Source organism: Manduca sexta, chromosome 12 (assembly GCF_014839805.1).
Source record: "Manduca sexta isolate Smith_Timp_Sample1 chromosome 12, JHU_Msex_v1.0, whole genome shotgun sequence".
NCBI classification, from domain to species: Eukaryota; Metazoa; Arthropoda; class Insecta; order Lepidoptera; family Sphingidae; genus Manduca; species Manduca sexta.
The window spans coordinates 3835673-4124030 of NC_051126.1; the positions used below are offsets into that span (position 1 = coordinate 3835673).

Genomic DNA, 288358 nt, shown 5'->3' on the forward strand with positions numbered 1-288358 from the left:
TTCGAACACCTTCGTAATCCATATATATTTAATTATCATCATCATCCAAAGGACATTCACTACTGACCATAGGGCTCCTTAAAGATTCCCATAACGATAACAAAGCCTCTTCCATCCAAATACTTCATAAATTACCTTACCAATTTAGACCTTTCTTATAAATGTAGAATAATTTGTAATAAATGTCTACAGAAGGCGAGACAGCGGAACACAACGTATACCAAATGCAGCGGAGCACGTGTCGTTTCCAATTGCACACACTGTCACTTCTGCAGTGCTTGGTGCAAGACAGAAGCTGAATAGCAGAGCGGGAGGAGATCTGAATCTAGAATGTATATAATCAAGCTATAAATGAGAATAAAGACTCAGATTATTTATTATGTTTACGCGAATATTAGACATTAAAATAAAACTATTATATAAAAAACAGTCATAAAATCCGTAATACAGCTTTATTCTAATGGGGACTCACACTCATTCTTTTCTTTATTCGATTACTCTTTATAATCACTTTTGAATCGTCATCAATCTATCACCGCTTTGGAACGTGATATCAATGTAAAAAAGAAGCGGCGCAAGAAACTCCCTAAGAAGTGTTATTTGTCAAAAAGTAATGTTATTTTCTCAAAATGATATGCACATGAATGTAGAATGAGGAACATCTTTTTTTTTAGTTAAAATTGATAGTAAGTAGTTTTCCGTGTTAAAATCATTTCGATAGATTCTTTATCAAATTCGGTTATAGAAAATTGAGATTGTGAATGCTCTCATGCAAATTATTTTTAAAGTATCTAGGCGTAGTATATTAACATGTAACTGTCGAACGATGTAAAAACAGTTAAAGCATTATCATTATAAACCTATTCCTACATACTTCATGTCATATTTTATTCTGATTCCATTTATATCAGATAAGTCACCATTATCATTCCAATGAATATTTTTTTAAAAATCTCTACCGAAAATACCCAAGTTCTTAAAAATGTTGATTGAAATAGCTCTCCAAAAGAAATGCTAAAATTTATGAATTGCGCTCATTTTATTCATAGTTGGACACCAGCCAAGTTTGAATTTCATCCTCTATATTACATTATTGTGATGACATTACACCGGAGTGATGGACGCGATATTTTTGCTCAAATATAAATATTCTATATTTGCTAACTATGATTAGAAGTCCGCGTTAGTGTTACCGAATTAAAATCCTTTGGAATCGTAAATAATAATAATAATAAAATCAGCCCTGTATTACATACTTGCCCACTGCTGAGCACGGGCCTCCTCTAATACTGAGAGAGATTAGGCCTTAGTCCACCACGCTGGCCTAGTGCGGATTGGTAGACTTCACACACCTTAGAAATTCCTATAGAGAACTTCTCAGATGTGCAGGTTTCCTCAAGATGTTTTCCTTCACCGTTAAAGTGAACGATAAATTCACAAAGAATATACACATGATTTTAGAAAAGTCAGAGGTGTGTGCCCTTGGGATTTGAACCTGCGGACATCTCTTGGGTCTTGTCTTGGCAGTCCCTTCCACACCCAACTAAGCTATCTCCGCTATTGGAATCGTAAACTTAGGATAAATATTCTATATTTCTTACTATGAAACTACTTCCACGTTAGTGTTACAGAATTAAAATCCTTTGGAAACGTAAATTTAGGTGGTACTCGGCTTACCCTTCTGGGGCTTTATTCTCTATGATAGAGTATGGATGAATAAATTCTTCCTAGCCGAATTTCGGCCACGGCGGCCAATCTCAACGGAGATCGGCCAGGTACGCAAGAGATATTACAGTGCACAAGTGTGTGTGCTATACACAGGTGCACTTTCTGTTCCTTCACTCTCATACTCCGGTGAGATGGCAATCCGACATGACCGGATATCAGGAGCAAGACCAACGGCTGTACGTGCTTTCTGAGGAACGGAGGTGTCAAACCACCAAACTCCTGACTCTGAGCTTCAACTGAGTAATTTTTAAGATGGAAAAACCCAGTCACAATTATTTTGTCCTGACCCGGGATTTGAACCCAGGACCTTAAACGTACTCGTAACTTGTACAATTATAAGTACGCAACCGAGACAGTCGTGTTAATGTGTGTAGTCATGTTGTATGCAACAACATAACATCTGATGTTATGAAATATAAAATATCGAGTGGCACAAGAGATTAATGCTCTGTTCGTTAAAAAACTGCACTAAAAACTTGAAAGATTAAGGATCAAAATAGCTTGTCAGTCACAACTCGCAACTGCAATCCTATAAAATAACTGAATTAAGTCTGATTTAGGTGTCGGTGGATTAACTTGTGAATTATTTAATATTGAGCTACAAGGCACAAATAATACGTGCGCTAAATTTACTTAAAGATAAACCTTACATAAATATAGCATAATAAAATTGGATTTCCATGTCGTAATATCGTATGGAAACCGTGTTTCTTTGTTTATCGTTTTGAAAACAAAGATCAGTTAAGCATTTGCGATGATAACGTTTTATAGCATGAGGCCAAAACTAATATGCCGTAAGATGGTAAAAATCAGAGGAAAGGTTACACATATTTTAAGATGTGTTAAGCGTTTTTAGTCATAATTCTTTATAGCAAAAGGCCAAAACTAATACGCTGTAGGACGGTAAAAAAAAAAAACAGAAAAAACAATACACATCTAAATAGGTGATGTTTTCTCTAGAATACAGTGTAACAGACTTCACGAAATACAATTTTTTTCTGTAATTTTATTATTTATTTTTATTGCAAGCCTTAAAAAAAGGTGATTTACCTGATGGTATATCCACCATCCACAAAATCATAGAAGACTCGTAGATGCTCTCCCGGCTTTAAAAGAAATCATTAAAAAAGTAGATGCAGTAGTAGCCTAAAGGAACGGGGGAATCACGCGGAGGATATTATTTGAGGACCTTTTTTAAGTCCCGCCAGGTGTGTCGCACCGCATTGGACAGAATATTATATAATTAGGGGCTTCCGACTATCTTATATGCTATTTTAATTATAATAATATGTTATTCAGTTTAAGTTTGATTTGTCCTTATCCTACAAATATTATAAATGCGAAAGTTTGTGAGGATGGATGTATGTATGTTTGTTCTTCTTTCACGAAAAAACTACTAAACGGATTTGGATGAAACTTTACAGTAATATTGGTTATACATCAGAATAAGACATAGGCTATAATTTATGAAGATTTTGTGTAATTTAGTCATAATATAACACATATCAAGTAAGTCGGTTATCCCGGAAGACTCCTTCACACGGGCGAAACCGGGAGCAAAAGCTAGTTCATAATAAAATCACAGCATAGTTTTTAAGACATTATTTTCTACTGCTCCATTTTCCACAAAATCATTGACAAAACATAATTCGTGAAACAGTACATTGTTTGTTAAATAAATATACATTTCGGATCAAAACTGTTTGTACAAATATTTTAATAGCCAATGTAAATCATATCGCTCCAACGGTTTGACATGAAGCTAATGAATTTATTTAAAACCAACGTTGAAAGGTATTATGGAAATTGCAAACCTATTTTAGCCTTGCGTGAAATAAGTCTGCATCTAAGATAATCAGTAAGTTATATTGTACAGTTAGACACAAAAGTAGAACAAACTCAAAATTTCAAATTTTTGTCTTTTCGGCTTGTCAAAAACTTTTGTCTCCTTATCAACAATCGTTATTTTTTCACAAAATAAACTCAGAAGATTCATTTATTGTATATAAATGATAAGATAAATGGCAATTTTAATTTTTTTTTTTGCAGCTTTTTTTATGGTTGGCTGTACTTCACCACAGAAGCAATAGAATGTGAATCAAAATGTAAATATACGCTGTACACCATAGATTTAAAGAAATTATTTTCATTTTTATTTGTGTTTCTGTTTAAAAGGTGTATGTACCATAAAGATCTTTGTATTGTATTACTTTAAAATTACGCTAGATTTTTTATAAATGCAGTCAACAATTATGATATTTAAACATAAAGGTTCCCTACTCATTTAAACGTACTTTATTGCAGGACATGACTCTTATTCTATTTACTAGCGAGAAAAGTATTACGCACAATCAACTTTTTATTTCAAAGACCGCAGCCCTAAAGAAATTGTCAAGACTTAAATTTGAAAGAATTCCTTAACCGTCTTAATCTTATACTTGAGCCGTTTCTAGGAAAAGGTAATATTATCCAATATTTCTTGAAAGGATTTAAATCTTATTACATTTCACTGACTATTTTATATTGAATATTGTGATATTAATTTGAATTAATATTAAGGATTGTAAAACGTTGTTTATATTTTGTTAATTTTTCTTTTACAAACTGGCGTAGAGTTGAAATTTCAGGTAAATATTATCAATTAATGTAATTTAGTTTAAATCTTTTTCCTAAGGATTATGTTCAATTATATCCATTGCGATGATATCTAAGTTATAACTGAAGTTTTCTTATAAATTACTAGCGACCCGCCCCGGCTTCGCAATATTTCTCCACTATTTAATGGATGTTATTATACATATAAACCTTCCTCTTGAATCACTCTATCTATTAAAAAAAAACCGCATCAAAATCCGTTGCGTAGTTTTAAAGATTTAAGCATACAAATGTAGGTACAGAGAAAGTGACTTTGTTTTATACTATGTAGTGGTACAATATAATGAAAGAGTTTTTTTTTTCACTTAAAGAATCATGAATCATAAAATCATACTAATTATACTCATTTAATGCACACACACCTTTTATCCCGCAAGGGGTATGCAACTTTGCATCAGGTGCACCCACTTTTCACCGTGTGTATTCCGTCACATGATGAGCCTCTCATCATATCAGGCACAAATTCCAAACTTCGGGTTGATAATGAGTATAAAAACCCATTATGACGTTATCTTACCCGGGGATTGAATTCGAGACCTCAGCACTGCAGTCTTACCTTTATACAACCACGCCAGCGAGGCAATAGCATAGAAAAGCATAAAATACGATGCCCCAAAAACGAATGTTGTGTTTCCACGCACTTTTAAAAGTAGATAAGTGTACGTCGTAAATAATAGCGATACGTTTTCTTTAAATTTCCTTCGCGTGTAAGGAAATGCACCATGCCCGTTTGAATAACATGGAGGTACGGCTACCAACACGCGACCTTTAATGGCAATTTAAAACTTACATTAACTGCACACGGAACAGCACTTTATTTTTAGCCGGTGCGATAACCACGAGTTTTCGATTTAAGTTTTATCAGGGTTAAAATAACGCTATGAAATATGAAATAAAAACACATGTACCTATACAGAATGTAATATGGAAAAAATAAAATAGTTTTCAGCACAACATGGATCTCGATTGCCAATTCGACTTTAAGCATTTTGCAGATTTAGAACTGCATATTATCATGTTATAATATTCTCTTTATTATTAAAGTTACGTTTTAAATATTCATAATATATATGCCATTAATTATTATTATTAATGAAAATCGGTCGAAAGTTAACATACTGACAAAAGGGATAAAAATATTGTAAAAATCCTCATCAACAAACATAATTAGATCTTCTAGGCTGTGTAGAGATGACAGTTGGATTTGTCAAATAAAAATATAAATATGAGATGTATGATTTATTGCAGGGTATCATTTTTATGATGAGTCATATCATAATGTTAGCACTTACTTTGCATCCGGTAACCCACTTCCTCAATATAGGGTAACATCTGTCATCGGTTTGATGATTATTGGGCTATATCTGACGATCCACGGTCTGACGATTATTCTGCTCTTTCAATACTTATAATATTACAATTCATCATTTTAATAACATGATAATATAGTAGATTGGTAATCAAAGTGTTTTTGAAATATCTTTTTTTCATATATCTTTATTTTCAATAAAGTATCCCAATCCCTTTTTCAATCTATATCAAAAAAGAGCCAATCAGGATAATACTTTTTATTACATGATTACAAATAACTTTTGATTGGTTCATCATTCTCGAAATCGGATTGACATTAGTATCATTTATTGAAAACGCTGTTAATGGCGACTTATTTTAACAACAATTACCACAACCTACACCGATAATTTTATACAAGAAGTTAGTTATAAGGGAATTTTCACTGTTGCCTTCATCCAAACAGATGATATTCACAAAATGAGAAATTGAAACCAGAAACTTTCTATTCGGCAATCGCGTGACTTACAATAGTAAAGGACCGTTAACTACAATTGCTTTCTAAAATTTTTCAGCTAAGAAACCAATTTAGATGCATACCATCATTAGTCATTCTTTACTCCTCACTTTATCTCTATTTATAGTTCCTCGTTCCTTTATAAATACTTTTTAAGGTTAGTGAAAGCCTTTTTAGCTACGTTCATTTTTCAATCTTCTCGTGATAAGGTATCATCAAAACGCGGAAAAATGCCGGAGTCGGAATGTTTTCGTTTCGAGCAATAAATTACAACTTTATTCACGCTAGATTTTAAGCCGGGAATGTTAAAAGTTGCACATTTAACATTCCCGAAATTCGGAATTCAATGTCGCATGAATTTTAGTGCAATGTGCTGACACACTGATTTCAATTTTTACTCTCAGGCACCGTATGTAAAATTACTAATTACTGTTTCGTACTCTATGGTTATTAAGTAAAAGTATACACAAGATTACAATGCGATCAATATCAAGTAAAAATAGTTATAGTAATAACTCTTCTTCTTCTTCAGCCTTCATCTACCCAATGCTGAGTAAAGGCCTCTTCCATATTTCGCCAACTAGCGCGGTCTTGGGCTTTCCGCATCCAGTCTTTCCCGGCCGTCCGAATGATGTCGTCGGTCCATCTTCGCGGCTGCCTCCCCACGTTCCTGTGCCCAGTTCTTGGCCTCCATTCTAGTACCTTCCTCCCCCATCGGCCATCTGATGTGCGGCTTATGTGGCCTTTTTTTTTTTTTTTTTTTTTTTTTTTTTTTTTTTTTTTTTGGTTTCGCGGAGAAAGTCCCTTATTACTACCGCCCAGCCTTCGTAGGGGGTGACTGAGCGGTTATGCTGGGGTAACCGTGCCTTACGGCCTGGCGTTGAGCCGCCCGGATTTGATGACGACCTTCGGGCGACCGCCGGGCCGAGTCCCTAACCCTATATACAACTTAACCTATGCACGGCCTACCAGCTAAAACTCCGCGGTGGCCCTCTTCGGCGCATTAGGGACGGCTGCGGGCTTCCTCTGACGTTGAAGTGTCTAGTCTGCGATCGCAGCCGCCCCTGCGCGGTGCCGCCTTGCGGCCCGTCTCCTATGGGTGGGAGGCTCAGAAGCCCCCGCGCACCGAAGGACGCCCTCGGCGTCTACGGCAGCATGAGGCCAACTACACACTGCCGTCCATCCCGGGGGTCACCACAATGTGCTAAGCATGCACAACCTACACCAGCGGCCGACAGCCCCCTGCTGCCCGCCGGCGACCCCCCACGGCTTATGTGGCCTGCCCATTTCCACTTCCTTCGAGCTATGACTTCGGCTGCGTCTCGTAGACTGGTTCTCAGTAATAACAGTTGAAAGCAAGTAATAATAAGCTGCTTTGTTCGGTAATTTTGAAAGAGGCTAATATTTCGTACTCTATGGTTATTGAATGAAAGTTGACACGAGGTTACGACGCGAAAAATATCAAGTATTTTTTTTTTAAGTCGTAATCCTACAGTTGAAAATAAGTAATAAGCTGTTTTATTCAGTAATAATAAAGGAGGGTCACTTTTATATGTGTTAATATGTTTTACTTCAGATAAACTTACCATTAGCCCTCTGCGGATCAATCTGCGCGTGCAGTATGGAGAAGCCGGGCGCTATGATGGCAGGTAAGGTGCGCGAGCGCAGCAGCGGCGGGGGCATGCGCCGCCCTCCGCCGCCGAGCGCCTCCGCCGCCGCCGCCGCGGCCGCTGCCGCACTGGAACAAACATTTTTTTTAGCAATACAAACCAGTGCCGGATTTATTTCACTCCCGCGTCTGCAAGCCTATTTTTGCGTCAGCAAAAAAGTCCTCAATAGAAACAAATTTATACGTAATAGGCTTTTTTATCTACAGGGTGGTTACTCATAAAAAAGCCGCATGATGTATTCAAAATGTCCCACATGAAATTTCCAGAAAGTTAACCTTAATTATTTCACCCCTATTTTATAATGCACCGCCTCTCAGTTCGTTGCCGCACCTAAGCCAGTCACCCTATAAGACCTATTGACCAATCCAACATTAATACTAACCCAGGGTTTAGGTAGAGGTGGAATATTCGTATCCAACCGGATAGCGACCACTGTACACAAGGTGAAAGACCCGCCATAGTGTCCCACGTAAGTGTGTCCTGTTCTGAAATCACTCTATGTACATCCAATTTCAATCAGGCCAACATAATTATGTAGATTGGCGAGAGATAATTATTTCTAGTCAATAGATACTGTACTTGGACACTACTCCACTTATCATGTACGGTGGACTTTGCCGTGTCCACATAAATAGGTACACTTCTGATAGTTTGCTCGGGCGCGTATTCTCTCCTTCCTATAATCCTGGATACCTCCAATATAACGTGAAGAAGAATCATAGTAGGCCGACATGACTGTGTTGAATGGCACGAGATACCCATCTGTTGCCACTCAATATTTTATCTAAAGGACATCGCGCTTACTATCAGTGGGCAGTGCAGTAACTTTGCAATGAAAGGATAAAAAGACCCGCCTGGTATAATGAATATACAGGGTCATTTTGACATTGCGTTACTAAATGAAATCACATACTCGTCTTCACCTTTGCTGATATTGTGCCAAAAATCATCCATTAATAACTACTATTTTCACGAAAAATCCTAGTTTTAGTTTTCAGATGTTTTTATCATTTTGTAGTTTAATGCGACTATGGCGTGTGCGTGTGTGTATTTCTAACTGAAAGTATGATGTTGGCGCTGCAACGAATTCTCTTAGAGTAGTAGTAGTGGCTTTAGGGCGCGTAACATTAAAATTACTTTTTATTAATATTTATTTTGTTCGAAACTTACACTTTTTAATTTTAAATCTTTGGCTCAAGTAACTTATTGTAAAGTGTTATTTCCAAGTGTTCCACGCGATGTCAAAATGACCCTGTATGAATTACTTACATATAGACAAATCTGATTGCAAGATTCTTTAAAGACAAAGATCATTTTGCTATATAATCCAAACATTTCCTCCCCGTGGTGAGAGCACGTTCCAATTTTCCGTTACGCAACACGCTGACACCCTGACATTTACCTCACACAAAGCCCACAGCACCGTAAAATGATACGCCGTGATTATAGAAAACAGCCTTTATCTAGGGTTTTTGTTTTAATGGACTGTATTATCTTGAACGCTTTCATGGCAACAGTTCACGGTCGCTGTTTCTACAAATTGCTTTGAAGATGTCGGAACGTGGTGTTTGTATGTTCATCTAAGGCGAAATTTAAAAATAAGGAAATTGTTAACAAATTTAATTCTTCAAATCGCCTATGATTTTTTAACTTTTGTGGAGTTGTCATTTTTTTCTTCACTGAAATAAATTTTAAATTTACCTAATTCAAAAAATCAATGGAACTTAAAGTGTATTTAAAAATATGGAAATGTTTAACCAATTGTATTCTTCAAATCGCCTATGGTTTATTTTTACTATTGTGGAGTTGCAATATTATTCTTCTCTAAAATCAATTTAATATTTACCTAATTGAAAAAACATCAACGGAACTTAAAGTGTATAGTATGGTTTAGAATTTGAATTAATTGTGATATTTTTATCGCTCACTTTGTCTATTTTTCAGGTTTGAAATGGTAAGCTATCATTCCTAATAATCATAGTAGGGCTCTAAAAATTTTTTTTATCCATGCAGTCGTAGTAAGATTTGTCTCCTCGTGCCTCTTTATCGTCAATTTCTGACACACCCTGTATGAATCCTTTGGCTTCGATGTTTATTTATTCTGGGTCTACCGGGTGCCCCGTCACAGTGAAATTTTATTTCTCATCCGTTTCTTGCACTACATTTTTAAATTTTTCTAGCTCTTATGTACTGAAGTTTCTATTAACACGACGACTACAGCGAAATTCGTTTAGTCATTTTTAGGCGATGTTTATATGCGAACAAATATGAAGACTTTCAAAACGAAGACTTTCGAATGGGATATTATAGAATGGAATAATATAGCTATCTGAAATTAAACAATAATGTTTGACATAAAATAATTGCAGATTTGATAACAGTCGTAGTATGAGAGCAGAACTTAATTATTGTACCGGCAACAGAACATCCAGTTTTAATTCGCAGATCAAGCATCGTATTTGTGAATAAAGGAGACATCAATCAGAATAAATCAGTGATTAAAATAATCGTTGTAGGAAGATACTATTATATCCTGCTTGACATATTAATTAGCAAAGAGTAGATATTCACTCATTCGATAGCGTCATTTGTAATATTTCTTAACCTTCCATAAACAAGACCAAATTCTGATCGAATAAGATTATTAAAACATCAGATAATAAAGTTTAAATTTATGTTTTACTCTCATCGATACAAGGAAAATCATTTGTCGGAGTCCCGGAGCAATGTCTATTGTCACTCATTTGAAACAAATTTGCAAACAACTTTCCGGAATACTCAAAGATTCCGAATAACTTTTTCATTCGATCAAAAGGCAAATATTTCGAACAAAATTTCGTACTATTACGTTTCGTTCCGTGTTCGTAAAGTTAACTCGGCCCTTGAGTAACTTTTCATTTCATGTAATAAAATCTCTTCTACTCTTTTTGATAGGTTTGATTAGTTATAGTTTTCATAAAATACCTGCGAATCTACTATTTGATATAAAGATAATTTCTAATAATTGAACTGATCCAGCTATAATATAAAAGGTAAATTAGTAAATTTCTCAAGTATTTGAACTTATCATTGTGTCACTTTTTATATTACTTTATTTTATGAAAGTCAAAGAATCACATCTTAATTATAGTTTACCTTAGCTATACAATAACGGAGGCAACATTGACTTATAAAATACCAATCATTTATTTCGGTATAACATTAATGGTTGCATTATCTGCAGCCGTTGAATTAGATACTACACTATCGTTCGCAGTTGCTTCAGTTGTTACATTATCCATGGCTACAGTTGTGTTAGTAACAGTGCTTGTAACATTTACTTTGACTTCAACGCCACTTCTACGAGTATCTTGTGTCTCGGTATTTGTAAGGTTACTTTCTTTTTCTTCGTTCAAGCTATCGGTTTGTTTCCGACACATGTTAAGTATCGAGCGACCTTTAACAAATAAAGAAGTATTCAGTTACGTTTTACATGGTTTTTGGTTGTTTCGATCAAGTGTTTCCATTTCTTATACTGTAAAACAATTGGAATCTAACAAAGATTTTAGATATGATGATGATGTTAGTTATATAGATGTTATTCAATAATATTTATAATATTTATGTACACAGGATTAACTTGTTTCCGTTTATACTGTCTGTAAATAAGAATTGGGATAAAATATTTATTACTTATGAAGAAAATTTTTTATGATTTTTTTATTCAGATAAAAAATGACGAGCAAATCGCTCGCCTGACGACACACACCGCAATTATTTAACAATACTTTACAGCCCTTAGAATTTGACGAAACAAAAACGACACGAACATCCAAATCATCCGATTGTGATTGGTCAAAATTCCTGCGCGTGAGTCACGGGTCGGTATTTCGAGGAATCACAGTCCCACGATATGGACGTTCGTGTCCATTATTGCTTCACATTCTGAAGGACAAGGGCATTGAAATACGCACTGCCAGACGCATTTATTACCGTTATCACAATATCCTTTAACTAGCTTTTGCTCGTTGCTTCGCCCGCGTGAAAAAGTTCTCTGGGACAAAAGTCACGCTGTATATTTTCCCGAGACAGAAAGCAGCCTCTAACCTTTTCAGGGTCTTAAACTATCTCCATACCAAATTTCATAAAAATCCATTTAGTGGATTTTGAGAAAATGGATAACATACAGACAGACAGAAAGGGGACTTTGTTTTATCATATATGTAGATGTTAACTATTTAATGTTATACATGAAAGTCCTTTATCTATACTATTATATAAAGCTGAAGAGTTTGTTTGTTTGTTTGTTTGTTTGTTTGTTTGTTTGTTTGTTTGTTTGTTTGTTTGTTTGAACGCGCTAATCTCAGGAACTACCGGTCCAAACTAAAAAATTCTTTTTGCGTTGGATAGCCCTTTGTTCGTGGAGTGCTATAGGCTATATATCATCACGCTATACCCAATAGGAGCGGAGCAGTAATGGCTAATCTCAGGAATTACCGGTCCAAACTGAAAAATTCTTTTTGCGTTGGATAGCCCTTTGTTCGTGGAGTACTATAGGCTATATATCATCACGCTATACCCAATAGGAGCGGAGCAGCAATGGCTAATCTCAGGAACTACCGGTCCAAACTGAAAAAAAATTTTTGTGTTGAATAGTCCTTTGTTTGTGGAGTGCTCAAAGTTATATATCATCACGCTATGACCAATAGGAGCGGAGCAGTAATGAAACATGTTGCAAAAACGGGGAAAAATTATTAGTTTTGAGAGCTTCCGTTGCGTGCGCTGCGTAAACGGTTAAAGTTATGCAACAATGATGTATGACGGGATTGTTCCTCTTAAATAGTTCTAAAAAATATATTATAAAACAAAGTCTCCCGCTGCATCTGTCTGCCTAAACGTGTTAAACTCAAAAACTACCCAACGTATTAAGATGAAATTTGGTATGGAGACAGTTTGAGACCCTGGGAAGAACATAGGCTCCCGGGAAACTACTACTTTTATAACGGAAAACTTTAGCCTGAAAAACTTTATAACGCGGGCGGAGCCGCGGGCAAAAGCTATTAAATATACGTATTTATCATTTAGTTCTTACCAACAAATAAATTCTCTAGTCCAGGTATGTGCACGGCTCCTTCATCAAGTCCCAACTTTAATCTCGCTTGACCCACGTTTGAAATTCCATTAGCATCCAAATTCAAAGTGCCTTTTCCTATAAAAACAATCCCGAATAATTCACCAAATATTTTATGAATTCAAAAGATTTATTACATTGGTTAAGTTTATTTAATTTAAATTGATCAATGTCCTAATTATTTTCAATAATTTAGTTCAGATGGCGCACTGAACGAATTTTCTGATGCTGTTTTATCACAGTACGGAATGAGATACCGTAAATTATTGAATGGCTGTCAATCATCCCAAAATCTATGCTTAGCTTAAAACGACTCTCCAATTCGATCTATCAACGTCAGAATTTCAAATTGGTTTGTCCAAATATGATTGTTGTTCATTAGTTAAATAGAGCTCCTTTTACAATACGATTTAAGGTTATACATTGAACATTGTTTTACGCTCATATTAAATACCTTTTACCACGAAAAACATACCTATTTTAAACATTTTATTAAACCCAAGTATCGAAACTATTTATCCACGTGAACTATTTGCAAGAGTAACTTAAAACTAGCTGAATATTTAATCAAATTCGATGAAGCTGACCGCTTGAATTTGATGAATTTATTTCGTTTGCATTTTGCACAAATGCCATGACGTAATTTTATCGTACGCGGACTTGTATTTTTGATCTACTGTTGGAATGACAAGTACAGTCAGACACAAAAGTAGCTGAAAAAAAAAATCAAATCGTCTATATGTTAAGTTTAGTTGTAACATTTTTTTCTCTTTTTGGGAATAAAAAGAAATGTTGGCAAAAACACAAAAGTGTATACATGATTTAAAGTTTTAAATTTCTTCAGTTACTTTTGTAGGAGACTGTACAAGAGGCGACGATTCTGAAACGACGCCGTGTGCGAATATGTTCAGACAAATAATGCTTTTTACACTCGTACAGCGCTCGGAATGCACGACTTTTTTTATTACTTTGAATGACGAGACGAGCTTGCTGTTCGACTGATGGTAAGCGATATGACCGGCCATACACAGCAGAAACATTCAACACCTTGAATTACAAAGTATAGTTTGGTATTCCACTGCGCTCGCCACTCTGAGACATGAGATGTTAAGTCTTATTATGCTCAGTAGTTACACTGGCTGCAATGTCCTTCAAACCGGAACATAACAGTGAATAAACACTGCTGCTTGGCGGCAGAAATAGTCATTGCGGTGGTACCGTCTTAGACGGACTCTCACATATGAGAGACCCACCACATTAACAAGTTTCTATCACTCATGTGTGAAATTATAATTCGGTGTTTATTAATCAAAAGCCTGATGTCAAGTAATGACAATGTCAAATCGTATTAGCCATTGAGTTGACTTAAATTAACTCAATTACTTCCCCTACATGCGTGATGCGAAGGCAAATTGAAATATGCCATCTTAAGTTAATGAGAGATGTTTAATACATCAAAAGTGTCGGAGCATCGTGATATAATTTTGCTATATTCGGTATGAATTATTTAATAATGGTTCCTCTTATTATTAACCGACTTAAAAAGGAGGTGTATATAAGAGTTCAACCCTCATGTTTGTTTCTGTGTATGTAACTTTTAATGACACTGATTTTGACAATAACTGCTGATCCGATTTGGATGAGACTTTCTTTATTTAAATGTATATTTTTCAGAGAAGTTTTAAGACGTAACAAATTATAAACTTTAATAACTAACAGCAAATTATCCGTGAATATGTATATACCATAACTAAGTAACTTAAAAGAAATAAATGAAAAAAGTCGTATCTCTTACCATCAGGCGAACGGCAAGCTCGTTTCGACATTCAAAGCAATAAAAAAAAATTCGTGAGTGAGACCATTAAATTTATTTAATAGAATGTATAATGTAAGAAAAATCTGCTTCTATTTCACAAATGCCTGGTTTATCTTTTAAACTTCTACATTCGGCATCTACCTCTTGAATCGTCAGCTGTACGTCTAACAAGAAAATATTTTCCGATAATCCCTAGCATTACTCCTTAAGGATATTACACAAATCAGTTGAGCATTGGACCTCGTTAGAGTGGCTTTAGGAATACGAACAATCGTCCTTGAATCACTATTGACTCGAAAAAATAAGAATAGTTCGCATAAATACGACTTTGCAACGAGAATAGATCTGAGTTTCGATATTTCACTAATAAAAACCTCGATTTGCTTTTACTACATTAAACGACACGAGAGGTTTTAAGCTGTATAATTAATTATCGGCGTGGAGGTTGGCTTCCCCAGCTATAAGAGCATAGCCAGAAATGCGTTGGGTGAAGCTTTGATATGTTTCTTGCTTCTCTGTCTACTTCTACGAGGCTATGTCTGAATACTGATTCCTTTTTATTTCAATTCTAATTTTGTATGTCCTATTTTAATGGGTACGGTAAAGACTCAGGTGCAGTGGCGCGTGATGGTAAATGGAGTGGGGTCCAATAGAATCTCAACGGACGAGAGATGGTTACCCCTCAGCAGTCGAGATAATTATGCCGGTCTATAAAAATGCCGATCCCGGAACGCGACACACTTACATGGACCATTATGGCGGGTTTTAATACCTTGTGTACGGTAGTCGTTATTCGGGATACAATATATATCCTACCACCAGCAAAAAATCCTTAGAACTTGTGGATCATTTTATCATACCAGTCTTTCCAAATTTCAACTTCACCTCGGCGTCTCCAACAGCGCTGATGCCACTAGTTTTTAAAATCAGATCTACATTTTTCGGCAGTACGTCGCATTTACTATCTACATGGTTATTTGAATTTTTATCAGATTTTTTCTTCTTTTTATCTCGAACTTCTTTAAGCTTCGTTTCTAGCTAAAATAGTAAGTATATGTTCGAAAACTATTTATTCATATTAAAACAGAATTATAACAAAGATATTCCTAATATTTACTTCATTATATCCTTCTAGACTAAATGGCGAATTTCCAAACGAAAAATATTAAAAGCATAACGTACCATGTCTAAAAGAACATCTTTTTGTTCCAAAAATGCCTCGTCAACTAAATCCTGTTTACGTTTCTGGTCTACAATGGAACTTAAGTTCATTGCCGGAGTGGTCACATTTGCTTGGATGTGTTTCATCGTAAACCAAACCTAAAAAAATTATTATATATTTTTGAGAAATTCTACTAAAATAAATTTGTATGTTTGTGATCATCTTTAAGGTCTGAAAGGAATTGTGTGAAATTTGGCACGCGGATAGACTAAGTCGAGAGTAAGACTAAGACTAAGTTAAGGCATTTTACGTCACGTAAATATAGCAGGACTTGTAATCTGGGAAATATCTTTCATGGGGATGAAGTTGGGAGTAAAACCTGGTTTACTTAAAAGAATACCAATAATAGTGTAAATAGCCATCAACTACTTGTACGTATATAGGCAAAAATGATCCAACCCACAGTATAAACGAAAATGAGCCGAGTATGCCAAAGTAGTTCTAGTCTTTAAGGTCCATATTTCCATTAGTAAAAACATCTCAGTCAAAATATATTAATATGAACTTTTTATTAACAAAATATAAAATAAAATATTAATGAGCAAAAATGCGATTTAAATTTCAATTTTCACTATTTTGAAAATGTTATTTTGTGGGCTGGATCAGTCTTGCGCATATTACAATTAATATACCTTGACTAGTAACAATAAGCTCGACTCTTAACCTAAATTAAATCAAGCCTTTTCAAGAACATCCATCCAACAATATTATAAAAGAATGGACAATTGATGACAAAAAATAAAGCCCGGAGTTTCTTTCTGCCTTTCTTCTTCGGGTAGTCATCGCTTAGGTAGTTAGTGAAAGGCTGGTAGGTTAGCTAGGTTAGGGCTTTTATTGTCCTCACCGGTGAGGATCGCGACGCGTTTCTCCCTTATTGCTTATTCAAAAATACATATATACATCATTTTATTTCTTCTTCCCTGCCAGCCCGAGCTAGATATATTTTTCATTTATTTTATTTTCAATATAAATTGTCTTTATTTATATAAGCTAATCTAATTAAGTAATAATTAAATGTTCTCATGTACCTTGACTTATCATAAGTGTAACCATGTTCGCCTACGTGATGAATAAAGCATTTTTTTTTTTTATTTATATTTTATCCTAATCGACATATCTACTTATGATATATTTCTAGTATTTAAATACGATGATGGATTTAAATATTATCATTTATATTTTAGTTTGAATAAGCCAGAAAAAAAAAGTATCTTGTAAAAATTGCGAAATGTTTATGACGCGATGGCCTTCCCGGAAAGGCTCGACATATAGGAAATACGTAAATCCAATAATAAGGCAAGAGATCCCAATAGGTTCACGTCAACAGAGGACAATATTTTATATCAAGATTTATAAAGGTAAAACACCCAAATTATACAACCCTTTTACTTAGGTTTAAAACAAAAACAAAGTGTGTGAAGTTTACTTAGCATGGGTAATCTGAAAAATATTTTGTTTATGACTAACTAAAATCAGTCTTATCAGCAAGATCTATTTTCCAAATAGAGCATAAAATAGCAAGAATTAAAACTTATGCACCCAAAGAACTCTAATCTCATGCGATTCAGGTGATTTTTTTCTAATACCTATTATAAATGCGAATGTTTGAAATGCTTCCATATGTTTTATATGTAAACGTAGACTCCGCTGAACGGCTAGATATGGAATTTAGCACAGAGATGTGCCTGTCATTGTCACACATGTCCTGGATTATTGGCTAGTTATGCCAGGAAGGGTCCATCATGCAAGTGAAGACTGAAGCAACACCTATTAACGACAATCCTCATATCATTCTTTATGAGCCTTTGGCTGGCTAACAGACTTAAGCGACATAGAATTTTATAATTATTCCGAATCAGCACATTTTCTCCGCATTTTGAACTTAGTTTCAATTTTTCGAAAAAAATATCGCTTAGAAAATACCTTGCCAGCGGTTGATATAGAAACAAACATACATACATACCAATAAACCAAAAGCAAAATGCGTGCCCGCCATTTGTACGTTTTAGTGTTGGCGTGAACCGAACCAATAAGGCCGGCAACGTATCGGCAATATTACGAGCCGTTTCGGAAATCGACGTTTAAGATTTAACTAACGCCACGCCGCGCCACGTTTGACGCGTTTTATTTTAGGGAATTTATGTTTTTAGGCGCCGTACAAATTTGTTTTTATGCTGTAGGCAGACAGTCGCTTCGTCATATTGAGACATCTATTTTCTTACTTATAATTACGAAAGTAACTGTTACGCTTTCTTATAAAACAATTAACCCATTTTGATAAAATTTAGAATGGAGATATTTCGTGAACCTGGGAAAGACTTATGCTACTTTTAATCCCGGAAAAATCTAGAGGACTGTTATCCTGAAGTAGTATCTTTACACAGGCGAAACCGCGAGTAAAATCTAATAACGTATAGTCGTATTTAAAACTCTACTTGTACATAAAACCGCTCTGTTTTGAAAAGTTAAAATACACAAATAAGATAGAAAACGTTGTTTTAAGTGAATATAAAGTCGGAACATGGAGACGCATAAATAAATACGTAAACACGACGGATGTGCTTCATGTTTAGACCTAACAACACGCAACACAGAATAGTAACTAAATGCACACAACGAATGGACATTGCGACATTTGGGCTTCCCATTGAAAACCAGGGTTGCAGCTGTATTGCAGCAGCATTAAGCTAAATGAGTAGCCCATTGTTGGGACATTGATTTAATTGTCTATAAAAATACTTTATTTTTTTATAACTGCAATTTGTGCCAATAATAGAACTCTTCTCTCTTCTTTCACTAACACTGTCAGTCAGGTCTTGTGTTCGGGTTCGTGACGTTGCGAAAGTAAATATATCGCATAACACGTACGCTAGCAACAAATATTTTGGGTAATACAAAACATTTATCATAGCCCTGCGAGGGTGGAACTTGAGACCTTTCGTTTTATAAGTCTCAATGGACTCTGCCCGCTGGGGCACAAACGCTCTCGAATATTAGACATGTGCCAATGGAATTTTGATTTTTTAAATATTGATATAAAACAATTTTATGAATTTTATGGCGGTTTTATATATTATTATTTACTCCTGTTTCGAAGACTGCAGCCTTCGTGGTCGCATCAAGGACTTTAGTTCTAATATTCTTGTTTAAATAATTAAAGAAAATGTGCCATAGTATAGTGTACATGAAGTGTGCCAACACCATCATAAATAAATATAAATTTAAGTGCATTTTATTACGTACATGCACGCCAAAGATGCTGAAATGCACTTGTACAGAAATAGTAATATTATAAAACTACAATTCCGCATGGCTGTAAAACAGAGTTCCTTCACCTAACCGTAAATAAACAGTGTTGTTGGAGCGTCTGGAATTTCCAGTATACATAATAGATGATGCGAATTTTTAGTAACTCAAGACGTAGTTTTGTTATATTAATATGCGAGAGAATATTAATATAACATGATTGATAACTAGAAATAAATTGAAATATCAAACTTCATTTCATAAATAATGTATTATGAATGATAACTAAAGATTGTAAAAAATATTAAAAAGCATGACGGTTCAAAACAATTTATAGATACTTTAGAATCCATTATTACAGATAAATCATTTGGGAATACAAATCCCTATTTATTTCAATAAGTTAAGCATAAAGTATGGCGTGAAAATGAATGGTTTATTTTTGTTACATTATTACATTTTCCCTTACAAGGAAAACCTCACGCTGCCTTGAAACCAGGAAAATATTAACATCTGTCTTGTCATCTTAAGGCTATGAACGGAATGGAGTGAAAATATGTTCCAGTCAAAATTCTCATATCATTACTTAACAGCGGCCTGTAGAGGCAGTCTACTAGAACTACAGAAAAATATAACATGGTAATGACAGAGATTTAAGACGAAGATCGCAGGTTCAATCTACTATCCAAGCCATGCACCTCTGACTTTTTAATTTCGTTTGCATTCTTTTCAAATAACCGAGCGCTTCGGTGTAGGAAGACAAGAAGAAACCTACATATCTAACAAATCCCATGATTTTTTTTTATTGTAGGTTGCCAACTCTCGTCAGGCCATCGTGGTGGCTTAAGGCCTGACCCACACAGCAAAAGGAGGCCAAAAGGGATGGTTGCGGCAATATTTAATTGCCAAAATTCGTGACCTGGAATACCGTATTGGCTACCTCGATAATTTCCTCTAGAAAGAAAAATTTTAATTTCGGAATCTATCTTTAGTTTATATAGATGACGGTGACGTACATTGCGCTACTTTTAGCTGTAATGTCAAAGACTTCAGTAGCGGGAAAGCCTTTTTACACAACCGAAGCCACGAGCAACACCTAGTTCAGAAGTAAAACTATCAACCCATTTTTACCGTTCATAAATCACAAGCCTTTCAGTGTCATAAAGGCGACTGGACGGCATAATTATCGCGCTCAGAAAAAACTTGTAATTATACTGGACATTTTGAAAAGAAATTATAAGTCCTTTGAATGTACCAAGGAACTTTTAATTACTTAGGGTTTGCTAAGAATTCTTTAGACCTAGATTATGATGTAAGGGAATCTAGATTTAGGGCCAACTGAAAGAGCGCTAGCCGCAATGCTGATTAATAAGTAAAACCATCAAACTGGATTTGGTTTACCGATTCAATCCAATTTGCGGTTTCGGTTTATGTAATGTAACTATGAACTGTATGTACATACTCTGTAGGTAGGTTTTATATTGATGCGGATCTTTACCACTCATAATGTTTGATGGTTTTTTTTTTAAATAGACATTCGTATACTTATCCCAATGTCTGGGATTTGCATATCTTTATTTATGTCAGCTAGTGTCAACTTAGGCGTCGCGCAGACTTGTTACCGCGGAACTTTACCATAAAAGTAATAGATGCTGAAGTTAATTTAGCAACTGTTTCCCGGTAGCAAACGGACATCGTCTGCGCGGGGCTTTAAGTTATACTACTCATAAAATCTAAACAATGTAAGGATTGGTAAACAAATTTAATCATTTAAATACATTATTGCATATTTCTGTTGTCATAAATACACCTTATGTCATAAATGTAAAATGCGAAAGATGTTTTGGACACTTCAAGTAAAGGCAACAATAGCGAATGGATTTGGATATAATTTGGCAAGCTATGTCCCGTTTTACATATCTAATTTTATCCCGAAGAGGGACAAACACAGTGAAACGTCCTGAAAGTCCTGAAAATCTGTCACCCGAGCCGATTTCCAAGAAACATCTCATTTAGAATAGCGCAGAGTATTAACGAAAGATGATTTTCTATTTAAAATAACTTGCTATAAAACGAAACTTTACTTTTACATTTATTTGCTGAGAAGTGTTTATAAGCCATATAGTTTTTTTTTTGTTTTAAAGAAAGTTTGTGCTCTGAAGGTGTCTAAAACTGTTGTCATAAGTAATTTTTTCAGATTCTTGCAATTAAATACTGGCCTCTCCCATAAAGAGTATTTAGGCCTTAGTGCACTACGTTTGCTCAATGCAGTTTCGCAACATAAGTCATACAAATGATATATCAAAAAAAATATTATGTACATTTTATTTAGAAGCGATAAAATAAAATATAAAAGCAATAAAACTGAAATTGTAGTTGCGAAACACGCCCAATTTGATTTGTACGTTATCAATAAAAACTTTATATTCTTCAGTTAACTGAAAGGTAAGCTATACATCTCATTGCTCTTTTAAAAGTTTTTCAACTTCGAATCCATTAATGTTTGAGACTTTTTTCTAACAAAGACAGTTGAAAGAATAAAAAATACTTTCCCTGTACTTAGAAATGTTTAAGATCATTGTGATGTTTTACGTTTAAGGGTAATTTAATCATTGAAGTTTTCGCAAAAAGTAAACATTACTTTTTAATTTCGTTAATGGCATGATAGGGAATATTAACACAATGCTGCTTTATTAATTAATATTGGACTTAATTTCATTTGCTTCCAAATAATGTATTATACGTTTTACAAATTGGACATCTAATATTTAATGAATTTTATATTCTAGCATCATGCTATTACAAGTATTGATTCCACTTCTCATATGCCTAACTTCGGCCACAACTAGGGAAACTGCTAAAACCTTCCGGGCCATGCCTACTATCAGCAATTCGTTGGTAAATCTAGGAAAGATGGAAATCTCGTTCTATTTCAATAGCAAACCAGGTAAACATGACATAATTTTGTTGTGAAATAACTGAGTATTTATTCTAGAAATTTCCGTAATGGATTCAGTTTCTTGCGTTTTCAATCTACATAAATTTTATTCCACTATAAATCTATTTTCCATTGATATTTATATTTATGATACACGTGGAGTTCTAACATGGACATTTTCTTATTTCAATTCCTGTTTTCAGCAGTTGAGTTACAGAAATAAAAATAAGTCGCTCTATTTGCTTTATATATTTATCGCTACCGTATGTATTACATCAAATACCGCTACCTTTTCAGGTTCTGTTTCTCTGGAATCCGTATTGGAAACTAAGGGATTGCTCAAGTATCAAGTATTAGTGCAAACTGTAATACATAATGTAACATAATAAATTATATATTCACATTTCAGATACCATGACCAGATCGGACCATATAATTCAACCGATATCACCATTCACCGTACCCAAGCCAGAACCTATAGACGAGCCCTGCGTCTGCTCAAACCTTCGTAATATTAAAGACACTTTTTTCACCAACCCAGCTGAAATCATCAATAGAATATTGAAAAGCAATGATCTGTTCTCCAATAAAGAGCCAATAACTTCCTCACTATGCTGTGACACGCATGAGCACGAAGAAACCGTATTCTTCGAAATTGCTCCCAATCAGAAGAGACCGAGTAATTTAAGGGCAAATGCATTCCCGCCTTTCCTATTTGACAGTATAATGCCTAAGCCAAAATCGCCTCCTCTAAAATCCAAAGCAGTTGAGATATTTTTATTCCCAAAGAGGAAAGATTTGGCAACTTTCAATTTGCCCAAAATACTACCGAAGAAGAACGCTTTGATTAAAAATAGAATTCAAATAGTTGGTGATAAGAAACCAGATATTATGATTCCTGTAACTTCGTCTTCAGTTAAGAAAGATCTGTTGGAGAAGATTGAAACGAAAGAGGAGAAACAACAAACTCAAAAAAATAAAGATGAAGTCTCTGTTAAACCTAATGCATTGTAATTTGAGATTCAGAGTGCATTAAAAACGGATGTTTTAATTACTTTGTATTATTTTAGTTTCTGTCAAAAATCACTAACAGAGACACTCATCATATTATTTTATACAATAGTAGTTAGATTTATCTATTTCGTCGCTTCTCTTATGAAACAACAAAATTTTAAGCGGCATTTAATCTTTATCTCGTCGTCTAGAAACTTACCTATATCTTACAATGTCTCGAGTAATTTAATGCAAACGACATAATAACTTAAGCGCTTTAACAATACCTAATAAGTTTAACAATACCTAATTAGACATCTATTCTTAAACTTTACTGATAATATACAAAGCTTAAAAAAAAGGATTAATTGCAATGAAAAATAAATTACTCAACAGCACTATTGAGTAAGGATTGCAACTTCATCATCAACATCATCTATGTTTAGTAAATTGCTGGTGGTAGGATATATTTTATATCCGCCCTGATAGCGACCACTGTACATAAAGTGTTAAAACCCGCCGTAGTGGCCCACGTAAGTGTGTCGCGTTTCAGGATCAGCCTTTGTATATTCGGTTTCAACAAGCCACAACTGTGTCGACTGCCGATGGGTGATCTCTCGTCAGTCGACATTCTATTGGACCCCACTCCACTTACCATCAGATCCAGGGTATCAGTTGGCTGTGCAGTTAAAAAAAATATTAATGATATATAGAAAAACAATTAAATTCGACAAATATATTCTCATAGCGGAATACAAAATGTTACATTACAGAAAAACCGTCACGCAGAAAAACGATTTAATTTAGTAAAAAAAGGGCGAAATCACAAATCAAATTGTGAACGCACGTCCTTTCAGCTCGAAGGATCAGATCATAATGAAGCTGTTACGTATTGCGACTACTTCGTATCAGCGCTCTAACCCATTCCCTCAGTATACACTGCTCGTTTTACTCTGCAATGCAGACTGAGCCCGCATTAAAAACGGCTATGATTACCGACGCTACCGATACGATCGGTGGCAAGCAATATTGTCGGGGTTGTGAGCCACGTAAACGGAGTACGTGAGCGGAATGTAGAATATATCTACCCTCATTTGCATCTGAATAAGCAAAGGAAATTATATAATGATGGATGCCTGATGTCTGATTGACGAGAGGAATGCTAATTGTCTTTTCCGTTGGATCAATTTGTATGACAAATTATTTAGAAATTTATGTTATATTACAAGGTTCTCTTTCGCAAAAATCGTATGACGTAATACGTATAGCTTAAGTTATTTTGACCGCCTAATCTTAGAGTCCGAGCCTTTTTGTGTTTTAGTTCGGGTACCATTGTAGCCAGGTTTATTATTTAGCACGAGACTCACAGCCGATTACATAAGTTTCAAGTTTTATGCGACAATTATCGTATTAAATATAACAAATTTTATTACTATTAATTCGGAAGTATAGATTGGATATTGAACTTTTGTATTTGGTCGTTATATATTTATGTGACGAATAGTATTTACTCAGAAATTGTGAAATGTGTCCCTTATCTCGAGTCTCAGGAGTCAGGGTATTTAAAACTTCTCAGGGCGAATACAGTGTAGTGCTATACAATTTAATATTGTAAATTTTGAGTCATGGTTGCTGTTTATGGCCAATCGTTGTTATGAATGAAAAGCACTAGACCTAGAACCTATGAATGTCTATGACCGTGATATTATAGAAAGAATACTATTTAAAAATACCTAATAATTAACTTAGGACTGACTTTTCATCATCAAATAAAAGTATCCGTCAAATAAATTATATCCAGAGTAATTATTAAATTGAGATAATTCTATACTTTATTCATACAAATAATTGTTTTATTTACTCGAGTTATATTTTATTCTACAAATAACTTTAATTTCCATTAGAAAAATCGCTCTTAATAAAATGTACTCGAATTTCGTTATTTACCGAGTTTCCTTGATCGTCAAATCTACATTACAGAAACTGCTCGCCCACGCGTAGCTTTTATTAAGTGACAAGAGAATTCAAGAGATTAATATGAATAGCATCATTTGTAAAGCATAACAGCTACACTTATATTTTCCGCTTAATTTGAAGCATGACAAATAGGAATAAAGGTTAACCAAGTTATTCCAACGCTTTGGGTTTCTAGTAAATGACCTAGCAACCATCGTTTGGCTATAGAATATATCTATCTATTTACAGTTAATGTAATACGTAGAAGCGGAGCTAAGACTTCGAGTAGACGCTGCCATCTTGTCAAGAAACATAACACCTACATGAAACTGACGGCTGTTGTAAACACACATCGGTTGATGTCCCTTGTGGCTAATTCTAATTACTACCCATTCTCAATTCACGGCAATATGTATATTGTAGCTTTTAAAACTAACAAAAATACTTACTGTTTATCCTTCCTCTGTTGCCGCTTCTTCTTAAAGGCCCTCTTGACCCTCAGAAGAAGAAAGGCGGCCCTGTCTATGGTGAGGACAGAAGGCCGCTTCGCAGCGCTCGGCTCATCCATGCCCTCTTCCTCCGTGGCCTCATCGCACAACCTCAGGCCGAGCCATCGCTGTTTTGTCGCAGTCCTCGTTGTGCCGATTTTAAATTCACAAGAACAATATTTTTTTTATTAAAACACTGGCAACATTACACTACAAATTTGAAAAACGAACACTGATTTATGAATCTTTTGACACTAATGAATAGATTTTTTATCTTTAATAATTTAAACACAAATTATTTTCTATTCTATATTGTAATTTCACTGCACACTTCGTTGATTGATCACCTGAAACAAAAAAGTAATTAATTAGATTTTGCCGGGAATCGTAATAGTTTATTTTTAAAATGCACGTTATTTCGTTTCTTAAAAAGTTTAATTTCCTTTGTGCTTTATGCATTGGCAGAAACAATCTCAGTAGACCAAGTTCAAACATTATTTCCGTTCATGTTCCCCAAACCGGAAACGGTTGGATAAGTTATGGTTCGTAAATATCCTCAATATGAATTTATTGCTTCATAAACTCCTTTAATATTTGTTTACGAAACTTGCTGGAGCTAATTAACAGTTTTTTTTTTTATAAAAAGCAGAAGAATAAAACTTTTTATTAACAAATATTGTTGAACTTATTAATTTGATTGTTATGGAAATATTTTGAAACCACTGAACCGATTCTACAATTGATAAATTTTTAGTAAGAAGAAGTCACGCTGTTCCTTATTGACATGGGTTATATATTATTTTGGGTAAATTGCTGGTATAATTTTATCAAGTTGGTAAGACAGTCGCGCTGTGAATGACCTGTTCAAAACTAATCCAGAGGTAACAAGCTGGCACTTCTCATTGGTCTGTTTTTACCTACATCATTTTTTTTTTTATTAAATCTGACCACTCTCAAAGTATCTTTACTTATCACTATTTTAAGAAATCGAAGACATACGCAAAGTCCAGTTCAAATCATAAACTTACTCCTACGGTCTAATTAAGAATTATTAAGTTACTATGAACAAAACAAGCACTTAGAAACTTCCTAATTACTTTCTACAAGACATTCTACTCAAGTTTAGGATACAATGTGATACTGAATGTGGCATCGTATAACTAATGAAGTAATGAAGATGGATACCGATTATATTACGGCTGTATGATCTGTGTTCCCTTGCCAAGTCGTCATGAACAATGTAAATATATTTTGGCGGTAATAACTGCGGTCGGTCGTCTACCAGAAATCTCAATTGTTTCAGAAACAATTTTTGAGTTGTACTAAAATTTACTTACTGCAAACGACATTTTGTGCGAGAAGACTTGATGTAAGTTTAAACTCAGTATGTACTATGTAATAATTACTTGCAGACTGCAGATTATCTTTAAGAGTACTCGAATGCTATTCTATCATAGCATTTCACCTATTCACACTATTTAAAAAACACATTAGCAATGCTGACATAAAATTCAGATTAGTTATTTCAGATTAATACAACAGTGTCATAATGGATGTATTTGTTGTAGTTATTAAACCACAACACAGCGAATGAAACGGGATTAACAAGACAAATACAAACATAATATTATGATGTACATTACTGGAAACTGTTTGCGTTTCAATTTGACGAAAACATAATATTATGTCAATAGTTACATGTTCATTTATCTTCAATGCATCATCAATCATTATTCATACTATTTTTTGATGAAATTATGACTGATGCATACCATACTATGTTTTGTTCTGACTTGAAAGACATTGTAGCCAGACGGACTGCATGGAGATTTAACATCTGGTGGTAGGATATTTTTTTTTGTTGGCGCCTCTGCAGTCAACATCAGGGAAAACCTGCCAATGGGATACTAGAATCCCCCGGATTAGCAAGTAAAGTAGCCTGGTGGGAAGTGGGGAAAGAAATGGGACAAGGATTAAAACCTTCAAGATGGGCGGAGAAGAAACGGAGAGAATTGTTCGCGCGCTCTTTTATACCTCAATGGGAAATAACACCCACGAAGTACGCTAACTTAACTGTGTGCCTACAGCCGCGACAAATGTCCCTTCATAAGCGTGCATTCGATGTGAAGAGCGAGCGCACAAAAATTACCTTAGGGGTGGTAAGATATTTGTATCCACCCGAATAGCGACCACTGTATACAAAGAGTAAAACTTGTGATAGTGGCACATTGTGTATTGCGTTCTGGGATCAGCATGTAAGTATTATACGTTTCGAAACAGAGAGGAATGATGTGACTGGCGAGGAAAAATCTTCTCTCATCAATCGATACTGTCTTCAGACGCCACAACATAAGTATTAAGACGAAGACCGGCACTTACCATCAGGTGCAGTAAAGACACTTTGCCAAGACCTTAATTTAAAAAAGAAACACTTTTTATGCACTAACGAGCTTAGTCCATTGCCACGTAGTACTTCTATTTCTTAACGGAGTCGCAGACGTTCAAGAATAATTCGTTTTTTTAAATAAATATATGTACACCTAAAATATACTTCACACAGCAATATAACGTGCGTATACGATCTGTTATTATTTAATGTTTAAGGTAAAGTACTTCTACGCCCACAGTTCAGCGAGCACGTGAAATGTCGCAGTTTATTAAAGGGGAGCAGTCGATACTCGTATCTATAGAAGCCCTATTGCCTATTGTTTGGAAGAGATATTACCGTGGGTGCAAGGTTATTAGCTCACACGTCTTATGGTTCATAGCCTATATACATTGCTACTTGGAGACAAACAAGATAATAATAAATAATAATAGTATCAGCCTTGTATTATATGCTTTGTCCACTGCTGAGCACGGGCCTCCTCTACTACTGAGAGGGATTAGGCCTTAGACTTAGGCCTAGTGCGGATTGGTAGACTTCACACACCTTCGAAATTCCTATAGAGAACTTCTCAGATGTGCAGGTTTCCTCACGATGTTTTCCTTCACCATTAAATTGAACGATAAATTCACAAAGAATACACACATTATTTTAGAAAAGTCAGAGGTGTGTGCCCTTGGTTTTTTGAACCTGCGGACATTCGTCTTCGCAGTCCGTTCCACACCCAATTAGGCTATCGCCGTTATCATACAACAAACAAGATAATACTTAAATTGAATTATGTAAATTATTTTGGAAAAACCTTTAAATTTTTTTTGGGTGTTCCTACTGTTAACGGAATTTTGTTTGTGATTACTTTGATGTATTTGGTTAAATAATTAATATTGTATTATTATCGTAAAAGATTTTATAACATAAGTAATTTTTATCAAACAGAAATAATTTATTTTAAAATAATTATAAAAGTATATTACAAAAAATTGAAAATATTTACAAGATATTAAAAATATGAAAATTCACTAGAAGCTTCATTAATATACTTAATTGGCAGTCATGGAAAATTGTTGTATGATATAAACGATTTAATGAAATTGTTCGTTAATTGAGAGACATTCGAACATGCACAAGGTCTTTAATTACATACTTATAAGTAGTTATTTTCGTTAAGTATACGACCAAGCCAAAAACATAAAAATATCTAACTAAAACCTAATATGTTTCAACAGAAATATACGAAAAATATCTATACGTCATGCTTTGACGTGGAACAAAAATGCCAAATAGGCTAAACATAAGCCCATCCATAAATCTTTATACCTTAACGCAAATATTCTCGATGGAAGTGTCAAAGAGTGAGAAGTAATGTTCAATAAACCATTTACGAAGATAAGGTTCAGAAAACGCGGTGTGGTGTGTAATAAACTGAGCCGGGCCTGTACTCGGTACGGTAACCATAGGGAGGTTGTGTTGTCGATATTTTGAATATATCGATATCTCAATTATATATCCACGGAAAGTTGTAAGATTTTTTTTTTTTATTTTATACAGTATTTGGATCTCTTTAAACACGCGGCAGTAATAAGTTTGATTGTTTCATCACATCTATAAATATTGGTTCATTTACTACATTACAAAATGGTCAGCATATATTAATATCAGCCCTGTATAATATACTGTCCCACTGCTGGATACGGCCCCCCTCTACTTCTGAGAGGAATTAGGCTGCCGTAGTACGGATTAGTAGACTTCACACACCCTCGAAATTCCTATAGAAAACTTTTCAGGTATGCAGGTTTCCCCACGATGTCTTCCTTCATCGTTAAAGCAAACGATAAATCACAAAAAAGGGTCAGTGATCGTACTATATTTTTATTTCTCAATTATCCTTTCGATATAATCTTATTTTATGAGAGTATTGCTTTATTGACTAATAAACCTTATTATCATTACCGATCATACTCATTGCTCTCCTCGAAATCTAGTTTCTGTAATAGACTTATTTCCTAATCTTTACGATTCTATAGAGAATGATTTCTTTAGACCAATCTCTTTTATTTGGGTCGCCATTTTATTAGGCTAAGGCTTGTTTGAACTTTGACATTTAGTTTTTATTTCTTCTACAGCAAATATCTATGAGGTTATTTACTATAAAGCGACTTCAAATTATAAATATTGATAATATACACTTATATTTATGTAACACTTTTACTATTTAGAGGTGTAATCACGAGAAAATCGTACTAAAAATCCATACAAAGTAATGCTCAATTCGGGAATTAAAGTCATAACCTGCCACAGTTTAAAGAAGGAAGAGCCAAAACAGTATACCGCAAATATAAACACATAAAATTAAAAAACGACATTATATGGAAGCACATTATCCAATAACCGGAATTTAATATCGATAAAAGCCAACAACACTACACCCACATGGGTAATTCTTTCTCTTTTCAGAAGAATGACATTGGTTCTCAAAGTTTTATACAGAACTAACACACGCTTGTCTCGACCAATGAAAGTTCACGTGTAATATCCGACATGCGCTCAAATTTCACGAACTTACCGAGCTTTCGAGATATTTTTGAGCTTTTATTTCTGAGCTGAATAGAGCTTTTATTTCTTTTTGATATTGGGTATGAAATATTGTGATTTCATATTACAGTCTAGCAAATATATACATAGCTTAATCAATAAGTTTTTAATCACGTCTCGAAGTTGTATGTGGAAAATTCCTTTGTTTATTTTAACACGGCAATGTAATTAGTTTGCATTGATCATTAAATAAGTATAATCTAAATAAACAAATACTGCCTCGGAGGCGTAGTTGTACTGCATGCGCAGTACGGCAGCGCTCTGAAGTCCTGGGCTCGATCCCGGGTCGGGCAAAGTGATATTTGGGTTTTTCTGACTACAAGTAATTTTATACATGGAAAATTTTACGACCGCCACATGAGCGTATTTGCAAATATCCATAGACATAATACGAAAAAAAGGTTATATTTCTCCATACGTTACACAATAATCCTCTTAAGATAAAAACAAATATTAATCCATATTACAAAAGAAAACAAAACCCTTTTAGTTGCACCATCAAAATGCCTCATACAGTATCAAAACATCCCGTAAAACGTGTCTTTTCAGCGGCTCTTAACCTGGGAGGACGTAATAAAACACGCAACAAAGGAAACCAAGGGGCGCCATAATTGACAGCCATATAATCCCGACGCTTAGGGAATAAATGACATAATCCACAAATCGATGACTCCTAAGTAAACTATCGTATCTAAAAAAAAATATTCCGTTTCACATTTTAGCGTTTCGTTTTCTAAACACTATTTACTACCAAACCCATTAAAAAAGTCTTCATATAATAGTTTTTTAATGGGTTTGGAACTGAACAGTACGTAGTTAACGAAACACAAAAAAAGTGCGAATATCAATTTTTTTCAGATATGTTAGCTTACTTAGGTGCCATCGAAATATGTGAAAATCGAGATGTTTTACCAATACCTTTTTGAAGCTCTTTTGCGTTTCAATCGCACAGTTAACTTGAATCTAAATATATACATATATCTATATGAATACTCTACGCGAAGGACGTTGCATATTAAATATTTCTTGTATATTACGGTTAGGAACATTGATGTAAAGGGCATAATAAAAACCGCCTTAAATCGCCTTTAGTTGACTTTTTGGTAAACAGTTTTTCTAGACTGGACTGCACCATTTCTAATGATTATAAATCTTTAACCCTAATTTAACGGTATTTAAAACATAATTCAATTTATTTCCTATTGGTTAGTTTGGCATGTTATTGTTAGTAACCAATGTTTAATACATAACAAAGTAACAACGAGACGTAATAACGCGCGTCCCTCTATATTCAAACTCAATGATCATATTTGTAGTTAGGTCACTTTTCCACGAGTGATTCAAACTGAGTAGGTACTTTAATCTTTTACTTTTTATTCTTAAATATTATAAATTAATATTGATTCTCAGGATAAATTACATTTATATTATCAAGTTAAAGGGATAAAACTTAACACAATTAATTTGCTTGTATTTCACTTAGAGATCCATAATTCCTTCCACTTGAAAGTCCTCACAGTAAGTCAAAAGATAATTACACAACTTATAATATATCTCGACTGCAGTGCTGAAGTCTCGAGTCCGAACCCCAGGTATGGCAAAATGTTTTTCTATCAAGTATCAGCCCGGAGTCTAGAATTTGAGCCTAGTGATAAGCTCGCCCCCTATCACATAAGACGGAATAGGTTAGGAAAAAATTGGGTGTACCAGTTGCGGTTCTACTTACCCCTTTGGGAATAAAAGTCGTGAATGTGTGTATAAAACATAAGAAACAAGCCGCAATAAATAGTTAAAGTTCTTAGAACCGACTGCTTTTACTAAAAGCCTCTACATATCCCTTCTGGGAAAACATTATTGTGGACGGGTAAGATCGATTTCCACAAAAATACAGGATGGGTTTTTGTTATGGGGCAACTTCCTTAGGCGCTGTAGTTACAAAAAAAAACTTTCTCAAGATAATAATATCAGCCCTGTATTATATACTTGCCCACTGCTGAGCACGGGCCTCCTCTACTACTGAGAGGGATAAGGCCTTAGTCCACCACGCTGGCCTAGTGCGGGTTGGTAGACTTCACACACCCTCGAAATTGCTATAGAGAACTTTTTAGGTATGCAGGTTTCCTCACGATGTTTTCCTTCACCGTTAAAGTAAGCGATAATTCACAAAGAATACACACATAATTTATTAGAAAAATCAGAGGTGTGTGCCCTTGGGATTTGAACCTGCGGACATTCGTCTTGCAGTCCGTTCCACAACCAACTAGGCTATCGCCGCTTTTTTTTTTCTCAAGATACTGTCCATAAATTTTGAACACATTAGAATCTGCATTTACATTTTTTTGTAAATATGTATAATCGGCTTGAAAAAGGGCAGTTTATGTAATTTTTTTTTTAATGCCAAACGTTGTTTGCTTATAAGAATCCAAAGATTTACGCGGACCATTAGAAGTTTGAGAACTTATAAAGTAAGAAATTGCAAAAACATATAAATCATTATATTTCGTAAGAGAAGCAAATCCCAATTGCTAAATATACAAAAAGAAATCAAGTATTGTGAAACTGAAACAAGCACGAAAAGAATTAATGCATACGTAAAAAATTTCTTTACTCGCCAACTATAAAAATATTTTTCAAAATCTGGAAATGCAGATCTTGAAATCTTCAAAAATAATGAATAGTTTAAGAAAGTTTTCCTGTACCTAAAGCGGTTAAGATAATTGCTCTTGCTACCCTATCTCAAAAATCCATCCTGTACATGTACACGCATTACGCAAGCATTTAACAAATTTTCTTCATGAAAATGAATATATTGCACTTGAGTCTGAACAATATTTATCTGGTTCCCATCTACCTAGATTAATGTGAATTCATATATTAAAAAAAATATCAAAGTTGCAAATTTTCTTTCGAATGTTGAAAAATACTCTAGATAATATTTTGGTTATGAAATTAACTCAATTATTTTTATAAATAAGGGATCATTGCCTATTAAAGTTAACGGTGGTAGGAAATAAACGAATGGCTAAACTAGTGTATTTACGTCAATATTGAACTGTTGCCAATGCAATATCTGGAAAATAAAAAGGCAACTACGAAAATTATTTTCAGTCTTTACTCAATGAAAACTCTTTATGACTCATTCGTTTTTTCAATTCTTACGTTCATATTTTTATTGACGGAAACATTCAGTCATAACTTCATAGCGTCCTCGGCCACTACATCAATAAACTGATCCACAATGCCGGTAATTAAATATTTTAATCAACGTATATAACGTCACAAAAGATCATAAAGATGGCCGCGTCCTGCGGAAGCCAATATCCAGTAAATAGCACGCAGGGTTGCCAATTCAAGAATTTCCAGAACGTTCGCGAAATGATGTAGAAATGTGTATTTCCAAGTAGTTCAATGTCAGATTTTTGGCAGTTGGAATCAATAAAATAGTTTTTTGTATATCAGTTGACGCCAAGACATATCCATTTGGTTTCACAGAATGATTATTATTAGCGAATTTATAACAGACATTGCACAAAATGTAAATTATGCAAACATGATATCTATAACCATCCGAAAAAACTGTGTATTTTTCGAATTTCAATCAAAGTATAATAACGTAACGAGAAGATCGAATTGTTGATAATCATGTAAAAAATAACTATTAAATAAACAAGCAATTGATAATTTCGAGATACATCCTCGGTAAGCGTGCTACTCAGAGTCTAACCACATTTTGAACAAACAAAGACATCACGCCTTTATTCCCGCACAAGGTAGACAGAGATGCAACTAGGGTACCCACATTTCGCCGTAAGTGAATCTATCGCCGTATCGGGCAAAAATTTCAGACTCTCAACTGAAAAAAAATCAATATCTTTGCAAGATTCGAACTCGAGATAGTACGGAATTCGTTTTTATAAAAATATTATTTCATTTCATTTTTATAAAAATACCAATATTTGTTTTTTTTTTATAAAGATTATCTCTTGAGGCAAAACAATTTAGTAGCCGGTAACCCTAACTATCGACTCCCTAAATATGATGTCGTTAAAGACACCTATACGCATCTTTTACGACGGTTTTACGAGGGAATGCACTCACATTTAGCGTATTTTAGATCATGCAAACTGATCATTCTGGGAATACCAGGTTACAGTCATTCAGATTGTTATAAGATTGTATTAATGGCCCTTTCAAACCTTAATGCTACGTAAAGACCGCGTGCGTATTTCAGTTGGAGTTATGTTATTTGTTGAGTTGGCAACCCTATTGTATCGAACAGTAAGAATCATATAGAAAAATAGCCATAATACGTCATACATCTAGATAATTGTTCAAGGGTAACGAGTGCCTAAAGCGCTCATCCAAAGTCCGGTGTGTTTGTATCAGCCAGCCCTGCCAGGCTAGTAAACTTATAGTAACGTTAAAAAAAATATGATGGTCGCTAAATTATAGAGTTGTAGTTTTAACACAGAATGCTAAGGTTCTGTTATCTATATATATAAAAATGAATTGCTGTTCGTTAGTCTCGCTAAAACTCGAGAACGGCTGAACGGATTTATCTTATCTTGGTCTTGAATTATTCGTGGAGGTCTAGGGAAGGTTTAAAAGGTGAGAAAAATTCGAATAATTGCCGGGAAAATCCTCAAACCAGCATTTTTCTATTTCCCATACAAACGTTTTCTAACTAATACGTAGAGTCAATTTGAGCTTTATTGCTATTGTATAAAGTTCACTGTTGTCTAAGCAATGTAGGTGTGTTCCTAACTTCAAAGCAGTGTGCGTTGGAGCACAGAATATAATAATGTAATGTCGCGTTCTGAAACTCAACAAAAGTGATATCGCGGACCCGACTAAATTGAACAGTCACAAAATTTAATATATCATTAGTTATTTGGTTGGCTTTACGATATTATTTCTTTTCTTTTAAAATGCATGTTTTCGTTATGGACAATTTTTGAGCTACTTTTGCATATCTATACTTATAATAAATCTGTAGAGAGGTCAATTCTGTACATGAAATATATTACCAAAATAAGTGGGGGTGATTAGGGATCGATACTGATGCCAAAAATGCAATTAGTAAAATTTTTGTCTGTCTGTCTGTCTGTATAACCGTTATAGAAACAAAAACTACTCGACGGATTTTAACGAAACTTGGTACAATTGTTTGTCATACTCCTGTGCTGGTTATAGTATACTTTTCATCACGCTACAATTAATAGGAGCATAGCAGTGACGGAAAATGTTGGGAAAACGGGAGAAGTTATCACATTCTTATAAAAATATCAATTTTAATCACAAATCGCTGAACAATTGGTCCTATATTAATTTTTACTTATGTTGTAAAAATAGTGATTTAATATATTCATGTTGGTAACAGTTATAAAATATAATAGTTAAATTAATTATAAATACATATTTGTCTCGTAAAATTTTCTATGCAAAAGAAGCACTCTATGATAATACTCATATTTTAATCCCGAAAGTGTATAACGATATTAAGTATGTATATAAAATATTATAAAGAAAACAGTAATGAACTCAAACTGTCGAAGGACTCGACACAAAACAATAAAACATTAGTGTTAATTTCTGTACATAATTAGAGACAACAAATTAAATGAACACAAGCAGAATGAAAGCACAACTACGAAATTCAGTTGCGAATTTAAATTAACCAAACCGCACACATTTGAGCACTTTATAATCTCATTTCCACGCGACCAGTATAACATGACCTCTGTGAACAACACTTTGACCTAGAACGTCGAAGTCACAAAGGGTTCACGGGTTTTTATGCTTCTGTGGGCAATTTAGTAAATCACATGCTTTGATGGCTTGATGAATTCTCGAAGGGCATATACATCGATTAGTATCTATTATAAATATTTTTACTTCGATTTATTCTTAATTTATTTACTATGTTAGATGTCGGATCATTGGATAATATCTTAGTGAACCGAAGAATCTCGAGGTCTTTTCTGATATTGGATTTATTCTTTGTGTTTTCTTGTCACATGACAGAACACAACATATGGATTTGCACACATTATAGTACACAACATATAGAAGTGTTAGAAGTTGTATTGTACCAAATACATTAAACTATATACTTACTGCGTAGACCACCAACAGCAAAAATTTTAAAAAGTTGTGTAATTGTAAAATGTAGGTAGATATTGTAACTTTGACTTTACGGATGAACAACACCTCAGTCCCCCCCGTGACCATGAAGGCTGCAAAGTCTTCGAAACGTCAGGAGAAAACTAAAATGTAAAAAAACCGCGATGAAATCCGAAAAGTAATTTAATTTTAATGTCTAACATTCGCATTCAACATAAGAAATCATTATTAAACTATATAGTTAGTTATAGACATCAGGGCAAAATTTTTGTTCCAAAAGTTATTACCAATTGGTAATAAGTCGGTGTCATATTAAAAATAACAAGATGTCACAGCGTCCTTAGATATTCATAAAAAATAATATGTTTCATAAAACATGCAAATCATGATATGGGAAAATATGAAGTATTTCATATTGATGTCTTGCTATTCAACGGTAGATTGAGTAACAATCACGTTAGCGCAAAATTTTTATATAACAATCTTCCCAATGTCCGCTCTAATAATCTTAGAACTCTTTGTATTGTACGTAAATTGGAGTCTTGTTAGGACACTAATTAATAAGTAATTACGTAGCTCTCTTACAATAACGTTTACGATAACAAATGCTATACATATGTATAACAAAAACTATTCCATCCGCGAATGTCAAAGAATAAATCTGATTTTTTAAAATTAAGTCTACATTTTTTTTTATATTACAAAATATTTCATGAACTACCAATTTATCAACATCAAGTGTCTGTACAAAATATCATTGATATTTATTTTTAATATTTATAAAGTAAACTGATAGCAAATAATTAGAAAAATGGAAAGAATTTTTAATGACTGAAAACATGATCAAAAGGATGGCATAACTTCAAAAAATCTTTAATTAACGCGAAATAAATTGAGTTTTAAATAAGGTTGTATCGGATTGGTTCGTTACGATAAATATTTTGGATATTTTAAAGGACATACAAAGATTAAAGAAAACGTAGGCGAGTCGAATGATCATTGATCACTAATGCATAGTAATTTACAATATCAGATAAATCGTCATTCAATACAATAAAACAATACTTGTTTACGTCAGCACTAAGAAACTTCAGTTAATCATAATAAATAAAAATAAAACTATAAAAAAAAACCTTTATTTAAAGTGCTAATAAACCAAATAATATAATGTGTGATGCCAACGACAAGCACTGAATAGTTCTGTAAAATGGCACCGATCCAAGTATAATGTTCAAGCACTATATTCACACTCTAAACAAAAAATAAACAGATTTATATAACATAAACTAAAGTCATAACATGTTTGAAGGAATATGGCACAGGAATTATGCAAGACGAACATCATGAGAACAAAATCGCATGCAAATGTAGTATCAAAATAAGTATTCGTTTTAAATTAATTTTAGAAATGACTTATAAAGGTGCAGCATTAAATACAAAATCCAATAAAAAATTGCAAACAAAGGTTTTACAAGAAACTTGCACGGCGTTCGTAAACCAGAAGACAATGATGGTGCGTGACCCACACAAAAGATCCTTTAAACCAGCGACGTGAATAAAGAGTGCTTCAAATGTCTTGGTGTCCATTAACGAAGTCACGCGGACCCATGGAAACGTACTCGTATTTTCCGAGCGAATACACCGAAATATTGGATTTAAATTGACAATTTATATAAAAGATGAAGAAGTAGACGCTTGTTTACATAAATACTAAACAGTTGTTATAGTAGGTACCTATTTGACAAATTTGCAAAAGTAAGCCGGTATAAATGGTATTACATGAACCCTACGCCATTAGGGATTTATAAAACTATCAAAGCCTGCCAGTTCTAAAAGATGTTAATAATTAACTCATTCACCAACATATGCCAGTTGATTTGCAATTTACTCAGTGATACTTAGGAAACAGTGTGAAGCTGTTAATTTGCATACCAGTAGCTTGTTTTAACAATGATGTGCATGCAGTAAACCAACTGCTACGGACAAGAGGCGTGCCACTGGCAGAGCTGTCAAGTGCAACGGGATGGAAACTAGTAGCTAATAAAAACAAAAAAAAAGGTATTTGATGGACTCGCACAAATTGGTCAAAAGATGTTACTATATAACTGAACCAGAACAATTCGTGCGTTACTTGGTCATCGAGGCAACAAATATTTTATGAATTCGGACGCACACACATATAATCCCATCTTCACATCCTTTTACAATGGGCGTTCATACATATATATAATAATATATAATATATAATAACAGAATGTGTTTTAAAGTATCCATTTTAGTTTTTTTTTATTTATTGAACCCTAATACATCCAATAGCTTAATGTTAACGCGACCTGACATTAAAAATATCTATCAACTTGTCGGCTAGAGAATCTACCTATACTCTAAACCTTAATACCAAGTTCTATCCAATTTATGCATTCTAAAGTCAGTGAACTTCAAAGTACAATACATCTTGAAAGGAGATGAATCCTTTGAAATTAACGTGTGTAAATTGATGTAAGTGTAGAAACATTGGTATGTTTCGTACAAGTTTGAACTAAGTTCATAGCGCTTTATTACAAAGAGAATACATGCAACTTTGTTATTCTCTAAGTATATAGTAATTAGTGTTATGCGTTTGAAATAATCTTGTAATGGAAATTTCTCGGTTGTGCACATCGGCTTTAAGTCAGTCAGTCCTTGATAAAACGTTGTTTAGATTTTAAGTTTTATTATATTTTTATAGGGTTTAATTTTGGACGGTAGGTGAGAGTTGGCTAAAACAAAGCAGTGCCGAAAACAACTATTCATGCAAATGTTACGTAAGGCAATACGTCTGTTAATAACTGAACAAATTATTAAATCGATTTTCCGTTCATAAATATTACGATTCTGCGAAACGCAACGTGTATATCCGCTTTAATTTACTAAATCGTTTTACAAATACTGCTGAGTACTATATATTTTGTAGCTCGATGTGTAATATTTTCCGTCGCGTACTCCATATACTTTAATTTATTTGTGTGGATATTATATAAAAATCAGATTTATTTAGCATTTCGCAATGTTCCTCCTGCGTATTCCTTAAAAGTGCCTAAAGCCCTCCTAAATCTTCTCACATTTACATATTCACGAGTTAACATTTACAATGATTTGCTTGTTTGCCGGCTATCATCTTTTAATATACAAAACGATTCATTACAAGTCTAGACAAGACAATTCGCTTAATGTGGAAACTATAATGGCGTACATTAGAACTTGATGGAATTTAAAATTTCTTGAAGACAATTTTCTGCTGACATGACATCTTATTATGGGTAATTTGTTTGAAAGATTGCAAACTATTTGAAGACAATGCATTGACTGTAGATAAAGTTTTACGAATATACTTTAACTTTAATAGACGATCGTTAGTTTATATATAAGTAGCTTTTTTATAGATACTATACCTATTATTTCGTCTAATCGTCGGAAGGGAAACAAACATATTGCATTGTCGTCCTTAAAGAAAAGTAGGATTTATTATGGGTGGGTACCTATTTGGACTTTCAAATATCTCTAACCATACTAAACCCAAAAATACACAGTTGCTTCAAGTGGGTTTTCTGAAGAAGTACCAGTACAAAAAAGGAGTCCGCCCGTACATTCTGTAGTCAATGTTTACAGCGTAAAAACTCTACCATGCCTTTGAATTATTGCAGAATATATTCCTTCTTTACCCCACTTTGTCGCATCTAGGAAAGGTTATGATATATTAATACGTATGTAGTTATCACTATGTAATGATTAACTTAATTATGATACTTGACTGCCTTGGTCATGTCGGATTGTCGTCTCAGATTGAAGGAAGAGAGAGTGCACCTGTGTATTGTGCACATACTTTTGCACTATAATATCTCCTGCGTACCTGGCCAATCAGACTGAAATTTGCCGGCCTACTGGTACCGGATAAAACTCTTATTACTTTCACTGTCTTGTGTTGAATTACATCACTTTCTGGGAAGAGAAATGAAGATACTACGTTCGAAATGAGGTGATTACAACCATCAATCCCCAGTGTATTGAGGTGATGCGATAGGGCACTTAAACCGACCCTGTACAGATAATCCAACAACTCTACTCGCGATTTATTGTACTCTATAAATCCGGATTCATTGTTTCAACCTACCAAGTTAACAATGTATTTTATTTATAACTTTCTGTGGCAAATGATATTAGTGTTTATTTTTAGTATCATACCCACAACATTATGTTAACGAGAATTTTACTATCATAGCCATAATGATTTCTAATGTTTACGCGAATGTTAGACATTGAAATAAAACTATTTTACGGATTTTGTCGCAGTTTTTTGTATTATAAGTTTCTCCCGACGTTTTAAAGTCTTGTAGTGCAGTATTTGCGGTCAAGGAACAGACTGAGGTGTTGGTCATCCGAAGGCTGCAATGTTTTAGAAACGTAGGAAGAAAATTATAATTAAAAAAATCGCGATAAAATCCGTAATATCGTTTTAATTCAATGTCACAGCTATGTCTTTAAATTGAAGTGCCGATTCAGTTGCTGATTTTGTATTCTTTCTTCTGTCTGAGTTTCGGAATGCGTATTTCTTAGATCGTATATTCTATTTGCATCCATTATACTCAATAATTTTACTGGTTTTAACGTTATCTCAAGGAGAATACAATAGTCCTTGTGCGTTCATGCGTGATAGAAGAAATGGACAGTGTCCTAACCCGAATCCTAGTTCTCATTAAATATACAATAGGGACCTTTCCTAGAACTGAATTCGCTTCTATAAGCCGCTTAAGTTAAGTCACACTTCCATTTACATATTTCAATCCCAAAACTTTAGACTGAAGCCTCCTTGATCCCTAGAAGCTACAACTTCTACGTATAATTAAATAATATTTAACTGTTAACCAATTAAACACTTATAATACGCCGTATCTAAACATATAAAACAAAGTCCCCTTACTTGTCTGTATGTATGTAATCGATTTTCTCAAAATCTACTGAGCGGATTTTTATGAAATTTAATATGGAGATAGTTTAAGACCCTGGAAAAGTTATAGGCTACTTTCTAACCCGGAACAATATATAGCGGGAATTTTATGCCGGGTAACTGCATTACGCGGGTGAAGCCGCGAGCAAAAGCTAGTTTGTATTAAATTAAAAGTCAAGACCAAAAATTTTTTATACGTTATATGCTATTACAATATTAGGTCCAATCGGGATGTTTGCATGTAAGTACGTTTTAATAACAAATACATACTGTCCTTTAAGCTGCAATAGTCCAGTTGGGTGTGGAACGGATTGCCGAGATGAACGTCTGCAGGATCAAATCTCAAGGGCACACACCACTGATTTTTCTAAAATTATGTGTATTGTATAATTTATTATGTTAACGCGATTGTTAGACATTAAAATAACACTAGTTTACGGATTTTATCACAGTTTTTATATTATAACTTTCTCCCGATGTTTCGAAGACTTTACAGCCTTCGTGGTTACAGGGCAGACTGAGGTTTTGGTGGTCCGATCTTTGCAGAATGAGCTCACAATGTCTTGAAATCTGCCAGCCGGTCTATTGGGTTCCGATTTAATTAAATGTAGAATTGTGAAAAAAATTATCCCCTACCTACTCCTGAAAAGGAATGTACGTATTTTATTACACATAATTAATTGCTTAATGACAAACATGGGAGTTCAAAAGCTGACTGTGTGTAATAACTTCGGAAAACTGAACGCAGTCTATTGTTCCTGGCAGTGTAAAGGCCTTTGGAAGCGAAATCGATTTTAAATCGAAAGTAAACAAAAAAGTCGCGTTCAAAAACAACCCGCAGTTTTATTAGTCGTTTGTAGTCAAATGGATAGCATTCGAAACTGGTGGTAGGATATATTTTATATCCGCTCGGATAGCAACTACCAACTACTCTACACAAGGTGTTAAAACTCGCCATATTGGTCCACGTGAGTGTGCCGCGTTCCGGGATCAGCCTGTGTGTCCGGTTCTAACAGGCCGGCATAATTGTGTCGACTGCCGAGGGGTAATCATCTCTCATCAGTTGACATTCTATTGATCACTCCATTTACCATCAGGTACAGTAGAGTCACTTTCCCGTACACGTATTTTATTCTTTTTATTTTTATTCTTTTTCATCATCCAATTTAATATATTTAGAAATTGTAAATTGCAACACGTAAAATATACTATGTCTAGACTTTAGAGTCACAATGTAACAGAACGTTTTTAACTGTTTTTACTATATATAGAAATATCGTATTAATGAGTAGATTCCTATATGCTTAGAAAGTGGCAAAAAGTCATGACTGCATGTCGTTTTATTTGTACTGGTTGAGAGACTTACACGTGATTAAATCATTGGTCTCACGATCAATCACAAACCTCTTAATTTAACTACGTCGACTTACGATTCGCGTTTTGAGCACTTTCTAAGGGAGCTGACCAGGATCCTTATTCTCAATGGCAGTGTCATTTCGTAACGCAGCCGTGGTAAATTATCTTAGTTAAATTACCGTGGAATGGTATTCTTTATACCAATTTCTATAGTCTCAAACGCAACGTGGTGCGTTATGTGGTTATTACGCACTGTTAAAATAACGTGTGGCGTATAGAATAAGGCTCCTGCGACACTAAGTCGAACGAGTTATAGCATGTATTGTAACTAACCTACTCTTTAAATATCATTGTGTTAAGCTAAGGCTGCAAAAATGAAAATAAACCAACAGAAATTGAAATTTATTGCAAATGAATGGCTGAAGTAAGAGTTTACATCTTATTGTTAGCATGAACATCACAGATGTAACGAAAGGAGTGGCACACTTAAAATGAAAGTGGGCTGGACAGACCGCTCGGAATGATAGACCGTGGTGTAAACATCTTGAATGGAAGTCATGAGGAAAAAATCGCCCCCGAGAAAGACCACAAATGCGCTAGAAAGAGGACGTGAAGAAAATCACTGGATCGAACTGGATAAAGAGAGCTCAATGCCGCAGTGAATGGAAAATGAGAAAGGATTCCTACACCAAGAAGGTTGAAAAAAGGCTAACGAAGAAGAAGTTAGCATGAACATCGACACCAATTGTGGATACCAAATACCAACTCTAATGAAGTAATCATTATTAATATCGTTACCTCTTGCTTCGTAATTTGTACGGAAATATTCAAGCATAATGAATCTTGGGTTGGCCACAGCCACTCGGCCTGAATACGAAATATTTTTACGTAATAATGCTGGCATCAGGAACACTCGTTTGTGTGAGCACGTTCTGGGCCACGAATACTCTTTATTTGTGCTATTTACACGTTATGTTGTAATGATTTAGTAATGAATGAGATACGGAGGCCCTAATTATAGAAGAAGGTTGTATACATAGGTATTTTTGCGGGAATTTATGGCATAACTTCGAAGGAGAATTCGAGTTAATTTAAAGATATAAAAGATTTAAAAAAATATAACAATATTTTTGACCAAATATTTCAATAAGAAACTCCTTTATCGTATTTAATAGCCAAAATATTGTGTTAAAATTGGTAATTTTAAATTTATTGGATGTCAGGAAACCTCAATAAATATAACCAGATAGGGGCCATACATAAATTACGTCACATGAATTTCATCATTTTTGAATCCTGTCCATATCACATATGGTCATATTTTGCGGAAACCCTTCTTGGTGTGACGTCACATATTTTGTACTTTTACACATGCCTTATTTGTATAACAAATGATAGCATATATATTTTTAAGTTTTTGTTTGCAATTAATGTACTGAGTTTTAATACTGAAGATTTTGAAATGTGACGTCAAGAAACTCATGTCGTCCAGCTCCTCTACCACATAATATCCCACTTCATTGACCCGCTCCCTCCATCTTAATGTGTGACGTAATTTATTGATAGGTCCTTAAGTACATCAAATATCATAGTTTTAACATTACATCGTATTTTCAAGATCAGCAATAACAATGCAATTATCATTTGAAAATCTAGTCGCGCGTTATTTAGAAGATATTTGACAATAATATCTAGCTTAGGATTGCGAACATTCTAGATAAAAGGCAATTTCATGTGACGACATCAATACTTCGCAATTTGCTTCATACCGATTGCTTATATGCGCTTCGGTGAATCATGGATTTTGGAATTGCTTTTTGCAATTCAAATCATTTTGCTAAAATATAAGTGTGAAATTAAAATATTTAAGTTATGAATTATTTTGTCCGGAAAATAAACATTTTAGACTGAGAAATTGCCATTCTTTTGACTTCAAAAGATAGACAAAATATGATGATACATTATAAAAAAAAATGGAAATTAGTCAAAATAATTCAACATTAATTGTTAATCATTTAAGCAGCTTAGTTGAAACCACTGTAAGTTTCCGCAGAAATTGGAAACAAAATATTGACAGCTCGTTGCAGCACACGTCTGCGCGGAGCTTTAATAAACCTTTAATAACTTCACTAAATCTAAATTTAATTTATCAATTCAGAACTCACTACTAAGTTAAAAATATAACCGAAGCATCTCACATTACGGCAGATACTTCTCGACGGCATAAATCTCAATTTTCCATTCTATTCTAACCACAACAGCCGCCACGTTCAGTTTACCTCACAATAGTTCCGATAGATAAATAATTCAGATACTTTTCTATTTATATGAAGTGATTTATTGGTAGAAGAATACAATAAAGAGCTATGTAGTCATCCATGGTATTATTTATTCTATTCTAATGGATATGCGTATTTAGGGAATTCACACAAACAATATTTTCATTTGTTTGAGAGCAAGCTCGTGTTACCCCTAAAGGATACTCAGAGGCGATTGCACCAAGTAGTACTAAGTCCTAACTTCGTTTAGAATAAATAAAATAAAATAAAATACTTTATTTATCACGTAGGCGAACAAAATTGCACTTATGATACGTCAAAACAAAGCATTAGAATAATTATTATTATTTCTAAACAACTATTAAAATTACGTATATAACTATGGCCATTTTAAAGTCTTTAGTCTTTGTAATTGATGAATCTATGAAATATTTTGAAGATGATCATATTTCGATCCACTCTAATATATTTCGAATCATATAACAAGGGCATGTACTCATACATCATATACGCTGTCACTATGTCAATTAAGGGTATTAAAGTAAAAACAACTTACATTGTTTTATTTATTAGTAATCATTTTTTTTACATAGTTAACATATTGGTCTGGATTTTTTTTTATACGTGCAGAGCAAAGTGACCCCTCTTCACCTGATGGTAAGTGGGGTTCAATAGAATGTCGACTGACGAGAGATGATTACCCCTCGACAGTTGATACAATTATGCCGGCCTGTTGGAACCGGATATACACAGGCTGATCCCGGAACACGACACTCTTACGTGGGCCTCTATGCCAGCCACTATACTGGACGAGTTTTAACATCTTGTGTATGATAATATACTAAGGGTACGTGTATGTTTAGCAGTGGACTTCCTGGAGCCAATAATGATGACAGATCACCTGACATTGCTAGATCCTTACAGCTTAATTCATTGAAGAATTACACCTGTTAAGAATGACCATCCATAGATGAGACGCCAATCCAACAAAAACATACGTACTACATATACATAGCTACTACATACTACTAATACCTAATATAATAGCATATAATTCAGGGAAATGGTGATTAAGTGTATATTACACGTAAAAAAAATCCAAGGGTGATTTAACCCCGAATTGGCGTGTCAAGAGATCATTTGCCAAAACATGTGGAGAGGTAGCGAAGATCGGATGCGCCAAAAAGTAATTTATTTCGCGAATCTTCTTTGAACACTGAGATTTTCCTATTTTAATTTATTTAATGGTTTTAGGTATTATTGGGGTAATGGCTGGGTATTTTACTATGTAACTGTATTCTAGCTATGATTTCGAGGTCAGTGTATAGAATCCAACACTGCATTCTTCCAATTCGTAAAATCTTAGCAATGCACACGCTTCTTCTAACGATTATAGGCAGAGATAATCACACTCGCTCAATAGTTATACAATAATGATTTCTTCTGTTTACCCGAATGTTAGAAATTAAAATAAAACTATTTCCCAAAATTTGATCGCGGTTTTTTATAATATAATTGTCTCCCGACGTTGCAAGACTTTGCAGCCTTCGTTAATTTCAATCCGGAAAATAGTTTTATTTAATAGTTATACAAAATTTAATTTAATGTATCATGCAAACCCTACATAGTACTAATGTCTATTTTCCTTTCAGATAATTTTAACAATACCCAGATATTACATTTTGCGACTCATTTAATGAGAAAGATAAAAGTTCAAAGTGATAATTAAGAAAAATATACACAATTTCACTACAACTTCGAAACGCAGAGTCATGGAGTTAATCAAGAACAACTCGAGTTCTCGTACAATATTCTATTAACTCAGGCTGAAACGTAAACATATTTTCTAGACAGATCCACGACAGCCGCGTTGTTTTTACGCTCTGTTTGCAGTGTCGAATGCACTTTTAATGTTATCGACAGAAAAACGACAAGAAGTTTGCTAGTAACAGGAATATTTAAAATAAAATGCTTTATTAATCACGTAGATGAACATAGTTGCACTTATAAGTCAAGGTACATGAGAATATTTTATTATTATTTAAATAAAGTCGCTTATAAACTAAAGACAATTTAGATCCATATATAAATACTAGTGAGGTAAGAGGAATATACATTCCCATATATCTTGGTAGTATTTTTTTTATCTAAGCAATAGATGTGCTTCGCACATTCAAACAACTATGAACTTCAACTTTCTAAAATTATATTTATTCAGACCAAGTTCATAATCGTGTAATCTTTGAAACTACAAGTCGTCACACGAACAGAACCGAATGTAAAAACTAGCATTATGATTTACACGATCCATATATCACACATATATAGATAATCTGGTTATAGAACGGGGGTTCACGGTTTGCAAGATAAATTTGTTACCCTGTCTGATCCCCTGGCCAGGCGATAGGTCACGTTCAGAGTTGAACACAAGGATTGTTCTCCGCTTTGATCTTTGACATACGATGGTTTAGCGTAAATAATAATTAATTTCTTGGTACAAAAATACAATTAATTTATACAAAACATAGGCTCCAAATATTCCGACATAAAACAAAGATATAAGGATATTATGTTCTAATGACTGATTAGATCATTATTCCGAATTTCCATGTTTATTAAATGAGTAACGTAATCTAGAATTTAGAACTTTATAATATTGTGAAGTGGAATTCCCAAGGAAAGCGTAAGGAAAGCGTGTTGGGAAGACTTGGTGCGAAATCAAGCAGGCAGCTCAAGACCGGGCGAGATGAAGAGTCATTCTAGATGCCCTCTGCCCCTAGGACTTAGGACCTGAATGAATAAATGATGAATATGACATGACGCTACATTGGTCGGAGGTATTCTATATTATTTTTAATAACGCTTGTTAAGTACTTTTTTTTATTCCTATAATTATCCAGAACACCAAATTCCATTTGTTAATGAAATTCTTAAAGATTATTTTATTATTAACCCTGTTTTATAATAGTCTAATATATATAAATTACTTACAGACCAAAGTCAGCTTGAATACAACCTCTAGTTCGTTTTGTAGTAAGAACTTGATAAATATATTGAAAAAGCTTGCCTTACACGATTTTCTTTACTAGCAATTACAGAAAAAAATACGCTCATCGTAACCTCGGAGCTAACCCCAAATAGGTCAAATATATCGTGCAAAAAACACGACAGCGCAATTAGTTGCCGTCCACGAATGTCGACCGCATGATTTACTATGCTTCGGTACATTTCGTACAGGGCTTAAGAGAAAATAAACATGAGAAATCATAAGTAAATAGAAGCTCATTACTGGCAGCGGTTTTTTGGCAAACTGTTTATTAATTTTGGAAACAAATTAAGTATCTTTATTGACTATCACTTATTGAAAATGTTTCATTTTTTGCACTTTGGCCATTCAATTAGAATCTTAAGAAAGGAAAAATAAAACTTATTTTACAATTGACTAAATAACAATCACATGAAAATAATCCATTATCTCGCATGGGAGATAAATTACTAGGATAAAAATGACCTATGTGTCAATCCAAGCTAGATCTACCTGTGCGCCAAATTTCTTCCAAATCCGTTCAACATTTTCTGCGCTTACTAGTAACAAACATACAAACTTCCGGACAAACTTTAACATTTATAATATTAGTAAGAAGTAAGAAGGAATTAAGATTATAATATGCTGGCATGAAGTAAGATTGGTAAGCGACGCAATGTAAAAAATGGCCAGACAAACTCATTATTAGACACCGATCGAAAATAGTAATTCCGAGATCTCAGCGTCGTAAATACATCCCGATAAAACGAAGACATTGGTCCTGATAAAACGAAATTGTCGATAGACGGCGTTTGCGGCGACGAGCCTCGGCCCGATATTACTTCCGGACCGCAAGGGATTGTGATGACCGACGCAATCCTATCCTTCTTTTAGTTAATGTGGGTTTGGGATCTGAAGATTAAATCGATAGGGTCCTAGTAATCGCATATAAGGCACCGCACAGACTTTGATAAATACACCAGAATCTTAAGAAACCTAACCTAAAAAACGATATTTCGTGTCCACACTATTATTAAGGAATTGACATGTTGGTTAAATAAAACTGAATTAACCAAATTTGGGGCAGGGCACATAGCTCGCAGAACTGATGGCCGATGAGGCACGCAGGTTCTGGAGTGGAGACCAAGAACCAAGAGCTGGCAAGCGCAGAGTTGGACGTCAACGCACGAGGTGGACTGATGACCTAATAAAAATCGCAGGAAGTCGCTGGATGTGGGTCGTTTCCAATAGGGAAATCTTTGGGGGAGGCCCATGTTCAGCATGTGACATCCTGCGGCTGATGATGATGAATCAAATTTACTGCAAAAAACCCATGTAATTGCCATGAAATCTGTCAACCGTAAATATTACCCTACCATTAAAATTGATACTTCGAAATTTGAATAGCCAACAAAATAATATTAAGTATTCAGATTATAACCGCAAATAAGGCTCACAAACAATAAAAGACGTACAATCACAAGAAATTTAAAGTAAGTGAAAAACTCCAATAAAAAAGAAACCGATGCGACTGCAATGCTTTTTGTGAAAATTCCTACGTCCGCAAAGTAATAAAAATAAAGCTGTTGAGGAAGAGTGCAGTATTCCATTAAAACATTTAAGAGGTAAATACTTCTCGAACATTCTATTTTATTAAACTAACTATTGTTTTTGTTTATTTTATAGGGTTGCCAGTGGCATTATTTAATTTATTTGTTTTTATAAACAAGACAATGAACCACGAGACTCGTATAACTAAAATGCCAAAGGAATTCTAAATGCAATCCCTATCAGGAACAGGGATTAGATTGAGGATGACGTGACTTGTCCGGCAAACATTGGACGCAACAAAGCTTCAACTTGTCGCTTATCTTCGAGTCAGAAGTGGCATGTTGATGAAGCGAGATCCTTTACTTATATTATTGCAACTTACGGCAACATCAAATTACAGTGAGAAATTTACTTAAGCTTACGACATATTTGCACTAAACTGAAACTGGATATTTGGCCAAAATATTTGGTTTTCATAGATCATTTTTGGCGTAGTGTTAACAGAGGACAAGACAATGTGATTTCATTAAATAAACAAATGTATAATGACTCGGTATAAACAAGTTTCTTAAAATAAGTTACTTTTGATAGGTCTGTTTACTGGTGGTAGGTCTTTTATATGTGTGAGTGCGCCTGGGTAGGTACCACCGCAATGTCTATTTCTGCCGTCAAGCAGCAGTGTGTAGTCACTGTTGTGTACCGGTTTGAAGAACATTGTAGCCAATGTAACTACTGGACTCATGTCTCAGGGTGGCGAGCGCAGTAGAATACCAAAAAAATAATCAATTTCAGGTGTTGGATGGTGTTTCTATTATTTATGGGTGGTCGGATCGTTTACCTTCAGAAGAACGGTAAACTCATCTCGTCATTCAAAGAAATAAAAAAAAATCATATTCGTAAAATCTATTCCCGGAACATTCGTTGAACTTCAACATATTATTGCCCTTATTCATCGTACAATTTTACCGTCAGTATGTCGGTAAATCCGTTACTTTGCGTGCGTTAAGAGATCTAAAGTGCCACATTAAACTAATTCAATATTTGAGTTATTGCGAAATACGACCAACGGTTATTTTAGAGTGATGTTGTTTTAAGCATCGAATGCCGACGCGATTGCTAATGTTAAGCAAAGATATTCCAGAACACGAAAATAAACCATCAAAATTAATAGGAATCTTGAAACGGTATTTTAGGGAAGTAACAAAGATTTGATTTTGAAATTGGAATGCTATATTTTTTTACTCTATTGATAATTTTATATTAGGATTATTATATAAGATAGTTAGACTAGACCATTGCTTCTCCAAGTGGACTTATCCCCTTAGGGAGAGGTGATAACATGTAAAGGAGTACACAGGCCCGTGGGACAAGTGCCATTTTAACCATTTCTATCCCTCAGAAACAGTATTGGTATGCTATTTTTTTTATATTAGGATTATGATATAAGATAGACCACACCATTGCTTTTCCAAGTGGCGGGCGCGCCTCCTTAATGAGGCGTGATAACATGTAAAGGGGTGCGCGGGACTGCGGGACGAGCGCGATTTTGAGCATTTCTAACCCTCGGAAACAATACATACTATTGTCTGAATGAAATGTACGCTGTCCTTTTCTGTACCCCTAATAACGTTGGTATATACAAATGACGTCATGATCGGTTGAGTAATTAGGCGTGAAAGCGTAACAAAAAAACTCTGTGTTAAAATATTAGTTAGAATACTTGAGCCCTCGCTCTCCTTCCTTTCGTCGAAGCGAAAGCAGTACAGTGGCGCGGCAAATAATACTTTGGTAACCCCTGGACTAGACGACTTACCAGATTTATGCAGTCTTTTATGGGTTCAGTTTTACTATTTACTTGAACACTTGCCATCAAATGCGTTTACTACCTATATCATATTCAGAGAAGGCAAAAAATGGGTTACAAAGAAAAACAACCCTTGATAATACTTACATTTTGTGTGGGCTTACCTTTCGGTAAATTTCACCCATTACTACTATGTGGTGTCTAAGAGTATATAAGTAGATTTAAGTTGAATGTATCATCATCATCATTATCAGCCCGTTACAGTCCACTGCTGGACATAGGACTCTACCAAGGTACGCCACAGAGCCCGATCTGCTGCTTTATGCATCCAGTAGCTGTCAGCCCTCTTGTGTAAGTTAAATATATAGAGCAGTATAATAAAGAGTCTAACATCAACACGTGTTACACCCAAATCCTCCTTTACAATACACGTTGTAATTGTCTAAAAATCTGAATAATACGGTAGCAATTTATTCAGCTAAACAATCCGCGTCTAAATCGCATTTGGCGCCGGCACGTTTGAATCGTTAACGATCGTTGTCAAACTAACGACATTTCATTGACTTTTACAGCCTTCGTAACCATTTCATATTCAAAAGATTTTTCATATGCGTTTTTAAATTCCAAAAATATTTGAAGAGTGATAAAGTTGTGTTGACAAGCATTGTATTGTGTACAACTTTAAACCAATTTTAAATTTAAATTGCTAAATTAAATTGGGAATGGTACTATATGGTTGCAAATATTATGTCGTACAATGATATAGGGGTCATTAATGGTTATTGGGATTTTGCCGACCAGTCTTAGTAGATGTGTAAGAAGGCCGTGTTTAGGTTGGTATGCCGGTGTGAGGTATACAGGGGTTAGGGACTCCAAGTGGTGTGGTAGCGATAATTTATCCCCCAAATATCTTAGTAGATGTTGACTCTCAAACGCGATTCACCGAAGGCCACCATAGCGGTCTTTTCACTATTTGTACGTACTACGAACTGTGATCCCTATCGTGTTGATAACAAAGTCCGGTTCCGTACTGCCCTAACACAAATAAATCGCTAGCTCACTCAAATAAGGTCCAATGTTAATTATATTGCAAAAAATAGATAAAAACTCGTGTTGGAAAACATTAAACAAGACAATCCGTAGTACCTTCTTTATTTAACTTTCGAGATTATTGGAGATTTTCTCTGAAAAGGACTCAATCATGTGATAATTCAATTAGCACATCAAATATTACATAGAATTGTAATACCGAGATAGCAATATGTCAATTTTGGATACATTTATTTCATCTCTATTATTTTCCAATTTCTAAAATACGACAGGCATGAAAACTTCACGCCCATCGGTTCACGCCATAACAGTTTTGCGTTTCGTTGACTGATCGTAGCGTATTAGTTTTCATCCGGATAGACGTAACAAAATCCATAAAATATTTGTAGAAACAATGCATGTTAGTTGGAATACAAATTGAATTTTATACTAACGAGGCCTAAATTGTATATTATAACTTATAAGTAAATATTTTTATGTAGTAATTCATAAAGCGAAGAAAATCTCAGTAGTAGAGGAGGTCCGTACCCACCAATGGAACAGTAATACAGGGCTGTTATTATTATATTATAATGCCTAAATGAAATATAAGGCTAGCATATCAAAGGGTCTAAATCTAAATAAAAGGGTAGGGTTGATAAAACATCATTATTTGTGGGTACAATGTATCAATTGTAATAAAAAAAAATTAAATAAGAAAGAAGTTGTTTGAACCCTAAACAAACCTACCAAGCAACTATTTAAGAATATCATTTTAGTATACGTTGAGAATATTCACAAAAATCCTCACAAGGAAAAGGAAAACAAAGACGTAAGTTATTTCTGTATCAAATAACAAAATATTTTTTCAGCGAAGGCTTAATATAAAATGTCACTGTTGACGGGGGTCTAATGATAAAACCACGCGAGATGTTTCTGTTTCAAGGTCGAGCGATGTTTTCGAACGCTTTGTTCGACGCAATTGGGCGGGACTTTTTTTAACCTCGCTATGTGTAATGATAAATTAGTACACAAAATGTACGGGGTCAATGACAGAGCCTTTTTTGGCATAATATGACCCCGTAATGAGATAAATAATGTGAATAAATTCGTAAATTGTAGTCAGTACGAAATAGAAAATTTGCTATAAGCATTCAATAAATAGCTTCTTTCGACATAGATACATAAGATGTACATGTTATTTGTTTCACGACACAATATGCAAAATGGCGGGAACGATCTGTTAATATTTCGTTTACAATTACTATGAAACTAACAGTTACTCTAACAACATTTTTTAACTATTCAATGTTTGGTTGGTTGACGATTCTTTCAACTAAATTGCTACACCAATCAACACTCAGTTGCCTGTTCCTTCAAACATTTGAATTGAAAAAAACAAACAACAAACGAATGGAGAATTGAAAAATCTCATTTCACACTCAAACCAAGGCAAGCATTAATAAAATTGTTGTTCAACTGAACTAAAATTTTAATTAAAGTTTATTCTAATAACTACGGTTGGGTTTGAATATTTGCTCCAGTAAGTTGGATCGTATTTGTGCACAGAAGGTAAATCATAAACTAAACTAAATACTGTTGGTGCCGTCGTATTGATCACGTATAAAATGTAATGTATTGTGAAGATTTAGGGTTCAAATTATTGAGTTCTTGTCTTTGTGATGCTCTACTTGATTCAAAAATTTTCAATTAAAGTTCAGAAGTGGTTTATTCATAAGTTTTTTTTATACGGGTAAGTCGAGTGGGGTCCAATAGATTGTCGACTGACGAGAAATGATTACCCCTCGGCAGTCGACACAATTATGCCGGCTTGTTGGAACGTTATACACACAGGCTGATCCCGGAACGCGACACACTAACGTGGGCCACTATGGCGGGTATTAACATCATGTGTATGGTGGTCGCTATCCGGGCGGATATAAAATATATCCTACCACCAGCAAATGCGCCAAAGCACATTAGAGTTGCTTCGGGCCGCGCCGCAAATAATTGAATCAGTTACGTTCTGGATTTTTTTATGTATAAGAAAATTGTGTGGATTGATTCACACATATTTTTTTATGACAGATATAAATAGATCTTGGCGTGTTTTGCCGAACATTGAAACATCATTTGGCTTAATTGCGTGTTAAACATAACTTATTTTTGTATAATTTATATTTTGGCATAACTGGCTCCAAATATAAAGATTCATAATGCCCACTAATTTCACTAACTGTAACCGTTTACGCAGCGTACGCAATGGAAGCTCTCAAAAGTAATACATTTTCCTCGTTTTCGCAACATTTTTCATTACTGCTCCGCTTCTATTGATCATACCGTGATGATATATAGCCTTCCGCGAACAAAGGGCTATCCAACACTAAAAGAATTTTTCAGTTCGAACCAGTAGTTCCTGAGATTAGCGCATTCAAACAAACAAACTCTTCAGCTTTATATAATAGTATAGATAGATTTCCGTTGTCAGTAAAGCGTACGTTAAATTGTGTTATAAATCTTCATTTAAATTTTCAACAAACAAAATGCTATATTTAAACAAAAATGTGGCCTTTAGAATTTTCTGCACGATTGTCCTTACTTTAATTAAATAATTTGAAGTTGAGCCTTTGTCTCTCCCGCATGTACCGAACATCGCCGGTAAATTGCGTTTATTATTAATAATTTTATGGAAAGTAATTACCAGCGCAAATTTACGGGTAGACCTTATTTGCGGAAGGCCAGGGTTAGTTAAGAATGAAAAAGTGCAGGGGAACGACTAGATAGAAGAATACACCAGTATCAAAAGGCCAAAAAATTTTAGATAAACAGACAAAAATGTTTTTTTTTTCGAAACACCATTATTAATACGCTATATAAGTATCTTTAATAAAATATTAGGGTATAAATGACAGTGTGTTTACCTTATAACAGTTTTGCAATCACAATGACTTGGTCTATGAGGTAATAACAGATTTATACTCGAATTAATTTTAGTACAAAAAACTATTTTTTATAAGGGGACGGCAGTAACAACACTGCTCCTGATAGTAAGTGGAGTAAGGTCCAATAGAATGTCGACTGATGAGAAGATTACCCTAGGCATTCGACGCAATTATGCCGGCCTGTACCGGATACACAGGCTAAGCCGGAAGACGACACACTTACGTGGACCATAGCGGGTGTTAACCTAATGTCCATGTCTCAGGATGGCGAGCGCAGTGGAAACCAAACAAAACTTGGTAATTCAAGGTGTTGGATGGTGTTTCTACTGTTTATGGGCGGTCGTATCGCTTACCATCAGACGAACGGCAAGCTCGTCTCGTCATTCAAGGCAATAAAAATACTCGGCTCATTTTCGACCATATTGTGGGTTAGGTTTGTTGTGTTAAAACCTTGTGTTTTCGCTAGGTCCTTATGTAATGTATATGTATATGTATATATATAACCTTGGTCGCTATACGAGCGGTTCATTTCTTCCCAACTAGGCTACTGTTAACTACAAAAACCAGAAAGTAAAAAGTCACATTCAATTACAAAACTCAACGCCCAATAACAAAATATTCCCTAAACGTATAAAAACTTGCATCATAAAAGAGGAAGCACTTCGCCCGTCCATTCTCTCCACGAAAAACACGTTAGTGTTATTGTGACCTGAAACTAACCTCTCATATAGAGGCGCGTATGTTGGCTCGCGTGTCAAATAAGGTCTCGTAGTGCAGGGACGGATGCAGTCATTGTATTGTGGATGATGACCCACATAATAACTGCAGTGTAACCGTGTCACGTGATCGATAACAGTTAGTCATTATTTGTGCAGCCAGTATTTTGTTTTTTTTTTAATATATTTTTTAAACAGATTTCTCTTCTTTTAATGCAATTCTGATTTTTTTATTAATCAATTATTCTTATACGTAAATTAGTTCAAGTTGACACGACCTGATGTAATTTATTATCCTAAAAAATATATTCTAAATTGGCTGCAGTTTCGAAAGTGAAGACAATGTGTCCAAACACCAAACAATAGCCCCCGTCACCGCAAACCCAATCCGTCCACCACAATACCGACTTGCAGTCGTAAATCGCACCCCGGCTCACCAGACAGCAATAGAGGTCGTTAACCCGAACCGTGGCGCGCAATTTGCCGTGACTTATTGCCTCAGTCGTTAATAGTTGACACGATAGCTTACTGTAATACGGCCCAGGTGGGCCCTGATTAAAGGCTTAAGCTCATGCACTGAAGACTTAACAAATATTAAATATGTTACATCGTGATTGAAATTAAACTAATTTCCAGATTCTATCGCGGTTTTTTGTTTTTTATTTTTCTCCCGACGTTTCGAACACTTTGCAGCCTTCATGGTTCATGTTACATCGTGCTTTATATTTCAATTTTAAAAACCGGGAAAGAGACAGTGTGTTATTTTCTCGTCCTATTTCGGTCTGATTTTTATTTAATAAATGCGGCATAATTTTACTCTAATTAATTATATACAATTTGTAAAGGTATTTGTAGAAAAACGCAGAAACTGCTAAAGTAATTTGGATAATTTACTGGTGGTAGGTCTCTCATATGTGAAAATCCACTTGGGTAGGTACCACCGCAATGTCTATTTCTGCCGCCAAGCAACAGTATGTGGTCACTTTTATGTTCCGGTTTGAAGCTCGTAAAGCCAAACTCTTTTCGTCATTTAATTAATAAAAAATGTAGGAATGTGTCAGACTCGAGTGAAGCGGGTAAAAGTAATAGAAGAAGTAAAGTCCACACGTAAAGAGAGTTTATTTGCACAGAGTAAGAGTACAATTCACACAAGAGTAGAATAAACACGCACTACAAGAAAGAAGGAGAAAATAAAGAGAAAGTCTACAGCGAAACAAAACGAACAAAAATATTATGAATGGTACGGTTACAAGCGTAAGCGACAGCGAGAGCGATCCGCGCCGCATGTGTCGGCTGACTGACTGTGGTCGGCCAGGGGCTACGTGACAGGCGGAGCGTACGCGGCCCGCTTCGACCGGTTTATGTGACGTGGGGCATTGTTAGTTGATCGCTATATATACCGAATATTGTACCATTTGTACATTGAAATTTTATTTTACAATTTTTATGTTAATGATAATAGTATTTAAGTTTTAGCAGATTAATTATTAGTTTTAAGTTTATTTTATTGATTTGAAGTTGTGTTTATACAACTGATGTTTTGTGCGGATAATGCCGCCACAAAAAAAATTAAATTTGTTAGAAAAGCCATGACCTGGTTTAAAATAATCTACTTTTCTTTTCTTTACACAATGAGTCTTTTATTCCTGAAACGGCCACTTACGCGAGATTTGAAAACAAAACCTATTTGCAATTTTAAATGTTCAGTGACAATTCAACTGGCTACCTACCAGTTCTATAAAGAGCCCTTTAAAGTTTGCATACATAGCGTAGAGTAATAGATATCCGCTGTCACACTTTCGGAACCCTAATTATTACGACTGCCAAAGTTACTATTAATTGCTCCAATCATGCTGGCCTACAAAGTATCTACTTTGAATTAGGTTATACATAATACTATTTGAATAAATTAGTCCTACATGAAAGGAAGTCATCACTATTTTGTCTATTTCTTACGCTAAACATCAACCTATTATGTTGTTTTAGTTTAAAAGAAGTTAGACATTACATATTATTTGTAACTTGTAAGTAACTGAATTAAATAAACAATATATTATTAATATTATAAAACAAACGCCCAGTTTCTGAAAGGCTGCTCAAAGTTTTGTTCAACTAACACCTCTGTTAATTTGACAACGCTGTCAAATCACTCTAGGTTTCTGAAACGTTGTTCAGTGAAAAATTTACTAATCTATGATCAATTTGATTTAACATCAACTTTCGATTGTCTTTTTGAGTTTATTATTATTATTTATTTTTGCTCGCGGCTTCGCCCGCGTGAAGAAAGTTTCGTGCCCGTGGGAACGGGATAAAAAGTATCATATGTCCGTCTCCTGGTTCTAAGCTACCTGTCCACCAATTTTCCGCCAAATCATTTCATCCGTTCTTGAATTATAAATAGTGTAACTAACACCACTTTCTTTATCAGTTAATTTACCTTTTTTAACAGTTAATTTGCCGACGATCACTAATTAGTTTACGAAGCCTTTGACATCAGTTTAATCAAAGATCACGGCTTAATTCGCGTTCTAGAAACTGAAAATGGCGCTTGACATGCAATTCTTTAATAGGTCTGTCAACTGACATGCTGATCAAATCAAACTAGTTAAGTTTGCTTCTAGCAACTCAAACGGCACTTAACAAGAGATTTGACAACGTATTAGTTAATTTTTTCGTTGATCAGCCTTTCAGACACTAGGCGAAAGTCTTCCGCCGCGCCCATCTGGACGGGATAAACTCAAAAACTACCGATTTTCATTAAATTTGTTTTGAAGATCATTAGAAAACCTGGGATGGACTTCATTTAATACCGGGAAAATATATAGCGGGACTTTTATACCGGAAAAACTCTTTACGCAGGCACAACCTCGAGCAATAGCTGTTTACAACTATACAAATTAATATTCCCTTACACGCTTCATCTTCTATTTATAAGTAAACGAAGCTAGTAGCATTTCATATATAAAAATATACATCGCTACAAAAAAAAAAGCTGATTATAATTTGACCTTTAACGTATTTATATTTCTTTGATGTAAAACCTATTTCTCATTCAGACATTAGATACGCTATAGGTCACATATTCCAAAAATACGTTACAATCCAAAGGTGTTTGAAATAAGCATCACGTGCGCACGCGAACACGACTGAATCAAATAATACCTACTCGTATATTACGTTTCATATGAAAGTAAACATTTCAAATTCAGTCGTGTTACATGTTCGGAATAACAAATATGAGCAGTTGTCAATTTTGGCACCGCTCCCAGGGAAAAGATCTGAGATCGCTGATATTTCTTCCATATTTTTAATGCTATAAAAAATGAAATTAAGTTGCCGAATTAGAATGTCTAAAACAATGTGATTTAAGTCGATATCGTTTAATTTTGATGTTTGTGATTGATCGTGATAACCAATCTCAATGATACCCCCCCCCCCTTCCCGTCCTTCTCGGTCTGCATACAAAATACACATAGGAAAAATCCTTTTAACAAAAGTCTCGAACAAAAAAACAATAATAGTCTGAATACCATAATTTTTAATATATCTAAAAATGCAGGTTTATTTTAGGCTGTATCTAAAAATAAACCTTCAGCGCGAAACTTTAAACTTAAAAAGTGTGCATTAATAATTAATTTTGTGAATTATCGCTTGCTTTAACTGTGAAGGAAAACATGGTGAGGAAATCTGCATACCTGAGAAATTCTCTATAGGAATTTGAGGGCGTGTGAAGTCTACCAATCCGAACTAGGCCAGCATGGTGGACTAAGGTCTGATTCCTCTCAGTAGTAGAAGAGGCCCGTGCCCAACAGTGAGACAATGTATAATACAGGGCTGATATTAAATAAACTATATATTACTCTTGCTCGTGCGAAAGATTCTGTTATAAAAACCATAGACTTATGGTAGTTAAGATTTATTTTCGGGTCACAGGCAGTCCACCTTTATAGTTAAATGCATGAATAAAGCGCATTCTAGTATCGGATAAGAGACCTCTTGAGTGCCATAATTACACTTGTCTGAATAAATGAAGAGCTTCACGTTAACTACTGGCTATTATGTTTCCTCCTTTCATTTACATTGCAATTTAGCATGTAATTTGTTCGCCATAAAGACTAGTATGGTAAGCATTGCCGTATCAGCAATAAATTTACTTTACATAAAACACAAGATGTGGGTTTGTAGAAATTAAAACGATAATATTTAAAATTAAATTTTTCTATAATTATAAAATGTAGATATTGTAACTTATTTTTCGGACGACCAACACCTCAGCCCATATGACCATGAAGGCTGCAGTCATCGAAAAGTTGAGAGAAAAATTTTATATAACAAATCACGATAAAATCCGAAAAAAAGTTTTACTTCCATATTTAATTAAATTGGTAAGTAATGGTTTCTATTTATCAATATAAATAGCAACCATTCTATCGTGCTCTTATAAAAAAAAAACGCAACAACCCTTTATCCCCGAAGGAGTAACAAAAGTGCAACCAGAGCTCCAACTCGTCGTTATATGCGTTCAGGCTTCTGATGTAAAGTCCAAACTACGGTTCATACTCAACAGAAAACCCTAATATCACTGCCCAAACTGGGATTCGAATCTTAGACCTCAACGGTTTCGTACCGCGCACGCAATTCTACGCTATCCTGGCAATCAAAATAATATTATTCGTGTTTAAATCGCCTTTTAGGATAATGCTCTTAGCATCTAGATTTCCTTAATACCTATGTAATTGCCTGTCCTGCCTTTTACTTTGCTACTAATTAAAACGTATCTAGCACCCCGGTAAAGTCTAATTACGTTTTGTCGGTAGGTATGTTAATGTATTCTAAAGACCCAATGTAATACAATTAAAGCTAGCTAAGCATTAAAATTCCTGAGTAAGAGAGAAGACCGGTAAAGATGATAATCACCAAAAGGAATTATATTACAGCAATTGTAGAATGAAAATTTTGGAAAGAGGAAAAGCAGTGGCATACTTATATTCATTTTCCTTTTTGTTTTGTTAGAAGGTAAATTCAGTATATTGACTATCTGTATGCTTAATTTCATCAAAATCAATATAACAGTTTTGACAATCACTACTAAAAATACAAGCAAAAAGCTTCACAAATGAAAAAGATGTATCCGAATTTTTTTCAAACTGTAGTTAAATAATTAGTTACAAAAAAAAGAGATATATTTAAATATATATATGGCCGTTTCTCTTATGACAACAGGAAAATTAAAAATTCTTCATTGAAACACATACTGTCCTTTTTTTTGGTTTCGCGGAGAGACTACCTTATTTCTACCGCCGGCCATCGTGAGGGCAACTAAGCCGTTATGTTGAGGTAACCGTGCCTTACCACCCAACTAATACCATCCTAACAAATCGGAACTACAAGTCATTATGAAGTAGATAAGTTAATGGCAATTTGCAACTAGTCATCAAAATTATTCATATTAGCCAAATTAGTACATCATATTGTAACTTGATTTAAATGAAAGAGTAATCTGGGTTCATAACTTCACATCGTCACAATTATTTTAGTTGCATAAATTTGCATGAATTTAGTTTGAATTTGCAAGTAATTTAGTATGTATGGCGTTTATTGTTACGGTATTCGATGTAAGTTAGAAAATGTCGGTCTAATGACAGCAAACAAGGCATCTCGTCTTTGATTTTTCCTCAGAACAATGACAGTTCTGAGGATTTTTCGGTTCCTGATTTAAATAAAACAAACTGACAAACACCGCAAGGCTTTCACACACATATTCTATATCGACGGTTGAAGGGTAATTAACTTAAGACTTAAGCGACATTTTTTTTTCGAAAAATCTTAATTACTTTAAAAAAAATCGTAGAAAAAAGTGCTAATTTAAACATGTTTGAAACTTAGTGTCAAAAAAATAAGTCGCTTAAGTAAATTAGTCTTTCATCCGTTGGGATGTAACGAAGGGAAGCACTAAGAAAATTCCTTAATTTTTTCTCATGCAAACAATGGTCAACGACATTTACGCTGTATTTCTGACTAAAATTGTAATATCGCTTAAAATTAGTGTAGTATTAATGGCATTAAATTGTTAAATAAATAAAATATTTTTATCGATATTTATTTATTTAAAAACTTACATTTTCATTTTTTCCGCGATGTTAACGGACCCCCCGTTACCCCCAAAAAACCCAATGTATTTTTTACATAATTATCAATCCAACTCCTTACCTAACAATGACTCCAGGTCAAATAGCGTACCCCCCAATGACAAACTAGAATATACTCACTAAATAGCGGCACTGTCTCTCCCAAAACTCGATAATACAAAGTCCCTTCGTCGAATCATTTGACTCGACAAAATAAAAAAAAACAATGACTCCAAGTAATAAACTTAGCTTCCCAACAATGTTATTGGTAAACATTTTAACTCAAGGCGTCGCTCGGTTAATCCGAGACACATAAATTACCATATCGCTTGCTTTAGAAGACTTAAGCCCCGTCTTATTAAGCGATACATTTACAATTACCACACGTGCGATATTACAAAACTTTCACAATATTGTGTTCGTTTATATGATATTGGTGTTACTAGAACTCTTGTTATGTCTAATTGAAGTAATTAATCTTACTATACAGGGTCATTTTGAGATTCCGTTACTAAATGTAACCATACTCATCTTCACCTTTGCTGACATAGTGCCAAAAATCATCATATGAGTAACGAATATTGTCACTAAAAGTCCTGGTTTTAGTTTTCTGATTTTTTTATCATTTTGTTGATTTATGCGAAAATGGCGTGCCTGAGTGTATTTCTGACTGAAAGTATGATGTTGCTGCGGCGACGTATTCTCTTAGAGTAGTAGTAGTGGCATTAGGGCGCGTAAAATTAAAATTACTTTTTATTAATATTTATTTTGTTCGAAACTTACACTTTTTTATTTTATATCTACGGCTCAAGTACGTTATTGTAGAGTGTTATTTTCAAATAGATAAGTATGTGGTTTCATTAAGTAACGCAATGTGAACATGACCCTGTATAAACTAACTTATGCTTTCGACTCCGCGCGCATGTTAAAAATTTTCTGTGATAAAAGTCTCGCTTTATATTTTTCCGGGATAATATGGAGCGTATATTTAAAGTTAGAGCTATAGCAATAAATCGATGAAAACTGCATTCAAATCCATGCAGTAGTTTTTGTGTGATGCGTGTGCAAACATATAAACAAAAATCTGTTGTTTTTGCTTCAATAAAGATATGGAAGATGTAATTTTTTCTTCAATATTTATAATGATCAGATAACAACCTATTATATGTAAATATCGAACCCAGGACCGCAGCGCAATAGTTATACTCGTACTATTTACAACTACAATTACACCACCTAGGCAATCGTAAACAATTGCAATGTAAAGTAAGAATATTCTTAATATACATTTTTATTTCCCTATACCCACTTCACAGTACAAAATAGTACTCTCACTATTAACGAGGAATGACATTAGTGTTCCGATCGTTCCGCGTTATCTGATAACATTAATCCGGCTGCTCTAATCATGAGATCTGCCTGCGTGTACCGTCTCTCATTAATTGCGATTCATAAATCGATTGTACGGACGTACTATATACAAGCACGTTCATAGATTTTTTTTTGGTGTCTGACCCCGCTTTCCACACCGGGGGTAACCCGCGAATGCGGTACTGGAATCCACCGCCTTAGCGACTGCAGGGTCCTGGAAGAAAGTTGGGAGGGGACAGCTGGGAAGGAAGTATGAGGGAAGGACAAGGAAACCTCTTAGGATGGGAGGAGGGGCGAAGTCTAGGAACTGTTCACAAGCCCTTATAGGCCTCAATGTGAATTGGCAACCATGAGGTATACATTTATGTGTGTGTGTGTGTATGCCTAGGGCCGCGACAAATGCCCGTGCATGGGCGTGCATTCGGTCTGAAGACCGAGTGCATAAGAACATGTTCATAGAAAGGAAGGGAAAGATTTCCAGTCAGGCAGATGTTGCGCCTGACCGACCGCGGCCCGACGGTTCCTTTTCGGAGGTGGTATATATGCAACGCGTCGCTCAAATTGTGCAAGTGTAATCCAGGATCGTCTGTCACCATCTTGCGTGATTGCTATGCGATAAACCACTATAGCGGTAGCAAGCGGCGATAGCCTAGTTGATTGTGGAACGGATTGCCGAAACGAATGTCCGCAGGTTCAAATCCCAAGGGCACACACCTCTGACTTTTCTAAAAATCATGTGTGTATTCTTTGTGAATTTATCGTTCGCTTTAACGGTGAGGGAAAACATCGTGAGGAAACCTGCACATCTGAGAAGTTCCCTATAGGAATTTCGAAGGTGTGTGAAGTCTACCAATCCGCACTAGGCCAGCGTGGTGGACTAAGGCCTAATCCCTCTCAATAGTAGAGGAGGCCCGTGCTCAGCAGTGGGCAAGTATATAATACAGGGCTGATATTATTATTATTATTATTATAAACCACTATAGTTGTGTCAATACCACATAGGTCTTCTTGAAGTTCCGCTGATGTTGACGAGATGGCGGTATGTATACTAATTGTACCGCCACAGGTTACTAGCTCTAGCTATTGTATTGTCTCGGTAGCGTAATTGTGTATCTGTATGGCTGCAGTGCTGTCTCGCGTTCGATCTCCGGGTAAAGTGATGTTGGATTTTTTCTACTCAGTATCAGCTCGGAGGTTAAAATTTGTGTCCGGTATGGTGATAGGCTCTCTATCACATCACGGGACGGAATACGGACGGCGAAATGTGGGTGCACCAATCGCGTCTTTGCCTTCGGCGACAAAAAGTGTGAGTGTATGGGGAATTTACCCTATAGCGCAAAATAAATGTGGAGTCTAGATTCTAAGAATTAAAAATACAAAATCACATGGTTTATCCTACTAATATTATAAATGCGAAAGTTTATGAGGATGGATGTATGGTTGTATGTTTGTTCCTCTTTCACGAAAAAACTACAGAACGGATTTGGATGACACTTTACAGTAATATAGGTTATACATCAGAATAACACATAGGCTACAATTTATAATGATTTTGTGTAATTTAATCATAATATAACGACACATATCAAGTAAGTCGGAAAAAAAATATCGCGGAATACTCCTTCACGCGGGCGAAGCCGCGACCAAAAGCTAGTCGACTATAAATCCATCTAAACACTAATAAAATTTTAACGCGAACTACGTCCTTAATCTCCAAGAAATATGAACCACGATAAATCAAGTTATTGAACTGGAATCGTTCCCGTATTCGGCAATCAACGTCCGGACATAACAATAACACCGTCTAGGACCATTCCAGACACGAAAGGTCAACACGTATATTCTTCCTACAGAACTTTCTCGAAACTTGAACTTCGAATGTTAGACCAATTTAGTTTTGAAAGTGAAATAACAAATGACGTTGGTTCATTCGTTTTGAAAACTTGGGTTTACACTTGGCTTGACTTTTTGATTTGGTTTAAATGTAGTTTAAGGCTCAATACACTATTTTGTGATCAGTTTTCAATCAAAAAGTCACCTTCGCCAAGAATTTTTATTGTATTATCTTATTATTTTATGATACGATTCATTGTCTGTTTCATTCACTGTCAATCAATGTGATCTCAATTTTACCAAGATCACTAAGACAACTTGATGCCACATTAACTATTCATTATACTCGTGTTTTGTACTCTTAGATTAGCAATTATGAGAACACTTGTAGTACACACATCGGTGTCGCCATCTGCACTTACTTGAGGGAAACCTCTTTTTTTTTTTTTTTTTCTTTTGACATCTCCAACCGTCAGCTATCATTCACATTTCAGTGCTCCGCCAATTCGCACGTGTTTTTGTTCGTTTCTTGGCACGCAATAAACGTCCCCCAAGTTAAGTGTACTTAAATTTAAAAAATGGGGAAACGCAACCATCCGAGTAGTAATAATATGGATGATTATTATGAGTGTATAGAAAAGAAAGTTAAGAAATTAAATGATATGCTTATGCGCGCTCGATATAAACGAACATTATCATTATCGTCGGATTCGTCATCATCGGACTCGGAGAGCGCCGGATCGTCGTCTCAACTGCGTTCACGCGCACACGAACTCTCATCGCCTGCGCCGTTATGTATTCAAGGTTAGAAAATTCTACCCACAAGTTTGTTTAAAATAATACTGCGGATATCCAACAAAGGGCTATCACTTTATTATTATACAAACAAATAACTATCGTATTTGTGTTGCGGGCAATTACTAGGATTGTCACTTCACACAATAAACTTTGCTATGAATTCATAGCAGTTTACGCACATAGTTTGGTGTTACGGACAATCACTGGGATTGTCATTTCACACATTGCAATTTATCAAATTGTTTTGCAATGCGGATATCTTCAGGGGATATCACTTTGCATTACTATGATAATTAATGTTGGTTAGCATAACCAAACAACTATTAACTGCGTGACCGTACAAAGTTGCGTAGGTAAACGATGGAATTATACTATTCCAGACGTGCCAATTCAAGCAAGTGAGTCCGCTGTGCCCTACGCGGTCACCGAGCCCTTGCCGTCGACCAGTGCTACAGTTGAGCCCCACCCCTCCACGAGCTGCGTCGAAGACCCACAGCCGTCTACCAGTGCCACCGTCACATCGCCATTACATCACGCTTCAGCTGAATTGAGTGACGAACTCCTAAAGATTCTAGGAGATGATCCGTCCGAAATTAAAGCCTACGGCAAAGAAATTCAAGCAGACCTTGCCATTCGCATTCAACATTTGGCTACCTCCGGATTGACAAAGGAAATCCGTAAGGAGTTAATGGAAAAATACCTACCTCCATCTAATTGTCATCTAATTGATGCACCCACGCTTAACCCTGAGGTGAAAGCTGCTATTTCTGAGGGTACTTTTAAACGAGATAAGGCAATAGAACAAAAGCAAAAGCAGTTGTCTTCTGCTACATCGTGTATTGCGCAGGCCTTGACCTCCTTAATGACAGAAACAACTAAAAATACAACACTTATACAGTCGCTGATGGATGCCAGTAAAATACTCTGTGATATTCAATATGTAGACTCTGTAACACGTAGAAATTTTGTTCTATCGAATTTGAAGAAGGAATTAAAAGAGCAGCTTCAGGCTACAAAAATTGATAAAATGCTCTTTAGTGAAGGATTGCCTGACGCTCTAAAAGCTGCAAAAGCAATATCTAAAACTGGAGCTGATTTGAAGGTAACACCTGCTAAAAAACCTTTAAGAAAATTTCCAAAGAATACACAAAATAATTTAAACTGGCGAGCTCCTCCCCCAAATTCATCCAGGCACAAGGGGAATCAGAGGACCAAGGAGCCTGCGCATCGGACTCGTCGCGAGACCTCCTCGAAACAATCATCGCGTCCAGTACAGTCGACGCGCAGCCGTCACTAGATACGGTAAAGTACGCCGGCAGGCTATTTTACTTTACTAAACAATGGGCTCTCATAACCCATGATAAAAATATATTATCTTGGATCGAAGGTTACAAAATTCCGTTTTCACGGCATGTTATACAATCAAGTACCCCAAAGGAGAAAATCTATTCCCCTTCCGAAAGGGTCCAGATCGAAACATCTATTCTGGAGCTTTTAACGATAGGGGCCATAACAGAATGTTTGCCTTGTGATGAACAATTTCTCTCCCCCATCTTCTTGGTACCTAAACCGAATGGTAAATCAAGACTCATATTAAACTTAAAAACATTGAATAAATTTATAGACACAAATCATTTTAAACTCGAAGATTTTCGTACAGCTTTAAAACTTATTTCAAAGGAGTGCTTTATGAGTACAATTGATTTAAAGGATGCGTATTTTTTAATACGTGTACATGATGAATCAAAAAAGTTTCTTCGCTTTCAATTTGCAAATAAATTATATGAATTTAACGTTTTACCATTCGGGTTAAATACGGCTCCTTATGTTTTTACAAAGATTATGAAGCCAGTCTTCAGTCTGTTAAGATCTTGTGGATATCTTTCAACTGTGTACCTTGATGATGCTTTATTGGTTTCCAATTCATATAAATCATGTTTGGAAAACATATTTGATACCACTCGTCTATTAACGGCTTTAGGCTTTATTATAAACACCCAAAAAAGTAATTTGTCTCCAAATACATCTTGTAAATTTTTAGGTTTTATTATCAATTCAAAAAGTTTTCACATTACTTTGCCTAAAGAAAAGACTGTCAAAATTCGAACTGAAGTCAATAAATTCCGCAATTTAAATCGTTGCAAAGTTAGAGAATTCGCTCGCTTAGCAGGTTTACTTACCTCGGTTTGCCCAGCCGTAGAATATGGGTGGCTTTACACAAAAGAGCTAGAAAGATCAAAATATTTGAATTTATTAAATGATGATAATTATGACAAGTATATGACCATACCACCATCGCTTACTCCCGATCTCGAATGGTGGACCCACGCAATGCGTAACCCAACTAGTACAATTAAACTTAACAAGTTTGAATTAGAAATATACAGTGATGCCTCAACTACGGGATGGGGTGCTGCATGTGGTGAGGAACGGGCTAGCGGCATGTGGACGCATATTGAACGGTCGTGTCACATAAATTATTTAGAAATTCTTGCTGCCTTTTTTGCACTTAAGACGTTTGCTAAAGCTTATCATAACTGCCAAATCCTTTTGCGGATAGATAACACCACTGCTATTTCGTATATAAACCGCATGGGAGGTGTCCAATTTCCACATCTCACTAATGTCACGCGAAAATTATGGCAGTGGTGTGAAAAACAAAACATAATTGTTTTTGCTTCATATATAAGATCTTTTGATAATAATATCGCTGATGCGGAATCAAGACGAGTCCACCCAGACATTGAGTGGGAACTGTCAGATTATGCTTTTCAAAAGATAATAAAAAAATTCGGGATTCCTGATATAGACATATTTGCTAGTAGAATTAACAAGAAATGTAGCAAGTACATTTCATGGCACAGGGATCCAGATGCATACGTCATTGATGCCTTCACTATTTCGTGGTCTGCCTTCTACTTTTATAGTTTTCCACCCATAGCTGTCATTTTAAAAGCTTTAAGAAAGATTATTAACGACAACGCTAAGGGCATTATGGTGGTACCATTATGGCCCACACAACCATGGTATCCGTTATTCACAAGCCTTTTAATATCTGATCCTATTATCTTTCAACCTTGTAAGAATCTGATTATTTCTCATTCCAGCAATCGAGACATACATCAGAAAATTACCCTGGTTGCCGGGATATTATCAGGTCATCGTTCCTAAGAAGAAAAATTCCTTCAGCCTCAATAGCGATCATATTAGCTTCACTTTCCGACAGCTCACTCAAGCAATACGATACTTGCCTTAAAAAATGGTTTTCATTCTGCAAGAGCAATAATTTAAATTTATATAAAACATCTGTCCCGGCAGTTATAGCTTTCTTAACTCAACTGTATGAGTCTGGCGCTCAATATGGTACTCTAAATAGCTGTAGATCGGCATTATCATTAATTCTAGACGAAAGCATATGTAATGACGATAGTGTTAAACGCTTTTTTAAGGGCATCTACAAACTTCGCCCTCCATTACCTAAGTATAGTTCAACTTGGGATACATCTAAAGTGTTGAACTGCCTGTCTTCTTGGTATCCTAATGAATCCCTAAATTTAGAAAAAATTGCAAAAAAATTGGTTACCTTGCTTGCCTTATCAACAGCTCATAGGGTTCAAACCCTTTCGAAAATAAACATTAATAACATAGTGATTATGTCTAACGAAATTCGCATCAAAATCCCAGACCTTATAAAAACGTCTCGTCTAGGAGCAACACAACCTGAGTTGCTTTTACCATTTTTTCACGAGAGACCTGAAGTATGCCCTGCTAGAGTTCTAAATTGCTATCTAGAATTAACTAAGATATTACGTAGTAATGATTATCTTTTTATAAGCTTTAGAAAACCTTACAAATCAGTTACTTCGCAAACTTTGAGCCGCTGGATAAAATCTACTTTATGTGATTGTGGTATCGATGTGTCTACGTTCACTGCCCATAGTACTAGACACGCATCTACCTCTAAAGCATATAAACTCGGAGTTAATTTGGACCTAATAAGAAAAACAGCTGGTTGGTCCAACTTTCAAACGTTTGCTAAATTCTATAATAGACCTATACATATTCCTGATAATGAGGAAGATTCTTTTGCTAGACACATTTTGCAAAATGATTAATAAATGATTATTACCTAAATGAATAGTGAATAATTGTTTTAATTCATAATCAATTTTGAGAGTTGATATTTTTCTATATGACTCTCAACATCTACAAGTGTTCTCATAATTGCTAATCTAAGAGTACAAAACACGAGTATAATTAATGATTAAACGAACTTACCTAAGTGAAGTTCTATCATAATTATACGAGGGTTTTGTACGAATTAGATTAGCAACCCACCCTCCCTATGTCCCTTACACCCTTAAAAAAATATCAACATGTCAGTACTTGCTCTAAACTAAATGATAGCTGACGGTTGGAGATGTCAAAAGAAAAAAAAAAAGAGGTTTCCCTCAAGTAAGTGCAGATGGCGACACCGATGTGTGTACTACAAGTGTTCTCATAATTGCTAATCTAATTCGTACAAAACCCTCGTATAATTATGATAGAACTTCACTTAGGTAAGTTCGTTTAATCATTAATTTCACTTAACAGAATTTAAACAATATAATTTAACATTAAAATAATTGTTACATTACGCACTAATTCTAATTAAATCATCGCTTTCTACGTATATAATAATTCCAAGATTACCACACACATGTCAATCACCAAGTAGTAATATTTATAACATCTTTTAATCTTTAATCTTCCATCTTAAATATTTAACAATAGGCCATTAATAACGTTACTTATAATCAAATAATACATTATTATTTTAATCTGGTATGTTTCTGAAGTAATTTTGAACAAAAATAAATACAGGAAACTAAAATAATCAGGAAGAATTTAAACTGAATATTATTATAGTTTAAGTACAGTCACTGAGAGAATAGCTAGTTATATTTCATATAACATCTTTCTTTTCTTAGTAACAATTTATGTAGGTTGTGGATTGGAAGTGCCAAGGTTATATATTTTTTAATGGCTCAACAACCGAATACTTCTTGACAAGCTTATACAAATTTAAACTCTAATTATAAGTTGAAAGAATATTCTAAACAAGTCTCAATAAGATTATCGAACCAATCTACATTGCGTGAGCTATCATGGTATCCCCAAATTGTATTCTTTAGAACAGTAACATCAAGCAGGCGACGGATCGTAAAAATTATCTAAACTGTTTCCGCATGGTAACTACGTAAAAGAAATTGTTTTTCCAACACCATATTTGACTTGAATAACTAGGCGAGCAGATATTTTTTTACCAAAGGCGATCAAAAATCTTTAATTATAGTTTATTCAATAGGGTTGTTCGGCTACTAATTACCAATATATCCTTTCTTATACTTATTATAATATGAAGTGCGTATAATTTTTTACATCAAATATAGACAGCGTTCAGCGTTGGACGTATAATATTTGGCTAATGCAGTAACTTGTGATCAGTCTAGTTGCAACAAACGACGTACTTGGCAAGTCGCGCTTTAGGTTTAGTAGTTAACATTACTATAGCCTTCTATTAGAATGGGCATATAGTTGCCAAAATTCGAGAGCATTTCTTGCATCTCTATATGAAATTTTATCTGTCATATATTTATACATTTTTATATGAATCCAACAAAATGCCACAGCTCAAATTATATTTCATACTTTTGCCCGCGGCTCTGCCCGCGCTCTGTTAAAAAGGTTTTCCGTGGTAAAAAATAGCGTATATCACATTGAGGCGTAATGTAGCTTTCTATGATAAAAAAAAATCGGTTAGAAGTTCCTGACATCAGCGTTTTCAAACAAATTTCACCTTTATATATTTGTCATAGATTCGTCAATTTTAAATTGTACACCTACCTCAATAAACAATGCATACAATATTAATGTTTTAGATATTAGACTTACCACCTAATACAATTGTCCATTTACTCCTACAAAAAGAACAAATGATCTGAATAAACTTCATTACATTATAAACAAACAATTCTGAGAAATAAACTCAAAAGTCAAATCGATCTTAAATTCCGAGCAAGAATTAACGAGTGACGACGAAACAGCGAATACGGAAATTAAACAAGAGCCCCATTTAGCCAAGAAAAAACGCTTCACCCATAAATCCTCTGCATTCATACCCCTATTTTGAGAACAATAAGGTTCCATTTTCTATAAACGAACAGCAAAAATACCTTGTCCAAGTGAAGGCTATAAAAATTGAATCAATTTACGTTAAGAGCGAACTGTAGAAGACGCGATTGGCAGTTTTTCTTTCTCTTTAATGAAGGTAAATCAATGCCCGTTGTTGCCAGTCTTCATTTTGACCCCAGTTCTGTAGCGTATAAATCAAATATTTTTAACAAAAAAGGTTTACAGTTCTTTTTATAATAGTCGGAAAACTTTACTGCATTATAATAAAAATACACAAATAAATAATAATACAAATAAAGTTTTTTGTTTCAATTATATTTTTTTTGCACAAAAGCAAAAGAAGCACATGATACCATTGTAATCAATCACCCTGCACATTAAAATTTACTAAAAACTTTTCGCCGCGATTGTACATTATAGGAAAACTACTAGAAATTATATAGACAGCAGACAACAGCTGGACGCGGTACGTCCGCGAATATCTATTCTAGACATCCTGTCGGCACAAATTATTTTAATTTGCTACATGCATGTGCATTTGACGCAAACTATGACGTCATCATGCGATATATTTAATAGACTATTCAGAAATAATTTAACACTTGATAATTCTGAGTCTCCGATTGTGTAGCGGAAATTATTTTGATGTAAGTTTAGATATTGACATAAAGGTAATGGTATCCTACCTCTTATTTATATTATAAATTAGCTTATGCCTGCAGCTCCACCTGCGTAAAAAAGAATTTCGGGATAAATATTTTCCCGGGATAAAAAGGAGTCTATAGCACTCAGTACCTTTGTATTACAGATAAAATTTTATTTCCTTAGATTAGCACGTTCAAACAAACAAACTCTTCAGCTTTATATATTAGTATAGATGGGAAAATTTGTGATGGGATATTTAGGAGACAACTGCAAAGATTTGAATTCTTAGCGCAAACATTGGCCATTTCCTTCTTATCTACTTCCTCTTATAAATAGAAAAGTTGGTGTAAATGGTTTCAATGTTTGCATGTTTGGATGTTTGTTAAACGTCATCTCTAAAACAACTGAACAGATTTGAATGTTTGGCACACATTGACCTTGTCCTTGAACGCATGGACTACTTATTATTACGGCAACTTGCACCGTAGGAAATATATAATATTAATATATATTTTATTTGGCTTGGTTTGGCGTAGTGCTTTAGGAACTTTTGTATCAGCAAAGGCTTTTAAAGCGGGCGAAGCCGCGAGTAACCCCTAGTCAGTAATAAACTTACTGATAAACTCATATTTAAATGTTTTTTCATGAAATTAACAAAAAATATTTACTCTTAACAACCATTTATTTGAACTCCAGCGAATATAAAATCTTAATCAAATATAACGTATATTTATTTTCATATTCATTAACGTAATGGTTGTTATTAATTTACATAAGTGTAATAAAAGTTGAAAACTCGATTTATATACCATAGACATTTACAAATTAATATTATTATCATAGAACTCTTAATGTTAAATAAAATTATACACACACACAACACATACACACGCATGCAAACGCACACGCCTTTGATCCTCGAAAGGGTAGGCAAAGCCGCAACCGGTGCATCAAATTCTTGCTATATGTATTCCGTCCCATGATGTGATATGACCAGCCCATCGCTTTATCGGGCACAATTTCAAGTCTCGGGGCTGATGCTGAGTAGAAAAACCCAGTATCGCTTTGCCATACCCAGGGATCGAACCCAAGACTTCGGCATTAAAGTCATACCATAATACAACTACGCCACTGAGACAGTCCAAATTAAATAATATTTTTGTAATATTTTAATTAACGTGATGTTTTTAATGTTATACGTACTTTACTATATTAATTAGTATAATGGATATCAAAATAACTTTTACGACTATATATTTTTCTCTTATACTCCATATTTTTTGTTCTTATACTGGCACTGGAAAGTGAGTGTAGTACACCTGATGGTAAGTGGAGTCCAAATAGAATGTCGACTGACGAGAGGTCGACACAATTTTACCAGCCTTTTGGAACCGGATATACACAGCCTGATCCCGAAACGCGACACACTTATGTGGGTCACTATGGCGGATTTTAACACCGATGATCACCATGTATTGTTCAATAATGTCTTAATATTTTAAAAATAAGATCTACACACGTTTGTAACATAAAGTGATAGTGTGTATTATGAATTCTGCCATAGTATACAATAGTTAGATTTGTTGACAACTCAACAAATGCGCGAAGTATGTCAACAAGCATCGATCTTCGCTGACGGCGCCACTTGTAGACACTTTACAATTTATTTATATCCGTCAAAAAACCTTTTTTTATAAATAGCCATTCTTCCTTAACACCCAGTTACTATTACTTTCAGAATTGAATTTATGTTGTGGCAACTTTTGACTTTTACTATAACTATTCAGTTACTATTACTTTCAGAATTGAAGTTGTGTTGTGGCAACTTAGCTTTTACTTTAGTGATGTAGTGTTGGGTAATTATGACTTACTTTAGTCGTTATTTTTACTTTTCCTAATTGCTCATTCTTACTGGTGGTTATCTCAGTTGTACCGCACGTTGGGTATCCGAATACGGAGAAACGATCAATGAAAATATTACTGTCTGCAGGCCCTTTGGCATGCTTAAACAAAAATCTTCCTCGCATTCGGGTCCTATTGACTAATAAAATTGCTTTCCGCATGCAGTCCTAGCATGCAAACAAAACTCATTTTTATTCATTCATGTTAGTGCTACCGGCACTTTTTAATCATTTTCATAACTACAATATGATAATTTATTTATTTCTGGCAGTTGTATATTCTTAAAGCAATAAAGATTTATTATTATTTTACAGACCTCTCGAATCCAGATATATTTTCCTAAAAAATCTGCTAAAAACTCATTTTCAACACACGTGATGTAATGCTCGTGATGACGCAAAAATTTCGCACCCTTGGGATGTACACGATTAATGTTCCATAATATAGAATTTATGTTATCATATTATACATGAATATTTATCACTTTTTTTACAATGTTCACCTCAAATCTAAATGTAGATACGGCACATTTTCCTGTAAACAATTCACAAAAATTGTTTGAAATGTCAAGACACGATGGTGATCGTTTCCATTGTAGTTAAATAAGTAGGTAACAGTCAACTTATACTATAGGTCATAATTCAGGCAAGGTTTTGTAAAAACTAATTTGGCATATAGTGGTGAAATTAGCCACGATAGTTCTTAATTCACACAAGGTTTTGTTTATAACATAGACTGGCATACAGTGGGGAAAAGTGAAGTTTTCCGAAAGGAAATTCGACACAACATAGAGGTACTAAAGCGGTGCATAAATAGTTATAATGATAAATAAATTTTACATAAACTAAAACAGGGAAGCCATCAGGAATCGAGTTATATGGATCTTTCGCCACTGGTATATTAGCCAATGAGTTACCTAATAATTGATCATCGCCTATATACAATAACAGAACTATAAATGCGAGCCGGCGAACCTATAGAGGAATAGGAATTAAAGTAAATAAAGAGTAGCGATAAAGTGTATAGGTTCTAAAATTGAGTTCTTATAGAGAAAATGTTATACAGGGTCATTTTGACATCGCGTTACTAAATGAAACCACATACTTTTTTTTTTTTTAATCTTTATTTAAGGAGCTTGGTCGAACCACATACTTATCTACTTGGAAATACCACTTTACAACAAGTTACTCGAGCCATAGATGCAAAATAAAAAAGTGTAAGTTTCGAACAAAATAAATATTAATATAAAGTGATTTTAATTTAAAGCGCCCTAAAGCCACTACTATTACTCTAAGAGAATTCGTTGCAGCGGTAACATCATACTTTCAGTCAGAAATACACCCCCATACACGACATATTCGCATTAAACTACAAAATGATAAAAAAATCAGAAAACTAAAACCAGGATTTTTCGTGAAAATATTCGTTATTAAAAGATGATGTTTGGCCCAATGTCTGCAAAGATAAAGACGAGTATGTGATTCCATTTAGTAACGCAATGTCAAAATGACCCTGCATATTCAATTATAAATTGTAAGTTTAAAAAACGAAGCAGGTACTTATGCAATGATAGACGCATAAAGAACCTGTAAATTACTACAGATACTTGAACAATTCGAGTGTTTGAAACAAGAAACTGCATTGCACCATACGCGGTAACTTACCGAAGCCCCGGGTTTGTGCTCAAGTAGATGATTGTCATAACAGTGTACTTAGAGGAAACGGGGTTCGTGAATATTCTCTTTACGTTAATTGGAAATTTAGGTTAGGTGTATGCTGTTTGGACTTTGTTCTTTTACGAGAATGGAGATTATTTAGTATACAACATTGTTTTTAACTTACAATATCTTTTTTATCCTAATGATGGAGTAATGATTGGCGACGAAATAGACATTTCGATTAGTACTGAGCCAATACATGACAATAGATTTGGTGTTGGAGTACAAAATCCAATAAAAGCATACTAAATACCAGTAACATTGTTTCCTATTCAAAAACGCAGTTGCATTGTCCATATGTCGATGTGAATGCAGTCAACGTTTGATTGTATCATGAAATTCAATTTCAACGAGGGTAAAATCCGTATTTTCCGTCACACGCTTTATTGAACGAACGATACAATAAATAAAAATTGAAAGTTCAATACAGAGTATAAGCAATTTAATCGTAAAATCAGCTTGATATCGAACCGCGACGCGTCGGCACTCGCCAAGATTTACGACGTAAACATGGCGGCAAAAAATGCAATGGCGGATTTACGCGCCAATATTTGTTTATGGAATTCGTTGTCTTTATTATTTATGCTCTTATAATTTATCGTTTTATTTTTCTCTATAGATATGTCAATAAGGCGAAATAAATCATTACTACTGAGAATTGCATGTCATTTTAACCTTTCGTGTTTGTGGTCGTCAAAATGACCTCATTTACGTTCCTCACCTTGACCTTGCCATCAAATTTCAACGTGTACGTCATCAAAAAATAACATTCTAAATTTAAAAGTTATTTCAAACATTCTGTCTAGGGCGGCGTATCACAGTGTGGGAATAATTAATAACATTGGTAATTCAGTGGAAACTACTATTAGTCAGCCATCTATCATGTTTAAGACCGTGACTAAATACATCTCTATAGTTATATTATAAATTAAAGTCAAAGCACTTGAATAAAGACTTCCATGAAGATTTTTAATAAATAATCTGTTATAATTCTTTTTTCTTTCACTCACGAACGTTTTACGTCTAAACATATTATTGTCGAAGCTGGGAATTGCGGTGCGCCTACCCCCCTGAGGTCTCAGGTTTGAATCCCGGGTCGAGCAAAGTGATATTGAGCTTTCTATTCAGTGTCAGCCTGGGATGTGGAATTTGTGCTCGATATAGCGACAGGGTTACACGAATTGCGTCTCTATGTCGGGAACAGAAAAGCGTGAGTTAGTGTGTGCATTTAGATATTATGTACTATATTTTATTATCTCCATGATCATACATTTTGTAATCCATTTTGGGCCGCGCCAAGTTTCACTTCTAGTCATTAATTACTGTAAGTGTTTGGACTCCAATAATACTTGAAACAAGAGCGTCTTATAACATTGTAGTAAAATGTTAATACCTTCAAACTACAATTCTCCTTCAAGCCGTACTCAAAAATAATGAGCACTTACAAAGGCTCCGATAAGAGTACTATCGTTTGTTACTAGCCACTTGAGATCCAGTAATTTGTCCAAAATAAAACTAGAATACCTCGGTGGCATAGTTAGGAGGTACGGCAGCGCTTTGAGGTCCTAGGTTCGAATCCCGGGTCGGGAAAAGTAATATATGGGTTTTTCTGCTCAGTATCAGCCCGGAGTCTTGAATTTCTCCCCGATATGCCGATAGGCTCCCCCTATCACATCACGGGACGAAACATACTTGACCAAAGGTGCGCCATAGTTGCTACCCTAGCCTACTCCTTAGAGGATCTTCTTCTTCTTGTAGTGCCTCTCCAACTAGTGAAGATTGGCGGTCAGCTCAGCATACTTTCTCTTGTCCTTTGCAAGGCGAAATATTTCTTCAGCGCTTGCAATCCCCGTCCACTCGCGGATGTTCCGTAACCACGATTTTTTCCTTCGGCCGATTTTTCTCTTACCTGCCACTTTTCCCATCATTATGAGCTGAAGGAACGCGTATCTGTCATGTCTTAGTACGTGTCCCAAATATGCAATTGTCCTTTTTTTGATAGTATTCAAAAGTTTGCGGTTTTGACCAATCTGCCGTAGGACTTCCTCATTGGTAACCTTCTGAGTGCAAGATATCGACATCAGACGTCTATAAGTCCACATCTCGAATGCTTCCAAACGTTTCCTGAGGTTTTCCTTGATGGTCCAGGCCTCACATCCGTATAGAAGCATTGGCCAGATGTAACACTGGAGCATGCGTATACGTAGTGCAGTTTTAAGACTACGGTTGCAAAGGACCTTTCTCATCTTACCGAAGGTACTGCGAGCGACTTCAATGCGAGTTTTTATTTCAATATCGCTATTCCATTCTTCAGTAAGCCAGGTACCAAGGTATTTGTATTTTTTAACTCGTTCTAGTCTTTTACCAGATATCGTTACATCTGGCTTTAGGTCACAATTACTCGAAACTATCATTATCTTTGTTTTGTGTATGTTCATCCTGAGGCCAGCCCTTTCACTACACTCACTTACTCGATCGACAATGTTCTGGAGCTCTTTTTCTGTGGACGCTATGAGTACTGTATCATCGGCATATCTGTTAATGAGACGACCGATCCTTAGAGGATAAAGCCTTGATATATATGTCGGCATATACCCTTCAAATACTTGTCAGATTCCGACAATTAGTCCACTAATATGAATTATATTATTTTCAAATACTATAAGCATTCAACTCAGAAAATTTGATGCCCTGGTTGCGCCTCTGCGTACCCTTTCTGGGATATGCGTGATGTGTATTTTTTTTAAACAATAATAACAGTCGATTTACTAGATTAACGTCTATATATAATAATAAGAAGTCATAGTCCGAACCTTTTTATAGAGTTAGTTATGGATGGTATGAATAGAGTTCCTTTGCAAATTTTGCTCGATGGTAACTCAAATAATACCCAGTAATAGATTTAGCAATAACAGAACACGAAATTTCAAATCCATCGGACCTGTGAAATTAGGATATATGCTAATGGTATTCACACGCCTGAACATATCTTAGAATAGCATCTAAGAACAGCATAATTTTGTCGACTGGCGAAGGATAATCTCTCGTTAATCGACAATATCTGGACACGGTTCAGCTTACTTTTAAATCCAGTGGGGTCACTTTACCAATATAGAATAAAAATTAATTATGCTTAAACCGATAGCCTAGTTGGGTGTGGAACGGACTGCCGAGACGAATGTCCGCAGGTTCAAATCCCAAGGGCACACACCTCTGACTTTTCTAAAAAATCATGTGTATATTCTTTGTGAATTTATCGTTCGCTTTAACGGTGAAGGAAAACATCGTGAGGAAACCTGCACATCTGAGAACTTTTCTATAGGAATTTCGATGGTGTGTGAAGTCTACCAATCCGCACTAGGCCAGCGTGGTGGACTAAGGCCTAATCCCTCTCAGTAGTAGAGGCCCGTGCTCAGCAGGGGGCAAGTATATAATACAGGGCTAATATTATTATTATTATATGCTTAAACACCCTCTACTATGAAAAGTCGTAATTATACCATATCAAAAGCCTATATTACCACAGTCATAAATTTAGAGTCTATTAGGACTACATAAAAATCAATTTACAACCGCTCAGAGCTATGAATCATATCTGTAATACAAAAAGCGCCTTTATGATACGTGCAATTAATTGCAGCAATTTATCTGCACTGAATCACTGCTATAACTTCATGAGTTTTCATTCTTTCACGATGAAATTATTTTTTCAACTTTGATGTAGCGTTTGATGGATGGTTAAATGCGTTTGAGTTTTTCATGCATAGGGTTTTGTTTTGAGTCATTGTGGAAACAAAAGTGCAGAAAATTCATATATATATATTCACGCCTTATGTCCTCAGAGGGGTAGGCAGAGGCGCAACCAGTACACTAATTTTTCCACCATGCGTATGCCGTCCCATGGTGATAGGGCCGAACCTATCGCCATATTGGGCACAAATTCCAGACTCCGAGCTAATAGGTAGTAGAAAAACCCAATATCACTTTTTTCGACCCAGGGATCGAACCCAAGACCTCATCACTACAGTCGCACAGTAATACAACTACGCCATCGAAGCAGTCGGAAAATTTAATTTGTATCTCAACACAATAAAACACAAATAAAAAGATCTATAATATCTTCAGATAAATTCGACCTGACTAATGCAATAATTTCCTTCTGTCATTCGTTATGAGTTTAATTGGGGTCTGATTAGACATCAACTTCAGATGCTACTTAAACCGACCCCTAAGGTTGAACTAATTCAACTCTTCCATTAAGCAAAAGATGAGTTATAATAAATGAATGTATATTATATATTACCATAGAACCCTGATCAACCAATCTTTGTAGCCATCTTTAAATTTTAATGTCCTTGTTTATAGAGTTATTCAATAAACGTTAAAGAACAATAAAAATATAAAGTCGTATATTACTAATTCATTTTTACCGATTTGTAAATCACAGCAAATAAATAACAGCAAATTATACGCCTAAAAATATATTTACCATACTTTTTCAATAGTCTAACTTTTCTAAACTTACATAACTAAGCCCCGCTTTTAAAAAGTTATGGAACTTAGCCTTAAGTCAACTTGGGTATAGAAACTTCTAGAGTTTGAAGTCAGCAACTCTTTCTTTCGATTCCCATTCTTTGGAGACGAGTCTATTCATCGTGGATTAGTAGTGAAGCGTCCATACAACCCGATTCCTACTGGCTTCCCTTTTATGTTCATTTTCGCTTATGTTAGTTTTAGTTTTATTGTTAAATTGGCCGCGATATGTTAAAAGGCAATTTATTTGCCTTGGGTATCTTTTGTAAAATTTCACTCATCGCCACTATTGTGCGTGTGATTCTAAAGTAATTATACTTATGTTCGGAGTCCGTTAAACAAGACTGCAAGTATGATAATAGTAAGTAACATAACCAAAAATTTAAACTACCCGAAAATACTTACACTTAATCAAGGTTTAAGGATATTATAACCAAAGGTATTCTTCTTTTAGATTCTTTCTATTCTTATAGATTTTTTACCTTAACCAAATATAAAATTATATTTAAAAAAATATATAAAAAAACTTTCACCTTTTCGTTCGGTAAATGGAAAAAATAAAACTAAAACATAGCAAGTGTCTAATTAAGACATGTTTCCATTAACTAAAAAAAACATACGAAATTTTCACGTAAATATTCATGGTCAGTGTTACATTTCTACAGTGTCATACAACGCGCTCTCCGTAATTTCCCCTCACTCCAATCCGACAAAATTGCGTTGACATACGATAACACGCTGGCACAATAATTACGAAAGCTTTTTCTGTCGTAATGTAATTATCGATGGGTTTCGGATGGCATTGCTTTACTGTTGCGATGTGCAGGAAGTTACTTACTTGTCTTATTTCTAATACGTCATCATTATCATCATCAGCCGCAGGATGTCCACTGCTGAACATGGGCCTCCCCTAAAGATATCCAGATCGCCCTATTGGGAGCGGCCCGTATCAAGCAACCTACTGCGACTTTTATGAGGTCATCTGTCCACCTCGTGGACGTCCGATGTTGCGCTTGCCAGTTCGTGGCCTCTACTCCAGAACCTCCTTGCCTCATCGGTTATCAGTTCTGCAAGCTGTGTGCATCTATGTATATATCTAATACGTAAGTTTGTTAAAATGTAAAGTCAACTATTGATCGGATTTTAATGTAATTTCGTACACAAATAGACCACGTCCATGAGTAATTTTCATGTAAGTTTAAAGGAAATGCGGCCGCCATTAAGACCAGGGGTGTAGCTGCCGCTGTATCAGCCGTATCAGTGATACGGGACCCCAGACTTTGGGGCCCCTCTTAGCTCATACCTACATTAAACCAAGTAGGCGCCAAAAAGTTCGCACTGCGCTGAGGAGCCCCAAACAAATATAGATATAGGGCCCCTGTTATAGCAAGCTACGCTACTGATAAAGACCCAGTTTGTTTACCAGTGGTAGGATATATTTTATATCCGCCCGGATAGCGATAACCGTACACAACGTGGTAAAACCAGCCATAGTGACCCACGTGTGTCGCGTTCCAGAAGCCTGTATATCCGGTTAATTCTGTAGACTGCCGAGGGGTAACTATCTCTCATCAGTTGACATTCTATTGGACCACTCCACTTACCATCAGATACAGTGAGGTCACTTTGGTGTACACATATAAAAAAAAAACACACTGAAAGATAATTACAAAATTACCACAGGAAAAAAAAATGAAAACTATCTTGGTATACATAAAAATATTACGAATCGGGCTAACAGGCACCCCACCATGACCCAAGAGGCCTTAAACAATTTTACGACATATCACTGCCGTTATTCTTGAAATGAATATTTAGTGCGACTAAATGCAAATATTTTTAGCCGGCACGCTCCCTCAGGACCCCGCTCAGTGTAAATGTACTGGGGAATAAAATCGGCGACATTTTCTTACATTGAGTATTTTTTTTTTTGCTTTGAATGACGAAATGAACTTGCCGTTCGCCTGATAGTAAGCGATACGACCGTCTATAAACAGTAGAAACACCATCCGACACCTTGAATTACAAAGTATTATATATATATTCCACAAAGTCCTTCAAACCGGGATACAACAGTGACTACACACTGCTGCTTGGCGGCAAAAATAGACAATGCGATGGTGCCTACCCAGGTGGACTCTCACATATGGTAGACCTACCACCAGTAATAATTATATTTATAATACAAAAGCCGCAATAAAATCCACAAAATAATTGTCTTTTAATATCTAATACATTAATAAGTATCAATACTGGGCTTTAATATACGACCATGGTACCTATACAGTGAAACAATACTAAGGTCTGTATACTATCGCTTTGTGGTACAAATAGATCTAAAACTGTTAGAGGCACGTCGCATCTCGGCACGTGATTTATTCTTTTTTTATTGTATCGGCAAAGTGAAACCGAATAGTGTGCAAAAAGTTCAATGAAATTGGTATTGCAATTGTAACGGCTTGTTAGTCGGTTTTGGGTACGGTATAGAGTTGATTTGATTGACCCTCGAAATTCCTATAGAGAACTTCTCAGGTATGCAGGTTTCCTCACGATATTTTCCTTCCCCGTTAGAGCAAGCGATAATTCACAAAGAATACACACATATATTTTTTTTTACACAAAATGTGCCTTTGGGATTTAAACCTCCGGTCATTCGTCTCGGCAGTCCGTTTCACACCCAACTATCGCCGCTATATTTTATATTTATTTATTGTTAATTTGGTATAGAGTTGATTTGATTGAGATCGTACGTTTGATGAAGATCTGACGTTAAACTTTGTTATTACATATCATCGTCATTTCAGCCGGGAATCGTCCACTGCTGAACGTAGAATCCCCAGTGACCGCCACAGGGACCGGTTCTGGGCCTCATCCATCAGACTCCAGCGACTCTCACCAGCTCGTCGATCCATCTCGTGGGGGGCCTGCCTACGCTGCGTCTTCCAGTTCGTGGTCGCCACTCCAGAACTTCTCCGACCCAACAGCCATCAGTTCTACGAGCTATGTGTCCTGCCCACTGCCACTTGAGTTTAGCAACTCTAATTATTACATATGTTTGAGCTAAACGTTGACTCTATGCTAAGAGTTCTAAGATTATATAGAGCGGGTATTGGGAAAATTGTCATACAAAAATTTGCGTTTATGTGATGGTTACTCAATCTACCGATAAATAGCAAAATACCAATGTAAAATACTTTATATGTTTTCAATATCATGATTTGCACGTTTTTAATGGGAATATTATATAGAATAGCATATTTTCCGTAAGTATATTGTTTTTATATAAATAAGGATGTCGTAATGTCTTGTCATACGGACATTTCAAACATAACAACTTGTGTACGAGGCTCGTTATCCTGGCCGATATAGCATATATCCTACCACCAGCAGGTTTTGTCTTTATAAAAAAATATGATGAAAAGTCGTATAAAATTTGCTCTTAGTATTGAAATGAAACGTATAAACGAACATTAACAAAATTTATCTTACTTGACGCTCATTATACGTTAATTACAAAACTTTTTGCGGCCACATACGTTTTTGGCCGCAAACGCTTTGTAATCACTGTTAGAATGCTAAGTGCTCACCGAAAATGTTACGTCATCGTTTATTATGCCTCGCTGGACACTTGAACCGCTAGAATGTAAAGGCGCATATAAGTTCACTGGTCAGAAAAATAAATATATCGTGGCTAGAGAATTAAATAGGCGACATTTTCCTATTCTATAACAAGTTTTACGTATATTTATGTTCGACTTGAATAATCGATATTATTTGAATAATAATAATAAGGCCAGGTCGAAAGTACCCGGAACCGGCGGGAATGCATGAAAAGATTAATGAAGGTGGAGGAAGCGCGAGAAGTATGTCAGGATCGTGCAAAGTGGCAATCTATAGTCTCTGCCTACCCCTATGGGATAAAGGTGATACTATGTATGTATGTATGTATGTTGGATGGTGTTTCTACTATTTAGGGCGGTCGTATCGCTTACCATCTGGCGAACGACAAGGTCGTCTCGTCATTTAAAGCAAAAAAAATCTTTATATAAATATCCTGTATCCAGTAAAACAATATGACAAGGCAAATATTAAATCCCTGCTAACCTAATGTCGGCCACGCAGCATATACATACTACGACATGTATACTAGGACGCAGTCAAAGGCGAATATTATGAAATTATCCCCAGATTTAATATATGAATACCTATTAGCTCATTAGGCGTTCCTTTGTTTGCCCAAAAATATTCAATGAAGAACCTTTTTATGGTACGAATGGATCATAAATCAACACGCTAGCCCAATGTCGGCTTATTAAAAACAGCCGGAACTGGCGGCTTAACGCGATGGCTGAACGATATTTTTACGTTGCTACCGGCTTCCCTTTTGGGTTTATTTACATTTGTCTTAGATTTTGTTTTCAGTGAAATTGGCCGCGATATGTTAACTAAGGCATTTTTTTTATCTCGAGTTACCTTCTGAAAAATTTCACCCTTCGCCACTGATAGAGATGGCCCAGCATATGGAACTGAAAATGACCCTTAACAGCATCGGTTGCACTACTGTACCTTCTAAATCTCAGGAATAAAAGGTATGCGTGTATACGAGTTAGTAAATATGATTTGGTTTATTTTAAAACAGTAATGTTCCAAACACATCGTATCAAAGCCTACAACCGATAATAGAATTTTCTGGCATCTCTACAGAATATGTTAAAATATTCCTTAATTTCAAACAAATTACTACGACCTCGAAGTACTTACAAAATATCATTCCAAAAGTTTAATTGTACTAATAATGCCGCAATGTAATTAATATTCTGAATTCGCTACGAAAGGCTACGCAGTCGTAGGAGTTCGTAGCGACTCGTAGCATCGTAGGCAGCGTAGCGACCGCGACATTTTAATGACCAATTATTATGAGTTTTCTGATTATACCCTTGAAAATTTTAACTCATTACGCTTTACATATTAATTATGAGTACGTAGGAACACTATTTAATTGAGACGAATAAAGTGGTACGCGTCCCCTGTGATTTAAATAATTGACCTCATCCGGAATCGGAACCAGTACAAAAACCACAGAAGCGATTGCCAATACGAATATTAATGATACACAATATGTTAAATAATAACTTCAGTGGCGAAGGATCCATATAACACGATTACCGCCGGCTTTCCTTTCGTAACTTATGCAAAATCTAATTATCATTAGAACGATTTGTAGACCACATTTATGCATATTAGTAGTATCTTAATGGCGAAGAGTGAAATTTTCCAAAAGGGTTCCCTTTTGGAGAATTCCACTCTTCGCCCTTCTGCCGTGCAAAGCTCAAAAGGGATATCTCAAAAAGTTATGTCGTCAGATAGCTTAAAGAAATACCCATCCAATGAAATTACCTAAATAACGGTGTCTTGTTTAGAACTTGTTAAAAAACCCTTAAAAGAGATTCTATATCTCAATTTTACATACAAAACTTAACAAAACTTCGATTATCCCGAAGTAAGGTTTCCCTGACATACCGCTCTTGCGTTTAGCATTGTAACTTATAAAAGAATCCTCAACGTATTTTATCTACCGTAACCGGAAAAAAAAACAAAATTAGATTCCGAAACTCCAAAAATACCTTTTTATATCTAAACAATACGAAAATAAAATAATAAACAAGATAAAGGCTCAATGGGCCGTCCCGTAATAACTTCCGGCATGACCCACGCCTCTTCCAAATCTGAATGGAGTGTAATACTCAATGCATATATTTACATATTGTGTTTACGGACTTGGATTTAGATAATAGGCCAGTGATGGGTTTTAATCGTATGTTGGACAGTAAATACGTGGAGTTTTTTTACAATAGTGATTGATTCGTTTCTAATTGAATTTTGACCACAGTGGTGAATCTCAGCGGCGATCAGCCAGGTATGTACGCAGCAGAATATATAGTGCACAAATGTGTGTGCATATTGAAAAAAATATAAAGTATTTTACAAAGATACTGTGCTATTTAACTGTAAATTGAGTAACCATCGCATGAGCGCTGAATTGTTGTATAACAATCTTACCACTACTTATGACCTTGGAATTCTTTGGTAGTGTCGCGTTGTAGTGTTATCGACTCAAACGTTGTTTTAAAGAACAGTGAAGGGTAAAATTTTCTAAAAGTGAACCCGATATAACATATAGCTACTAATAACATACGTAAATGCGGTCTGGAAATCTTTTAATAATCAATTAAATTACAAAAGGGATGCCGGCAGGAATCGGGTTATATGAACCCTTCACCACTGTTAAAGAACATTTATTTATTTTTATATATTCGGACTTATCATTTACTCTGCACTACGAAAAAACATAAACTTAGTCTATGGCTGCGATAAAGAACACGAACATTTGTTATAATAGGGTGTTACCGATACTTTCGGAGGAGTATCGTATCGTTTCCGATAGTTAGTTGTCAATTTTACGACCAGACGTCCACTACTGTTGTATTCGAAAGCCCGTCGAATAGGTACCACAAGTATGTTTATTTAATATATTTGTGGTATCTATCTATCACTATCCCACTTTTGACTGCCTGTTATTTAAACGTGTAAACAAAATATAAATCCGTTATTGGCCTTAAGATAAGTGTATCAGATTATCACTCTAGTATTAAGGACTGTAAATTTTTAATAAATAAAAATAAATTTACGGTTTAAATTATATTGCCTTATTATTCTTGTTTTTTACTTATCAAAAAACCTATATTTTTTCCGAAATATAAATTCTAATGTTAATCCATTATTTGGTCTATTTCTAACCCAAATCTACTCATCCCTTCCTACGTTTACTCCAAACATTTTTACAAACTGACTTTTATGCTATCAACATTATAAGACTTAAAATCGTATGCTTTAATGTAAGTTCTGGCTGACGTCGCTGCTCTTAATGACCAAGCGTGATACTTAGCATCAGACGAACGTCTGTCCCCTTGGTATTTAATGTTAAAAGAATCTCTTGGTTACTTATGCCTGGTAATTCATAATTTTAAACCTAAATTAAAATAAAGAATATAAAAATATATGTTATGTATAAAACTCGCCATAGTGGCCAACATAACTGTTTTGCGTTCTGGAATCAACCTGTTTATATCAGGTTTTAAACAAACTGATATAATTATATTGACATAAGAGGGATAATTACGTCAGGGCCCTTATTCTGTATGATAGTGTAAACGCGTAACGCGGCCGTGTCATGTTATCTTCGAGAAATGTGCGTGGAATGGTATTCTGTAAGCCAAATTTCTATAGTCCTAAACATGATGCGTTGTGTTACGTGCTTGTTACACACTGTCAAAATAATGTGCGGGATAGAGAATAAGGCCCCTGGTCAGTCAATACAAACTGGACTCTAGTCTGTACTATCAGGTGCATTGGAATCAGTTGCGGGGTCCAGAAACAATGCCTTTGGTATTTAAATATGCTTCCATAAATAAATTTAAGTTTATCTCTAGTACTAATTTTGAGTTAATACAAAATTTATTTAAATTATACGGTTAAAAATAATCAACAAATCCAACAAAATTTTGCTCTGAAAAGTGATATTTTTTTAATAATATAATTTATACGCCAATAAAATCGTTTAGTTAAGTTTCGAAACTTATTTATTTAAAATCTTTTTCAAATATTATAAACTTATAGGTTCTAGTAATAATATTAGAACCTATAAGTTGTGTCGGGTACCCTTTCGAAAAATTTCATCCTTTGCCACAACAATACATACACATTCATCATAGAATATACCCAATTCGAACTGGCGGGACTAAAACATTAAAATATATACTATAACTAGTTATAAAATAAATAATGTAGCATACATTAAACTGAGTGTAACAAATAACATATAATTTGAGATTATATGTTGATGTTAGACCTTGAGGTCTTAGCATTCTTAACCTCCTCAAACAGTTTATTAGATAAACTCTACAAAAATGCATTAACTGCGCTATTATTTTCCAGCCTTGCATTAACCTTGTACCCATATCCTCACTACTTATAAAGAAAATATGTACTCGGTTTCACAGCGTCTGTTGTGCCAAGGTCTCAAGCGGTCATAAATAATACGCACTATAAGTGACATTGTGTGAAACGTGATAAAAACTGAATAAGGTTGAGTTCCGTCCATTTTTTATCCCAGTAGATTTATTATTATTTAAGGAGCTTTGTCTATTATGTCTATTTGCCTCATGTGTTAGGTATAGGTATAGGTATATAAATGAACTGCTCTAAACAACAATAAAAAAACATTTTTTTTTTCTCCTCTCCTTATCATGTATTTTAGTCTTTACCTTAAACTGACTTTGAAAAGAGCAATACCAGAGTTTCTTGCCAGTTCTTCTCTGGTGAGAACTGCTTTCCGCACTGGTGGTAGGTTAATATTGACGGAATCTAAATAACGTATAACATTTTACGGATTCAAATAAATCATTTCATTTCATAGATATATATATAGTAATAACTGAAATATAATAAAGACGTGCGTCTCAACACCCGCCAAAATTATGCCAATCTATATTTGTTTTTTCATTTTATAACACTTATTACTTAATATACAAAGAGTATAAAGGCACACTTAATGCCGAAGGTATTGTCTACCAGTCAATCTTTGGGTGGTGCAGAGACTAAAGAAGGTAGGTGTACACAACGAGAGAAGGTATATATAAGTTTATATTACAGAAAGTAAGGCGACCGACCCGAAGACTTTACTTTTTGGAAAGAGCTATGCTTTAATTGATCTCCAAAATACACCCTGTAAGATAACATTTGCTTAAAGAAGTTTACAAATCGTTGCTTTCTCGATTCTGATGCACGACATGTAAAAACGAATACTTGAAGATTTTAAATAAAACTATTTTGTTGATTTTATTTCGGTTTCTATATCATAATTTTCTTCTGACGTTTCGAAAACTTTGCAGCCTTCGTGGTCACGGGGCAGACAGAAGTCGTGCCGAGGGATAATCATCTCTCGTCAGTCGACATTCTATTGGACTCCACTCCACTTACCATCAAGTGCGGGGACCACTTTGCCTTACACGTATAAAAAAATAGATTTAAAATTCTCTTGTTAGTAAAAAAATACAATAATTCATGGATCCCTTTTATATATCTTTCGAGATTATTAGCAATGTTCATTGAAACAGCCAGAATCCTCTGATTTATATAAACATATAACCAAGTAATAGTGCACCAGCGATCTGTCAAATTGTCAAAATACTAGCCGTCTTTTATTCGTACTGGTTTAAATAAATATTCTCAGTAAATAACTCATGTTTCCGACACGTGTCAATGTAGTGTAATGTAAAAGAATGTGTATGTGTTCTACAGAACACTTTTGTCATTTAATTTGTTAAGTTATTGTAGTATCTCAACATAGCCAATCATAACGGCACTATGTCTACGCACTGCGAAGGCTGCCATGCCGTTAGCAATGAGAAACAGACTTGTTATCACAGCTTTACTCCGTCCTTAGATAAAAAATGTTTATGAATAAGGGGGTTAATTTTTATTGACTCTTTAGCAGTCTAATATAATGTACTTTTCCATTAACGGAAGAATTTTTAGAATGGAATCTGCGGTTTCAAAGATTAATCTGTTTATAAACAAATAACAATCCAACTCCATACAACAATATAGAATTGTAGATAAGATTAATTAAAGCTTTTACGTTTTAACAAATGCTTTTACGCCACAATAATTGTATTAAACTAAAACGTTCGCTAATGGAAGTGCTGAATAAAACATAGTATTTAATTTTTTTTTGCGGTATTAATAACTAACATAACATGACAATTGGTGGTGTGTCTCTCATATGTGAGGGTCGGCCTGGATAGTTACCACCGCCATGTCCATTTCTATCGCCAAGCAGCAGTGTGTATTCACTGTTGTGTTCCCGTTTGGAGGATATAGTAACCACTGTACATAATAAGACTTAGCATCTCGTGTCCTAGGATATCGAGCGTAGTAGAATGCCAAAGAATGCTTTGTAATTTAAGGTGGTGGATGGTGTTTTTACTGTTTATGGGTGGTCGTATCGCTTACCATCAGGCGAACGGCAAACACGTCTTGTCGTTCAAAGCAATAAAAAAAATCATGAACAATGTCTGGCATAAAGAATAAAATATCTCTTATAGTCACAGAATATTGTTAGATTGGATTGGACTGGAATACTCACTCAGATGTAAAACTTTCATAACGCTCAATAATTCTACTCTATCTTCAAAGATAATGCATCTAAATTTCTAAATCCGAAATTCAGATTAGCAGTTCTAACGATCTAAGTTTTAAAACGTTAAGAAACTTGAACTTAATTCAATCGTGTTTAAGTTCATTTGACGACCTAACGCGTTCAGTAATCTTTTTAATTTTAAATTAGAATTTTGTAAACATGACTGAAGATCTTTATAAGCAAATTTAATTTTAACTTTAAATATCGAATCTTATTTGCAACTAATCTTGATACTTTTTACTTTATTAATTGTGTTTTATACGGTTACAAGATTATGTTGAACATTTTAATAATAATTAGAAACTACTTTATTGTATTTTTTTTACTTATTTATAAGCAAATGTTCGTGAAAAGATTTGGATATTACGATTTGAATCTAGATGTTTAATGATCTAGAGTCTAGATCATTAAACATCTAGATTCTAGACAAAATTTAGCACACGGATAGATCATGTTCTGCATTGGCATATAGACTTTTTATCCCGTTACTTTACTCCCGCGGGAAATAATGAAGTTTAATAATCTCATTTTGTATAATAGATGGCGCTAGCATCATTACAGGTGTGTTATGATTTGCTAAGGATTGTATAACAGGAAAGGTATCTCACGCTGGCGAAGATACTATCATAATTACTAAAAGTGACATCTACCTTTTTCAAAAGTTACATCCATTACCAAACAGATACAAAAAATGTCCAACTGATTTTGTAATATTAATTCAAACATTATCTCCTGTATCATTATTTACAATAGGTTAGCGGCATAGTAAAAGTTTTATCGGCGCGACCACGGACCAAATACGCAGAATCGCGGTTTAAAAGCGGCACTGAATTTGAACCGGAATAATTATTAATAATGCACTGTACTTTCTGTCATATTCATGTTTTTTACGGATATATAATAATAAAAATAACAGCCCTGTATTATACTTACTCATATTGCCATAATGCTGGGCGCAGGCCTTGTCTACTAGTGAGAGAGATCAAACCTTAGTCCACTACGCTGGCTTAATGCGGATTGACAGAGTTCACATATCATCAAATTTGTTAGAAAAATCTTCTCAGGTATGCAGATTTCCTCGTTATGTTTTCTTTCACTGTTAAAGCAAGCGATAATTCACAAATAACACACACATACGTTTATAAAAGTCAGAGGTGCGTATCCTTGGGTCATGAACGTGCGGACATCCATTGATGTTACCCCACTGCACCTGATGGTAAGTGGAGTGGGGTCTAATAGAATATCGACTGACGAGAGATGATTACCCCTCGACAGTTGGCACAATTATGCCGGCCCGTTGAAAACGGATATACACAGGCTGATCCCAGAACGCGACATACTTACGTGGGCCACTATGGCGGGTTTTAACACCTTAACGTATGTGTGTATAATAATATATTATTATATATTATATGTTTTAACACCTTGTGTATGGTGGTCACTATTCGGGCGGATATAAAATATATCCTACCAACAGCCCCATAATAAATAAACTACAAACCAAAACCTACATAATATGCAAGTATATAAAAACTGCCGACGTATATTAGAAGATATTGACATGATATATAAAAACTATTGGAATTGGAAATTCGATTATGAACTAAAATATATTTGGAATAACCAAGTGGCAACTGCAGCGACTTGAAGAGCATTGAAGTTAAATTGAATTTGCTTAGTACCTAGTCATTTGAAAGATAACAAGAGATATTGACTAGTAAGTTTATGCCAATATTCAAGGCTTTACTGAACCTTAATCTATATAATATACTAGCTTTTGCTCGTAGCTTCGCCCGCGTGAAGGAGTTTCCTGGGATAAAAGTCCCGCTAAAAAAGTATCCGATTTATTTATGGCTCGCTATTTTGGTCATAGTGCCTTCCATATAAAATGTAGATATGTGCTGTCGCGGACTTTTATTTAAAAGTATTTAAGACAAACAGTCCTACGGTACATCATCTTTGTCTAACTCCAACGGTTTAGGCAGCGTACGCCAAGATAGCAATTATTGTAGTCGCATACCTTTCAAATACTCGTCAGATTCCCACAATTTATTCACTTACTATAATTCAAATAATATAAACATTCATCTCGGAAAGAATCTTAATCTTTATTTCTTTTTTCAAGCCAGCTTGAGCTGGCTTCTTTGTTTACTTTATACTCTTTCAGCTTTTTGATGTCCAATATATATGAGACTTAATTTGAGTAATAATTAAATATTCTCATATACCTTGACTTATCATGAGTGCAACTATGTTGGCCTACGTAATGAATAAAGCATATTATTTTTTAAAAAAAATACATGTTAAACCGAGAGTAAAAACTACAACATACAATTTATCAAGGCCCACATTCCAAGCACCATAAAAGACATCATTGAACCAACAACCTTCGGCAAATATAAACAACTTGAAAGAGTAGCAAGCGACCGTCCATGTTAAGACCGGGTACATATTTGTCGGGGAAAATACTGGAACTACGAACACGGGAAAATGAAATTGATACTTTATGTGCAGATATTAGTGATTAAATATTTTGACTGGATGTTTTTAAAGAAATAAGCCTAGTGCACACCTACGGTAAGGAACTCGTATACAAAATATTAGACTTCAAGAACCATCAATTTAACCAGTTGCCTATCAGTGATTAAAAAAATATTGCAAATTTAAAACATAACCTATCTATTAAAACAATTCAATAAAATATAATGTATTGTAGTGGCTTCAAAATTCTTTTACATTAAACACTGTACCAGTATTCGAAATTTAAAAAAATAACAATTTAAAAACCGCTTAAATCAATGTCGAATTAATCAAATTTAACCGGACTCTAGCAATTTGCGAAGCTCCAAGGAAACAGATGTTCGTACTTCGCTAACGACTTCAATTCTTAAATTGATATTACTTATTAGTTAACGAGTCTTTAGAGTGTTTTATCAAGCGGAACGCGTTACGTCAAAGCTCTACCGCCTCATAATGACGTCGCGCTAATTCCTATAGTAACTATCAAAGAGATCCTAATGCAACATCAAAACGCATATTCTAGCGTAAGCGTTCTATTTGAAATTCATCGCAATACAGTTAATACTGTAGATACATTGATACATTAGACAGCATTTTATACATTGCACCTGATGGTAAGTGAAGTGGGGTCCAATAGGACGTCGGCTGACGAGAGATGATTACTCCTCGATAGTCGACACAATTATGCCGGCCTGTTGGAACCTACGAATAGAACACTATTACTATGATAACTTAACAAACGCATACCAAAACAACTGCTAAATATTTTCCGTTTAAACAAAAAGCTATTTAAAGCAATCGGTCTTTTGCAGGAACGGACTTAGTAAGGAAATTGACACCCAAAATTGTGTTCGATATCAATTTAAATATAAATCTTTCTATTCAAAAAAGAAAAATGTGTTGTATCAGTTCGAAATGAATGCCTAAAATATCAGCTATTAGACAGATTGAAGAGTTCTGAAATAGCTTTCTTTTTAACCAAATTTTTATTTTAGTTTAAAAGTATTATATTATCTTTGTCTTTACGTTAAACCTTGGTGGTACACTATTCAGCACATAGAAATAGTACTACATTGTACAAACACAAAAATTCCATCTGTTTTACGACAGAATACCAACCCTAAACACAGTACATAAAAATGGAGTAAAATTATTCGAAAATGTAACCCCTCTATTTTACCAGTGCACATAGTCGTTTTACGATATAATAAACGGCTTGATGTTTATCTTTGTAATGCAAAAACTTTAAATGCCCACTAAAATTTCACTTCACTACTGCAGAGCATACGAGCTACTACGCCCCCGGCTTCGTGTGTCTGATTACATTTACCACGGGCCAACGATATTTACAGCCTAGATGTATACAAAACATGAAGTGCAAAATTTGCAAAATTATATTCCAAATTGCACACAGTCATCAACATTGAACCTTATACACCTTAAAATACCATCTTAAAGCCAGCCTAATCGATTTAGATGTTTCATTTATTTTGATTAATTATTTTTTTCTAATATGAATTTTGTAATCTTTAAGGAAAAATAAATGCCTTTAAACACATTTAAGGTCTGAGACGAACTGCAAGTAACACTACTGGTTCTATGAATATTATTCTGAGCAACGCGACATTGTATTGTGCGGCCAGGGCACGGAGCGTGCAGCCGCAGCGCACGGGTGCTGCCGACCGCACCATCGCAAGGCACGAGCACTACCGATAGAATCAATACTAAAATAAGAATAGTCATTAATCCTATTCATATCGGATAATGCAGAAAATACACGAGAGTGAGTAAAAAAAAACAAAGTCATAGTTTTTATTTATTTTTCTTTATTATTAATCAAAATAATTAGAATGTGCAGGTTATATCCACCAAAAAGCGACGATAGCCTAGTTGGGTGTGGAACGGACTGCCAAGACGAATGTCCGCAGGTTCGAACACCCAAGGGCTCACACCTCTGACTTTTTTAAAAATCATGTGTGTATTCTTTGTGAATTTATCGTTCGCTTTAACGGTAAAGGAAAACATTGTGAGGAAACCTGCACATCTGAGAAGTTCTCTCTAGGAATTTCGAAGGTGTGTGAAGTCTACCAATCCGCACTAGGCCAGCGTGTTGGACTAAGGCCTAATCCCTCTCAGTAGTAGAGGAGGCCCGTGCTCAGCAGTGGGCAAGTATATAATACAGGGCTGATATTATTATTATTATTATATTATTTATATCCCCCAAAACAATTCGCCAAGTCCGCACCTGAGCTAATTTTCCGCAAATTTCACGCTTAAGCTAACACTATCGTTATGACAGCTTGACAAGCTCAAACCACGGCTTCGACTGCAAAATATTTACCGTTTAAACAAAATGCCATTTAGAACTAACGCGTCATTTGCGGGAACTTACTTAATACTTAGTTGGGATATTGGTGACGTGAGTTGTGTTGTGAGTTCAATTTGGAAACTGCCTTTGATTCCCAATGTCGGAATCAAATTCTAGTTTTCTTAATTTGAAAGAAAAACATAACAATCAATGCAAATGGCGCCTAATGAAATTTTCGGCCCTACTAATGCGCTGCTTAAACTTATTCGTGCCCTTTGAGGATACCGTGAGCATATATAATGCTTAACAACCGAGGATCGATCGATCATCCTTGGTCAAGTAAAGATAATTTCATCCACGAAGACGCGCCCCACTACTTTCCCTAATTCTTACAATGTGCGTGAGCAGCGTCATTGCGCACGCATACTACGATGGACAGCATCGAGGCTGAGGCTTGGGTTAGTTCCTTTACCTCGCGACACCCCGCATCATCGTCGCTCTAAAAGTGGAGGGCGCGTCTTCGTGGATGAAATAACCTATAATATGCCTTAACTTTACTTCACCACGGATGAAACAATCGGGCTTAGATTATTAAAATCTATCTCTACTGCAAATTAAAAAGTTAAGGAGGCCGCATATAGTAACGTTGTTATACATATATGAGCATTTATTTTATATCAATATCTAGTCCCTAATAAAAGAAATCGTTGCTTCAAATTCTAGATTTAAGACTGTCACACGGTGGTACATAGTCGAATCACAGCTGTCCACGAACAATTTGTAACTTTTGTGAAACTTATTAGTAAGTAATGTTTCTATTTCCATTATGGTTTTTGTAAACGCGCGGACTTTATTTTGCTACAATATTTTATTATTCGTCTATCCGTATTAAAGCAATTTCTGTCGAATTTTCGTATTAAGTGCGATCCGATAGCCGATAAAGGGCCATTTATTAGCAGTATCTGTCACGAGAAACTAAAGCTGGAGTTTAAAGAGTCCATACGTTATCAAGCAGATTGGGTAATATTTATGCCCGTCTGTTTGGGAGGTTTAAAACCTTTTTATTAAGTTTTGGTTGGCTGAATGTTGTATATCCTTTGCTGTTTTTTTTTGTTTATCGTGTGCCTGATGCTTTTTTTTCTGTCTTTAGAACGATAATATTATCCTGATATTAGAGTAAGTAATTTTGTATAATATAAAGTTTAAAACAAATGCACAAATATAAATATCTTCTAGAAAGATTTTTTTAGAAATACACACATGCCTAAAATGTTTTGGCCGCCTTCACATTGAATTTAAACTAAACGGTTTCAAGGCAAATCATTTATTTCAATATCTGACTAACAACTTACAAGAAACATCACTTAAGTCGTGTCAATTAAATCTATTATCCCTTATCAGCCGTAAGACCAATTAGGCTGTGACGTAGCCAGCTCAAAGTTTTGAATTAATTGTAATTCCAGAACCCTACCTTTATTGAATAATAATGTTAATCAACTTAATATTAAATGCGAAAGATCAATACAATAAGTGCCTTTGTAATACATATACTACCGAATTACCTTTGCATTGAGTATTTTTTCTTAACTTTTATCGTGCAAATTATGATTTACAAGAAACTACGTATCAAATAGCGGAATCGACTCCACCCGCCCCTACTATAACCTTAGTTATAAGTTTGTGTAAAGAAAAACTATTTTGTGAAATCAGTAGAATTTAAAATGAATATCTATATCTATAAATGACGAGCCTTATTTAGTGGCAAATCTACGTAATTCAAAACACTGGTATTACCAATTTTCTAAATATTTATGGCCTGCTCTTACGCAGTAGGCGAGGCTGTATAGTTACCGGTTAAAAAATAAACAACAAAAATCTGACATAAGAGCAGTTCGCGAGGAGACGATATGTTAATTTTGTTGTATCGATGAAGTATGATGGATGAGGCGGTTTAATGCAAGCGACCTCGCGACAAAACAGACTTACAACTCTACGGAAAATGTTAATTCGGGTCGCATATGACACTTTATAAAATGCGAATAAAATATAGGGCCGGTCTGGAAATCTTGCTGAGCAGTGGTCGATGATATAAAAAACATACAATTGAGCAGTATTCAAATTCCGATGCGTAAAGATTATCAAAATCATTTTACATTGTATAAGCATCATTGCCACCTATTGAATTATTGAAATACTTAAAAATTATTCTTATGGTCAGAAGAAAAATATGACTTTATTTTATATGTTATTATTTTGTAATACTTTTAAGGGCTTTATGAATGAGCATTATCTATAGATTTGATATGTTGTGTCATGATGTCACTCGAAATAGCAAAACCCTAGCGCCGTAGTAATAAACCACTGTCAACTTTGTGTACGATTTTGAGTAGACATTTACCGTATTTATATTTAAGCGCAGTTTCCAACTGAGGTAGCGCTGTTTTATAAACAAAATACGCTCTCAATACGAGCCTATATAACGAGAATCAAGACGGATCATATGTTTATACTTAAGATATTATTTAAGATGCTGTTAATATCTGTCTATTAAATAGTGACGCTCTTAAGTTGCTAACTTTAACGTGACAGCGTCTCAGCTGATATCACGCGTGCGAATTTGCGTTTTATCTATGAATACGGCTTCTACGACTATGAGACTTAGGTTTGTTAGTGAGATGTATATATCTTGGAATCATTTTATTTTATTTTAATGTTTTTTTTTTAATTAATTTACGTGTTACAACTGTTACTAAGTGCTTTATTTTCACCCAATTTTATGATTAATATGAACTGCGTCCTGATTTCTTGAATATTTAACCCAATTTTCATTAGGGACTCGCATAATATCGAAATCGGCAGCGAAATCCATCAATAGGGCGTCATGCCGATAGTCAATTTCTACCGTGAAACACTACGCTAATACGAGTCATGACTGTGGCAAAATGTCAATTTGATAGCATAAAACGCACAATTTAATGGCTAGATGTTGTCCCAATTGCTACAAATGCTTACCGTACGCGTAAATAATAAAATACTAGGTTTTTTCGCTTGAAATTCAATATCATGAACGTGTTTGCAGACAATTTTTTCTTTTGATTTATTACGCTATCGAATATTCATAGATCGCACTCTTAATAAAATAATTAACTATTTCAAAATTCTTAATTTGTGGCAGTCGTCGGAAAACTAATTATTGTTTGCTTTTTTTTTAAGTTGTTATAAAATTGAGCATATTAAAGATAGGTAAAAAATGAAACCTATACCATGAAAAAAAAGGAAAAAACTAAACGCTTGCAAACAGAAATTGGTTGTTTGTCGATTCCCACAAATTGGCAATTTTGGAATGGGTCATTATTTTATTAAGAGTGTGACATATTGAAAATCATTGCATGACACGCGACCTAATCAACGTGTTTGTTTAATCTGTCTCTCTCTCTTATTCCATATTAAAAACAATGTAAATTTCACATTACATTGCATATTGTGATACAAGTGGATTAGAATTATCTAAAACCGATTCGACTCCGAGTAAAGTATCACCTTGTGACGTCAAACCGAACTAGAAATAGCTAATAAGGCATCGACCACAAACATGTTTTCATAAAACAAAAATATTATTCGCAAGACCTTGATTTTTATGGTTATACTACGAGCATGGTTTGGTTTACCGCTTGTCCTTGGAAATTGAATGCAATTTTATGATTGGAAAATATTATGACATGAAGGAAATTTTCATTTAGAGAGTTGTTTATTATGTTACGTTTGTCCTAAATAAGACTTTATTGAAGGTGGCAACTACGACAAAGTAATTGTCTAACAAACTATATTTCTTAAATTAAATACTGAACAAAACTTTTTTTTTTAAATTTTATTCCAGTGCTTGTTTACTTCTTTGGCATACCATATGCTACTTAATTCTGGAAACTTTTGCTGGATTGTTTTATATTGAGTATTAATTAATTTAAGGTAAATATTGTTCTGTTTGTTTACCGAATATTAATAGAATAAAAATGCAATTTTTGATGAGCTAATTAGTAATGATAAAACTCGAGTTGTGAATGAAATATTCTGGACTTCTATTCGGATTAAGACCAAAACTACCAAAGACGCTAGGTATAGAATAAATTATTATTATGAGATTACAGCATGAAATTATAATTCCATTAAATATTTAAACATTTTTCAAAAACAAAATGTTTTGTTTGCGTCTTCGCTCGCGTGGTAGTTTTTCCAGTATAAAAGTCCCGCTATATATTTTTCAGCTAAAACAAGTAGCCTATATCCTTCCGACTATTTGAAACTATCTCCATACCAAATTTGATTAAAATCCGTCCGTTAGTTTTTTAATTTATCGCGTTGAAACAAAAAGACGCGGCGGGGGACTTTAGTTAGACTTATAGTCTGTAAGGATTGTTTCTTTCGTTTATAATTTTCGCCTTAGTGATAGAAATTTTGAGACTTACAAATGGCATACTTCAAAATTTTGACAAGGTTTGACGACACATCATTTACTCTTATTTTTCCACCTTTTATAAAACGTAATAATTGGTTCAACCCTACCAAACACAAGAGCGATGCCCCTATAATCGGCCGGAGCGCGGTTAAATGCGGTTTCGGTAGTAAATTGCACGATATAGACTAGATAATGATGTTTTATTTCCCCAATCTGAATGTTTCAAAGTTATAATAAGCGTACATGATATTATTTTAATTGCTTTTTTTTAAGAAGGGCAATGTTTGATCTCTTCTAACATAATGATTTCTTATATTTACGCGAATGTTAAACATTAAAATAAAACTATTTTTCGGATTTTATCGTGGTTTTATTTATTTTAAATTAATTAACATAAATATAAAATCTCTTCTAATATTTCGATTTCGTAAGAACAATGCCCATTACTCAGAAACTTAGGCGCAAAAGCGAACACCAAAAAAAATTCTGTTACTATTTATTAAAATATTAAAAAGAATGCAAAATATAATTAGAAATGTATCATTGTTATACATAAAAATGCCTTCATAACCTCACCAAAAAAACATAAAAAAGTAAAAAATACTTAGTAGACATACAATTTGATTACTAATATAAAACAGTATCGCTATTTTTGTTGAATTTGATGTGATTTTACTATTATTTATTAAAACATCATGAAATATATTTTTCGGTTAACACGCCTGCTTTGAATTTCCGCCATTTTGAAATGTAGAACTTCAAACTAACAAAACAAAACACTGCACTGTCATTCCAGGGCCCTTATTCTGTATGATAGTGTAAACGCGTAACGCGGCCGTGTCGTGTTATCTTCGAGAAATGTGCGTGGAATGGTATTCTGTAAGCCAAATTTCTATAGTCCTAAACATGATGGGTTGTGTTACGTGCCTGTTACGCACTGTCAAAATAACGTGCGGGATAGAGAATAAGGGCCCTGAACGCTAAAGTAATTCATGATTAATAACTTAGTAAATACCCTTGTAATATTCACACAACACATGTCTCGTTTGTTTACAATAATTACCAATACGTCTAATCTTGAATTGCAGGTTGTAGAAAATGTTGTATGTAGCATATGTTATTAATGTGTAAACTTAGATTGAGTACTGTATACATGTATGTTACTGTTTAATAATATCAGCCCTGTATTATATATTTGCCCACTGCTGAGCACGGGCCTCCTCTACTACTGAGAAGGATTAGGCCTTAGTCCACCACGCTGGCCTAGTGCGGATTGGTAGACTTCACACACCTTCGAAATTCCTATAAAGAACTTCTCAGATGTGCAGGTTTCCTCACGATGTTTTTCTTCACCGTTAAAGCGAACGATAAATTCACAAAGAATACACACATGATTTTTTTTTTAGAAAAGTCAGAGGTGTGTGCCCTTGGGATTTGAACTTGCGGACATTCGTGTCGGCAGTCCGTTCCACACCCAACTAGGCTATCGCCGCTTGTTACTGTTTGTTTTCCCTATATTAATAAAAAAAAAAAACATATTGCCCTTACAATTCAATGAAAATAAATAATTTAATATAACAAAACATAACCTCAAATGCAATTATCATAAAGAGCATATTTGCAGTGCGCTATTGATATTACTACGCCCGCAGTCTGCAACACTTTGAATAGTAACCGGGCACTCTGCCAGACGACTATTTACCTAAATGGACAGGATATCGATAAAACACCGCTCCGTTATCGATATCATAATTCCTTTTCGATGTAGTTCCGAAACAATCATCGATCATGTTGTATTTATTATAATCGTTCGTATAAACTTGTTCTTGGGAAATATGATTATTTTGCTTTATAAGAGAGAACTGTTTAGTTAGCGAGATAAATATACACGTGTTGTGGTAAAAGCAGCTGCGAAAATTAAACAAAACACATTCAGACATTATTCCCACTTATCGCCAATTGTGTTCCATCATAATGTGAATGAGAAGGCTAACACCATAGGGCTCAAATTTCAGACTACGGACTGATAGGAAGCAGAAAAACCTAATATAATTATGGGACCTGGGATTCTAACCCGAGACTTCAGAGCGTCACCCCGAAAGCAGAGACTTTCCCGCCCTCACACCCACCACTAGAACTCCTGTCAGCCAGGATCACGCAGTGGCACGCATTTTATGATACCGAGCAGTGAAGCCCGGCGAGTCTAAAAAAACTAATATGTCATTATCCCGCAACGAAATTAATCAAATAGAAAGATAGGGTGTAGTTGGAAATATTAATTGTCCACTTCGCCCCTAAAGCAGTCAAACTAAAGAAAACAAGAAAAATGAATCGAAACCCTTAAATTATTGAGTACCCAACAATAAAGCTCCATTATCAAATAAAAACAATAACAACGCTTCTCAAAGGTATTTCGATAAATGTTTGAAGGGTAGGCGAAAAGGTGGCAACACTCGTTAACTTCTAAGGACCGTTGAGCCGCGCCTTTGATAATCACGCACAAAGCCTTTTGTCCTTAAGGTGACACACCATGAAAACTTATTTATCTGTACGCATAATCTACAGCGGTACGCTTTGACGTATATTCTAGCGGTACGAGCTATCTTTACAGATAATATTGCGAATGATTTCAAATTCAAAATAGTGTTTTACAAATTAGACCTTCATAAAAGCTAAAAATTATACAAAAATTAATAAAATTAGGGGAAATTATTATAAAGATAGTAATTACCAGGGATAAGAAAACTAGGCAAGCCCTGTATCTTGGATAAGCAATTGGGAGTTATATACCATTAGTTAAAAATCTTTATATTCCTAAATAAATGTGGACAATAATACAATGACGGAAAAAAAATGTATAGATAGAAAACACGAAAGTGATGATTTTTGTGATAGGAGCGCTTATTATAGATTAAATAGCATTGTATTCAAATCTGTGCAACCAACTCATAAGTTTGTATATTCGTACATTAGTACATACAGTAAGACGGATAAACGGAGTAAACTTCAATTCTAGGCTGACTAACTAATACCAATATCATTTCGACATTAAAAAAAAAAAATTCAAATTTATACGTGAGAATTCACTTTTTTTTGTACGTGCACGGCATAGATACCCCACTGTACCTGATGGTAAGTGGAGTGGGGTCAAATAGAATGTCGACTGACGTGTGACGATTACCCCTCGGCAGTCGACACATTGCCGGCCCGTTTGAACCGGATTCTGTGGTGTAATCTTTAAAACCGCGTTACACGAGCGTGGTCAAGATCAAATCCTTTAAAAGCCAGATAATTTGGTACTATTGAATACATACATTTTTACATTCCATAAAATACAGTCAAAAAATAATTTTACATTCGCAACTAGTCAACCTTATTTTAGAATTCCGTAGTTTAATAACAATCCTTGAAAACAATTTTTGTCCCATACAAGTCTCATAAATATATAAAGTCGAACAAAAAGTATTATCTTAAGAAGCCATGTCCTCGAACTGACCATGACTTGAATACCACAAGTGACAACCTTGCAATGTCCTTAATCCTTACTATTGTCATAGTGACTTTATCTTGTTTTATACTATACAAGGCCACTTTGACATTACGTTAATAATTGAAACCACATACTCCTTGAATCTGCTAACTTTGTGCCAAAAATCATTCATGGACGAATATTTTCACGAAAAATCCTATTTTTACTTTTCAGATTTTGAATAAAAATGTGATGTTTCCGAGGCGATGAATTCTCTTAACGAAGTTGTAACTGCATTGGGGTGTGAAAAATGAAAGTTACTTTTTAATGATATTTATTTAATAACTGACGCCTTTTTTTACATCCACGGTTCGAGTAACTTATTTCAAGAATAATAATATGTAGTTGGTATGTAGTTTCATTTAGGAATACAATATCAAAATGACCCTGTACAACTTTATGAAGTGATAATATTATATCCATAAATTAAAAAAATAAATAAAATTATTGCTCCTTTGTGTAGTTTGTTGATTTATTTTACTAGACTGATTATTTGGTGGCTAATAGTTTTAAGTATAAAGCCATTATGCTGACCGCCAGACGCACCAAGTCTATGTCAGGGAAGGATATTTTCGTATTCAGAATTTCGAAAAATATTGTTATAAAAGTTAACCTGGAAGCCGTTCCTTTTACTTCTTTAGTAACCTCGAAACTTTCCTGGTTAAGTTAACATTAAAAATGTTACGTTTATTTACGCAAAACTCAACTTTATTCTAACAAGTTTGCGTAATTTTTTCGTGGCTGTTTACGTAAGTTACTTCTTCCTACATTTAACAAAACACGCAAAAGAGTTTACGAAAAGCATTCTTAAAAACTTTGTTATAAGTATGTAAATATCTATTTGCATAGAAATGAGCTGTCAATCCCCAAATGGAAGGACAGACTAACCTACAATTATACTTATAAAAGTGCAGTGTTTACAGAATGGACCGAGCGTTAACATATAGGGCTTTTAAAACTGGTAAGGGTTAATATTGATTTTATTCAATATTTTTAAAATCAATTTTAATTAATATAATTAAATTTATTTGCTGTATATGTAATATAATCGGCAAGATTTTTTTTTTATTTTATTTTATTTATTTATAAATTGTTAATCTAGGAAAAGGAGAAACACTAAACCCCGTTATGTGACTCAATGGAAAAAAACCTAGTGTATACTCTGTAATATTAATATAAGTTTTGACATACATTAACAATCGTTAAGTTCATTGAACATAAACTGAAAATTATAAAAGTTAAGTAATTGCAGAAAAATAGAACCGGTAAGACTTTACGATCGTAAACTCATTTTAAAACGCTCTTTCTTAAACCTTAGAAAAAAAATATTTTGGCCGCACAATCGTTATATTTTTCTATCAAAACAATATTACAGAATATAACCATACTTATCTTGTAAGAAGTCTATCAATTTTTTCTTTTAGTACGTTGTCACCATGAACAAATTATTTCTATGAATAAAATTACTTTTTTTAAATATATCGCATAATCAAAAAAAATCTATTCCTCTACGTAATGTGCTTATGAAACATTTAAAATAAATTGGCCAAACATTTATTTAATTAGTTAGAAGAATAAAATAGACCAATATACCCACATCATTAAGGGACTTTAAATATACAATACAAACCTACGTCACGCAGCTGTTACCAAGTCCTACTTTATCCCAAATATCGTAGACCTAAATTCATATAACAAAAGTGAATCCCTAGGCGCGTCACGTTTGGTTAATAAATATGGTCAATTGGAAATAATCGCTGCCTGCGTTTAATATATACGACAGATTTAACCCTAAATATGTGTTTTGTCCGTTTCAATATAGAATTTAACCCCACATCATGTTTAGGTCCGTTTCACGTCACAAACTTTTAGTTTTTGATTAAATTGTGAAGTAAATTTTATTGACTTGTACTCGCATTATTTTTCGCGATTAAGGTTTTGAATAGTCAGATTATTTTATCAGAATAACATTAGGTGAGACCGTTTCGCTAAAGCAATCTACTAGTACAAAACCAAAATGCATCTAAATTCCTGAAACTGTATAAATTTTTCACGAATTTAAAATATCTCTATAAATATGTACAACGATTTCAAATTTGTATCATGTGTTAACCTGTAAAACAAAGGTGTGGATTGCGAACTCGTTTGGAAATTTAAAATTTATGTATTACCTATTGTGTGAATATAAAAAAACTACTCTAAACTGTACTAAAAAAATAGTTTTTTTCTCTATTTCATGCACTGCAATGTATACCTAAAACGAATTATGAAAATAAATACAGTTTCTTGTCCGCACCTCTCTGGCGGAGAATTGTTTTCCGAACTGGTAGTAGAGTTAGTATTAATAAAATCTAAAATGTGTATCACATTTTACAGGTTCATATAAATCATTTCATTTCATTAACCTGACAGCACTACACATGCAGAAATATAGGTAGTACCAACCACAATACTAATAATACTAAATAAAATTTTCATCCTTTTAAAGAATAAAACGAAATACGAACTGACAATAGCGTTATAATCTTTACCAATGCCTTCACCCTGCTTATCCGAGCAGAAACAATCTTTGTATAGTTTGGAATAGCGATGCGAATGAAAATACAGTGAATGATAATGAATGAATGATTTAGAAAATCTTTTTTAGTATAACGTGCAATATTCTGTTGGAATATGGTAAATAGTAGATAATGTTAAGTAGTTATTCCCTTGGAGAATCAAATAATCATTGTATAAAATTTGATAGCTAGCAAAAGATTATTTAACTGAACTATACTAATATATAAAGCTGAAATTTGTTTGTTTGAACGCGATTATCTTAGGAACTACTAAACGGATTATAAAAAAACGCCACTTATAGAAAAGTACAATACTTCTGAGTACTATAGGGTACTTTTTATCCCAGGAAAATATTTATCGCGGAGTTTTTTTCACGCTGGCGAAACGGCACACAAAAACTAGCGTAAAAAGTGATACAAGTGCCCTCTTTTTTATATATCACTAGCTGACCCGACAGACGTTGTAGAATCTTAAATATGAATTTGCAGCGCGCATTCTGTCAATCGCTGACAGTTATTTCAAACAATTGACAGTTATATAAAATTAACATTTTCGTTAAGTTTTCTTAAATTTTCTAATTTTCCGCCCACTTTTTTGGTTTTTTTCTTTCATAAGAACATTCTCCTGACCATAACAAACACAACAAAAAAAAACAGTGAAATCGGTCCAGCCGTTCACGCGTGATGGCGTGACCATGGGAAATAGGGATTAATTTTTATATACATAGATTTTTAAAACTTTTTCATAATAATCATTTGTTTTCGTTAGCTATCTTCAATCTTAGTGGCAGAAATCAGATTAGAGAGGCACCGCAGTTGTTTGTAAACGAACATATTTCATAAAACACTTACACTTTAAATATAACTTAAGTAAACACAAAAATATTCGTGCCGTATACTTCAACGTAATAAAGTAAATAGAACAGCATTAAATTTATTTTATGAATACTTTACCTGAATACCGAATTCCAAAGCTATGAAACACTACGTAAAAGTAATTGGAAAATATTTTAATGTTCATGGATTCGGGTAGGGTATTTGCGTCCTATAGCGACGATGAATAGCCGTGGGTTAAATACTGTCACACTACTGGATACAGGCCTCTCTACTACTGAGAAGGATTGGGCCTAGGGCGGGTTGGCAGGCTGGCGGGTTTCAAAATTCTTAACAAGAACTTCTGAGGTATGCAGTTTTCCTCACGATATTTTCCTTGACCGTTAAAGGGAGAGCTAGTTCACAAAGAATACACACATAACTAGAAAAGTCAGTGGTGCGTGCACTTGGGGTTTGAACCTGCATAAAATTCATCTCAGCAGTCCGTTCCTTTCCCAACTACGCTATCGCCCGTAGAACCTACGGACTACCGACTCAGGATATGCGATATCCCGCTTTTCGTTAGAGAAAGTTAAATTATAGAAAGAGTGCAAGATCTATTGGTAGATTGATTCAATATAATTGCATTCTGAGTTAAAATTATGTATGATGTATGATGTCTGCACCTGATGATAAGTGGCGTGGGATCCAATAGAATGTCGACTGACGAGAGATCATTACGCTTCGACAGTCGACCCAATTATGCCGGCCTGTTGTAACTGGATATATACAGGCTGATCCCGGAACCCGACTCAGCCACTATGGCGAGTTTTAACGCCTTGTATATACGGTGGTCACTATCCGGGCGGATATTAAATATATCCTACTACCAGCAAAATAACAACAAAATCTCTACTATCTATTCCGACTCAAAAAAAACTCGAAGCAAACGTCAACACGTTTTTAAAGAAATTTTCAAGCACGTACTCACCTAATTAACTTTATCTGAAGCGTACTTTCTTTAAAAAAATATATGCTACCATTTATTCTGTTCACGTATTTCTACGCTAAAAGTATATAAACAGAAAGCTAACACCGTAAGGACACATCTATATGCGAAAGTGGATACCTGTCATGAGCAGAAATTACGTTATGGGGACTACGTAGCGACCGCATTAACGAAGGACGTCCCACACAGGGCCGGACTACGGTTGTTTTGGGAGATAAAAGGTATAGTTTTTATTTTTTAATATAAAAATAAATATTTTGGCAAGACAATAGTGTCATGAATTTAGGAAATCAAAGTCTTGGCTCACGTATGAAAGGTTTGTAAAAAAATACCCAGTATGTTTAAAAAAAATGCGGGAAAATTCAAAATAGAGCCATATAATAGCAATAAGTTTGCTGGATAATTTATCAACTTAATTACGTACCTATTGTACATTTTTTATATTGTGGTGCATTTAGGAAAACGAAGTCTATGAACACGTACTGAAAGCTTTGTAATAAAAAAACAAAGTGTATGTTCAAGAAAATTGCGGGAAAATTCAGAATAGAGCAATATGACAACAAAACAAAAAGTTTGCTAGATAATTTATCAACTTAATTACCAAGTACAAATTGCAATATTGGCTTAAATACATTTTGTAATTAGTATCGCGCCTTTTACCAAACGCTATTATTTTTCCTTTTCCAAGTACATTTTTTATAATTTACAACAGTCTATTAATCTTCGCGACCATTAATCGTCTAATCTATGACGGCAATTGTGCTATTACTAGCTCATAGTCCTACCAATAAAAAAACTATGAATAATTATATAAAATGCGATCCGAATAAATACTCGATAAAAAGTACAAATTCAAATGTTTACAACACATTTATCAACTATAATATTATATTTCAGCAGATATTTATAAAATTATATCTATAATGCATCCATAAATATTATTTGTTTAGCCTCAAATATTCAGAGCAGTGTCATTTTACATCAATTTCTTATCATACAGTACTCACATACTTTGAATTTATAATAAAATACATCTGATTATAATTTTATATTTCGATGTCAAAAATGATACTAAAAATTATATATATTTGAGCCAGAACTCCTCTTAAGAAAATGAAGTCTACATATTTCTTGACACTACATCATTTTACTTTCTTTATTTTTACTAACGCTACTACTATGAATGTATATATATCTCGATACTAAAAGAACATAGCAAAAAAGAAGTTGAATTACAAGGATAAACCTGTAAAAAAAAATTAAAAGCATTTATGTATACATTACGCGGCGATTAAAATAACTCAAAAATAATTAGGCTTCCTACAAAACATCTTAGATCCACCCCTGTTTTAAGTAAATGGCAATTTAAGCCCGCTTGGCCCCTGGACTCAAGTATTTCATGAAAATTATTAATTTAAATTAAGTTAATTTATGTTTTAATAACCGTAAACAATCTAAGGTCAAGTTGATTCGATATTTACTTTTGTATAAGGTATGGAATTACCTGTAACCAGAGATTCGTTAATCGTCGTTTATAATTTATATTGAAAAATATATTTTGTTTATCTAAACCTTCATAGAAATAGATAGTCGAGTTCTTTAAGGAAACGAACGTGCTGTTAAATGGTAGAACTTATTTATACTTTTCTTCTGATCTCTTAGAGACAGCATATTTCATTTTCATTAATATATACGAATTACGATACAAGCCTATCTTAATGTGGGAATCATGGTATATATGATAAAAACTTTGAAAATGTTTAACTAATTAAAATTAGAAGCTGTGTTAAGTGCTATATTAATATAATAAATTCAGTTAAAGCAACTGTCAAAACTTGGTTAACAAATTGAAGTGACTGTGAATCTGACATTCACTGATCGTTCGGAAACGAAATACATTCGGCGAGTATTGCTTTTTAAACAATGGTGGTCAATCAAAATTATAAAGAAACAATTTTGATTTACAGAAAGAGTAACAGCTCCACTAATGTATAAAACATTGTAGACGTCCATTTGAATTACAATAAGACATATCTGAGCGTGTTTATTGTTCCAGGTAGCCACCATTGTTCGAAGACGTAAACATTCTTGCTGAAAATGCAGGTCATCGCATGAGTAATGTAAATACGTCAAATATTATTTATAAGTTGGGCCATCACTGCGCCAAATATTTGATCAATCGATAGCTTTGGACTGCGGTCAAGGGAGGTTGCTTTTTTATAGCAGAAGGAAGATTTCAGAACGCGGAGGAGATGTTACTATTGCGTATCGGACGTGAGATTTTTGTATCCTAAAAATACCCTTTCTTCCATGAATCCCTACTTTTTTTTAAGGGCAGTATGGCATCCATGATAAATGTTATGGTTTATGGACAGGAGACCAATATTTGTCAGCTGATCATTAACAAATTTTCCGGCACGTGTCACAAAAAATATAACAATTGTCCCGGAAATCTTTTGGAGAGGCGAAGGACGGAACATAGGTTTAACAGTGGACTTCCAAAATATAATCAAGATAATGATAATGTTACAAAAAGGTAGATGGAGGAGCAGAAGAAATTTATTGTAAAATATTATGAACATTCAGACTGGTAGGATTGTGGATTGTAATCAATGAGGAATAGAGAATCGTTGATCAATCATATGTCGCCGATTATACTAGCTATCATTGCATGTAGACTTTCTGATAAGAAGACAAAACCTGGTTAGACACTACAGCAGTGAAGTACCACACTAAAAGAGACCATTCATACTCATATATAGTTTAAGGTTGGACAGACGCCTTAATAACAGTCACATGAATACGCTGGATGCACGCCACTTTAAACAGGTCTATCTAGAAATATTTAAGAGAAGCCTATGTTCAGCAGTAGCTTCATATGGTTACTGATATTACATTATAGGACCTATCTATATTATCTCCTAATCTGCGAAATTAACTCAGGATCCCCAAGTCTAGAAGCCAAGGCTGCATGTGAAGAATGAAAACGATTATATTAAATGCTCTCACAAAAACTATTGTCTTCCTAATATTGTAATAATAAACAATGATGGTAAAGATCATGAACACCATTTTCCACAAACTGAATCTATACAGTTAATATTCAGATACTTTTTATGAATGTAAATATTTTTTTATAAAAGAAATCATAAGTTTGTTTACGTTTCAAAAGCGATGACCTCGTTACACCAATTCTATAGAAATAGATAAACTATTTATAAATTTCTCAAAATAATCTTCATCTTAATGTTTCCATTCTGTGCGAGCGACGTGTTTACAAGACTAGACCATTTTTATATGAACTAAAACTATTTTTCAATGCTTTCAATGATCATACGCACAACGGGGTGAAGTCTCGTTACCCGACGGCTAATAATGCCGATCAGCTCAAAAGCAGTATCTCAAAAAACAAATCTTGATTTTTTTGTCGTCAGATAGCTTAAAGAAATATTCATCCAATGAACTTACCTAAATACGGTATCTTGTTTAGAACATTTTAAAAAAAAAAACCTTAAAAGAGTTTCTCTATCTCAGTTTTACATACAAAACTATATTTACAAAACTTCGATTATCTCGAAATAATCCGCTTTTGCGCTTAGCACGGCAGAATAATGGATATTATATTCAATGTAGTAAATTGGGTACGAATAAAGGAGTAAGGAATGTTCTTTGCATGTGCTTTTGAAAAAATATAACGTCGATAATCTGAATTGCTCTTTTTAGTTTTCCGTAGCACAAAACGTAGCCTTATATGATTACTTTTGTGTGTCTGTGTCGATCTCTGTCTGCCAAGACTCTTTTTCTCATGAAGGTGTAAATCTATCAAGTTTAAATTTATATCAAACACTCAGGACTAGAGTTTTTTTCATCTGTAAAAAAATCAAACTTGTAAGCCAATGAGATCAAAAATGCGTATTAAAGGATATTTTAAGGTTAATTCAAAACATTTAAATACATTAATAAATCTATTTATACTTAATTATTATTTTTCAATAATTATAGCTCACAAGTGTTGTCCACGCCCGCATAATATGCCTTTTCGGTTATAAAAGTCCTTAAAACAGGGTAAGTTGCCAGCGACATGTATTAAAAAAAAAAAAAAAAAAAAAACAATTAAAAACTTCCATTATTTCCTATGTGAACAAATTACCGGGATAAAAAGTACTCTGTGTTAATCAATGACATGGTCTACCCGAGTGCCAAAAATCATCCAAATCCGTTTAGTTTCTTTTACGTTAAATTTTAACAAACATACAAACATTTTCACAAACTTTCACGTTAATATGAGTAAATTAAATTTTATTCATGTAACAAATCTAAATTCAATATATTTCTCTTTGTTCCCGCGCTTAGTTAAATCTTTATGTGCTACGTATATGAATAGTTGATGCTATTCATATATTTATAATAAAATTATTTTCAAGCAATTTAAAAAATATAAATAAAATAAATAATATGATTTCAAATATTCATAAAGATATGAGAGCTAATGGTCGCTATAAGTACGCTTAAGAATGGGCGAAGCGAATATGATTAAGAAGGAATGCTCGCTGGGTTCACGTTAGCAATGCAGAATAATTAATTTACGAGTGAATATCTTTTTCTGCCACCAAGCAGCAGTGTGTAGTCAGTGTTGTGTTCCGGTTTGAAGGATGTTGTAGACAGTGTAACTACTGGACATAATAAGACTTAACATCTCATATCTCAGGATGGTGAGCGCAATGGAATGCCAAACAATATTTTGTAATTAAAGGTGTTGGAATGGTGTTTCTACTGTTTTGTCATTCAAAGCAAAAAAAATATGTATGATTTCTTGGAATTGGGATATTTTTTATTTACTTAATGAAAGTCTTGTATACGCGAGTCATTGTTGGTAGATATCACTGCAATAGCTTCTTGTCACCAAACAGCATCATTAAGCTACCCATGTGTTTCCTCTTAAGGGACAATGCGACCAATGTAACATGTATAAGAAAATAAAAAACGTGCTATGGGGGCCCCACCTTCGCTTTTCTTATTACTTACATTTTATTGCATTCAGATTCAACCTAACATACAAGTGAATGTGAGCAGATTAATATAAAAGCCTGCTGCTTGGGCTCTCTACCCGCTCTATTAAAATTGGTGTTTCGGGGCAATTTCATGTGTCGAAATACTTCAGTTAACGAGTCGGCGGCGTTTAATTTTCGACCATCGAAACTGAATATATATTTTTTATTATAATTTCGCTACATTTAATTCTTTTTTAAAATAATAGAACAAGGATCTAGAATAAACATTCAATTTCCTTAAATTAAAGTATTGCTATTGAATGTATGTTATTAATACAAATGATATTAATTTACAATCAAAATTTATGAGCAACGGCGAACGGCAAAAACTAAGTTTCGTACATTAAGTCAAAAATAAAACATCTAACTGCTTCTTAGAACATAATTCTAATTATGGTTGCAATGACAATCTACTGATAGTTATGCAATTGCGATTCGAATAGAAATTGAACTGATAACCGCAGACGTCAGGAAACCGAGAGGCTTGTTCGAATTGGCGCCAATTAATTCATATTCGGAAAATAATCAACAAACCATTTAAAATCCTAGTATATTTATGAAGATGTTCTTTAAACAAAGAAACTCTTATAGACAATAATCAGGTGTTCCCTCTGGAACATACAATGAATATGAAAATAACCGACATTATGAAAATTCGACGAGCACAAAACCAAACCTGTATAATGACAACCTTGAGAGTCGTAGAGATTGGTCAAATTCTGTTTCTAATAATACTTAACAGTAGATACCACAGTAATACCAAATATTAGGGTAAGATTACACACGAAAATAGCGCGTAGTCTCTTGACGGTGAAAATATTAAAATACTGAGACTCCATGGTTGGCATCTTTAGATATTGTTGGACATTACCCACGAGGTTACACGATCCAAATTCACAGAACACATCACGATTCTAGAATTTATAAAAATATAAACAACCTCAGATCAAACTAAATAAAACATTGTCGGATAAAAATTGCGTCCCGTCCCTAATTCTTGCTTAATGAAGATGAATCCGCCGCCGCGGCGAGATAAACTGGAAAAAATATCCACCCGAGCGAGATTAGAAGGTTGGTGACACTTTAGGTGGAGGCTTGACATATCGCGTTTTCAAAAAGGCAAACATCGGGATTGAAACGAATCTTGTGTGAAAAAAGTCAAATTACCTAAAAAGCTAGGGTGTAGGTATTAAAACCTACAATAATGATAAGCAGAAGATATTTTTGTTTACTCGCATATACCTAGAGTATCAATTTAAGATGACAGGCGTCACATCTTAAGTTCTGGTGTACTTCGCCTACCGACTTGTTCATTTTATAGCTAGATTGCTAGGCACTCCAAACGCGATGAAAATGTTCGCATTATTGACCAAATTCTGAATCAAAATGTAACTTATTTCTTCTAGAATAAAATATACTTTATAAAACCGAAGCCGCAAGCATAAGCATTATATAATTGTTGATTAAACTCTATGCAAACCAACAATAGAACCATCGTTCAAGAGTGACGTAACAATTAATAACAAGGCTGATTGTTGACTGCACAGAAATCTGAACTAATGAAACAAAGCTTGGTTTGAATTAAGCCAATTATGTCTGATTACGTTCCAGTGAAAATGTAATATTAGTGGCGTTTTTAACCTCTAGTTAAATTAGAAATGAAATAAATATCAAATGAGATTAAAATTCCTTTTAAAGTATTACGTGAGGGTTTTTTTTAAAGACGGAATGTTAATTTCTTCTTCAAATGGTACAGACTATACTAATAATGAGAAGGTTTCTACGTTCTGCGTGGCAATTCCCGCGCAATCGAATTAATAGCTCAGATTTGAATGGAATTTAAGTTGGGCTATTCTAACGATCGTGTGCACATTTCTAATCCATTTGTTACTCGAATTACTTCGACTGGTAGACAACCTTTGAACGTAAAAATTCATGACCATATCAAACGTGAAACTAACATATTGTCTAATCATGGTACGTGCTTTTTCGAAGTTTCAGTATAGTGGAAAGTTGATGCGTATTTTGCAATAGGTATAAATTGCTTTTTTGATTCCGCTTCCACAGTATAATATACAAAGTATAGTCTAAATTCCCGTAACCCACAGGGTGCCATTACTACAATTCTCGATAATTAAAAATAATTTATCAATTAATCAAAAATCTACTGGTAATGATTAACGCATTACATGTGTTATAACAATATGAAATATATTCTATACAATATTTCTCGTATTATTTTAAACATATAAGGATATTTTATTATTGATTGAAAATTATCACATGCGATAAATCTCGTCAATCAACATAAACATTACCATAAGGTAATAGTAATTTTGCCATATCCGAATAAAAAAGAAGTCGAAATTATTTGCCCTTGGAGACCCCTAACTCGTGTACTAACACGCGCACAACTAACTATAAGCCGAAAAAGCAATACTTGTACATTATTTTAATACACTAACTGAAGCGAAACGACTGGCCAACTTTGCCGAACTTCTTTCTTGTGTTAGCTTTGTAAGTTCTTTTTGATAAATGAGACAGAATAAAAGCCAAAACTAAGTTTGCACACGAATTCGCTTCGAAGGCGCCGGCCAATTGTGGTATTTAAAAGTTTTTTATATGTAACTCGACTAAATAGAAATAGTTATGTGCCTTCTGCTATTGCTAGATATACGCACACTCAAGCTTTTTATTCCCGAAGGGGTAGGCAAAGACGCAACCGGAACTTTTCGCCGTGCGTATCCCGTCCCATGATATGATAGGGGGCGAGCCTATCGCCATATCGAGGCCAAATTCCAGACACCGGGCTGATGCTTGGTAAAAAAACAAAAATATCACTTTGCCCGAACTGGGAATCGAATTTGAGACTTTAGCACTGCAGTCGTACCGTAATACAACTACGCCACCGAGGCAAAACAAGGAAAAAAGAAATAATCAAAAACTTTTCTTTATATGAATAATTCAAGAAACAGTTGTATGAAGACTTTAAAATTACGACTTAACGACTACCTATCAAAAATTACGTTCAAAGATAAACAAAACTATGGATAAGACTGTCATTAAACCAATGGAAATTTTCACTTTCTCCTAATACTCTGAATATCTCATTGGCTAACTACACGAAACGTAACAACGATAACTTAGTCAAAAGCATCCCCATCAATATTGTTGAACACAAAAAATACAAACTTAACGGGAAAACGTATTGTTACAGCCACAGAACACCACCTTATAAAGGACGGGTACGCAATTTAGATACAAATAAAATATCACAGGGAAACGATGCAAGCACTACACAATGAAAATCTATTGGGATCTCCAAATACAATAAAACACACTCACACCTAAATATCTTCCCGCGCTGGGATTTTCTATTCACAATGTATACAAATACTAGTTTTAGAGATTGGTTTAGAATGTTCATGTGAATTTTATCCCACTACGTATAAAACAGTTAATGTTAAATGCACTCTTTTGTTTACAATTTATTTGGGAGCTTGACTTGTGAATTCGATCGCCTTATTTTATTTTATTTATTTTATTAGCACTTCATATACAAATGTATACAGGCGGACTTAATGCCATAGGCATTCGAAGATTAGCGTCTACTCAGATAACTAGTGGTAGGTCTGTCATATGTAAGAGTCCGCCTGGTACCACCGCAATGTCTATTTCTGCCGCCAAGCAACAGTGTGTAGTCACTGTTGTGTTCTGGTTTGAAGCACATTTTAGCCAGTGTAACGATATGCCACGGATTAGATGTTGGATATAACGAATATAAGAAATGCTGGGCTAGGACAAACATTTCTATAGGCATATTAAAAATCATTAAATAATTAAATTAAAAGCGAATAAATCAGTTGTCAGGCTGTTGATTATTTCATTGGAACTTTGAGTTTTATAGATATTTGAAATCAACATATTTTTCTCCATTTTTAAACGAAGTCTCAATTTTTTTTAAAATATGGCGCCCAATTGTACCCTACCGTTGATTAAATAATAGAGCTATTGGGCTTTTCAATTCCTAATACTATCCTTCTAGTAATCCATCCAAGATTCCTTTGTTTTTGTATGTGTGTATGGTGGGTGAATATCACTTTTATAATCTACTGGTACGTTTACCAGTCTAGGCCATAAAACCGTACCAAACCATAAAAAAATATTTTTACTAAATGGTCCGTTTAAATATGTGTTGGATTGCAAAATTATACAACAAAACCGAATTCGATGTTCAAGTAAACGATTTCCAAGCAAATTGCTACTCCAGTAATTACGGCTTATAAAAAGGTCCCTTTTGTAAGGCCCTGGACGTGATGTTACAACAATAAAAGGGTCGTAACCTACCTTTTTGGTAGGCAATTTGTATGTAGACCGTAATCAGAGAGCCCGGAAGATGGTAAAAAAATATTAGATTTTCAAAATATATTTTTTGAAAATTAAACCACTATTTGCAAACAGGCTTTCATTTGGGACCAGAAAAGAAATCAGTTTTCAATTTCTCGGAAAATAAATTGCTCTTAAAAGCAATAAGTCCAACCAGCATCTCTCGGAACCTAAGGTAATCTTAAACGCAGTTACCAAAACATTGTGGAGAAATTATGTTCAACATGCAACCGTAAAAAAATGGGACCTTTATTCGAACTATGAGGTGACTCATCAGACCGATTAACTCCGGAGTTGTTCAATTCTAGTACCTAATGAAATTTGTATATGGTATGAAATAAACAAAATTTATTTTGAAGAACCTAGTAAAATAAATTAAAATTAAATCTCCCGGGAAAACATTTCTACATACATTTTCCTTTATAGTTATAGAAAAAAACCCACACTCGTGACACAGCGTGAATGTATTTATTTTCCTTCACCGTAACATGCAAAGGTCAAAAGTTAATTGAAAAATATGATAATATTCCCACCGCGAATTAAATTTATGTAATCATGGCCCGAGCGCCTTGAGACATGTTATATTACAAAGAAAACATATACACCGTATATTTACTATATATTTATACTAAACAATATCTAACGCTTTGAAGTATGTAAATATTTGAGAACGGAGGACATAAAACTATGTTTTATATAGAAAACACTTTATATTATAAGGATGTAACGGTATTTGCAAGATGACAAAACTCCTATTTCATAAACAAATACACGGTATATTGACGTATTGTGTTCGTTAACACTTTGATGCTTATATATTGGCAGTATAATCTAAGAATAGACTATAGGTTAACGTTTAGTTAATTACAGGCATGTTATAACAATAAAAAATATAAATTTATTGCTGTATATTGTGCTTTTGGAATTCAAAAAGCTGTTATCAAAAACTCGGCACACACGGCAAACGCATTGATATAAAAATCGATTCAACCATAGAAATTAATTTAAAATCAATTATATTGCTATGAAATGCTCACCTGTTAAATGCGCGCAAAGAAAATATAACTAAATATATGACAAAATTAAGAACACTTATAAAGTAATTTTTTGTCCACGGACGTAGGAAAATATAAGTTTCTACACCTATTTAATACCCATGTTGGAAAAATTTACCACTAATTATCCACTTTTATATATAAAAAACAACCCTTTTTCAAAATTAATTAAATGTACACCTCAAACTTACTTTCTAAAGTATTAATTAAACGTAACTTACCAATTATAAACAATCGCCAAAATTAAATTAAAATCCGTAAAACGAAACGAAAACAACCGAACACTTACTTTTAAACTTTTAAACAAACCTTTTTCACCTAGATACACAATTCACACGATACTGACCGTTCGGCCGCCCGCACGATTCAAATTAGTTCGAAATTGGATTTGCGCGGCAAAGCGTCCTCGGGCGAGCGTACGAAGCCGTCTTTCAGTTGAACTGAAGGGCGGCGAGTCTCAATGGACGACGCCGCGGCACGCTCATGCGCGCTACCATATTTCTAACGGACTTTCAGCTTTTTCACAGTTTAGCTAGAAAATGTATTTTCGGGCTTAAGTGCACTCGCCGCCTGGGGGTTTGTTCTAAAAGCTGAGAAAATTCTATGTACTCTCGCAAGGTTGGTGCGATGTAATGAAGAAAGCAGTTCTTCATGACCTTAGGCGTTATTGCCGATCTTAAAAGCACACCTTATTTACTGAGAGAATATATCACAAACTAACATTTTAATTAATAGAATATATTATAATCTACATATTTACCGAGTAATTTACTTTTAAGTTGCTCTGTCTTGCTGTTATATTTTTCACGACCAATGCTGGAATAAAATTATATATTGATGTCTTTAATTCTATTATTACGAAGTGGCTATGTTTATAAGCTGGAAGTAAAGTCTATATATCCCTAGGAGTATCCTGACTCGCACCTGAAGTCTTTCAAACTTTCTTTACTATTACTTATTGACGAGTTTTGCTCGCGGCTTCACCCGCTACAAATATTTCTAAAACACTGTAAGACGCATTGGCAAAAGGTGTAATTTTTCAATAGGTAACCCGAGGCAAGAACATGCTTTAGTTAACATATCGCGGCCAATTTGACAGAAAAAAACTAAGACAAATGTAAATAAACCTAAAAGGGAAGCCGGTAGGAATCGGGTTGCATGAACGCTTCGCCACGGGTATGACGCCAGTGTCATTTATTAAAATAATCAAATAAAAAAATTGCATTATTAAATGGGAGCAAATTACCGGGATAAAAACCTTTTGTATCAATTAAGGACATGATCTACCCGTGTGTCAAATTTCATCCAAATCTGTTCAGTTGTTTCTACGTTTACTTCTTAACAATCATATATTATTATTTTAGTGAGATTTATTTTATTAATTTAACAAATCCAAATATATTTCTTTTTATTCACGAATTCAATATCAATTTTTTTATATTCTATGCGTACATGATATCACTCATCTATTTATAATAAAAATATTTTGAAGCAATTTTACTAATATTCATAAAGTCAAAAGAGCTAATGAGCTAATAACAAACATACAAATATCCAAACAATTAGTAAGATTATGTACGTGTATTGGTTGCGGCTTTGCAAGCGTGAAAGCCTTTCTCATTACGAAAGTCCTTAAAATACTATTCATAGCGCCACATGGTCGTCAACAGCGTCATCTACTTACAAAGAACTGAAAAAAAAAAACATTCAAATAACGAGTGTAATGTTCGGCAGAAAATTCAGACTTAGAAATCTAAGAAAGGAATCTTTAAAATCTTTAAAACCTCAACAACTTCAGTGAATAAATTTTAAACAAGTATTAAAATAATAGGCAATCACTGACCTTTTGAACGAACACTGATTTAAACAAGCGAGCAGAACAATAGCTCGAAACATTGCGGTATTCATTAACAATACATTTATTTACTCCTAACATAGTTTTGACCACGATTGTCAAAAGGCCGCACGCGTAATTTGCTAATTGGTAAATTTGTATGTTTAGGTTTTCATGGGCACAATGTACAGTCAATCAAATGTACAATTGTAGAGTCAGTCACAAAAATTAAATAAATTTAAAACTTCGGGGAACCATATTTTCGGCATGTGTGCAATCCCATGATGTGATAGGCAGCGAACCTATAATCATATTGAGCACACATTGTAGAGTCCGGGCTGATTCTGTGATGGGTGGCAAAGAGTATGGCTGGTGCACCCCTATCACTTCGGAGAAGAAGTATTGATTTGATGTCTGTGTGTTTTTATAGAATTTCACATCTTGTGTGTATACTTTTGTGTCTTTACCAAAAAATTTTTTCGTTATTGAAAACTACGGATTTTAACTAGACTTGCAATATTCGTTCATAGTCCTAATATCGGATATGCTGCCCTCTTTTGACCGAAAAACCGAATATTCGACAAAAGTATTTAGCCGGACGGTGGCAGAAGAAAGTGACGAGAAACTTCGAACTTGTTGTTCAAACCAAATGAGTAAACTAGTGCCTTAAAATGCAGAAACTGTCAACACGTAATTTGCCACTTCTAAATTTGAAATACGTTACGTAATTTAGTATTAATGATTTTTTGCATTTTTTTTTTTTTTATATAAGTAATACGGCAATTGATTATATTTGAGTATTTTAATGATTACAAAGATAATATATTATTAAAAAATGAATAAACGGCGATAGCCTATTTGGAAGTGGAACGGACTGCCGAAACGAATGTCCGCAAGTTCAAAACCTCTATCTTTTCTAAAGTGATGTTGTGTTTATTCTTTGTGAATTAGCGCTTGCTATAATGCTGAAGGAAAACATCGGGAGGAAACTTGCATACCTGAGAATTTGTGTATAAGAAGTATGAAGGAATGTGAAGTCTGACAATCCGCACTAAACCAGGTCGTGAGACCAAAGGCAAATGCAAGTGCCCAGCAGTGGGACAGTATATAATACTGATATTATTTTTATATTATGTAAAAAATTATCTATCTCTTTATTTTATCATTTCTCTGGCTACAATATAACGTTCGATATGCGGGGCCGATTAGTACTTAGATATTCGGTATTCGGATTTAAACACCTGAATATTCGTTCCAAGGTAAGATTTAAGTACATTATCGATTACAAAAAAAGAACAAATCTTTCAAATAAGAGGTAACATAAATTTCAGAATATATTCGACTATTTTTGTGTCTGACTGTACGTATTCATGTTGAAATGTTTGTTTGTTACTAATCTTATGGTACTTTAGAATTTTAGTATGTTTGGGGCAGCATATCGCTTTGTCTTCTAAAAGCATACCTTATTAATATTAAATGACGCGCAAACATGGTCGCGTAGCGTAGCGGGCGAGTGAATGAAACAAATAACCTTTCGATCATTTTGGTTGCCCTGCGCCGCCTTGACACCAAATTTGATGTTATTATACTTACTGAGTGTTGGCTAGACAATAATACAGTTATAGGCAATATTCCAGGTTACTCCTCATCTTATTCACAGCGCAACTGGAACCAAAATGGAGGGGTCGTTGCATATATTAACGATAAATGGAATGCTTGTGTTTCTGAACCTTACCTAGACGAAGCGTGTTGTTTACTCATTGATATACCAAAACACGCAACAATTTTAGGTATATACCGCTCTCCGTCATTCAAAAACACTTATAATTTCATTCATTCTCTTGACACTATTCTGGAAGACCTTAAAGGTAAACCCAACTTTATTATAGCTGGTGACATTAACATCGACATTCTATCTAATGACGCTAAAAAGCTTGACCCTTCTGAATATCTTTGTATGACTGCTGGTCATGGCTTCGTTCCAGCTATTACCCTTCCAACAAGACTTGAGTCCTGTCTAGATCATATTTTGTTAAGATCTAACTTTCAAGCAATTGGCTCTGTGTGTGACACGGACATAACCGATCATAAAATGTCATTTTTGGGCATAGTAACAAAAAGGTATAAGACCAAGCCACAAAGAACAAGAACGGTCATTAATTTTGAAAATGTCGTCGAGGAATTAAAAGCATTTGATTGGTTTTCCGTTTTGACCGAAAATGATGTTGATGTGGCTACACAGAAGTTCTTAGACATACTGTCCTCAATAGTCGAAAAATTTACTCTGGTAGTAAAAATTAGCCGTTCTAAAGCAGTAATTGAACCATGGATTACCCCTGGTTTGCTTCGTTGCATCCGGCACAGAGATCATCTGCACTTACTAGCCAGAATCCAACCGGACAATAGAATACTATCCACATCATATTCTAGGTACAGAAACTTCTGCAACAATTTATTAAGGACATTAAAGACTGAATATGAGAGTAATCAGTTGGAAAAAAACCATAAAAATTCTAAGGCTCTTTGGAATACTATAAGGAAAATTTGTCATTTCAAAAATAAAAATTGCTCTCCGTCTGAATTATTAACGCATTTTGATAATCCTGCAGTTTCACTCCAAAAATGTAACGAATATTTTGCTTCTGTTGGTACTAATTTGGCTAATAAAATCCTAATTGAAACGAAAGAAACTGAACATAATCTGGCTTCCAACACATGCACCACAAATGGTCCATCTACTTCTTTCTTTCTCTCTCCCACTGACACTTCGGAGGTCAAAAACTTGATAACCTGCCTAAAAAATGATAGTGCTCCAGGGTTGGATGGCTTTACTAACAATTTCATAAAAAAATCAAAATCATAACCTTAGTTTCAGTTCAGGAAATTTCCCGAAAGTCTGGAAAGTCGCTACTGTTACACCAGTCTATAAGGATGGTCCAAGAGATATCCCAAGCAATTACAGACCCATATCTCTGTTAAGTGCTTTTTCCAAAGTACTCGAAAAATTAATTGACAAACGTCTTAGAAATTTCATGGAGAGCAATAAACTGTTCTCGGATAGTCAGTTTGGTTTTCGAAAGTTTAAATCTACTGAAGATGCTGCGCACAAACTTGTGAATAGTATTGCGTCACGCTTGGATCAGGGCTTAAAATGTTATGGAGTTTTTCTCGATCTGGCTAAAGCGTTTGACACAGTTTCAGTTCCTATTCTGCTGCGTAAATTGGAAGGGTTAGGAATCCGCGGTACTGCTTTGGATTGGTTCAGCAGTTATCTATCAAACCGTCAACAACTAATTCACATCGATGGAATGAAGAGTCTTGCGATCTCTATAAATTACGGCGTGCCCCAAGGCAGTATTTTAGGTCCTCTACTATTCATTACATATATGAATGACATCCATTACCTTAAGTTAGATTCGGCTGAATTAGTTTGCTATGCAGATGATACCGCAATTTTGTTCTATGGTCACAACTGGGAGAAAGCTAAACAAGTTGCAGAGAAGGGACTTTATAAAATAAATATTTGGCTTCAGAAGAACCTTCTGACCCTTAACACAAATAAAACCAAATATATATGCTTCCACAAAACTGCCAAATCCCAGCCACCTCCTATGCCAGATCTCAGGATCCACACTAGCTGTGCGCCTGATCTTTTCTCGAGTTGCTGCTGCAAACAAATTCTACGGACCAATGAAATTAAGTACTTAGGTTTAATTATCGATGAACATTTAAACTTTGCGTCACATATAGGTACACTAACCGGTAGAATCCGTAAGGTCATTGGGATTATGAAACTTCTACGCAACTCCGCCAATATTCAAATTATTAAATTGGTTTATTTTGCAATCTGCCAATCTCTGCTTAGTTATTGCATTGGTGTTTGGGGTGGTGCAGCTAAAACCATCATGTTGCCTCTTGAGAGAGCCCAGCGTGCCGTTTTAAAAACAATGTTGTATAAACCCTTTAGATTCTCAACAAATGCTTTGTATAAAGAAGTAGGTGTTCTAAGAGTTCGTCAGTTATACATCCACAAAGCCTGTGTCTCGACACACAAATTAACATTAAAGTCTACAGAATACAATTCATTATTAAAAAAGAGGATTTTTATTCTAAAACTGCCTTTAGTTAACTCTAGTTTCGCAAAAAGGTTTCAATATTATGCTTATCCATGTGTTTATAATAAGGTATCTAGATTGTGCCCTTTAAAGCACTGCTCAACCAAAGAGTGTTCTATTAAAATCCTGAACTTACTTAAAAATCTAGATTACGAATGCACAGAAAATATTTTGAGCTCCACAGTCATAAAAATAGGTATTATTTAAGAACTGAATTTAAATTTAGTCTCAGTTTATAATTTGTTTTAATTATTATTTTATTATTATTATTTTTTTTTTAATTTTTATTAATATTACTTTTTGATTTGTATCCACAATAAGTTCTTATATTGTTTTGGCATTCTGTTACCTACATGTATTTTCTTCCTTTCACCCTAATACTCAGCTAAAGCAAACTCTGTTTTGGGTAGCCCAAGATACAGGCTATGCCTAGTTTGGGTACCTCTGGTAATTCTAGTTTTAAGGATCTCATAGTGTTTGTTCATTTTAAGTAGCATTAATTCTTTGTAAGTCTATTGATTTCCAATAAACGATTTTTCATTTTCGATTTTTCATCACCATCCCGGGACCAGTGGCGTAACTTCACCCGTGGAAGTCCGTGGAAAATTAATTAATTATTGAAGTTATACTTCTCTTAACGCGTTAGGGAAAAATTATGAGAGTTCTCTGTAAAATGGCATATCCACCAGGGCCCTTAGTCGGTCCCCTTCCTCTTGGGTCAGGGGCCCCTGACGCCCCGCCCTGTGGATTGGGGGCGTTTGGAGAATTTCACCACGGTATCCCCTGCCTGTCGTAAAAGGCGACTAATAGGGGCCACGATGGGGGTCGTCGGCGGGCAGCAGGGGGCTGTCCGCCCTAGTGCATTTTTGTGCATTTTGCACATCTTTCGGTTGACCCCGGGATGGACGGCAGTGTGCAGTTGGCCTCATGCTGCCGTAGACGCCGAGGGCGTCCTTCGGTGCGTGGGGGCTCCTGAGCCCCTCCCCCCCACAGGGAGACGGGCCGCACTAGGCGGCACCGCGCAGGGGCGGCTGTGGAAGCAGACTTAGACATTTCCGTCAGAGGAAGCTCGCAGTCGTCCCTAATGCGCCGAAGAGGGCCACCGCGGAGTTTTAGTTGGTATGCCGTGCGTTGTACATAGGTTAGGGACTCGGCCCGGCGGTCGCCTGAAGGTCGACATCAAATCCAGGCGGCGCAATGCCGGGTCGTAAGGCACGGTGACCCCAACATAACCGCTCAGTCGCCCCCCACGAAGGCTGAGCGGTAGTCATAAGACACTTTCTCCGCGAAAACAAAAAAAAAAAAAAAAAAAAAAAAAGGGGCCCCTGACGCCAAGTGGCTCGTGGCATTTTGCCATCATACCACCCTAATACTTATCATAAATGCGACTATGTTCGCCTACGTGGTGAATAAAGCATTTTATTTTATTTTAATAGTACCTGACTGAGAAGAACTTTTTGTGTCATCCGCCAGTGTTTTTCTTCGATGGTCGATTTGGTACATGAGACTTGTTTAAAGTATCGTTGTTTGTAGTAACTAATACCTATGTATATGCTAAGCTGAGTAAGTCACGGCAGTCCGTAAACAGTATTAATTCAACCACAACGTTAAATCAAAGTACTGCCTATCTCGCCGCGGATATACATATCCGCGGACTACTTATATTTTTCATGCACGTAAGTACGCAGTTTTGCAGGGGGAACGTCTGAAGGTAGCGATAAGATTATAAACGACTGACTGCCTTGGTAATTGTAATTGTACACGGTACGAGTACAACTACCGCACTTAGGTTCTGGGTTCGAATCCCTTGTCGGGCCAAAATAATTGACAGAGTTATTTCATCTTAAAAAATTACTCGGTCGCAGCTCGGAGTCAGGAAATAGTCGATGTATAATCCCCGTGCCTCAGAAAGCATGCAAAGCCGTTGGTCCTGCGGCTAATCTCTCTCCGGACATGTCAGATTGCCGTCTCACCGAACTATGAGAGTGAATCAGCCGGCGTAGCTGAAATTCGGTTAGGACGAAAATATTACAAACCCATTATTTACCTTTTCTTATTTTTGTTTGTATATATTTATGGTTAGCAGTGACCACTATGAAAAGTAATGGAACGCGTCTTGAATGAAATATCTATGAATAGACTCCCAAAAAAGCCTAAATATTATGCCGATGCCCTAACGAATAAAACAAAACATATGAAAATCAAAAAATAATTCTAATTACAAATCCATAAAAAATATTTTACATGTCACTTGTCTAATTCCAAGCAATTAAAATCTTAAACTGAAACAACTAAACTACATGAGGTATTAAAAAAACCGTTATTCTGTTGTAACATATCAATTTAATATGATTTCTATAAACACCTATTGTATAATTTATAAACCAAATTACACTGAACATAATGAAATTTTTGCGACTACTTATTTTACGGGAGGTATATATAAAAAAGCTTTTTATTGTGTCTGGTTTATTAAAATATCAGGGAACTTCCCGGACAACGCCGGGCTCACGGAGGTCGGAGGGCGTCCGACCTCAAACGGTTGTACGGAATGGCGACTACTCGATGGTCGATTGTTCCTCTTTCACGAAAAATTCAACAACTTCTTCCACTGTGCTCGTCGGGTCGTTGTCCAGACCATCCGTGTCCACGTCTGGAAAATATGTTACATTTAGTTTTGGAATAATTAATAATAATTTATTTATTTTAAAAGTACAGTATTATTACTTAAACTCTAAACAGTCTGAAAAGAGCGGTATAAATAATACAATTTTGATAAAATATGGGAGTATATGTAGCCGAACTAGGAGGAACCTGTATTTCGGTCTACAGCGCTATTCCCCTGGAGATGTAATCAAGTATCCAATAGTGTCTCATTTAATAACTATTTCATTACAATACAGAAACTCAGTTGGAATACAATAATTTATTGATAAATGATATGTAAAATCAAGGGTGTCGCCAGGGTGGGCAGGGAGGGACAGCTGACACCCCCTAGAGATTCTAAAAAGTTGCCAAATGTAAAGCAACCAAAGTTCTAAGTTGACTTGACTTGCTTGATCCTCCCGTACGTCAAAACTCGAATGAATTCACCAATTCCATTCTAATATTCCGTACGCTCAATTACGCTCTGCTCTATGTTATTGTCAAAACGGGAGAGGGACAGTGAGGGAGGATCATGTGCTTTAATTCGACTTTAACTACATTTCATACTTTTCTCTTGCTCCATAACAACTTGCCCAAAAGCCATCACCTGGCGACGCTCTTGTGTAAAACGCGTATTCCAGACATAAATTAAATAATAATTTAAATTATATGATCAATACGAATGCCACTTGCTACTTGCTGGCACAAGAGAATTTTAGTTGTCATAAACCTACATACTGGCAAATTTACTCTCTCACCATTATGTGTATTCCAGATATTGTGAGCATGAAAACTTCAAACTGCGTAATCTAAATTGATTACAAATATGCCTTTGAAAATCTATAAAAATCTCACTCTAAACAGTGTAACAAACAAATATTTTCAGGTCAATGCAACTTTGTTGCAATACTTAACAAGATTATGCTCAATATTTCTAACACGACGATAAATGTTTTACGACCAAGGTGTAACCGTTTAACTATAGTATAATTTATATTAACACAGTGAGCAAGCTTGTTACATTTTAACTTGGACGTTGGATATAGTATTATGGACAGTAAATTAAAAATACATTCGACTAGCTTTTGTTGGTAGTTACGAACACGTGAAAGGTCCTTCCTGGAATAAAAAGTGCCACTTCTCACCTCAAAATAAAAAAGTGGCCCATGCGCTAATTCAGGATTTATTCCAACTAGTAACTAATTTAATTCAAATCCGTGTAAGTTTTCATGTTTACTTCAAAAAATATTCCATGTCCAAACATCATCGGAAATTTTCAGTTGTGTATAATATTATTAGGGTAGCAGGATAGTGCAGGTTGTAGGCTAACATGCAACGATACGTACAGTTCCTGAGCTCTAGCCGGCGCGGCTTCTGCTCCTCCCACTCCTGGACCTTCGCCTCGCGGTACTCGATGTGCTTCTTCATCTGCTCAGTACGTTTGGCAACCAATTCCTGAAGCAAACATGTTTATAGTTTCCGCCATCACAAACACTTATTAGTAAGCCATAAAATATTACGTCAATCATATGATTTACAATAGTTATTGTCGACACAATATTTAAAAATAGAATACATTTTTTGAAGTATTCAAAAGTTACAGGGTAGCAACCAAAGAATAAACATAATAATTCAATTTATTTGGACCTGTCTAAATTTAAACATTCAACTACTGAATGTATTTTTATAATCAAAATGTTTACATCAGTTTTCAACCTTTGTACTTAAGTTTAAAATTAAGAAATGCTCTAATCCAAATATTCTCGTATATAGCACGTACCTTGCTGGCCTTGCTACTGCGCATGCGGTCCTTGGACTCGAACTGCGAGTAGTACTTCTTGAGGTTCTTCTTGATCTCCTTCTGTTGTTTCTCGGAGAGTAGCGTCGGTGGACGCGGCCGCCAGTGGAACTGAGCGAAGCCCTCCTTCATTACTCTGGAAATAAACACTAGTATTCAAGACCCTTATTTCTTTTCAATTCAATATGTCAGACAAAAATTTTCAGGAATGGATCTTGTGTCCCTCTTGTTAATGGAGGTACTCCCTAGTCCATAGTAATAGAGATGTATCTCTTCCTAACCTGAGGGTAATTACCCCCGGAGGGGTAAATCAGCTATTTCACAGGGATAGCAAAGAACCTGATTACAGGATTGTAAAACAAAAGTAAAAGAGCTGACATTAAAATTGTAAACTTTTTCTTTTTTTTTGTTTTACGCGCGGAAAAAACGCGTTATCGCTACCAATCAAACAAAAATCGTAACCCTGTTGTGCAATTTATGATAAATCAAGATGTTCGTATTTACTTGTATTGTTTGTTTTGATAACATTTTGAAGGCAGGATCAAATTAGTTTTCCACATTGATCACAGAGGTAACAATATTGAAAAGGTTAGGAACAACTGGTCTACCAAGTGGGTGTCGTAGTTATGTCACTGTCTTTTCTTTTGGACATAAAGATGTAGGGTAGTTTTACTCCAGTGATAAAAAAGATTATAAAAAAAAATGAGATTATTTTACACACACACACGACACCTTTTATAAGGAGTAGGCAGAGACGAAACTTATGCACCTATTTTTCCGCCGAGGGTATTCCACCTCGTGTTGTAATAGGAGACGAGCCTACGTCATATCACGCAAACAATCTAGAATCCGGGCTAATACTCAGTGGAAAACCCTATATCTACTTTGCCCCACCTGGGAATCCAACCTGATACCTCAGCATTGCAGTCTTACAGCAATACAACTAAGCCACCGAGGCAGTAATTATTTTGTAGTTTTCCTGCTATGATGACTCTTTGGTACTTTTTTACACACTATAAAAAGTTTTATGATTCATAAACTTCACACAACACAGAACAACTCCACAATATCATACGTAAACAAGGTATTTTCCTCAATCAAGATTATAAATAAATTGACTATCCCCAAGAACAAAATCTCATCTGCAAAATGTTCTAATAGCAGTATGAAGATTTTAAGTTAATTGAAAATATGAATATCAATTACTTATGTCAAAACTATTGGCTGTTACCAAAAATTAATTTAATTTGTATTTTATTAAATATAAATATCAATTACTCATAATTGATATTTATATTTTCACTTTACTTTAAACCCTCCCTACTGCAATTAGAGTATTTTGCAGATGAGATTTTGTTCTTGAGGACCATCTAAAGAATATTAAACCAACCTTCTGAGGACCTTGCCCTGGAAGGACCAGATGTAATACCCACAGTCCATCTTACACTTAAGCGAGGACACGCCGGTGACCACATAGCGACCAGTGGGGTCCCACTCAATACCAGACATCTACAAAAATATATATTACATAAGCTTTTTTTTAACTTAATATATTTATGATGTAAATAATAAAAATAACTCATAAAAGGATATACACATTTATGACCAACCTTACAACAAATCTTTAATCGTAATAACAAAGCTTAGCATATTTAAATGCATGTTCATACTGGCGAATTATAAAAAACACGTTTCTAACTATTAGTCTATAAAAATGCGATTCTGTGGCATGTATAACTGTTATACAACTTTTTAAACAATCATAACTAATTAGGAAAATCCCAAACCTGATAATGCGCAGCGACATTCATAATAGTGAAGTCATTAGTGTCCAAGAACTCCAGCGCGCCACCTGTGAGTCCGAGGTTGGCCAGGATTATGAACTGTCCCATCGGAGACCAGAACAGGTGGTTAAATGGCTTGCGCTCGAACTTTCTGAGCAGGGTCGGCGCCTGACCCGTGTTCACTTGGTAGAAGCTGATGCAGATGTTTGCCGGGTCGCCGTGGATGATAGAGAATTTCGAGCCTACCGGCTCCCAGGCGAATGCCTAAAAATATTACTAACCATTAAACTTCACTAGAAACACTTAATACTCTAATTCATTAATTTTATTATGTTTTAATTGCAAACATTTTTCAGTGGTATATAAGAAATGATTTCCTTTTTGAAACAATTTAATGACATGAAATAGCAATATAGAAAATTAGAAATACAAAATTATTAATATTTGTTTTCTTTATAGCCAACAATCTAAAACCAAAATTTTGATTTGCATGTAAAAATTGTAAGGAACTTAAAAGGATAATAACTATTGCAACAAACCTGAATAGGCTCCTTGATCTCAACAGAGTCGACGGGAATCTCCTTCTCTCTCATGTGGAATATTTCAAAGTTATAATACATTCCAGAGTATTTGATTTCATTCTTATCCTTCTTTACTTTGGAATAACGGTCGACTTTAACACACAAGTAATCACCACTCTTCTGCCAATGGATCTTACAATCCGCTACAGAGAACAAGTTTTTTGACCGTACTTCTGTGCGGTTGGGCAGTTCGAGTAGCGTGACTCTTGCAGGCACGTCTTTGTCTTCCGCTACCCAGTATGCGAGGATGTTGTCGGTAGGTGACCAACTGAAATCCCTGTTCAACCAAATAGTATATATAAATACTTACAACTAGAGAATGTTTTTATTACAAGATACTTAGAATAACGTTTTTGCTATGCAAGAGAGCATTGCTTTTTCCAAAATACGCACTTTATAAACATGACAATAACTATTAATGCAGTTGAGTAAAAAGTCATCTATCAAAACAAGATAAATATTATGTAAAGGAATACTAGGCTTAAATGAAAAGTAGGGATCCAGATCCAGTTAAAAGAAACATTTAAAGTAATTTCTAGACTCTTAGCACACAAAGTGAAAGTTGACACACCGGTTCATAGCATGTAAGACACAACCTGAATCTTAAATATCTAAATGCAAATCCTACATTTATCAATCACGAACTATTTATGTTTACTAGCGCAGTATTCAATTGTTTCATTACCATAATACAGTGTACCGAGTACTGGCTACTGTCAAAGAAAATCATCACAAAATCCTTACCTAATTCCAGGTATCTTAATGGACTTCTTGTCGAGGAGACCAAAGCCCGGAGTCTCGTAGACCGAGAGCACATCGGCTCCCAGTCTCGCGAAGAATCTGTCATCCTTACTCCAGCGGAATATCGGCCACGTCACATACTCATCAGGTGGAGGGAAGCTACGTTTCTCTTGTCCCGTCCTGTTTAAAGGTTTATTGTTATTCTGGGATTATGCAAATATAATGGCAACAAGAGGAAGCACACAATATTACTAGAATATTATGGTGTACGCAATGATGAAGTCCTGCATAAAATGTGCAATAACTTTTAAATTTCCGTAGTTTAATTTCAATTTGGGCATAGGTTTAAGAAAGACAATCTAGTCTTAATGTAATTTAGTGCTTAAGTATTGTTAATAATTACTGTGTTCAGTGTTATGCCTTCATTAAATAAAAAAATAAAAATAAATGTTTAACAGCATGGGTTTGAATTTATTTCTAATGGTACGGTACAGTCATGGTTTACAACAATTTAGTGGGGGATAACCTGCTGTTATTTATAGTAAACCACATCTTAAAATTACACAATAATTGAACAAGATGATAGATTAATATATTGTTGTTTAAAGAGAATCACTTGTAGTTTAAGTTCAAGAACACTTAACAAAAAGGTAAAACCCAAATTCCACAATTTGAGAGCATCGGCCAAATGTAACAACTGAATATTCAATGAACTGCTAAAATTTACTGAGTTAAAGAAATATTCATATCTAAATTTGTTAAAACAAATTATACATCTTATTACATCCAAAATATCTCACATAATATGATTACAACTTATTTTGCCATAAAGTATTTTTCATAATATTGTGCAATTTTACATTAAATCACCTAGTTTTTCACATTTAATAAATGATGAATTGCATTATATATTGAAAACTCACCTAATGTCCCAAATAATGAGTTTCTTGTCATCGCCTCTATCACCACTGGGTGAAAAGGTTACAATATAATTCTCACACGGTGAGAATGAAATGAATCTCGCTTCCGGATGGAAAAACTTCTGGAACTGCGAGAACTTCGGACCCGCCCACAGCGCGACACCTCGCCAGTGGAACGTGGCGAGGTACGTGCCCAAGGGAGACCACACTGCATATGTTTCAGTCCAGTTCTACAAAATAAATCTACTGTAACTATATTATAGAGAGTAGACGAAGCCAGCAGCCAGACATAAAAAACTAACGTGTTATGTGGATTCAATGTTCAAATAAGATAAATGGTAAGATACTTACAACCTTACTCTTGTTAAGTATAAACTAATCACAATAGTGCTATTGATACACAATGGTTACAAGTCATTATTTGATATGGATTTGTTTTATGTGAACTTAAGAGAAAATCTTATTGTTCATGTCTTAATTGCTGTGACCTAAGATAAACAAGGTTAAGATTCTAATAATATTAATCAATTTCAAATATTTGAATTGTTATTTTCTTTGTTGATACACATACATGTAACATTACATATGAACCACCAAAAATATACAAATTCCACTGTTAAATAGCTGTCAACTCTGAATGTTTTAAAAGTCTATAAAATATGGCTTATCTATTGTATTAATTTCGTCCTTAATTTGTTTGTTTTTGATAGCTGTAACCCAAATATACTAAATAAAATTTCTCAATCAAGGGAAAAAATGCGTAAATAATTCACAAAATTGAATTAATCGATTATAAAACATGTCAAATACTTACAGGTCTCTCCTGTAACATGACAGGTTCTGGTAATGCATTCTGCCACACTTGCAACGATACACCGGTTCCAATGCCAACCAGGAATTGGTCATATGCATCGGGGTCCATAAGGTACCATTGGAGGTCTGATTGGACCTTGAATGGCTGGGGTGCTGGTGGTTCCCATTCTTTAGGGATGTCAGCATATCTGTAAAAAGGATTTTAATAATGTATACTTTTTTTTATTATATTTTTCATATATTTATGTGCAATAATGCATTTTATACAATTTATAAGCTTATTATTATGTGTATATAATTATAATTGGTTACAAAACACATAAGCATTGTCCAATACAGAAAATTTGAATGAAATACTCATTCATTCCTACATCTGTTTACTGTTGGACACCAAAGTTGTACTAATGACTTTCAACCAACATATGTATAGAATAATAAAGCTGTAGAACTGTTATTTATTATTTAAAAAATGATTTTTTGGCAACATCAGGTTATTGACTTTGTGTTAACAAAGTGTGTGTTTTCAATTAACACTTTAAACATAATGAAGTATAAATTGAAAATTTTATGAAAAAAATGTGGATGAAATTATTATCCTGTTGAAGAAAATTGTTCAAAGTTGTAAACATATAAAATTTTCCACTCCTTACATAGATAGCCCAATGATTTACAATCAAGATTAAAATTACAATAAAAATATTTATGATACACTACTAGTACTTATATTGAATTTGTTAACTGATCACATCAATGTGATGCTGATCCCAGTTAAACCATATGGAAGTTTTAAAGTACGTAAACTTCATGAATAATTTAGAAACAAGTTCCTGCTACTTACTTATTAAAATCAGTGAAAAGGTTCACTAAAAATGTGTGTTGCTTATCTAATTTACAATTGTTTGTCGCCTTCACGGCCTCGGCGGCGTTCTGAGGATTGCTGTACTCCAAGAAAATGTAGCCAGTGGTGACTCCAGTGTCAGTGGTCGGGTAATACTCGTTCACAATCTTCCCGAATTTACTAAAGATTTTGTTTATCACGCTCTGGAGCTTCTCCAAGCGTTCGGGCCCGACCTGCGGGCACCCATCGACCACGATCACGTTCTCGTAACCGTCAGATTCCTTGGGTTTTTGCTCCAAGAGGTCGGCCAACAATTCTGCAACGTCAAAGTTAGGTTATGTTCCGCAACCTTCCAAACACTTTAGACATTAAACAAAACACATAGTACAGTTATTTTCACTTCATAATGCACGTTACATCACGTAAAACATATAAAAATTGTTACAACGTTAATGAAAAACTACAAAAATGCGTGGGTGACGCATATGGCCGGTCAACTTGTTTCGCACAAAATGCCCACCTTCGTCGGGAATATCGTCCACGAAACCCTCTGGATCGTCAAAATCTGGCTCCTCGTCATAATTCTGCTCCTCATTATCACTTTGAGGGGTTTGGTTCACTTTTTCGTCGCCTTTTTTCTTAGCCATTTTGACGATTTAACGTGTGGTCGAGGAAGACACGCCATTAGTGACAGACCATAGAGGACGTATTTTTGACTTTCACTCTAAAACGTTTTATTATATGCAACACTTATTATCAATTTGTTGTTATTTCATTTTTATTGATTTATGAATTGTATTCCATTCAATTTAAACAATTTTATGAATAAAAAGCGATGTGACAATAGTTTTATTTCACTTAATGTTATTCTTTATTAAATGGCATAATTTCTTTTTGTTTTTAAATCAGTGGCTGAAACCATAGACAATATTTAAAAAACGCGGGAAATTTTAAGTTTCACATTTAACACTCCTATATCCTGAATATCCTAGACAAATAAAATGACTTATTTTAATGTGTATTTCCATGGATTTAAGCTCACGGGGACGTAGGACAATGTATACGTATGGGGTGTACCGTTAAACGTACGAAATATCAACTTGATATATGTATATTAAACCTTCAAAGAAGATAGCTAATTAAGCTGAATAATAAAAATATGAAAAGACCCAAGAGCATAAAAATTCATATTACTACTAGTCTAATACAATTCTTAGATATAAGTTTGTTTAATTAAACTACCTATCATAAAAAGCCTTTTACGAAGAAAATTTATGTAAGCTTCTAACTACCTAGTCTATCTAGCTTTTATGCACCCAATATACATTTTTACGTCCACCGCGGTCTTATTAGATGAGATGAGGTGGCATGCGACAGCTGACGGGTCACTGCACACGAAAATTGAGGTCGCGTGTAGTGTACGTGCTTTGCTTGTGTGGGTGTATACAGACGTGCCAACTACCAATACACGTGTATACGCAAAGGTATGCGGCTCTGTATAGTAAACGGATTGACACTGTTGACGCTTATTGTTCTTTGAAATGAAGAGCCCTTTATAACGGCAAAGAATGATAGAAAGAAAGCATATTACGGTGTACGGGGAAGCCTATTTTATTAACATTTAATGTAAAGGTATCTAAATCCTAGACTAATTTACTAAATGTTTATTGAGTTCAGCACGAAAACAACGTTTAATTATGTTTGATAGATTTAGATACCCTAGGTACTTAGGTACCGAACCTAGTTAACTAGGTAACTATAGTGTATATAAAATACTTAAGTATTATAATGTATATTGTAAATATTACTATAGTTGTACCTTAAAATATGGAAAAGACATTTACTCATGTATGTAATCTATATTAAAGAGAAATTTTAATTGACTAATAATATAGCAAAGAATGAAACTTAAATTCATATTAAATATAGACCCATTGATGGCTGTAATAAACTGCAATGATTCTAATGTGGATTCATTAAGTCATTATATTACATGAAAGCATATATAAATAGCCGCAAAACTTTTCCTTATCAAGTCCCAATGTTTTATGTCGGCAAACACTCGGAACACAAGCTTATGGCGTGCCACTTTCTAAGAGCTTTGCATCACAAAGGTAGCCACGTGCAAAGTGCAGGCACGGATTTGAAAAAATTAAAGGGTATCAATATTATAAAAGGTATGCATAACATGTAAAATATTAGTACCGTTAACTATAATTAAAAATATTTCTTAACGTTTAGTAATGAATAAATTTCAAACTAACAGACAGAAACAGTCTGTTAAAAAATATAATTCTTATATAAAATTATAAAATATATATCGCCGCAGCAGCTCGTTATTCGTTGAATTGGTGAATTTCCGGAGCGATAGTGGCGCCATCTATCATTACATCGAGGAAGTATTAGAAGAGGAGGGAGGTCGACTGCTGTCAATATAAGGACCGGCCGAACGACGAGAGCAAGAATCTTGTAGAAGTTTTTGCACGAGTCTTATTTGGACGCTCGAACCGAGCACATTGTGTATTTCGCTAGTGTTACTATGCAGTAAATTGTTATTGAAGTAAAGAAGTGTTTCAATAATTGAATAACTGTCTGGAAAATAAATATAGACCGGTGAAACTACCGGTCATGTAAAAAAATAACCAAGTAAAGAGTTTTCACTCCGACATATATAAAAAAAATTAAAAGTACATTAAACGTAGATGTCTATAAAAGGAGTTACATACCTATATACATATTTATATTATTATGCAATTAGTTAGGATTCTTACTCGCGTTAACCATGGTCGCTTTCACCACATGGTTTCCGCAGTACCTCCCATTTCACCTCACCCATAGATGTCGGTCACAGGTTTTAATGTGTTTCGTCACAGAACCAGTGCAATGACCGATAAATTATTGCAAGTCTGAATAAAACACGTTGAGTAGACTTTTACATAACTATAACGTAAGTATTACGAATGAATTCCTTTGGCAAATAGCACAGCGAGGAAATCTGTGAAGCATTTATTTATTTAAATAGATAGCTACAGAACACAAATCAATAACGCATCCATAAACAATGCGGTAATAGAAATGAATGTAAACTATGCACAACCTTCGTCAGAAGAAAAAATTACGTACAGAGATTCTTTTGTCTGATTATTCTATTAAAATATATAGTCAAACGATTGTAATATTGTATGTATGCAGTAAGATGATTTTAACATTGACATTCTTTGATAATAGGCATTGAGAAAATGAATTAAAAAAAATTAACGATTTACTTAGATCATAATGAATGATTGCCTTGATCCTGGGATCAAGGAGGAGGATCATCCCTATCACCAAGTTAGGAGGTAACTGGTTACCTCCTAACTTGGTGATGATAGGGATGGTGAACTAAAGTTTCCTCCAGGATTGTAAGGGACCGTCAGCGATGGTCACAACTTACTACGTAATTACCAATTCCTTAGACCAGCCTTCTTTTAATAAATTGCATTACTTAAATAAATTTGTAGTCAAATTTTATTCATAATCCCTCCCTTAGAAGTGATATCGACATGACAATGTTTTAATCGATCAAACCCATGTCCATAAGTCACGTGTCTGAGTAGTTCGCTTTACACTTTCACTGGACATGCTAAGACGTAACTCGCGTCTGGTGATCCAGTGAAGACTAGTTGCAATATTCGACAACAGGATAGTTGAATTAATTTCCGACAGAGTAAACATATTAATTCAATATAATGTTTACAGGCTTATTTGTCTATATAAAAAATGTCATGCTATTTTCAATAGGTTTTTTTTTTTACAATAGAAATGAGACGAGCTAATTGCTCGTGATGGTAAGCATTATGCCTAAACAAAAACGTTTCCGCTCAAAACACTTAGGTAGGAACGAAGCAGCATTGTATTACGCTGCACTAACTCGTTAATATGTGTCATATTATTTAGTATTATTTAATTTAACTCTGTATAATATACTGTCCCACTGCTGGGCACGGGCCTCCTCTACTACTGAGAGGGCTTAGGCCTTAGTCAACCACGCTGACCTAGTGCGGATTGGCAAACTTCACATACCCTCTAAATTATTATAAAGAACATCTCAGTTATGTAGGTTTCCTCACTTGCGGCATAACATGGCTTAAAATGTTTAATAAGTAAACTGGCTACAATACTCCTTTAAAACTCAATACAACAACATCCACACTGGCGCTTGAAGGCAAAAACGCTATGGTACCCACCATGAAGACATTCGCACATAAAATATCAAGTCCAACTAGTTGTAGTGTCTGAATAATCATTATTTTCCACAAAATAGAATTAAGATTACGCTCTTCATTTACTTAGCACTGAACTTTTCGTACAGAACAATGAAAAAGTCGAAACTACGAATAAGTACAGAAATTGACTAAACTACTTTCTCGACGCACTCTATAAGACCGTAATGAGCAGGCTAATGAGAAAAGCAATTAAGTTATCCTAAACTTTAATGCGTGTTTTTGTATTCTTTGAAACGAAAATGTTAATTTAGTTACTCAACCAACGTGAACGAAATTCGAAAACTGTTTTCTAGAAATCGTTTCATTATTATTTTGATCTAATTAAACAAATAAATGAAAATAATTAGATTAGTAATAACATAATGAGCTCATTGTAATTTGCAATAAAATTCCAGCAATTTTCGAGCTCATATCTCTCTAAATAACTAGCAAACGTCATCTGGTGTCAAGAGATCACCTGACATAGACACCCACAATACCACAAACACATCATGCCTTCATCCCAAAAGACGTCGACAGAAGAGCAACCAGAGCACCCACATTTCACCACATTACCAAAGGAACCATAATGACTGATCGTTTAAAATAGAAAAGGAAGTGTACTGCACGGCTTTACCATTAAAATATAAAAAATAAGAAGAGAAAACAAAAAATATTAATATTACCAAACCTTTTAGATCCAGTGACTCACATCAAAAGAATAACTGTTAGAAATTCTAAAAATTGTAATGCCTTTTTGTTACTAAAATAATATACCATTGAAAATAGTGACGCGTAAATGATTTATTTCTCTAACCTAGATTTTAAGAGAAATAATTCATGTCCAAGATTAGCTCACGACATATTTGCAACACAAAGAGTTGCAAACCATCGTTCAATATATGCATTGCTACATTCCAATATTACAAACGTATAGTGTACAAGATTCGTTCTTTAATATGACGAGAAATATTGCAAAATAAATATTTCTATTAAATTGCAATGCTATAAAATTTGTCCACTTTTTATAAAATCCGAGAATTGGTCATATAAGTACCAAAGGGCCAGTAATGCTTAAAAGGATCAACCCACATGTTCGTAATTATAATTGACAGCACGTGTAAAGTGTAATGAAAATCTAATCAACGTAGAAGAAACGGGACATGTGATAGATTATGGCGGACTTTATGACTTCAACATTATTATTTATAACCTAACTATAAACGAGTTTCATAGAATTAGCAGAAATAAAACGTTACTTCATTTATCTTTACGAGGCATGGCGAAAATGTTTAAAGTAGAGCTGTGAGAAGTTAACTCGGGTATACTGATTGACTACTAACTATTGAGATTAGCAATATTTATTTACGAAAAGTACAATTTTCCTTATGAACTAAATCGACCGCCTCAATGGCGTTATATTACAGTACGACTTCAATGTTGAGGTCTCGGGTTCCATCCTCTCGTCGACCAAAGTAAGATATTGGCTTTTTCTACTCAATATTAGCCCAAAGTCTAAAATTTGTGTCCGATATGATGATAGGCTCGATTCCCTATCACATCATAGGACGGAATACACTCGGAGGAAAGTGAGTGTACCAATTGCGCCTCTACCCTTTCGGTTATAAACCGCGTGAGTGTGTGTAATAATTAATAATATGTTCTCTTTACTATATCACTTATCATAATCTTTCCATAAAGTTTACTGTTGATCTCTCTACTGCACGCATATCTTTAATAGGTGTTTGTCCTCCAATAAGAAAATATAAAACGCACGTTCTCACGCATTTTCATTGAATATATTGATGACAAAATAACGAGACAAACGGTCGGAAAATAGAGCGTACGGTTTGCGTCATTTTCTATAGCGGCTGCGGTGGTTTTATGGTTAACTGTGAACCTGGGACAATTGACAGCCTATTAATATTTCTTTTATAATGTCTTACATCTTCATACATAACACATCACGTATTTATCCCCGAAAGGGTATGCAGATACGTAACCAGAGCACCCACTTTTCGCCAAGTCATACATAAATACTTAAATAAAAAGTATTTATTCCTAATGCAAGACTTAGCGATGTTGATTCTACAACAATTCTATTGTTTTGAAGTGAGTATCTACTCACGTCAAAATTTTTAAACGTAGTTAGCTAAATTTAATAATAAAACACAAAATCTTTGGTATAAAAAATCTATCACTTGTTTACTGACGTAATGGAGATTTCGGTGAAAAAAATCGGCTCTATATTAAACTGTTTCAGTTAATCTAAGGAGGGTTCTCACTTAGGTATATTGACTACCAACCTATTATTCAAAATAAGAAATAATGGTTTTTCTTGATACCAGACGTTTCTAAAATAAACGTTTTTTAAGTTTATTAAGTTCACAGTTTTAGTGGACTATCACCAACCGACTGGCATTACCTGTTAGGTACCTCTATTCTTCAATACACATAGATTACCTCATTCATTATACCAAACTAGTGATATGATGACCTCATTGTGTTATAAATACTTCTTTATAAACTTTACAAGGCTTTAAGTTCGAGAATCTTTTGTTTATTCCTTAGATACTTTTATAGTATTTTTAAGATTACACTCTTATGTCGAACTCTACATTACAAAATTGATGTAATGAAACATAAATTTAAATAATAATATCTTGTTTTTCCACCTTACCCCACTATAATATAAGGTCGTTACATCATTTTAAGTAAGTTGCAGAAATGTATTTGATTAATCTTTACTGCCTCCCTAACTAAACGATTCAGTTCTCAACAATTGAATTAGAAAACATAAATAAATAATATCACTGCACTTATTTCAGAACAACATCGATAACGATTAGTTATAGCCATCGATCTGACATCAGAAAATCATGTTACCATGAAATTATATTCGCGACAAACTCACTTTCAAACACAACACCAAAACATGACTGTTGACAGCCGAAACAAGACCAATTCCTACTTTTTTATTACTTTGATTGACGAGAAATGCTTGCCGTTCGCCTGATGGTACGCGATATAACCGCCCATAAACAGTAGAAACATAAACCAACACCTTGAATTACAAAGTATTGTTTGGTATTCCACTGCGCTCGCCATTCTAAGACATGAGATGTTAAGTCTTATTATGTCCAAAACACTGACCACAATGTCCTTCAAACTGGAACACAACAATGACTACACTGCTGCTTAGCGGCAGAAATAGTCATTGCGGTGGTACCTACCCAGGCGGACTCTCACATATGAGAGACCTACCACCAGTAAATCCTATAATAAAGTTAACCATTACCGTCAAATCCATAGTAAAAATGGACGAATCAGAGCAAAGTATGTTTGACAAGCTTACACATGAGCAATGCGGATTGATATATTCTTACCTTTAAAGCGTAGTTAGCGATTAGAGTTGTTAGAATCAATTGTTACATTAGGTATTGATATTTGATACCTATTGGTTCATCACGTAATGTTGACTTTTGCTTATGAATGGCTACTCACATACTGACAGAAAAATGTAACGTAAACAAAATATAGTATATACCTTGTTTTATTTTTATGTAAAACTCAATATTATGACTATAATACAAAACATAAGGTAAAAACAGTTACAAGAATGTTTTTCCATCAAGATCATATAGGTAGAGGTATATTCGGTTGTTTTCCTTAAGAAGGAATCTAGGTACTTGCACGCACACACACTCACGCCATTTATCTTCGAAGGGGTAGGCAGCGGCGCAACTGGTGCACCCACTTTCCGCCGTACGTATTCCGTCCCATGATGTGATAGCGGCGAGCCTATCGCCATTTCGGGCACAAATTCCAGTACTTATACGATATTAAAAATATAACTACGCAGATGCTCTACCATACAATAATATCAGGTAATAATGGCAATCTGTAAGCTTCATCTATCTAGTACCTAATAAACAGGCACACTCAGTTAATTATAATATTAGGTATCAATAATGCTATATAATTGTTATAAGCAGGTAAGTATAGCTTTATGATAGAATCTCTAATTGCTTAGCTTGTGCGCTTACTTTACATATTTTATTCCAATCTACTTTATATTACAACATAATTAACATACTGTCTCGAGCTATCTGTTTTTATTACAAATAGGTACATAATATATTAGGTATTGTATTCGGCTACCTAGGTAATCAAACTGTGCCAACACATTAAAAATTGTGGTAAAATCATGAAGTTGCTTAAAAAGTTCTTCATATATACACACAGCAAATAAAACTGTTTTGAGGTTGTTCCAACGTTTATTCTCAAATGCGAATAGGGCCCATCGCCGTACAGCCAGCCGGCGTTCGACATTCGACTCAGTGCCTCCGGTAACGTACGCCAGAGACGCCGCGTCTCCCGCGCTTTCTAACCTCTTTCACACCCGTCTCCATTTATCCCGAATCTTCCCGCGTAAAGGTAACATCCGCTTATGCGTTTTGTTATTGTGTTAAAGTGCTATTTTATGTGTTGTGAAAGTTTAATTCCGCTAAAATCGCCCATTTGTGACGCTTTTGTTATTTGTTTTCCATTGCATTTGAAACCTGTGCGGTTAAGTTTTTTTATTGGCGTTTTGTTTCCATTGATACGAATAGTAAAGTTTTCGCATTAAAGAGGTAGCGTTTAATTCATAAACTTATTGTATGTGTTTACTTCATATACATACTTGATTCGAGTTTAGTTTTTTTTTAATATATGTAATGATACTAAGATTTAATCGATGTAACAAATTTTTTTTAACGAAAAAAAACAATATGAACACAAAAGCATAATTGTTTCTAATGTTTGAAGCTATAATATATATTTTTTATTATATAATTCGGTTATACACGTCACCAAATAACAAGACCTTTGCATACCTACGTCCTAGACATAATAATACTTAAATATGTATTTTGTAATTTATTAACATACTTAAGCACTTTATTAGAATTTTTATTTTCTTATTTTATTTTTAGAAAATATGATTTGAGGAAATCGACCGTACCTATGTGGGTGTCAAAAATTATCATATTCTTTAACTTATGTCATACAACGATAATAATTAGTATATTTACAAAATACATGGTTGAGTTTTAATATTTAGTGCCCTAAAAAAAAATAAAAAAATAAGAAGTTATATATATCTAAAACAAGGAATATCTAGTTATTAATAGTAGATACTAGTATCTACTGCGTAACGTAAAGTTGAACGGAATCGCTAAGTGAGATCAGCGTAAATAAATAATAATCTCTTTAATAAAAAAAAACACTTTCTATAGACAAGATGGGGTGGCCAGTATTATTTCTGGTGATACTGGCATCGGCGGTCCAAGGGCAAGAGGAGACATGCCTTTCTGTTGAAGAAGATCCTTACTTCCTCTTTGGAACGAAGACTGCTTATATCTTCGCGAATCGAGGAATAGCTAATGCTAAAGTACATGATGTGCCTGGTGAGTTAATTTAATTATTTTTATTACAATTTCGAAATGTATTTTTATATAGTTTGTTCTCACGATTTCACCTTTGTGAGGATAAAATTAACATAAAACTATTTTACGAATTTTATCGCGGTTTTTTATATTACTTTTTTTCCGACGTTTCGAACAGTTTGCAGCCTTCATGGTCATGGGAGGGGGCTGAGTAGTAGCTACCCGAAAAGTCGAAGGTACGATATCTACCAACATTTTACAACTATATAATTTTTTTAATTGTTTTAGCTATTGACGGTCCGACCTACGCGGAATGAGTTCGCAGTGTCTTGAAAAAATCGCGATAAAATTCGTAAAAATGTTTTATTTCAATGTCTAACATTGGTGGTAAACATAAGTAATCATTAAATAAAAAATAATTTATATTAATTAAGTTTTTTTGATGTAGATCCATAAATAATTATATATCGACGGAAATTAGTGCTGTAAAAGGCCAAAAAATATGTTTATTTGAAAGAAAATATAAAATTATAAAATCAATTTTCATAAAAATATTTTATGCAATCGTGGTTAAGATGCATTAAGATTTTTTGGAATAATGTAACGTGTTGTAACGAATATTGTGGTCTATTTATAAACCATAACGCAATTCAACTGCGTTTCCTTCAAAATATCTTTATAAATTTACGTTTTAACAATATTCGTAAGACTCTACCTTACCAAATTGTTAAAGCACAGTTATTTTTAAATACTAAATCTGCCAAGAACATACGATTCAGTTAACAAAGGAGTTAAAAGTAAATAATGTATGAATGGTAACTCAGAAAGTAACTAGAAAAGCTTTGGAAGAGAAAGTAATTAATTACTTTGCTACGCAGCATTACGACTTCGCAAACTTACCTTGACAATAATAACCGATTTCTGTGCACATCAAGTGAAAATTTGGGCCTAATATTTTGTGTGATATGTAGGTGTGATATACCTGCCTATTCCTGAAAGCAGAAAAATAATGATGTTATACACATACATGTACATACTTATTTTATTTACCTTGACAATAATAACCGATTTCTGTGCACATCAAGCGTAAATTTGGGCCTAATATTTTGTGTGATATGTAGGTGTGATATACCTGCCTATTCCTGAAAGGATAAAAAGAATGATGTTATACACATACATGTACATACTTATTTTATTTACCTTGACAATAATAACCGATTTCTGTGCACATCAAGCGAAAATTTGGGCCTAATATTTTGTGTGATATGTAGGTGTGATATACCTGCCTATTCCTGAAAGGAGAAAAAGAATGATGTTATACACATACATGTACATACTTATTTTATTTACCTTGACAATAATAACCGATTTCTGTGCACATCAAGCGAAAATTTGGGCCTAATATTTTGTGTGATATGTAGGTGTGATATACCTGCCTATTCCTGAAAGGAGAAAAAGAATGATGTTATACACATACATGTACATACTTATTTTATTTACCGTCGTAAATAAAATAATAAACAGTGTCAATCGCTTTTTCCGATCCACCACGAAACGGTTTTTGAAAAAATTATACATAAATAGTTTCACAGATGACGTCCATCTTTACCTCTTGATAAAATTAATATCGGTAATTACTTAATATTTAATAAACTCAGATTTTTCTTACAAACGTTATGTAAGAACGTTAGCATAATATTATAGTCTATCCAGGAACAAATTTCAGTTATTCATTGTCAAATGTACGCAAAGTTTATTCTATATTCTACGTTTACAGAAATTTACGATACTTAATTTTACGTAAAAATATATTCAACAATCGAATCTACATTACACAGCAAAAACTCTTTTATAAAAATCCATCACATTAGCCAGAAACGAAATATTATAACAGTAAAACAAAATTAAATTTTCAAAATCGCAAAAGAAACCTACTCTTATTAAATTAATTAAAAATTGCATAATCAAAGAAGACACAAATACAACCTCTGTAACTTATGGCACAAGCGTTACAATTGCAAACACAAAAAACTCAGGTTAATACCCCCGGTTTGAAAGAGCAGAGATGATCACAATCACCATGTTTTTTGTTTGAATTGCGGCTGTGAGATAATGCATTGTATAACCGTAACATTCAGCGCATTTGACAAAATAACAGCGAATATAATAACACAAAAAAATGGATTACATTTATAACCTTGATCGATCTCTAAAGAATAATTTACACAAGTTTCTCGCTCGACAGAGACGCTAATACACGAGAAACTAACTCTAACTTTAATTCCTACAACAGTTTTACGTATTCTTATTCAATGTTTCTATTGTTTTTCATGATTGAATTGATGTTATTGTTTTAGACTTTTTTTTATATAAGTGGAGGTCGATTGTGAGGGTTTTTTTTTATGTAAGTGGAGTCGGATTTAATAGAATGTCGAATAATAAGAGAGGATTAACGCTCGACAGTCGACACAATTATTCCCTATTGGAACCGTATACACACAGACTGATCCCGGGACACGACACATTTACGTGGTCCACTATGGCGGGTTTTAACACCTTGTGTACGGTGGTCGTTATCCAGGCGGATATAAAATATATCTTACCACCACCAAAATAAAAAAAGCTCGTTCGCGCTGTCGCATCATCTATCTTCTGCTTGATTAATTGTAGCCAAATAATACAATAACATCTGAGGTATTATAACAGAACCAGGTATTGCTCGCGGCTTCGCATCAAATTGCATGATGCTGTCTTATATTAACGAATAATATCTTTACATGTTTTATGTCGAACAAGGACGTTTTCACGTCTTTAATAGTCATACATAACAAAGAATTTGGCAATAGGACTTCCTCTATTTGAGTCTGGTTTTCTACGGATGATAGTGACATCAACAAAACCATGTTTTAGCGATGGATCGTTATCGATTATGATAATAACGTAACTCTTTATTGGTATAATTATCTGTAGCGGTTTCTGAATCTGACTATTTTTTATAACTAGCTATTTTGGAGTTTACATGCTTTTTATTGATATTGATGTTCTAATTAATAACTTCTGTGCCTGGTTATTATATAATAACCTATTAATTTTAATAGACATTAGATAACTTTCCTCGATACTTACTTCCAGGCTTAGGTTACATAGTAGTTTCTAGATATTTAAATAATAAAATCAGAGGTGTTTGAGCTCTTATTAGTTCAGCTCGCTACAATATATCATCTAGTCTCGTATTATTCGCCAGTAGCTAATTATCAAAATATACAGTTCTCAGAATCACGAAAGCCGCTATTTAGTTATTGCATCAATAGCGGTTTTGAAAATTATTGTTATACGCAACCGCCAACAATCACCTCTACCATGTTTCGAGGTTTTTAAATGGTTCATAAAATGTTGAGAAACTTTTTATGTAAAGTTTACTAATTTGAAAAGTAGCGAAATTCACGGGATGTTTTGAAACCTATTTGTAGGGAAAAACTATTTATCCCATAACATGATCACTAAACAAACAAAATATATCAATTGAGTAACCATATTTTTAAGTTGTTTAAAAATTATCAGACCCGGACAATAATATCTACCTCAGACTGCCATGCGCAAAAATCATGATCATAATACATGCGTTAATTTGTAATTCAAAAATTACTCATAAGTCATAACAATGCTGTTCATTACAAAACTAACATTTTAATGAATAAACAATAGCATAGCGGTTTAATAAATCATCTTGTATAATGGCATAAAAACCATAATAAATCATAGTAATGGATCAGTCATGTTTATTGGATTGAACAGCACCGTCAAGTTCTTGACATGATGAACAATTTACTAGTTTTATTTTTATTACAATAATTGTAATTAGTTAAAGTGGTTATAGTCTAGTTGGGTGTGGAAGGCACTGCTGAAACGAATGTCGCCATGTTCAAGACCCACGCACCTCTGACTTTTCTTAAGTTATGTGAGTAATATTTGTGAATTATGGATTTAACGATGAAGGAAAATATCCTGTGAAAACCTCTATTAGAGTTTTGAGGGTGTGTGAAGTCTGCCAATCCGCACTAGGCCAGTGTGGTGTACTAAATCTCTCTCAGTACTCACATATTCTTCGTCTACGATAGTTATTATTATTTATTATTACCTATATGGACTTTCAAGTAAAAACATTTCACTTAACATCTATACAGAACGTTTGAAAATGTAAAATATTATTGATGAAGATAATCATTTCTGAAACTACCGATTTGATTTTAAAATGATTTTATTAATACAAACCTACGTTATCATTAATTACTACAAAGTGTAAAACAATTATCATGCTCAAGACATCAAATATCTATCGATACCTAAAATCAAACAAACACGTTCATTCAATTTGCTCGCTTTGCTCTGACTTCTTTATACAAAGGCAATTTGAAACACTACGATAAGAACGCAATGTGTTTAATAATCATTACCGGAGCCTGTAACATAGGACGCTCTACCATTGGTGCTACCTTTCCTTTAGATAGATATAAAGTTTATTTTGGCTACAGTTAACAACCAGTATATCTTAGGATATACGTAGACAAGTATTCCTCCATTGAAATATTGTGACCCCACTTAGGCCTCTGTTCAGCAATATGCATTGCTTTAAGGAGCAAAGCGCTAGTAACTCTGCTGGTTCCTATCTGGTATACAGCGTGTAATAAATATTTATCTACTCCAAGTGGCATGCTCAAACACGGAAGAAACAGAAAACAAAAATATATAAAAGTCATTTATTATGTATCTTAGTTTAAACTTCGCGTATGTAAATCAAAAAGTATGCAAAGCAAAATTTTGTATAATTTTACATATACCTACCTAAGTCTCTCCCATCAGTATTAAAATGACACACTCACGCCTTTTATCACCCGAAGGAATAGGCAGGGGGGCTACAGGTGCACCCTCTTTCCGCCGTGTTTATTCCGTTCCGGATACAAAATTCAGACTCCGGAATAACACATAGTAAAAGAACCCAATATCACTTCGTTCGACCCGGGGACCGAACCCGAGTCCTCTGCAATTAACGCTGCAGTCGTACCGTAGTACAACTACGCCACCAAGTAATGCCGAAATAACTTTAAATAATATTCATTCTTTACGAATTAATTTCAATGTTCTTTTCTTTCATTCAATTCCTCATACTTCGCATTGACAAAGGGGTACTATAAATCTCGTGCTGCGTTTAGTATGAAGTTAGGCAACAGGTCCCGGTAGATAGCCGCTTGGCTGTGCCCCTGGCATTGTATAAGTCTATAAGGCGGACCGCTTGCTCGTTTGCCTACTAAGGCAATAAAAAAAAAATAAGCGATGCTGCGCTGAAGTCAGTATTATAGTTGTACTCGACCGCCATAATAGAATTAAAGCAGCTCCTCGAGCAAACATGTTATTATAATGTTTGCAATTTTTTTGCATTACTTTGAATGACGAGACGAGCTTGCCGTTCGCCTGATGGTAAGCGATACAACCACCCATAAACAGTAGAAACACCATCCAACACCTTGAATTACGCCATCCTGAGAGGTGAGATGTTAAGTCTCATTATGTCCAGTAGTTACACTGACTACAATATACTTTAAACCGGAACACAACAGTGACTACACACTGCTGCTTGGCGGCAGAAATAGACGTTGCGGTGGTACTTACCCAGGCGGACTCTCAAATTAAAATGATGGGTACGTAATGTAGGTAATCACATATTTTAGTGACATTTTCATTATGAAATTATACACATTAAAAAAAATTTAACACCAAAAATAAAGAACATATTGCAAAAATATGATGTTTATATATTTCTATATATATTTCAAATTTAGAAGCTTTCAAAAAACGGTTAAGACGCCGCGCCGTTTTGTTAGGGAAGCGTATTAATACAAAAGTAACCAAGAGAGACAGCTCTATTTGTATTTCTTAATTGACAGAATACAGCGGAACAGCAATACGCGCACTGCTGTGTTCCAATTTAAAGAACAATGTAGCGAGTGTAATTACTAGTGGATACTTAATATCATGTTATGTCTAGTCTCAATGTAGCTTTGTTTTTAATTAAAAATTCTAGATAGCGTTGCTGCTGTTTATGAATGTCATCATTTTTGGAGTCAGGTACAATCAATTACAAAAGAAGATGAAAAAATTCAAAACTTCGAAACGATTCTACACATGCACTTTAGTCGAAATATATATTTTTCTTTATATAAAATTTTGTTAAGACTGACTTTTATTTTAGTGAAGTAAAAACGATTGTTGATACGGACACAAAAGTTTAATAGCAATTTGTAATTTTGAACTTGTTCACATACTTTTGTGGCTGACTACATACGTATTAAAAAGGTATATCAACTCGCACTGTTTCTTCTTTTAATAGCAAGATGCTCCCATGGAAACAGCGCTTTTCATGTTATTCACATGAGAAATAATCAGAATGAGTTCATACCAGCTTTATAACTTTACCTACACCTGGTCCATATTGATTAAAATAGATAAGTCTGATTACAGCCTGGTCTTGCACTTGAAAACCTTGAAAATTCCATATAAGCCCCCATATTTTCGAGGAGCCAAAAAACATTATCCAATACATAGTCCAAACACACGTAACTGCGTACAGTAGAAACCGGTTATAACGACTCCGGTTATAGCGACGCAACGGTTATAACGACTAAATAACAAGTTCCCTTTAAATAAATGCATAAGAAAGAGTATAGTTTATAAAGACTATCGGATATAACGTCCACATTCAGTGGTCCTTTCAATCTCGCTATAACCGATTTTCACTGTAGTTTGCTAGTCAATACCATGTTTGCCCTCACCAAAACAAACACTCCAACCCTTCCAATAAAATGTATTAAAGCCACTAGTATCGTATATTACATATGTTTATGCATACCACATAAAATTTGTATGGCAAATATTTTACTTATATGGAAAAGTTCAAGTATGAAGAACTATACAAATATTATTAGAAGGCCTTATGGTATTAGAATTGAAAGAAAGAATATAACATTCATATATACATATACATTTATTTCAGCATTCACAGATGCACCTTCCTTTTTTATCTCTGCCCCACCTTAAGGTAGACTGGTAGAAAATTCCTTTGGCATTAAGTCCACCTATATACTTCTCTGTATATGAAGTGTTAATAAATAAATAATATTATGTACCTTCGGTGCATTTGGTAGTCGTATAATTTTTCAGTTTCTTTGAAAAACCGATTTGTTCAAATAATTTAGATTCTGTCCTTAAGTAAGAGTGTTATGAGGTATCAGATATTACAGGGATTTCGGAGTTTCAAACACACTATTGCTCAATTAGAAGAAGTATTGCGAATTACAAAATAATAATTGTCCCTGAGAAATCTAACGCTGTTCAACTAACGATAATGCATTTTGTAGATTATGAGAGTTTTCTAACTTTTGTTATGATGAGAAATATTTACATTTCACGTTGCTTTTTAATTCCACATATTACAAGGTGGTTGGTGCATCTGTTCAAACTAATTGCCAGGTTATGGTTATAATGCAGGTGTCTAAACAACATAACATTACGATCGACCTACAAACACAACACAATAACGCCCTCATGTATATAATGAGTTGGATTGCCACCCAACTCATAGTTATACTCATAGTTTTCTATAAAAATTGTCGATTATGTTAGAGGTGAATAAACATATTTACATTTTACATAAGTAAAAGTGCATTATCTTTTTATTGGTAGTAGTCAATTTGATTATTAATAATATCAAGATGTAAAATAATGTTTATGTAAAGTATGATTTACAAAAAAAAGATAGACTTAAGCCAAGTTTAGATGTAATGTACAAAAAAATAGATAGGAAGCCATATATAATTTTAATTCTCTTTGGAAGGAAGCGTCTGTGGTAGCAAGGAACAATTTTATTTTTTAGTAACCACACCATTTCTAGCCAGTATCAAAGATCAATAAAAGGTCAATTACAGCAAATACTGGTCGAAAAAACACACCTTTTAAAAATAAATTTCAAATAGCGAATTCTAAACGCGCGGGAACTACAATTTACGAACAATTGTATTTACAACTACAACACTATGAACCATGTTATTGTCAACTACGTAAACGTCCTATTTTAATCTTTTATTGGGACCTGACATGATCTGGAGCGAGTCCAACATTTCCACGTAGCCCTTGGGCCTTGAGCCTTGTAATAATTAACAATGTACGCCTTTGAAAATATTACTGAACCACGTCACAATGTATCTTATGTTCGCTCGATGCTGTTAATTATGTTAAATTTAGTATGTGAATAAAAATGTTACGGCTAATGACGGTAACCTTGTTAGATGTTGTGCAGAGCAATGACTTAACTTACATATTTTTAATTTCAGCATAAAAACGTTTAGAATCTTAGTATAACTATTTTAAAAAAAAAATGTATGCGTTATTTTTTGTGTAGCGATAGCTCTTTATACATAAAATAACGTTTATTATTAGACGACTTATGTTTTAATAGAAAAAATATTTTATAAATATTCAGTATTATTTTTGTCTCGATGAAGCATATCATAATTTACACATAAATAAGTAATTATTATGCAAATATTCTCTTCACGTGGTATATTAATTTCGAAAAACCCAACCGTGCTTGCAGCGAGATAAACTACGTCACTTTATAATATGTAACAGTTTTCCAATAATAGGTAGTCGGGAGTGACCCAGATCAGCCGCTCTTGCTCGAAGTAGCCTCATGTGAGGGTGGGAATGTTTTATCAGCCGTAGCATTGTGCAGTTTTAAAACTATTACCTACATTCAAGCAAATGTTTTATAAGCGAATTGAGAAACAATTATTGTTCTTCTGGAACCTACTGTAGTTTCTGGAATACCTTATCTTCACACACACGTGCACGCAAGCACACGTACGCACGCTCACGCGCCGTTTATTCCCCAAAAGGCAGAGGCGTAATTGGTGCTCGCACTTTTCTCCATTTATATTCCGTCCCATGTGATAGGGGGCCAGCCTATCACCATATCGGGCACAAATACCAGACTCCGGGCTGATACTGACTAGAAAAACTCAATATCAATTTGCGCGACCCGGAGATCGAACCCAAGACCTCAGCACTGCAGTCGTACCGTAATACAACTACGCCATTGAGATAGTCAGTAGGAGCCTAATGCCTTCGTACAATCGTTAACGCTAAGAATATATTATAGTAATGACAATATATCTTAAAGATAAGTCTATCGCTAAGATATGTTGTTCCTATACTTTTTTATTTTCTATTAGCGTTAACGAAAAGGCATTTAGAATAGAGCCCCTGAAACTTTGGAATAACATCCTAACGGACCTTAATCTCTAACTACGCAGCGGGCTATGGTTTAATTTGTGATGTAAATAAGTTTATTAATCATTATGTTTAGTCTTTTGCTTTTTTTACAAATTTCTGTACCTTCATTATATAACAAACGAATCAAATTGTAATTTTAATGTTATTTAAGGCACCAATAGGACCTAGGAAGTATATTAATCTAATAGATAATTTTAACTTGGAACTTGCAATTTCTTGGAGCTGTTGGAATTGCAAGGCTTGGCACATTTCGCTACTATAAATTATTCCGCAATCTCTGACCGTTAAAGGATATTAAGTTGATAATAATGATCAATTGATGTCGTTATTGTTTGCAAGAAATTGTATAACATATTATATTCAATTAACAAGTTTAAATGGCCTTTTTCACACTCCAAGGGCTACAAGTCTGATTATGCGAATCCAATTTATTTCCACAGTTGGGAAATAACCTAAATTCCAAGAAATCTCGAACGAAGGTGTGTTTTAATCAAACTATCACTAAAGAACTTGATGTTAAATATTTCATCCGCTAATGTTTTCGTGCGAAATGTCGATCAAGCACAACGTAGGCGTTGACAAACGGCCCCTAATAGGAACATTAATTATATGATTCGTAGGGTCACTTGCAATTCACTCTATTACCACTTACTTGCATGCCGACGCGCCTTATGTGAGTACATACATGTGAGTACCTATAGTGGATGTATAAAAATAAATCAAGAAAATTAGTGGTACTCATCATAAGCAGCCTCTATACAAAATGCCGTGAGTTTATTCTCCACATTGGCTTGAGTATGAGCCTAGTTGCAAAAGGCCGCGAGTTCAATTTCGATATTAAACAAAATATGTGTATGTTCTAAACAAATATTCCGGTCAGATTTACATGCTTCACTTATTAAATGATTTATTCTTGTCAATAATCTTCATCTTCTATCTAATCACATTATTCTATAACAATAATGTCTTCCCCTTCCGTTGTTTTATGTTCTCTACCCGCGCGTTATTCGCACCGATCATAGATATATTTTTATATTGTATATTGTGTGATAAATTTCGAAATATACAGACATTAAACAATATAGTTAGTTATCGACCGGAAATCAGAACCGAATTTGTGCTCCAAAAGTTATTACTAATTGGTGTTAAGTCGTCTTATTTGAAATATCCGACACAAACAGACAAAATGTCACAGCTTCCTTAGATACTTATTAATAGAAAAATAACATATTTATAGAAAATATACTAATACGCGGATTTAAAACGTGCTAATCAATATGAAGTATATTAGATTGGTGTTTCGCTATTTCGCGGCAGAATGAGTAACCATCGCACGAGCACAAAATTGTTGTATGACAACCTTGCCAATGTTCGCTCTATATAATCTTAGAACTTTTTGCTAATACATAAGTTAGTTAACATTTAATTTCATATTACAATCATATTTATAGATTCTATAAAATAGCGTTAATTAGTCGATGTTTCAAACAAAATATTACAATCAAGTTCCGCCATTTTAATAAAAACAACAGCCATTATTAAATTCCATATTCAAAATTAAAAGAAATATACACGCGGCTATTCTAGAAATCTTAGTAGGCTCATAATGCGCAGTCGGGTAGTACAGTCTAATCTATTCTTAATGGAGTTTGATGCTTATGTTATGGGAACGGCTGATAATGTGGGAAACGTTGGCAGGAATACGATAATTCACGTGGAAGGAGAAGGGAAATAAATTATTCTTATACAGATCAACAAGAAGATGCTGTCTGCAGCTCAGTGCAACGCATATTATAAATATATTTATAACCTAAACCAGCTCTTCTGTTATCGGATGATCGGATCGGATCAGATGCTATTATCTGTATAGTTGCCGAAAAAAAGTTTCACAGTCGGTATTTGAAAAATGAAATATTAATTTGGGTTAAAAAGGCAAACTATTATATATTTCTTCAACAATTATTGACTTCATTAAATTCAACATTTTTTTCTATAACACAATGGGCCGAACGAAACATTTACGTCATACACAAAACTGGCTACATCGTGGCTCTATGATACTCTTGAAACTTCCATCACATCTATAAAATCGTTGCCAAAAATAACTCTTAAAAGTGATTTTCCTGTATTTGATTTTATACATTATTCTATATGTAGCGGCAAATAGTATGAAAAAGCAGCCCCTGTATGAAAACTGCATTCAAATAGTTAATAAATGAGGCAGTACAGATAGTTCTCTTGTTTCTTAACACTTTCCTTTACATACCAAAATGCAAAGGCGTATCTGTTGAGTTTTAGCGATGTTTTATTATTGTTTCTGTGATAGAAATTATTTAATGTATTTTTTTTTTATTAAATTAAAGAACATAAATGAATTCAATACTCTATTCTGCCAGTACAAGGACAATCAGTTTAGCCGGCAAGGGTTACAAAGGTCTTGTAATGAAGGTCATATCAATTCCAGACTTGTTTTTAATATCTATACCGTTTGACAGGCCGCCGATCTCATAAACGGGCATAAATAAAATGACTTCTACGCAATTATAATAAGTCTTAATTTCCCACCGTAAAAGTTGATATTAGAAGAGAGATTTTATTATTTAACTATGACGTGAATATTATGACCATGGAATATAGAAAATGGTTTCCTTGTCCATGTCCTTCTTAAGGTTCCGCAAGATTAGCCACGTAACTTTTTAACTCTAGACACTTCATTTTAGACCATAAGAAGCAGCAGGGTTTATAATTCACAGAAAGTGTTAATACGGGAAGAGTAATTAAAAATAAATATAAACGCAAATAGTTGAGGGCTATGGATCCCTCGATTCGCAAGTCCGACTCCGATCAATAAGCAAGCGACTGCTTATTTTAATTTTTCTCTTTATAAAACAATTATTTACTGCCATAAAAAAAAATTACTGAATTTATATACCTAATAAAGTTTAATAAGTGCCATACATTAAATAGATATTCAATAATTACAAAAAAAAATAGTTTTAATATACATCTACCAGTTTGGTACACTTATACAAATATATTTTTGTAACTCGGAGATGCTAAGGCGTTAGTCGTGGTGGATAGAAAACGGCAGAGCGATCTCTCAACGTCACTGAAAATCTCATACAAAGGGAAAGTGGTGGCTGGTGGTGTATATCTTAATATATTTTATATCCGCCGGGATAGCGGCCACCGTACACAAGGCGTTAAAACCCACCGTAGTAGCATACGTAAGTGCGTCGCGTTCCGGGATCAGCCTGTGTATATTCGATTCCAACATAATTACGTCGACTGCCGAGGAGTAATCATCTCTCGTAAGTCGACATTCTATTGGACCCCACTGCACTTACCATCAGCCACAGAGGGGTCACATTGCCGTATAGAAAAAGAAAGAAAATATTACAATGCTTGCTAAAGTTAGGTCCCCTGCAGTCTCAAGATAAACCACTGTTTGTATATACCTACTTCCAGAACCAGTATAATTGGCATTTTGAGAAAACAATGCGTGAGTCAGTCAATGACTATGTTGAGCGACGTTATGCAGTATTAAGTCATTAAAATAGGTACTGGTGTATTAAAATTATAGTGCAAACATTGTTATGTACTTATATGATTATGTTTATGCGAATGTAAACATGAAATAAAACTACTTTTAGACTTTCCTAACGGTTTCTTGTATTTTAATTTTCTTCCAATGTTTGAAAGACTGCAGCCTTCATGGTCATAGTTGATAATGTTCTACGAGCAATTGCAACCAATATATAAGCCCAGTATTTACCATTCCACCAAGTTATGAGATCTATAACGTAATACACATCACGCCTCTTATCCCCGGAAGGGTAGACAGAAGTGCAAACTAGGACGCCCACTTTTCACAATATATGTTCTGTGATCCGTCCCATGATCTGATAGGGGTAACTATATCGAGAAAAAATCCAGACTCCGGGCTAATACTGATTGAAAAACCTAATAGGTATTACCACCCAACCCGGGATTCGAATCCGGGACCTCAGAGCGGTGTATCACACACAATACAATTACCTCTCCAAGGCATTAATAGTATCCCCGAAATATAAATTATATATATTGCATTGAAACAAAAATACCGCAATGTAAAAATACTGGTAATCAACGGTAACCCGTTCTACAGTTTCGGATCAAAAAGCTGATACGTTCTATCCAATATGGACGATAGCATCGTGTTTTCCCTAGAGCGGAACATGCTGTAACATTTAATGAAGAGATAATGCTTTCATTATCCCAGTCGTTGTACTGTAAAAGGCTATTTGTTCCTGAATCTAAGTATTTTAAGTATTTATTAAGAATTATCCAATTAAGATAGTTAATAATTTAAATTCTACCACACACACACACACAACATCACGCATTTATCCCCGAAGGGGTATGCGCAGGCGCAACCAGGGCACCCACTTTTCGCCAAGTGTGTTCCGTCCCATGATATGATAGGGGGCGAGCCTATCGCCATATTGGGCACAAATTCCAGACTCCGGGCTAATACTGAGCAGAAAACCCCAAATATCACTTTGTCCGACCCGGGATTCTAACATAGGACCTCGAAGCGCTGTCGTACCACACATGCAGTACAACTACGCCACCGAGGCAGTCACCAGTAAATTCTACCATACTTTCGAAATATTCCATAGCTACTTAGTACTCCGTCTAAATCGTCGTGCTATACGCATGGAGTTCTAGGCCCCATATCGCTATGGTTTATAAAGACATGAGGTCAAAACTTATTAAAATCATTATTATTTCCAGGTTGCCAACCAGCTGCGTTTTGGTTGCTGAATCGTCACGGTTCCCACAACCCAGAAGCCAACGAAATCATTGAACTGCAAAAATTATCCGATTTCAAAAACAACATTTTGAGAAACTACAAAGATGGCAGCTTTAGAAATAATAAAGTGAGTAAAAATGTTTTTTATTTTATTGTTTTGTTTTTCATTTCTTTCATGAACTCTAAAATGGGTGAAACAGTGGCTCTTTGGACTCCGATGTCCATTTTCGTTATAGAACTTTGATTGTTTTGTCCGTCAATAATTTAGATCCAATACTATAAGAAACGAACCAACTGAAATAATTTAAAAATGATTGATTCCCTATACCGCAGGATCGTGATTCATGGAAGAATCTTAGGGAGACCATTGCCCAAAATTGGGTAATTGTGGACTGTTACAATACAATAACTAGTAAAATAACAGTGTTAGAATTGTCAATTTTAATAAATACTTATTAATCAACTGCTTCAAACATTGACCGAAGTTCTTGAGGAAGTACCTTGCATAGCACATGCAGAGACTTTAAAAACCTTTTTAATACACAAATATCTTCAAAACAAAGGATAACAATAGATGCACTATAGCCTTGAGCATGATATAAGGAAAACTCCACTTTGAATAACTTAATGCCTATTAGCATTAACTTAACATACTTTAACTTCTGAAGTGGTAGGCAGAAGCGTAAATGCTTCCGGACCCATCGATATTTCTAACTCAGGATGTGATTTAGTAGATTTAGCAGATCCCAAACAGCATCACAAAACAAAACTGCAATAAACACCTAATTTATCAACTGTATGCATTAAATTTAAAAATTAAATCTTTGGTTGCCCGCATTGGTAAAAATTTTAAAATTAAATCTTAGTTTGGTTGCCAGCATTGATAAATACAGGATTTTTACTTACACATTTGTAATACCTGTATTGTCTCTTAAAATAATGCTATTTATATATAGTAGTCGTCCAGTGGTCGAAATTGGACTGTTGAATTTATATTTGTAATACATTTTTCTAACTACTTTTATGTCTCTGTATTCCTTCTCTACATAAACTTTAATAATGCCAAATCTCACACTCCTTCGTGCGCGTAATATGTTAAAAAAGGCTATAAATCTTTTTCTTTCCTTATTACTATATAGATACTTAATCGAGAATTATAACGCCTAAGGAAAATAGCCTGTGTAGATCGGAAACTTCCTAAGATTTTCTGACCTTAAAATAGGGTACCTACAAAGTTTTTTCTTCACGTATTAAGATATATAGATACTTAATTATGAATTATTTATGACCTATGGATAGGTCTAAAATTAGATCTCAATTTAATTTAATTTTCTAAGTTATCTTGTCAATAGTTTTATTTTATTAATTTAGATTAACGCTCACCAAGCAATTACAAATTATACGATTATTAATTTTTAATGGTATCCCAAGGTACAGGCACGGCCTAGTTTGGGTACCCCTGGTAAATACTTTATTTTTGTTTTTAGAAATTTGTTTTGTTATACCACTGTTTTTTTTAACTGTAAAACACATTATGTACTTTTTCAATAAAACTAATTATTATTATTAAAAAAAAAAAAATTATAACGGGCAAGGAAGATAGCCTGAGTAGAACGGAAACCTCTGAAGTTTTCGATGCGACATACACTCTGCATTAGCCCAGCATATGCACGAAAGTCTATCTCCTCTCTAAAACTAAACATCTATGCCCAACAGTGGGACAATTTAAAACGGATATTATATTCCAGCAACGAGTATGTTCTGCAGACTTGAGCCTTTTGGAAAGATGGGAGTGGAACTACCGCCATAACTTGACCTTTGCTGGAGATCTGACCAGTGATGGGTATATGACGACGCAGCATTTGGCCCAAGCTTGGAAGCAACGGTACCCTGGATTGCTGACTACGAACCGGCATGATTACTTAGTAAGTTAAGGGTCGATGCTAAGTTTCTGGGTACTGATAAACATAAAATAGCTACGTCGATTACATAGCTCGAAAAAGAGCAATTTGATATTTATAGGTACTTACTAACTAACCACTTACTAAAACTGCAAACTCTTGTATAACTTTTGTATACCTTAAAAGTTGGTCAAAACAATGCAACAACTTGTAAGTCGTACGGATCAATCCAGTAATGGAAGTCTACAATCTCATGAACTCTTCCCTCCATATGTTTTACTTGAGAAATATTTTTCAACAATAATCGACACTACGCCTAAATTTTACTTTTCAGTTCAAATTCGTGAATGATCAGCGATCAACCAACACGTTCAGGGCTTTCACTGAAGGATTGTTCGGGGCGCAAGCGGAAGGCTTCGACGTTCCGAGAGAAAACGATGAAAAGTTACTAAGAGTACGTATATTGCACAACGAAATCACTTCATTGAGATCTTGTTCTGATAAATCTTAATAATTTCTTATATTTACGAGAATTTTAAACATTAAAATAGAACTATTTTGCAGATTTTGTCGCTGTTTTTATATTATAATCTTCTCCCGATGTCGATGGTTCAAAGACTTTTCAGCTTTCGTGGTCACGGGAACTGACGTGAGGTGTGAAACGTTGGGAGAAAATTATAATATAAAAAACCGCAAAATACTTAAGTCTAGTTAAAATTTAATTTATTAATTTTTATTCTTTTCAAAGTGACAAAAAGGTTTCAAGTAAAAATAGGGATTGTTCTTATACTATAGTATTTTAGCAATATTTTTTTGCAGCCTTACAAATTCTGTCCACAATGGACAAAACAAGTTGAAGAAAACAATGACACGTTGTTGCAACGAGATATCTTCGAGTCCAAACAAGAGTATCATGAGGTAAACAATTTTATTCATAGCCTCTGTTACGAGATAGCACTTTCGACCACATTACAATAATATTACTATAATAATAATTGTAAAAAAAAATACTTATTTAATAATGTAATAGAGTAAATGATGACTAAATAATATTGATAGCCTAGTTGGTTGTGGAACGGACTGCCGACACGAATGTGTGCAGTTTAAATCCCAAGGGCACACACCTCTGACTTTTTGAAAATTATGTGTGTATTCTTTGTGAATTGTCGCTTACTTTAACAGTAAAGGTAAATATTGTGAGGAAACCTACATACCTGGGAAGTTCTCTATAAGAATTTTGAGGGTTTGTCAAGTCAACTAATCCACACTACAGCGTGGTGGACTAACACCTAATCCTTCTCAGTAGTAGAGGAGGCCCGTGCACAGCAGTAGGACAGTTTATAATACTGGGCTGATATATATACTGATATCAAGCTGATATATTTTAAAAAAATGTGTTAAGTATTCGAATTTTTTTTTTGGTATCTCGTTTTGGCATTCCCAAACAAAAAACATCTTTTTGAACGATAGGTAAATAATCCTGTTTTTAAAAGATACTGGACGATAAAAATATTATTTATTTCAGATGATCAGCAATATTTCTCAACGTTTAGGTTTCAACTACGACTTAAATAAAGAAACTGTCCACCAAATGTATCAGATTTGTCGGTACAACAAAGCTTGGGACGTCTCGGAAATATCGCCGTGGTGTGCGGTTAGTATATTACAACAATTAAATTTACAAAATGTTTCAGATAGTTGTAACTTAAATGTACTGTAAAACTATTAAGGTTCGATGGGGGTCATTACCACCTGTTTTTTAAAACCGTTTATTATTATTATTTACACTTATATGTTTTTATGATAGAACCCATACCCAGCGGCGATAGCCTAGCTGGGCGTGGAACGGACTGCCAAGACGAATGTACGCAGGTTCAAATCCCAAGGGCACACACCTCTGACTTTTCTAAAATCATGTGTGTATTATTTGTAAATTTATCGTTCGCTTTAACGGTGAAGGAAAACATCATGAGGAAACCTGCACATCTGAGAAATTCTCTATAGAAATTTCGAAGGTGTGTGAAGTCTACCAATCCGCACTAGGCCAGCGTGGTGGACTAAGGCCTAATCCCTCTCAGTAGTAGAGGAGGCCCGTGCTCAGCAGTGGGCAAGTATACAGGGCTGATATTATTATTATTATATGTTTCTATAGGTTTTTACACGAGAAGACCTCAAACGGCTAGAATACGTGGAAGATTTAGAAACGTTCTACAAATACGGATATGGTTCCAGTTTAAACCAGAACATAGGCTGTACGCTTGTTAAAGACATGATGAATTTCTTCACTAACCATGCTGACCGAGGTAATATGTTACATTATTAAAATATAACCCTAATTTGTAGTCTATATTTTACTACTTTTTATATTATTATTTCTTTAATCAATCACCATTAAGGATAATATTTAAATTCTTTTCAGTATTTATATTCTGTAACTTGTATCTCAAATCCATTATTTAATACTCAATGCATCAAAAATGTATGACACATCACTGTTTCCATAATTAGAAATATGGGACAAAATATTCTTTGTAAAACCTATAAACCAAAATCAAATTAAATTTGAAATACTTAATGATTTTTGTTTACGCGAATATTAGTATCTTTTTTTTTAATTAAACAAATCACCTTAAGTCTGTTAAAATTCCAAATTTAACTAATTAAATACATCATACAGAAGGAGTGCAGCAACCTAGATCCATGATCCACTTCACGGAAGCTCCAATGATTCTGATGACGCTGACGGCAATGGGAGCGAGACGGGACACTGCGCCACTCACCGGAGATAACTACCATAGCAACTTAGTACAAGCTCGCAAATGGGCCTCGTCCATTATGACCCCCTACAATGCTAACCTGGCTGCGATACTGTACAAGTGAGTAATAACAAGACAATTGAAGTAAAAGTGCCCAATCTTGACAAAAAATTACTTTTAAATACACATTGAAACTAATTAAAACGTATCAAAAATAATTTTAAAAACTAAATTAATTATAGGCATAAATACTGAAACAAAATTAAAATTTATATTTATATATATATTATCAGAATTTAATCTAACATCATGTTTATTTCTCGCTTATTTACCCAGATGTACACCAAACGGAAATTTCCAAGTAAAAGATCAACACCAAGTATTATTCCTTGAAAACGAGAAGCCAATGTACATTGAAGGCTGCAGAGTCGGACTCTGTGATTGGTCTATGGTCAAAAGCAAGTTCGGCGAAGTCACAAGCAAATGTGATTTGGAATTCTGCAACAGTGCGACTCAACTTAATGGTCTTTTAAGTGTTATTTTGACTGTGATTGTATATTTTATTAGATTTTAAACCATTTTGTTTTTAATTTTATGTTTAGCGACGCTCCGTCTATAGATCATGTTAATGTCTCTGAAATGATAGATGAAAGGGACGGATTCAAGCTTAACGAATGGGAATCAAATTCCCGTATTCTGCTATGTGTGAAAGCATCATATTATCATATTGGACAATTTACCTATTCTAAGAATAATCGTAATATATTATGTCTATAGTATTAAAGAATAATTCGCCTTATTAGATCAAATGAAAAGCTATATATTTATTAACGCTGTAAACACAACTACATACGCGTTCTTTCAATAGTTTTTGATTTTTTGTCCTTGTTTACTATTGTAAATATATTTTGTTTAATTATTAGTATTATCAAGAAATATTTTTAGTGTTATTTTTCCACTTTTTTTTTATTTTATACACAGTTACATTAAGCATAATTGAACTTTATTCATAGTGTTACAATTGTTTCACGAGAAATTATAATGATTTATAGTTATGTATGTATTGTTAATCTCTAAAATATTTAAAATTTGATATATTGCATTATAAACAAGTAAATCAAATATTGACCTTGTATTTATATTAACTATGCACTGAATATTAAATGTTGCGTTAATATTGTTATTTGCACCAAATATGTTTCGTAGTAAATAAAAACTGTGTTAGCAAATTTTGCATATTTTATTCTGAATATAAGCCATAATTAATATCACAAACACCTTTAAAATAACAAACACAACTCCTAAAATATATTCCATAATTACTGGATATGTGACTTATCTAATGCCTCAAAACAAACACGTAAAAAATAAAACAGAAGAGCACTCAGTAATTGACTTGTGGGTCATATTTGCGGTTGATTTTTTCTCGATATTCTATATATACTTTCCACATCATATATAAATTCTGAATTTCCGAATCCTTGCAAGCAACTTCATAGAAATAAAATCCAAAACAGGTATTAAAAGTTTAATTTCCTTTATAAAATACATCGATAGCGTACAATTCACTTACTCCCGTATAAATCATTTTTACTTACGATCATACGTTAAGATTTATTTCATATTCCTACCATACCTATCCAGGGCCGTATCTAGTTACGAGGCAATGGGGTCAGTAATATGTAATACCTTTTTCTACTCTCACTCACATTCCGATATATCCAACAGCCTTAGTCCTATTATATTTTTTTAAATACAAAATAAATAACATATTGATATAGAAATAAATGTATTTAATCGTGCCTAGTTTTACAAGTGTCAAAACATACCAAGGATTTGTAAATGAGGGTATACTTTTCATAAATAATGATCCTTTATTAGATGTATGTATAACATATTTAGGGGAAGAAAAAAGAAATGTCGGCAAATACTTTTCAACGAACAGCTTTCAAATAATATTCGTGAGGACCAAAAAATGCGGTATAAGTTTTCATGTGGGCAAAAAATACATACCAGGCGCACTTGCAGTAATGTGGGATGGTGGTAGAGTGTCATTGTCTCGGATTTTACTTTACGGAATACCAAAGAGAACTAAACGAACATACAGATCAAAATGTGTACCAAATATCAATTTCTCCTACTATTAGAGCGCCATCTTGGTGGAAAAAAATATACTATTTTATTTCCTTATTGCCTTCACCTAATGTTATTTATACAGACACCAGACGACCTGTTTAAAATCATTATTTTAAAAAGCAATCTTTCGATAAAATCTTAATGGATTAGGTAGCCTTCTCTCAACCACACATTATAAAAAACATGGGAACGATATTTAGCACTAGCATTGAAATTCGTCTGTCCATACGTAAAATTATATTTAAACTTAAGATTTTAGGGTAAGAGAAATAAAGAGAGAAACGCCTATCTATTAATAAACTAGGTAACAATTTACTTTAATTATTATAGATGATCATGAACACAGAATTATTGAGACTGTGATACATGCCTAGGCCACTATAATATTTTACGGTAATACTTGCCTATACACACTTATATGTTATATATATTTCATTCAATATATAAAGGACATATTATATTGATATACTATTGATATTGACGATGTATCAAATTGAATATTTGTCAATAATTGGGAGAAAAAATGTGTTTCATCTAACATGAACATCTTCTTTGCCCTTAATTAGAGTACGAGTAATAGAGAAGTCCTAGGAAGACTATCTTTATGCGAACTTCCCAATATTGTTGCCTGTGGCTTTATTTGTGCTCGGTGTAGCGACAGGCTTACCTTCTATAATATTATGGGACGGAGGTACCATTGACGAAATTTTAATTCATGCAATGCCCTCTCTACACTTCCTAGTATACAGGCATGACTTAATATATATTTCATAACAATATTTATATAAGAAAACATATGTGATTTGGGTACAAAGATTTCTAATTAGGCAATTACAATTTTGGTCAGCTTCCACCATAATTGTCATATGATATTCCAAGAAACAGAAGATTGTACTTTAATTACAAATAATTGATTACACTTCGTTTGTCAATTGTTCATTTATAAAATATTGCCACGATAACGCTGTGCGATTTAAAAACATAATTTCAAACTTATGAACTTTTCCATAATTCGCATTAATTTACGCAAGCTACACCCAATTCCATAAAAAACCTTTTGTTCTGCCTTCATCATACAAGTCAAGAATTTACGCTCACGATTTAAGATTTCCTTTAAATTAACATACATAAACATAAAAACGATACATTTCTGTACATGTATCATAAAACAGTCTCATATCACAATAATCAACATATGCACTACTGACTATAGTCTAGCACAATTAACTTGATTGACTACTATGGTTGTCTCACTCTTGCACGAATTTTAGCACGTGTTAGAGTAAGACAGCATGAAAATTTAATAACCTAAAATCACTTTTGATCATGACACTTCATTAACACTGCTAGAACTCACATTGCGCGTCCGTTTACCGATTCCAGTGGAAGATTTATTCTTTTGTCTTTTTCTATCATTGTCCTCCTCACTGACACTGTTACACCGCGGTTTCGGACTCATCATTGTCTCCGAGCCGATTGACTCCCTTTGAGATTTCTTCCTCTGTCTTTTTGGCACATTTTCACCTATCAACATCTCGTTGAACTGACGCTGTCGGGCTTCCCAGGCGAGATTTTGTCGTTGGACGACATCTGGGTATTTTGCCTCGAAAGCTGTGTCGGGCGGGATTAAAAGTTCCCAGCCTGTTCGTGGATTGAATTTAGCGACTGAACGGATGATTTCAAGTACGTCGGCTGGAGGCAATCGAACTGCTGCGGCGACCTTGCGGCGGTCAATGTACGCGTGTTGTGTAAATAGGTAGAGCTGAAAAAGAAAACACAACACCATGAAATTTATGCAAAAGTCCAATTAAAACTGATTACAGTAATAATATTTTTTTTTGTATTATTTATACTTAATAATCGATTAACGTATATGAACCATCACAGTATTTTCATTCCGTGAACGCTAGTCTGTAACGAATTGCTAATGTTTACAAAATGACTCATTATATGCGAAAGCCTTCCCTTCCTCACCAATATAAACTCTTATTTTCACCGCGTTAATGACGAACATAATCGTTATTGTTATCGGAAGCTAGAAGGTGACATGAGCAGGTAAAGCGCGGATTAAGTTCACTAAATAGTACGTCAAAATAAATTAGGATTACTGAAATAAAACTACACAATTTTCACAATAATCGTTAAATTATTAGTTGCGACGTTTTGCTGGCTTTACAGCCATTCCGCCCGGTGATCATAAATACTGCAAAGCTTTCGAAACTTCGCGAGTAAAATATAAATAAATTATCGCGATAAAACCTTAGTTTTATTTGAATGTCGAACATTGGCTAAAACCAAAAAAATCAACAATATTAGGGTTAATAATGAGATACGTACGACGTGGTCCCTGGCGGCGCAGAGCAGGCGCGGCGGCGCGGGCGCGGCGCGCGGGTACAGGTCCTGCGAGCGCGCCGCCCACACGCCGCGCACGCAGCACGCCGCGCCGCTCAGCGCCGACAGCAGCGCCGCCTCGCTCAGCACGCTGCCGTCCTCCGCGCGCACTAGAGCTCGGAGGTCGTTGAACGTCATCAGTTTTGCTGCCAGACAATACGTTTCTAGATATTATTTTTTGTCAACGGAATATTATAATAACATACATAATAAGCGGAGTAGACTGCTATAATCTTCAATTTGGACATTTTTTAAGGATTTTTAAATAGAAATAATCATGTCACGTTTATAACATCAATTTCAATGGTTACCGTTAATAAGTATCTCCTTCAATTGTTCCTGCGGTGACAGCCTTTGCGTCGGCGCAACGTCCGCTTCGTCGGCTGGCGGCTGCGGCACCAACGCACGAATGTACTCACGCGACCTCAAAGTCAAGGACGAGCCGTCCGCTGATGTCGCGCTAAACAACTTGAGACGCTCCAACTGTTACAAGTTCAAATATACATACGTCTAGATAAAAATATCTATCATTTCAGCAAAATAGATACCCCATAGGCAGCGGCTTGCCTTTGCCGCAAGTATTGCCTAAAGTCCATGGATACCGGCGAACGCCGCTTAGTTCGAGCAAACCGCTTGATCTTTTGCCAGCTTAGGCAATAAAAAAAGTGTGGTACTAAAATTGTAGCTGTGAATATGGATATCCATACATATCTCTTTGATATATTAAATTAATATTGAAACATTGAATTCAAATTGAAGTTTTAAGACGAAACTAACAAGGATTTAATCATATTTTATGATTATAATCAACCAAACAGTTTTTTATTCTAACCCTGTATGTCTAGAACTAGATCCCCGCAAGTGACTCATGTCAGGCAGACTGGCCGTTCATAATAACTAAACCAATTCTTGTTATTGCCATACCCAAAATATGACCGGGTCAGTAAATATTTTACAACTTTAGAGTAGGATAAAGGCATAATATATAGAAAATGGATGGAAAAAACCAAATATTAAGTAAACTTCACTTTGTTTTAGTAATTGCCATATTGAGGGTCGTGACCCCCCACGACCACTACGAAATACGTCCCTGTGTTTAATATGTGATAAAGCACCATTATTTTTATCCCATTAAAATAAAATTTATAGACAAAAAACGGTACATTACTAACTTCAGCATGGTCTGTGTCAGAATGCTTCCACAATGCGTCACACCACGGCTCTTCAGATATCCGCTGAGATATCGACTCATACGATTTTTCCCGCGCCTTTTTTGCCACTTCAGTTTCTTGACGTGCGAATTTCACTGTGACCTGCAATACAAAAGACACCTTAATACGTAACATTAAGTATTCTTATTACTTACACCAGTTTCATATATTTAACTGCATTATATTATGTTCTGAAAGCACAGAATGAAAAATCTATAAAACTATGCAGTTGGTAAACACAAACAATTTTTTTTAATTATTATCATGCAATCGGTCCTTTTGGCTATGAGCAGCAGAAATGTTCCAATCGGTAGAATATATTTTTTATTAGTGCATATTATGTGCTTTATTTTAAATTATACAGCAACTTTAAAGCAAACTAGAAGTAAGATAACAACATAAATAGGGAAACATTATTATTATAAACAGAACCATTTACCCGCCCATGTAACTGTAGAAAATAATGAAAGGCACACAAAATACCTTTTTAGCCTCAGGTTCATTATTCTCGTCATCAGACTTGTCAGCTTTGTTCTTTTCATTTTTTTTCTTTTCTTGCTTATCATAGTATGAATATGACGGCCTCATCTGAATAATGCCTGCAACAAAAATATTTTTTTTTTAACTGGAGATAGCACTAATAAAATAAATTCAGGTCGCATTAGTTTTAAGACATCTGCAAATTTAAAATTAACAAATTCTATACCAACCTTGTATAGGTGTACAATGTAGTTCTTTGTCCTGCAATATAGCAACAGCATAATGCTTTGTATCTATACATGGAGTGCTGCTCTCATACACTATCTTGTCCATCATGCCACTTTTGAAGTACAGCGATTTATCCTTCTCCTTGATATGCCATGATGATTCCTGAGGGAATAAATACAGGTATCATCAGGTATACAAACTTAGACAAGTACGTATAACATATTAAGTATCAACAATTAGAAGAATTTCCTGGAATAAATGTACAGTTATATGGTATTTACGAATGCAATTATTAGGTATTGAAACTTCTCTTGTGGTATTTTATATAAGACATGAATACCTAAGATCTTAAGATCTTTTTGTGCTTTTACAGCAACAAAGCATTATTGTCTACTGGCCCAATGACATATTGAATTTGAAAAGAGCAATTGCTATGTAAGCATTTAGACAATTCCATTTGCTAATATTTTCTAAAAGATCTCAATCATGATGACTCATGTTATTAAATAATGTTAACCATTGGAGGGTGGTTCATTTTTTTTATATGCATTGATAATTTTATGAAAATGGACATTCAAAATAAACAGAATAATAATGATGACAATTAATTATATTTCAGTTCTTACTGCTTAGACAATTTTAAGATAACAATCAAATTTTAGTAACATGAATAATATAAATCTGATGCAATATAAATCTCTCTAATTATTATAATGCATCACATTTAAACATCTGGGAAACATGTTTTACATAAAAAATTTTCACAAATATTTTTATAGACTCATTAAACCCAAGACCCTTGCATACAGTAAAAAAAAATATTTAAAAAATCAAATCATTCCCACCAACGGTAACCAACAAAAGGCAATAATTCTTGTTGATGTAATCCTACTTAGCAATAGGATCATGGTATATTATACAATGATATAACATAAAATACAACTGGTTGCAGTTGTTACCTGTTGTCCGTCGGTGTTTAGTGCTATCTGTTCGCCTTTGGACTGACAATACTTATCACTGTAGGTGTCTAGACCAACTTCCACCCGTACAATACGATTTTTTGGCTTAACAGCTGCGTTCACTATTTTGGCTTCATTCCAATCTCTTTTTGCTGGTTTCACTGGATATTGGTATACATATAGCTTGTCAGATAACGCCTGCGATAGAAAAACAGGTATCTGCAAGCAAAAAATTTTGGGAATGAGTTGCAAATTATGTTTTTTTACACCATAACATAACCTTTATTATTACCACGTTGTAAGTCAAATAAAAAGTAATTTACCTCTTGTACGACAGGATCTTCTTCGTCCATAATGTATAATGTGATCTACAACATCTAGCTAAAACATAATAATAAGAAATATACTGAAAATATAAAAAGAAAATTCTAACCCATCAACCTATCTCAATCTTTTGACAGTTACTAATAGTGTTGTAGACACCCTCAGAACTCAAAAGCCACAGGTTATCTTAGAATTTGTCAACTTTATTTTCACAGTATTTCACGCGTACTCGAAATTATAATTACTTTTAGCCGATTATACTCGAAATTATATCTTTAACACGAACTTTTATATACAAACAAAACATAAGGATAATAGAATAAAAATTTCAATTCGATTCATCGCTTGAAAATATTTTTTTTCTTACAACTCGAAATATATTTATCCGATTAATTATAATGTAAACTATATTTCTCTTCGTGGTTTAGAGTACTTATAAATATATAATACATTTAGCTTAATTTTAAATTATTTCCAAATAAGAGTAGAAAACTACCTTTTTTAACAAAATTACTTAGTATATTATCATCATCATTATCATCTTTACGGTAATTTCATTGATAACTGGTTGGCATAAATAAAAAAATCAATGACTGATTTTCTGTTATGTCATAATTGACTAATTATTACAAACCATTTATTTTAGACGATAATATTCTTTATTTTCTTTATAAACTATTATTAAAAACATCACATAAAAGTATAATTATTTCTTTTCTTTCTTCTTGAGTGACTAAAACGAATTATTCGCAACATGTCGGATATGATAATAAATGGTAAACATAAAACATTTTAAATAAAATGTATTTCTTTTAAATTTTATGCAGGTGTTTTACAATTGTTTGTTAAATACGTTTTTTTCAGATTCTGTCCCGGTTGATAAGAAATGGAATGAATTAATTAAATATAATATTTTTCTTATGAAGTTAGTTGAATTTGTAAGTATATTAAAACTTATCTTTATTTGTACTATAAGTCTTTAAAATATTCACTGATTTGAAATTATTCCTTGTAGGGAATATCACTAGTAATTATTATTTTACCTACATTAATACCAAAACCCCAAGGACACATGTACTGCATATCAACAGGCCCTACTTTAATAATATCGCTTCTGTTTGTAATACTCTATTTACGAAGAAAAGTACCATTGTTTATGGAGAAAATGTATCTCTTCTTTCAAATATTATTTACTTTTGGCGCTTTTATCCAATGTTTTATTTTAAATCTTGCTAGAGTTTGGTTGTGGTTAATTTATGGTGTGTGTTATTTCGCACTGCTTACTGCATTGTCTTTAGACCTATTTTTAATAGCTAACGAAAGAGGATGTACATTTAGTTGTGCATAATTGTAGCCTTACGTAATTGTTTGTTTTCAAGTGAAAATAGTTAATACCATATTACGATTTAATATATTTATGATAAATAAATAAGTCTTTTAATGTTTTTTTAACCGACTTCCAAAAAAATGAAGCGGTTCTAATAATAATTCGACAATATTTTTTTAATATCGCTTAAATGGTTGAATATATTATTAATCGATATATAACTATCGATTAAAATAATAGGGATCCTCACTAGTAACCTATTATCTAGTAATTTTGACAAATGATAACAGTTTTAAAGCAGGAATTTTGTGATAATTAATTTCTGTTTATTTATTTACATCATTCCATTTATGTCAATTCGTATTTAATTTACAATTTTACCAAGAGTGCTATTAGAATTAACGATGTCAATTAAACAAGTTGGAAATTGCGAAGTAACAAAGTAAAGTTTGAACAACTTTCTTCGCTGAAATAGATAAACTTACACAATGCCCCCAATATATCTTGGTAAGACGTGATGTTGTCATGCAATTTACTTTTAGGTTATATCTATGCTACTTATGGTACTCCCGTTCATTCTTACCGAGGCCGATACGATGCACTGCCTGGCTGTCGCGCCGACTCTCATTATGTCGCTTATGTTCATCATACTGTACCTTGTGGACCAAGTGCACGATCTAGCGGAACAGTTGTACCTAGTCACACAAATACTACTCAATACCTTTGCCCTTATTGGTGCCTTTTTAAAAACTCATTCGTCCGAGACACTCTACGGAGTGTTCTACTGCCATCTCTTACTTGCGCTGTGTATAGACGCGTACTATGTTATTAGAGAAAGAGGATGTTCGATAATAAAAGATCCTTGATTCAATAAAATGCTTAAATGCAGTTGATTGTATTATTCAGTAGATGTTTTGAAGCATTTTATATATTAAAGTATATAATATAAAAATATTAATTTAAGGATATGAGATGTTTAATTTCGCTACCTATAAACTGTGCTATAAACCTTGTATTTAAGTTTGATATCTTTATACACTGTTGATATTCTTGGAAAGTTCTTCATGTTCAAATTTCTTTTAAAAATGAAAACTAGGATTCAAATTTAACACTGTAAAGTACAGCAAGTATATTAATTTTAGGTAGTGGCATTACTGCTGAACATAGTGCCTCACATTGTGGAACCGGTGACCACGGTGGGTTGCCTCGTTGCCGCCCCAACACTCATGCTGTCCACTTTAATAATGGTGCTGTATGTGGTCGATCAAGTGATGTATGAGGCTGAACTGTATTATGTTCTGATAGAACTCAGTTTCACACTATTTGCTCTGTTTGAACTATTTGTGTTGGGTAAAATGCAAGGAGCGATATACGGATTATTCTATCTAGACCTCACAATTGCATTCTGCATGGACTTATACTATATGCACAAGGAGAGGGGATGGACTTTTTGATTCATACACAAAACTGTATCATGAATATGACTTTGTTATCACAGTAACAGGAAATTTGTTTTAATTGAAATAGTGATAAATTTTCCTGTTATATTCAAGCAATGTGCCTAACATGGCCATTATGTTCCATAAATACAGAAGTTATGTTATCATAGCCATGTTTTATATTTTAAAATTATTTATAAGCGCCATGAAGAGATTAAGACGTGTGACATTACAACAGTGTATGTGGGTCTGTTTAATTTTATTATTTTGTGCTGTATATTGGACAATGAACAGTAAAGATGATTATGTGAAAATTACTTCACAAAATCCTGTGATAATTTGGTGGACCATGAGCTTTCCTGGAACATCGGAGACTAGAAATTGCCCTGGTGATATTAAATGTGACATATACAGTGACAGAAATTTAAGCAAAAAGTTTAATGTAGATGCTTATCTATTCTATGGAAGTGAAATTAAATTTGACAATCTTCCTTTACCGAGAAATCCTAAAGATACTGTGTGGGGACTGTACCATGAAGAGTCGCCAAGGAATGTCGAGGAGTTAATGAGCGAGGACATACTAAAGTTATTTAATTTTTCATCAACATATAGCAGATATAGTGATGTGCCTTACCCGCTTCAACATTTAGAAACATTTCAGGATATAACAAGTAAGAAATATTTTGCAGAAACTTCAGTGAAGAATAAATTATTAAATGATATAGCACCCGTGATGTATTTGCAAAGTGATTGTGAGACATCAACAGAAAGGGACGCATATGTAAAAGAACTGATGAAATACATTAAAATAGATTCTTATGGCACTTGTGTAAATAATAAAAAGTTGCCAAAAAAATTCACTGAAGATTATTTGAATAATTTAAATGAAGACAATTTTTTGAAATTTATTGCGCGGTACAAATTCGTGGTGGCTATCGAAAATGGCGTCTGTGAGGATTATGTTACGGAAAAATTCTGGAGGGCCATCAAAGTTGGTACGGTGCCTATTTATTTTGGGTCACCATCTATAAAAGACTGGTGTCCAAATAACAAATCAGCAATACTTTTACAGGATTTTCCGACACCAAAGATACTAGCAGAGCATTTACAGAAATTGTTGAATGATGATAAATTATATGAAGAGTATTTAGAACATAAAACAAAGCAATTGATTTCAAATCAAGGACTGATTAACGAGAACAAGTATCGGCCTTATCAATTGCATAATATGAAGATTGTTGAAGAGTTTGAATGTTTCGTGTGTAGGAGGCTACACAATAAACACAATGAAACAAATATTCATATAGTAAATAAGTTACATTATAATTGCCCTAAACCTATATCAGCTTTGACCCTACAAGTAAATCCAGAGAATTTATGGGTATCCTCGTGGAAAGAGGCCACCTCAAGAGCAAAAGAATTATATAACAAAATTATGACATAAATATAGTATATTTTTGTACATTATACATAATATATTTTTTTACAAATTGTGTTATGTTTATTGGCATACTTTATCTAGAGGTGATACGGGGTGAACTTGGTAATGTAGACCCCTTTTGATGACATGAGGAATTATCTTAGGCACCATCCTAGAAAAAACAAATCATATAAATTATACTGGCTGGAACAAGGACATATACTTTTTGTCTTATAAATTTAGGTGACAATGAATACTTTATAAAAAAATATACTTACGAAATACAGTCGATAATGGGACAAACAGACAAGCACAAAGTGCAACCGGTGCAGTCATCCGTGACGCGTGGAAGATGTGTTTTCTCATGAAACCTAAAAGAGTATATTATTGTAAATCACTAAAAAAATCAGATTATATTCAAATATTCATGCCCTCCTAATTCATATCAACACTTTCTAAAATTAACATAAATCATTTTCAAACATTAAAATAAAAATCTATAACAACCAGCTTAGATCAGTCTTATTGCTGTTAGTTCCCTTAGGAAGGTATAATTGCGCACCCGCTTTAAAGACGCTTTTTTAAATAACTGGCAAACTAACGAAAAATAAAAATAATTTACTCACTCAATGGCTTGGTATCCAGAATCCGCACAGGCCATGTAACATTTGCCACAGTTAATACACATGTCCTGAAAGAATTGAAATGTAAATATTGAAAAAAAATTAGGGTAGTTTGTTTAAATTAAGTTCAATAGCTCTACCGTTATATAAAAGGTTTGAAGATTATACTTACATCGTCAATAAGAGCTACAACTTGCTTGGTATTGTCCAAGTGCTTGTATGTGCCAACTCTAGACAAAGCCTCTCCTAAAACGTCTTGGATTCGAGGAACCTCTGAGTAACCATTGGTAGTTCCGTTGGTCAAATAAGTTTGAACCGTATTATCTTCTAGTAAATCTGATTTTAGCCTCTTCTCGTGAAGTAGTTCTTCACGTTTCTGGTTGTAAGGACCAAAATGGGCTAGTACCTGATAAAAAAATTATAAGAAAATATCCACGTTTATGTTCCTTAAATTTTAGAAGAAAAATAGCAAGAGTAAGTGAATAAAATTAAATCTAAATATTTCTGCAAGAAAAATTTTATCTTAACAATTTTCAGTATCATTATAAAAAGCTATAGCTTGTGATTTTAACATAGAGGGTAATCTAAAAATCTTTCAACCTACCTAAAAAGCTACAATTACTTTAATTTACCATTTTTTTAATCATTGTACCTAACTTTATTCAGATAAAAACCTAACCGATACAAAAAGCATAAACAATATGATAGCTAAGTAATTTACCTTTCCATCTGTATCATACAACGTTTGCACCGGTTTTCCTTTTTGGTGCTTGAATGAGGGAGGAGATTGACCCATCCAATTGTCCAGGCCTTTGGTACGTAGATACAACAACGCTTTTAGGCCAGTTATGTAGTCGTCAACCACTGTGAAATCTTGATTCTGGACTGCACTGCATATCTACACAAAGGACATCGAGACTCTGTATTATTGACTTGTAACCTAATAAGAAAAATAAAAAAATTTTGGTCGCCATTTTTGCTTTGTCGTTTGAAAGTTTACGTTGACAAGAAATTTGTTCCATATTTGAAAACATGGCGACGGCTTTATTTTCCTGGTCAGGCTGGTTCGTCATAGTTCGATGTTGATTTTTATAAAATGCAATGTTGATGTTATAGGGCGATTTCATGGATTAAATCGCGATTTTTTTAAAAATAAGTATTGTTGCAATGCGAGGATGAAATATGCAGCCGCTCTTATCAGAGACTTATCGCCGTTACATTAGAGGATGTCTGCTGTTGTATAAAAATTTAGGTTTCAAAATTATAAACACAATATCTCGCAGATATTCAGCAGCCAGTCGCCGAAACTATACCCACTAACACTGTTTTGTCGACATCACTTTAGGGTTGTAGAAGTTGAGTATGAAAAATTACCTGCACAACAGGCGCCCCACACATTATGAACTGTAGTGCGGAATCGGCCGAATCAATGCCACCGATGCCTAGTATCGGGAAGCCGGGCAACTTGTTGCCGATTGCCGAGACTGCACGCAAGCCTATCGGACGCGTGGCGTTACCAGAAACTCCGCCGTATGTTGTGTGCTTTTCACGACCTGTTAAAGAATAATAATTTTTCGGCGAATCTTTCTTCATCATGGTTTTGATATCTTATCAGGGGAATGACTACCTACAATGGACTTACTACGTGAAGTAATATGTAATAACTATTATTGTAACAGCACAGCACATGCCAAGCAAATTCAACCCTGTTTTAAGCTAAGCCAAAGCCACGCTACGAATGTTGACGTTCAATTATGTGCGCTAATATAAGGCGGAACGTTGTCCGTCGAATAAAATATATCAACTTACCCCCTTATTCATAAACATTATTTATCTAAGGACTGAGCATTGCGGTGATAACAAGTCTGTTTCTCAGCTTTGTCTATCTGACAGCTTGCTGTTTATTCGGCTTTGTTTATCTAACAGCTAACTAGATTCAAGTTGTATCTCAATATTAGCCAATCACAACTGCCCTATGTCTACGCACTGCGAAGGCTCCCATGCCGTCAGCACTGAGAAATAGACATTTTATCACAGCAATGCTCCGTCCTTAGATAACTAACGTCTATGAATAAGGGGGTAAGTCATTTGCATTTATATTTTACCCTTCTATTTTAATTTCGATTAAAAGGCACATACCCACAGCAGGCCAGGGGGTGGCATCGGCTTTTACAGTCATCAGACCTGACACTGTATTGATTGCTGATACTCCACTAGCACCACCTGTAAAAACAAATATTTTTGTAGGTACTATTTGAAAAAACTAGGTAATACAACAATGAAATCACATGCAGCCAGAGGAATCATTTGTCATTAAAATATATTAACCAAATTACTTGACTTGATTGTCTAAGTATAGGAACTAGGATATAACGGCTTCTTCCAAATTGTTCCTAAAAGTTAGAATTTAAGTTCATATGTTCATAGCAATATTTAATAGCGTCGAAAGTCGAAACACATTCTCTCAATATTTCATCAAAATCATTCACTATCATATAACATTGAGCCATCGACTGAACCCATTCTCAAAAAGACCATTAACCCAAAACCTACTTAAATGGTCATAGTTACCTTCGTATGCTGCTACAGCGATGCTGACGATATCCGTGATATTAGGAGTCAGTTTTATAAAGAAGGGAATCTTGATCGCCTTGCGCACCCACTGTGATATTCCTTTGACAAGGACTGGATTCTGATAACACAAATGTTATGATTACAAGTAAAACTAAAATCACTGAACTTTTTTCGATTTATGGGCAATTATATCGCTTACCATTAGGTGAATGGCAAGCTCATCTCGTCATTCAAAGCAATAAAAATAAAATCATGATATTGCCGATCTAATTTTACAAATAGGTGGTAACCTACAGAAGTTATTTAAATCTCAAAAGTTAATTTAAATTTCCTTATAACAAATCCCTTCAATTCTCACGAGTCAAAGTGTTGCTTTTGAACCTTTTAAAATACACGTGTAGTGTAGAGATGTATATACAATGCGACCAAATTATATACTTATTCGTCATCAGATAGTCTTATAGTCATTGCAAAAACGTATAAATGTGAGGCAAGTATTAAAACGCTATGAAACCTGTCCGCAAGCGAGTCCCATCCCGGACTCCCCCATGCCGTGCGGGCACGAGAGGTTGAGCTCGAGCGCGTCGGCGCCGGTCGCCTCCGCCATCCGCGCCAGCTGCGTCCAGTCCTCCTCGTTGTACGAGCACATTATCGACGCTATCACCACCTGTAAGAACATGTCGATGTTTTTACAATCTATATAAAAATGAATATTTCCCTTGGCCACGCCATCACGCGTGAACGGCTGGACCGATTTCACATTTTTTTTTGTTGTGTTTGTTATTGTCAGGAGAAGGTTCTTATGAAAGAAAAAAATTAAAAAATTGCGCGGAAAATTAGAAAATATAAGAAAACTTAACGACAGTATTAATTTTACATAACTGTCAGCGATCGACAGATTGCGCGCGTGCATACATAGTTAAGACAGGACAACGTCTGTCGGGTCAGCTAGTTGTATATAAATAGCAACAATTAAAGCATGCAATAATTCTCAAAGAATACACATGATTTTAGAGAAGTCGGAGGTGTGTGCCTTTGGAATTTGAACCTGCGGACATTCATCTCGGCAGTCCTTTCTGTACCTACCCGACTAAGCAACCGCAATACAATTGTATGTTGAGAATCAATATGTCAGTACCTATATGAGTATTATAATATAGATACAAATATCTATAGCGGTTTCAAACACATCGGTATAACTAATTATGTCAACTGGCGCAATATGACTATTTAAACTATACACCACTTACCATTAGGTGTTATGGAACTTCGTGTTAAATAATCTTAACCATCCAAGATTTAAAAAAGTTCTTAGGTCGACTAAAACTACAAAGTACCTATTCGCTATGGACTACGGCTCACAAATTTATCAACAAGTATTTATGTATTCTACGAATATTAATAAAAACTATCATTATTAACATAGACATCATAACTTGTAATAACTACATATCGATACTCACTTTATTAGGAAAATCCTTTTTAAGTTCCGCGATGCTCTGACACCAATAAGCCGCACATTTCTCGGAGATGAGTTCGATGTTGAGGAAGGATCCTTGTCCGGGGCCATAGTTCTCGCCCGATGTCACTCCGCGCACGATACGTGGCGATACGTTGGTTACTAAGTCCTGAAAATCAAATCCATTAAAACATCATCAAGTAACAACTCTGCCGTATATTGGATTAGTCAGTGAGTATACAAACTTAATAGATATTTACACTAATATATTGGTGGCGGCGTTACCACAGTCAAAATGACCATTTGACCACCTCAAATTTTTACGGTCATTTTGTTATACATATTAGGACGTAAACTAAAGCTTTATGGCCAGAATAAAAAAATCGTTTTTACCTACATAACTTTTTTCGTTTTAGAAGAACTAACTGTCCATTAATTTTCAATAATTCACAGATACGTTATTTACCTTATCCAACCCAAAAGTCTTGGTAACAGCGAATCCCCAGCCCTGCTCAAACGCTCGTCTGATCATCGCAGTACTCGTTGTAGGAGGCGCACTGGCCAAGCCAAATGGGTTCTCAAACTTGATTCCGCACACTTCTACCGAGAGATCCACGTCGTCTATGGGACAATGGAATTTTGGTAGCTCTATAGGCGCGTCGTAGGGTATGCCCTGTGTATAGAAAAAATATTGTCAGTATATGAAAGAGGGTAGCTAGTAAAACCAACTTATAAGAAAGGTATTTATATTTCACAGAAAAGTCCAGCATTAATAATAATCTTAATCTATATATACATACTAGTGATGTAACGAATATTCGCATTCGCATTCGCATTCGCGAATATTCGCATATTTTTGGATATTCGCATTCGCATTCGCAAAATTTCTGCGAATGTTTTGCGAATGTCAATATCAGAAAAAATTTTTTTGAAGATAATAGTAGACTGCCTCGGTGGCATAGTTCTACTGCATGTGCGGTACGGCAGCGCTCTAAGGTCCTGGGTTCGAATCCCGGATCGGGCAAAGTGATATTTGGGTTTTTCTGCTCAGTATCAGCCCGAAGTGTGAAATTTGTGCCCGACATGGCGATAGGCTCGCCCCTGTCACACTATTAGACGGAACTCACTTGGCGAACACACCAGGGTGCCCTTGTTGCGCCTCTGCATACCCCTTCCGAGATAATATTCGTAATACTGTGTGTGTGTAATAGTAGGTTAATAAAATCAAAATCTAAACTAAAACAATATTCTTCTACAATAAACTATAAATATAGTCTAAACAAACAAACAAAAAATTATAGACTCTCAAAGAAAAAAAACCTCTCTTTCTTAAAACATACCAATTAATTAAGTAACTATTTTTACCATGTTTTTAAGTTAGTAATTAAACTTGAGTAGAGGAATATTTAAATTAAAAAATAAACAAAATTATTTCGTTTACTTTAATAAAGCTTAAAAATGTAATTCTCATTAGAACTTGTAACACATTAGCAACTAAGAAATTAAAAGCAATTGAAAGAAACAAAAACAAATTCTTCTATAATTTTTTATCAGTCTTTGCATAACTTTCTAATGTTTAGATATTTATCATCTTAGATAATAATAAAATTTAGATAATCATCATTAAAAATTGGCGCCAAATTTGAACAAAAACTAAACATTCGCATTCGCATTCGCATTCGCGAATGTCGGTAGCAGATATTCGCATTCGCGAATGTTCAAAAAATGACATTCGTTACATCACTAATACATACAAATATGAATCCCTATTTCCCTTGGTCACGCCATCACGCGTGAACGGCTGGACCGATTTCACAAATATATTTTTTGTTGTGTTTTTTATTGTCAGAAGAAGGTTCTTATGAAAGAAAAAATAAAAAATATTGCGCGCAAAATTAGAAAATTTAGGAAAACTTAACGAAAATATTAATTTCATATAACTGTCAGTTGTTTCAAATAAATGTCAGCGATTGACAGAATGCGCGCTACAAATTCATCGCTAATACAAGGCAACGTCTGTTGGGTCAACTAGTACTAAATAAATTCTATGTTGCAAATTAATAAGTAAAATATGATGTAGGACCATATTATAATTGTCATTTTTTTAATTACATAATGTCACGAGCCATGTCACTTTTTTATCTAAAATCCGTCATAAACATAATACCGATAGCTTTTGATATAATGCATAACAAAACAAACCTGTAGATAACAGTGCATGTACCAAGCGGCTGTTTTGCCGTCGTTTACTGATTCAACCGTAGTCTCTGCCACGCCAGCCAAATCTCCTCCGATAAACACTGCTGGGTTACTGACGCTCTGCATCGTCACTTCGTTCACATCTGGTAGCCCCCATCTGTTAAGTTTTACGCCAGACATCGCTTCTTTCACTGAAAAGATTAGTTGTGATTTTTATCTGGCTCGAACAACCATTTTAGTGTGAAGCTTTTATATTAATTACAGGCCTTGACATTGTTAATGATAAATGACCTTATCGGAATTAACTTTCTTTAACTCTTACCTATTGACATATTTAGTCGCAAAGAAAAGTCGAAAAAGTGCTCACTTAAAATACGATACGACATTTATGAGAAGAGCAGAGTGTTTAACAAACTTTAGTATTAAAGTTCACTCACCATCGCTTTCATAAAGTCCAGAACCAAATGCAGATATGATGAAATTAGCTTTTAGTTGCATTACTTGGTCGTGATCTTCGATCCATTCGCCATCGTCCAATTGTTCTGTGCGACACATCTTCAATGCTGTAATCTGTCACGGAAATATAATCTTAATAACTTTCATTTATTAGTATCATAAAATATGGTTGTATTTGTATTACCTTTCCGCCTTTGACAATAACTTCTTGCGGTGACATGAACGGTACGAATTCGCATTTTTCTTCTTTGGCCAAGTCAACCTGCAATGTAATACGTGATCAGTAATCAAGTAAGAACTAACATTTGGAGGTAAGAAATTTTGATGAGTCTCGCTAATAAAAAAAAAATGTTTTACCCAGTATTGGAATTTATAGAATAATGAACAAATAATTTCGTCCTCTGTCACATCATAGGACAGATGTAGGTAAACTTAGCTATCATTGGATCCGGTAGGCTTCACTTACCCTTTTGGGAATACAAGCACGTTATTCTTATGAGCAAAAAACCTTTTTAATAATTTGTTTACCTCCTCAGGCACGGCTCTGATGTTAGTAAAGCCCTTTCTGAAGACGACAAAAACTCGCCTCGCGCCGCACCGCAGCGCCGACGTGGCGCAGTCGAATGCTGTATCACCCGCTCCCAACACGATGACGTTGCCGTGCAGTTCGGGGAGGGATGTTTTGCACGCACACAGACCTTGGGAATTTAAAGAAGATTATCATTATAATGTGTAATTCTTGAAAACTCAGAAGAGAAAGAAAAGTCTTGAAAGAGAAATTTAACAACACCTGCACCAAACTCGGGATCAAAAGCTATATATTATAATAATAAACGTAAGTGTTTTAACAGTAATCTGATAGATATGGATTGTCAAACAACTGGACTTTGTCATTAGTATTATAAATTACGAGAGACTTGCGGTCCCACAATACCAAGACACCACAAATAATTGTGCATCTAACTTAGCGCGGGATTGTAACTTGTGGCCTCACGCTTTGTTTTATAAGCGGCTGCGTCAAGAAGCTGTTCAAAATTAAAAAATATCTTACCTTTCTTACTACCCTTGGAGACAAGAGGTAAGAAATCTTTGCTGGTATAGAAACCCATTTCCTGATTCAATCCTTCGAAGATAGGTACGCTCTTTGGCTCGGGCAAACCGATGCCGAGGAACACGGCCGCGTGTCCATCATTAAGTAATCCCTAAAAATAAGATAAGCATTAATATTCCATTCCATTTTAATGTCATTTATAGATACACCCATAGTTCACAATGTTGGTTCTCGGCGAATCCCCATAGACCATACCTGACACTCAATTGAGTATGTTCAAAATCTCGAATGCAATAAACGCCATGTTATAAGAGTGTATAAGAGTTTCTTGATTGTATGTGATCACCACATCCTCTTAATATGTATGTTTAGAGGTACCCATTTTGGTCATATGCCTGGCTTTTAAAAAGACCTAACGAGTAAAGAATTCATTGAGATTTGCAACTACGACAATCTAGCTAACTATACAAGTTGTAGAGCTAAGCTGACATTTTTCAATTTTATTGTGATACCATGGCACTAAGCCGGTTGAGTCGATCCGACCTTAATACAGATCAAACTGTCTGCATTGTGATGAGAGGACTCATTCTATTCCATCTACAAGGTTATTATAAATAAGAACAGCAACAGCCTTGATAGAGATATGTTATCGACTATAGATTGATAATAAATCAATGTTAAATAATAAATGTGGCACTTCTTATTTGCAACACATGTACGGATGACAAATGGGTGGGAAATAATTACAAAACTGCTAGAAAAATTGGGTAAAATTACTTACATTAACAGTTAAATCCTGAGAAGAAAGTTTTCGTCCATTCACAAACTTTACTCCCAAATTCCTGACAAGGTCTATTTCGAATTGCACTACATCGTACGGCAGACGATATTGTGGGATTTCTGATGAGCTAAAATAAAATTATAAGTTTATAGATATTGAAAGTCCATCAGGAAAGCAAATTTTAAACTTCTTTATTGATAAATACTTGCACTAACTAAAATTAAATAAATATATTTATACAATGGTATGCATTCAACATCATTAAACATTTAAAAAGAAGTACAACTTAGATACATAGGTCTATTCCAAAACTTTACAATATCAATGTCCCTCTATATCTTTTAAGTTATTGTTATTTACCTTAATCCTCCGAAGTATTTCTCCTTTTCGTAAACAGTAATATTCTTATAACCAAGCCTGGCAAGGAAACAGGCACAACTTATACTCGCTGGTCCGCCGCCGATCAGGGCAATTTTCTGATCACCTCCTTTAGGAAGAGGTTTGGTATTAGGGTCTAAGGTTTGAGGTATACCCATCTTCATGAATACCTGGAATCAATTATGAGGTTTTTTAATTAGTAATACAGGTATTTAATAGTTCCAGTGTTAATTGTACAAATGCCTGATTTGCAAAAAAAGACCTAAGATCATTTTATTAAGACTGCAAGATAAGTAGTACTTAGGGCCTGTTTCACAAGTATTAAGTAAATTTAGTTTGACATTAATTGCATTAAACAGCTAATGTAAATAATACATATTTTTTTAGCATTTATTTGAGAGCATAGAGTTTGACTTTTGTGTTTGGTTGTGGTACTTATTTTGTTTCGGGCGCCACATGAATAAAAAATATCATAAATATCCCTAATTCTTTGCCCAACCAGGCGGGCCTAAACCATTAAAAGTCAATATCGATACTTACATCAACAGCAAAATGTTGCAAGCCGCCGATATTGATGGCACCTTCTTCAGTAGCATGGAGATTGCAGCCGCCGACGCAAAGGTCGCTGGTGGGGCAGACCATGCCACACGTGAGGCCCAGAGGATTGTCAGAAAGGATGGCTTTAGCCGCGCCATAGTAGTTCTAGAGACGAAAGTAATCAAAACTTTGGTTGATGAGGTAGAGAGTATCACATGAAACGTATAAAAAGTCTGATTCTGGAACATCCAGTATCTCCGCGTAGTTACTCTGCCATGACAGAATTGATGATTCTCTTGGAGATGTGGGCAGATATGAGCAGCAATGATATTTACACATGGTTTATATGTTTTATAAATATAAATAGTACAAGTAAATTGTACCAATACATTGAAGGCTTGATATTTTCTGGGTAATTAATGTATTGGTAGCATGTAATGAAACGCGAATGTTTAGTTTATAGGACACAACAAACGTGGTAACGCTGATGCTCACGAATGCGCTAATCCACGTAATTAGCTAATAAGTCACAAGGCCGCTCGCCTCAAAACAACTGTAGTACTTGCTTAACTGCATGCAATCTAGTGTGTCTATGATATATCATTTCATGACATATTTGATTATGATGGTAATACGTACATATTTGGACCCCGTCGACTTAAGAATTAGAATCTATCTTGCACTTACCTTATTAGCAATACTGGTGATGAAGCTCTTGACATCTATCTGAGTAGGGCAAGATTTTTGGCACGGAGCGTCCGCGCATTTGAGACATCTTGCAGCCTCCTTTAACGCACCTCGTTCTGACAGTGTTGTATGCTTTATATCGTCGAAGTTCTTCGTCAAAGTTGGACATGTCTGCGAAGTTTGTAAAATATATTAGATATATACTATATACAATATTGTTTTATTGTTCTTAGTCTCTAAATACAATGTTTACGATTCATACAATTATTTGTCATGGAGCCGCTCGCGAAAAGAACCCGAGGCTTCGTAACTGAGCCGTCTTATAGCTCGTTCGCCACGGAGACTGTAGATTAAAGAAGATTTGGGGCATCTTGAACTCTTATTTCTCGAAGGAACTTTTGACTCCTTTTAATAAAAGTAGATACTAATAATTATAACTTACATTGCATTTTCTATCAGTGTTTCTTTTCCAGTGTTGTTTGTTCTTCTTGGTCTGAGCTGATGGCACCAAATTCGAGTAAGGTTTCACAGTTGGATTCAATCTAAGCAGATTCTGTAATAACGTAAACACGGATGCATATGTAATGAATCAACAGCTAACTGATTCATACTGACAACCAGTTACTTCATTAACAATAACAATAAAAAAAACTGTTACTTTTGCCTAAATTATACATTTATTTCAGGTTATTCTTATGGCTTTTACTTTAGCGAGGTTTGTGTTGTGGCAACATTATAGGTTTTATTTTGGAGTTATACTTCTAAAGTTCATAGAGACTGACTGTTAATTAGATATCAAAACGATCACCAAGATATCTTGTATCGCAATTCGCAACTGAACAATAAAGTGACGCCGTACCTACTGAAGCAGGCTTTCCCTAGCGCTCACATATGTAAGCCTAGGGTTCCGTACATATTTGGAGCGCTAGAGCGGCTAAACTTGGGCAAAATAATGACACTAAGGGTGAGTTTCGCAAGTTTCAAGTAAATTTTATTTGAGTTATTGTTTTACACAGGTAAAGTAGATATTAAAATTAAACTATTTTTCGAATTTTATCGCGGTTTTAATATTTTAGCTTTCCCCCGACGTTTCAAAGATTTTTCAGCCTTCATGGTCACGGAGGTGGGAAGGGGGGGCTGAAGTGTTGTTCATCCGCAAAGTAAAAGTTACAATATCTACCTACATTTTACAATAATACAACTTTTTAAAATTGCTATTAGTCGTCCGATCTACGCAGAATGAGGTCAGTGTCTTGAGGTAAATAATACTCATTTTATTACCATTCAATTGAGAATATTGATAGCGTTACCCTTCCCTAGTATATCGTTACACGAAACTGGAAATTTTGTAACACTATTATCTAAGTTAAACGTTTAAATGATGAGTTCAGTGTTGGGTCTAATAGAAGTTATCACAGCTGATTACCACAAAATTGCGTATATAAGATGAACTATAACCTGTATAATATAAACGTGGGTATTTATTGACAAAAAATTATCATACACTTCGTTGCGTTATCAAACACTTACCTACTTTATGATAGTGATGTTTTGGACATAGAAAGTATAGGTACATCATGATCGACGTAGATTGGTATATATTTTTTTTATACACAACATAATATTACAATTTATTTAATTATTCAACAGTATGTAGCAAACAATAGGTTAGTTTTATTTTGTTAATAGTTCTTATGTTTTTGCATCATAGCCCACTAGGATAATAATAATTCTCAGTCCAAGATATTATTTCCAAACATATCTCTTCTTTACAAACCAGGGGCGTAGCTACCGCCTTATCGGCCGTATCAGTGATACGGGGCCCTCGAGCTTCGGGGCCCCTCTTGGTCCATACCTGCATTAAACTAAGCGGGCGCGCAACAGTTCGCACTGCCCTGAAGAGCCCCTAACAATTATAGATATAAGGCCTCAACTATGGCAAACTGTACGCTACTGTTAAAAAAGTTAATAAAATCGTAAAATCGGCTTTAACGTCGGAACAACTTGCAATTGTTATATAGAACGCTGACGCCATGTTCGTCCAATAGCAGCGTATATTATGGTCAGTGGAAAGAGAGCTCCTGAGTTCGATTCCTAAATCCACTAACACTTGATGTGGGTATCTTACACAATGTGCCTTGGACTGAATGCCTTGCAGTGGAGCCAATTTGGCTAGCTAATTAGTGAGTTGGCGCTAAATATTGACCACAGTGCTTGTTTCCGATTATTACATTTTGTCAATGTACTTATGACCTATTTATTATTTACCAAGTCTCTATGTATCACATTTCATATAGTGTTATGATAAGATGCGCTCTTATCAAGTCCAATCAAACAATCGTGGGACTTTCCTTAGGTATTTTATTACACAATAATCAATTGCATCATATGTTATCTTAATATATAACAAATAAGATACAATATAACATCGTTCAACAACTGCAGTAGCGCAAATAGGAAACGAATTATGAATGCGGCCTTGAATAACAAATACGCACATATTGTGTAAACAAAATATGAAATGTTAGCAAAACAACTCTAGGCATCAAGTATACATTTATGCATAAAATTACATCCCAATCATAATATAATGATTTTTATGTATCTATACTGATATTAAAAAAGGTATTTTGTGTAAATTTGTTTGTAGGGCCTAATCTCTGAAACTACGAAACTGATTTTGAAAATTCTCTCACTGAAAAATATAAAGTGGTTTTTATCCCGGAAAAACTTTCACGCTGGCAGAGCCCCGGACAAAGAAAATGCTTATATAAAGTGCATGCATAAAAAACTAAGCTAAACTAACCTCTATATCTGGCAACTCCTTGCTCAACAATACCTTCGCCATGTTTGATTTAAAAAAAAAAAGAACACACAAAATGGAATTATTCTCAAAGTTAATTTGCTCGATTTAAACAGCGAGGACGCAGTGGACTGCACACTGGCAGTGCGTCACAGCGACTAAAACAATCACAAACTTGAACAGCGAACTTCGATATCTACAATAAAATATAGAATCGTAAATCAGTTGTCTTTATCATTTAAGTACCAATAATTCAAGATCTCCGTTTTAACATTGTGTCTTTGTGAGTGATCTTTAAGGGACATGTCTTGAAGACTATTTTATGTTGGAACAGCGTTAATGTTCATCTGCGTAGTATTTTTAATTACTTTGTAGTTCGATTATTGGAATAAATTTAGCGTTTTAATACTAATAGAATAAAATGAATGGCAATTTACGATATTAAAGTATCTTTTGTTTTTTTTTATCTGTGCACGGCAAAGTGCCCCCACTGCCTGATGGTAAGTGGAGTGGGATCCAACAGAATGTCGATTGGCGAGAGATGATTACCCCTCGGCAGTCTAGACAATTATGCCGGCCTGTTGGAACCGTATAAAAGTATGCAGTATCTAATTATAATAGTTAAGGTAGTTAATTCTAGTGAAATGATAAGAAATCTCCCGGCTTTTTATAGAATAAAAAAATACTAAGTAAAATTTGAAGACAAAACAACCTTTTTTGTTTGCATTGCCGTCCCTTTTACAGGAGGAAACTTCTAAAGAAATTTAAGAATAAGCCTCTTTGCAACCGGTCCTCCCAAGGTCGAACAACGTTTTATACAAATTACAATTAATATAAAAACATCGCTTACTTTTAGTGCTGGACTGACTTTAACATTGCATGACAACCAAATTATTATGCGGAATATCCATTCGAAAAATTTTACTTCTCGACATAATGTTTGAGTTCTGTTTGCTGTTGCCCAGAGCAAGAATCAAACTGCCAACGTTTCGGTTTAATCTTTATACGGCAGACGACACCATGAAAAACTCGCCCCTCGTTTTTTGATAAAATAATGACCTCTACCGTACCGAAGTATGTACCTTTGTACTTACTTACTTACTTTACGTATACTAGTAAAATTTTCAAATCAATTCAAAATTTCAAAGATTTCTTTTGATATAAGTATGATAAATTTACCATGTTTAAATCGCTCTCCTGTAAGGTTGTTTTTGCACTTGTACTAGTATACGTAGGACCCGTTACTGCCCATAGTAGGAGTAAATAATATTTTCAATTTGGAGATCATTAGCCAATCATTGTTTTAAAGTAACTAATAAATACCGCAGTATTATTAATTGTAACTATACTATCTACATTGTTTATTCTAATCCCAAGTTTATAACCTATAAAATTTATCAGATACCAAATCATTCTTACAAGAATCGATATTATTAAACACACATAAGAATTAAATTGAATAACTCCGATGACCTTTACAACAGCTGATAAGACGAGATAGTAGGATTTCGTCGCAAATCGCGATATGAATGTACGACGTAATTAGTTGCCAGGGGTTACAAGACAGTGACTTCGCAAGCTCGAGTATTAAAATCCTACAAAATGCGGTTAATACCGAATCTAATCGTAATTATAATTGTTTATTAGATCACTTCTTATCTGCATCAGTTTACTGTGACACGAGTAATGTTTATTTTATTAATTACGGTACCTACTTATTTTTTTTATTTTATTATTTCATACTTCTGCTTCGATGGCGTAGTTGTATTGCGTGTGCGGTATGTTCACTGCCGACGTTCCGGGTTCAAATCCCAGGTCGCGCAGGGATATTTGGGTTTTTGCTCACTCTCAATCTAGAGTCTGGTATTTATGCCCGATATGGCGATACCCCTTCGAGGCTAAAAGTTTCATGTGTTTTGTATTTGATTTTACAATTTCATCGTGAAAACTGCATCGATATACGCTTAACTGCGTGATGCCCGAAAAATCAAAAGAAAAACCGCGAATGTATTATTTTAAAACTTGTCATTTTTCTGAATTCATAATTAAAACATTTTTTTATTTGAATAAAATTATAACACAATACCATTAGATATTTCACAGTTTACAACACAAAACAATTATAAGGGATTAAATAAAACAAACACTTGAACAGTTAATATAAATATAATTTGAATTATTCAGAGGCTTTACAATATTTGGAAGAATTTACTTTCTCAGCGATTACCTATCAATCGGATTAGACACAGCGCATCTCCATTAATATATACTTCAATTTGTATAAAAATAATATTATACAAGCTGTTATTTTAGTTTGAAAAAGCCCAGAATGCTGAATACACTTCATACGCGACATTTGGATAAATTAGTTATACATTTCTTTTAATAATACAAACAATTAACAATGCGACGTACATTGTAACTACACCAATCGATACTAAAATGCGTAACAATAAGGTAAAAATTACAATCGTTTCTAAAATTTAAACACATTTTCAAATCGATACCTGTCACTGGAAATGAACAACAAAAAAACGCCCACGCATGAGCCCGGATCCATAGATCAATACTCAAGTGTGCAAGAATTTAAAAAAAAATAACATCTCATCAAAATTAGTCTACGATTAATTCAAAGCCCCCCATTGAAACGAATCAGTTAAGCATATCATAAATATGATACACGAATAATTAATGGTCGCTTTACATTTTTGTATAATACTAGTTACCGTTATTTACATGTTGATTCTTCTAAATATTTGCATCTGAACAATACGTACATTAAAATCTTATGGCTAGGGATGTTCTGTGCAATTGTTCGAGCTTTATCGACAAAAAAAACGAAACGTCAAACATACTCAAAAAAAATAATTTGTCTATGGCATCAAGCTGATCAAACGTAAATGTGCGTGTTGTAAGCAACAACAATTGCACACATCTTAAACTCAAAACTTACATGTACTATTTCACCTTACTTTAACATTTATAAAATATAAGGAGTGGATTTAGACATTAATTAACTTAGTGCCATTTTTTTTGTTTGTTTAAAAAATAGCTGTACGATTGATCTACGATAAATGTGAAATTAGGCGAGTGTAAGAGAAAGGTTTTCCTAATATGCATAAGGCCGTGTAGATTGTACGCATTCAGATGTTAGACACTAACATCGCACTGGCAAATAAAATGATTTTATACATATCCACTACCGTAAGTTAAAACGATTAGTTACATACCGACTTATAATCTAAACAAAGAGATCGCTAGTGTTGTACGTTTGGGTTATCGAAAAAAAATCCATATTAAAATATTTCTGTACTTAGCAATTAAACGATAACATTTCAGTGTTGCTATGACCAATAAAAAAAAATTACATACATCAATAATCCAATACATCAATTTCATTTTTAATATAAAAAAAAAACGGTAAATCAACGTTTTAAAAAACGATCGTACCATTTTAAAATCGATAAAAAACGTTAATGTCCACAATTGAATGCGTACTTTATAAATGCGACGGTCAATTAAAGCCTAAACCCGTTTATCACATATACAGCGAAATTCCTCCCGTAGGGCCGACGATGCACAGAGAACGAGTCATAATTTCGGTGATTAATAATCATTCAAAGAATAATCAACCTTCAATGAATGTATGCTCGGATGAAAACCAAATGTATGACCAAATAAAAACAATAATGAAACAAAGGTATGATTTACGAAGATATTATTATGGAAGGTCCGCATTCATTGGACTGCTTTTAAAAATACAAAAGACCTTATTGTTGGAAACGAGGCTCATTAAAAACTGGCTTAAAAATTTCAAAGCGAGTTTACAGATTTGTTAAAGGTAAATTCGATACAAGTATATAAAGGCCCGTTCTCAGTGGACCGTCAGCGTAAACGACCAAAACCAAATGGGCGGCGGACGTGACGTCGAGCGACGCGGCCATTTCGACTCGGTCGGTACAAAACGCTTAATATAAATTGTGCGAAATCCACAATAGCCTTTGAAGACTGGAAACCGTTTTGAATGTCGTTGAATGCTGTGCTTGCGGCGACAATTTAGTTATTTTAATTAAAACGTTTGTTGTTGAATCTACAGAAGCTTTATCGGTTGGGTGCCGTGGCCTGCTTTATAGTCTATAGTGTTTATTTATAAAAAAGAAATGTTTTGATGATGAAATTGTGTAACGGAATTATCCATACAACCATTATTAAGGGACAGCGTTAATTATTTTAAATAAGAATAATAAATATCAATGATAAATAAGTGAGATGTGCTCAAAATAATTAAATTACCGCCATTATTTTTGCCTACTGCTTAGAAAGATGCTGACCAGCAACTATTCCACCAACGATATGTATCTAAATTATTGGCCGTTCATTCACTCCTTCTGAAAAAGCTGTAACATAAACCTGAGCAAGGATTTGAAATTATATAAGAACTTAAAAAAAAATCAAAAATATTTTTTTGTTAAAACTAAACAATATTACGGTTGTTTATATTCTACAACAATTAATTTCATACAATCAGTTGAAAAAAAACATTAAAATAACTTTAATAACATCCAAACAACGCCACAGCCCAGTTCTGGATGAAATTTCAATCTCAAAGTACATCGATTATTAAAAGCGTTATCTAAAACGATATTTTTGCACTTAATTTAAAAATGTACAATTAACTTTATGATAATACACATAGATAAGAAATGGAGAGCCATTATCGTTATTCTGTACTTGAGTCCGCTACATTAATCGGGGACGAAATTAATGTAAGACGCTATAATAAATCGAAAAATATAAATCTCTGCTCTAACACAAATTTGAACAATTCCATTTTACCAACACCACATCAAAATGAACGGATGTGCTTTAAATCGAAAAACAATTTGTACAGAACGTATGGTTACATCTGCAACAATGTAGGAATGTATATTTTATTTTGTATAATAGCAAAGATCGCGTTACTATAAAGCACCCAAATTTGAGTTATACTCCGAAAAAGTGTTAATTTGAATTCACTGACAGATCGTGGCTAGATTTAGTTAAAATATTAGATTTAATTACAATTTTTATTATCGGCTTATTATAAAAATGACAATAGACATTTTATTTTTCTATACGGGGAAACTTGGCAAAGGTCACAAGGATACAGCCACAACTGTCAGTGTCATATAAATTTTCCAGACAATATAAAAAAGCGATACATTATTACTCAGGAGGGCCTCACTCACACCAACCCACGTTACATTAATGCGTATTTAATAGTAATAGTAACACCTATCGGTATGCCTTCATTGTGAATCAGTATGCATATTGCAGTCCATTTTACAGCACACAATTGTTTGTTGCGACACGTTGTGTTGATATTGAGTGCGCTCTATGGTTTTAAGCTAGGCTGCATTAAATCAGCTTTATCAGCTTCGACATCTGTTTAACACTATCTGGAAACAGAAAATTTATATTGAATTTATATTTTCTACATCACTTTTATAATAAAAATTTATATAATCATACTAGATTTATGTACAGCGAATAATGTTATTGCAATTTATCTCGGCCTATATCCAGTCTGGAGTCCCAGGCACATGGAGACGCAAAAATAAATATATAACAAAATATTATGTTGAGATGTGATTGAGTAACCAGGTATTTCTACTACTTTAAGAAAATCCTTCCTTCTCCTTTTAGATTTTGCAATAACAACATCTGGAGGTTGAAGACCCTAATAACATGGACAGTTAAACTTTTGCTTTGTTTATTATTACTTGTTTTACGTCAATTGTTTTTGTTGTTGTGCCTAATAAACCTTTTCTTTCTTATGACATAAACCGCACCTGGTAATGTCTTACAGCAGCGTGCACTTCCGGCTCTGTTTGGGGGGCGGCACGGGACACAGCACGGCGCGGATGGCCTCGTCGAACACCGTCTTCAGACCCTTCTGCGTCAGCGCAGAGCACTCGAGGTACTTCACCGCGTTGATCTCCTTCGACATGCCCAGACCCTGGAATGAGGTAACATTTTTATTACTGGCCTTTTTATCTGTAATGATAGGGTCATACTGATGTTTATAACCATTTGTGTCGTTAATCTATATAAAGTGCAGGTTTAGCCACGATACAGTACATACACAATAATGCAATATTCTACATTTGCTGGTGGTAGGATATATTTTATATCCGCCCGGATAGCGAACACCATACACAAGGTACACCGTTTCCTGTACGCCTTCTGGGTACGGGATCGGCCTGCGAGCCAATTCACACATCGAACAAGCCGTGGAGCGAGAGACTTTTTGTAGATTTTAGGAACGCCGCAAAAGGGCTGCAATAACACGCTTTGAAACAGTTTTAATTTGTCTCGCATGAGCTCGAGCAACTTATCCCAGTTGCTTCCCAAAGTTAACGCAGATCGCTTCCCGTGCGCAGAAGCCATGCTCTAGATAAGAGTACATACCAAAAAATAACAAAAAATTACTGCACACGAACATGGCACGCGTAATTGATACAAGGCTTTAGATAAAGCACAACACGCTGATGGTGTTGTGTTGATCACATTTGAAGATGTTTACCTACACTTGAATCGGGCATAGTCTAGTTTTTAATATTGTTTTTCCAATAGTAAACTTATGAAAAACGTAATGTTTCTAAAATTCTGTTACCAAAATAAACTGTTTCCAATCACATAACCTATTTATTGTTTTTATTTGATTAATTTCTGTTCTGAGAAAAATACTTGCACGAACAGCCGTAAGCAAAAGCAAGTGTAAGGGCACTTTCATATTTGCCTCGCGGAGGCAGCGCGGCACTTAGAGGCAAATCTAAAGGTGCTTTAGGACTAAAAAAAATTAGTTACAATATAAACATCCTCTTTCATGATATAAATACCTGATATCTTTCTATGTATCCCTGTGTTTTTACCTGTGTGTAAGTGATAGGCGCGAGCTTCTTGTCCTTAAGTTTCTCTATGGTGTCTTTGTCTTCGCGCAAGTCCAGCTTGGTACCGACGAGGATGATGGGCGTCGACGGGCAGTGATGCCGCACTTCTGGGTACCACTGGAATCAAAATATCATTTGGTTAGAAAATACATCTGGGTTTAACTTTCAAATACAAAATGATGGATAATTTTATTAAAAAAATCGGTGCGTTTCGAAGCGAAAAATGTTTGGTGTATGAAGGTTCTTTTAGTATTGATTAATGTCTTTACAAACACATTTCAAAATAAATGGGAAAATTTAATCATCCACATATAATTATACTATAAAAATAAATATATTATATAATATGTATGTGTAGAAACTAAAAAAAAATCCAAAGCAGTTTATTTACATTTTAGGTTATTAATAATTTCTACAAATGGCCGCGGGAAATCAACAATTATTTGACTATTTACCATTTGCTAAGGTAGCCACAAATACAACATAGGCACTGTACACAAGGAAGGAAAGAACTAAAATCTAAATATACACAACATATTTGTAGAATAGTGACGTTGCTCATAACCGACGATTATACCGAATACGATTTATACCATAATGTTTACATTTAACTTTTCCTTCCTAGTATATGGTATAAAAATAAAACTTTTTTCTAGACAAATCAATCACACCATGGAAATTTTAGTCATACGCAGAGGTGGTCCAATTGTTATAGAAGACTTGATTTATCATTAACCGGGCACAACTCAAGAGTAAGGTCTGGTGCTGAGCAGAACCCAATATCGCAATTATATACTCGAATCATGGTAGGATTTTGTCTCCGAAATATTGATATTACTGTCCTTCGCCCAATATAGAGATAGAATTAGCTTCAATCACAATACTAGACTCAGAGATCGAAACAACGCAGTTATCGTAAAGCGTAAGCGATATAACCGGTAGTTAAAAGTAGTCGGTCATACTAGACAACAGTAACTTATTCCGAAACGTACCTTAGCCCGAACGTTCTCGAACGAAGCCGGGTTGACGAGCGAGAAGCATATAAGGAACACGTCGGTCTGTGGGTAGGACAGCGGCCGCAGCCGGTCGTAGTCCTCCTGCCCCGCCGTATCCCACAGGCCCAGGTTGATCGGCTTCCCGTCCACCATCACATTCGCTGAATAATTGTCGAATCTGTAATATCAAAGGAGATCTGTTTTAAAATCTTACTTCTTGTTGATAGTAACGAGTTTATGGAAAGATCGATACAATATTCGACTACAGATAAACGATGTCTTGCATTAGCATACAGCAGGCCATTTCATTCCTGAAAAATACGCAATGGGATCTTAATAAGGTCGCTAACACAACACTGATATTAACATAGTTTATTTATATTAGAGGTGTCTCGATTAAAACTTAATACACGTTAGACACTTTACGATAATATCAAACAAGTGAAACGACTTGCACTTCTTCATACAATGATGGATGGTTTAAAAGTTTTACAAACGACCAGTAGATACATGCTAGTCAGTCAAACACAATCATATTGAGTGGATATGGCGGGTGGATTGGGTGGCATCTACCTGCAACATTACGGGGCGACAAATAGCAACTTTGCGGAGGGTGGAACTAGCATAGTACCTATCTCCCCGCCCTAGATCCGTTAGTAGTTTAGCAATATTCCAATAAGTCATAACTTTACTTCAACCAACTTGTACGTCTACTGCAGGAGTAACTATTGGATTAGAAATATTTTTCTTATTCTCGTAAGTATATCTTTATTTGCTATCTAATTTTAAGTACAGATCTATCTACCTACCCGATTTACATTAAATTCTGTTTATCAGTTCAAAACACCTAAAAATCCATAGTAGATGTAAACATTACGTTGGATCATGTAAACGCATCATTCAAGAAATAATTCAAACACATGAATGCGAGAGGTTTAACGGAAACCTGTTTCGGTAACAGGGGCTTGCAAATTGCACGCAGCATTGTTGATGTAAATTTACATTGCAGGTGTGCATTTATCTCGACGTAACACTTCCACTTTGACGTTCATTACCTTTGTTACCGTCCAAGTGATGACTGTATAACAAGCTTCGAACGGCTTATCAACAAAAACACCATTGGAACTTTGCACGTTGTGTAACTGTCGATATGAGTAATACAATTCTTGGATTGCATTTGCTTATTGTTGAACGACTTGAAGGTAGACACAAGTGGGTACGAAGTTATTGTTTTTAGGAATTGAATATAGAGGTAAACATTAGTTATTGTGTTTAACTCCAATCCTTCCAAACTTTAGATAAGGTACTAGCCTATAGCTCGTACTATTAGACAAATACTTCATCACTACGTCGACCATCGGATAGATTGGCACAGCCTTTGCCAGACACAATACTATCACTAGTATAATTAGAGCTATCATCAAAATATGATTTTAATTAATGCCCTCTACAACTCTTGTCAGCCTTTAGTTGGCAAATTATAACTGCGCCATCGATGATGGCGCGCTGAATGATTGGTGGATGCTAAATTACAATAATGACTTTTTAATGACGAATGATGGACGTTAATCCATCCAATCATCATGACCAGTATATACTTTGGTAGTTATTAGCACCAACGTTTCCTTATAAGAAAACATTATTGCAAGACAAAAAAGTAGTCTCATTTTATTTGTCATACAACCTAAGCATCATCCATATAACTCGATTCCTGCAGGCTTGCCTTTCGTAACTCATGGAAAATCAAATTTTCATTTGAACGATTTGCAGACTGCATTTATGCATATTGGTAGTACCTATATATTGTGTCGACTTCTCTTTCTGAAAACGTCACGCTTTGCCACTGCTAAGCTACAATAGAATGATTAGACTACCTTTCTGGTGGTATGTACGTACCTAAGTCTATTATCTAAATTAGGGCCATACCACCAAGACCTTTATTTAACAGTAATGTTTACTTACACTGTAGGTATGTATTCTCCGGGGAAGGCATTTGTCGTGTAGCTGATGAGCAGACATGTTTTACCGACGGCACTGTGGACAAAGAAAATTAAATATTATTTTCATTGAATATAATCAAAATACAGTTAGTTATACATATAATATTATCATATGAATTATTCGTCAATTCGTTGGGTTACTATAACAAGATTCTATGTTATTAATTCTATATTACTATTAGACTTTCCGGCCCTCACACCCACCACTACAACTCCTGTTAGTCAGAATCAGCAGTGGAAGGCATTTTATGTCACTGAGGAGTGAAGCTCGATTAGTCTCAAGGAAAACTAATTTGTCATTACCAAATTAATCAAATAGAAAGATAGGGAGGAGTTGGAAATATTATTGTACACTATTTTTTTATTTGTAATAAATTCCAATACTTTCTATAGACGCATAAAGGGGAACCATTACTTATTGTTTTTTAATTTAATTTTTAAATCTCATTTTCCGACTTAAGTAATTAACATAGGACCTTCTAATAATGAGCCAGCGAATTATAATATGCCAGTAGATGTTCTCGCTATATAAAAAGTATCTGCACCACAATCCACATGTAAGTGACCCGTTTTATTTTTCAACTTTATGGGATTCTCTATTTTAATGTTTTCAATTATGTGTTTGTGTGGGTGTTCTTAAAAAAAATATATTTATACCAGTTTTAAGCGGTTTACTGAAAAAAATTTAAATAATAAGGTTTTAGCTTTCTCAACTGATCTTAAATGATGTTATGGCCAAAATAAAAGGCATAAAAAATGTACTAGTATTTTTATAATTGGTTTATTTTCAGGATCGATCTTGTAATAGCTATCAAGATAGTATTATTAACCTCGCCTGTAACACAATAGACAATAGTCCGTATTGATTTAATGCAGTCTGATGATCCTCTAACACAAAGGCTATCTATTCAATAAAGATAATTATAGTACTAATAAGTGTGGCGTAATATAATTAATCTGTTATGGGCACGTTTAATAACGCGTAAATATTAAATACGCAGTTATTGATAACGTGTAGTTGTAATTAAATCATCATTATAATCGCCTAAACGCATTAGCTGGTGTGGGAGGATGCCTAGATATGTTGCGCTTTAGCTGGTGGTAGGTTTGTATTTGTCTAGATAGCGACCACTGTACAAGATTAAAAATTCGTCGTAGTGGCCCTACGTAAGTGCGTCACGTTCTGGGGTTAGCCTGTATATGCGTTTCCGAACAGGCCGGCATAATTGTGTCAACTGGCGAGGGATAATCAGTACTCGTCAGTGGACACTTTGTCTGGATCCCAGTCCGTTTACCATCAGTTGCAATGCGATCATTATCACGTACCCGAATTAAAATTCCCGAATAGAAAAAGATCATAATAGCTTATTCAGAATTCAAATACTTCCCAGTCCCGACTTGTCGACTTAAGGCGGGTTGAAATAAACTATCCTAGCCACTAAATACATTTTAAAATAATTCATCTGCAAGCATGTCATGATTTTAATCTGATTGCTCCATTCTCGCAATGAAATGGGCGGTAGCGGTTAAGATTGTTTATACATATTGACGAGTCTAGACTTTGGCCGGCTAAATTCTGACGACCGTCGAAGGCTCCAACTTCTCAAGTAGGTCGACATTTTGTTTTGGCTGCATACTACTTATTAGCAAATTTAATATAGTTACTTAACCGCGTCAGGAAAAAAAATCTGCGACGAATAAGGCGCTAACTTACTCCTTAAGATCGTCAATGTAAATATTAACGATGTTAAGGAGTGGTGCTGGCAGCTGCGTCGACCCAGAGAAAAAAGGATAGCACTTGAGCACGTACCCGCGTGCCAGAGATAAACAATGTGATAAGGATATTTAAAAAATCCACGCACGATAAAATTAATGTTACGAACTTTACCATATCGGCGTTTGAACGGCAATCATATCTAAGCGACAAATATACTGAAAATGAATTATATAAATATTTCGAATCGCCATTTTTTTCTACGTCTTTTGATCTAGATTTTGTAGGTGTAAGACAATTTTAATATCATAGGACTATCACTACATAGTATAAAACAAAGTTGCTTTCTCTGTCCCTATGTGTGCTTAAATCTTTAAAACTACGCAACGGATTTTGATGCGGGTTTTTTTAATAGATAGAGTGATCAAGAGGAAGGTTTATATGTATAATAATAACATCCATTAAATAGTCAGCATTGCACCCGTGCGAAGCCGGGGCGGGTCGCTAGTATCTTTATAAAATGAAAAGTTGAATTGTTAATTTAAAATTATATTATAATTTTATTTAACTAGTATACTCCAATCGCACAATTGAAATCAAGTTATTTAAGTACATTAAAAATGTTTATTCGCAGTTAAATATTTTACTCATAACATTCAATATAAAAACAAACAAACAAATATAAAAAACTTTATAGAACCCTTCCAAATCCATACTTTACCAATTGAAAAGTTGTGTTAAATTACAACGTCCTTAGCGAAACACGTCTGGAGGTCAACGGCGGACAATTTAAATCGGCCGTATAATAATGCAATACTGATATTCAACCCTCGTGCGAGTACAACAACCAGTCAGATATTCCGACTAGGGCTGCCAAAACGCATTTAACACGTTGGCTGGTCTGTTTTACGCGGATGCCGATGCGGATATTATCCGCATGCGGCTGGTAAGCAAATCTATAATGAATTCAGTTCTAGATGCAAAGAGTTTGCACTTGCGTTCGCAAAAAACAAAAACAAAATCCTATCTACTCCCGGAAATAATATAATTATTATTTTAATTATAACTTCAAAAAAAAGATTATTTATGTTGTGGGCCTTGTCATACAATAAAAAGGCAGACTATATCAAACTATAAAAAAACTTGTGGCACCATGCCATTCAAGTAAGTTTCTAGAATAGAAAATGAGTATCGACAGACTAGCCAGTTTCACTCAATCGATATAAGGCATAATACATGAACGAACAGCTTGTTCTGGTGAAAATTGCTATTGGTTGTTCGATGCAGACGGGAATAAAGGGAATAATAAAGCTTCTACGTGAATGTGTGTGATCTTTATTTTTTTAAAGTTATTTTGTCATTAGCTAGAAAATGAATATCACTGGAGAAAAAATACTTCTTTATGCCTTTAAAAATGATAACGCAACTGATAACGTAATATAGGAAATAAATTACTGTTAAATAACTATACAAGCATTAATCATTTACCATTCACTCCATTACGCATAGAACTTGAGCAATGCGTAGTACCTTCAGTGGTTCAATATAATTATTACGTCACACCCGAAGACCTTTGCGTACGTAGTATTATGATTAAAGCCGGAAATAGGAAAACTCTGACATATAAACCAATCTCCTTACATATAACATGACGTAACGATTTGGAAATAAAGTATTTTTTCGTAGTAAACGTTCGGGAGGAACCGAAATTAAGTATGTATCTTTCTACAAAAGTATATCAAATAACCACAAAACTTGTACCAAAACGATAAAAGTAGTGTGAAAACATCGCAAGTAGTATCATGTGAGCGACTATACTTTGGGGTGCTATCTCCATTCACAATTACACATTACCACCCATCTCCCCTTCTTAATCCCTGCCTTTTTCCTTTAAGGCTTGTAGAGTTTGTGCTGTATGGCGGTTAAGATTAGCGTAAAATTACACCCCAAGGCACTTGTATATTTGTAAGTACGTATTTCCAAAATTCCAGAGTTCGTTAATACAAGTGTGTGAGTCCCTACATGGCCGGTAGCGCGTCTAGGACTATTTTATAATTTTCGTTGTTATTGCGAAGTGGTGATTCTTTATTAATTTAATTCACCAGTTGACTCATGCTATAAATAAAATAAATTAATTTTCGCGAATAAATGTGCGAATTCGCCAAGTGCCAACCCTAGGTGTCTGGGAAGGATCCGCTCCCGTCCGCCGTCCGCGACCGTTCCGTAACCCACGACCCAGCGCGGCGCGTACGCACCTTGCCCGCTCGCCATACACAAGAATTATGTAAATAACAGCAATCTGCGAATTGAATAACGAGTTACGCCGTATACCTCCCTCGCTAGGACGCTCTGTGAGCTCCTCAATCAAAGGAGTTAGTGAAAAAAAGGGCATTATATTCCTGTACTAAATGTGTTCTAAGCAACTACACCCGTGTCACAACTTAATAAACTTTATAAGAGGTGGTACCAACGAAAGCATTGAGACTCGAACATACTTCGCCCGCGATCGATAATTGTATCCAGCATTGGGATTATTATAAACTAACAAAATGATCACTGAATATGAAAACTGTGTAACGATAATATCACCCGCGGAAAACAGTCTAAAGAACTGGACGAAGGCGACGGTAAAAAAAAGACACAAAATACTAATCCAATCAATTTATGTTTTATCACGAAGATCATAGTAAATCGAAATAACCCATTAACAAAAATAGACGACGCTGATGCATCGCTGTTTGGTTTAATTTTAAGGTCATCGTATTTAAATGAAGTCATTAGAACAATAAATATAACGCATTATACTCCGGACGGCATTGAAGTTGGTATCGCAGTGGCCTGTGATCCGTGACTCACGCTAGTTCAATCAATATTATTGTGTACATAAAAACTGTTTGATCGCAAACGATTTATTGCGATCCGTCGTCGCGATAAGGCCGATTTGACAAAATAACGTGAAATTTAACTTTTTCATTTCATCTACAACGCTGCCATTGCTTGTTGTCTTGGCCATCACTATCGATTATTTTGGCAGCTATATTTAATAGGAATGTTTATTCCATGCTGACCTAGATACTTTCCATAGACATTATTAACATTATAAATAATTACATAGATATCGTTTTTATCATCGTAATCAGCTTTGCTATATTTAACCTGAGATATGACGTCATTCTTTTGCTTATTTTTCCGTATTACAACCGGTATATCACACCAGATTATTTTTTTTTCTTTGATAAATAATTCTACTCTAAAGTTCCATTGAAAAAAAATATTTCTATAGCTAACAAGTGCAATGCTACACAACAAAATGAATCAAAGAGAAAGAGATGCAACAGTATTTTTCTTAAGCATTAGTAATTCATAATAATTGTACTCCCGAATAAGCATAAAATCGATTTAGGAGCATTAAACCCGAGGAGTGCGGACAGCCGACCCGCGCCGAGCGATGAGACGCTTCGTCGCAAAATCATAACACCGCGGGAGCCATCCTGACGATATAAATACGCGTGGACCCGTCACTTTGTCATGAACATTCATAATATGATACTTGCTACTGTTGACTGCTTCGAGCGGCTGTTCATATTTATTAGTTTTTGTAATAATAAGAGTCATTATTGCATAACCAATAATAATAGGATATGAGTAATACAAATAATATATTTGTTTTGTTTAGAGAACTGACTTCTGTAATATATTGCAGTTTAAGTTACCTCGCTGTCAAATAATCAATATGTTACAATTCCTGAAATCCCTAACAAACAAAGTAACTTTTAAATTTCTCCTAATAGGTTTTGCGTGAACAATGTTAAGTTGTAAATATAATTTATTTGAAATACGTGGAAGACGATGAAAGCACACATTTCTGGAAACGCGAAAAGAAAATTTCCTCCGAAACGTTGCAACTCTTCAAATAGCAATTTTTGTGTTGGGAAACAAAATAAATTGAAAATAACTTTTTTATTATTCAAAGGCTGGTGTTTTCTGAAGTATTTACGTCAGCGGCGAAGTATGGCATGTAATTAATTTCAGCTGTAAAAAGAAATATTCTTTTATGGAGATATGAGCAATATACATTTAAATGCTATTTTGAGATAAATGCCTCCCTGCTTTAATGCCAGAGGTATTGTATTCGATTGCCAACTCGAGCAAGATAGAGTTAGTGAGAAAAGAGATTTGTCCCCTATAAATAAAAAACACTGTCTCCATCATTCTAAAGCCTACAAGACGTTCATGAGGATACTTATTACATACCAGTAATGACATAATAAATATAGTCCTCAGCAAGATATTAAGTCGATGCAGTTTTTATTCAGCTCATGATGATACTTCGAAATTAATATATTCACTCAAAGTAACTCGGACATGAGAAATAAGCGAATTCTAAAGTTAGTGGCCTTCACTTTTTCATAAGCATGATGATACCTAAGTTTCAAGAGCGTTACATTTTCAACATTTGTCATTTTTTTATATCACATAGCATTATCTTAGTTTTTCCTAGTAAACACATTTCAAGGAACACGTAACGCGTACGTTTCGGGTAATGTGATAACATCAGGGCTCTCGTCTTGAATTTTGATGGCCATGTCATCTTTGTATCTATGTATTTTTGTTTCAACATTGCCGAAATTTTCACATGAATTACGAATGTATTGTTTGACAAAAATATTAAAGACATTCTTACCATCGCTACCATTATCTAAGTTTGGACGTAATCTTCTCTTGTAAGGTATACGTCCCTGGCCATCTTGCAGTCAATTCTTTCAATGATATCCTCCGTGTTGTATGATGTTAACCACCGTCAGCATGACGGGCTATCTTTAGTCTCGGTTCGGGAAATTTATTGAAAAATTTTATACTCTAGCATGGATTTTCTTATCAAGTAGATAGCCCTCTTTGTCCAATATTGGTAATTGTATCAATAAAGAACAGTAATATCGTCCAGATACCCTTAACTAATATTAAAATAAGTTACCTCTATAAAATTTCTAGTTAATTACTTGAGTCACCATTATATTTGTAACTTATGATGCAGGCACCGGGTAGTGACAAATTTAATCCCAGAATCTCTTTGGCTCAATTAATAAGACTTAATTAAATCCATTTCACCAACTTCCGGAGCTCTTTAGACAATAACGGAACATTTAGCTATACGGAACTACTAATTATCACGGAATGAGTTAATCCTGTGGAATACTAGACAAAATACTAGATCTACTTGGTGTAATTTAGGACCCACATTTAGAATGTCAGTGTATCAACGAACCACTTAAGAGAAGGGATGTCGTGTCTTGGATAGACATAGAGGAAACTAGTGAAGTATTGTCATGGAACTTGGAGATAAGGTAAACAACTGCACTTCATAGAAATTAAAATACTACAATTAAGCAAACAACAAAAGCCAACAATTCTGTATTTTACAATGTCTACAAACATTTTCTAAAATACTATGATAAATCATTATATAGTTTTCAAGTTACATATGACATCAGTTGTCTTAGTTCCTGAATTCTCTGGTACCAGAAGCTGGTGTGTAATCTCTATAATTTCAAATTAAAATCAACTTTGATTTATCATAGCACATGTGTACAACTTCCTTATAGAAAAAGACGAAGGAACAAAGTAATACACATGACGCATGTTCAGAGATTGCGCGGCCGACGGCTGACTCAAACGACCGTTGCCACTTCTTTCGATGCACATATTACATGTTTTAGATTGTTTTTTGATTTCTCTTATAGCTTTATTTCTCAGCAGTTTATTACGTTGGACGTTTATTTCTTGTCAAAGTTTGTGATGAATTATTTATGACAAAGGAAGTTAGATTTACATTCGGAGTTTTGTCTTTAGAAGCGATTGGATGATTTGGTTTTAATTTATCCTAAAACGAGCCCGCTAATGTAAGCTTTACAGTTCCTAATAAAACGGTACTTACTAGTATTTGTGACGTTTTTTTAAATCGCTGTCTGGAATCCACATCGACATCCTGTTGTCATTGATAACGTTGGATTGACGTCAATCGACGTTATACGACGAACGATAGTATTATAAAAAAATCCAAACCAGTCAAAACCTAACAATATTTTGTCACTAAATCACCCATAAAACCCTATTTAGTGCTACGACGGATACAGCAAAATAGAGGTCCGCGCCTGCATATTATTTACATACATTTTACGGCGGACTCATTAACTCGGTGCGCTATGATTCAACAGACTAAGTAAATATTTTAACCTCACATTTTTGTGTACATTTAAAGATAAATGTGCAGGACAAAGAGAATTTATATCCACGTGGAACCATTGTTGACGTACTATTCAAACTAGACATACACAAAACGTTACGTTAGTTTTATGACAAAATACTCAACTTTCCAATTTCAAAAAAAGAACACCACCTCCGGAACTTTTTCATCCCGCCGCGGGGTCCTTAAAACTCGAACCATTCCGACACAATGGCCGGCGGGCTTGCTCAACTTCGATCCCGGCACAATCGTGTAACCGAGATGCGCGTACCACATTCGTGTGTATGTATGTTTTGTAAGGATGCCAGGGTCATTGCCCCGCGCGCCGGCTGACGGACAGACGGACGTTTTTAATCGGATTCACTTTATCACGCAACTATGTTTGTTGTACGCACACGTAACAATGTTGATAACGGAAATGCATGCAGGATCATATTTTTTGTTGTTGATGAAATCACTTGATGTTGGTAGTCCAACTTATATGGTATGTTACATACGAATATAATAATCAATTTTAAATTATTTTTCAATTCGTTTCCAACGTTATCTATTCCAAGATCTTTGATAATGAAAGTAAATAATTTTATTTTTATCATTCCCCAATCGGAATTCCTGTTCCGCCAATGACTCACCATGACATGCACATCTAGCGATCTACGACGTACGTATTTCAATCTATTTGCTATAATAAATACCAGTTTATGAGCATTACGGAATATATAAACTTATAAAAGTAGTCTTCAATCCTTAATCATATCCACTTGTATTTTTCAACACAAATTTTCCAAATTAAATCCGAGTTCAAACCAATTCGTGCCTGTCGTTAATATACCATTTATCATTCATATCACTGTTTTATAATCTTTTTCATCCCGAAAACACACCATTACAATTTCCCTCGCCAAACTGAATCCACTGATAAAAAAAAATAAGCAATACTTTTTGCTTTCTCTAAAACGGAAATCGTTTGCAAAACCTCATTTCCAAGATCTAATAAAACTTCACCGACTGGGATTTCTTATTCATTTGCGTACCTCATTTGTTATTCAACTATCAATAAGTCGTTTGTTCCTTGCCCGGTGACTTGTGTTAGTAGAATTTGCAAGGATTGCATTTCCTTTGTCCCTCTGCTAATACAAGCGATCCCTAGCTTCTAATAGTTACAGCCTGGAGACCGCAATATTGCGGATAAGTTTCAGGAATGTTGGTCAAGTTGGTTTAAGTTTTAAGGTAACCGCAAGGAATGTTAACAAGAAATACCTGGATATGTCTGGTATACTAGAATAGACACTGAGAACGTTGTTAAGTATGTTTCTGTAAGGCTGAATCAAATTAATAGAACAACAATTATTCGAATATTTGGTAATCAATGACGAGATGAGGTAGTCACTTGCTTTTTTGTAAATAAATATTAGCACAACCAAAAACACCAAAACCCTTTTTTTAGGAAGGATCATACTATCGCGTTCAATCCGCTCGCCATAGGATATTAGTCTCAAGTTAGCTCCAAAACTTCGTAATTCACGAAACCTTTCAACTATTACATGATGTCTACTATAATTATAAATATCACTATAAAACCGCAAAAAGCAAGTAACATTTTCCAAACCACAGCCCCCCATAGGATTTAAAACATTATAACCTATACAACTAGCATGAGTAATGCATGCGTCACTTGCTTCTCACGAACTTGGCCCGAGTCGAGTGCGTTTAATGAAATTAAATAAACGAGCACAAACCGCACTCACCTCGCCTTCAAGTGCGCATTAAATTAACGCACACTACAGTTTTACATGGGGGAACGATCAAATGCATTGCGCAGACTGAAATGTATGAAGCCGGCTTAAGCTGGTACGGCAGTCGAAATTCGCGTTACAAATAAATTTCATTTTTAAACTGAATGATAAGAATGGCATAGTATTTCAGAACATAACTTGGCTTCTACACTATTAATTGGCAGGATAATCAGACAAAGCAATGTTGGTAACCTAGACGGAATTTTGCATACAAGTTATCGCATGCATTTACTATTGAGCATAAATAAAATGAATGAATGTGATAGTTGAATAATAATATTTTCAGTGTTTTTTAGATCTTATGAGAAAGTAAACTTTCAAGTAACACAATAATATTTGCTGGAACCATGAAAGCTCATATTGCAATATTGAATAAAATTACCATAATATTTTGTTTACAATGTCTGCAAGTTTATTGGAAAATATTCTAATATTTTCTGCATGATGGTTACTCATGCAATGATATTAAATGACGTCAAAATAAACATAATACATATAAATAGAACGATATTATGTTACGTGATATAAATGTATGAAATAAATAACATTAAATAAAACGTTGGAGATGCGTTGGCATTTCGCGCAGACTCGTTCGATAAGATCTGGAGATGAATATTCAACAATTTATAGTGTATGCTTTGTGCGATATTTGTGGAGTGTAGGGACCGTAAACGTATGGGGCAAGATTAAATTTTGCACCCCTAAAATATTACCATATGCAAAATCCATAAATTACATTTGTGCATAAATAAAAGCAAGATTTCCGTCTGGAAATCTAGGTTCAGTAGTGGTCTTTATGTGGCTGATGATGGTGATGAAAAGAAAGATAGAAAATGTTAACATTGTTAAGCAGTCAGCTAATGTTGCTGCAGCCAGTCGTAATATTAATCTGCAATAAGCCCTTTCCGAAAATAAAAAGAAATTGTTTCTACGAAAATTTATCATCAAACTTTCCCGATCCAATTTCTTCTTTAAAATGTACCGTCAGAAATAAATCTTCAAAATCAATACACTATTCCAATAATATCCTTCTAAATCACAACAATTTTACTGTAACTCAATTTACTTGGAAAATGTACGTGATCTGTGAATATTCTTCGAATTTCTTGCTCTTTAAAATTAAACGTACACTTGAAGCAGATATTTATATCTCGCTGTCTGATCTTTCGTGTTTTATGAATCAGCTGGTTGATGCATACGCTAAGCAATGTGAGGTAACATCAAAAAGAAACGACTTTTTACTAAAAAAAGTGAGCATATATAAAGTTGGTTGCAAAATTCCTTTTTAGATTAGACACTAGTATTGTTATTTAATATGAATATTGTCCAATTAAATACGACTAAGTACAAATATTCTATTATTCTACAAAACTGAGATGATACTGAACACTTAAACACCTTTGTTAGCGATCGCTCGATGTAGATCAGGCGTAGGGTAAGCACGGAAGACCCTAACATAATAGCATAAAAACCATTCACAACCATTATACCCGTCACACACTACAAACATAATGACTACCAAAACCACCATCGATTATACATTCGAATTTCGAACATAGCAATTCCATGTTCCACCGCATTATACACGTAAAGTTACCATCTAACTCCTCTAACATACGAGACGCTATGAAAGCTATGTTAATTCCATTAAATGTGCTCGCACCGACTGCACGGAAGATAGCGAGTAATGGAACGGGATACACTATTAGTTAAATTGGGTTTAAGTGCAAATTGCTCCTTGCTATAATTTACTTAATAATCTCGTAGATCGATTTGAGTGTTCGAGCGAGTGCATAATTCAACTACGGTTAAATGGGCCGACTTTATTACTTGAGAACACTAATGTACTCGTTCTGTTTGTTTCTAGTGAAGTTGTTTAAATGTTGGTTGCAAGTGCCCCTAGCACGATTTTACGCGTTATAAAAGATTTTTTTGTTAGGAATTTTTAATAGTATCCCGTGGCCGTATTTGAAACAAAAATAAGACAGCATTGCATGCGTATATATTTTGAATAGTACATCGTGAAATAATAGACAAGCATGTGAGAAAATGTATGGAAATGAAAAACGGCAGCACGTGTCTCTTTTTTGACGTGAGTGTCAAACGAATACTCAATACTTTCACATACACGCTACGAACAATTTATTATAACGCGTAAATTCCTGCTAGGGATACAGTTTAATGTGAAGAGATATTGAGCTTGGGTACTAGTTTACACTTAGCTGTGATTGGTTTAATCATGCGACTGCAGCTTGCGGATGTGTCAATAAAATTCATTAATGAATCCAATCAGATGATTAAATGCACGATGACAATAAAAAATACATTCAACAGGATGTTATATAATATTTATGGAAATTTCAAAGGTTTTAAAATGTTATTCATGCTATACCGTCTCACATAACAGAAATTATACTTTATAATATGCAACATTTATGGAGCAAAAAGTGCAAAGTGGACTTATCATTTAACTTAATCAACGGAATAAATTAATTAACATTTTCATTGGCCGAAAAATAAAACAAATTAACTTATCGTAAGCGACGATTAACACGAATATTACAATAACAGGAAAAATATTAAAGTATAGGACAGATACAATGTCCAATGAATACGGAAAAGTAATAAAATCCCAACAAATAAGACACAATTATGTTTGCATAAAAACATGTTTTTTATCAAGAAAACATTTTTATTTTATATCAATACGAATCTACGGTTTATTTGCGAGGAATACAAGCGTAGACATAATAGGATCAAATTCAAAACAATGACATAAGGATAGTTTCACAATAGCTTCAGAAACGCGGCGTGAACCGGCACGCCACAATTGATATGGTTTAATTAATATTAGGGGGACGCCCTACGCTGCGTTCTTCCGGTGCGTGCTAGTACGTTAATCTCTCTGCAGTCGTTTCTGCGAATTACAAACGTTCGAAACTACTTAATTTCAACGATGAATGGTTCGACCTATATCATTCTATGAAGATGTTTGTTTTGATCTTATAGTAAAATAAACACACGCTCCGTTGCTCAAGTACTTAACTTCCTTATAAGGATCTGAACGATTGATTTGTTTGTAATCTTTAAAACTCCATAACGGCATAATAATCACACTCATTGGATTGGTTAAAAGAAATAAACTTCATTCGAAACTTAATAAACTTCATTTGGAACTTTAGGCGATTTCTGACCATAGATAAATTGAAACAGGCATAGTATGATAATGGTTAGGAGAATGACGGTATATTATGTTTATCGGTATATTACGGCAAGTATGGACGATATCAAATGTAATAATAACCCATGGGTCGGTGCTCCCAGCAAAACGCATTTTTAGAAGCTATCTATTCGAAATTTATAATTCGTATAGAAAAAAATAAGAACATAATATTTCTAAATATGTTATCTTTAGTTTTGTTCTTTCAGTTTTATTATAATGTGGATATAGTATATTTTATAATGATAATGCCACTGAAATTGTTGATTCCATACATCTCCTAAACACACATAATTTTAATTTGCAACCAACACTATCAGGTAGACAATTTAATAAGGAACATTTTGGTAACTTGAAATTTTTAAAAAGGTCTAACATTTATTTTTTAAAGCAAGTATACGTATATCTTTACATATTCCCGCCTTTCATTGTATGGAACGAATGCTTAAGGCCGTTTACTCGGGAGAGGGTCTTAATGTTATTACTTCATCTTTGTCTAGATAAAATGTTTGTTAAACAAAATTTCATTGCTGCCTTGAGATTTCTATAAAACTTCGACTATGATAATTTGTTTACGTTACTAGCTCAAGCGCTGCAATGTATCAGAAAGCGAATTTATTAGTAAAATTGCTTTATACCAACAACTTTATATCCGCCAAGGGAATTCGCTGTCTAGGTTACGTTATATTTGTTAACTCTTATTTATTTAATTACTTATTTATTTTGGTACACCAACAACATAAAATATTATCATATAGGTTATATTTTGAAACTTAATACAATTTCAAATATGCATGCCTCTTATAGGCGTACAAAGCTTTCACCATAAACTGTTAATACTTATTCAATACATTTGTTAAGTTTCTTCAACCCTATAAGATCTTATATAGCTGACCATCTTATTTATCTTTGTATTTAAAAATATCGCAACCAAGACCCTTGTTAGGCCGTTCGAAAACTAAAACTCCTTCTGAATCCCACACCTCACGGAGAGGAATTACGTTAATTGTTACAAATACATGTGGGTGTTGCAGGTGACATTTGACCTTGATACTTAAGATACAAATGTCAAGTTGTGACGTATCTTTTGTTCCTTTATTATCCCGTGTTATGTCACACACTGGCTGCGTACTGCGGCTGTTTAATAGACAGCAGGGGTTGCAAATCGTTGGCGATTTTGGGAACATTAACATTGATTTTTTTAAATATAAATTAATATATCTGAAATAGACTATAGAATGTTGGTGTCCTTCTTAACAGAGATCTTTAATAAAACTAATCAAAACGAATGGTTTATACCTATTATGTTAAAAAATTCAAAACGAATTTTTCAATAGAACTTATAAACATAGTAAATAAACACTTCACTTTAAGGTTAAAAAGCATCAACAATAGTTTAATCCATCCAAGTTTCAATTTACTCTACTTAAATTGCACATTTTTTTTTTTTTTTACACAAAACATAGTCAGTTCACAAAAAGTGCAATTTAGTTTGTTGGCATTGTCCGCAAGTAATTGAAAAATCCTACTTCCTACTCATACTAAAAATGCGAGTCTGTGAAAATGATTAAGTATTTAGACGTCTGTAAAAGCTAAACGCGAAAACTGTTGTGGATTTGAATTCAAATTGGTGCTATTACTATTTAATGCTGGTAGATAGTTTATTAGGTTCCGGATCGAAATACAAGCTATTTTATAAGCTAAAAAGTAAAAAACCGGACTTTTAATCGCGGTAAACTATATAGAATGTGGTTTAAAAAAGACATGGCACACAAGTAAGGAAATGTTCACCATCCATGGACCATTCTCATAGTCTGACAACGCCCGCCGGCTAACCATTGATTGGTGCGGAGTAGGTAAAGCATTGTTCACACGTGTGTTATAACATACCCGTCCTTGGATCTAACTCGTATTCAGTTAAGTGGACCCATTTCAGGGTGCGGGAGATAGACACCCTTTTGTGTCCATAATAGAAGCAATGAAATCTGACATCATTGAAATGTATTAAATAAACATAATTATAACAATATTTATTGCGAATTAATTATAATGCATCGGGTTTTATATCCTTTATTGAACCAACATTCCAATATTTATTTTCGTACGGTTCGTGATTAATCATTACAAATGTAATTGTTTACTTATTCTGTACATAATATTAGCGTTATGTACCTATACCAACATTGGTATCAATAAATTCTTCTGAATAAAATAAAGCAGCATATTAGTCATCTACATTCATATATATACTTGTTAACAAAGTTTAGTTATTCGGTAGCGGTAAAGAAATCATATTTTCTGGAAACCTGTGTAAAAATAATCCTCAAAATACATTATTTGTGCGTCCAAACACGAATTTTGAACTCACAATAACAACCTGTATCATAATAATAAAAAAATACAAAAAAAAAGTTGACAAAAACATTTCAAAAGCAAATTTCTTTTATTATCGTCATAATGTTATGTTTTCGGCGCCATTACGCGAGTATGGCCATTTTTTGCAAATGGCCGCCGAAATGGAGATGACGCGTCAATGGGAACCGGTGAAAGCCCGCGAAATGGATATTTATCGTATAAATTGCTGCAATACTATAACAACAGCAAGCCATTCCCGTTTGATACGAGGCTTTGATATGCATCCAATGTATTGTATTCAAATAATTTGATTTCAGTTCTGTTTGCATGTATAGTTTATCTATATACGTATTCAGAAACCCAACCAATATTATGAATTGGATGAAAAATGTATTGCATGGTAAAATTAAGGCTTAGAATAGTATGAAATAAATAGATATGGTGCAAAGTTGAAAATATCAAAGGCAACAAATTTAATCACTTAAAACTTCCACTTTTGTCTTCAGAATAGTAAATAATTATGCAAATGTGATGGATATGTAACGATAAAATAAAATGTCAACAATTTTATTTCTCTTTATTGCATTATAAAAGTGTCCTTTTGGTTTAAATTATGTTAAAACCAAACTAAATAATGATTTCTTCACATTTTTTTTATTGAATATGTTAATTACAGTTATTATTCAAATAAAAATACGAGAGTTCAGGAATATAATATTTATATCCATTTTCAAATTATTAAGCATAAATCCATAATATTCTACAATGTTAATAAGGCAAAATTCCTTGCATATTTTGGTACAAAGCGCGCTTGCAACTTTGTCATTTCGGTTTTGGTAACTGGTACAGCGGTACAGAGCTCAAGGGACTCGTACGTTACCGCGTGGGCGAATGCAAAACTCTGATACTGTTCGCAAAACAATGTCAAGCGTGCTTTGTTTGTGGACCGTACGTTGTTGAATTTTGTTAAAAAATGTCAAACAGCGTCAACTTTTGCCATACCAACTTGCTAGTGGTATGACGGGCTAAATTATTTTCACAAAAACATCAACAAATAATTTTGTTTTCACATAATATTGTGTACATAAGAAACCTTACCTTAGCAACCTAGCTCAATTAAGTATTTACAAGTTTAGTCTGGCATTCCGTTAGATGTGTTCACAAGGCTTCTAATTGATACATGGAAATTATTCTATTTGTTTGATTTATACTATATTACGACGCTACGGTTAGAAAAAAATTGAGATAGTGATGAGTGATAATTTCTAGGGGATCACACTATATGGATTGAAATGAATGAATGAAACGAATGGAAAATGGGGCAAAGAAATAAATGCAAAAGCATTCTAAATACTAGGGTTTCAAAGGTAGAAAGAAATATGCTCTTTCCCCAACTTACTTAAATCGAAGTTTCAAGAGCAAGCAGAAACTAAGTCCGCAAAAACACAACTTATCTATATTAATGAGATAGTAAACTGCAAGTTTCAGTGGCCTAGCGAGAATCCAGATCAATATTGAAAAGCTAGTTTACTTAGTACTGATCTAAATCAAACTAGTCACAAACAAAACAGCTCCAACATTATACTAGCGACATAATCTCAGTACAAGGATGATAAGACCAACGGCACGGGAGATAATTTCGTTTATTTTGAGGAGCGTGTAGATATAAATATCACGTTAGTGGGTAAGCCCATTTTATTGTTTCTATTTGTGACACTCGTAAGGTTACGCCATTGTGATTCATGTTTTAGAAGAAAATGTCTCACGTATTGCGTAAAATAAATTGCCCGTAATTAATATTTTTCATTCAAGAATAAAAACTGAGCTGTATATTGTCCCGTTACGTTCTAGAACTCTACAAATCTATAATGATATTCAGTTGCAGAAAAAGGATCAAAGGTGAATGATCACAAATACCATATAACATTCGATCAATTAAAAATCTAAAATAGCATTCATCATAGAACACCTGATCAGCTACAAAACCAAAATAGTATTAATGTTATCAACTTAAGGGGTAATGGAGTCCACCGTAGGAGATAGTGCCAAGATTTTTTCTAATACCTTGGATAAAAAATATGGAGCAAATTTCAGTCCATTAATAAAATATGATAAACAAGCGCTCGTGTAACGCTAGATGTTGTGGTTGTTTTCTGACGGCGCGCTACACTCAGTGTAAACTTGCTGAACTGGTTTCTGCCTTGTAAATGGCTTATGGCTGGCTTTAGTTCTTTCGTTATTTAATCTACACCTTCAAAGGAAATAATTCGAAATAGTTTATTAGACTGCGATTGTATGAATCATTGAATTTTACATTTTTTTTTTATACTAAACTCGGAATGTGTCTCTAATGCATTATCACTAACTATTATTATCTAGTGCAGCTGTTTCACTTATCACATTATACGTTATCAATTCATAATGAGTCATCATACAAGATATAGTAAATAATCAGTTACATATAACCGTATACTCAGTATTATAATCATAGTAATAAATAAGCATAAGTATTATATATTTATAAGCATCTAGCGACACAATGTGATTTTCCCTAAGATCACAAAGGAGTCGATTTACCACACTAACTACTTCGCGTCCGCAATCATCGCACGAGTTTTAAAATAAATAAGTAAATTTCGTGCGACTCACGCAGGTCTTAAGGTTCGTACGAATACGCACGCTGCTTCGCACGAAATTCGCATTTCAAGACATTTCTCTAATAGACACCAGTCAAATGTAATCTCAGGTAGTAGTTAGCAAATGTTAATTCATATATCTGTACAAGGGATTTAGAACTCATCACAAGAATACTTAATAACTTGTTAATCCCGATATTCAGAGCGGTTTAACGTTTCAGTTTCATCCACCTGATTTATGTGGAATTAAATTGTAGTTCCAGAAACTTTCTAGGTCGACTGTCTATCAAAACAAAACTGACACGGCAATGTGACTACACTGTGTCTATTGTTTAATAAGTTGAACAGACGTGGATAGTAATCCGCATTATGGCGCCTTGCATCATTGGTTATGCAACAGCTGATTTACAGCTCGACTCTTCGGTACAAACCGTTATGGTAGATTTTCGCATGACGTGTATGGTCATTATTCCTCCTACAAGCATAATGAATAATCGTATGAATTAGAACATAACAGAAACAGTATATGGATTCCAATTGCAAAATAATCAACACTTTAGACACAAAAAACTCTAGTCCCACAACTTCATCACATCCAAACTTTAGTCTCGTTGCTGGTGACGAGCCTGTGTCCCCTCGGTTCGTAGTCGAGGTAGCCCTCAAAGCGCCAAGGGAACCTTTAAATGACTTTATTATTACTCCTTCACAATAAGCAGATACACTGGCCCGGCGAACAAGGGCAGCTGTATTGTGTTTTGTAGTTTTACTGCGAATGACCGAAGTGTTACGCGAACTGGGTTAAAACAATTAACACTGCACAAGGAGGCCATGGCTCATCTATACTCTCTTAGAGTTTGAGTCACCTAACGTATTGGCTCCATCCATCATCAACTTTTATGGCGTAAACCAAAAGGACGATGACGTAACGGATAATGATTGACGACAGTTCCACAAAACATTGAATGCAGGGAAGCTTCATCATTCTATAATCAGGGAAGGAAAAAGACAAATATATATGAGTAAGCCTGTATTCCTAAATCGGTTGGTAGGAATGAGGTAAATACCATTAGAAATACAATGAATGAGAATGCCTATGGCATTAAGTCCGCCTGTATACATTTGTATATTAAGTGCAATAAATAAATAAAAAATAAATAAATACAAACCTAATACTAGACAAATATTCGTAGACGTATTTAGTAGACGTATTGGGACAATTTAGCGAAACCACGAGTACCTCAGCAATAAAGCGAAGAATTAAGATAACGAACTCGCATCCTCTCGGGTTGTTAAATTATAATAATGGCGCATCGCGAGACGAGGCCGCGTGGAATAGTCAAACAAAGCATCGTCGTAAAACCTCAGGTAAGGCAGCACGTGCAAAAAGTTTACCGCACGATCGATCGTCATAGACATGGTTCTTGTATATACTGTTTATGTATGTAACTTATTATTCTGAATAGATAGTTGATAGTCTTTCGATGTGTGGAATAAAATACTGATTTTATATTTTTTTGGAATAACAGTAACCATGTATGCAATTGCATTCATTTTAATACTAAAATTTATTAGACTGCCTCGGTGGCGTAGGTGTACTATGGTACGAGTGCAGTGCTGAGACTTCGGGTCCGATTCCCGGCAGTGATATTAGATTTTTCTACTTAGTGTCAACCCGGAGTCTGGGATTTATGCCCGATATGGTGATAGACTCGCCCCCTATCACATCTTGGAACGGAGTTCACCAAGCGGAAAGTGGATGCACCAGTTGCGTATATATTTAATACGAGATTTATTTATTTCAAAAAAACCGGCAACTATTCAACCTGGCCTCAATCAATGATCACTTCATCACATGAACACCTAAAATATTAGTGGTAGGTACATTGCCATGTTTCTTTTTTGGAGTTTCAATATTAGAGGGGAGTGGCGATTATTGGTCACCAGTAAACTTATAAACAATACAAAACGCAGAATCAAAGGTATTATTTTTTACTAAAATGTGATAGGTCAAGTATCGACTTCTTCGATTTTTTTCCGGCTACCTTTTGATTTTAGATCATAATAATAATATCGCTAGCAAAAGTTATCAAACATGGAGACATTTCCGACTCGTTTTGAAACAAAATGAAAACCTCCAGAATCCAGTGCACAAAAAAAAATGTGACTTGCATGCACCAGGCAGGGTCGGGTAAAGGTAACACGATCTCTCTCCTTAGACACCGCATTCTAAAGCACTCACGGGAAAGCTATTTTCACGTAACGACTTCTACTCGATACTATCTTTACTTTGTATTTTTCTAAACGAAAATCTATTTCAGCATCGCATTTCGCCTCGCATAATATTGCAGACACGAGCGTTGCATTAGAAAAATAAATACGTTTTAGAATTGTTGATTGCTTCATAACTTCTAACCTGTCCGACATACAAATAGAACTGTTGAAATAAAATTTCATGCTTATTTCATTTATAAGTGCAAAATCGTGCAATACGTATTCACTTCATGTGCAATTATACTGTAGATACGAACTTTGAAAATCTTGAACAGTTCAATCGCCGGTTCTTCACTCAATATGCGCAATGCACACAACATCCTTCTAGTACCCTGATACCCGACTATGGTAACTTCTTACCGTCGAGCGATACTCTCTAGTTTGTCTTCTGAAAAGTCTCTCAGCAACGTCCCAATAAAAGTGCTACTAAAAACACATTAGACACTGCATTCAACCATTACGTTTAAAACATCCAATTCTAAAATCCACTAAAACTTAAAACCACGGAGTGACCTCACCAAGCCGTCAATGCGAAATCTATGTTCTGCAATGAAAACTTTGTAAGCCGATTGATGCGTACCTAGTTTCTAGGTCAGTTATACAACCCAACGAAAACAATGTAGAACACGATGCATGCAGATTCGTTGGCGGCTTGGTCGTGCAAATCCAAACAATTCTACACATTTGAAGAAGGCAAAGAAAAGAAAGTTTGACGAGTACGTCACTGAAGAATGTGAACCATACCTGCGCCATGCATTTCCTTGGCATTATATCGGCACGCATAGTTATGGAGGAAAAATTCTATTCATTCTGTTTGAACGAGATTGAAGAAAATATTCTTTATTGTATGCACACCGTAGATCGCATTTATTTTTGCTGTCTACAGAATCTGAACTCTTATAAGCAGTTTAAAACTATTTTGACACTTTGAAATATAGCTTGCTCTACAATGCATTAGACTCAGATAATGGACCAAAACCCAGACTCCCTCGGGTACATTACGATCGAAACAAAGGCATCTATAAAGAAATAACCAAAGAAAATTTTTGAACGAAAGAATTTGAAATAAATCATTAAAATCCACTTGAAACGCTCCAATAGATTTATTTGAGACAAATTACATCACTCATGCCATAATAACCATTGTACTTCCAGTTCAAACAACATATTTCAATTACTTTAATGTTTTTCCTGATAGACTTTTTCACCAACCCTTCCCTCATAAAACAACTTGATGAGTAAAAAGTAATTAACTCGCGAGATAAAAAGCTTTTGCTGTAAAATTTAACGTCTTGTATACGAGTTAATACCCTTACTGGTGAGCGTTGTCTTCTTGGGTGGCAAGGTACGGGATTTTATTTGTCTATTTCTATTTTCACAACACGTGCACGGAAAACGGCAAAAGGAAACCGATAATACAATAAAACATTTGTATAATTCGGGGTCGGGTACAAGAAACGGGTCTTATATATAAATACAATACGGAAACGAAAAAACTATGATCACACAAGATACATACATTTGTGGTATGAATGTTGTTAAAAAAATGCCTTATACGGTGCAACGATCACGCAAAAAAGTCACGGTCGAATGATAATAGCGTACAATAAACATAAAACCAAGTTGTAAACATTCATAACAAGACAGCGCAGGAAACGGTTTTTCACACGTATTGAATATATGTTGAAAATAGCCTCAAACATCGCCAGCAAGGTCAGAGCTAGACTCACGCGGTAATGTTGTTACGTCAAAGACCTCAGATTCTATCAGCACGAGGCTCTGCGAAATAAAATTTACTTCATACAGAAAAATGGAATAGAGAATATTATGTGGAAACATGTAGTAAAACCTCAGGTAAATCTGGTTCTTATTGTTAGCTTGTTATATTAAGGATTTTACTGTAATATGTCCAAGTATAATAGTGTAAGGAGTAATTGATCCTTCTTTATTTACTTTCAATTACAGGGAGGCTTATGCCTCATTAACTGTTAACATACTATCAAAACAAAACCACAGACTACTTTCAACTATGAACTATCCCATAGTGTAGTTGTAATCCGTACGCGGTTCGAGTATAACTACCGAACTGAGTTCCTGGGATCTAATCCCGGGACCAGCCAAAAAAAATAGTGACTGGGTTTTTCCGTCTTAAAAATTACTCAGTCGCAGCTCAGAAACTGGAAGCTGGCCGCATGATACTCCCGTACTCTGCAAAGCACGTAAAGTAGATTTGTACAAATAAAAATTGTACACCCAAACCGTAGTTACCCGTAACGTATGGATCTAATAGTATATGATCAAATCCGCCCTAAACAAAAGTTTTCCAAGTCACCTACAATCTCTTCTACATCACTTCTCCAGACACGGGATACGTCCTCATCCCGAATTAATTCCAGGACGTGCCTACATGCGCAGGGTCCAGCCTTAGTGATTTCTCAAGCCGACACAACCGGATCGATGAACAATGAAACCATTCACCTGATAACGTGCACTAACACGTGTGTGGCAACTGGCAAACTATAGGAAGTACTGTACAATTTTGTGGTACATTAACCCGCTTTTATTTTTAAATCGGTAAGGCAATCGATTGCCGGCAAATATGGCTGTGGTTATTGCAAAAGCGTTAAATTTCTCTATTAATAGTATCTATAACGTATAATAAAATGATATTAATGTAACCACAAACGTTTCAATATTTAAAAATAGGTTAATGCTCGCTACTGACCGTTTTGGACAGGTAGAATGATGTACCAAAATATGGAGCGTAAGTCGACCAAGGATTTAAAAAAAAACATAGATAACCAGGTAGCTATGATATGGAATCTAAAAATTCAAATAGGTAGAGTTTTTAGAAGATTAGGAGCCTGCAATAATGATAATAATGAAAGAATGATTGACTGACAATGAATGACTAAACAAAAAAAAAAGGTGATTATAAAGTTCTAAAATGCTAATAAACATAACAAAGAAACAGCAATCCCCAACAAACCAATCAACGCACAACAATATTCATGAACCTTTCTACAATCACTATGAATAAATTCAAACAAATAATTCCAACAATACAAAGATTACTTGTACTACTTAGACCATAATAAAGTAAGCCAGCGCAATGCGGTCCGCCATACAATCTCTAGATACATTTATCGATACAAAACAAAGGCACTTTTTCGGACACTAATGGGTCTAGCTGTCCTTTATGTCTTTACGACCTCTATGACGTCAAGGGTTGAAACGAGGTTAACCGTAATAGAGGTGACTTACCGCAGTTAATTTAGATCCCAGACATGGCGGGCCTAACTGTAGCCATATTGGATGCGTATTACACGCTCATTACGCTATTACTTCAATAGGACGGGTTTGACCTATTAAGGCCGTTGCTCAAAGAACAGGTCATGACGGCACGAGAAGAAAAAATACTAAATACATTTAGTTACAGCATGTCGGTTTTCGTATTTTTTAAATACGTATTAAAGTAGGTTTTTCGCTGATCGTAATAAAGCCTAATTAAATGAACTATGCCTGAAAAGGTAAAATGCGCCGATCGTATTTTTGGATTAGGATAAGGAAAAAATTTCATTTTCATTACGTACTTCGCTATTAAAATTTAGTTTGTTCGAACGTTTTGTTAAAGTAAGTAGCTGAAGTCATTTAGATTTTGATGGACTGCACTAAGATTCAGGCATAATAGCTACAGTTACTTTCAATCCCGAATCGATATTTTTGCAATTTACATAAACTTATTTTGTCTAGATGCAGGAAATAAGCGTCCAGTTTCACAGATAGCGGGTGCTGTTCATTTGACCTATAGAAACTCATAATGTTATGAAAACAGCATTTTAACATTAAGGTAATGATATTCATTGAATCGAGGTAATAAATGCAAGAGCAAAATCAATAGGCCGAAGAACAGCAATCAACTTTGCCCTGCCTATAGACGTAAGAAAACACGAGAGAACCTCTCAGAGAACCAATTGAGCGACATCCATCGCGGCCAACTCAATTTCCTTTGAGAGACATTCCCAATACGAAAATTTTCGGCGACGTTATTTTTTATTTGAAATTAGATTTAGCTTTCAGAATTATTAACTTGACATACATAATATTATTTACAAACATCAAAGTTAAAAAAAATTCATGTATCTTAAAAGCTACTGTTTGTGTTATCCAAAAACATAATCAAAATAGTTTTAGTACGCGATAACATGTCTAAATACCTGGGGCATCATAGTAATGATCGAAAGCTTATATTATATCAAAATATGCCCACGAGATGAATTCTATAGGAATCTAAACGAAATATAAATAATTTTGAAAGATAACACCAATGGCTCGAGGAAATGGTCTTAGCTCCATTCATCACAGATGTGTCGCAATTCACATTAAAGAGACCGTTGGCTGGTAACTTGGCAATATCTAAGGTCACTTACGCGTAGGCGTGTCGAATGATGTAATAACATACCTGCAACAAACAACATAACCATTAATGTCTGAACCAGAGAGCTGCGCAGACGCAATAAACCGGACGATAGAATAATAACAACGACCTCGATGCGTTACCGCAAAAATGTCAAGCAATTATATTGCGAAGTCAGATTCATTGGTGTGAAGGTCGCATCTCTTAGATTTATTGCTATTAAAATAAACTCTGAAGAAAGCTAGAGGCTACGCTATGTGTTTTATATTTTCTACATTATAAGTAGTTTATAATGAAATTAATGATTTAAATAAATTTGGCCGGGTGATGTTTCCACTACAATTTTAGATCAATCTTTCTCAAATGACAGGCCTAGGAAAGTATCACCTACAAAAAGTAACGTCAATATACTCTAGCGGATTCTAAGCATCTACAACACTGTTTATCATACAGATGTTATGTTTCCGCAGTAAATTAAGCCTACAAACGCAACCATCTTTAACACAACAAATCCCGTTTAGACAACCGTACCACGATACATTGTTGCAATCATACTTAACAAGCCGCGTTCTATATTCCCTACAAGATCTACAGCACGTAGCGAATCACGCGTCAATTTGCACCGCAATCCAGACTTGCAAATACAATCTTGAATAAAAAGCTCTCCATTCACGCTGGAATCAAACGCTTGTTCCCGTTCGCAGTCGATGCATCAGTATAGGAAGCAAACAGGTCAATCGTGTCGCTAGTTGAGATCATAGCGCGCGGCTCCGGGAATTAGGGCACCACTGTAATTACTTACACGCTCGACGGTCGCCAGGGCTGAAAGGGCTTTGTGGCGGAAACGTTCTGTTGTTACGGTTTGTTGAGCATTTTGAGCCCGCCAGTCTACGGAAGGGGTATTGTTTTTTTTATTATTAAACTCCGAGGACCGTTCCGAGTGTTGCTTGTATCAAATTGGCTGCGTGAATGTTTAGCCTTAACGGTAAATGTTTTGGGAAAATGGAGTTCATTATTGAAATGTCTTGTGTAGTTATAAACGCGGTGTTTTGTTATTCGGTTTTTGACTCTGGAATGAAATCCGAACTCTAGGTTTCAGTGTATACGCAGCAATATTTTCTATACAAAACACAATTATAATTGTCAAGAAAACCACTTAACATAAACTTATAAAGCTTTTATAAGAAAGTCCGTTTTCTCTTGCAGTTTATCAATTTCACATGATATAAAAAGCGTTCTCAAATCAATTTCATTACAGCCGACAGTGAGTACCTCAATCAAAATAAGTGCTTCGCAATCCACTTTCATAAAAAGTAGTATTGCGCATCTGTGCATCACAGCTTCGCCTCTCAACGCGCCTTGTTCTTGATTTACTACTAGAACACATCCAATTTTAGCGTTTCATTTCTGTTCGAGTTTCACAATTTGCCATTGATACGTGAATTAGCAGTATTATTCTAGCCTTGGACAATCCTACGCGTTTGAAATCTAAAAGAAAATTCGGTCAACATTTTCTAATTTCAGTAACGCGTACTAATTTATTTTGATGGGTTAAATTAAGAAACGTCTCAATAACGCGAACGAATGTGCCTATCTATAATAAGAACGCGTGTGTAACTACTATTGAACCGAAATTGTTGGTCCTTAAACTTTCTTTACTTCCCCATTTAACTTTAATGGCAATGTGCCTCACGGGAACACTGGTGGGGTCACAATTCAATGGTTTCGCCATTGTCTCCATTCGAAATTCCGGTGCACCGCGGATCGACCGGTTCCCGCAGGACGAGGGGAGAGCAAGGTTACGAGTTATTTAGCACGCACGTGCAATGAAACATTAAGTTCGCGACGTTATGAGGATTTACGCTCTTATTTTTGGAAACGTTTCGCTGAACGTTATTTATGTGGGTACGTCTAAAGCTACTGAGTGTTTCCGTACTATTAAAATTGCATTACTTCGCGTATCGATTCTAATTGACGTTGGCTGGTTTAGCATTTCCATGAAGAAATTTAAAAACAAACAATTTATTCTGGTCAGTGCATTTTTGAAACTGGCAAACAACATCTTTTTTTACATTATAAATTATTAAGACCGTGAAACAAGTCAGCTGCGGGCGCGGCAAACTTCCCACGCTCTCGACTGTTGATGTGAATTATGTATGTAATCGTGGATTATCTTGTATTGCACTCGGTGTTATACATCGCAATGACTGTTAGATACAACTGTTAAATTTAGTTCAACTGTTGTTGCATTTCTACGACCACGCAGATAAAATACAGATTCAACCTTCATCGATATCTGTTCTATTTATAATATTGTTACGGATCTGTATTTTCGCTGTACATTGATTTGAATACGTACCATTGCTTCTATAAATTATAGAAATTATAAAACTATTTCAACTGATTGGCAAAATTTAATATTCAAGTCTGACATTGATAAAACCCAGTCCGCACAAAAGCTACCGAAGCAATAAAAAAATAAAACACAAACATTGTTTTTCAACGATGAAATATGAAACGGCAGCTTCAACCACCGAGCGCACTAAAGTTAAGTTACAAAACAGACACTCTAGAATATAAAATTTCAAATGCGTATACTTTTTATAGTTCGCAGACAATATTAAATGATCCTATTGATTTTAACGTACGCAATGTAAGAAGTGGTTACCAACACCACTTAGCTAAATAAAATAAAGGTAATGTTTAATCAATGACTTACTTAGAAAAGACGCAGAAGCAAAAAAAATTTGATCACGTAAATTTGAGATACATTTATCCCAATTTATAAGCTTAGAAGCATATCGATAGAATGAGATTATACGACGTAGTTTTGAAAAGTTAATTTCTCTGTAATATCATTGTTTCACAAAACACTTTCTTGTAAATCAAGCCTAAAAGTGCTTTTAGGTTGTAAGCCAAGAACACATGTTGCCTACATTCATAAGTCAAAAGTCAAACGTGCGTTGACATGTGAACACAATTGCGCATTTCAATAGTACGTCGATCTTGTAGCAGTCAACACGCGTCACTTATCGCGAACCAACCTAATAATAAGTTCAGAGCAGAGCCAAAAGGACATGAATCAATGAAAGGGATCATTGATCACAATCACTACGCCCGTCTGCAGATCTTATTCAAACCAGTTAAACAGATACATTCATTTACTGTCTCGATTTTGAAAGATTCGTCAACTTTATATAACATTTAAAGATAAATGCATAGATGTTAACTGTCATTACCACTCGCGCACCTGTCCGACGCGGGATCTGAGACCCCTTATGGCTGACAGCTGCTACTTAATAAAAAAACTCGTTCAGCGAGAGTCAACTAGTGTACTGCGGTTCAGTACACTTGAGATAATGAAGAGAAATTGTGAGAGTTAATGAAAACCGGTCAAGCAGGATACATATTTTCGGCGGTTACTTTAGAAGCGTAGTGAATTTTTACATATTAATCATGGGATCATTCCGATATTAGCACATAAAGACTCACAAATATGGCCATATTGTCAATGACTTACAAACTCTGACTCGGAAGCAACAAGCCCATCTATATCTCCGACACAATTCCATCTGCATAATCCCACTGAACATGTACATCGTAATACAATTCCGTGAGTCGCGTTCCGGGGTCAGCCAAAGTACATTCTACATGCCGTAAACCAGGCTGACAAATACCGACGACAGTCAAAAGATGTAATATCCTTTGGTCAATATTGCATTTGGGAAACAGGTGACCACGTTTTAGATTCGTGCAATAGGACAATATATTTGTTACGAATCTAGGTGAAACGCACGAAGTTGGCATTTATGTCCAACAGTAAATTGTTTGCGGTAAACCAGGAACAGATGAATTTGACATTCAACATGCTTATCACAAGGAAAGACGGATTTAATAAGACACCAGATAAGAATGTATGGGATGTAAATGCTTATTCGAATGCTATCGCCTAGATTGTATTGGTATGGACTTGCAATCCTGTACGACTCTTGATAACATAACTATGTATGGGTTACTTTACCATGCAAAGGTAAAATGTAATGGCTATTTGCAAGGTACAACACTTGTGTTCATATGAAAAGGGTACCGCAGTAGCAAAGCGCCGGTTCCATTGTTCAAAGGATCTCGAAGCCTACCAATATCCGACTCCATCCGCGCCGCATCCATTACAGTGGAAAGTTTTACCGTTTCCAAAGCAATTTCCTTTATTTACACAATTGTCGGTCATTTGCATTTACAAAATGTTCCGGGCTGTTCTGAAACTAGTATATATTTGGGAAATATATACCTAGTTATTTTTGAAGTAGAATATTATTTTACTATTAATAACAACTATTTGATAAACTGGCGCTTATACTGTAACTTAATCTCACGCTACTATCCATGAGGGAGTAGTCAAATGTACAACTGATCTCAGGAAAATTTATTATTCGCCAGGTTGATATCTTTTGAAACTTGCAAGCTTATCTTAATCTAGTATCACCAGTAAATGCGAATTAATTAACTGAATAAATTTTAATGGTTCCTGACACGACTCAAAGTCTCCTACGCTCTTTTAACGACGAGGATCGATAGCGTAAGGTGTTTCTCGAAACACAAAGGGATTCTGGTAGGAAATATCCCCAACCCTACATTATCCCATATAATAAAACCCCAATATTTTTGACCGAACAGTTACGAATAGCAGGGGACATAACATAACGGGGATTTTGTTATAGAGACAAAGGTATCATGAGGTCTGGTTGTATAATGTATTTCAGACAAGAAAAAAAAATCGGAGAAAGTAACAACTTCAATTAGTTGTTAACAAGCAGTCGCTAAACGCGTGTACCTAACTTGGTCACAAACCGATACGATGCAAAAATAACGTATTCAACGTCGGGTGTCACCATTCCCTTTAAAAGGTTGACACGAGTTGACGTGTGTTCGCATAATAATGGATGATGTACTGCATGAGGTCATTAACGCGCTTGTTTAGTTTAGTTACAAAAATATTTTAGATCTATTATAGAAATATAAACCCTCAAATACTTTCTGTTTCAATTAGTCATTTTGGACAAAATTTGTAAATGAATTTGGAAATATCCTGCAATTTACAGAAAATATTAGTATATTCCCAAATATTTATTTAAATCCGGCCTTAAGAAGGCGAACACAGTCCCATGTTTCCGTTTCCCATGTAAATTGTAAGAACTACCAATGTTTGCCATTCAATTTAATGAAAATCCCTTAGCTCTTCAAATTTAGGTAGGAAAATCCCGCTGGTAAACAAAATACGTGATGTTCATAAAGGTAACATGGTATTCCAACGTGCTTAGCTATACAGTTTACACTAACTACATGCCGTCAAAGGGAAAGCTGTGTTGCTTTCGACGATCCTTACTAGTAAACGTAAAGTACCTAAGGATTGGCTATCGCATTAAAATCTTAATGGCAACTACACCATCATGTTATATACAACATGGGCAGTAATACGCCATTAAATATTGAACCAAAATGTAAATATATTTAACCGACCACAAACAGGATATTATTCTTATATATTTATTAACCAATTTTATACCACAATGCTCAGTAATTTAGGTATAAATAATAAGGAAAATGAATCTGTACAAAAATCTAAATAAGAATTACATACTATCATGTATATTGTATTCCATAAATGCATAGACCAAAACATTGCACTTTGTACCGAACGAAATAATGTAAATGAACCCTAAGAGCCTGTTAAGTGATGTTACTTACAAATCTTTGTACATGACTCACCGGAGAGCTAATTAGAAGGCGCACGGGGAAAACGAGGTCGAGGAACAAGACACGAGGCACCACGTTTAAAAGTGAACGAAAATACAGGATGCCGAGCGTCGAACTGATTTTAATTAGATCAAACGTTTTGTAATTTAGATGTAAGGTATACCAGTTTTTACCAAAATGTACAAAGTAAAAGAAATCATTCATATTCGCATATTAAAGAATAGCTATGAGAGGAAGTATGCTTTGTTAAGCTGCATTAGATGCTAATTTATTATTAGCATTCAGTTTTATAAACATACTTTATAATTTTATAATCATCGCTCACAATCTTTACGTGATTCTTGGAAATATTCTATTCGAACTTTTATTTACGTCCGTAGATTTTTGGGATTTAAGTGAATGAAACGATTCACAATAGAATATTTGCATGGAAGTATTTTAAAAGTTTAACAAATTAATCAACATACGTGCGATAAATTTTCGAATGCTAATACGACTAGCAAATATAAATCCTTAGCTGGCCAATTCCCAAGTCCGAACAATCAACACGAGATATAAAGATTGCTGCAATCCTGTTAGCACCAAACGCTTACAGCATAATGATCAGAATAAAAAGAGCACAACAGCAATACACGTGCAAACCGCCACCATCAATAATTTGACGAAACCAATCAGATATACCGAGTAAATCCTCACTCAAGTCTAAACCGGTGGGTTTGCTACCATTGGCCAGTACACTAATTTAATTATAGGATCAAAGCGGGTTCCTACAATGCGGGCGTCATTGTACTCAAAAAAGCAAGCACTTAGGCGGCTTGTTAACCACGCGTTTTTTCTACCGTAGATACCGCACTCTGCAGTGAGGAATGCGACGGGTGACCTTGTTAACGTGACTGAACATACTGGGAATTTTGGAAGACTGCGGGACTTAGAATAATCTGATTAAATATTTTTTTCTACTATAGAACTAAGAGCACGTAATTAGTGTAAGACAGTCATGAAATTTTAATTCAATGAAGCCATTGATAATATATATGAATGATGCACCTCACAAAATGAGGACGGGAGACTAGGTTTGGCAATTTTATCGTCTTTTCCTCCAACCAACATGTTTGACATATATGATATGATTATATTTAGCAGGTTTGATCTCCGAACATCAAATCGTCTCAGTCAGCTAAACAGTTAAAACAGTGGCCAACCAAAACTCAAGCCGTTAACACGCGGCCTTTGGGACTGGTTATTTGCAACCGCGCCCGCTGCGGTACTCCCAATTGAACGATGTCTTTGTCTAAAACTCGCTAATATTATATTCTATGAATTTGTACGTTTATTTGGATACCGCTGTGCTCTAAACTAGATCTTGATAATTTTTTATAATTGAGACACACGAATATAATGGCTGCCGTGCATAATCGCATAGTCCATTACATCATTGGAAAATAAAAATTATTACATAAATATTATTATCGTTATTTTTCAAATACAAACTACTTGGAACACTCTTCCATTGCAAATTAAGACCCAAACTGCTGCTGGTTGATTATAATTTCATATAATATTTGATGTCCAAAAATAATTAATTTTAATCATATATTGGGAATAATGCAAATAACTAAGATATTACGTGCACCAGTTTATGGCAATATTTCCCAACCACAAAGCCGCAGTGAATAGTGGACTACCCCATAAATAATTTCAACGGTATTTGTCCCCCTCATATGCGTCAAACAACACAATCAATTATTGAAATGGCCATAACAACAAACCGTGATATATTGTAATGAGGAAGAGTTGATTCCGATTCATTATTTAAATGAATTCTATAGAAAGTGTTACAACAAAACAAGTGTGTTTGCTTAATTAACACCGCTATGGACTTCACAAGCTCCAATTTCACTATAAATCGAACCGGATTTACTGTTGATATAAATTTGCTCGGATACTAAAGATGCTTAATCTCTGAAAAAAATAAACCAGAAGAAAAGAAAGTTAACAGAGGAATCACGCCAAGAATACGCCAAGATAGCGGAAAACAATATTTAGTATTTATTTCATTTGAATAATATTTAATCTCCAATGAAAAATGATCAATATGATCTAAAATTTTAAAGCAAACATCAATATTTATTATAAACGGTCCCTTTTTGTTTCCACAAATACAATCATCATTTGAATTACCTATCAAATTGCTAGTCCTATATCAGATAGGCGGTTGATAGCGATAAAAAAAATAAAGGCTATCAAAGCATTCTAGTCATAATGAGAACTTTGTATTACATCTGATCTTTAGCTTTGTCACGGTCAGAGTTGCAATGTCCTCATGGCCATTTAGTTTTATTGTGCTTCCACACAATCGTCCAACCTTCTGATTGCTCGTCCAACCGTCCATGTAAAATTGTGCAGCGATTTCTCGGCTTTGTTGGATGAGTTCGGGATCGTTTCGGTGCAAGATGGCTGCATCGATGGAATTCATTTGGATACGCTAGTGTGCGATCTCCAGTGCTCAATTTTTAATGAATTTGTGCTCTGTTGTTTGCAAAAGTAGGTCGGCTTAATAAAGTTTGGAACAGGTGTTTCGTTTGTTTGGATATTGATGTGTTATTTTTAAAACATAATTACATGTAACTAAAAAAATCGAAATCGTCTTATTCAATGAATAAAACCCATATTTAAAAAAAGTATTTAATACTAAAATCAATACAGATGCATCACTTAATTAACTGCTTCAGACAACTTGCAACGCTTACAAAACACGAACAACAAGCGCGAAATGATATAGATTATAATGCTTGTTTTGCAATACGCTATATTTTAATACAAACATTTTATTCTTACTTGGAAATGTCTATTAAGTATTAAGAGAATTCAAATTTGATGAAATAATTCAAATCCAAAATTATTGCGATGCTTGAGTAAGTAATAATAAGCTATTGCAATATTAGTCAACAGTTTTATTAATGTTCGTGACTTTCTGGCAAGCGATCGATGCTAGCTGCGTCAAAGTTCAGTTAGTGCACTTCATTTTTAATAGAAATTGCAAGTATAGCAGACACTATTTAATATAAAATCCAATAGCTTTAACGGTATCATTTATCTGCTAACCACATCGCCGTTTTCAAACTCAGGTTTTCTCCATTTATTATTTCCTAATCATCATACCCTTAGCACCCAGCGGTGATGGCCTAATAGGGAGTGGAACAGACTCCCAAGACGAATGTTCGCAGGTTCAAAACCCGGGTCACGCACCTCTGTCTTTACTAAAGATATGAATGTAGAATCTGTGCATTATTGCTTGCTTTTACGGTGAAAGAATACACCGTGAGGAAACTTACATACATGAGTTCTCAATAAGAATTTTGAGGGTATGTGAAGTCTCCCAACCCGCATTAGGCCAGCGTGGTGGACTAAGGCTTAATTCCTCTCAGTAGTAGAGGAGGCCCATGCCCAGCAGTGGGACAGTATATAATACAGGGCTGATACAATTATATATCCTAAGCCCTCAAAGTAGGTAAAAAGATTTTTATGCAACCAAAAATCCAATTCCAAGAACGAATTCCAATGATAATTTAAAATGGGCATATATCCGACACAATTTACTATCACCACATTTACAACCTAAATAAAATACGATGAAATATGAGTCACATCGTAAGATTGTCTCCTATCACATGTGTGATCGGTCGTTAATGTGAATTATAGTTTTATTTTATTTTTAAACAAACGAATAGGCCGAAAACGGACATTACGACATCGGTTCTACTTTCACTTTCTCCGTATATATTAAAAGGTGACAGTGTGACCGAGTAGAAATTTTCTAAAGAATTGATGAGTTAGAAAAACGATTCGAAACACCGTCTATTTTTTCCTCCAAGCTGTGTGGTAGCATTATTGATTCAAGTATGAAGGACAATATAGCCAGTTTAACTAATGGCAAATAATGTCTCAGTGTGACCATTGTAGTGCACTTACGCACAGTGTTTTAATGTTTGGATGGTCTCCAAGACTTGTTATTTTTTTTATGGTATTGAATGACCTTGAAGCTTAGTATCGGACAAGCTGCATGCTCGCCATCCAGTGGCACAAAAATATATTATTATAAATTTCTGATAAAAATACACTAATTTTGGATGCAGCACCTCTCACGTGAAAATGTTTATCTATGATAAAGGTGCCGCTATATATTTTCCCGGAATAAAAAGCTTATGCTCTTCCCAGGGACTTATATTATATATATTTATACCAAATTTCATCAAAATCTTGTGACTACTGCATTTATAAGTATGGATTTATTATACGGCATATTTCAATATAACTTGTAGACAGCGTAAACAAACATTTTAATCACTATTTCGCCTTGAGCTATCATAAAACATCAACAATGGTTTTTATTCATCTGGATTGCAATTTCATTTAGCCAGAATTGTATATTTATCTTAACACAAATTCTAGTGAAAATACTAGTGTAATATTCTAGTCTAAATACTGTGAAGATGTTTTTTCAATCTCGTTGTAAAAGGTTAAGCTGGTTTGAATGCAATTAACTGCTGTTAAGTTTATAATAACTAATAGTAACAGATATCTTAAAAACTTTCATTTAATATTTCAAAGCTAGAGCACACGAATAAATAATTTAAATACTATTGTAATTTCTCAATAATTACAAATTTTGAATTAAGAATCAAAGCTCATCTATGAAATTAAAGTATTAACAATAGCGAAAAATGCAAAAGGATCTATTTGAAAATGAGTTCGGTAAACGGACCATATGATGCTAGGTACTTACAATGGACAGCATAAGCAAAGTACAGGTAGAAAAAATCAACATAAGTGCAACAGGTATTAAAAACAAAATTGAAAATAACCCTGAAGTTCGATATCAGCTGACACTTGAATTACAGTCAGCATCTTAATATCAACGATATTGGCAACAGAGGTTCGTTTATTGGACAGCGCCGACTCAACTGACAACAGGCGCTTAAATGACAGTTCAAGTTTCAATTATGATATATAGTTCAATACTTAAATGTCTACTTAAGATCATACTCAAAGTTAAGATTGGTTTATTAATACGACCCCCAGACAAGGTCTCAACAAGCGTATTGAGTATTTTCTTTTTTAATGCAGCGAAATTTTATATGACATATCTGAAGTTTTCGGCACCGATCGCTAATTCTTCGCTAATAAATCATAAGCTCGCAGGACGCACGCTTTTGTCATGTAGTGAACTTTCTATGCGTCAAGATTGGCTTGATTGATCACCATAAGACATGACTCATGACTCACGAATATACTTGTTACGATTTAAAATGTAATGGGACAACTTTTTTTTTGTAATATTATAAGATTTAATGTTTTACCTAAAAATTTCGACGTGAGCGTGTCAAACTTGAAGTCGCCTTATTCAAAACCCTCCCCCGAGCAAATGAATTACGGCCTAGAATATTCGTAAATCTACATACACGATTACATGATTAATTTTGGAAAAAATAACGAGAAATCTATATATTTATATAAATCCCTATTTTCCTTGGCCACGCCATTACTTGAGAACGACTTAAACGATTTCATTTACCTTTTTTTAAAGTATTTTAATACTTTTTCAAAGCCTCTTAGAGATGAAAATTTGAGATAATTAATCAATAAATTGTTTCCAGTTTAGGTCCTAATCTGGCTTTGAGTAGAAACTAAACGAAAAGTCGCAGTTCGAATTGAATATTCATAGCTAAGACAGCTATTAATTAATGAATAAACTAACTTTGAAATAATATACATATTTAAATTTGTAAAACAAATGTACAAACAGGATATTTTGAGATAAAATGGGTTAAACCCTAGAAAAATATGGAAACATTATGTGTTTTAAAGTGCATTATTATTAAATACAATCATTATCAAATAGGTATGTGAGAGTTATATTTAATTGTCTACACTGCAACATTATTCTATGGTTCTGCAATGTTATCTTTTTTGGTTTAAATATTTATTTAAGAACATATCTTTGATACATTCAAGTCACAATCTCTCATATGAAAAAAAGAAAATGACCAGACAATGAAAGAGCCATTTGTAAGTTATTTGCTACCAGAGTTTAATCTGTAATCTCTGGAACTACTGAACCAATTGTGAAAATTTATTCACTAAAAGGAAGCCACCTTACTCCTAAGTGCTATAGGCTACTTTTTATCCAGGAAGAATATAAAGCGGGACTTTAATCCTGGAAACATTTTCATGGCGGCGGAATAGCAGGCTGAAACATTTTGTTTATACAATAACTATTACACAGCTACACAAAATAATCCATATATTATAGCTAGGTTTGAATGATAATATTCAAGTATTGAAGCAATAAATTTGTTATAGTACTAAAAAAATACTAGAAAACATTTAGAGGGATCATAACATTCAATAAAAATATCTGAATGACCATAATACAATACTTGAAATGCTTGTATATTATCCACATAGAGAATAATCTATTATAGTTTTAGTAGCATGAATGAGATTGAAGAACAGAAACTATGCGGCTAATCTATATGTTATATAAGGTTGAAGAGTTTGTTTGTTTGAACATGCTAATCTCAGGAACTATTGATTTGAATGAAAAAAACCTTTTAGTGTTAGTCCTATTTATCAATAAAGGCTTAAGGCTATATAAAATCAAGCTATGACCAATAGCCCTTGGGATAATTAAAGCCCTTGGGAAGAACATAGGCTCCTTTCTATAATGTGAACAAAATCCAGTGAATGATAAGTCTGTGCTGACTACAGCTGCTAAGCTATAAGTGGCTTCAGCATTATTGAGATGGCTTAAAGTCACTATAAAATACTACAAAAAATTATATTGTCTTTGTGTATATAAATATGACAAATATTGACATCACTCAGTTTATTTTTTATATGAAAAGTTCAAAACAAACTATTTTCATTATTGTTTGAAGTGTTCTAAACATATGGTTATCAATTAGGGTTTTTGTAATTTGTTTTGTTGACATAAGATGTGAAAACCCATGTTTATGAACACAATAAAAAGGCTTATTTTTACATTGCATTACAAAATGAAACCATATCATACAACTCGAAAATAAAACTTTAAAATTAGTGACTTAAACTTTGTAACTTAAAAAAGTATGCTAGCTACGGTATGTTTTGAATAAAATACATAGATATATATATCAATAAAAATTAATTTTATTTTTGCACCTCCTAGTGCCTCTGCAACTAATTTAGATGAGATAATCACAGTGGCAAGATTACACTTTCAGTCAAAAATACACTTACAGGCAATACACAAACTATACTAAAAAACAAAAAAAAATATTATTTTTGGTGAAAATATACATTATATATTGATGATTTATGGCACTATGTTAGCAGAGGTTAAGACAAGTATGCGGTTTTATATATTAACACAGTGTCGAAATGTTCCTGTTTATTACATAGAGAAGTAAACATAGCAACATCCAGTAAGCCACATCATAAATGCATAATATAATGCTCAGTATTAAGTTCCAAGTAATGATATTCTATGTCTAGGTCAATTCTATTGTAGCTTGGCCTTTGATATGCATGGACTATTTCACATTGTAGCCTCATGCTTTTTTTTTTTGAAAAGGATAGGCAAATCTGTTGTATTACATGTGGATGGTTGCAATAGATTTTATATCAAACCCAAAATTAAACTAAGAAAAGCAATTTTAATTTAAACAATCATAAAATTTAACAACTGAGTACTACTATAGCAATATTTAAAAATATTGTGTGTCTCAATGTGTTACATAAAACTATATAAATGTATGCAGGAACTACACAAGGTAATAGGTACAATTAATATTGTATTTTACATATAAAAATAATTATATAGTTATTTTTATAAAATAAATGTGGGTACTTTGCTTGAAAAGTTTAAAAAAAGGACATAAAATAATTATTGTAACACAAAACTGGCAATGAATAAAATGGGGTCCCAATCCTTGTTGCCAAAAAGATGATATAGTTAAAAATTAATTATTTTTTATATGTGTATAGTAAAATAAATGTCATATTTTTTTTTTGTTAATTATAACAAGCCAGGTCTTGTTATTTAATTAATAACGAAAAATAGTTAATAGTGTTCCATATTTAAAACAATAATCGAAGAAACATACAGAATACAGATCCTTATTAAAAACATAAGACAAAAGGTAACATTTTGTTTACAAAATTCTTGAGGAAAAATGCAGTTACACAAATTTACAGATTTTTATGTGAGTAAGTAGCCAAGATCAATAAACATTTCTTTTTCATTCCACAGTTTGTTACGAGCGTTGGTGCTAAATATTTTTTTTACCCACAATACGTATTACTTGCGAATGAAAGGCGATACACGCTGAAAATCCGTAGATAACAATGGGGTAGTGATAACAGTAAATGCACATTTTATCGCCCAACATCAAGACCAAAAGTAGCGATGTTCGGTAACAATATCGGTGCGATTCAATTTGAATTATGACGTCAGAACGAGTACCTATCACACTACTAATAATTCTTTCATTACCAAGTGTAAATCAGATAGAAGCACAGCAAACTTACCCGTCTCCGACGACGACACACTTGATCGCCTGCATGTCTGCGTTCTATGTAGCCTTTGTCACAAAATAAACCACAATTTAACGGATGCTTCACAAATCGGCTGCAAATGCACAAGTAACCACCTCTAGCAATCAATACACGTCGGCATCACAATCAACACTCCTACAAACGAACGGCACAGTATTTAGATAACAACAATAATTTCATATCTCTCCACTAGCGATAAGAAAAATCTCATAAAACTACTCGTTTCGTTCACTACGGAAACGTTTCGCCGATTACGTGCCAAAGAGTAACTAGATACGGAAATTACGTGCGTTCGGCTGTCGGCATTAAAAAAATGTTGCCAGTGTAAAAGCGTGTGATCCCGGTTTTGTCATATTATTATCTCTGGAAAATTGTAAGCTAAAATATTACATTATATTTCTTTCGATATTATTCAACATAAAATATATTTATTCATTATATAAAATTATTTAAAACGAAATTATCGATCAAATGTCTTAATGTGATCAGGAAAAATGAAAATATAAAAGTAGTTTTTTCATATACAAAAATACGAAATTTATCCATTCACACTTTATTGGCAATACTAAAACCATAGCTACAAGTTTATTATTTTCTTTGTTACTTATGTATTTTAATGATATAAAAATCGTACATAATATTTGAAAATACATGAATAAACATTTATAAAATCGATCAGTCAATTAAGATTCTTTTCGCAAAGCAAAAATAAAATTCGAATTGTACATAAACCATAAACTAGTAAGAGTTGTCGTCAAGCCCTACTGTGCACGTTTTTGCGCGCTTGATTTTTCTATAATCTATGCTAATATGGCCACTTCGATAGATCGCATTGCGCGGTATTGCGTGATACGATTGTTGAGTTTTGTTTTATTATGGCAAAAGGTGATAAAGAATTAGAAAAACCTATAGTGAATAATGAATTGCCTAATCCAGAGTGTAGGAGCGTTGATAACGAGGACTCGGAGTCCACACAAGAGCAGCCTTTGGACATCGGAGAACATTATTTAGTGCGGCGTTCGGATGAGTCATGGCACCCGGCTGAGATAATACAGACGCGCTACAATGCGGCGGAATCTTGTTATGAGTATTACGTGCACTATGTGGGCTACGACCGAAGACTCGACGAGTGGGTCTCCCGCCACAGGGTTATGTCAGACAGGTTCGATGTCTGCGAACAGTCCAACAATAACATTAACTGCGACCACCTGCTCACCGACAAATCCGGCCGTAAAATAACCAGAAACCAAAAACGTAAACACGATGAAATAAATCATGTACAAAAATCTTACGCCGAAATGGACCCAACCACAGCCGCCCTAGAGAAGGAACACGAAGCAATAACAAAAGTTAAATATATTGATAGGATACAAATCGGTAAATATGAAATAGATACGTGGTACTTCAGTCCTTACCCTGATGAATACGGCAAACAGTCGAAGCTTTGGATATGTGAATATTGTTTAAAATACATGAGAATGGAAAAAACATACAGATATCACCTCAGCGAATGTACGGCCAGGCAACCTCTAGGAAACGAAATATATAGAAAAGGTACTATAGCAATATTTGAAGCAGATGGCAAGGAGCATAAAATCTATTGTCAAAATTTATGTTTACTCGCAAAACTATTTTTAGATCACAAAACGTTATACTTTGATATTGAACAGTTCTTATTTTACATATTGTGTGAAGTTGATAAGCAAGGTGCGCATCTAGTAGGCTATTTCTCAAAAGAGAAAGACTCTCCAGAAGGCAACAATGTAGCTTGCATATTAACATTACCACCGTACCAGCGACAAGGCTATGGTAAGCTGCTGATTGCTTTTAGTTATGAACTGTCAAGACTTGAACAAGTTGTGGGAAGTCCAGAAAAACCTTTGTCAGATTTAGGGAAGTTAAGTTATAGGTCATATTGGTCATATGTTTTGTTAGAAGTTTTAAGTGCCAGCAGAGGAACTCTTAGTATCAAGGATCTGAGTCAGATGACGGGTATATCACAAACAGACATCATATCTACACTGCAGTCAATGAACATGGTCAAATACTGGAAAGGGCAGCATGTCATATGTGTCACCCCGAAAATAGTTGCAGAACAGTTAGCGAGTCCGCACTTCAAGAAACCCAGATTATCAATAGACCCATCGGCACTGCGGTGGACGCCCCCAAACAAACAAGGGAACTCGGCTAAAGCTAAAAAGTAGTACAGGCTTACAGGCAGGGCTTAGAGAATGCACATTTTCAGTCACAACCAAAGGACTTTCTCTAGGTACAGGCCTGTTTCAATGAAAATAGTTGTTAAGACGATGCAGTGTAGAGATCAGTGCTAGAGTATTATAGGTTTACGTAATTTTAAGTATAAAGTTGCTTTAACAATGTAATTTTCAAATGTAAGAACACCGCATTTGTGAAAATAGGTTTACAGTTGTAAGACATCCCAGTGAAAGGAATGGCAGTTAAGCATTTTGAAATAAGTAGCATAGACAAATCAAATGGAAAATCTAAAAAAAAGGTTAGCTTGTAAATTAAATGTTATCCATATTTTTCAAATTTGAAAAGTGAGAATACTTATCATTCATAGTCCTAAATATTTGCATTGGTGAAATGTTGGTGACGTGGAGTTTGTTATTACTGACATACTTGTCTGTTGAATATTGTGAAATTACTATAGAAAGTTACAAATCGTACAGCAATTGTTTTTTACAAATATAATTTTATACTTACTATTATTATATATAAAAAGTGAAATACCTCAAGCCTGTTTGTGCCCGTTTTTGCTAACCACAAGCCCAGTAGCCAGTTTTATTTCAATTATGAGGAGATTGTAATACTCTTGATTTTGAATTTACATTAGATCTGTGGATGCTTGTCTAACATCTCGTTGAGTTCCTTTTGTACTGGCATAAGTGATATTATTCTTAAGTTTACATTAGTTTCGAATTTGAAAATAGTGATTTTCATTTTTTTTTTTAAGATTTTTAGACTAAGTTTATTTTTGTAAAGGGCCTTGTCATTTCGAGCCTGCAAAGGCGGTAAAACATCGGAGACTGAAGCTGTCTTTAATCTATCATTGCAGAATATATAAATCGAGTAGGTATAACTATAGAATGTTAACGCTGTTCAAATACGTCGTTATAAGTGATTAAATGGGTTAAACCTGAGAGGTACACTTGTAGTTGTAAGGGTTCAAAAGGTACTTGACAAACCAAAGTTGGTTTTTGTATTATGTAATTTATTTGTTGTGTATATTTCCGGTTGGTACAAGTGGCAGATTATTTCTATTTAGTTGGAAACGACAACGGCCCTGCCCGCCCACACGTTTTGGATCAGTTCACGCAGAACTCATTAGCACAACTGTTCTGAAAAGGTTGAACGCCTTTTGTAACTATGTCACATGTATTGGAAATAGTAACGCAGAAAATTTCGTCATCCGTCTGCCCTGAGCTCTGAATGATTGTCGTATGTCTATTTTTGAAATCATTGTAACGAACAATTTAGTATGATGATATTAGGGTTAAGTTGAAATCTTGTGTATTTCTTTTGCAATGTAAGCATCTTTCATTAATAACAATTTGCCGCGAAAACATCGCGTCGAATTGCTTCAATTAAAAGATCTTCCCATTGCAGCTTCTATTAGATTCTGTGAATCATCAGTTTTCACTGTTTATTTGTGATAATTTTAATTATAAGTTTAAAGTGTCGAAATTCAGAAATTAAAGAAAAAATACCGGATATTTCGTCGTATTTATTTCCTTATCTATCCTAGTTGTAAAATATTAGTTGGGACGATGTTCCTTAAAGTTTTAAGACTCAAGATACGCACACAATTCAAGAGATACTGCACATTTTTTATGGGAAAATCAACCTGAAAATAAACGCTCATTAAAATAGATATAATAAGCGCCCCCTAAGGCGGAGTGCTATTTCCATATTAGGGATCCCAATCTTGGACAGCTGTAGTGTTTTTTCGAATCGAAACATTTATGTTCCTCGATATTATGAGAACCGAATTCTAAAGTTTCTCAGTTCTTAATTAGGTTATGTTTAGTCTACAATGTGGTCTATTATAGCTATCAAACAATTTGATCTAATATTTTCTGAATTCCCGATTGCGGCACCGCATCCGCAACCCACAGCGAAAGAAGTATATTTGCGGCGTTTATTTTAATAAATTGGTAGATATAAACTTCAGTCAAAGGGTAAAATATTTCAAAATAAATTCTTTGTAAACTAAATTGGTCACAATAAGAAACCAATGTAAGAAACCCATCAAAAAGAAAAGTCGGAACAAGTTGAAACGTTGAGCAACTCGGTAAGGGTTGGACAAAATCAATTATGTCGACATAGACTTGATGTAGAACTTGATCTAAGTACTTGTTTACTATTAATACTTAGTACTTTATTCAAAACCAGGAGCAATTTTTTAAACACGGCATGGTAGTGCTGAAAAGAAAACGCTTATTGAGGATTTAGTGGTTTATTATGTTAAAAATTGTGCATAGCAATAAAAACGCTTCTGTTTAAAATTAGAGTCAAACTTATTCTTGTAAAGAACAAAATGTAAAAAAACAATAGACTTCCGAAGCACTACGGTTTGAATTACCGCGTAAGTTTACTTTTATGTCGATGGGGTGTTACCACATTGTTAATCTGGTACTACCAATAGACATCTTTCTACTATGCCAATTAATTATTTCAATAGTATCCAAGTGCGTTTACATTGAAGAATGCATAGTTTTCTTTGTCCCATATAAATTCTTACTTATCCTACCATCAAATCCTTTATATTGTATTGGCTCTTATCTCTAAGATCGCTTTAGAAAAGCGAGTAAGCAATAAGCATCCTACATCAGTTATTTAAAAAAAATAGAACTACGTCAGAAAAGTACCACCGGAATAACCGGAAGTGGGGTACGTAATTCAAAATGGAAGTCGAAAAAATAGGTAGGTACTTATTTGAGTGAGTTAAATAAAGCGACAATAGCCATGACGTTATTTAACGCGTCTCAAACATGTTTACGTTTTGTTCGCGCGAAATATGATCCTTGTCCGTTAGCGATGGTTTTGACATATTAAAACAATGAATGAGTACCTAAACAGTAATCATCTAGATATATACAATGTTTTACAATTCATGATGATTGTACAGTTCTACATAATAGGTACGTACTTACGTATTTAATTTCTTAGTCATCGCTCTTTTTTTACGCCTGATATCTCTTCTAGACTAATGGCGCGCTAATTTAAATAAAAGTTCAACGACATTTTTGCTAAAACAGGTCGCCATTTTATAAGTATAATCATCACCCAACTGAGTATAATTTCTTTCTAACTGAATTTCGGCTACGGCGGCCAATCTCAACTGAGATCAGTTAAGTACGCGGGACATATTATAGTGCATAAGTGTGTGCGCAATACACGGGTGCACTCTGTTCCTCCATTCTCATAGTCTGGTGAGATGAATAGGGGACCGGCCTATGCTTGATTTTGTACATTATTCTATATTTAATGGTTAATAATACGAAAAATAAGCACTTCTGTGAAAACTGCATAAATATTGGTTAAAAAATGAGCGAGTAATTTATATTTAAAAATTGTAATGTGCAGAAGTGGCCGCGATGTGGGGATATCGCTTCATCTCTTTTTTTCGCACGCGTCGTAATTCCCGATGACGTCATATGTGGATATTTCGTCTCTTCTATTTCTTGTTAATTACCCCTTCCACCGAAATTCTAAGTCTTATAACTTGTTGATTTTTTACCGGATTTTAATAATTCCTTCTGTGTTATAATTTATATTATGTAAATATTCGATAATAGTAAAGAACCAAAATGAGTCCGCTAGCCTATTGTGAATAATATGAAGTCATTGCTTTTCGTCCGAAATGCCTATTGAAGCGGGGGTAACACTGGATAGATACGCGTTAGCCACAAGCTATCTTCAGTCACAGTAACGGAACTTTTCTGGTGTTCCCGCGGCAAATCTGAACGAATTTATATTCTCCGACAAATTTGAAGCAACAGTAAGTAGGCATCAAAGCAAGAAAAACAAAATGTAGACAAAGAACACCATTTAAATAAATATTTTGTAATCTACTGCGAATTATCTACATCGCATACAGTACAGTACCTATAGTACAGTACAGAACAGAAGATTCATGACCGTGAAATACTTTATCTGTCGCTATTATTATGCGAATAGAAATTCTTCTCATAAGAACAGGATTAACAAGTTTGTATAAAATATATATTTATATGTAAATGAATGACGAGAAATCACCTTATTTGTGGCACTGAATTCCGAGCAGGAAATGATGCTTTAGACCGAAATGCACGAAGGGGCAACGACGTATATAAATTCTAATAATTTTATGTATAGGTAGGTTATTCTTATCTTACTAATAAGTAATACAAATACAAGTTTGTGAAAATGTTTGGATATTTGTCAAAAGTGAATGCAGAAACAATTTAACGCATTCAGATGGAATTCACTACACAGACCATGACCTGAATTAACCCACAGCCTTTTTATTCCGGTAACTTACTCCCATGTTTTTTTTTAAATAGATGGTGTTATCGTAGTACAGATGGGGCCATGGATCGGTGACTTAGGGCATTTTGTAGCGGCAGAGATTTTTAAAGGGAGCAACGCTTCAAACACCTCCTAGTCTTAACTAATGTCTATTTCGATAGGTAACTAGTTAATTAATTTCTTAAAACAATCAGGTCATAGTATTGAAAATTTAAAGATCGTAGGTATGTTGTGTGTGGGCAATAACGCCTAGGTTTCACCACTTAGGTTTCATATTAGTTTCACCACTCTCCCAATACGGATGACTTTTGGCTCTTATGTCATCAAAAGTAAAATCATCATCTGCCAGAAACGAATAACTTACATTTGATCTAAATACATAGGGTAAGAGAAATAAAACAACAAATCCACATTTATTGTTCCAATTATTTTTTATTTACCATAATGTCATTTGCACATTTATCAAACACTTATAACACATCGAATGAGAATTATATACAAATATAGTTATGACATGCTTTGATATTTGTGCGTTGAAGGATAGGTACATCCGCACCAATATTTTAGCAACGCTTTGAAATGTTTTTTTTTTTTCATAAGACATTCTAATATAAGGATATTTCCCAAAGGTGCATGAGTATTCAATACACCATTGAATGTGTATTCAATACAAGTATTTGTCATAACCAATCAGTAAATTCATTTATTACTGTTACCCTAAAATAAATAAAATTTCTAAGAAAATAAGGCATGCATCAAGATTTGCAAACATCCACAAATAACGTCGGCATACTTTGTTATCCAAAGTGTCTGGATCACAAAAAACTAAGCGATAAATCCGATAAGCTATCGCGTTCCGCGCATGCGTGACTAATGTTATCTAGAGAAATTAGGTCACAATTTGTGTCGACTAAATATTGCACAAATGATAATGTGAAATTTTTTATTAAAGTGTAGATATAGTTGAGTTTTATGTTTCGAATTTGATTTGAAAGTCATATATTAGGAATAATGTGCGACATGAATATATCTTTATACTGCCAACCTATTGAAGAGCAAGTTGCATGCCTGATGGTCACGCCGCCACTGTGGATTACGAGCAAAACTACCCTACGACCCTAGCATGTGACGTAGCAAACACGATACGAAGGTCCGTGTCGTTTAATTGTGATTGGCTGAAAGACCAGCGCGTGAGTCACGTGTTCGTCTATCGACCAATCACAATAAAGCGACAAGGGCTTTCGCATCATGTTTTTCTTTTTTTCTAAGGGGATTGCATTTTGCACTATAAATCACTGCACGCTACTGCACTGAGCTGATGAGGTGCAACGGATACGCAGTGAAGTGCAAGGAAATAATCATTAGGGCTATGTTATTTCCATCCATAACGTAATATGAAGTAGGCGAACAAAAAGCCATTTTGGTCACATTGTGTGGTATTTTGATTAGTTAGAAGATTCAGTTCAGGAGGGGTTTTATTGTGTATACTTGATGCTGGCTTCATTATATTACCAAGATATTTTTTAATGTTACTCAGGTATAGTTTAAGTTCCTGTGACATGCCATAACTATATTTGTAATGTAGGGCTCAACAACAATATCGCAAAATCAACATAAAATAATACCATAAACAATCGTCTTTTATTCATTCGTTGGATACAGAAATTAATTAGAGAATTATCTTGTGTCCTTTCATAAGATTTTTATAGCAGAGCAAACGAGAAGTATAGTAATTTATAACTACCTTTCACAAACACCTGTAATAACGACCCGGTGGATTGTCAACCATTAGGGAAAAGGAAGATTGGGGAAGGGATATGGCCTTCCAGTAATCTTATTGACCGCATGAAGTACAATAGTAAAACTGTTACTTTAAGGGCTTTGTTGTTGAAATGTGGGAATATAAATATCTTAGTTTTATTTTCCATATTATTCTTCTGTGTAGACTGAGGATTCTGCTAATTAATTCCTGTACCCTCACAGCTTACTTTGGTAACTAACATAGTGTCATTATAACTAGAGTAATTAAGAAAAGGAATCAAAATGGCGCCAAGCATCTGTTTTATGAATTTTTAAATTAAAATATCACACTCTTTTCGGAATATGCTTCATAGAGTTCTTGATGACTGCATATAGGTAAAAAAAAAAAAAATTCCCGCCATTTTTTTTCAGTTGACAACACCAACCGAGCCACCATTTTGAATCCTATTCTCTAATTACTATGGTTATAAAACACGTTTGGAATACGCAATCACGTGGAAAATAATATTCAACCGCATATACATCCTTAACATTAAGTATTTCACCAAACACTGAACGACTTTAGCTTTAATATTCAACACTTATTACAATATATTATTTAGAACAGTTTTAGTTTCGAACGCAGGCGGTTGGTAAATTTTATAATTGTGTGCTTAGGTATCTTATTATGATTTTATTTTCGGGTGCATTTACGAGAAAATATTAAAATGTTTTTTAAATTATTATCTTATCACTCGTAATATGTTGCGCCTACATTATTTAAGTTTATTAGAATTACACTAAGACAATAATTCAGCTTGAATTAAAGTCTATTAAGACGTTTTTACACGACGCGCGAAGTTAACACAACAAATATGATTTTATTACATTTCTAGGAGTGCCTTAAAAATTACATATTTTATGGAATAATTCATTATTGTATTCCAAACGCCTGCGCAGAAAACGTAAACAAGTATTATTATCATCAGAACAGACTCAACCTAACAACATAGCGTTACGTTATCTACATCTAGATATTAATGTACTACGTTACAGTAAAATTAGTGTACAGACAAATTTGTTTACAATCGTTAGCAAGTTATGAACAGTACAATGTTTCATCATACATGTATGCTAAGGGCATGGTGTCCAAGACTGGTTCATACTGCATGCTGTCAAGTGCACCTACCGATTTCAATAAGCGACCCTAATCGATGGCGAAAAGGACCAATCAGAATTCAGTTTTTTTAATAACCTTCAAATGATGTATTTTGATTGGTTCATCATGGAATCGAAGATTAGGATTGGGATAGTTTATTGAAATCTCTAGTTTGTCGGGTGATGTCGGTGTTTATACACAACTAAGGCTTATAATTTAAGTTCACCATACGGCCTAGAAGTAGAGGGATAGTCAGAAATGAAGATTTTATCGACTGTAAATGCAAGGTAGCTCTTAACTACCCAGGCGCGCCGGATGTAGTTGTTTTCAGCGACGTTTACTTAGGTCTCCACGTTAATCGATAATATAATATACAATATTTGGGTCTTAAGTCTTATATCTGCCCCCCAGAAATATTGTATAGTTGATTAACCCGACAGATGTTCTAGTGCAGTTTGAAATATTGAGAAACCTGACAGCAGCTTTAGGCGTATATCGCACATCGAGGGAACAGTATCGACTTATTAGTTCTCTTTCGCATAACACCTACGAACACCAAAAGTATAATTCTAAACTGAGAAATCCAAACTTTGGGATGAATTACTCTTAGCTATTAAATTTCTACCATTTTGAACTACAAAATCTACCAAACATTTTGCTGTCCTTTATTTAACAAGTGGTAGGTTTATTATTAACAAACTAAACATACCAAATAGTGTGCATTACGTGATGGCGGTAGAAATCGTGGTAACTTCAATTACGCCTTTATATTTTTCTAGAACATTTTCGAAATTCCCGCCCTTACACAACTGATATGATTTTACAGTTTATTCAGATGTACTCCATTCTCGTAATGGAAGCTTTGAAACGACCAGCGCAGTGTTGCCAACAATAAATGTGAAAATTATACTTAATGAGAAAATAGTACATCCAAATACATTTTAATATCGTGTACATTTATTGCTAAGAATTCTTTACAAATTACAGTGCAAGCTATGGAAGTGATAACGAACTAAGTGCTTGCTAATAAATTATAAGCCTATGTGTTGTGCTGTTAATCGTAGCCACATCACAAAACGTAATTTCTACTATTTTGAACAGATCTTAAAAAAAAATCATATCCGAATAATGTATCAGCTTCAAATTTTTTCCACATATACGCCATGGATTCATAACTTATGAATTTACTAGCAAGCTGACGGCCTAAGCGAATTCCTACAGAGACACATTTTTATCACTACATTTGGTCAGATTTTAATATAACAAAATAAAGATCTCGTTTGTCTATTATTATATATTATAGCATTTTATTATATAAGCCGAAAAATTATACCCTGAATCAAACATTGAAGCATAATTCTTTCTAAAAATATTTGATTATTTAATTACATTTGTCATCGCATTATGAAATTAAAAATGGTATTAGCAATAAAAATGTATCTCAAACCATTACAATTTATTAATACAATTAATAAATACGTCTCAACTAGTATTTAAATATAGGTTTTTAAAAAAATACTATATCTCGCGGATGAAGCGATTAAGTAATACATTTACTAATATAATACTGAACTTTACAGATCATTTTGTTAAGTATCACTTGACGGGGGCTCTTTTTTACTTGTGGACAATTTTTTTTAAATAGATCTTTAATCTTTTAGAGTAATCTCGCCTCTATTGCAACGGCCAATGGTCCAAGTTTAAGTGGAAATTATTTCAAATTGGCGGCTACATTCTGACTATGCCGACCATTATATAACTCACAGCCTAGTGACATTAGAAAAATAGAGCCCCATATATAAACAGCATATTACGCTAAAGCATATATGTGATAAACAACTAATTCAATATACGCATACATTATAGTGATGTCACAAACTTATATCTTAAACACAAAATATCGATATGCTGTTTTAAAAATTACATGCCTAATATAACCCTAATATTATAAGAGATAATTTACTTTTGTCAAGCTTGAATACACGATGCGATGTGATCGTTAAAACGATAATTTGAGATTCTTACATCTAAAGTATAAATATCGATTATGAGATTATCGTTTTTTTTAATCGACCTGAGACTCATATTTATATACAAATATCATGATTTTCGTCTTTTTTTCAACATATTATTTCGTATAGTATAATATCCGTTACATTTTTGCCGAACATTGCCATTAAGTACCAACACTCCACAAAATAATAATCGAGATTCTAGAATCGATATTTCGGATTTGAACGATCACACCGATTTATAAATTGCTTTCGATTATAATTTATTATCTTACACACAATCTACGATGACGTACGAGAATTTGGGTTGGAAATATGGCGACAACATATTATATTTTAGTTCATATAAAGCCCGATAGATGGCACAATATTTCAGCGCGAAAAATATAGCACGTTTACATGATTCACTTTGGTTATATAATTATTTTTTTTTATTATTTTTTTTATATACACACATTAATTACATTACAATATTGGGAATATTGTTCGATTATATTACCTACAAGCAGGTACTGTGAAGCGATACTGTATGTACCACGTACAAGACAGTTACATACAATGTTTCACACTTAGTCATACACGATGTACATTATCCATACTAATTATTAACATCGAAGCTTGAACTAAGTACCTATGTAGATTATTTTTTTTTTTTTAAATAAATGTACAACAAAATCACGTGTTGCAGTCAAAAAATAAATTATATTTGGACAACTAACATACGTATACTACTAAAAAATATATGTCTTCAAAGTATACGACAAAGCGGTAATATTGCGGTTTCCGTCTACACGTACCATAGAGATTATCATAGACATTTCGAGTTGTTCACTTACGGGGCTAATGGCGTTATGCAACAAAAATATTTAATTGAAAAACGTATTGCATATAACTTAGTAGGTCGGAGCTGTGTAGTCGATGTTTCCTGGAAATACAAATAAAATTGAATTAATATGATTAATCGATGATTATAAATATGCATTTAGTGAAAAATATTTTTTGTTCAATTAAAGTCGATGTTTTATCTTAGATGATTACAAATTATTTTTAATATAAATTCATTACTTTTCAGTATAATTAACGCTACTAAAAATATTCTTAAGTGAGGCATTATTTAATTACAGTTACTAACTCCTTTAAAAAGCAAGACATTTTTAACGACTCACAAACAGTTAAGCAAGCGTTAATTCACAACAAGAATACACACATAATTTTTTTAGACAACTCAGAGGTGTGTGCCCGTTTCTTTTGAACCTGCGGACATTCGTCTCCGCAGTCCGTTCCACTCAATAATAATATTGGTATCTATATATATAAAAATGAATCCCTATTTTTCTTGGTCACGCCATCACGCGTGAACGGCTGGACCGATTTCACTTTTTTTTTTGTTGTGCTTATTGTCAGGAGAAAGCTCTTATGAAAGAAAAAATTCAAAAAATTGCGCGGTAAGTTAGAAAATTTAAAAAAACTTAACGAAAATATTAACTTTATACAACTGTCAATTGTTTGAAATAACTGTCAGCGAATGTCATAATGCGCGCTGCAAATTCATAGTTAAGACGGGACAACGTCTGTCGGGTCCACTAGTATCTCAATAAAAAACGTCTATGAATAAGAAAGAGGGTATGAGTACTGACCGGTGGTGGTCTGCGAGAAGGGCGGGTCGCTGTAGACGGGCATGGGGTCGGGCGCGCCGGGGTACGCCACGAAGGCGCCGGGCGACGCGGCGGCCGCGCCCTCCACCTCGTACGCAGGCGCGAACGCCGCCTCCGCGCCCATACGGAACCGCTGGAACGCGAAGAACGCGCACGCCACCTGCACACACCACGTGGTGTTTTTTTTGGTTTGATTTACTCCTGCCCTGGGGAGTCTTGATGTTGCCCGGGAAACATGACATTTACGCGAAACACGCAAAACTCGACCTTATTGACATGAAATATGATGTCATATGGATGTTTATTTTATTTCTCATTTAAATGCACTTATGTATTTTTGGATTTATTCCTACCCTTCTAAAGTGTGTTTAAAACAATCGAAACGTAGATTTAAAACAAGTTATCTTTCGTTTGTGACATAAAAAAAAAATACAGATGACGGTACTCGGTTTTTGTTTATTGAATAGAAATAGAAAAGATAGGAGAAGGCAAAGGCTCTCAGCCATACAGCCTAGCACATGTGTTGCAAAATGTGACAATTCTTTTATCAACCGACTTCAAAAAAGGAGGAGGTTCTCAATGCGATAGATTTTTTTTTGTTTGTTTGGTATAATAGCCGGCAAACATATTAACCATACTACTGAGTGGTACAGGAATTTGTGCGTAGTAGCGTGCTCAAGATGTTTGCCGGCTATTATAGGTGCCTGAAAAGTCTAAAATATTTTTTTAATATCATTAAGCAATCATTCCATTACATATAATTAAAACCATAAATATATAATAATCATATGAAATAAATTCTTTTTAAAATAAAATTAATTATCTTAATTGTGATTTAAATGCTCATACAGAGAAATGTATTTTTTAATTTTACATTTTTGTTACGTAAATTAAATCAAACTTGCGAGTTATTTTAAGCAACACATTTAGCAAGTTACACAAAATATATGGACCAATGACAGTCAAGGCCGCACGGTAACTGTTAACATAATGATTTTCCTTTATCTTATCAACCGCTTTACTTAAACTATAAACCTTCTCATAATTTGCTTGTATGAACGAAATGTAAAAGTATAAACGATACATATGGTATTTTAAAACAAAATATATTAACAATCTTTTGAAAAAGTAATATTTTAATAAAATAAATTTCTATATTCAATAAAATTAATGTCAATGTAATTTTTACAATCCTTCAGATATTGTCTCTTTATAATGAGGCAGGAAAATAGATCAATTATAATACAACTGTATCATAAACTTTGATGGAAGAACTGACTTTGATACACGCAATATATCACATACACCTAAAGAATCTGCAACATTTCAATACATAAAACGTAAATTGAAACAAAGATTTTTCTGAACATGTTAAGGGAACCTTTTTTTTATTATCGAACCCCGCAATCAGTCCTGGGGATAAACAGCGAATAAGATACTCTAATCCCACGGCTTAACGACTGCAGGGTCCTGACGGAAAGATGGGAAGGGATATGTGGGGGAAGGAAAAGGAACCTTCTTTGGTTGGGCGAAGGGGAGAAGACCAGGAAATGTTCGCGAGCACTCATAGGCCTCAATGTGTAGTTACAAGCATGAGGTATACGGGAATGTATGCCTAGGGCCGTGACAAAAGACCGAGCGCACATGAATTGCCTCCGGAGAGGTTCAAGTCGGTTACATATACTCACCCAAGCGAATATAGAGAAGAAGCAGAAAGCGATGGCGCCCTGCATGTTGTTCGCAGTGCCGACCGGCGGCTTGTCCGTCTTGCCCCACGCGTTCGACAGGTAGCAGAAACCGACGAAGTACAGGAACGCCCAGAACGCTGCAACAAATCACATGACATAATCATCACCCACATAAAGTACCACATAAAACTGCTAAACATAGGACTCCCGCAAAGATTTTCATACGACATCACATGACATTTATAGGTTAATTTATTACTAAAAAGAGAAGGTTAAACAGCCAGGAGTCTGGAAATTGTGCTCGATATGACGATAGGCTCGTCTCAATCAAGTCATGGGACGAAACACACATAACGACAAGTGGGTGCTCTGGTTGCAACTCTGTTTATCCCTTCGGGTATAATGACGGAGGTGAGAATGTTTAGAAAAGGAAGTACTTCCTCGAAATAAAAATCTCAAAGGAACCTCTCTATTTTCCTTAAAAAGCAATCCATCGTCCGATAAAATATCTTCATAAGATAACTTCAATGGGTTTCTCCATTATCGCCTGCCACAATAGACAGAATAATATACAAACACCTTTCCCCATATGCAATTTACTCAAATAGATTATCAGTATTTTTTTAAAAGATTTTTTTGACAAATTCTTATTCTCTAAGGAGTTTTTAAACAGAATAAAAGAATGAATAAGTTATTACGACTTGAAGCCGAGATTGGCTCGGAACACAGTCGCCCGAGGCTACCGTCCGAAATGATTTTGCCTTAAAGTTGTCCAAACTAAAAAGGAATTAATTAACAAAGATCAAAAAGGGTAGAAGAACAAGGACACGAGTTGTTTGTACTGCTAGTTGCCTGGGCCTAAGGCCTTTTAAAATGAATTATTTTATTCTAATGTAAATAGAAACGGCGACAGTCTAGTTGGGTGTGGTGTGGGTGTATTCTTTGTGAATTATCGGTTACTTTAACGATGAAGGAAAACATCGTGAGGAAACCTGCAAATCTGAGAAATTCTCTATAGGAATTTTGAGGGTGTGTGAAGTCTACCAAGCCGCACTAGGCCAACATGGTAGACTAACGCCTAATCCCTCTCAGTAGTAGAGGAGGCCCGTGTCCAGTAGTGGGACAGTATATAATACAAGACTGATATTATATTTTATAATGTAAATAGAAAAAAAAAATACACATTGCAACGACGAATGCCGGATATTTTGAATTTACTTTGCAATATCGTTAGTAACAACGTTGAGCAATCGCGCAATTTCCTGTATTCGGATGTAATTTTAACTTCATGCGTAGTAAAATGTGATTACAAATTTTATATCTTAACTAGCTATTGCTCGCGGCACCACACGCGTATAAAGTTTTTCCAGCATAAAAGTCTTGCTATATGCTGTGTTCTTTACAGGGTCTTAAACTATCTCCATACCAAATTTCATCGAAATCCGTTAGGTAATTTTTGAGTTTATTGCATTCAGACCGGCAGATAGATGGTATTATATGACTTGGTATCTGACGTAAACCCATTATTAACTTTGCATTCGTAGAGTGCACGTCACGCGCGTCGCTTAAAACGAAAAAGTAGTTCTAACGTGTGCCGCAAGATGGCACTATTCAAAGGGTCAGTAATTCTGCACGATTACGATCAGCAGGATAACCTACTTCCAAACGTAATGATTAATTTTGTGTAAATAAACATACAAAATCAAAACCCCTCAAATTCGACAATATATCCATTCTGCTCCTCAAGCCAAAACTATGACAAATCCGTTTTTTACTACATTATTTATTCTCTGTGGTAGGTTTACTATACCATAACTTTGTTTATTAATCAAGGAGCAATGTGCATGCACTGAGAAAACATAAGTTTTTTTTAAATTTCCGATAACATAACCGCAATAGGGAAGTCAATCGAACAAAAAGAAATAGCAACGTGTAAACCTTTTTCAACACAAAGCGAGCTATTCCAAATAAGAGACGTAAAGAATACGTGAAGCGAAAAGGCGGTCGCTAAAGAAATGTACTTCTGGAACAAATATTTTCCACACAAAGGGAAGTTTTATCTCAAATCACACGATAGCATCAAAGCAATTAAACGACGGAAATAAACTGGCACAAATAAGTCGTAAAAGTATTCATTGACAGACAATGAGTAACAGTTTATTGCTAAGTTAATGGACTAGTAAACACTTATCCCAACCTGATTCGGTGATAGACAAAGCTATATACTATAGATTTTGCTATTAGGATTGTTAAGGAAAAAGTAGGAACTGCAAAAATTGACAAAATACAAAATAGAGTCCGTGGACTTTTGGCAATTTATGTACAGATGATTGATAGTAAATAGATTGTTAAAAAATTTTGGAAAAGAAAAAAAGACTATAATATCGACGGTTGAAAGGCTAATTGAATTGAGCGACATTTTTTTGGGATACTAAGTTTCATACATATTACATATTTAAAATCAGCACTTTTTCTATGTATTTTTTAACCTAGTTAAAGTTTTTCTAAACCTAGTTATTATTTTATTTATTGATAAGCGGCGATGGCCTAGTTGGGTGTGGAACGGACTGCCAAGACGAATGTCCGCACGTTTAAATCCCAAGGGCACACACCTCTGACTTTTCTAAAACCATGTGTGTATTCTTTGTGAATTTATCGTTCGCTTTAACGGTGAGGGAAAACATCGTGAGGAAACCTGCACATCTGAGAAGTTCTCTATAGGAATTTCGAAGGTGTGTGAAGTCTACCTATCCGCACTAGGCCAGCGTGGTGGACTAAGGCCTAATCCCTCTCAGTAGTAAAAGAGGCCCGTGCTCAGCAGTGGGCAAGTATATAATACAGGGCTGATATTATTATTATTATATAAGTTTCATACATATTTAAAATCAGCACATTTTTCTATGTTTTTTTTAACCTAGTTAAAATATTTCGAAAAAAAAAATGTCGCTTAAGTCAATTAGCCATTCAACCATCGATATTATCTATCGGATGCACAACCACAATATCTAGGCTAAAGAATGGATGAGCTTGAAAAGTAATTTTCACGTAAATTAAATTTCTGTAAATCCCCTCTTTAACCACCGCTTCACTAAAGCTCCTTAAACTATTTTTCAAAAGATATTGCAGATGATGTAAACAGCACGTCTTGGCTAACGTTTTGAGATAGCCCGGTAAAATTTAATTCTTAATCAAAACGGATGAAACGGATGAAGAAGAATTAAATTCCTATTATGCACCGAATAAAATTTTGTTTTTTAAGAAGTTTTAAGTTACCTTTTGCAAAAGGCCCGTAGTCATGGCGAAGCGTACATAGAAACAGATAACTAGATTCTCCCTTCCCTTTTAGATTTACTTATGTAATATGTTTGCCTTAGTTTTTGTTTTTTTTTTAAATTGGCCGCGATATGTTAACTAAGAAATTTCTTTTGCCTCGGGTTCTTTTGGAAAATTTCGCCTTTCCCCATTGAAAGACAATGTTTCAATAATCAACACCGAAAGAATTCAATACGTGGGCACTGGACAGTGAGAAATGAATATATTATGTATGAGAAAAGTAACTGTAAGCACCGGTCAGTTCTAAAGTTGCTTACGGCCCGATCATTTATTCATGAATATCATTGAAGAATGTAGATCGATATTTTAAAATACTAACGTTCCATTTGAAACTGATCACGATCTCTTACATTTTTGATTACTTGTTTTAGCAGTAGAAAATTGACTTTCATCCGCCATTGTTTTCAACATAACGACTGTAATGTCATTATTTGTAAAAATCTTATAATAATAATGTATATAATAATATCAGCCCTGTATTACATACTGTCCCACTGCTGGGCACGGGCCTAGGCCTTAGTTCAGAACGCCGGCCTAATGCGTATTGGTAGACTGATAAAAATTCTTATATTGATTGTCAATTGTCCGCGCTTCGACCTGGTAATCAGAATCCTTTGAACTCAATTGCATAAACTACTAACTATCTATGACCCAATAATAACAAATTGGACATAAAATTAATCATCAATTAGCTCAAACACCAGTTCAATGGTTCTTGATTTAATTGTTTTAGCTATTAATGAGGTTAATTTGCAGTTAGGTCCTTTAGACAATAGTTAAGATAAACAATAGGTTATTGATTTGTTAATTGGCAAAATACCTTTCGAATTTTTTTTAGCCTAAAACCTCTGATAGCCATTATCAAAACAGCTAAGGTCAGGGCCGTATTCCTTCTACGAGAGTACAGCCGTCTTTTTGCAATCACGGGCGTTCTAATCGAAGGTCAGTTTTAATGACCGTATAGGCAATTTATGACTCTCTTACTTATCGGCTATCGAAGCTGTCCTTCGAATAAAACTCCCGTAAATGCAAAAATACAGATTCGCCTCTATAGTCGGAATAGGGCTCTCTGACCTTGATTACAAAACTGATGACTCAAAAACAAGCAAATCCCGCTAAACATCCTTAATATCTTTGTAAAAATACAAACATTTATTTATGCAGACGGTACAAAAGGTTAATTAAGCATTGAAGAACATCTCGTGCCAGATGGATGTTTTTATGTGCAGTAGACGCAAAATCCCCGTCGCGAGGTTTCATTACATTCGCGCTTTATTAGACCTATTCAAGGCCTCGGCCGAAAAATATGAACGACTTGCTTTTGCACACGTCTTCGCAAACGGGAGGTCTTTTTGGGGAAAAAATAAACAGTCTGAGTAAAATATAGGCAATATCAATAAGCCATGAAATTTTCAATTAGTGGAAGATCCTTTCGAATCGGTAGACTAGTTTTATAGTTTTAAAGATTACTTCGTAGTTCGTACAAACACTAGCATACTTCACTTCTTTACACTAGACTCAGTAGTATCATATGCATATCATTTAACCACGTTGTGTAACTACCCGTTAGAGCGTGACGTCAAATGTTGGTACAGAATATTGCATCCGACATTGGTGCAGAGTTAGCCACTGTAATTAATATGGGTGTTGGTTGGCAAAATATTTCTTCAGCTTTATAATGTCGAATAGCGAAAGGCGTATTCCATTGGTTGATGTAATTTGCTGTAAACACCAGCTGATCTAGGACGTAATGCTGAATTAGAACGTTCCAATAGTGCAGGAATTTTATAACATTTACGGTGTATTTTATATAGACTACACTTACATCAGTTTGTACTGTAACGTGCTAAAGGAGTATACGAATTTTATATTTTTTAAAACGGGGTCAGCAAATTGATCCCACTGCACCTGATGGTAAGTGGAACGGGGTCCAGATGGTGTTGACTGATGTTTATCATTCGCCAATCGACACAATAGGGGACCGGCCTATGCTTGATTTTGTACATTATTCTATATGTAATGGTTAATAATACGAAAAAGAAACACTGCTGCGAAAACTGCATAAAAATTGGTTAAAAAATGAGCGAGCAATTCATATTTAAAATATTATAATGTACAGAAGTGGGCGCGATGTGGGGATATCGCTTCATCTCTTTCTTTCGCACGCGTCGTAATTCCCGATGACGTCACATGTGGGTATTTCGTCTCTTTTCTGTTTCTTGTAAATTACCCTTTCCACCGAAATTCAAAGACTTATAACTTGTTGATTTTTTACCGGATTTTAATAATTCTTTCTGTGTTATAATTTATAATATGTAAATATTTGATAATAGTAAAGAACAAAAATGAGTCCGGTACCCTATTATGCCGGCCTGTTTAAAACCAATATACAATGTGGTATATTACACGTTCTTTGACAAAGAAATGACCCAAAATCTCTCCAACATTAAATGTACAATCAAATTATCTGGCCCAGGTATTTTACGGCATTTGACCTTTGGCGTCGTGTGTACAATGCACCTGATACCCATCGCCGCGTTAATAGGGTCAATTAGTGTGACCTCAAATCCAATTTGTTACGAGAAACTTTTGATTTTATGTCGATTTTGTCCAGTCTGTTAATGCTTGAATATTGTAAGACGGATTAAACACATATAAGCGTGGCGAAATGTGGAAGTATTGGATCCACTTCTATTTCTTCGAAGCAGGTATAGAGTAGGTATAAAGGCTTTTCATTCAAGGTTTAATTTATAAATCAATATATCTATACAACATTACTGATGCAGTTGAATGATTGGAATCTTACTAATATTATAAATTCGAAAGGTTGCGAAAATGTTTGGATGTATGTTAGAAATGTATGTCACAAAGACTACTTTTTATCCCGGAAACTTGCTCCTGTGGGAAATAACAGGATATTTTAAATATATTGCGCTGGTGTCACACATAAGGCGCGATTTATAAATCACTACAGTATTTTCGAGATGTTTTTTAGAGAGAGTCTTTCAACCAGGCGAAGCCGCGTACAACACTTAGTACTTTATATATTTATTTTATTCCATTATATTTCGGATATCGAGTCGCTTCCAATAGGTTGATCTAGAAGTCTTCGAGGAAGGCCCATGTTCAGCAGTTGAGATCTTGCGACTGATGATGATATTTCGGATACATAATTAGTGAAAAAAATACCAATATAACAATATGATGCGGCATGGGTGCCGGGAGCGGGGTGCAAGGGGGTGCAAATGCATCCCCCTCTCCGGAATAAATGACAATAAAAATAGCTGAATGACAATGGAAACTATGGACCACAGAGGTTTTTTTATGGTTGAGCATATGTAAAGAACAGGAGGATTTTTAATTGAAAAAAAAAATTAATGTTATTTTGTAGTACCTATTTATCCATGTACCCCCCTAAAAGTAATCTCGGTGGCGTCTATGTGATGCAGTGTTTTTATACACAGCTAAAGGCTAGCAAGTAGCTAGTGACAAATTGGGTCACCTAGTGGCTATTGCCGTCCCTCGACAGCGGGCACCCGATAAAAGTGTAATTATTGTACGTACGTTGTCAACCTTTGTGAAAAGGGCAGGTGGGGGAAGAAGGGAGTGTGTGCTTCAGGCAAACCTACTTGAAGCACCAAACGCTTTAGCAAAATTGTTACCACGGTTTTTAGTGATATGATCCAACTACAGCGCGGTGACGTTAATACTCAAACACAATACAGTTATAGCAACATTTTTACTATAACCAGTATATGACAAAAAAAATCTGATTCACTCTCTAATTCCCATTTATTTTTTTTATTTAGGTTCTTTTAATGTCTAATTGCCATTTAGTTCTTGTTGATTGTGTCCCTCATGTTTCCTAACATGGGCTCATTATTGTTCATGCTTTCATACATTTGCATACATTTATGGTTATCATATTGGGCTTTAATCTGGTATGAGCACCTTTATCCTATGCTTACATAACAAAAACAGATTGTTTTTTAATTTTACATTTATTAGCACCTTTAATTAGGTTTAGATTAGAAAGATTTAAGTTTAATTCGTTGTCAATTGTTTAATATGAAAAGTGTACGAATAAACTTATAATACCATAAGTTTTGACAGGCGATATAGGCCTATGAGTACATTACATAAATTCAGTACAAATGTCAACTGGCAGGCTGTATTGTGTAACGGGTGTGGCGAAGGCAAGATGCCGTATTTTTTCATACGTCTGGCACCATGCCAGGTGTTGAGGGACATTGTATGGGAGCCTGGCAACAGGAGTGCATTGCCTATCATGATAATGTTCAGGTAGTGCCAAAAATATCAAGGACAGTATGTTTATAATAAATTGGATAATACCGATTATCGTAATACATAATTCATATAATATGTACCTATATACATACTATTATGTTAATAGAGTAGCGAATCAAAGCTGACTGAGTTGACTGACTACGTCGGTACGCGGTACCAATACGACTACGGAGCTGAGGTCCTGGGTTCGAGTCCCGGGTGGGGCCAAAATAACGGTGACGAGATTTTTTCATCTTAAAAATTACTTAGTCGCAGCTTAGAGTCAGGAAATTGGCGGTGTGATATCCCCGTGTCTCGGAAAGTAGAAACAGCCGTTTGTCCTGTGCCTAATCTCTCTCCGAACATGTCAGATTGCCGACTCACTGGACTATGAGTTAAGGAACAGAGAGTGCATCTGTGTATTGCGCACACACTTGTGAACGATAATATCTCCTGCATATCTGACTGATCTCAATTTAGATTGGTCGCCATGGCCAAAATTGCGCTAAAAGGGATTCATTCATGCATCGAACCCAACACATGCTTGATCACACATACTATACTGATCATAAATTGAGTTCCACTAACGAGTATTAATAAAGAGATGCCCAGACATTAGCATTATGTCGGCAGCCTATTGTGATCGAACCTCTTTGAGTTATTTCAAACGTTTTTCACTAGAAATACTTTCTTTCTTAATAGACAAGGTGTATATTAGATTCTCGCACACGAGGGATCTAAGTTCTAACACAAAGAAAACGTTTTTTATTGCGTTGCCAACGATATAGGGACCTGAGGGTTAGCAAGTATACTCCGAGCAGCTTCGTTCAACAAGATATCCACGGGCCGTCCCGTAAGCGACGAAGGCCACCGTGGGCTTGGGTTGGTATGGCGTTGTAGGGTGTACATAGGGTGAGGGACTCGGCCCAATGCTTACTCGGATTGCTATACTCCCAAGAGTGGACATTGGGCCTTAAGACCGCTGAAACCAAACCCTACCATTCCACTTATACCCCAGGGTTGGGAAGTAGCCATTACACGCGCGTTTTTCTCACGAAAAAAAGGTTACCCATTATGACCGTCCGTTGACTGCAAGTGCAGGACTACAGCCAAGACACTGCTTACCGTGAAGTTGAGCACTTGAAACTCTAACTAAAGCCTGGTTCGGACTACGCTTGTGTTTTAGTCGAGTAGCATTTAATTTAGTAACTAAACGCGTTTGTACTTATTAACTCGACAAAATATTCCGTGTTAAGACACTTTTAGTTACAAAGTTACCAGCGCAAAGGTACTATAGTGCAGTCCGAACCAACCTCAACACATAGTTAAAAGACACAACACATACCAGTTCTTACATAAACCCACTTACCAGAGAATCCCATGTCAGCCAATACGTAGTGCTTCCTAGTTTTCACAGAGGACATCTGCTCGAACAGATATTCTCCGACGATGAAAATGATGGCTGCGATGAAGGCTATCACCGAGATGCCGACGCCGTAGTTGCAAGCGTTGGTGTCATCGTTGTACACGCAATGCTCTTTACCATCTTCCGTGGTATGCCAGCCCTTGGCCGATATACAGCCCATCACGATCACGCTGAATAACTGTGGAAAAGGTCAATAATGATCAGAGGCGGCTTTATCTATAGTGCAGGGTGTGCGCTGCACACGGGTGCAGTGTGTTAGAGGGCGCCGAGCGTCGCTCGCTACACGTTCATAGACATACGTCGCTCGCGACACCGGCGCTCTCAAACAACCTGCGCCCTTACTAAGGCTTTACTTTTTTTACTTTACACAATAACTTTTATTTAATATTATCATATTTATTAAAGATTAAATTGTCTCCTAGGGGTCGCCAAGGAATTTCTTGCACACTGGCGGCACATGAGCTAGAGCTACCTCTGATAATGATAAAGGTAAATAAGGAAATATGTTAAAATCCGGACACCAATCGGGTGTAGTAGACTTCAGGAGATCGACACTGCCGTGCCTGTCTATAAAAAGGTACTGGCGTTGTAAAATACGACTGGTACATTGGATATTTTAATACATAACTCATTGTGGTCAAATAATATAAAAAACAGTTCTTCAGTTCCCAAAATGTAGCGCTATTTATTTATGAGGCGAATATATCTCGTATGTCGTTAACTGGCAGACATAACACAACAGATTACAGAACATTATCGTGATGAGTATTCTTTGCAGATCGTGTTATATATTTTGATCATAATATCAGATACATATATCGCAGTTTAAAACATTAGTAACACGCGAATGTTCTAGAATTGTAGTCAATGCACGTTGCAATAACATGTCAAGGGCTTTAATATAGACGAGATTGATGTTAAATTCAATGAAGTTCTATTACAGAGCGTTCCGTAAGCAAATAGTAGGAACACGACGATATAGGTATTGTATTAGCGTAGATAAAAATACTATCTCATCTGTTTGATTCCTTTTTATATTGACATCTATTTCGCGTAGATTAGCGTCAATTTTTCCCATTAATATATCGGAGAGAGTTTTAGAGCTCATATATTCAGCGACATTACGAGAACGTTTTTATACTATGACTATAGTTAAATCACCCCAAGGCTTGTTTAGATAGCATGTTTTCTCTATTAAATCGTGTTCAAAGGTTACTAACGATGCATGTTCGACGCAGGTATTGTCAGCTCTACTAATATGGGCAGACAATGGTAATTAGACATAAAGATTAGTTAGCTATCTATAATTCTGGGTAACAAGGCATCTAAATCTGTGTGCAAAATGCCTAATACCAATGTTAATGAAAAACAAACATTTGCACAATGAAATTAAAATATAACTAAATACAAATGAAATACATCTGTAAATTAGGAAGCTAATCTATACTATTATATAAAGCTGAAGAGTTTGTTTGTTTGTTTGTTTGTTTGAACGCGCTAATCTCAGGAATCCGGTCCAAATTGAAAAATTCTTTTTACGTTGGATAGCTCTTTGTTCGTGGAGTGCTATAGGCTATATATCATCACGCTATACCCAATAGGAGCGGGGCAGTAATGGCTAATCTCAGGAACTACCGGTCCAAACTGAAAAAATCTTTTTACGTTGGATAGCCCTTTGTTCGTGGAGTGCTATAGGCTATATATCATCACGCTATACCCAATAGGAGCGGGGCAGTAATGGCTAATCTCAGGAACTACCGGTCCAAACTGAAAAATTCTTTTTGCGTTGGATAGCCCTTTGTTCGTGGAGTGCTATAGGCTATATATCATCACGCTATATTCAATAGGTGCGGAGCAGTAATGTCTAATCTCAGGAACTACCGATTTGAACTGAAAAAATATTTTTGTGTTGAATAGTCCTTTGTTTGTGGAGTGCTCAAAGTTATATATATCGCTATGACCAATAGGAGCGGAGCAGTAACGAAACATGTTGCAAAAACGGGGAAAATTATGAGTTTTGAGAGCTTCCGTTGCCTGCGCTGCGTAAACGGTTAAAGTTATGCAACAATGATGTATGACGGGAATGTTTCACTTAAAAAGTTCTAAAAAATATATTATAGAAGAAAGTCCCCCGCTGCATCTGTCTGCCTGAACGTATTAAACTCAAAAACTACCCAACGTATTAAGATGAAATTTGGTATGGAGACAGTTTGAGACCCTGGGAAGAACATAGGCTCCCGGGAAACTACTACTTTTATAACGGAAAACTTTAGCCTGAAAAACTTTATAACGCGGGCGGAGCCGCGGGCAAAAGCTAGTATATCATATAAGAGACAAGTTTGTTAATTTTATGTATGCACTGATAATACAGACAGCCAAGGATGAGTCACACTGTATGGACAAAAAGGTCATGGCATACAAATGCATTATATTTCTTTCATGATTTTTATTTATTCCTATAACAAAAATCTTGCATAAATAGTTATTTTGAGCCAAATACAAGAAACTGGCATGAGAAAGCCTTGTTAATTTTATAATTGGTTCAATATTTGATTGGCTGGAATAAATTAAATGAACAAGATCTTTTCTGTTTTATTACCAATATCTACTCCAATAAAAAATCATTAAAATAAATTAGTGTACTAAAGTTATATGGTCTAAACATTGCTACTCTGTATATATTCAAGAAACTTGTGTGAAAAAGCCTTGTTAAATATTATAACTGGCTCAAACTTTTGGTTGGCTGGAATACATTAAATGAACAAGATCTTTTCTGTTTTATTTTCAATATTTAGTAAAATAAAAAATATTATTAAAATAAATGAGTGTGCAATAATTATATTGTTTAAATGTTGCTATTCTGTATATGAGATTAGTAAGTGGAGTAAGGTTAAAAGGAAGCAAAATTATATATAATACAAATCTACTATAATACTTTCTATAAGTATCAAAACTTAATCCTTTTTTGAGTATTACCTTAGGTGAAAGATTCATATAGCTAAAATATTTATTTTTATTTGTATTTAAATCAGTTATTATCTCTTAAAATTACTAAATTTGCATTACAAATATTATTAATAAGTAGCCATTGCAACTTAAATAGCAAATCAATAAAACTACTAAACTACTCATTTCTTCCTTGTTTCAATAATAACACCAATAATATAACATATTATAACAAAATATACAATTGAATTTTAGATAAACAGCTGCATATATGTATATATAATATCACTTTACTATAATCACATGCATTTTAAAGTCATAGTGACATACCTCCCTCTGCAATGTGGATTAGAAATAATAATTAGGACATGTTATTGTACCTATGTAAAATAGGATAATTATACAATAAAATATAAATTCTGTATCTTCGCACCAGCAAAGACCATTTACTGTTTACCACAAAGTAAAATTAATAACATAGTTTAATTATTTATATTTATTTGTCAATATTTTTTTTATTGCTAACAAATACATACCAAAAGCAACCTATTGAAATGTTGCTAAGCTATATATATATATATATATGTGTACATTGCATATAGTATGTATTTGCATTCTATGTGTAAATGGATTATGTTCTTGCTTGTGTAGGCGGGGTTATAATTATTTGACTAAATATGTACTAATATAAATTACTTTACTCATATTAAACCCAAGATAATATTAGCAGAATTATGAAATTTTGTTTTTAAATTTTTTATTTAAGTACATAATTACTTCATTGTTTTGTTTTTTCTTGTATAAATTACTCCGTTGGCTATGCTCACTTTAGTAATTCGGACATTATTAGTAAACAAATTAGTACAAAAATTACGTATATAAAAAATAATTTGTCAGAATAGTCGTAACCGATATGACTTGTAAAAATGTTCAAATGCGCAAGTTGTTTTGCGCTGTAAAGGGCCGTAATAATATTGGGGCTCTAGAATTCGACGTAACTTACCCAGCAAACCGCCCTTACAATTACTGGAGGCCTTTGTATGAAGGCCTGAGGGTCGAATGCCCCGCCGGCCTTACCGCCTCCATACGCGCCAGTTGAATCCATTTTTCTCACTTTAGAATAAAACTCCTAAATGCACAACGGAAGCAAACCGTCCATGAATGGCTCTATAAAATTTGACCTCTTCTCACTCTAAATTTGTAATATCGATCGCGCAGCTGAAATTCACAGATGACAGCAGGAAAATCTGGGGATAGTGTTGTGCCGCTATGAACAATCGATTAAAGGAATTTTATATCAATTGCAAATCATCTTTTAGGTGTTTTAGGTGAACAAAATGATTACAACACGCTATTTAAATTGTTCTTCTCAGATATAATTAAATGGTAGTTTCGTATTAAAAGATTTTTAATATATTTTCTTACAAAGCAATAGATGGGAGTTAGTTAACAGATCTCTGAGAGCTAGCACACAACACTATAGGTGGTCTGTTCTCTGTGAAAGCTATGCATTTATCGATCGTAGTAGCAGACCTATGATTGGCTACTATAATTTTTCCAATTACGATGCACCAATAGGCGACATGGAAAATTTATTTTCAGTGAAACCACGCAAGAAAATTCTCACTTGGCAAAAGGCAAACAAAGTTGAGCTTTAACTATATTATTCAGTATTATTGGTCTCCTTTACGTTACTTTTCAAAATATGATGAGAAAAAACAGGCGAACGAAGATGGGAGGCTGGAAACACATGGATACACCGCAAGAAGATAATGACACTCCCACCGTCTTGGCGATTTTGGTTCTAGTGATTTTTATTTTGCGATATGTTCACTTAATATCGTAACTAGTGAGTTGTATATATCGGATTCCGGACATTTAATTTCTTATTTTAAGGATATTTATTTAAAATTATTCTTAAATAAAAAATTGTGAAAATTCTACATTTCGTTTATTATCGACGTGACTTTATTGCATTGAAACTATACCTAAGGTTTACCGTATATCATAGCATTACTACTTAAGGTCCTCATCCGAGCAAGTAGCCTTGAGTATTCGTTCCATACATTTACAGTGTATGAGTTACCTCCAGAATTATGCAGATGGACGAATAATTTAATTAAAAAAACAATTTGAAATATTTTTGAAAAATGAAAATTATTAAAATATTCCTTATTAAATTGTCTATCTAATTATGTTGGCTGAAATTTAAAAAGATATATAATTACTTACATACTTTAAAATCAACAATTTTATTGGCCTTTTCATTTTGAAATAAATGAAAAAATATCCACATTCACATTTTTATTAAATAACCAATTTCGAATAGATTGCTTCCAAAAATACAGATAGTTCGTTTCGCCATTTTGCTGGCGGTAAAGCGTTAGTAAATTTCCCGTGTATCATAAGGTTTTAGATTCGATTACCAGGAGGGAATGCGATGCGTTTCCAATGTGAATTATACTTATGAAGATAATATATTCGAAATTAGATTTTATACCTTTGCGATGGTATTTTCTATCACACCATCACACCACAAGACGAAAATAAATCTAGATGGTCTACACTTTAAGAAATCGTTATCTGAGACCAATAAACTAGAATCGTTATCTCATGAATTAGTAGACATCGTCACATTGTTTCCATGGTAATAGGATCGTTCAAGAGTTCCTCGAGAATTCGTTTCCCTTTCTGCGTAATAAGGTTCTAAGGTGGTTATATTAAAAATGACAATATAGGTATAATTAATAAAAAGCCGATGGCTTAAGACGAATACATTATATACGAAATCTTTAACAGATTACTAATGATTGCGCCCCTCTACTTACTCCTACAGGTATGGGATAAATCCTGGCAATATTTATTATAAAATAATACTCAGATTAGATATTACAAATATATTTATTCAAATAAGAACTGAACTATAAAATAAGTAAAAGTCGTTAAGCTGCTTTTAATGACAATTAGGTACAATTATTACAGAATAGAATAAAATTACTAAACATGTCACAAACGCCGTCACTCAAAATAATTTTGACTAGTACAATGAACGCTAACTAAAACATATTTTGCGTAAATCATTATATCATTTTATTTCATGCCTAGCACCTTTGACGAGAAACAAGTGACGGCTATAAATACTCCAAACATCTCGTGCAGAATGTGAGTGTATTTCAAAACTGATAATGTTTTAGAATGGAATATAGGATAAAGACTTTATTGTGCCGAATTTAAATAATGTATGAGTATAATTTTCTTTAAATTATCTATTGTAATTGGTGGAGTTTTAGCGTAAAATGCCTACTTATTTCATGCAACTAAATTTTGGGTAAGTTTAATATCATTAAAGACCCCAAAATATGAATTTAAAGATCAAAATTATTATCCCCAAATATTTATCAATAAACGTTTTTTTTAATTACTCACATTCTCTACGACAAGTCCGAAGATAAAATTAAATACAAGTTTACATTTTATTATCACGTAGGTATACAAAATGTCTAGAATATTACGAGCAGTTATCAAAGATTATCAAAGAAGACAGTATGGAACATTGATCTGTATTAAATATTTACAGGATCAAGCTAATGTGCTACAATTTATTATTATGTTTTTTTTTATCTATACATTCGTGTTTTTATAATAGGGATACACTATGGGGTATGTTCATTGAAAATACAGTGACGGGTAAAAATGGAATAATAAAGAATATCAAATGCATTTATTAAAGGCATCAGGGTATTTTATGTTAAGCTTACTTTGCAGCTCCACGTATTGTTAAGTAGGGACTTATGTTCATGTAACATAACACAATACCTACAACGACGTAAATACACGTCCAAGAAGAGAAATAATCTCTGGTAAGACGTGATTACACGTCTTAAGAGTTAACTAATCTAATATACATTTGCCTCATCACTGCATTAACAAATACACGTTTATTAATTATGGCCGCTACATATCACGTTATATGGACTTGCTTAAAAGTAAAAGGGAGGTCTTAGCACATTATTGTTCTTAGAAATTACATAACATTATCCAGTGATCATTGCAGCATAAACGCCGTTCATTTTGGCCGTTTTATGTGTATCGTAAGCAATTTGTGTAGCATAAGCTTTAAGACCCGAGAAATTATTAACGCCCTTGGAATGCTGCACCGACAATATGAAAAAAAAAAAAATATAATTCATATAAAATTTTATTTGGATTAATTTTCATTTACCATTACGATTTTGTACAGTGCATCCGTAATTTTTTCCAATTTATTATATTAAAAATTTACGAAAATTTTGTGAATTAAATAAAACAAATTTAATATTATTATTCAATAGTTTTCTACAATTACAAAGAATGTTACATTATTGAGGTATCAATAATAACACCCAAATGTTAGCCGAAATTTCATTTATTTTTATAATATAATTGTGTAGTCATATGACGTGTATAGCCGTCCGCCTGTATGATCTATTTCCAACTGCTATTCTGCTTTTCTAAAATATAAATACATCGCATTATTTCATATTTACTTGGTTTTCTTAACTATTATAAAACTTGCATGAACGCATGTAAGTTTCCGAGGTATTTAAAAATCTTTTATGAAGATGTTTAATTTTTCAATTGTCGATGCGCTCCGAAGGCAATGATTGATGAAAGCAGATGTGTCGATGAATCAAACGTCATGTCCCTAATCAGTACAAGAATGTTAACATACAAGGTCTATGAGGACTAAAACTAATTTATTACATACTCTATGGTACATTAACACCTAAATTTTCACACTAACTCTATTATTTTGTATAAATTCTAACTAACTTCGGTTTCTAATGCAAGAACGAGTAATCTACAATTTTATTGTACATGAAAAACTAACTACTGGGCTGTATAATATTTTTATCTATGACATAATTTAAGTAAAAACAATATTTACAAAAATAGCCACTTTTCATCTGTTCATTTTGGATCCGTCTATGATCTAATATTATATCAAATGGAAAATTAAAACGTAACACAACGAAGGAACTAATTAGTACAAACAGCGAAACAAACGCACAGCTCACTAAAGTCTCCTAATTAAAACTATTTCATCCATTATTGTATAAAAATGTACTACACCGGTACAAAACGCTACAAAACTATAATATTATTATATGTATCATTATTTTGTATTATTTAGTTTTAGGAATAAGTCGATAGCGTGTGGCAGGACGTGATATTCTGTCAGCGATCGATTGCTAAGCGAATGGCCTTATCGAAAACGATTGCTTCTGTCATATTATTGCTTTTAAAAAAATAAACGCAAACCCACCCGTTCCCTGCCCCAATTTCAATCAATGCCGATAAACGATCTTTGGAATTTATTATTCTAACATCGATAGTGTCACGCGGAATCGATCGTAATCGATTTTAGGAATCGGCGAGGCCCTGGCGCTTCTCTTCCTCCAACATGGCGTCGAGTTCGTCGGTGAGGTTGGCGAGCATGTTGCCGATGTCGTTGAGCACGTCGACGGGCTCGTTGCTCTTGTCGCCGGGCTCGGCCAGGTGCGCGGGCTTGGCGTCGGCGCGCGGGGGGAGCGCGGCGTGCGGCGCGTGCGGCGCCAGCGGGGCGAGCGAGATGCCGCCGCGCCCGTAGTCCACCGTGTGCGGCCGCGCGCCGATCTGACCGCGGTTCTGCTTTATCGTGCCCGCGTTCTCGTTCGCGAACGGGATGCTGTCCGACTCCGTGCTCGAACTCGACTGCGGCGCAACAGACGCATCAGTTAATTGTAAATCGTACCTATTTATTATAGTAAAAAAATTATCCAAAAGCACAAAATTCATCTTTGGTGCTGCTGTTCTACAATACACAAATAGGGTAATGATATCTCTTAAATGTCATCATTTAAGGTTACAGTTTACGCGAATAGGTATATTTTAAGCTAACTGTGAAAATATTAATATCTACACTTAAGTATTGTATTTTATAATTGTGAAAATTTACCAACAACTCCCTAACAACTAACCTTAAAGCTAGCATCGGAGCCGGTCCTGTGCTTGTCGTCGTCGTACCGGCGCGGCGGCGAGGAGGGCGCGGGCGGCGGCGGCAGCAGCCCCGTGCTGTCGAGCGACACCGACAGCGAGTCCGAGCTCGGGTACGCCGGCAGACTCAGCGGCAGACTCTTCTCCGGGTGGATCTCTACCGTCGTTTGACCGAAGCGCGAGAACGGCGCGTACTGAGAACTCTGTCTCTTCGGAGGCTCTGGCGGCGGCTTCCGAGCCACGTGCGGACTTGCGCCGTACGCCACGCGCTGCAGTCGCGCTGAATACGCGATCTCGTCGTACGTATAATCGGGCGACTTGTCTCGATACGCTGGAGTAGCTTGAATTTTAGCTACGGGGCGAGGGCGCACCAGACCCCTCGGACGCGGCAATGTACCGCCGCCTTCGTACGAGCTGTCGTTTGTCGGCGTGATGTCTCCGTCGTCGTATGAGCGCCGCCATTGTCCCGCGCCGTAGTAGAAGCCCGCGTCCGGAGAGAATGTGGTGTGAGATGTCCTTTCTGACGGGTCTTCGAGGCTTTCCAGCGATTTGCCGCGCGGGTGACGGATCTGTTGGTGATTTCTTATGTTAGGGTTGACTCGTGCTGGATAATAACCGGTTTACAGAATGATCTTTTTATATATGGTTAAAAAAAGTCTGAAGTTAGAAGGCTACATGATATTATGTTAATACTTTTAATATATTAGTGTGTAATACTGTGATCTAAGTTTATGATTTGAACAAATTGAAAGATCATTCTGTAAAAGAGAAGAAAAAGTAAAAAAAATAAATAGTTGAATTTATTTATATAAATCAATCTGTAATCATTCATATTATACACAAACGTTTGGAATTATTTCAATAATACATTAACAAACAAATATTTACATTAATTTCTGTATTAGTTTTGTTTTCCATTAAAATCGCCTATTTGTACCATTCTTATTTTCTCACCATGCCAGGCTTATTAATTTATCGAAAAATATATTCTCGTCGTATGCATATTAAATCAAATAATAATAAAACCATGCTCATAGATAATAGTATTTAATAGGACTATGTCACTACCGTGCAGGCAAATTTACAAAGTTCGAGCACGTATCCATAAGGCCCAGACAATCGATATGCGGGTATCGATACTAATCGATACTAGAATCGATGTGAAAAAAGAAAAAATAAAAACACATCGATACAGCGTACAAACACAGAGGTGCACATATAAGCGTTGTGCGTCGGGTGCGGACAGACAAGACCTTGTGCCGAAGGAGGTTTTCATACCTGAATTGGGACCAGATCAGTGGCACATAGGGGCGTCGGTAGGGCATCAAAGTTTAGGTCGGGGGGTTTATGGTAACTCCTCTCCCACTGGCAACGCTCCCTCGGATATAAATCCTTTGGTCGATAACGTCCACAGTGCGGAATGTGTTTGGAAAAAGAAAATAAAACAAAACATTCACATGCTGCATCGGGCTCGTGGTATGGTGGATGCTAATGACTGTGAAGTGTTGGCCGGATCAAGACTCTCGCGTTCTTTTTTATTAAAATATCTTTGCCTTTGCACAATTTCATAATATGCAGTTTCATGAACAATCATGGATGATGATTAAACTAAGGCAAAAGCATTACTTGTTATTGAATCTCTTGTAAGGCAAATTATAGGTATTTATTATGAAAGCAATAAATGTTAATCTTCTAAGATTTTCAAATAGAAGCATGATGAAATAAATATAACGATAATAAGTACGCAGAGTTGCTCAATTATCCGGCCAACGAAATGACGTAGGCGATGGATAGGTAGAGACCTAAAGTCTAAGCGAAAATAATTAATGTTTTCATCTGAACGCATCGGGAAAAGTTTCGACACTCATTTTGCACAAGAAAAGTCATGCCAATTATTCTTCACGCGGATTTATACGTACTTTTTCCCAAAAATGTGTCCATTTTGGCTGAGCAAAGAAAACTTAATAGCCGTTTGTGCCAGGTTTTCAATCAAGGAACTAATAACAATAGGCACTGCTCAAAGGAATATCTGTTTTTAGTTCAATCAAGCTTTAAACGCTCATTGTTAAAATAAAAGTTAGTAATTCAAAAGGAAAATTATTAAATTATATCATCAATTACTTTTAGGTTAGAATTAATTTGGCGGCAATAAAAATTCAAGATGGCCGATGAGGTGAAATGAGATGGGTGAAATAAAAATAAATCATAAAATAAATCATTGATTTGAAGTGATGCTTTGATAATAATTGTTTTTGATAGATAAGAAAATCTAATTGCCATTGAAATTTCTAGAGCACATTGTGTTATTATGAAAACGGATGAGCATAGACACTTTTATTATTATATTTCTTTGTCATCCGCTGTCATAATCTCTAAGGAGTCTAAATTCTAAAACATCACTACAAACACAATAAAGGAAGAAAGCATGCGTATCTATGGTACTGACCTGGCCTGGTTGTATCCTCGGAAAGTCCAGGGAACCCTGGTTACTGATGCTTCTTTTACCCGCCCTTATATCTTTAACTCTTTTTATAGCAAGAAGTATTTTCTTTTGGTGTCCGAGTCGGACAATGCCCATGTCTTCTAAATCCTGAAATAACCAAATATCTTATTAATGCAATGCCAATAAGGTTTTATCCTCATTTGAATATTTTCAATCTGGATTGATTTTTGAGGTTGTCTATGATTAAAAATATTTGCTGTTGTACGTTGGGATAAAGTTCTCTATGGTTAAAAAAATTGCTGTTGTACGTAAAGATATTAATTCCAATACGTACCTCCCAAGCGAGTTGTGTGACGTCGTGGACAGTGCGGTACCCTTGAGCCACGAGCGCTGGTCCGTACTCCTCGAGTCGAAGCAACCGCAGCCATTCTTCCAAAGAGCCCTGAAATTAACAACGTTATAATGAGAATGGGAAGAACTAAAAGCAATGTATAAGTCCTGTATAAAAATGTTTTTTCCGGAATATAAGTTTCGTTAAGGTGGTAGCTCAAGGTCCATTTTCATACATTTTGTTTCGGCTTTAATCTGGGTAACTAAACAAGTATTGGCAAGTAAAGAATTTAAATTCACGTCTAGTTAGTGATTAGTTCTCGCAGTTGAAAGAAAAATGTAAAAATAATTAATAATCATGGATATTTCGGCCTTTAAAATTTAATATGACGAAGTTTTAAAGGCCGAAATATCCATGATTATTAATTATTTTTACATTTTTCTTTCAACTGCGAGAACTAATCACTAACTAGACGTGAATTCCTACCAAGTATATATTTCCTGGTAGAAAAAGTGACCTGTGTGCTATTATTGCAGAATGTATCTATCTCTGTGATAAATTTCATACACATCCGTTCAGTTTTTCTGACGTGAGTGACTAACAAACATCCAAATGCTTACATTTATAATATCAGTAAGTGCTCACTCTTTGAATTATTTTCTTTTTTTTATGCAAAGATAATGTCCGAAATAATTGTACTTGTAATTTATAAGATAATATCATAACTTGTGACTGCAGTAAATTTTTAGATCAAAATTTAATAAACACTTCTCATTACGTAAAGCATTCGCATTATGCAGCAAAACACCACTCACCGGTATATAATCCGGCAAGTTATCGGGCACGTTCAGGTTGGCCAGTTCGGCCTTTAACCGTTTGCGATGGTTGGGCTTCTTGATGCCCACGGCGGTCAGGTCTTCGGGCGTCATCCGCGTCACCGTGGGCAGGTCGTACCCCGCTTCGATGAAGAGTCGCGAGTACTCTTCCATTTGCAGGTCCGCTAGACACACGTGGATTATATCTGTGTCCTGTGGGCATAATGATTTGTATTAATATGGTGTTGGTATATGACAATGATTTGTTGGGATTTATTTTGATTAATGGTGTGAAATTAAACTTATTTTGCAGTTTCTTTAATTTTAAACTACGGAGCACTCAACGATGCTCTTTTATTTTATGGAACCACACAAGTTGTCCGAGTGCAGAACGATTAATATCAAATAAAAATACCCCATTTAAACTGAGAAAAAAAAAATTATTACATTTTTGTATCTAAATGCAACAGACGAAAAACGGAACAAAACGATTTCAAGAAAGTCGGTAATTATTATAATTGTGTCGACAGGCGAGGAATAAATCGCACGTCAGTCAAAACCCTATTGGTACCACACTTCACTTGAGGTGCAGTGGTCACTTCATCGTCCCCGTATAAAAAAATATAGTACTATGGTAAGATACATCTTACAAAACCAAAATATATAAATCATGAAACACATCATTTGGTTTATATTTTAGACAATTGTATTAAAATGACGTCACTACAGACATGGCTCCGGCCTTTGAATTTTAATAAAGATTTTGGCCGTGGAAAAGAAGGAAAAGAAAAGGTGGACTAGGTTGCATGACTAAGGACCATTGCCTTTCCCTTTGAAAAACGAGGAAATAAGGGAAATGAGGTTTACATAGATTATAGAATATACATACAGGCAGTCCCTGAGCGATCATAGCCCTGACTCTATCAGCCAGGTCGCCGCAGTGGCACGCGGCGTGGTGGTGATGCGGCATCCTGCCCGAGGCTCTACCGCTGTCCAACGATGCTGACGAGTGACGCGACCCTGATCCCGCCGAGCCTGACGACGATCCGGGACTGTCTCGGCCGGGACTCTGGAAAGAATAAGCAGAGTTTTTTAGGTAAGGAACAGTCTTAGCTGTAAAGTGACAAAAGTTTTTGATCCTAGGCATATCGCGAAGCTATTGAAATTAAAAAACATCCTAAAAGTTTTTGAGTTTCGAGGGAGTTTAATAATAAGTATAGCTAAGGATTCCTGTAGGGATTGAGGAGGCTGGTGAAAGCAAAAAAAAAGTTAGCCGAATTTGACGAAAGGCCTGCAGCAAGCAAGGCCCTTATAAGCTTGAGACATTTTCTAGGGTGGACCTTTGGCCAACTTAGAAACGTCTTTACGTTTCTTGTATGGCCACCGCCCATCCTTGCCTCCTCTCTCCCCTAGCTACGCCCATAAATATTGTCTGCGATAAGCGAAATTAACTCTTTTATGAACTAAGGACTATATTATTCTTAAGTGTCATAGACATATTTTATTTGATTTTGGTTACTTTAATATTGAGAAAAGATTATTCATTCGAGGAGATGCTACCAAATACCAAAACAAAGATGTGTCTAGATTAACTAAACAATTTCCAATTTGTGGCTATAATGAGCGTTAAGTAAGTACGCTTAATATTCGTGAGACACATGAGAAATTATTAAAAAATAATCCTTCGGCGTTGTCAAGGTAATAATCATTTGGTCGCACTTTTTCGAAAACCAAATCGAATTGCGTATGTTGGTAATTTTAATCGATTTCACGAAGATAATCAATCTTAGTCATTTTTGTGTCAAATCCGTTCCAAAATTATCATAGCACGGATGTTATGTCGGATTTTCTGTATAGTGTCATCCATGTGTTTTATTTTAACAAAAAAATGTTTGAGTCTTTGAAAAATTCTCGGTGATCCCTTTGTTCCATATATTTCTAAATTAAGGATGGATAGCGTCCACAATAAACATTATCCTTACAGGCTATAGAACGAAGTCACCCGTCGCGTTAGTCGTGTCTGTCTGAACGCGATAAACTCAAAAATTACCAAACGGATTTCGATGAAATTTTGTATGGAGATAGTTTGAGACCCTGGGAAGGTCATAGGCTACGGTTTATCCCGGGAAAGTATAAAGCGGGACTTTTATCTCGGAAAAAGTTCACGGCGGCGAAGCCGCGAACAAATTCTAGAACGTACTAAAATAAAAGCGAAAAATCCTCTCCTTTTCTAGTGGCGTTCCAAAATCAGCCGGTGTACAACAAGAAAGACGGAAATAATTCTTATAGTATTATTTGTTAGGTTTTGCCAGCCCACTTGAATTCCACTATACTCAACGTTACACCCGGTCATTCCAGTATAAAGTCTAAGGCCGTGTGTTTCATCCGTGATCAAGTAAAGTTAAGGCTCTTATCATATTTGTAAGCCAATTTACAAATAGGCGGAGGCACTGCCCGCTGGTCCAGTGTAATAAGAACCTTAACTTTATTTGACCACGGATGACACAACACGGGTCAATTCTCACCTGCGTCATATCAATGCCCTGATCATCGCTCAGCGCTAGCTGGTGATGGTAGTACACGGCGGCCTTGTGAGTGAGCGGCTGCGAGGGCGGAGGGAATGTGAACGTGCCTCCTCCCGCGGGACTCTTGCCGAGGCTGCCGCTCGCGCCCGACACTCCAGACACTCCGGACACCGTGCTGCCGTAGTCTGAGTGGTCATCTGGAATGGAAATTAAATATTGTTACAATTTGATGTATGGCTATTTTGCAAAAAAATAATTAATTTAAATTGATATCCTCTACTTTTTTTTTAAAGGAGATGAAACAAACATTAATGTTATGGGAATTTTAGAATTATTTGCTCACTTAAAGTTAACCTGCATACACCGTTGCGTATTCTCCATCGAGATAAAACAGATTTGTTTTACGCCTTAAGTTTAAAGAGTCAAAGTGATGAGCTAAACTGTATCTAAAAAAAACTTATAATATGGTTACCAGTGGCGAAGAGTCCATATGACCCGATTCTTGTCGGCTTCCCTATCGTAATTGGTGTAAAATCTAATTACCTATTATCATTACAACAATTTACAGTCCGCATTTATGCACACCATTAGTACTTATAAATTGTGTTGGATTTCCTTTCCGAAAATTTCACCCTTCGACACTGATGGTTACTTAAAAGGAAAACAACTATTTACCTCGTGTATGAGAGGGCGTATCAGGCGGCTGCGGGTACGGCTGGTCCTCGCACGAGGCGTACCCTTGCGAGCCGAAGCTGGAGCCCGAGTGGCGGTGCTGCGGCGTGCCGAACGCGTCGCCGGGCACCGCTGGCGGCGGCACGCGCTTCGCGGTCGCTGTCTTGCCGGCACCGCTGCCGCCGCGAGACATGCCGCCCACTACAAATACAAATACATAATTAGTTAGGTTAATAAAGGCAACATCATGAGGACAAGGTTTTAAAACATTAATTTAGTATTTATTAGGTTTATAAAGTTATCGATACGAGGACAAGGTTTGAAAAGATTAGTTTGTGAGTTATTGGACATATTCTTAGTCATAGTGTCAGTAGAAGTTTAGGTTTTTTTTTTTATCTTTATTTATTTCGGGTTTTTTATCCAGCTAGGATATGCCAACCCCAAGAAGTTTAGGTTAAATTTAAATAACTTATTAGTCTTAAGGTTAGATTGTTGTCAAAACGATGTATTGCATATAGTCGGTATATCATAGAAAAAAAGGAGTTAGTAGTTGAGAAGTTTCATCGGAGTTAGTGTATTGGGTGAAGGCATTCGTTTAATTCGGATATTCATCACTTGGTGAACACAGCTTTATATTATGTATATAACGTTACTTTATAAAATATGGATAAAGCAAAATAAGTAAAATTTATTTCTAAGTAATTAAATCTTTTAAAGATATTATTCTACCTTAATTACTTCCTATTGAAATATACACTGTTTTTATATATTTTGGGTTTAGCAGATCTAGCGTTTCTACCTTTTAATTTACGGAAACTAAAGCCTTTGCAGATAAATAATAAAGGCCGCATTAAAGTCCATATTTCTTTCATAAAACTCGAACACTTGCGAAATCTTTAGAAATAAACAAGCAAGATCCACCCTTTCAATCTTCCAAAACACTGTTATCTGGTTTGGACAGGACCGAAATCTGTGCGACGGAATCTGATCCCGGCTTTTTTCGTGGGTAGGGCTGTTGAGAAACTTTCCAGTGCATTTTAAGGGTTGTTTCTACCTCCCAAATTTATTAGAATGAAAGTTGATAAGTATGAAGTTAATCACTTCGGAAGTAAAGTAAAATACAAATTAAAAAGGTAGGCGTGGTATTGCATGGGATGTTCATAGAAACATATATATGAACATCAATTTATTTCATTAATATGCACTTCTATAATCGATAACGTATTTCTGTTCTTGAGTGACGATAAAATATATTTTTAAGTTACATTGTGAAAACCTTTTTACATAATCCTATTTGCTATAAGACTCAATACATTAGGAGCATCCCTACACCGATCACAGATAAGCCGCGAAGGGAGGATCGCTAATAAGCTAAAATCGTAATCAATCATTTTCGTTCGGTCCGAGAGTGAACGGATCGCATCGGCTAATTGCTGTACCGAATCGATAACTCTAACTAATGGGCGGGAAAAATCGACATCGAATTAATTGCGATGCAAACACCCGATAGTTAAAAAATGAGACGGTGCAATTTATGTGCGAATTATTTCACTTTTTTTCCTGTAAACCAGCCAGTTAGTGCCGACATTCAAAATCGATTTTCAAAAGTATTTAAACATTCCATTCATTTATGTGTACTAGAGATGATAAAATTATGTTGCATAATTAACAATATCTTTGCATAATCTTTGGAAATCCTAAAATTAATTTTGTTATTAATTAATATTTTTTTGAATGTTCACACGTTTACGAATTGAGGTCTTAAAATCGTCAATCATTGATAAAAATGAACTACAGGATCCATATAATATTTATATGTACCATCAATTTATAACTCAAATTTGAACCAACATTGGACAAATGACCAACACGTCCCAACCAAAATTCCGACATTACTTTCCACGTATGAAATTAATAAGTTCCATTAACCGCACGCGAAACCGTATTCAACGTTTTAACAATAACATTAACAATGAAAAGAATTTTATATGTGCACGCGAAAACCAAAGTCTGTGTTAAATTGCATGTAATTGAAATTTCATTTATTATTCTGTACCGTTGTTTCAAACATTAGCAAAAGGTTTGGTTATATTATTTTATGTTGGCACAACTGGGATTTCAAAACGATCGTTCAATTTAAGTTTGGAACAATGACTTAAGAACTCTTTGGAACTCGATCTAGATATATAATTCCGATAGCGGACATCTTTGATGTTATGCTCCCACGGCATTTAAATTTCGTCTCAGGGGACAGAGTGCTTAAAAATATTGATTAATGCTATTTCGATTTCATAATATGAAATTCACAAATAAGTTTTGTACTTACTGTTTCTCATAATCACGGCACAAGACATTCACTTCATTGTATGGGTAATCGTTGAGATAATGTTATTGTTCGATTTAAGTATTTATTGTATAAAATTTACATTTTAGATTTATTAATGTTTTTACAACAATATTTATTATTATATTTAATACAAAAATAACACCATTCAAATGACGATACAATATATCTATAATTTGACCGATATGACACAGGCTCCGTACAGCGGAACGTTTTAATACCCATTTGACGGTTCCACGTCACCTGTGGGATGTAAAATGTCTTCCCGCCTGATCCCGTAATCCAGGGATAAGTGTAGCCACCCACTAGCATTTATCGCTGAGCTTTAGTTTCATTATTAGGATCACAAATTAGAATGAGGGATGAGAACTTTTACATTCATTTTTTTGGTGAAAAGAGACGAAAAAGAATATTCATATTGCAACGTCTAAAGAACGGTGGTACTTTTAAACATGATACCGTTATATGGTAATTCCTATACCTAATAAGTAGTAGTTGTAATTCAAATATAATGTTGACCAAGTGATTCGTCGTACCACGTAGAATTATACCGAATTAGGTATATCTTCGATGGTAGTCGTGGATTTGTCGACTACTATTATTAAAGTTCAAATAGACATATTTGAGCTTTGAATCATTACCATTCGACAAATCCATTAGCCACATTGCCCCATCACGTTCCTCATTCATATACATTGTTAGGTCTCTCATACATGAGAGTCCGCCTGGGCAGGTACCGCAATGTCTATTTCTGCGCCAAGCAGCAGTGTGTAGACAATGTTATGTTCCGGTTTAAAGAACATTGTAGCCAGTGTAACTACTGGACATAATAAGACTTATCATCTCTTGTTTTAGGATGGCGAGCGCAGTGGAATACCAAACAATACTTTGTAATTCAAGGTGTTGGATATTGTTTCTACTGTTTATGGGCGGCGGTATCGCTTACCACCAGGCGAACGGCTAGTTCGTCACGTCATTAAAAGCAATAAAAAAAAACATTACCATATCCTCTGATTACCTTAGTATCTCAAGATACAAGACCACCTCAGTTTTGATGAATCGCGTCGACCTTGCTGACGTTTTACGACACCGATGAAGGATAATCGCATTATTTCGGTAAATTACCGTATATAATTCTTTAGGTGCTAAAAATTTAAATCCGTGAAGGTTTCTCATGGAACGTATTCGTCGGTTGTGTGGTCAATTAAAAAAATATTTCCGTGAACGGAATTTCTGACAGTACCTTCGGTTTTTTTTATAGTAGAAGGATCACCTGATACTAATTAATCAAAGATGAATACGATAAGCCCGAAGGGAATTTTAGCAATCTTAATGGCCGAATGAAACGAAACAGCTAGTCATTTTAAATAACTATATTTCGTAAATGTTACTTTCCATATCCCAAAATAATATAAATTGGTATCTTGGACTAAAACAATTCTTAACACAATATGGAAGCTCCTATTATAACAGTGGCAAAGCGTGAAAGTTTTCAAAAGGTAACTGGAGGCAAAAACATACCTTGGTTAACATATGACGGCCAATTTAACGAAAACTAAAACAAACGAAAATAAACCTTAAAGGAATGCCGGTAGGAATCGGGTAGTATGTACGTTTAGTAGCTTAGTAGTGTAATAATTTAAAAAAGGGTTTATTTCAACCGTCTGTAATTTCTAATATTCCATAGCCGTAAATCGATCAGTAATCACAAATCAGGATGGCGGCCACTGCCGTTTAGTGTAATAACACCAATAAACCAGGCCAGCGCGACAAGCTCCTAATGCACGCCATCGCAACCTCTAATTATCAACAATTAACCGATCATTACCGTCACTCGAGTAGAATTCGTAACCTCGGCTCGGACACAACGCTTTGTGTTTGGTTTTGTCTACAATTTGTTCAAAAATTTGTATATTTTGAGATGCTATAAAAATAACTTTCTTCGTGGAAATGAACGTCGGAGTGATAATGTATTTATGTGATAGGCATCTAATGCTTCTAATTCAATTTCACGCCAAATTAGAAAAAGGAAATTAATAAGAGAATAATGATTAATTACTATTGATGTGATCTGCTTTTCCTATAAGTACACATATAACTTGTAAAAACCTACCCATACATATATAAATATTCAATACAAATTTTCTCACGATTTAGGCCTCGTTAAAGTTAATTCTCTCAACGAACAGGTTATTTACAAATACTCAAACGTACAATATTGTATAACCTAAAAAAAAAATACCATTTTCTTTACAAGATCTTATTAGAATACAACTACATCTAGTGGCACACGCCGAGAACTACCCCGAGGGTTGTTCTACAAGAAATACCTGTTAAATCGGACCAGATACCTTGTTATGAACATAACCCGCAAATCAAACACATGCAACTCAGTTCTCTATCCGCAGTTATTAACGCATCAATAAAAGGCAGAAGGCAACAAACGCCTTGAGGCGACGTATCGAATTGATTAGACACGTCAGCGCGATCTACGGCGCGTATTCTATTGACATTCTGAGCGCCTGTAGACGTTATTAAATACAATTATACGGCGCCGACGTTGTTGCACGTGTTTATTTTTAGAATGAAAACCACGACGCGATGTTTTGTATGTTTAGTGGTTGTCGGTGTTGTGGCGCCATGGTAGGTAGCAGAGACTATCACTCATACGGTTGAAAACGATGTCATGTTTTTGCGCTCTTGCAAGTTGTATTACAAGCACAGCTGTGTTTAGTATTAGTAACTTTAGATTTAGATTAAGTTTAATGATTTCTTATGTTTACGCGAATGTTAGACATCAAAATTAAAAAAAAAATCGAACTTTTTTTGTCGAGTCCCTGCGTGACCACGAAGGCTGCAGTCTTCGTCAGGAAAGTTAAAATATAAAAACCGCGATAAAATCCCAAAAAAAGTTTTATTATAGATTTAGTTATCATTATTATGGATGGTGGATGAAGACGGTGATCATCATTACGATCGTCAATACATCACTTATTTTGGACTAGTTACAATTGTTGACTAACGAAAACATTTCAATAGCTCCGATACCAAATATTAACATAAATGATAATGATTTTCACAATCTCACAATTTCACAGTCATGCTAAATAAAGATATTCTAAGAACATAAACGAACCGTTTCACCTAAACAAATACAAACAATAATAAAACGGTAAACTATGGTTTCAGTTAAGGAATTACTCCGTTCATTTACCGTTAACGGAATGGTAATGCAACGTATTTAAGTAAAGTCACATGTCCGCACTGCATAGTACATGTATTCATTGTCAGATGCATATCTTAAGACTGGTGCTCGTAAAAACGATAACTTAGCCGTGTAATCATCTAAATATTACCATACGCAGAACACTCGACATTTCTCACGGGTAGTGGAAAACTAAGTATTTTATACACATATAAAACTAAATAAGCTATAGGGGCAATTGGTTTTATTAACGTGTATTGGTTGTTGATAATTTTTATAGTATATGGATTGGTTGTTTTGTACATGTGTGAGTAGTATTTGTGGATATGTGTGCGTTATACTCGTTACGTCTGTTTGTGTGCTTGAAAACCTTTAGTTGAGTAAACACTGCAGTGAAGAACTCGGGATAAAGTGGTATTTTCTGCATTAATAACTATAATGCATTAGCATAGCGTGTAATTTCGTTTGTGTATGACGAGCAAGTATCTACTCTATTTATTTAATGGAGTTAATGTAAAACAAAATGTATGTGTAATCACTCATCGGTTTCTGTATAGATTTAAATTTTAAATATTTTAAAGCATCATACGAATAGTATGCTGATGAAATAATATCAACCGAGTAATGAGAAATTTGATATGCAATTAATAACTTTCCTGCTCATACATTTCATCAGTTGTTGGACCTTATGGTAATGACAAAAAAAAACATATTTAAATAACATTTAACATCATTCATCCATCAACCGTAATGTTAGTTTCACAATTTCACATCGTGTAAACCTATAACAGTAACATTTTGTGATTGTTTATGTAAATAATATTTACATCTATTCCCTAATTTAATAGATGACCGAACGTAAATCGAAAACGCATCGGCTCGCCAGCGATTTAGTCAAAGTTACACAATCTTCGCTTCGAGATATTACAGAACTACAATTATATTGTAGATGCTTACATATTTAAAATAAAAAACCATAATTGGATACATTTTTGGAATCTCCATTATTATGTGTATAATTATTTATTTTTGTTAGTTAAAAACAATAGTTTTAGCTGCAAATGCATTTATATGTGCAGAGAAATTTCGATGTCAAAATAATCCATACTGAATCGCTTACCGCGAACAAAATGTTTGAATTTGTTTGACATAAGTCCACCTCTACACGCCTTATTAGTAACATAAGTAAAAACCATAATTGTATCCACTACTATAGATACCAACAAGAAACACCGCAACGAACGAAGCCAGGAACAAAAGCGAGCATTTAATAACATTTGTATGTAAAACATTTAGTCATAATGTATGTGAGTTAGTGTAATGATGGCAAAGGTTCCCCGGTTAGAAACCGAGCCTCGGGCTATAACAACTACATCTCAATCCCAACGAGTTTACATTGCAAATGCGTTCTGTTAATCGTACATTACGTCTTGGAGACCTGATGGTCTAGCGACAAATTACTTTGTGGTTGGTGAGGTCTTGGAAGCTCGTATGTTTGTTTTTGTTTTGGCACGGAAAAGTGATTGCATTTCACTTAATGGTAAACACGAAGCCGTCCAGATAAAGCATCAAATGGCAACAGTTGGCTATCTCAAGCCATTCGACACAATCATGCTGGCCTACTAAGATGCTCCTTCTCGCTACTGTGGAAGGGTCCGTGTGGTGTGCAGAAAAACCCAAATACTATGTTACGGAGAATGTTTAACGACTTCATCGTCTTAGTCAGGTCATATTTTGTTTAAAGGACGGTAAAACATGAACGACGGTAGTATTGACTCTTTTTATGTCAATGCGTTTTGGTTAAGTTTAGATTTGATGATCATTACTAAGCCCAAATCTAAAAGCAAAGAATTGTCGTCATTTATACTTTCACAGAAAGACTTAATGAATGTAACACGTCGTTATCAAGTGCCATTAGTGGAAAATGCGAACGTACTATTGTCTTTTTTGTTAGTATTACATATGTGCTAGTTTGTAACAAAACTCTTTGTCCAAACAGAAAATCAGAGATTAGAGCATCACCAATGCTTTACGTAAGTGGACATAAGAGATTATCACGTTGTGTTTCATTACCATCAATAGGCTACGGTAATGAATGTCGTGAATGTTTGAATTATTCTATTAATCACTTACTGGTGGTAGGTCTCCCATATGTGAGAGTCCTCCTGGGAAGGTACCACCGCAATGTCAATTTCTGCCACCAAGCAAAAGTGTGTCGTCACTGCTCTGTTCCGATTTGAAGAACATTGTAGCCAGTGTTACTACTGGACATAATAAGCCTTAACTTTTCTTGTTTCAGGATAGCGAACAATTCAAGGTGTTGGATGGTGTTTCTTCTATATTTTGCGGTCGTATCACATACCATCAGGCGAACGGCAAGATCATTTATTTAAGTCATAATGATAACTCGCTATGGTATTTGTTTTATTCTGCATTCAATATTATGTTTTAGGTTACAAATAATTAAAAATCCCATTAAAAATAACCAAGTCCATACTCAAAACATTTGAAACACACCGTTTCTAACTCATTAAACGAAGCTTACACTAGGAAGACAATTTTAAAAACAGATTCTAAAGGAGTTGCCGCTAGAATGACTTCGTTGGACACAATACAATGCTTAGTTAATTTATCGTCATTGTTTTAATGGCCTGGAACAATTATGCTCCCCTTCAACAACAAAGAGCATAAATCACGTACTTTGACATTTATATGATAACAAAGAAATGACAGAAGTGTCAGCAAAAACATAATATAATATTGCGTATGTGTGTGTAAGTGTAGCTGTACTAATGTTCAAAAAACCCCCGTCGCAGTAGTGTGCTCAAGTTGTACGCTTATTGGCTCAAATTTACATTATAGATAACAAAGAAATGAAAGAAGTGTCAGCAAAAACATAATATAATATTGCGTATGTGTGTGTAAGTATAGCTGTACTAATGTTCAAAAAACCCCCGTCGCAGTAGTGTGCTCAAGTTGTTCGTTTATTGGCTCAAATCTTTAGTGATTCTCATTGAAATTCCAGGCGATTTTAATTTCGTAATACAAACTTTTATCCACGAGTTCATTCTCGAAATACTTTTGATTATTTTTTGGTGAAATTAAATGTGAAATGAGTGTAGTCTACGAGAGCTTCTCTCACAATGTTTATTAACAAAATACTTCTTTGTTCTTTGATTAAAACATTTTGAGATATCCCAGACGTATATTGTAGTTTATTCAACTTTTCGGATGAGTTCTCTTGATTACATTATAAATGTTGAACATTTTCAAAATAATATCGTCCAACTACATTTGTCTGGTGAAATTGAAGTCTTACAGACGTATTGTCTTAGACGAAAACACAGAATTGTCACTAACCTGAATCAACATTCCCACGACCAAAGCAGTACAGCTTAGAATGCCCTAGCCACAATCCTTTCGAAACAAGCGAAACATGGCTAAAGGCACGTCCACACTCATATCGAAATGAATCACGAAGTCGAATAAGATTATTGCATCGCGTTCCGAACATGCACTCGTAAACTTAAGCATTAATCCAATCTATTTACGAGCTAATAATCCAAAATGATAAATAACAGCGTAATGTCAACTAGTTGTATAATATTACAAATTACGATGGTGGTCAAATAACATTGGTCCCTTTCTATAGTCATAACACCAAGGATACACTACATTTTACGTCTAGGTAAAACGGAATGTCATTTATTGGAATTTGACAATAGTACGATTCTACTTTTTGGAAAGTCAGAAAAATTATTTGGAAAGTTTGATTAGGGATTTAGCATAGTACGCCAGTCCACCATTATGACTTCTATAAGCCAAGACTGTCAGTGGCATAACAATATCACCGAAAATGTAAGAAATTAGATAGAGGCTAAAGTACTGCACTTGACTTCGCAGATTTTGTATCCGTATTTTCTTCCAGCACCTTAGATGGGGGAGAGGGGGTGTATAAATATACTGCATGAAACATACGTAATAAAATCGAACCTTGAAAGGCAATCATATCTAAGCGACAAATATACCGAAAATGGATTATATAAAATTTTTGAATCGCCATTTCTTCCTGCGTCCATTGATCTAGGTTTTGTAGGTCTAGGACAATTTTAATATTATTAGACCATATCTTTATAAAATAAAAAGTCGAATTGTTATGAATTTTCATATTAAAATCAAAACTTTAAAGCACTCTGCTCAAAAATTTACTGATTGTCGCTTAGATATGATAAGCCTTTTAAGCGTCAATATTTTATTAAGGTCTTGTAGAATTATAGAAAAGGGTTGAAAAGATGATTTTTGGGCAAGAGAAATTTTGCTTTCCTAGTAGTCATTATGATTCCATCACTCGTCGATATCATATCTTCCTCATGATATCCCACTCTGCTCCCATTCAAAGTACATTGTAAAAAATTGCCAAACGCCCCCCGACGGACGAGCGGGCGAGTGAGTGAAAACAAAGGCCACTATTACCACTCATTAGGGCAACAATTAGAGGGCCCATCGGGGGCATTGTACGCTAATGGTTTAACCGTCGGCAATTAGTTTCAGTTGCGCAATACCTCCAGAGTAGGGTTGTCACGAACAAATATGTTATATTGAAAATTAACGTAATATATTTGCATAGGATCTGTCGCATAAATATTTGTATTAGTTAATTTTTTAATTCTCAAAACTATACTATCATTGATTTCTTTGCTTCTATATTGTCCAATTTAGAAAATATAAAAAGTATCGCTATGTAACCCTGCGGCATAGTGGTGGTATTCCACAGTACGCGGTAAGCGACACAAGCCAAGCTATGTTCGGAACAATGTCTCATTTACATAGCCCGC

General features: G+C 34.7%; 11 protein-coding genes across 20 annotated transcripts in view; 4 read left to right on the forward strand and 7 right to left on the reverse strand.

Annotated features, from left to right (window-relative positions):
- Positions 1 to 10934: 10934 nt before the first annotated feature.
- On the reverse strand, positions 10935 to 18066 carry LOC115442772. The gene is made up of 5 exons (XM_030167919.1): positions 17972 to 18066; positions 15969 to 16106; positions 15647 to 15824; positions 12932 to 13048; positions 10935 to 11296 (listed from the first exon to the last, which is right to left on the reverse strand). Exons 1-5 carry the CDS (start codon positions 18002 to 18004, stop codon positions 11046 to 11048), a joined length of 717 nt encoding a protein of 238 aa, XP_030023779.1. The 5' UTR covers positions 18005 to 18066; the 3' UTR covers positions 10935 to 11045.
- A 3520-nt stretch (positions 18067 to 21586) lies between these two features.
- On the forward strand, positions 21587 to 23244 carry LOC115442773. Of its 3 annotated transcripts, none has more exons than XM_030167920.1 (3): positions 21587 to 21699; positions 22044 to 22201; positions 22602 to 23244. In XM_030167920.1, exons 2-3 carry the CDS (start codon positions 22048 to 22050, stop codon positions 23204 to 23206), a joined length of 759 nt encoding a protein of 252 aa, XP_030023780.1. In that variant the 5' UTR covers positions 21587 to 21699; positions 22044 to 22047; the 3' UTR covers positions 23207 to 23244. The 3 variants fall into 3 exon arrangements, with proteins under 3 accessions (XP_030023780.1, XP_030023781.1, XP_030023783.1); XM_030167921.1 differs by lacking the exon at positions 21587 to 21699 and adding an exon at positions 21713 to 21884; XM_030167923.1 differs by lacking the exon at positions 21587 to 21699 and adding an exon at positions 21713 to 21854.
- Positions 23245 to 127733: 104489 nt separating this feature from the next.
- Positions 127734 to 136241, reverse strand: LOC115442783 (eukaryotic translation initiation factor 3 subunit B). The gene is made up of 11 exons (XM_030167936.2): positions 136052 to 136241; positions 135532 to 135847; positions 134695 to 134881; positions 133884 to 134110; positions 132964 to 133140; positions 132178 to 132496; positions 131642 to 131902; positions 131245 to 131363; positions 129837 to 129990; positions 129403 to 129511; positions 127734 to 128063 (listed from the first exon to the last, which is right to left on the reverse strand). The coding sequence occupies exons 1-11, from the start codon at positions 136176 to 136178 to the stop codon at positions 127969 to 127971; spliced, it is 2091 nt and encodes a 696-aa protein (XP_030023796.1). The 5' UTR covers positions 136179 to 136241; the 3' UTR covers positions 127734 to 127968.
- A 7826-nt stretch (positions 136242 to 144067) lies between these two features.
- Positions 144068 to 165230, forward strand: LOC115442775 (multiple inositol polyphosphate phosphatase 1). Of its 3 annotated transcripts, none has more exons than XM_030167926.2 (10): positions 144068 to 144212; positions 145060 to 145225; positions 159326 to 159471; positions 161093 to 161269; positions 161580 to 161699; positions 162065 to 162163; positions 162771 to 162899; positions 163398 to 163548; positions 163923 to 164121; positions 164338 to 165230. In XM_030167926.2, the coding sequence occupies exons 2-10, from the start codon at positions 145060 to 145062 to the stop codon at positions 164573 to 164575; spliced, it is 1425 nt and encodes a 474-aa protein (XP_030023786.1). In that variant the 5' UTR covers positions 144068 to 144212; the 3' UTR covers positions 164576 to 165230. The 3 variants fall into 3 exon arrangements, with proteins under 3 accessions (XP_030023786.1, XP_030023785.1, XP_030023787.1); XM_030167925.2 differs by having other exon boundaries at positions 144070 to 144212; positions 145055 to 145225; XM_030167927.2 differs by lacking the exon at positions 144068 to 144212 and adding an exon at positions 144248 to 144409 and having other exon boundaries at positions 145055 to 145225.
- A 285-nt stretch (positions 165231 to 165515) lies between these two features.
- Positions 165516 to 171898, reverse strand: LOC115442776 (DNA-directed RNA polymerase III subunit RPC5). The gene is made up of 8 exons (XM_030167928.2): positions 171730 to 171898; positions 171407 to 171625; positions 170450 to 170609; positions 170223 to 170338; positions 169701 to 169841; positions 168840 to 169011; positions 168475 to 168674; positions 165516 to 167899 (listed from the first exon to the last, which is right to left on the reverse strand). Exons 1-8 carry the CDS (start codon positions 171757 to 171759, stop codon positions 167462 to 167464), a joined length of 1476 nt encoding a protein of 491 aa, XP_030023788.1. The 5' UTR covers positions 171760 to 171898; the 3' UTR covers positions 165516 to 167461.
- Positions 171899 to 172293: 395 nt separating this feature from the next.
- On the forward strand, positions 172294 to 175986 carry LOC115442785 (alpha-(1,3)-fucosyltransferase 10). 4 transcript variants are annotated; one of them, XM_030167940.2, is made up of 3 exons: positions 172294 to 172506; positions 172595 to 172668; positions 174200 to 174622. In XM_030167940.2, exons 1-3 carry the CDS (start codon positions 172485 to 172487, stop codon positions 174509 to 174511), a joined length of 408 nt encoding a protein of 135 aa, XP_030023800.1. In that variant the 5' UTR covers positions 172294 to 172484; the 3' UTR covers positions 174512 to 174622. The 4 variants fall into 4 exon arrangements, 3 of the variants coding, with proteins under 3 accessions (XP_030023800.1, XP_030023799.1, XP_030023798.1); XM_030167939.2 differs by having other exon boundaries at positions 172295 to 172506; positions 174200 to 175986; XR_003938556.2 differs by lacking the exon at positions 174200 to 174622 and adding an exon at positions 172746 to 172898 and having other exon boundaries at positions 172301 to 172506.
- LOC115442784 (dihydropyrimidine dehydrogenase [NADP(+)]) lies at positions 175930 to 189680 on the reverse strand. Its single transcript, XM_030167937.2, has 22 exons — positions 189468 to 189680; positions 187104 to 187214; positions 186662 to 186832; positions 185978 to 186139; positions 185420 to 185607; positions 185060 to 185186; positions 184279 to 184429; positions 183756 to 183925; positions 183412 to 183489; positions 183209 to 183341; positions 182775 to 182962; positions 181039 to 181245; positions 180577 to 180741; positions 179628 to 179780; positions 179111 to 179231; positions 178679 to 178762; positions 177914 to 178092; positions 177261 to 177437; positions 176712 to 176945; positions 176543 to 176607; positions 176195 to 176287; positions 175930 to 176088 (listed from the first exon to the last, which is right to left on the reverse strand). Exons 1-22 carry the CDS (start codon positions 189507 to 189509, stop codon positions 175998 to 176000), a joined length of 3090 nt encoding a protein of 1029 aa, XP_030023797.1. The 5' UTR covers positions 189510 to 189680; the 3' UTR covers positions 175930 to 175997.
- A 1931-nt stretch (positions 189681 to 191611) lies between these two features.
- On the reverse strand, positions 191612 to 238709 carry LOC115442786 (ras-related protein Rac1). The gene is made up of 6 exons (XM_030167941.2): positions 238370 to 238709; positions 199354 to 199425; positions 197389 to 197569; positions 196379 to 196513; positions 195296 to 195462; positions 191612 to 194902 (listed from the first exon to the last, which is right to left on the reverse strand). Exons 1-5 carry the CDS (start codon positions 238402 to 238404, stop codon positions 195307 to 195309), a joined length of 579 nt encoding a protein of 192 aa, XP_030023801.1. The 5' UTR covers positions 238405 to 238709; the 3' UTR covers positions 191612 to 194902; positions 195296 to 195306.
- A 458-nt stretch (positions 238710 to 239167) lies between these two features.
- LOC115442789 (histone acetyltransferase KAT8) lies at positions 239168 to 242130 on the forward strand. The gene has a single exon (XM_030167944.2). The coding sequence runs from the start codon at positions 239272 to 239274 to the stop codon at positions 240598 to 240600; it is 1329 nt and encodes a 442-aa protein (XP_030023804.1). The 5' UTR covers positions 239168 to 239271; the 3' UTR covers positions 240601 to 242130.
- A 3205-nt stretch (positions 242131 to 245335) lies between these two features.
- On the reverse strand, positions 245336 to 266427 carry LOC115442774 (synaptogyrin). Its single transcript, XM_030167924.2, has 5 exons — positions 266177 to 266427; positions 262171 to 262405; positions 253182 to 253318; positions 251476 to 251653; positions 245336 to 250763 (listed from the first exon to the last, which is right to left on the reverse strand). Exons 1-5 carry the CDS (start codon positions 266276 to 266278, stop codon positions 250732 to 250734), a joined length of 684 nt encoding a protein of 227 aa, XP_030023784.1. The 5' UTR covers positions 266279 to 266427; the 3' UTR covers positions 245336 to 250731.
- A 1628-nt stretch (positions 266428 to 268055) lies between these two features.
- The window catches only part of LOC115442790 (caskin-2), a 219600-nt gene continuing 199297 nt past the window's right edge, over positions 268056 to 288358 (reverse strand). For 2 of the 3 annotated variants that reach the window (XM_037437973.1, XM_037437972.1), the window contains exons 2-10: positions 277978 to 278175; positions 277303 to 277499; positions 275667 to 275846; positions 274778 to 274990; positions 273966 to 274073; positions 273635 to 273778; positions 272467 to 272580; positions 271173 to 271757; positions 268056 to 270906 (exon numbers count right to left, since the gene is read on the reverse strand). In XM_037437973.1, coding sequence (XP_037293870.1) covers positions 270577 to 270906; positions 271173 to 271757; positions 272467 to 272580; positions 273635 to 273778; positions 273966 to 274073; positions 274778 to 274990; positions 275667 to 275846; positions 277303 to 277499; positions 277978 to 278167 — 2061 coding nt within the window. In that variant the 5' untranslated portion in view covers positions 278168 to 278175 and the 3' untranslated portion in view covers positions 268056 to 270576. The remainder of the gene's footprint in view (positions 270907 to 271172; positions 271758 to 272466; positions 272581 to 273634; positions 273779 to 273965; positions 274074 to 274777; positions 274991 to 275666; positions 275847 to 277302; positions 277500 to 277977; positions 278176 to 288358) is intronic. The other variant, XM_037437974.1, reaches the window with a different exon arrangement.

Coding starts and splice junctions, on each gene's coding strand:
- LOC115442784 (XM_030167937.2), bottom strand. CDS start 189,509: ATGGCGAAGGTATTGTTGAGCAAGGAGTTGCCAGATATAGAG. Junction 178,093..178,678: donor CACCCCCTGGCCTGCTGTGG/GTATGTGCCTTT, acceptor ATTCTTTAACAG/GTCGTGAAAAGCACACAACA. Junction 177,438..177,913: donor GTGGGGCGCCTGTTGTGCAG/GTAATTTTTCAT, acceptor TCCTTTGTGTAG/ATATGCAGTGCAGTCCAGAA.
- LOC115442785 (XM_030167939.2), top strand. CDS start 174,624: ATGGCCATTATGTTCCATAAATACAGAAGTTATGTTATCATAGCCATG.
- LOC115442775 (XM_030167926.2), top strand. CDS start 145,060: ATGGGGTGGCCAGTATTATTTCTGGTGATACTGGCATCGGCGGTCCAA. Junction 162,164..162,770: donor CCAAACAAGAGTATCATGAG/GTAAACAATTTT, acceptor TATTTATTTCAG/ATGATCAGCAATATTTCTCA. Junction 163,549..163,922: donor CACTAACCATGCTGACCGAG/GTAATATGTTAC, acceptor TACATCATACAG/AAGGAGTGCAGCAACCTAGA.
- LOC115442776 (XM_030167928.2), bottom strand. CDS start 171,759: ATGGACGAAGAAGATCCTGTCGTACAAGAG. Junction 170,339..170,449: donor ACATTGTACACCTATACAAG/GTTGGTATAGAA, acceptor TTTTTGTTGCAG/GCATTATTCAGATGAGGCCG. Junction 167,900..168,474: donor GCGCCGCCAGGGACCACGTC/GTACGTATCTCA, acceptor TTTCTTTTTCAG/CTCTACCTATTTACACAACA.
- LOC115442786 (XM_030167941.2), bottom strand. CDS start 238,404: ATGCAGGCGATCAAGTGTGTCGTCGTCGGAGACGG. Junction 196,514..197,388: donor TCGAGAACGTTCGGGCTAAG/GTACGTTTCGGA, acceptor TTTTGATTCCAG/TGGTACCCAGAAGTGCGGCA. Junction 195,463..196,378: donor CGCCTATCACTTACACACAG/GTAAAAACACAG, acceptor ACCTCATTCCAG/GGTCTGGGCATGTCGAAGGA.
- LOC115442783 (XM_030167936.2), bottom strand. CDS start 136,178: ATGGCTAAGAAAAAAGGCGACGAAAAAGTGAACCAAACCCCTCAAAGT. Junction 134,882..135,531: donor CTTTTCACTGATTTTAATAA/GTAAGTAGCAGG, acceptor TCCTTTTTACAG/ATATGCTGACATCCCTAAAG. Junction 132,497..132,963: donor ATTAAGATACCTGGAATTAG/GTAAGGATTTTG, acceptor TTGGTTGAACAG/GGATTTCAGTTGGTCACCTA.
- LOC115442773 (XM_030167920.1), top strand. CDS start 22,048: ATGCTATTACAAGTATTGATTCCACTTCTCATATGCCTAACTTCGGCC. Junction 22,202..22,601: donor CTATTTCAATAGCAAACCAG/GTAAACATGACA, acceptor TTCACATTTCAG/ATACCATGACCAGATCGGAC.
- LOC115442774 (XM_030167924.2), bottom strand. CDS start 266,278: ATGGATTCAACTGGCGCGTATGGAGGCGGTAAGGCCGGCGGGGCATTC. Junction 253,319..262,170: donor GGCTGACATGGGATTCTCTG/GTAAGTGGGTTT, acceptor GATTTGTTGCAG/CGTTCTGGGCGTTCCTGTAC. Junction 250,764..251,475: donor CTTCTCGCAGACCACCACCG/GTCAGTACTCAT, acceptor TTGTATTTCCAG/GAAACATCGACTACACAGCT.
- LOC115442789 (XM_030167944.2), top strand. CDS start 239,272: ATGGCAAAAGGTGATAAAGAATTAGAAAAACCTATAGTGAATAATGAA.
- LOC115442772 (XM_030167919.1), bottom strand. CDS start 18,004: ATGGCGGGCACGCATTTTGCTTTTGGTTTATTG. Junction 16,107..17,971: donor ATTTTGCTTTTGGTTTATTG/GTATGTATGTAT, acceptor TAATTTTTTTAG/GTTTGGTTTACGATGAAACA. Junction 11,297..12,931: donor ACTAGAGAATTTATTTGTTG/GTAAGAACTAAA, acceptor TATTTGTTAAAG/GTCGCTCGATACTTAACATG.